The sequence below is a fragment of the Ciconia boyciana genome, chromosome 8, assembly GCF_034638445.1.
Source record: "Ciconia boyciana chromosome 8, ASM3463844v1, whole genome shotgun sequence".
NCBI classification, from domain to species: Eukaryota; Metazoa; Chordata; class Aves; order Ciconiiformes; family Ciconiidae; genus Ciconia; species Ciconia boyciana.
This window is the reverse complement of record NC_132941.1, coordinates 29942898-30215161: the sequence shown is the minus strand read 5'-3', so window position 1 is coordinate 30215161 and position 272264 is coordinate 29942898. Positions and strand designations below refer to the sequence as shown.

At 44.8% G+C, this 272264-nt stretch overlaps 12 protein-coding genes across 15 annotated transcripts; 11 read left to right on the top strand and 1 right to left on the bottom strand.

The window, feature by feature from the left end:
• Nucleotides 1-14974: 14974 nt before the first annotated feature.
• STOX1 (storkhead box 1) lies at nt 14975-23778 on the top strand. Its single transcript, XM_072870382.1, has 3 exons — nt 14975-15014; nt 19339-19491; nt 21437-23778. The coding sequence occupies exons 1-3, from the start codon at nt 14975-14977 to the stop codon at nt 23761-23763; spliced, it is 2520 nt and encodes an 839-aa protein (XP_072726483.1). The 3' UTR covers nt 23764-23778.
• A 2648-nt stretch (nt 23779-26426) lies between these two features.
• On the top strand, nt 26427-42397 carry LOC140655575 (nucleolar RNA helicase 2-like). Its single transcript, XM_072870288.1, has 15 exons — nt 26427-26609; nt 27221-27487; nt 28807-28882; nt 29629-29807; nt 31369-31486; nt 32398-32583; nt 33131-33276; nt 34279-34428; nt 36140-36301; nt 37070-37189; nt 37992-38065; nt 38256-38415; nt 38719-38853; nt 40931-40975; nt 41849-42397. The coding sequence occupies exons 1-15, from the start codon at nt 26505-26507 to the stop codon at nt 42050-42052; spliced, it is 2127 nt and encodes a 708-aa protein (XP_072726389.1). The 5' UTR covers nt 26427-26504; the 3' UTR covers nt 42053-42397.
• Nucleotides 42398-45666: 3269 nt separating this feature from the next.
• Nucleotides 45667-59833, top strand: LOC140655218 (nucleolar RNA helicase 2-like). Of its 2 annotated transcripts, XM_072869384.1 has the most exons (15): nt 45668-46080; nt 46279-46572; nt 48059-48134; nt 49162-49340; nt 50482-50599; nt 51271-51456; nt 52853-52998; nt 53253-53402; nt 54557-54718; nt 55288-55407; nt 55888-55961; nt 57092-57251; nt 58079-58213; nt 59038-59082; nt 59572-59833. In XM_072869384.1, the coding sequence occupies exons 1-15, from the start codon at nt 45700-45702 to the stop codon at nt 59764-59766; spliced, it is 2421 nt and encodes an 806-aa protein (XP_072725485.1). In that variant the 5' UTR covers nt 45668-45699; the 3' UTR covers nt 59767-59833. The 2 variants fall into 2 exon arrangements, with proteins under 2 accessions (XP_072725486.1, XP_072725485.1); XM_072869385.1 differs by lacking the exon at nt 59038-59082 and having other exon boundaries at nt 45667-46080.
• Nucleotides 59834-60477: 644 nt separating this feature from the next.
• Nucleotides 60478-73807, top strand: KIFBP (kinesin family binding protein). Its single transcript, XM_072869387.1, has 7 exons — nt 60478-60860; nt 63604-63702; nt 67515-67594; nt 67707-67890; nt 69049-69133; nt 71547-71656; nt 72363-73807. Exons 1-7 carry the CDS (start codon nt 60513-60515, stop codon nt 73239-73241), a joined length of 1785 nt encoding a protein of 594 aa, XP_072725488.1. The 5' UTR covers nt 60478-60512; the 3' UTR covers nt 73242-73807.
• Nucleotides 73808-84965: 11158 nt separating this feature from the next.
• On the top strand, nt 84966-87655 carry SRGN (serglycin). Its single transcript, XM_072870509.1, has 3 exons — nt 84966-85119; nt 86943-87090; nt 87274-87655. Exons 1-3 carry the CDS (start codon nt 85029-85031, stop codon nt 87485-87487), a joined length of 453 nt encoding a protein of 150 aa, XP_072726610.1. The 5' UTR covers nt 84966-85028; the 3' UTR covers nt 87488-87655.
• A 519-nt stretch (nt 87656-88174) lies between these two features.
• Nucleotides 88175-101834, top strand: VPS26A (VPS26 retromer complex component A). Of its 2 annotated transcripts, none has more exons than XM_072870577.1 (9): nt 88175-88248; nt 91556-91705; nt 93448-93523; nt 95976-96132; nt 96637-96801; nt 97257-97363; nt 98406-98474; nt 99085-99227; nt 100076-101834. In XM_072870577.1, exons 1-9 carry the CDS (start codon nt 88246-88248, stop codon nt 100187-100189), a joined length of 984 nt encoding a protein of 327 aa, XP_072726678.1. In that variant the 5' UTR covers nt 88175-88245; the 3' UTR covers nt 100190-101834. The 2 variants fall into 2 exon arrangements, with proteins under 2 accessions (XP_072726678.1, XP_072726677.1); XM_072870576.1 differs by lacking the exon at nt 88175-88248 and adding an exon at nt 88782-89003.
• Nucleotides 101835-102031: 197 nt separating this feature from the next.
• On the top strand, nt 102032-121836 carry SUPV3L1 (Suv3 like RNA helicase). The gene is made up of 15 exons (XM_072871193.1): nt 102032-102317; nt 107682-107759; nt 108039-108146; nt 109766-109880; nt 110462-110630; nt 112121-112232; nt 112519-112596; nt 113730-113821; nt 114789-114969; nt 115373-115466; nt 116147-116366; nt 116740-116820; nt 118335-118511; nt 120105-120253; nt 120649-121836. Exons 1-15 carry the CDS (start codon nt 102080-102082, stop codon nt 121142-121144), a joined length of 2388 nt encoding a protein of 795 aa, XP_072727294.1. The 5' UTR covers nt 102032-102079; the 3' UTR covers nt 121145-121836.
• A 5447-nt stretch (nt 121837-127283) lies between these two features.
• On the top strand, nt 127284-147679 carry LOC140655336 (hexokinase HKDC1-like). Of its 2 annotated transcripts, XM_072869714.1 has the most exons (18): nt 127284-127346; nt 131918-132080; nt 134639-134787; nt 134879-134998; nt 135817-135912; nt 137249-137348; nt 137988-138171; nt 138743-138898; nt 139682-139915; nt 140595-140899; nt 141208-141356; nt 141444-141563; nt 143250-143345; nt 143437-143536; nt 143884-144067; nt 144770-144925; nt 145677-145910; nt 146555-147679. In XM_072869714.1, exons 1-18 carry the CDS (start codon nt 127284-127286, stop codon nt 146697-146699), a joined length of 2754 nt encoding a protein of 917 aa, XP_072725815.1. In that variant the 3' UTR covers nt 146700-147679. The 2 variants fall into 2 exon arrangements, with proteins under 2 accessions (XP_072725815.1, XP_072725816.1); XM_072869715.1 differs by lacking the exon at nt 139682-139915.
• Nucleotides 147680-164014: 16335 nt separating this feature from the next.
• Nucleotides 164015-203891, top strand: LOC140655213 (hexokinase-1). The gene is made up of 18 exons (XM_072869376.1): nt 164015-164168; nt 170879-171041; nt 175969-176117; nt 181635-181754; nt 184490-184585; nt 185870-185969; nt 186061-186244; nt 186468-186623; nt 188646-188879; nt 190459-190763; nt 191342-191490; nt 191580-191699; nt 192982-193077; nt 194078-194177; nt 196570-196753; nt 198861-199016; nt 199734-199967; nt 200691-203891. Exons 1-18 carry the CDS (start codon nt 164106-164108, stop codon nt 200833-200835), a joined length of 2754 nt encoding a protein of 917 aa, XP_072725477.1. The 5' UTR covers nt 164015-164105; the 3' UTR covers nt 200836-203891.
• Nucleotides 203892-206379: 2488 nt separating this feature from the next.
• Nucleotides 206380-216001, bottom strand: TACR2 (tachykinin receptor 2). Its single transcript, XM_072870541.1, has 5 exons — nt 215598-216001; nt 211799-211993; nt 208445-208601; nt 207913-208109; nt 206380-206572 (listed from the first exon to the last, which is right to left on the bottom strand). The coding sequence occupies exons 1-5, from the start codon at nt 215999-216001 to the stop codon at nt 206380-206382; spliced, it is 1146 nt and encodes a 381-aa protein (XP_072726642.1).
• A 5342-nt stretch (nt 216002-221343) lies between these two features.
• On the top strand, nt 221344-239930 carry TSPAN15 (tetraspanin 15). The gene is made up of 8 exons (XM_072870720.1): nt 221344-221439; nt 226919-227104; nt 229329-229403; nt 231846-231941; nt 233490-233606; nt 237029-237076; nt 238464-238580; nt 239060-239930. Exons 1-8 carry the CDS (start codon nt 221344-221346, stop codon nt 239210-239212), a joined length of 888 nt encoding a protein of 295 aa, XP_072726821.1. The 3' UTR covers nt 239213-239930.
• A 13300-nt stretch (nt 239931-253230) lies between these two features.
• Nucleotides 253231-253776, top strand: NEUROG3 (neurogenin 3). The gene has a single exon (XM_072871361.1). The coding sequence runs from the start codon at nt 253231-253233 to the stop codon at nt 253774-253776; it is 546 nt and encodes a 181-aa protein (XP_072727462.1).
• The last annotated feature ends 18488 nt before the right edge of the window (nt 253777-272264 follow it).

The following is a 272264-nucleotide window of genomic DNA, read 5'->3' as shown; positions in this document are numbered from 1 at the left end:
TTTTTAAATTGTTGTTTTCTTTAACGAGTGGATTCTAACTTGTTTGAGGATTCAGGTCGAGTACCCTACAGTACATGTAAGAACTAGTATATTTTCAGGTGTGATTCAGTAATCCCACAAGCTGTTCTATCTAGTCCAATTCTTCTCTCTAAAATGACAGCAGAATAGTGGTGCTGAGTAGGTTTGTTCATTGTATGCTGCAATATGGTTTTTTGGTGCTGCGTTATGAGGTTAAACTACTGGAGTTTTTCTCTAGTTCCTGCAGTACTTCACTACACTCAGACCATTTACAGACCATGTTAAGCCACAGGTGCATGTTGAAATACTTTGTTGGTTGGAATTGTGCAGTGAAATCTTTCTATTTAGAAATAGTAGTCTTCCCTTCCATAGCTCCCCCAGGCTGAGGAAAGAGCTTGCGTAGCTAGCTTTTATTCTTGCTAATAACTTGGTCAGCAGCGTCAAGGCGTGTTCATGTGAACTTCCCATAGGCAAGCAATTTCCCAGTGTGGTGAGGTCTGAACATTTCATTTCTTGGGAGGCAAGTGATATGGTTCATGTGATGCCTCTAAAAGTCCCTTCTTTCATATGCTCTAGGATCTTCCACTATAGCAGATACCGGACTGTTGTATAGTGATGTTTTGGAACAAGTAGGTAATGATAGTCCTGTGAGGGGGCTCTGAATATTCAGAGAAAGTACTTGAGCTGGATTTCAGCCACGATGACAGATTCCCAAACCCACATCTTTTGATGGGAAATTGATTCTTATATTATTTTCCCTCAGTCTAGTGAGGGGCACAAGTCAAAGGATCCAGTTGACTGAATCATTGTTCATATTTCATTGCGAACGAACAGCTGGGTAGAGGGGAAGAATGGAGAGGAGGAACACTGCAGAGAATCCCAGCCTGAACTCTCCCCACTCTGCATTTCAGCAAATATTTTTAGAGTACTAATTTGCTTTATTACTTGCTTGCAACCTTTTTAGTGGTATAAAGAAGGATTTGTTTGAGTGTGAGTTGTTTTTTTTCCTTGTATTGCTTAATTCTTTTTGGTCTTCCTGACACAGAGTCATCTGGTTACATTCCTGTTTTGTCATGCAAGGGGCAGAAACAGCTGGAGAACAGCAGCCTTCATTTTTGGTCTCTTTTTAAAAGGGCCGGGTGGTAGCCAGCAGATCTGCATATAAAAAAGCAGAAATTGCTGCCACATGTCACGTCATAGAAATGAACAGAGATAAAAGTACCTTGCAATGCTGGTCTCAAAAAACACTTGTCTTGCAGACCAACCTAATTTACTGTAAAACAGTCCATTGCATGTGTGCAGAGGAAAAGTTAAATGAGAAGTAGGCAATTTTCACTCTAAGTATAATGCACATACAGCTTGGGGAGATGGGTTGTTAAATTTTCAGCATGGCTCTAATAAGAAATGAGAGAATTTTGGAAGTTCTCTTAAACATCTGGAAAGACTCATCTTTTTCACAAGAATTACATCTAGGTCTCCCATAAGACACTTGCCTTTTCAGCTTGTCTCCTGATGCCTTGTTTTATCAAAGTACTATTCAAGCAAATTAAGTACTTCTATTAAGTACATGACATTAAATGTAACTGTTAAGAATATTCATGTTACAAGTTGTAAAATCTTGGGGAAGGGTTTCCAAATGCAACTTGAGAGTATTCTTAAAATATTTGTTTACAGAGAAAAGCTTATACTTGTCAGTATCTCCTCTGATACAAGGAAGCTATGTAAAATGTGACTAAACATGAAAATGAGGATTAGCTGCTTACCAATATTGAACGTGATTTTCTGCCTTCGTGTCTTTCCTGAAATCAAGCTAATGACCTCTTTTTTGAGGGGGGGTGGGGGCATCTTTTCATTATACTGAGGAGAGGAAAAATAGATGACCTTTAGTACTGGGACACATATGGGTGGCAGCACATCTATAAATCCTCTGATTACCCATGGGGTCCAGTAATATGCTTGCAAGGAATGTGCAGTCAGCATTTTCAGTCTTGTGGTATGGGCATGTAATGATGGACAGCACAAAAGGGGACTTGTGGGGGTAATACAATGTACAATAATTGTGATCCATGGACAAAAGCAGAAGTTGTATAGCATGACCTTTGGGTAGCAGGGCCTCAGAATATGTACGATTAGTAGGAGATGGCTGTGCAGATATTCTGAGCAGTGAATTCATTCTGATACCTACTTCATGCTTAAAGGAAAGGAAAATGCATCCACTTCAGGTCTTTTTTTCAATGAAGACAGTTTGAAAAAAGATTATTCAAATGCAACCTGCAATTTAAGAACCTATGCAAATTACCTAAAGAACACACTGAGTTGGACACAAAATCGCTCTGTGAGCACCAGGTTCCGAAGTGAGCAGTGGCCTTATCTTGTCCGACAAGGATTTTCTACAGTAAATGAGAAGATGCACTCTGTAGCTTTGCACAACAGAACAAACTGCACGAGTAACATGTACAAACGCGGAGCTGTGCTAAAGCGTGGCCTGTGCGCGTTTGCACCGGTGCCTCCCCTGCCTGCTCTGCCACTTCATGAAAGCGTAATCTGAGACAGGGCAAGCGCCCTGATCCTGGGGGAGGAAGACATGGGGGGGGGTGGGGAGGGAGTATCTGTGAAATTTTAGTGCAAAATAGAGGCAGGTTCCTCCAGCCCAGAGTGGGATTTTCTGGAGGGAGAATGCCCTATCCTGCAGCAGCAGGGATGGGAGGGGAGAGCTGGGGCAAGGCTGATCACAGTGGCAGCAGCACACAGCCAGTGCTGAAGCCCTCCAGTGCCACTGAATTTATTTGCTTTCATCTTGACTATTTCTTATCTCCTTTGCTGCCTGCCTGTGTGATCCCGATGGTGAGATCCTCTCTGTTTTGCAGAGCTGCTGGTTGATTCAAGCAGGGAAGCCTGAGCTGCCATCAGAGGCTTTATCAGCTGGAAGTACCAGACCACTCTCTCACGGCAGGTAACTTCTGCCTGTGGCATTTTGTGAGCAGCGGTATCAGTGTAAATCCTGGCAGGCAAAAATCCTGCAGCCAGGCTGGTGGAAAAGCAGGGAGCAAGCAGGGCATCACCACCACAGCTTTCTCTAGAGGCACAGCCTCCCTGTCAGTACAGACACTGGGACAAACTGGGTTTCAGCTGCTGGTAGTCTGGTTTGAAGTCAAGTCAGTGATGACCTGGTGAGTCATTGCAATGTAAATGTGGGCACTCGATATTTAGGAAAAATGTGAGAGGAAGCAGGTGTGCTGGTTGGTTCCGGTGTTTTGTTGCCGGTAATGTTTCCTGGAGGAGGTGACTGGATATAATGTGTCCAGAGACTGATACTGCAATGAACTGGAAGGTGCATTCATAACCAGTGGAAGACTAAATTAGTTTCACTCGTCATGAATGTTTTTAGACAAAAGATGATGCGTAGAAAGATATGCTGGGGATGGATGTTATGGATTGACTCAGCACAAACATCTCTCTGAGAAAGAGCTACAGAACGTCCTGCCACGGGAGAAGGTAAAGGTGGAGGGCACACAGCACTGTGGGTGGGGTGATGGCTGCCTGGGAGGGAAGGCACTTTGCTACCTAATGCAGACATGATGCTCTGAAGTCAGCAGCTGCTTTTAGTCTTAATTTCTCTGGAAATGTTGACCAAAAAAAAAAACCCCAAACCCCTACGAAGTGATCTGTTAAATCTTTTCTAAAAATGCATAAAAGTGAAATTGATGGAAGATCCAAAAAGAAATCAGGCTCAGACATATTAAGGTTGCTACCTTAAATATGTAATTATTCACATTAAAAATTTGGAAGATGACAGTTTTGCAGAAGATTACATATTGCAGCACTGTCTTGTTTCTCTCCATCATTGAAACTGAATTTATTAACTTTCATGGGATACACAGATAACGTGCTATCAGATCTGGCAGAAGTAACAACAATGACAAAACAACCTCAAGGGAAATTTTTTTAGTATTTTTAACTAGATTATATTGGTGGGTATTTAGCCATAATTTCTGTTTGCTACCTGCAATTAGTTTATATTCAGTTAGTTGTGCTAGTGACCTCTGCAGTCTTATGAGGCCAGGCTGCAATCAAGGGCTTAGTCTATACATAAAAGTACAGCTGCTGGATTATCGAGTGCTCTTAACGCAAGGCTGCCACGAAAATTCCTCTGAAATGTTAGTGATTGCAGAATACACCAGCCGGCATGATAATTGTGGTTCACAAGCAGAGCAGATTAAATTTCTGCTCCTGGTATTGACTGCTGCCTCACAGCTCCAGTTTTCACTCGAGGCATTGGTTTTGGTCAGTAAATCCCTTTAGTGTTTGCAGTTCCTGGAGGGGGGGCAGACTTCGGTATGCTGGGGTCATTAATCCTTGAGTCTGTTTTACCCTTAGTCCTGTGGGGCTTGTGTCGGTTCAGCCTGCAGAGCATCCTGGAAGGCTGCTCTTTTCTCACTGACCTTTAGTGGGAGGAGACAATACAGTGGCATTTCTGTAGTTCTTGCGATTTTCTGTGTGGTTTTGACATGGTTAATTAGGATTGCTCTCTGTTGAAGGTGATTATAGGAGATACCAAGTTCTAATTACCGAGCATAACGCAGGTAAGTGATAAGTGAGCAGTGTAGGCCTTGCTTCGTGTCAGCTTAGATGTCTGCTTTAACATTTTGATGTGAACCACTTGTGCTTTAACTTTCCCAAAACTAAAGGATCAGAAGCACTAGCAGCCAAACCAGGAATGCTGCTAACAAAGACAAAGTAGAAGATGCTGAAGTGAAGACTCACAGCTCTTCAACCTCGTAGTAACTACTAGGTACTTGGTGAAGTGCAAACAAATCCCTTTTCAGTTGGATTTCCAGAGGTTAGTAGGGATTTTCATAGCTGTCATTATTTCAGAGGTTTATTGTTATTTTTCCCTGAGTGTAGCTCTGTAATCCTCTCTGTCCAGGGATGAATTATATTTTAAATTAGAAGTGCATTTTACCTCAGGCAGGTAATAAGATCACAAATAATAATAATAAATTAGATCACAAATAAATAATTAGATCACAAAACCTTCTTGTGGAAGCTAACTAGCAGTTCTTTGAGTAAAAGTGCAGTTTTGAATTCTTTCTTGAAGCCAGAAATTTGGCAACTTTTGGAAGACTTGAGGAATTCTTAATGTTCTGTTTCAAAATTTTTAACATGAAAATTTCTGATGTCTAGCCTGTGTTGTCCTTGGCCAGCTCAACATCTTTATGCTTCTCTTAACACTGGCTTTAGCTTAAATCACATAGATATTTCTTTTTCCTGGTATTTACCCTTCTTCCCAATAATTTGTAGAGAATAGCCACTCCCTGTCGCAGCCCCATTTTCTGACTAGAAAATTGATCTCTTCATGCAGTCTCATTTCTTGGGCACTCTGGCAACTTCACTAAACTGCGGTAGCATCTGCTCCAGCGTGAGTTCACCTTCCCTGATCACAAGTAGCCTGCTGACCTCTTAAACTATTTATTAATCCAGGTGAGGTGTTATAAGGAAGAACGGTGTTTTACTTACTGGTGTCCATCTAAAAAGCAGTAATACCTCTAGGTATGTTGGGAACGGTTCTCTTTTACTACTGTTAAGTTTTATATCACCGGTGAATATTGATATGTTACTTGCCAGTCTCCTGGGGATGATTTAGAGTCCTTGACTCCTTTGTTTTTTACCTCCTCGCTTCCCAGTAACTTCTTTTCTGATGCATAGCATGGCTGGTTGAATCCAAATGTAAATTACTTTGGTAAATGAATTAGATAATTTCTCCTATCATCTTGTCTCTTGCTGCAGTAACACCCAAAGGGGTTTCTAACAAGTTAGAGTTCTCTCACAGTTTCTTTAATCGAATGCTTTTGAAGAAGCTTCTCTTTGTGAATTTCACTTTTTCAGATAACTGATGTTGAAGTGACGTTTTTATGGTTTTACTTCCATTTCTGGAAGCTTAACTGAAACAAATTTGCAATTTGAGTGTCTTTATTTAGGTATTTTTCTGTTTAAAATTGATGTATTCTGTGCCTTCTCTTCCCTCAGTCATCATAATGACCATTTTCTGCTCTGGAAGACTTTTTCTCCCGTTCCTTATATATATTTTGCTCTAGAAAATCAAGTGACAAGTTAGACAATTAAAATGCAAGGGACAAAGGTTTCTTGGGTTTTGTTTTTTAAAGAAATTTACAATATTTAAAAATTAAGCTATCGGTATCACATTTGCTGTCTTTATTTTACATAGAGATTTGATTGCTTTTTTTAATCCACCTGCTCTCATGTTATTGTTTGCAATTAATGTGGAATTCAAGTCGCTTTGGTTTCTCACGCTTCGTGACTACAGGCTGGGATGTTGGGAACCAAGCAATGTCCTAAGTGGTTCTTAGGAAACATTTCCTGCAGCATGTAGCAATAGCAATGTCTGCAAACTCCAGCAGTGTTTGGTGAACTTTCACAGGTATCTGGGGCCACCAGTTGTCAGTGATGGAAATCACTTGGCCTACAGTATCTTTATCATTGGCCATGGTACATGAAAAGTGTTGAGACTGAGTTTTCAGGGCATGAGTTTTTTCCTTTTTAATCCACAACCACTTGTTTGCTGGACAATAAGTGAGAAGCAATGAGCATGCAGCACTGCAGCACTAATTTTTGCCAAGTCACATTTCAGTGAATAATTATACTAGGGTCTTGGCATGCTCCAGTCCCTGTTGCATGCTAGTTTTAAAGCCCTCAGCACTCAGAAGTCCTCCTCACTGCTGTATCTCAAGGAGCTTTCCTGGCTGTTGCTCATCATCAGAAGACACTGTGGTCCCACAGATCTTTGTGTTACTCTTTATCTCAGCAGTTCAAATGAGGTTTGTTCTACAGAAACATACTGGGGAGCTGGACATTCTGCCTTTAAGGAATAGCCTACACCTTGACTGATGTCGGCCACCGGAAGATTAATCAAATAAAGGGAAAATGCAGTCCCAAAAGCTTATAAAGAATCACAAACTGTCCTGCTGTATTTATTCCCAGTTAAAACCCAAAATGTCTTTCTCTTCCCTTCTGATGGGGATCCCAGCTCTGGTTTGCATGGTACACCCAGGACTGGGTAGGAGCTGTTATATTCTCCTCCTCGGGGGATGGAGGGGAAGAAGAAGGGAAAATCACGGCAATTCAGATCTCCCTCAGAGGGTGAAGTAGGGGCTAGTTTAAAAAAAAATTTCCTCTTGATCTGATAACTGAGCAGTCTCTGTCGAAATGCTAACATCTCTCTGTTGGACCATCTCCTGTGCTTAGCTGAGTTGTTCAGTCAATTGTTCGCCAAATGAGGAGCAAACTGCTCCCTCCCACCTTTCCTGTACAGCCACGGGGGATGCAGGCAGGGCAGCTGCTGGAAGAGGAGTAGGGGGCTCTCAACTGAGATTAGATACAATTGGAAATACTAAATTTGACGGCACTGACCTCCAGAGCCTTTGAAGAGAGAAACTGGGGTGATAGTCCAGGAGAATGCATCTCAGTAGCTGCTTGCTTGTTGTCATTGGTCGTAACGACCTCGTTTCTGCTGTCCCAGCCTGCCTTCTCTCTTGACAGCAGCATTTTCCATGTGCCTGAACTGCCTGACTCCCTTTTTGTGGTTCCTATCGGGCAGAAGCAAACAATAGAAAATCGAAACATTTTTTCTTAGCTTTTAGAGGCTGAATTTGCTGCCGGTTCAGCATCTTTGTTGCAGGGCTACAAATTATTCACAAGGAAAGCTAAGAAAGCCCTGCACTTTCCAGTTAGGCTGAGGCTGGGATTGGCATGCAGACACTGACTTTTCTGTGGTCACGTAATGTGTTGATCACGTCTCTTAATGAGAGGTCTGCTTGTTGGTCTCTGCTGAGCCTTCAACTGCAAGCTGCAAATTTATCTCACTTGGAAAATATCCTGTTGAAGACTGACATTGAAAGGACAGTACACTTTTCTGTGAAGTGTTAAGTTGTATCCGTTTTTGCTGGAGGTATTGACCGAACTGGAATGAGATCAGACAAGGAATTGTTTTGTGTTCTTGTTGTTTGTGCATTTGATGGAGTCATCTGATAGGTCTAGCTCCTCAATTCTTTCCCCTGTGTGAGTATCTCCCAGAGAAGCACTCAGAAAAGGAGCTAAAAAATGGGCAGAGATGGTCTCTGAAGCTCCTTAGTTTGGGGGGGGGGGGGGTGTTAATGCTAATTTGATACTCAGACAGAATCCCTGTGATAGGAGAGAGGTGGAATTGAATCTCCTGAAAAAGATTCAGCAACCGCTTGAGTAAGGAGTAAAACTTCCGTTGTATTTATGGGCTGTAATTACCTTCGGGGCGGGGGGCAGTTTTGGGGAACTATATTTGTTCCTGTGTGATGACTCCCAAGTGTAACTTATTTGGTGACCTCTGCAGTGCTGACACGTGGCTCTGCAGGCACTGGCCGCCTCGCTGTGGAGGTCCTCACATGCTGAGCTTCTCTGCATGTTTGTGCTAGTTTTCAGCAACAGTTTTGAAGTGCCACCTGTGGAACCGGTACACCTGGAGTCCATCTATAACTGCGTACTTCAGTATTCTCTACTTCTTAGCAATTCGACCTTGCTTAAAATGAGACACTAATTATTTTCCGAAATGGACCTGGCAAGCTTTTAGGACAGATTTATTTTCATTCAATGATTTAAATTTGTTCACAGCAATTAATGTCAGTATCAGCATCGTTCTGCTGCGTGCCTAATGAAGCTACAGATCAAATTATGGCCTTGTGAATAGCTGATTCCTGTTTTGCCTACAAAAGGTCATGACTCTGGAGTGGATGTCGTTTGTCAGGCGCTCTGTAGTTACGCACAGGAACACACAATCTTAATGAGGACGGCAGCTCAGCAAGAGGTTGGGGATGTGCTTCATGGGATTCCTTTCTTTTGGAGTTCCTTTCTTCCAGTGTCTTTCATCCTGCCTCACAAACAGGGATGTAAGTTTGCAAGTCAAAGGAGAATAATTTTGTACTTCAATGGTGCTGGCTTCTGTGAAGTGTAACTCACAGTATGTGGTCATACTTTGTATTGGACTGTTTAGGATTATTTAGAGTTCTGTTCCTTTTTATTTTCTTCAGGCCTGAAAAGAGTGGATGACTTAAAATGGTACTTTATTTTGCATTGCTGTGTATAGGCTGCCAGAACATGAAGAACAGTTTAATTGAGTTTTTAACTGTTTTATTCTCAAACATTACTTTTACAGTTATTTTCAGTAAGGTATCTGATTCAGAACTTACTAACTTGCATATTCTGTTGTAATTGGGTTTTCCTGGTTATCATAGTTGTTCCAGTGGTGAGTCTGTCGATATCTTTTCAGGAGGAAAAAAGGAAGAAAACATTTGTACTCCTCAAAGGACAACTTTTTATCACCTTGCTATTATTTGCTTACTAATTTAATTCTCTCTGTGTAGTGGCTATGTAAACCTTGCATTATTTCATAACGTTTAGAGCTTAATTTTAGCTGGCATTCAGCATTTACCACTGACTTCAGATTAGATTATACCCCTGCATGTCTCATGCATTTCCATATCAAATTCTTACTAAGGTATTAATCCTGTATTATAAAAGCCTTTTATCAGTTGAATATGTATTGCACTAAATCCAAATGCTATATTTGAACTACTGATTGAACTCACAGCAGCAAGGTACAAGGTACTGTAATGTTCTTCAAAATCCTGATGCATTTACCAGATCTGCTCAGATTGAATTACCTGAAAGATGTAATCTGCAATAGCGTTTGTGTGTGCAAATGTTTTCACTGTCTCAGCAAGTAGTCTCTAGTCACACTGTTTAACAAGTACCACTGAACAGGAGTGTATAATTTTCTTATAATAAGCTCCATTCCGTTTAATTTACTCTGAATTTTTCTAAAAATAACCTCTAACAAGATTAGTTGTGAAGAACTTGATACATATTGTGTATTTCTCAGTGCTAAAGATTTTCAGCAGAATAAGCTCTTGCTTCTGTCTTTTGAGCGAGAAAACAAAATTCAAGAAAACAGGCTAAGCTGTGCTATCCTCAGTCTTTTGAATTCTTGCACCTTGAATCCTGAACAGCAGATCTTAACTGCCTCAATGCTCTTTTAGGATGAGGGTAATTTGAACAGTGCTGTTTTTTTCCTCTGTCTCAGTCAGAAAATACAACAGTTTGTGTTAATATCATGTAGTTAATGAAATAAATTGCATTAATTAGTAGTGCTTCCACTACGGTCATTGATACAGTTTCAAAATCAGAGACTTAATTTCAAGACTAGTTTTAGCTATTCTATACTGCCATCTTGCTTTAGGACATGTCCACTCCATCACTGTGGAGAGCACCAGCTCTAACAATGAGTCCATACAGATGGAGTTTAGTTATGAAAAAAACATTACAAAAACAGTAGCTATTTATTTGAAGGTTGAAGAGAAAACCAATAGTTTTACCATATGGACACTGTTTTGCATGGCCTCATTAACAGCATGATGTAAGTGTAACCTTTTTTCTTTAACTTGGTGTAACCCAAGAAAACTTCACAGCTAGTGGAGGTCAAAAGTGCCATTGCATTGGGTTACGGAAAGCAGGGTGATCGAAGTGGGGGGTGAGAATGGCTGTGGGAGGCACAGGTACCAGTGTCCAAGTAAACCAGATGACTGGACTACTATTTTATTCCTGGGAGCCTATTCTACCTCCTACTCAAAGCAGGGTCAGCTATGCGGTCAGACCAGGTTGCTCAGGGCTTTATCCAGTCAAATCTTGGAAACTCCCCAGGACTGGAGACTACACAACCTCTCTGGGAAACCTGCTCCACTGCTGCTCTGTCCTTAAAGATAAAAAGGTTTTCCTTATAGCCAGTCTGAACCTCTCCCGTTCCAACTGATACCTGTTGTCTTTCATGCTTCCACCACACACTGCTGTGCAGAGCCTGGCTCCATCTTCTCAATGGGCTGCTCTCAGGTCCCCCCAAAGCTATTTCTTCTCTAGGTTCAACAAGACCCAATCCCTCAGCCTTGGCCCACAGGGCAAGTGTTCCAGCCCTGACCATCTTGGTGGCCCTCTGCTGAATTCACCCCTATTTATAGATGTCTTTTTTTATGTTGGGGGGCCAAAACTAGACTTAGTATGCCAGATGTGATTTAAGAAGCACCAAGTAGAGGCTGATAATAATTTTCTTTGATCTACTGGCTCTGCTCCTGTTAATACAGCCCAGGATGCTCTTGGCCTTTGTTGCTGCGTGAGTAATACGAGCCTCCTCAATACAGAGGGACCCTGTTAAAAGGCTTGCTTTCATTCAATACCAAATAAAAATTGATTAGAAGTATCAGCAGAAAGAGGTGAGTGGCTTTATTCAGACAACTTTGCTTCTTGTTTCATACTTAAAGAGCTTTAGTGATCTTTTGATTAGACAGTCCATGAGCTAAAAATTTGCAGAATGAAGCATGATGTGCACAGAGAAGCTGAGGCTGATGGCTGCATGGTTCTCTTTAACCTGATAAAATTGCTGTGGTACTTGCACAAGTTTTTTCTTGCTATCTATTTTGGTTTTTTTTAAACATCAGGTTAGAGAAATGTAGGTATCTACATTTCTAAAACAACATACATCCAGAGCCATTCTGCCAATTCCTTACTACGTTTTATAAAAACACTCCTGGGAGAACTGAAGTAAGGAGATGCTAGTAGTTTGTACCATTAATGTGACTCACACAGTGCTATCAAGCTGCTAACAAACAGAAAGCTCAATATGCAAAACCCAACAAACTGCCCTCACTGGTGAGAATACAGTGGAGCCCTTGGGAAAAATTAATATATGATGTGAAACAATTTAATTTTTTCCTAGTATGCTTTATCTTATACTGATGCATCAGCAGCAATCCATGTTCCATTCACTGGTGGTGCACAGCTTCTCTGTAAGCAGCCCGATTTGTACTGAAGCAGAAACATTTCTGGGCAATGAAACAACTGCAGCTGCTGTTTGTTTAGCAAACTCAGTCTGTGTTGAAAGCTGAAACACTGGTTATTTTAAAAACTGAAATAAACTGAACCTCTGTAAACTTTATTCTGCTTTTCTTAAAAAAAAAAAGGAAAAGCGAGCTTTATTTTTTGTCTTGTAGCAATTTTTTTTTCCCAGATACTGGATTTCTCTTTTGTGGTCTATGGCCAGCTATATGCTGAGTTTCAAAGGTTGAAAACTCCATTGAAATTATGAAATATTTTGCTTGTTCCCAAGAAAATACTGCAGCAAAGCTGGCCTGTCATTCAGATCACTTGCTTAGGTACTTCGTGGACTGCATAATTTACTTTTTCCCTTGAAATTGTTCTCCTACATTTTCAACATCCCGGAGGTACCTGCACATCTCTGTAATTTCCACTGGAGGTTTCACGTCGGTCTGTGAGATCCAACAACCCAGTATCTTCACAGTAAGGGTTCTGCTAAACTGGCTTTTGAAAAGATATTTACTGAGTCTTCTGTAATACAGTGGAGGTGCTCAGTTGCTCTGTTTGTCTTCTGTCGCTTCCTTTTGGCTGAAATTTAGATGAATGGAAACATGGAGAGGGTGTTTAATAGTGCCAAAGCCATGGAGAAAGGTTTGGGAACTGTGGACTAAGGTCCTCAAATCCAAACTAGTGCTGTTTAATCTGCAGTGTCCAAACAACTTATCTGAGACCTCTTGTGGTGGTAAAGATGCTGCTTTTCATTTCTAAACTGTGTTTTTGTTTTTGTTTTTCCTGTGGGCCATCAATTCCAGCCCAATGAAAGGGTGCAGAAACTTCTTTTCTAGCATAGGGAACATCTTTAAAGTTGGATATCCATTTAGGGAGAGTGGAAGTAAAAGTGGCTGTGGCTGTGCACATCCATCAACATCACGAGCTGCTCAGGCAGGTGTGAAGTTGCCCATATACCATCAAAGCTTTGTTCTCAGATGAATGAAGAAAACTCCCTGCAGTGGGATATGTCCTGAAACAGGATCTGAGGCCTGCTTCATTCCACCTCAGTGTGTGATGGTGGCTCCTGTCCTCACTGCAAGCCAGCAGCCTGGGTCTGAGGGAAGCTACAACTGCACCAAGCTCTCTGACAGCTTCTTCTGCGGTGGGTGGGATTTGGCCAAGTGTTGCCTGGGAGGGAGTTGGACATAATAGCTGTCATGTGTCCCCTGAATCATGGTTTGCTGGAAACCCTCTGCAGGGGGCTATGTTCTCTTTTTGAATAGCTCTGTGGGTGCTGTTCCTCTGAAAGGCTAGTGTGTGACTTTCCTCGGCTGCGGTAAATGTGAGCTGAAGCCAGGGAGTGCGTAAAGAAGTGAATTTTGGTCCATTCCGGGGAGGGGAGACATGTGTCTTACTCCCATGACTGTAGCTTTATATTACATACTTTTTGTGACTGCCTTTTGTGTGACAGCACATTTCCAGGCAAAGGAGTCAGCCCTGGGAATATCGCAGCAGTTGGAGTTGACCTTTAGCTGAACAGGCACAGGAATGCACAACTGCCTGATGATGTTTTTATAGTAAGTCTTTCACTGTATAGGTAAGTATCTAACCAACACCCAGTAACGCCTTCTGCATAGAACAAAGGTTTTGACATTAAAGAACTATTTGGATGGTCTGAGATTTATTGCAGAAGAGAGAACAGGGCTGGAAGCAAGGAAAAGGCAGAACTGTTTTAGTGGAGAAATGCCAGGGTTGCAAAGGGACTTCTTTGGACCAGGCCAAGTGGAAAAGATGTGCTTGTGGCAAATTCCTGTAGTGGTGGATGGCAGCACCTGCAGACCATTAAAGGAGCCAGAGACACTGCCAGTGACTTGTTTATTCCTGTTCTGTTGTTTGGCTCCATGGGCTAGTCATTGACAGTTTTGCAACTTACCTGGGACTGTTTCATTTTGTATTATTTTTATCTCCCTGCAACGAAGCTTTTGAATCAATCTGTCTTTTACCATCAAGCCTGACACTGAATGCTGAAATGGTTAAAGATGATCTTCCTTGCTATCAGCTGTGCTGGTTATGTTCAGTGCCATATGTGTGTCACCGAAATCGGGAATCAAACTCCTTAACACCAACGTAGCATTAAGAAGCAGGCATTCTTTATTATGGCGCCGGATGCACGGGGGATCGTTCCACCTAGCGTGCATACCGCAGGTTACATCAACTAAAGCTTATATTGTCCGATTACATACATATGCATCCCAGAATGATCATGCATACTCACTCTATTTCCCAGAACTAATTATCATATTTGTATGGTCATTACGCATGCATCCTTGAACTCTGAGGGGCTTCTGTGGAGGTCTCTGGTGGTCCTTGGTGGTCGTACAGGTGTGTCCTTTAGCTGACCCCTTCTTATGGGCATGTGCAATATCCTCTTGCTTATGTAACTTGCTTCCCTTCTTCATGGTGCGTGGTCCCTAACAATGATTTGGCACCTTTACTCCTATTCTAACACAAACCAATTATTCTAACTACCCCTTGACTCATTGTCAAGATGGGCTGGGGCTGTACTGGGAGCATAGCAGCATGTCCGTACTACTCCTCGTCCTATTGTCTTTGGGGATAGTAGCATATCCATAGCCATAGATGTACAAACACAACATTAAAGTATTGTCTACCCCACTCCTATCTCTACGTTGCTTAGTTACAAAAGAACAAACTAATCACTTCGGTTACATCTAGTTACACGCAAACTGACTTAAAAGCTATTGGCATGCTAAAGTATATGAAAAATAATTATCTTGAGTTGCTCACAGTTCAATTTCTCTGCCAGTTATGCAGTGAACAGCAGGAGTGCCCCAAAGGCAGATGTGTTTATATGGTTTTGCTTGTTGGTTATTTTGCCAGCTCTTGCCAGTGAAACTCAGATCTCCACTGGACACTTTGCCTGCTAGTCTCCAAGCAAGCAGAAGTGCCGTTTTCTTTTAAACAGTCTATTTGAAGATGCATGCTTGCTCATGTGTTCGGTCAGTACCTTTGGAGCTTGAAGCCTGCTCTCAAGATGTTCTTGGAGCATTTAAGTGGACATGTCAGTGGCCTCGGTAAGTGTTGAAGAGGTTGATCTCTCTGAAGATCAGAGATACACGTTTCAATGGCAAAAACTTTCCCACTGTGCTTGGCTTAAGGAAAACTGTACCACACTGAACATGTTGGTGTCTGCTGTGTAACTTGTTCCTATCTGGGGGCTTTGAACCAAGATTGCAGGAGAGAGCTCTTGCCTTTCTTCTTGAATCCTGCTTTGTTTTCACCAAAATCACCATTTTATTGCTGATTAAATAAAACATGGCTATGGGTTGCCATTATCCCTAAGATCAGAATAAGAATTTCATGGCTCTTCGCTAGGAACCTCAGAAAGCATTTATAGGTCATATTTTTAAAAGCTCCTAACACTTACAGTTGGGACTAGACTTCTGGGTGTTGTCAGGAAGGCAGGAAAAGTGGTTGTTTTTGTGGTTTTTTTTCAAGTTGCATGGCATCATCCTCTGTAAAAATCAACAATTGAGTCTAAATGGAGGACATTGTTTGCCTAATTGTCCTGATTTGGGAGTGTCTGTTCTTGCAGGAATCAGTAGGTATGGAAATCCTGATGTGTTTGTAGCAGCTTCTTTAGCATCAACTGATGAGGTGTCAATGACCTTAACTGACATTTAACCATTTTGTTTCTCTCTTTGAGAGTTGTACAAAATAATCAAACAATAGAAAGATAGTCTGCTGTTCCTGAGAGCTTTTGTTCGTTTCAGTAACAGATTAAACATGTTATAAGGTATGACAGTTTTAATGCAATGGAACTATTTACTCTTTGCTTCAGCAAAAGATGTTTCTGAAAACAGGATCTAGTACACAATAATTAAGCCAAAATAGAGTTTCCCTGTTATATACTTAAAATTGAAAATGTTTTACTGACCTTAACTCTGTCTTTATAATCTATACAGAATTTTTATTCTTTAATAAGGAAACATCTTGTAAAATATCCGTTAATGTTCAAAAAGTGTTCTGCTACAGTTCCCAACTTTCTATGATGTTCTTATTAACTTTCTATTCCTTAAAAATCTTTGTCTTTAATTATAAAATGTAATTTTTGCTATAAAATGTGTCCACGATATGATGTGTCTATAGAAAAGCAGAAGCCTTGCAGTTCTAGCAGAACTGTATTTGCTTATGGCTTTCTTGGTGCATTTCTGCAAAAAGCGAAGTGCATCAAACATACCAGGGCTCTCATGCAAACAGGCACAGGATCTGTGGGACCTTTTGTATGTTCAGCTTAATAGAGCATACAAAGCAATTCCAAGATAGATCCTTCCAGCTATAAACCAGAAAAGTCAATCTTCTGTTTCCACATGCTGTGTCTTCTCTGTCTCAACAGATGTAAACTGAACCATATAAGGGAGTTTATTCTTGATTTGCATTTGGTTTTTTTTTTCTGGAATGAATTTGCTGTTAACCCTTTATTGTTATATAAATTGTTTACCTGAACTTTTAAGAAGTAAATTGAGTGCTATTGTAATAAAATGCCTCTCTGTTCACTTCCCCAGAACTAGCCTGGTTTTTACCCAGATAAAACTTGTCCTGTATGTAATTTTTCTTAGAGCCAGAAGATGCAAAAATTCTGCAATTGTTAAACAACTCAGTGAAAAATGGTAAAGCTCACGTTACAGAGATGGAACAAAAAATCACTTTGTGCTAGTCAAGAATACCCAGAGGCTTGTCTGTGTGCTGAGTTTTGTTATCCAATGCTTTACAGATGACTTCCCCACATTGTGACCGATAGGTGCTCCAAAAGGGCATTCTTGGGTTTCGGGTGTCCAGGTAATGAGCAGAGTTTGAATAGACAGGTAAACCAAACTGAAGGATAATACATGAGTACTGGCAAGCTGCCTAGATTGGCATTGGTAAACATGATTCTGTAAGAGCTGCAGAGCGTGAAACAGGAACTGTGCTGTATTTAAATGATCAAGAGGATCAGCCTGAGTTCCTTGATTGCTGACAGGAACCTTACACATAGGCATAAGCAAGTCCTTTGTAAAAACTATGAAGAAACCAGGAAGATGATTCTCATCAGATGATTTATGTAGAGTAGGGAAGGGGGCAGGGGATTCTGCAGTCTTTTTTGAGCTGTAAAGGGACAGATACTGAAGAGCTTTAATGAGCATGGCATTTTGGTGATTTTGCATCAGGCCTATGAGACGTAGCTTGCACAAACTGTTAAGGCTGCTCTCTGTGCAAATCTAAGGGATGCAGCTTTTATGTATTTCCATCCAACTTGGGAGAACATCTGAAGTGCAACTGCAACAGTTATTTAGCTATGGAAAATAAATCAACAACATTTTTAATAAGAAATTGATAGACACTTGTAGGGTGCTGCCTGGCCTTCTCACACATTGCTTATCAATGTTGCCAATGATCTAATTCTTGCTCTCACTATTTCAGATTTTATTTCAAAGTCAGGAGGGAATGATATCTAATATTGATGTTATTAGCATGTGTGTACTCTGGCACTATTGATCTGCAACAATCCATTTTAAATAGACTTGCGTTTGAACACGATTTTAGTAGTTTTTTTTCCCTCAGTATCAAGCTGGCTTTTGCTTAATGCTTTGTTTTAAATATTATTCTGAAAGAGCCTTCCCAGAATGGAGACATGGGATTTGAGGCTGTGAGACAGATGCAGACAATGATAGCAAGATAATAATAATAATAAAGATAATGAATAAATGTTGGTGTTTTACTCCTTCGCAGTTTGGTGCTCTGCAGGAACAAATGGTAAAACTGGCACCAGCATGGTGTGCCTACAGCAGAGACTTGAGACAGCAAACTATCCACAAGAGTTATTACTGAATGCTGATGGTCTTTCCCCATACAAAAAGAAAGCTTGCAATGGTTTCTGCACCTGCAAGGAGTATCCTAGCAACATCACTGAGGAAACTGTATGCCAGGACTTTTTTCTGAGTGCTTTTTGTTGAACATAGCAGCAGTTGTAAAACAAAGGTCAAGAGCAATTTAAGCTCTTCAAAGTGCTGTTGCTTAATTCATTTATTCAGATAAATGTTTGTGTTGAAGTTTTCTGCCTAAAGGATAAATATTGGATTACAGAGTCATCCAACAGACTATCCAATTGCAGTTTAGTTAAACGTGAGTATCACTTAATCTAAAATGTCACTTCTTACTTGCAGAAAAATTACTGTTAGCATTTAACACTAGTTTTTGCCTTGTGAAGTAACCAGGAGGCCCTGCTGCCTTCTGCCTGCTCTGGCAGCTGAGGATACCCAAGGGTTTTCTGTGCAACACAGAACAGGGAAGCACAGAACACTACCAGGTAGTGGGAACAGACCATTGGTCTATTTAAAAGAAAGAAGAAAGCTTTTTTTTTTTTTTGTCTGGGAAGGTGTATGCGGTCATTGTCTTACTGTATGCACAGACCTCAGGTGAGTCCCTGCTTCATGCTTTGTCATCAGCTTTCAGGGAAATTATTCAGGTTTTTTATTATTTCAGGTTTTCCTACATCATTCACTGGTACTATGTCAGAAGTACTTGCTGGGCTTGGTCTTACTGGCCTTACCACCTTGCGAAGGGGAGAGGGCATTGTTTATTTTTGTGTTTTATAGCCAGGGGAGTTGAGGCAAAGGACTAAGACCCTTTTTAGCCCCCTGGGCTGGGGCTACAGAGTTACTGGGGGAGCTGGGCCACACTCTCAGCCCCTCCGAGCTTCTGCTTTTGTCATGCAGAACAGGGACAACGTTACTGCCTCTCACCAGGAGAGATGGTGATGTAGCCTAAAAAATACATGCAGCCGTAACAAGAGTTTTTGCCCTCTGCCCAGTCTAGCAGATAATCTCTACTTCTAGAGCCTGGTCTAAAAATTGAATTTTTACAATTTCTATTCAAATTTGTGTGCTACCGTTGCTGGTCTTTTTTTCCCTGCATTGTGACTCGGTGAAAAGATTTTGTACTTAGATTATTGGATGTTGACCTTTTTCATTAGCTACTCAGAAACAGAGGTTCTGCATGGTTTCATATGTAAAGAGTCATCTAAAAAGTCAGCAGTCATCAGACATAATTCTCTCTCTGTTCCCTGGTTATTAAGCTAAATGATGGTTTAAGCTGGAATTTAATACCAGACAAACTAACCTGCTTAAGGTAACCTTCTGTTTCCTTCATTACAAAGGCACTTGAAAAGTGCTAGAGTAATTTCCCATCTCTGAGAAATATTTCCGAGTAATTTGCCGAAGAAAATTAGCTGAGGATAAGGTGCTCATTTTGAGGCAACCCAAGAAATTTTCAGTGAAAATCTGTCACAGCTAATAGAAAAAATGAAACACTATTCCATTCAAACATTTTTTTTTTTTTTCTCCTCCTTCTGGACTTTAGGTGATGTGACCCCTGTTCTCATGAATCCTCTCTCGCAGTCACACTCCGTTCCTCTGGCAGAAGGAATATGCCGTACCGTATCAGACATGAATGCAGATCATCTGACAGTCACACAGGAAACTTTAATGGAGCAGTTAGAGAAAAATTACCCAGGTAATGTGTTTGTGTTTGTTTCTCCTTCCTTTTAAAAGTGACTGTATCATCAAGCTTGAGTTTCTGATGTTGGGCAAGTGATCACTTAATGTTTACAAGCGAAGCTGGCAATATGAAAGAATATAAATTAACAGGCAACTGGTAGAACACATGAATGTGCATACTATACTCGTCAATCTGTGAGCATCACTAACGTTGTTTTGAATGTAATCCTTTTTACAGATTTTAATACATCTTCTTTGAGAATAAGAGGGAACTGAGTGCAGTAGCATGTTGAGAGTATGCCCTTTCTAGAGGGTGGGAGAGCATAGATGAGGTATATAGGTGCCAGATATGGAACAGCATAAAATAGACTGTCAGACCACGAAGACTTTGATTCCTCCTTTAAGAGACAGGAACATAGCTGACTTTGATGGCAAAGGGACTGGGTAGGAGTCTACATCTGGTGTTTGCTATCACAAAATACAATCGGCCTCAAGTTCAGGTTTGTTGGTCACATTCCAGCCCCTTCCTTCCTGAAAGCAAATTACTTACACTAAATGAGCTTTAATCCTTCTCTTCTGATGGGGTAGCAGCCACTTCCCTTAAATGCTGTGTTTTCTTTTCAACCTGAAAAATGTTCAATTTCCCTTAGATCTGCAATATTGAAGTGTGTGTGTGCACATGTGAGACTTTGTAAAGGCTCATTATGGCCCTCTACAGGACGTTGCTTTGATACTGAGCTTCCTCTTTTGAGTCTTCTTAATCTTATAGCTCTGCAAATGTTACAGGTTGATCTGGTAGGCATCTTCACTAGTGGGAAAAATTTTAATGCAACCCCATAAACCGGCCCAGAACCCTGCCAGGAACATGCTGTAGTCCATATGTGCACTGAGACAACCACAAAGTAGCATTTTTAGGTCAGCCAGAAGTTGCACTCTCAAAGTTTGTAGGGAGAGAGTGTATTTCTTGCAATGTTTTCACCTTGCTGGAAGTTTTCATTACTGTGGGCAGGAGATCAGCAGAAGCCTAGGGCAGTAGATCAGATGTCACTAGTCTAATGACTCTGGGACTGTGACACCTGAGGGAAAACCAGTAGCTGAGACCAGTCGCAGTGAAGTAAGCAATTGTCATCTGACAAAATTATACCAGAAGCTTCAGAGAGAGTGACAAAAGCCACTGTTAAATAACCTGCCAAGAGGGAAATGCTTTGAACAACACATTGTTTGGTTTGTACCTGGCAGAAGGTCTCTCTCATGAATATCATTTCCTGACAGACACAAAGAGAACATCCTTGCTTATTTGAAGGAGAACATCCTAACCTCCATCACAGCAGTGCTGCAGTGACAACCAGAAACACAGCTGGCCTTTACCTTCTTCCTCAGGGGTCACCTTGCCTCATCAGTGAGGAATGGCCTTGGCAGAGTTAAAAAGGGTTTTTCTGATCTGTAAGACACCAGCAGGATTGCACCTACCAGAGCCCTTGGCTGAATGATGTTTCTGTGCTGTCCTCACCTGGCTGGCCCAGAAGGGCGTTCTCTGACTCAGGGCTGCAGCCTGTACTGGCCCCAAGATTTGGGGCAGCCCTTGCTGCCCTGCACGTGTAGACACGGCTGCAGAGTGGGGCTGTCCCTGTTCTGCAGGGAGCCCAGGGCTGTGGGTCGGGACAGCTGGGTGCAACAACAATTGCTGGCTCTGGAAGCTCAGCAGAGTGGTGATGTACTAAAAGAAAAAATCCTGCCTTTTGTCCAGTGATACTGGACACTTTCATGTTGAAATAGAGTATGCCCTACCCAAACTTCAGTTGCCAGGTCAGTTTCAAACTTCTTCTGGAATCCTGTGAACTAAATACATTGGGTATTTCACGTTCAGTGGCTTCCAGATCTGTTGTAAGTTATTTTTTGGCCAGCTCCCATTTTATTTGAAAACTTATTTCTGATTTGAAATATCTGTATCTTTGTTGTAGGCATTGCAGTTCCCTCCCACAGTATCTTATATAAGATCCTTGGCACTCTAATTAAAGAAAGGAAAATCTATCATACAGGAGAAGGATACTTCATTGTGACTCCCGACACATACTTTATCACAAATGATGCCACAGAAGACAACAGAAGGGTCCCGTTGGAGGACAGTTGTTGCTGTTCATCACCTTCCATCACTTACCTGGTAAACATTGAGTGCTGTGCAGACCTAGTGAAAGAAAACATTCCTATGGTATACCGTTACAGATCCTGCCATTGTTTCCCGGACCAGAATATACTCTGTGAACAAAGATATCGGCAGCTAATGAACCATGAACCTAATGGAGGAGGTAAGAAAGGCTGCAGTGAATTGAAGCCTTCAATTCAAACTCAAGGAATCTCCACACCTGCTGAAAACCATTCCTGGGACACCATCAAATCCCTGACATCTGTGAAAGAGAAACTGAAAAGCAAAAGGTTTGGCCTTGGCCTTTTCTGGAGAAGTGCCTCTAAAAAAGAAAAACGTAAGAAGGAGTATTCCACTTTTTCAGCCCAGTTTCCTCCCAGGGAATGGCCAGTCAGGGATGAAGATGACTTAGATAATATTCCACGTGATATTGAACACGAAATCATCAAGCGTATTAACCCTACTCTTACAGTTGATAATTTGATTAAACACACAATATTAATGCAGAAGTTTGAGGAGCAGAAAAAATATATCAGTAAGGGTACCTCGGCTGAAGTGTCAACAGTCAGACAGAACCACCTTTCAAAGGATTGTATTCAAAAGACACAAAGTAAAATGGCAAAACACACTAGGAAAACCAAATCAAATAAAGAGAAGCAGATTAGAAGAAGAAACAGGAAATCTCACATACATGAGCTAACATCCCAAAATGAGAAACTGGAAGAGAACCCTTCACTGTCTATCAGAAACCAACAGCCCTCTGATGTAGCAGTAGAATCCCATGTCATATATAAAAAACAAATTAAGAACCCTTTTCAGGGTCTGTCATGGAGATGCAACTTTTACGCAAAAGGGTACAATGGTACTATTAACAGTCAGCTGAAGTCCAGGACTCAAAAGCAAGAAAGGGCTTTACAAAGGCCACGGTCCTTGGACTCCTCAAAAACCTTTGACTATGAAACTGAACAGCTTGCTACTGAAACGCAGACTGACAAAGCTAAGCAAAACAAACTACTCCACACTAACAGGTCTTACCTCCAACTAAAGACAGATAGTTTAAGTGAAAGCTTTAGTTATCCACAAGGCAGTACTTTGCAAATATATAATAAAAGTAAATACTTTCTGGAGAATAATATTGCTGAAGAAAACATCTACAGAAGAACAGTCAAAAAAATTCCTGGGGATATTAAAAAACCCCCTCAATCCTACACCGAAGATAATGTTGTGTGCAAAGAAGATGCAAGATTTTCATTAAATCTGAAAGATGAGTATTGCAGGTGCAGAGCTGACACTGTATGTGAGTTATTAGATCAAACAGCAAATGAATTTCAAAATGTTTGCCTTTCAAATTATACAGCCAATGTCAACCTGGTAAAAAAAAATTGTGTGAAATACAGACAAAAGACCGATGAGAAGAGTGAATTTATATCTGAATATGACTGTGCCAGCCATCCCAGATCAATGAAGCTGGAAAGTGAAGGATTTACTGATAACTGCCATCTTCTGTACCAAAAAGCAGATGATGGTGACACCTGTAACTCATTACATCTGGATGACAATTTTGAAGGCCATGAACCATGTCACCTGCCTCCTGGCCATGCTTTTTCAGATACAAGAGACCAGAGTAAAGCTGTGCAAAAGCTGGGGACAGCTATGTCCCTAAAAAACTGTAAGGTTGATACTTATCCCGCCCAGTACAACACAACTGTAAGTAAATGTGATTCTGGAGAGCATGGATATAAGGAAAGTGCTCGTTTTGCAGAATCAGTAGATGGCTCAAAAGAGCATCCAAAACCAGATTTCACAGAAGGAAGTTGGTTGTGCAGTCAGGTTCTTCTGACAGGTCACAGAAAGGAAGAAGAAACTGGCCTTACTGAATGTGCAAAGGCTTCAGCTGTAGCAGATTTCTGCCACACTAATGAGGCTGACTCAGATGCTGACACTTTGCAGAACTTCACCTATGAGATGGGTGAAGTATTGGCATGCTGTGCTTTGGGCTCAGAGACCAAAGAAATGAGAAACCCTCTGGGAAAAAAAGATCTGTTTTTTAAAAACACATGTACTGTGATATCAGGACTGAGACACTCCAAAGGGACAGAAAACCACAGCATTACAGGAGACAGTGGAATTGACTCCCCAAGGTAAGAAAACACATGTAAATATGTTAGATGTTTTATCTTCAAATTAACAATCAGATTTAGGCAAAAATGTTGCTGTAAATAATAAACCCCCCTCCCCAACAACAAAATTCTTATTATCTTTAAAAACTTCAGTGTTATGTCCCAGAAATACTCAAACTGTATAGTTCTACCATATCTTTTTACATTAACATTCCCCCTAAATCAGCTATACAAATGCTGCTGTTTATATTTTGCATTTGTTTTCATGAGGCAAGCAAATAGTATGAGCTGTGTCTTGCAGATGGCGATGGCCAAGTGCAGAAATGTTAACAAACATGGTGATTGATAAACTCCTGTTAGCAGGCAGGTTCAGCTTGCATTGATCTTGCCATTTGACATTACAGATATTGTCATAGGTTCCCCAGTTGTAGACAAAGAATAAAAAGCGCTTTATAGAGGTGTTCCATCAAAATTTAAAGTACAAAATACCATCTGACTTGGATACAATAGACAGGAGAATGTGTATGTCACTTGAGCGAGAAGCTTCTGCTTCCTTTCATAGGGTACATTTTCCTTGTAACTATACTTGAAAAATCTCTTAATGGAAAACAAATTGGTATGAAACAATTTTTTACACAGTTGCGTGTGGAGAAGACCTACAAAACTGTTAAATAAATTGGCAAGAACATAAGTTAAAATGCTGTGAGGGAAAAAACATATCCATTTTTTTAATAGCATCACATATTCTTAAGATCTTAAACGACTGGTATTTTAAGTGTCATTAAACATTAGATACATTCTGTCACCTTGAGAAGCTAGTATACGAAGGAACAAATCACATAGTAGTTTTCAAGGAAATTCTGCTGATCTTTTTTTTTTCCCTTAAGCACCTTTTGGCTGTGCACTCTTTCAAGCACACTTCTAGTGTATTAATTACTTGGACATGAACACTTGAAACCTGTTGGATGCTCTTTAGCGAAATGTATTTCAAAGGGTCATTTTGATTGTATTGATGCCATCTGTGGTACCAGAAGCTAAGCCAAGTCCATTTATTTTTAGAATGTGAAGTCTGACATCTAATAATTCTGTTATTTTAGATGGACTGAAAAGAAGATGAAGCTTCCTGCCAAATTCTGAAAGTGTAAATGCTAATGCACAGAGGAGGACAAAGTGGAAGCACAATCGCAACAAAATTCCTTGCTTCAGCTAACTCTGGTCATGAATATTTGATTATGTTTTTAATGAGCTTTGTAAACTTTCCCTTTGTAACAACATAACCATACTGTAAATGTGATCAGTCACATCTGTGACGCTGTGTCTAAATCAAAGCTGTTAGTTAAAACTTTTGACTGTAGTATTTGGAGAGCAAATGTGTATTTCTGTTGCTCTCATCCTTAATTAGTTTTTGTGTCCCTGTGATAATAAAAATGAGAACTGATATACTTCATTCAGATCATACTGTTAACCTGAAAAGGGTATGTGTTGCTCTAATAGGAACTGTATCATTTGGACAGGACTGTTTTACACTGTAATTTTTGAAAGTGTTTCCTATTTGTGCCACAGAAATAACAGCACACTCCATCTCCTGTCAGAAAACAAAGCAAATGAACTAGATTGGCACACACCTTGTTACTACAAAAATTCCTTGAATCCCGAGGTTCTCTGTCTCCTGAAGAAATCTCAGCTGTCCTCCTGAATCTACTTGATGGGTTTATACCTGGCAAGCAGGATTTAGTCTTTGTGAATGAAAATGAGTTGGCGCAGGAGACAACAGGTAAGGTCAGTGGCATTGCTCCGAGAGAAACCCTGCTGCGGCCTGGCACGCTCCCGCTCTGCTCCTGACCACCCCTTTCTTTCTCTTAAGGAATCAATATCCTGGCAGCCGTCAGGATCACTTTACAGCTTTTAGTTCAGAAGACTAATTTTGACTTCTTAATCCTGATTTCGTCCTGTAGCTAAAAGCAGGCTGTGCTGGTTTCATGCTGCTAATCACCAAAGACTTGTGGTCTTTTTAAATCTTAGAGGCACTTGGTCATACTGTTATTGACTACGTTAGGCTCTTTCATTACTGAAAACTTCTCTCCAGTAGTTACGGAGACAGAAGTTGTAGTTACCAATTTTTAAAGCTATTGGAGATTTCTTTTAGGGAACGTGTCTCTGGCTGCGAAGAAGTAGAAGCAACCGCTTTGTGCTGGCTGGGGCTGAGCAGAACCCTGCAGCGCTCTCTCCCGTCCGCCTCAGTCCACGGCCCGCTTCACTCACGCCCGTACCGAGATTTCCCCCTCAGGCTTCTCCAGAAGGCCTCTGCCCTCAGCGCCTCATGCTGCCACTGCCTGCCAGCAGCTTTTCCGCTTCCTTAGAAAAAACTCCTCCCAGGGGGTTACACGCGCGACGGGGGTAGACTTTAACGCAAGCCCCGGTGGATGAGGCGCAAGTCGCCGTTACCACGCCGGCCCCGCACTGCCTGTCCGCCCCATGCCTGTTATGGCGGACACCTCACAGGGAAGACACGGGGCACGCCACGAGCTCCGCGGGCGCGGGGCACACTGGGTCTTGGAGTCCGGGAGGGGAGGAGCCCGAGGCATGCTGGGCCTTGTAGTCTGGCGGCGGGGGCGGCAGGCTATTGGCTGCTGGGCGGCGGGTGAGCGGCGCGGCTCCGCCCCGCGTTGCCGGGGCAGTGGGCGGGTTCTGTTTCTGTCACACAGCGGCCGGCGGCGGCGGCAGCGGCGGCGTGGCGTGAGGCGGCGCGGCTGCCGGCGAGCAGAGATGCCTGAAGCCACCCGGTTTAGCGCCAGCAGCGGGGCCGAGTCGGATCCCGAGTGCCCTATGGAGAGCGAGTCAGCCCTGGAGAGCAGCCGGCGGCGGCGCAAGGTACCGGGGAGGGCTCTGGGGCCTTCTGCGGCCGGGTACGGCCTGGCCACGCCGCGCCGCCTCGCCTCGCCTGCACGCAGGGGCTCGTGTCCAGCAAGTCTTGCCTCGGGTCGTGCTCCCCTGGTGGCGTGGGCCGGGGCGGGTCTGCGCGGCGCGGCCATGGGGCGGGCCGGGCTGGCCGGCCACGTGCGCGGCTGCGGTGGGGCCTTGCGGGAGGCCGGCGGTCTGCACGGCCTGTGGCGCCGGGCCACGGCCCCTGCCTCGTGTCGGGACGGCCCTGCGGGGGGGGGTGGTGGGGGTGGTGGGCCTGCTGAAGCAGGCGTGTGGCCGTCCTCCTCGCGCAGTGGCCCAGGGAGCGCTTTCGGGTGCGCGCTGCAGGGGGAAGAGTCCCGAAAATGAAGGCCTGGCTGTCTCGTGGTCAGGAAAATGCCTCCTGGCGGCACCTGCGCCGCGGCAGGGAGGGATCCGTTGCTTTATACGACTCCCCTCTCTCAATAACTACAACACAGACTGTTAGTTTTAACTGTTCTGCAACGTCTTCTCTGTTTTGTGTCGCTTGGATCATGTGCGTGTATTTTCACTTACCGCTGTGCTGCTCTGTGCCTTACCAGAAGGAGAAAAAAGAGAAGAAATCTAAACGCCATGACAAATCCCGGAGGAGAAAGATTCAGACAGATGAAAGTGAGCAGTCGGAGGATGACATTGATTCCCCGAAACTCAAGAAATCAAGGAGTGGAGTTAAACAAAACGGTGATGTGAGAGCAGAAAGCCCGGAGAACACAAGATTATCTTCCTTAAACGTTAAATCCACCCACAAAAAACGGCACAGTAATTCTAGTGAAACGTCAAGTGGTGATGGTGACAGTGAGCAAGAGCAGGTAAAACTAATGATTGATTTAGTTTTAGTGATGTGTTTAGCTTTCAACTCCTGCATTGTAACAAGGTTAAATTTAGAACAGGTTATCTTTCCTTTTTTTCCTCCCAGTCAAGGGAAAGACTGCTGTAAATTTTCAGGGTTTAAAGCTACTTAAACTCTCCCTTCTGTCGATTATTTGCAAAAATTTTAAATTATGAAAGTCTTGAAGTTCTAGATCAGCGCACCGTGGTTTCCTCACTTCAGCAGTCTGGTATTGTGGTAGCTGTTGGCAGACGGACAAGCTGCAGTGAGATGGTTCTTTAATATGATTCAGCATCATTAGATATGATTGTAATTGCCACAAATATAGTTTAATTGACTTCTTTTTGGTATTATGAGTACTTCTCTAATGAAATAAGAATTATTTGGTTTTAGCTAGTGGAAAAAGAAGAGTTACATATTAACATGTTTTTATGTATCATCTTATTAAATAGTAGTTGTTAATGTGATAAGATGGTCCTTAATGTAATAAAATATCATGGTGTAACAGTTTTGTAAGTCTTTTTAAGCCTTTCTGTAAGAATGTTTTTGTTTTGTCCAACTATTTCTAATTTCTGATGACTTAGGTTCCTTTAAAATTGCTTGACATGAACATGAACCACATTTTTTTTTTAAGGGAAACATATCTTGTACCTAGGATTTGTTTTGAAAAGTCTTTTTACCTGTACGTTCTGCTGTTGCTTGATTTTGTTTCTTGTTCCAATTGATGCTTCACAAAGCATCCAGCGTTTCCATGGTTTCCAGTCTTAGCGTTCTTTCTTCACACTTAGCATTTTAATCACTGTGCTGTTAAAACGTTTATGGAAGTGATGCATTACTAGGTAGGTATGTTTGATGCTCTACCTTGTAATGTTATTCTTTTGGGTATTGATTTCTGTATGTGTAAATCACTGTGCTATATTAATTGGGAAGTAGGAAATAGGCTAGATATCAGGCCTGATTCTTGCATATTACAACATAATCTGTTAGGCTATTGGTAATTATTTAAAATAGAATGTTAAAATTTAATTAAGAGTTTTCAGAGTTTTAATTTGGGTGTTTTGCATTTACGGGGTTATACCATTAGATATGAAACAGTCTTAACTTAAATTACAAATCACTTTTGTCTAAGTTTGAAATATGATAGGAAATAAAACAAAGAAGGCTGTTTAGCTGCAGCTGTGATACTGTCACTGAAAATTTGACCCTTCGGTATGACACCAGTGCCTATGCCATTACCTTGAATTTTCTTATGGTCATATGATATTCACATCATTATCTGATTTATTGTTTATCTAACAGGAGATGACTGAAGAACAGAAAGAGGGTGCTTTCTCCAATTTTTCTATTTCCAAAGGGACTGTTCAGCTTCTTCAAGGTAAGTTTCTTGGCATGATGTGACCACAGAGAGTAAATTATCTCTGTTGTGTTTTTATGCTCAACATATTCAATCAATGAGCTTTGAGATGTTCTCTGCTTGTGCATATGCAAATACAGATGCTATACAGAAGGCATATTGATTGCCTACTCTAAATACATCTTTGAACATAGACTTTTCTGTTTGCAGTATTGCCCAGTTCAGCCTTTACAGTAGAATTTTAAATGACATAAGCTCAAAAAAAAAGAATAATTCTGTGCGAGAATTTTTCAATTGAAAGTTATTTCAGTGTGATTAAAGGAAAACCAGCTATACTTGGTATCTTCGACATTAATTTGCACATGACTTAGTATGAATTAAGAATAGAAGTGGTTTTGACATATGTTTTATTTGAAAGGAAGAGATTTTTATAGATATTACATAAACTATTTTTGCAAAGTATTGTAGTATGGGGAGTATTACATAAATAAAGCCACAGTACTTAAAGGCTTTAATGAAAGGCTGGTAACTTCATCTGTCCCAGCTCGCACTATGTTTGGTGGTATGAAGTGGGAGAATAAAATGGACAGTCCCAGAGCACTCTTTACAGATGACCTCTATGATTAAATAAATCAGTGGAGGTGATAATATAGTCCTGACTTACTTTAGAGTTGATGGAAGTTCTGCTTGGGATAACTTTCTCTGAAGAGTATGCAAGAACACTTGTAAAAGGATCGTATTAATGAAGTCTGTTGAAATTATCACAGCTCGAGGAGTGACGTACCTGTTTCCCGTGCAAGTGAAGACCTTTGACCCAGTATATTCTGGCAAAGATGTAATTGCTCAAGCACGAACTGGAACAGGGAAAACATTCTCTTTTGCTATTCCCTTAATTGAAAGGCTTCAGGGAGACTCACAGGAAAGAAGAAGAGGCCGTTCACCAAAGGTAACTATGCTTAGTTAGAATGCTGATTTTGCTTTGTCTTATGTCAGAGTGATTCAGAGTTTTAACCCACTGGAAAAGTTCTTCAAGTTTGCGCAGGGATAAGCTAACCCACATCAAAGATTCTTTGAAAGTTGTGTTTGTTGGGCTTTGCCTGCATCCTGTGCTGCCTCATCCCCTCTGATCAAGAGTAAAGAGCAAAATAGCTCTATCCACTTGTCAATTCCTTTTTCTGCTTACAGGGAAACTGAAACAACAGGTGTTCAATGTATTCCTATTTAATTTTGTTCAGTCACCTTACCTGTTCAGGTCCAGTGGTTACTGGATGCTTGTTTTTCTCCCAAATTAGTAACAGATTAGTGACTTTTTCTGATTGATAAAAGCTGTCTACTTAAATGTGTTTGTTTAAACATGTAAATAGTGGGAGGTTTTAAAAATAGACTTAGTTTTTACTAGGACTACCACCAGATATTGAAGCTTCTGCTCCAGAGAATGCAGATTCGTTATGAGCTGTCTGCATTCTGCTAGGAAATACCATGTATGTTTTTTCACCAAATTCTTATGCCCTCTAAAACTAGATAGGCCAAAGCTTACCATATCTCCATCAATAGTGGATTTTTTTTTGGCAGTTTATTTCATCTTGTCACACATCTCATAGATTACCTGAAACTCATTCCAAAACTAGTACTAGCTGTTTTATTTGCATCTGCCCACCATGTTGGCTGTCTGACTGAGAATGCTGGCTCTAGATTTGGCACAGTCTTGTGGAGAAGGGAAGGCTTTCTTTGAGGGAGTCACAAGTCTTTAAAAAAGATTTCAGGCCTACTACCATACTACACTACTACTTTATTTTTTGTAATGTGTTTCAACGTTGAAAGAAGTAACAGGATAAGGATTTTAAGGTTCCTTTTGTCAAGCCGCTGAAGTCAGGTTTGATAGCAGTACTGCAATCACACGTTAAATAAAATTAGTTAAAACTCCTAGCTGGTAGCTTGTCCATCACCTGTGGTGAAGCCTGTATGTTGGAAGAGAGGATGGTTTCTTGGTTGCTTCTGTGGGGATATCAGCACAGGCTCCAGAACCATGCTGAACACCAGCTTTGCAGACTGAACATATGTTTCCCTGAGTCACAGGGAAGCTGAGAGACAGTTGGTAGCTCTTTCTTACACCTTCTCGCAGGACTGTGAAACATTACTGAGCATGTGTAAAAAACCTTTTGTTACCCAAATCCTTCAGTCTTGTACTCAAACAGCATATGCACATGTAGAAGAAAACTTGTAGCTGACCTGTTCAAGAGCTAACGTTAAATAAGATTTAAGTACCTCCTGTCTTATCTCATTTAAAAAGAAGTTAGCCTGTCCTAAATGAGTATGTGCTGAAGGAGATTAATGTTACAAGAGACTTAAGCAGTGTGTTTGTCTAATCTTTGCTTAGATAACTATTTAAACCAGATTTTTTTTTTTTTTTAATTATGTAAATGGTCAGACCTAAACTAATGATTAGAATTCTAGTGGTTTCTTGTCAGAAGCCATGCTGAGACAATATCTGTCTGTCTTCTGTCTAGGTACTAGTTCTTTGTCCAACGAGAGAGCTGGCAAATCAGGTTGCCAAAGATTTCAAGGACATCACAAGAAAGCTAACAGTAGCTTGTTTTTATGGAGGAACTCCGTATAATGGACAAAGTAAGTGACGCTTGCATTAATAATTGAAATGTCAATTGACTGACATATTTGAGAAATGCAGTTGGGTCCTTCCAAACACACACTTTTAACTCAAGAACTGAAGAGTATTCATGGGGAATTCAGTAGCTGAGAATATACCTTCTTATGGTGAGAAATAAGCATCACTCTCAATTATATTCTTGGTGTTCCTTGTCTACTCATGTACTTTAAAGTGAAAGAGATTATACTGTGTGTATACGGAGTATTTGGGTTTAGGATCTTGTAAACGTTTATATTGTCTTTAAAAAAATGTTTAGTCTTAGAGCTGTGAGTGGGTATGGATTTTTTTGGTGTGATACGGAATATCTAGAGGATTTGTAAAGTGGAGAATAACTTCTTTATTGTGACAGCATAATTTACCGTCTTGACGGTTGTAAACAAGGCAAATGAGAGCAGGAATGAGAATAAGCTCTTTCATTGTAATATATCTTGAGACATTAGGGATGAATTTTTTTTTCCTGCAGAATTTCAGGAAGGAGGTGATTTCAGTAATTTAGATAGTCAAATAAATAATTTTTTTTTAAAGTTTCCAATTAAGGTAGACAATTTGGGAAGAGCTAACTATTTCCAAAGTATGTTAAAAGAAGGTCTTTGCTTCCCACTTTATTTAAATCATGGGGAGAGGGAAGGGAGATGGGAAATCTAATTTTCCTTCAGGAAGAGCAGTAGAACTTCTACCTTATCAGTTTTGGGGGTTTTTTTCCCCCAAGTTTTCTCCTTCTGTTCATTATTTTTTCTCACATTTGTAAGAAGAGTATTTATGAATGATTTAAGAACCTGTTTCATTATTACTTAGCTACCGTGTGTTTCTAATGTAGAGAATGCTCCCTAGTTCACTGCTAACTCCTCTTCTGCTCTTTCCTGTTTATTAGTTGATCTCATGAGAAGTGGCATTGACATTTTGGTTGGGACACCTGGTCGAATCAAAGACCATCTTCAGAATGGCAAGCTGGACCTTACCAAGGTGAAACATGTTGTACTTGATGAAGTTGACCAAATGCTGGACATGGGATTCGCTGAGCAAGTGGAAGACATTTTACGAGTTGCATACAAGAAGGGTAATCTCAATATTTAAACAAATAGTAGGAATTATTAGTAATAATTTAGTCTGCTAAAATTCAGGTATATTTTTCGGAAAGTTACAAGGTGGCTTTGTTTAGAAATGACTGAATACTATATATTGTAGGAAATGTACTGTGAACGCAGTACATGAGGAAGTGTTGTGAAAGTGGGAATCACTCATAGGACCTTTGCAAAGCTTAAAATCCAGTACCTAGGGATCTGTAAATAACTTTTTTTGACACCTCTCTGTAAGTTGTACTTGGACTTCTTCTAGTTAAAAGGAATTAGAAGCTTTTTACCCTTTTCACTGCTTGAAAATAGACTGGTTATAGTAACTTTTATCCTAATCTTGAAAAAATTTAGACTTTCTAGAGTATTTTTTCTCCAGATGTTGGTAATGCATGAATTTAAAAAGCAGAATTGCCTTCTTTATTTTATATACTGATATTTGACCTCATATTTTTAATAACCTGTATAATCAACTTGTATACATCTGTAAGATGAAACATATGAAGTTTGTGAGACATTGTTCTGTGTTTTAAGATTCTGAAGACAATCCCCAGACACTACTGTTCTCTGCAACTTGCCCACATTGGGTGTATGATGTGGCTAAGAAATACATGAAGTCTAGATATGAACAGATTGACCTTATTGGGAAGAGAACTCAAAAGGCTGCTACAACAGTAGAAGTGAGTAATCTATCTAATGTGGAATGTTTTCAGGCCTTTTCCTTTATGCTACAAATGGTCATCCCATCCTAAGGTACATTATCAGAATGATGTTGAAAGTTGTTTTGAGAATTATTTCTTTAAGCATAAGGCACACTTACAGCTAGTCAAACTGTTTCTAAGTTTAGTATCTGTCTCTCTTATCACAGCATCTGGTAACCATATAGACATCTCAGGTAGAGTGAGGATTCAGTTATCAGTTAGTTTTGTTGGTTTTCAGAGAAAAGCAGGATCTGAATTTATCCAAGTTGGAAGCAAAAGGCACATATTAACATAAACCTGGCTCTTTTAAATCACCATGGACATCACAGTCAAATTCTGCTATTCTGTATACAGGAGATTTTTTCAAACTTCCTGTAGTATCTCGCCTCACTAGGCCTTTGCTTGCTATGCAGTAAATACCATAGCAAGGAATACAATACGTATATGCTAGAAGCCTGAATTAATTATCTTTACTTGATAAAATAAGATATTGTTTCCACTTAAGTGCTGCTCAGCAGTTACTTTGACAGATCAGTTGGGCACATCATAATTGTATCAGTGGGATTGAAAGAATGTTAATCTTGTGCTTGAAAAAAGCTTTTAACATACTGTATTTATTTGTTTCACTTTATCTGACATAAAGCTTTAGTTCATAGAACTGTGACAAAATCTTGCACCCCTGCCTGTCCTCCAGAGAAATGGTATAACATCTCCTGGTTTTTTTTTCCTCGCTTTAAAAAAGTGATTTGTAGACTGTCATCTTTTTTTTCCTCTTACTGTAATTATTTCACTTAATGTTAGACTAATTGTGGTGGACATAAAAGCCTTATAGATTTTGCATGTTCCAGGAATGTGACTTAGCATATTTTGCCCATCAGGAACCTATAACTCTCTAGTATTTCTAGATTTTACAGTTTCAAATGTATTTAAAAAGAATCTTGTGTTTTTACATAAGCTAAACACTGGAATTCTTTTCCATAGCATTTGGCAATAGAGTGTCACTGGTCTCAGAGAGCTGCAGTTATTGGAGATGTCATTCAGGTCTACAGTGGCAGCCACGGGAGGACCATTGTCTTTTGTGAGACCAAAAAGGAGGCAAATGAACTGGCTCTGAATGCTTCAATCAAACAGGTATTTTATCATCTAGATACCAGATGATACCAGACCTATGCTGAGTAAGTTTTAAAGAGAGACTTTCAAAGTGGATAAGGCAGGCTTTTGCAGGTGGTCAGATAGTTTCAAAACTGCCAAAAAGAACGTTAAAAAAAAAAAAAAACCAAACTGGTTGAACTTTACAGCATTATAGTCTTCAGGACTAGGCTGCACTAACAGATACTGGGCTACAATGCATTTTTTTCTTAAAGGAAGAGTTCTCATTGACATTAGATGAAGCAGTTGTGAATTAATTTTTCTGTAGAGAGGACTGTCTGGGATTAAGAAATGGTGGTAGACTTAAAGAACTACTAGGATAACAGGTCATGGTACTAGAATAGCAGTTACTGAGCCATGATGCTGACATTAAGTAGTGTTGTCGGGGCGGGCAGTTAGGGTTTAGAGCTATAATATAACAGAGGCTGTATTTGTATTTTCATTAAGATGTTTATTAGCTGTTATGAAGAGTTTAAAGATGTATACACAGAAAGAATTCAGTCTGCCATCTCATGTGTATTCCTGAGATTTGTGGTATGGCGCACTCTAGCACTGGTGGAAAATAACTCGTTGATGTCACGGTGCAATGTTTATGATGTGTAGTGACACTGGCACTGCATGGTCAGTTTTGGTGGTGATGTCACAGCAACTACTTTTTCTGTATGTGTTTTCATTGAGATGGGTTATGTCTAGAAAGCAGTATAGCATTATGTTCCTAGGGAAAGGAGGAGCTTTTTCATCTGCCACAACTGTGTTCAGGAGTGTTTCTCCTAGATGACCTCAGTAACAGCTAAACCTGAGTGTGGAGCCTTAGCCTACATTACTGGTGGTGTTAGTGATATCAAATCTTGCATAGGCAGTGCAGAACTCTGATCTTGGCAGGTAAGGGAAGGAAATTACTTAGATGTTTCTGTTTTAGCATATTAATACTTGCTAACAGAATATATGCCTATTCCATTTACCAGCTGACATTAATCTAAAACTCTCTGAAAACGAGTTTTGGAATTCTGTGCTGACCCTAGCATTGTGCTAGTATTTTTTCAAATCATTCTCTGTTTACATGTGGAAAACATGGTAGCCATCTACAGGCAGGCTGTGAAATGTGAAGTGGAGGAAAAAAACAATTTTTATATGTTTGGTCTTCATACTTGTTATTGCTGTGATACAGAAGGACTTTCAGAACGTTTGGATTAAAACAAAATTATCTTTAAAGCTGTAGTTCTTTCTTTTTAGGGTCACTTATATTTTAATCCTTTAATTGGTAGTGGGGGAAATTAATATATTAAAGGGGATTAAGAATCAACACTATTTTGGAAAAAATGTCTAAATGAATACTAAGAAGGCCTGAGAAAATTGTCGATGACTATTTTGAAACAGTTAAGCCTTGCATAGATGGTGTGGATGGCAAGTTAGGGCACAGTTGTTTTCACATGTCACAGTAATTAGAGGTGGAGATAGGACACATGTTGCAATTCTGGTTTCCTACCTTTGTTAGAGGTCTTTGAGGTATAGGAGTAAGAAGTACTGAGTAAATATTGTAAGACACCTAAAATATAAACTCTGGTAATTCAGTTCTTCTGTATCTTGCCATATGGTATGTATCAAATGCCAAGATATTGTACCCAAAAACTGACCATAAAATGGAGTGCTGTCTTGGATTTTGGTAAAGTCCTATAATAATGCTGTTTTTCAGGATTGCCAGTCATTGCATGGTGACATTCCTCAGAAGCAAAGAGAGATCACACTGAAGGGTTTTAGAAATGGTACATTTAAAGTTCTGGTTGCAACCAACGTAGCTGCCCGTGGTTTAGATATCCCTGAAGTTGACTTGGTTGTACAAAGTTCACCACCAAAGGTAGGAGATGGTTATGTTGCGTGTCTTGTAAGAATTTGTAGTCTTGTTTTCAAGTAGTATATTCTATCAGGCGATGGTATTCACCACACAGAGTTTATCAGCATTGCATTTAAGGGTAAGAAATGTCCTGATATATAGAAGTAGTTTCTTAAAGGATTTTTTTGGAGCGTGTCAGTCCCTAGTATGTTTGAAGATGGTCTCCTTAAAATGCCTTCTTTTAAGGCTGTTCAAAGCCTCTCCCTTCAAGGCCATGTATGGTGATTGCAAGTCTGGAAGCAGTGGGAAGTGAAGAAAGGCTGTTTGTCTTGCAAGAACGATTCACTAAGTAGGGGCATATATGAGGAGGGGACCCCAACAGTGAGAACATTGGCTGAAGTTAAGAGGGTTTAAAAGAAACAAGATAATTTTTCAGTGAATTCGCTATTAATGTTTCAGTAACCATGCTCAAGTTGATGTGCAGGAGGGTGAGTGGGATTGTTAAAGAGGTATACACAGAAAATATTTTCTCATATTCTCTGTTGTGATGCCAAAGCAAGACTTAGCTGATCCACGCTCGTGGTTGTGGCTTTCAAACCATGATTTTTAGAGGGTTATGGAAAAGCTTATTCATTTGACTTTAGTGAAACAACATTTTTTAATTTAATTCTCTGATGCAGTTATTGTGTATTGTTCAGGCTTAATGGTATAGCTTCTACTAAATTATGTGAATGCAATGAATGGATTAAATTACAATAAATTAGGTAAGTCATAAGGCTTTTTATTTTGAAGGATGTGGAGTCCTATATCCATCGTTCTGGACGCACAGGTCGAGCTGGACGGACTGGGATTTGTATCTGTTTTTATCAGCGAAAGGAGGAACATCAGTTGAGATATGTGGAACAAAAAGCGGTAAAGTATAGTTTTCCTGTAATCACGAGCACTCAAATGTAATGTGTTAGGGTAGCATGTAAAATCTTCATGTTTTGTTTATAGTTCAATTACAGAATGTAGCTTTTAAAGCACCCAGTTGAGGTTCAGTTACCTTGCAGAGTTTGGGTACGCTATCAGTTACTGTGGAGCAGGGAGTGCGCTGCAGGTTCTCATGCCCACACTTTTTCAGCAAATGCCAGTAAGATTGTACCTGTGGAAATGAGAAAAAGCTAGCAGGATTTCAGTTTAGTGTTCACCCTGGCTTAACATCTGATCGGTAGTTTGCATATGTGTAGCTTTACTGAGAACTGTTACTTCCATTTTTGCACTTTGTGCACTGTTCCATATGGTAGTTTTCTCACCAATTAAGTATTCAGTTGGGATGAGATGGTTTAGTCTCGGCACATAAAACTCAGACTTACATTTAGAAAAGCTGTGTAACTTGTACTTAAATCCAAGTAAATCAGACTAAAATTAATAATTTAGAATTTGTAGGATTTTTCCCCTGGAATCTGCCAAAACGGTCTCTATTTATTTCAGTTTAAGGTCACTGGATCATTTAAACTGACCTGGTACACAAAAGGCTTTTAAGTGTTACCCAGTTCCCTGTAAGCTTAACCTTGTAATTTTCACTAGCAAAAGTTGGGAGTTAAAAGGTGAAAAGAAGAAGAAAAATGGTGGATTTAAAATGCTTGTTTCATTAGACTCCAATACTGTTTCTGTAGAACTGAATTATTTATGGTCTGCAACTTTCATTTGTATTTTGCTTTTTAAATTTCAGGGCATTACGTTCAAGCGTGTTGGTGTTCCTACTGCAACAGATATAATAAAGGCTTCCAGCAAAGATGCCATCAGGTGTGTTCGGTGACTCAAGTCCTGTTATATCTTTCTATCTTCCCAGTTCAGAAGGGCTGTTTGGATTGGTCTTTGCTGTCTCTCTGAACTGATCACAATTAAAGTCTTGGACTTCTATTTTTCTTCTATTCCAGAGCCTAGTAAATACTAGTGTATAATTTTATTTTATTTTATTTTTTGCTTTAATTAGGTGTCTGGATTCTGTTCCTCAAACTGCTATTGAATATTTCAAAGAATCTGCTCGATTGCTGATACAAGAAAAGGGACCAGTTAATGCTCTGGCTGCAGCTCTAGCGCATATTTCAGGTGCTACTTCCATTGAGCAGCGCTCCCTGCTGAACTCGGATGCGGTAAGGGTGTATGGCTTAACATTTATCTTGAATCTGAAAAAAACTAACACACCTCTGTGTTGTTTAAATAGAGAATTATTTTTCTCCTTATGATTTTGTTTATGGGAACTGTACTTAAGCCACTAGGAACTACTAATTTAGTTAAAAGCAAAAATATAGTGACTATATTTTGTTACAGTTGCTCCCTGTAACAATATCCACTTGAAAACTTAGTTTATAAACTGTAAATTTCTGGTGTCTGATAGATGTGCTGAAGCTTATTCCTCTGACTGAATGGAGCATGCCCTATTTCTTACTCTTTAGGGATTTGTTACAATGATACTGCGCTGCTCTGAAGAAATAAACAATATGAGCTATGCTTGGCGAAGACTGCGGGAACTGTTGGGTGATGATGTTGATAGGAAGGTGAACAGAATGTGTTTCCTCAAGGGAAAAATGGTAAGCTGCTTTTGTATCTTTGCTGCTGAGCTCTTCTGGTTGTAGCCTTTTCTCAGCAATTGTCAGGGGAGATATTGGGGTTTTTTTTTCCCTATTCCAGGCTCTGTTGATAAGGACATGGTAGAAGGATGGGCCTCAATCTGTTTTATTAGGGCTTAGGCATCTCAGGGGCTTAGGGCTCTACTCCACTGCCATGCTAAGAGGATAGCAGAATGCAGTATATAGCATGGCTATAGGGATAGCAAAACAGGTAAAAGGTACAAACCGTGCCTTAATGACAAAACATAGAACAGGATTTCTTAGGACAGTCAGTTCTGATAGTGCATGTCCATCATATTTCTGGTACCTGAAACAGAAAGATCAGAAGGTTATTTTCTGGGTTGCATATTTAACAATGTTGCAACAACTGTAGTAAAGCTCACTGAGAGACAGTTGTTTTAAATAAAAGTGATTCCCCTCACTCTTCTTGTCTCAGAATTTATATGCATTTTTCACAAACATGAAAATGTGTGATCAAATAGTCTGTCCAGGATTATTTGTGGTGACACAGAGGACAAGGAATGCTTATGCCTTGCTTTTGCAAGTTGTTAGGCATTATTGCTGATTTGCTCTATCTTTGTGTTTTTCTGGGTGTATTTCTTGTTTCTCAACATAACCTGATCAATAAAACTGTACAGAGAGATACTGTGATCTTGATGACTTCATTCATTTACGTGCTGTCAACACATGCCCATTCTCTTATCCCTTATTCTGCTGTTTTATTTTTCTGGTCCTTTCACACACTTACATTGCCATGCATACTTCATTCATACCCACGCTGAAGTTTCCATCACAGTCACCATATACCACGTATTGTTACAGAGGGCTAGTCAGTTTGTGTTTCCCTGTTTTTGTGTGGTTTAAGGTGGTGTGGGATAGAGAGAACAACGGACAAACTAAAAAGACCCCAAAACCATTTGAAGATGAGTTGAGAGGACACTTCAGAGGCAGATGTTGGATGAACTTTTACATAGAGATTTGTAATAGAAGCATTAAGATTGGTACGAGTGCAGTTTGAATATGTGCCTTTTGGAAGTACCAAAAGGAAAGAGATGTAAAAATGTCAGGTGTTGATGGCAAATTATCAAAATCACAGCACATCTTTATGCCAGTAATGAGGATACCCAGACTTGGTAAACTAGAAAGCCTAAAACAAGGGGCAACCTATGCTTGAACAACAGTTTAAAGATTTAAAAAAAAAAAAAAAAAAAATTGTTCCATCTTTGTGTAAAAGTTAACCTGCATGTCTTGCTGTATGAATTTCACGCATAGATCACAAGGTTTCTTGGCCAGACACTTCTGATTTTAAATTTGACTTGAGGACTCTTCTTTATGTCAGTGAACTGTTTTTACTATTTCCATCTCTGCAATTTTTTCTTAATGCGTCCTTCACGCATGATATTTGATATTGCATTAATTGGTACGATTTTATTGTCCTTGCCTCTGTCTCTCTATTCACAGCATTGTTCTGTATTTGATGTGCGGAACACTATCTATGGATGGTTTTCCCTACATTGGATGTGTAATTCTCAATATCCAGATTGCTCATTCGGACAAAGAATAGCATTTTAATGTGTGAATTATGTATTGTACTTAATCATTCAAATAGTTTAACTTCAGATTTTCAGTCTGAACCTAAATATTCAGTTTACTGGATGTATACATTTCTTAGCATAGATTAAAACTTCTGATTTCAAAGTAATGCAGAAGCCAACAGACCACAGTTTAGGGTGGAGAGGGTTATGAGCTTATTGTTAGAGCACAAGAAAATGTGAATTGGAAGTACTGGCTATGAAGAGGAAAGAAAAATGTGTGTATCTGAGGAAAACATTAAGGTAGTGCAAGTATTGGTGTTTTGAGAAATATTGATGCAACTCTCTCAATGTTCAAAGATTTCAAAGTATCTTAAGTCTCTTAAAACACTTTGAAATGTAAAACTGTTTGTTCTAGTACATAGATTTGTAGGCTCTTTTTTTTTTTAGTTGCAGTCAATTAAAAGGTTAGACTTGTATCCATTAAAATTATTATCTCTTTTTAGGGTGTGTGCTTTGATATTCCTGCAGCAGACCAAAAGGAAATAGAGGTATGTTCATTGAAATTTCTGGTTACAGCAGACTGTAGATGAAACTGGCTGGACTGGGTTAGGCAGAAAACATTTTATTATGTAGCCTGTATCTTGCCTTTTCTAGTGGCAAAAGGGATCACTTTGAAAGAATTGAAGAACAGAACAAGCATACAGTGTTCCTTTCCTAAAGTATTCCTGTCTCCAAAAATCTGTAGCTTGAGACTTTTGCACTGAGAGCGGTGGTGTGAACAATCCAACCCTTGTTACTCCTGCTGGATTAATCTTTGTAGGCAATGAGTCTCATTACACTATAAAATCCCCTTTTTTCCATTCCCCCCCCCTTCTTTTCACCCAGAATTCTCTCCACAGAAAAGTGAATTCCAGGTTTTTGCTTGGCAGAATTAGTATTCCTGTGCCAAAATTCCTTAGACTTCCAATCTTTCCTTCAGGTATTTCCCCTTAGTGCATCTCCGGACCCTCATGCCCTGGCATTCATTCACTCCTAAAACAATTTTTCATTGGATTAGAGGGGAATTGAAGGGAGGGTGTGGATTTGTGATCAGTAATGATTGTAGTGTGGTATTCTTAAGAAATGAAAGGTGAAGAAAGACTTTACTGATGAGGCTGCTCTGTAAAGCTCTAAGGTGGGTTTCAGTTCTGTTCTATAGTATATGAGGTGTACTCAGTCATCTGTAGCTCTTACGCTTAAAATTTTGAAACCAGTATGACCACTTTAGTTAGAAACTTGAATCCCCTATATTAGCTCCCAATTTTTCCTTTTCAGTTGAGCAAATTTAGTAATTATGAAATACCCTGTATATGCATCCCTGTATATGCATACCCTAATATGCATTCCATATTAACTTAATATGTCTGACTTTATTTCAATAGGCAAGATGGGAAGATTCAAAACAATGGCGTCTGTGCGTGGCGACTGAATTACCTGAGTTAGTAGAATCACAACGAGGCGGAGGAGGTGGAGGAAATGGCCGAAGCTTTTCAAGCTCCAGGAATGGGCGGCGTGGTAGCTCTGGTAGAAACAGATTCAGAAGCAGAGGCCAGAAACGAAGTTTTGACAGAGCATTTGATCGTTAACTTCAACAATCCAGAAGTGGAAAAAATGGGACTGCAGTATTTTATATTACATTAAAATAGGCTGTTCCTGTGTGTTTGTACCACTTGGAAAAAAATGTCATTCAGATTTTTTTTCCTCAGTGTATTTTGGTCATAAACAAGATCCTGTTCACTTTAAAAAAACACAAGAAAAATAAAAATTATTGTTTCCTTTCTTTCTTGTATCGCCATTTCAACTGTTAAGACCTACATCTTTATTCCATAATATGGCTGTTGCATTCAAAACTGTAGCCTGGCTCACTGTATAATATATAGATCTTAACTCCTGGTCAAACCTGTGCATTTTCCAAAAAAATAAAATATTATTTTACAAGTTCATATTCTGTTAGAAGGTTTTAAAAGTGTGGGTGTTGGGCAAAGGTGAGTAGCATAGTTTGAGTATACACGCTTGGAGTGTATTTTCCTATATATAGTATTTAGGAGCCAAGAGGGAAACACCAGTGAAACACCTCAAAGCACATAAGGGGTGTTTCTCTGTGAAGGAGACACGGACGACAGCCCAGCTGAAATGCCTCTACATCAATGCACGCAGCATGGGTAATAAACAGGAGGAGCTGGAAGCCATTGTGCAGCGGGAAAACTATGATATAGTTGCCATCATGGAAACATGGTGGGATGACTCGCACAACTGGAGTGCAGCAATGGATGGCTATAAACTCTTCAGGAGGGATAGGCAAAGCAGGAGAGGCGGTGGGGTAGCCCTGTATGTTAGGGAGTGTTTTGATTATCTAAAGCTTAATGATGGTGACGATAGGGTGGAGTGTTTACCGGTAAGAATCAGGGGGAAGGCCAACAAGGCAGATATTGTGGTGGGAGTCTGTTACAGACCACCCAACCAGGATGATGAGGCATACAAACTGTTCTATAAGCAGCTGGGAGAAGCCTCACGATTGCTAGCCCTTGTTCTTGTGGGGGACTTCAACTCAGCAGATGTCTGCTGGAAATACAATACAGCAGAGAGGAAACAGTCTAGGAGGTTCCTGGAGTGTGTGGCAGATAACTTCCTGACACAGCTGGTGAGTGAGCCAACTAGGGAAGGTGCCCTACTGGACCTCTTGTTCACGAACAGAGAAGGACTTGTGAGCCATGTGATGGTTGGAGGCCGTCTTGGGCAGAGTGATCACAAAATGATAGAGTTTTTGATTCTTGGAGAAGTGAGGAGGGGGATCAGCAGAACTGCCACCTTAGACTTCTGGAGAGCAGACTTTGGCCTGTTTAGGAGACTGGTTGACAGAGTCCCCTGGGAGGCAGCCCTAAAGGGCAAAGGAGTCCAGGAAGGCTGGGCATTCTTCAAGGAGGAAGTCCTAAAGGCACAAGAGCAGGCTGTCTCCCGGTGCTGAAAGACGAGCCAGCAGGGAAGAAGACCGGCCTGGCTGAATAGAGAGCTTTGGCTAGAACTCAGGAAAAAGAGGAGAGTCTACAACCTTTGGAAGAAGGGGGAGGCAAGTCAGGAGGACTACAAAGGTGTAGCGAGGTTGTGCAGGGAGAAAATTAGAAGGGCTAAAGCTGAGCTAGAGATCAATCTGGCTACTGCTGTAAAAGACAATTAAAAATACTTCTTCAAATACATTAGCAGCAAAAGGAGAGCTAAGGAGAATCTCCAGCCTCTATTAGATGTGGGAGGGAACACAGTGACAAAGGATGAGGAAAAGGCTGAGGTACTTATCGCCTTCTTCACCTCAGTCTTTAAAACCAATTGTTCTCTGGTTACCCAGCCCCCTGAGTTGGAAGATAGGGATGGGGACCGGAATGGAGCCCCCATAATCCAGGGGGAAATGGTTAGTGACCTGCTGCACCACTTAGACACTCACAAGTCTATGGGGCCTGATGAGATCCACCCAAGAGTACTGAAGGAACTGGCAGAAGTGCTCACCAAGCCCCCTTCCATCATTTACCAGCAGTCCTGGCTAACTGGGGAGGTCCCAGTTGACTGGAGGTTAGTGAATGTGACACCCATCTACAAAGAAGGGCTGGAAGGAGGACCTGGGGAACTACAGGCCTGTCAGCCTGACCTCAGTACTGGGGAAGCTGATGAAGCAGATCATCCTGAGTGCCATCATACGGCATGTAGAGGATGACCAAGTGATCAAGCCCAGCCAGCATGGGTTCATGAAAGGCAGGTCCTGCTTGACCAACCTGATCTCCTTCTATGACAAGGTGACCCGCCTAGTGGATGAGGGAAAGGCTGTGGGTCTTGTCTACCTAGACTTCAGTAAAGCCTTCGACACTGTTTCCCACAACATTCTCCTGGAGAAACTGGCTGCTCGTGGCTTGGACGGGTGTACTCTTTGCTGGGTAAAGAACTGGCTGGATGGCTGGGCCCAAAGAGTGGTGGTGAATGGAGTTTACTCCAGTTGGCAGCTGGTCACAAGTGGTGTTCTCCAGGGCTCAGTATTGGGGCCAGTTCTGTTTAATATCTTTATCAATGATCTGGACGAAGGGATTGAGTGCACCCTCAATAAGTTTGCAGATGACACTGAGTTGTTCAGGAGTGTTGATCTGCTTGAGGGTAGGAAGGCTCTACAGAGGGATCTGGACAGGCTGGATCGATGTGCTGGGGCCAATTGTATGGGGTTCAACAAGGCCAAGTGCAAGGTCCTGCACTTGGGCCACAACAACCCCATGCAACGCTACAGGCTTGGGGAAGAGTGGCTGGAAAGCTGCCCGGTGGAAAAGGACCTGGGGGTGCTGGTTGACAGCCACCTGAACATGAGCCAGCAGTGTGCCCAGGTGGCCAAGAAAGCCAACAGCATCCTGGCTTGTATCAGGAATAGCGTGGCCAGCAGGAGTAGGGGAGTGATCGTGCCCCTGTACTGGGCACTGGTGAGGCTGCACCTCGAATACTGTGTTCAGTTTTTGGCCCCTCACTACAAGAGAGACATTGAGGTGCTGGAGCGTGTCCAGAGAAGCACAACGAAGCTGGTGAAGGGTCTAGAGCACAAGTCTGATGGGGAGCGGCTGAAGGAACTGGGGTTGTTTAGCCTGGAGAAAAGGAGGCTGAGGAGAGACCTTATTGCTCTCTACAGCTACCTGAAAGGAGGTTGTAGCGAGGTGGGTGTCGGTCTCTTCTCCCAAGTAACAAGTGATAGGACGAGAGGGAATGGCCTCAAGTTGCACCAGGAAAGGTTTAAACGGGATATTAGGAAATTTTACTTCACTGAAAGGGTTGTCCAGCATTGGAAGAGGCTGCCCAGGGAAGTGGTTGAGTTGCCATCCCTGGAAGTATTTAAAAGACGTTTGGATGAGGTGCTTAGGGACACGGTGTAGTGGTGGACTTGGTAGTGTTAGGTTTACAGTTGGACTTGATGATCTTAAAGGTCTTTTCCAACCTATACGATTCTGTGATTCTGTGATTTTCCTATATATAGGAAGCATTTACATGCGTTATTACAGATGGTAAGTATTGTTCTGCCGGTATAGATGCGTGGGGTGCAGCAACTTGGTTACTGGATTTTGAAGCGTGGCGGCAGGAGCTCCGTGAGGGGAGGACGCGGTGGCGCGGTCAGGGCCCGGTACGCGGCGTCGCGGGCGCGGGGGAAGCCGGAGGCAGGGACCGTCGGGGCAGCGCCGGCGGAAGGGGCGGGCTGGGCCGGCGGCGCAGCGGCTGCATGGGCGGCGTGTGGGGCCGCGCGGCGCGGCTCGGCGTCCCCGTGGCCCGGGCGGCGGCGGCGCCGGTCAGCGATCGGCGGCGGCTAGGTTGGCTGTCCGGCCCCGGGGCGAGCCCGCTGCTGCTGCTGCTGGCGGCGGCGCTGCCCCGCGGCCCGGTCCGCCCGCCGGCCGTCCTCGGCGCCGCGCCTCACTTCCTGCGCGCCGGGGCGGGGCGCGGGTCCTGGGGCCGCCGCTGCGAGACGGGCGGCAGCGCCGCCGCACACCTCCTTGGGGAGCAGCCGGCCGCCATGCCCGCCGCCGGCCCCGCCGCTAGCCCCGCCGAGCCGCAGGCGCCGGCGGGCGACGAGTCCCTCCGCCGCGGCCGCCGGAGGAAAGCCAAGGTGAGAGCGGGAGCGAGCGGCTGTGCGCCACGTGCCGCCGTGGGGGCGGCCATTTTGTATGGCCCGGTCCGGCCCCGGCGCGGGCTTGGGGGCCCCGGGCACGGGGGTTCAGGCGTTAAAGCCGAATAACAGCGCGTGGTCGGAGGGGGCGGGCGAGGGAGGCGGTTCCTCCGTGTAACGCCTGCTTTCCCTCGGCAGGAGGGGACCCAGGAGAAGAAGCTGAAGCGGCGGGAGAGGCTGAAGCGGCGCGGTAAGGCCGAGGGCGAGCAGGCCCAGCCCGAGGAGAGCGGGCTGGGCGACGGTGACCTTGAGCCCCCTCTGCCCAAGAAGACAAAAAAAGTCAAGGAGAAGAGCAACTGTCTGGCTGGAGAGAGCGATGGCTCTGAGCATACAGCGAAATCTTGCTCTGCTGTAAGCAACGATGTGACGTCTCCGGCAGCCCAGAGTGCGTCCGGCGATGCAGCCGCTGGAGAGCAGGACAGCGACGCAGAGGTAGTAACGCTCTGCCAGCAGAGCCCGTGCCTCGCTTAATTAAAGTCCCACTGGTAATGAGTGGGCTTAATAACGCATACTGGGCGCTGCGTGGGGACTTGCGGAGTGAGGGTTGTGGGAGCGTTAGGCTGCTGTTGTAGGCAGTGTTTGCCACCATTCCCCTTAGATTTACAGCACCTGGTCCTGGGCATCGGGGAGCGTGCCCAGCACCATGCCCATTTCTGCCCAAGCTGCGGGTGGGTGAGTGAAGCACAGCAGTACATGCACCAGCACGTGTCAGCCGTCTCTCCCTGTGCTTTCCCCCTCGTGATATATGCCAAGCCGTTTGGAGTAGCTTATCCTGCAGTGGAGGAGGCTAGCTAGCAGGAAGCAGTGTCCATGTGCTCGCTCGTCTTTGTATGGCAACTTGTTTTGTGTCCTGCAGTGCAAGGGTTTCTCCCTGCTGCACAGGCAGTCACTGTCTTAGAAATGTGCGTTGCTTTGTGCTGTGACAGCGCTTTCTCTCCTGGCAGGCTCTTTGAAGAAATATTTGGCAAGGTGTCCTGTAAGGGAAGGTCACGGTTATCCTCATTAGTTCCTGCTTCTGGAGTTCTTCCTGTTCAGATTTCACCCTTGGCCTTGCACACATGTGCAAGAGGATCCCTCAGCTTACCTTCCCCTGCATAGGGCCTTCTGTGGGTAGTTTTCTCTCTTGCGTTTAAGATGGGAATGTGGATCAAGAGAATGCTTTTTGTACATTGAGTGTAATGATGTGATCTCTCAGATCTTGAAGTAGAAGCTAAATAGTGAGTTCTAAGTATCTAACGGTGTGCAAAGTGGAGAAGCTGTCTGCATGATGTACTGAGTAGGTGTGATTTAGAGGGAAATTCCTGCTTCACACAGTGAATGGAAATCAAATATGTTTTGCTGTGAAAAACAGTTTTCTTATTATTTCAGTGGACTCCAGTTAAGATTTTTAACATGTAGTTTCCCTTTCCTGACTTGCCAAGCATATGTGCACAATGCAGTAAGATCACATGGAAGGGGCAGTTGTTCCCTTTCGTTTGCCATGGGTCTTAAAAGGTGGCGCAGGTATATCTGAACTAGAGATGAGATAGCAGTAGTCGTGGTTTTGAACAAGTTGTTGCAGGTAACAAGAGCAGGAAGACCTTTGGCAGGAAGTCTTAAGTAACGACTGATGTAAAACCAGGATTCGCTTGTAGGAATTCTGTCACGCTAACTGGTGCAGCTGGTGTCAGTGTGTCTTGTCTTCTAATACAGGGTGGCTGGATTCAAGTTTCCAACTTTATGCTGTGATGACATTTTTGTTTGTGAAGTACCTGCATCACAAGGGTTTTCTTCCTGTTTAAACAGAAAGGAGGTAGCTGGTAAAACTGCAGTGATAAAGTAAATGCACAGCTTTTCTTGTGTGCCTGTGTAGGGTACATTATTTGCTCATCTCCTAGGGGTAATAAGTTGTTTGTTTGTTTTTCTTTTATCCTGTTAGGAGCTGACAGAAGAAGCAAAAGAAGGCGCCTTCTCCAATTTTCCTCTCTCCCAAAACACCATCAACCTTCTCAAAGGTTAGTTAATGTGGCAGAAAAAATTTCTGTAAATGTTTGTCCAGAATTGCACTCTGTTACACATGCAAGCAGAGACAGAAAGCAAGGGTAAATTGTCCTAAATTGTCTTACGTTTATTGTGGAGTAAGAACACGCACATGAGCGGTCACTGTAGGTTCAAAGAATCTACTGTTGTTAGTAGGAACAGAGTTTCTGTTTTATTCCATTTCAAGTTCTGTCATTTTAAGGCAAGTTTATTCTTTTGTAGTGTGGTTATTCCTACACGTACATTCTAGAGACAGTGTTTTTCTTCTCATCAGCATCATTTTACTTACTGTGTGTCTTTATTTTAATTCCGGTATCTGCTGTCTACAATATCACTTCTTAAATAAGTGTAATGGTGTTTCCTATATGAGGACTGTTTGGCTCCTGTGAACAGATTGTCTCTGATTATTCTCATACTTTTGGGCATTTTCATATCTCTTCTAGATTAGTTTTATTGTGGATGTAACCACTTTAGAGTTCTTACTGTTCTCTGTGTTGGGGAAACTGTGCGATTCTTGTTTCCCAGACAAAATTCTCCTAGTTGCTTTACATTTTCCTTGCTCAGAAGTTTCTCTTGGATGGATTATTTCACTTCCACTGTGCAAAATCTCTCTCAAGTTTTAGAATATCTTAAACACCCTCACCTCCTCCCCTGCCCTCAAAACCAAGCTACCACAAAATCTTGGGCTTTATCAGAAAAAGCTTGGGGTGGTTTTTTTTTTTTTCTTCCTTCCCTCCGGTTGTCATATGCCAAACATCATAAAGAAGGCTTCATTTAATTGTGAATACTCAGCTGTGTGTTTAAGGGGGAATACTTTTTGATCTAGAGTAGGAGAGAAAACACACAGATACGTGTTTCTTCTAACTTGCACCTTCTGTTGTGTACAGGATTTGACATGATGCGTCCTACATATTCGGGCTAGTTATACATGAGGGCTTCTAATTGTTCAGCTTGCAGTAGAATCAGCACCTTTTAATGAAACCTCTTTGGATTATTTTACAGCTCGAGGTGTAAAATACCTGTTCCCTGTGCAAGTGAAGACTTTTCAGCCCATATATGACGGCAAAGACCTAATTGCTCAAGCTCGAACAGGAACCGGGAAAACCTTTTCTTTTGCTCTTCCACTGACTGAAAAACTTCACAGTGTCTCTCAAGACGGGAGAAGAGGCCGTTCACCAAAAGTAACTTACCACTTAAGGGTTAACACCAAAACGTTAGAATATGGCAGTTTTCAAAAGTGATTTTGTAATTGCTTTGAGGACTTTTTTGGGACTTCTTTCTCCTTTATTGGTGTTTGTAATGCTGAACGCTTTCCTCAGATCAGGAACTACAATGTGACAGAGGTTTTGCAGCATCACAGTGATAACACGTTTCACTTTTAGGGTTCCTTGAGATTTATTTGGGAGGCTGCTGTCCTCAGGAAGTTAGCATGTGGCTTTGGGGTTGAATCCCCTGCCTCTTCTCAGGTAGTGGTTGAGTCAGCTGGACTTGTCTCCATTCACTGAGGTTGTTTCTCACTATAAATTCCATGGTGATAACTGAAGGCTTTCTGCTTTTTATTTTTCCCTCATGTATGGAGACTCAACTTAATGGATGCAAGTGGTGTTTACATTTCTACTTAAGCATGAGATGGAATTGGTAATCAGATATCTGTAATCAGATATCATATTCCCATGCAAATTAAGTGTATATATTTATCATTAGACTGAAAAACTGTTATAGTCTGCAGATTTCTTGCCTACTTCATCCTTATATTTTATGAACTTCAGAAGTGATGTAAGTTTTAAAGTCTTATTGTCTGAAAGATTTCTAGAGAAGAATTCAGCTCTTTGTTTTATCATTTCATTCTTAAAAGAAAATGGCAGAGGGAAGGGTAGATGCTGGAGGAAGGCAGGTAGGTGGAGAAAGAGGATATATGGCTAGAGTGTGTCATGCTGTGTATCTTTTAAGATCTTACTACTCCAAATTGTTTAGTGACTGTTCCTGTCCTTTAATGCCAAACTGCACCTTCCTTGTCCTTGGTAATGTTACCGAAGTGTCTGTTTTATCTGGCATTAACTTAAGAAAAAAAAAAATCAGTGTTCTACATCTTGGTTATCTTGTAATGCTTTGCCTTGTTTCGTCTTGCTGGCTATGAGGCTGTGATGTGCAGGCTTCAGGTGTCAGGAAATATTCCTGGGATACTGGGGAGCTGTGGGCACCTCTGTAACAAGTGTAGAATAAGAATGGGTGTACAAGCTGTTTGACATGGAGTAAAACCCTTTTCTCCTAGCACCCTCTCCCAAGCACAGCTGCATTTTTGTCTCTTTTCACTCCCTCCAGGTGCTGGTTCTTGTTCCAACCAGGGAACTGGCCACCCAGGTAGCCAAAGACTTCAGGAATCTCACCAGGAAACTGTCAGTGGCTTGTTTTTATGGAGGAACTCCGTATAAAGCACAGCGTAAGTAAACACTCCTTAGTTTTGGAGTTTACTTTCTCCAAATGCATTCAATGAATAAAACTTTTTTTTTTCCCCTCTCAGAGTTTCACTTCAGTCAGGAGCCATGACATTGCTTTCAAAGGAAGCATACAGCCTGGGTTGAATTATTTTAGTTCCAATAAATCTTTATTTAAAAGAATGGTTGTAGGTCTGCAAAGTGACTGGTCCTTTTAGGTTCTTCTTCATTGTGTATTTGTGTGTTTTTTGTGTGGACATATACTGGGACTAGATGACTATCCAAGGAAAAGAGAGAACTCTTTATGTGCCTGTGGCTCTGTCTGTCTCTCTCCAGAGGTAGCTGTGAAAAAGAATTTAGCTGAAAAACTAAAGCGTTTTTCTGTGATAAAGCTCTGGAGGTTTCTAATGCCAGCTCATTGCTGCTTGGAAATTGGTGTATCTTACTGTAACTTTGCTTGTGGTTTAGCTGGTATTCCTGACAGAGCAACTTGGACCACCGTTAAGCTTACTTGTTTGTTACTCGGGCTGGACGTAGTGCTTTATTCAGAGATTAAAGTGAAGGGCAGTAGTTTTTTCATTCTAGAATTAGAAGTGTTGCTGTGTAGTGTTAGCTTTTTACCTTGTTGTCTCTTAGCATTCTGACACTGTCCTTGTTTTTCTGTCTCTTCTTCCAGTTGATCTCCTTAAAAGTGGCATTGATATTCTAGTGGGAACTCCTGGACGGATCAAAGACCACATTCAGAATAGCAAGCTGGAACTTTCCAGCGTGAAGCATGTTGTTTTGGATGAAGTTGATCACATGTTAGACATGGGCTTTGCTGAACAAGTGGAAGAAATCTTAGGATTTGCTTATAAAAAAGGTAAATTCTGACATCAGGAGAGGAATAGAGGACAATGCAGAAAACACATTCATGCTACTCTGAAAAACTGCTGGTGCACCCTCAACTTCAATCCTTTGTGCAATGCTAGTGTTGGACCTCAGAGAAAAGGGTAAAGGAGAGTTGGAAAAGGTTCAAAGCAAGGTGACAGATGGCTGAAGGGCTGGAGTGGCATCTCTGGGAGGTGGGGGAAAAAAGGCAAAAAGCAATAAACCCAACCCAGCTCCCTAAGCCCTAGTGTTCTTCATCCTGAGAGAGGAGACTGAGCATAGGGTTAGGATTATGATGTCTGTACGCTTGTCATCACACAAAGTTGACAACTAGGGAATATTTCCTCTTTTCTGTTGTAATGGGCATTCAGCGAAGCCACCAGGTAGCAGATAAAGAGCAGAATGAGCTTATGTTAATAGTGTGAAATTCCTTGCCACACTGTGCTAATGCCAAAAGTTTTGAAAAGTGACTTGAATTACTCTAAGTAGAAATATCAAGAATTACTAAAATCAAGGGTATCACTTCTGGCTCTGGGAGCCACAAAAAGCTGGTTGCTGCCAGTGTTTCTTCATATGTTTGTTAACTGCGCTTGACTACTGTTGGAGAGAGTATATGAGCTTCATGGATCTTAAGTTTGACCCAGTACAGCCACTGTCACTTTTACTTGACTGTTACATTTTTCCCATTTCTGCAGAGTTGGTCTTTGTCCTGACAGTCAAAAAGTACAGATAATCTTCTAAGAAAGGAAATCTGTATACGTTTCGGAAGAGTTGTCATAATGATTCAATCTTAAAAGTTTCCTTCATAACTGGAAAATAAATTGTAGGAAATAATAGTGTTCTTTTGCAATGTGTGTTTCTTTCTGTCTGATCCTGTGGAGCTATGAAGGTAGGTTAAACTTTTTCAAGATACTGTTTGTTAAACTGTTCTTACTGGGGATAATCTATCTTGTTATATAATTCTTCCCCCCAGTCTGCAGAGTGTCCTTTTTAGCCTGCCTTTTTCCTTTGCACACAGCCATACTGTTCACAGCTAGTTAGTATTGGAGGACCAGGCAAGGAGGGATTGAGACAAGAGTTCTTTCAGATATGTAGGAGGACTTCAGGCACAGTCTAAACCATTTTTGGCAGGTGATCTAGAAATTAATCTTGTATTTCTTCTCAGGCAGGATGAAGGATTCAGTTTGGTCCAGTTAAAATTGCTGTAATTTTGCCTTCAGTGTCTAAAGGGTATTCAAAATGTTTTCATTGCTTCTAAGCTTTCTTCTTGTAGCTGACTTATTGCACATATATACCTCTCAATTTGAGAGCGACTCTGTTGCTTTTTTACCAGTTCTCAAGTTTCAGAGTCTGTTATGATGACTGAAATCAGTGGCCTTTCCTTCCAGGTTCTGAGAACAAGCCCCAGACGCTGCTGTTTTCTGCAACTTGTCCACGATGGGTATATGATGTAGCAAAAAAATACATGAAAGATGAATATGAACAGATTGACCTGATTGGAAAGAAAACTCAAAGAACTGCCACGACTGTGGAAGTGAGTGATTCTGCTGGAGAGCGGTGCAGGTCCTGAGAGCATGTGGCCTGGATGAGATGGGTTCTGCATTGACTTTACAAATGGGGGTGTGGAATGACTTTTCACATGATTGACACACAAATTTTTTTAAGCAAAGCTTTCATATGGGGGCAGTAGTTTCCAAGCTTTAAAAAAAATAATCTGTGTTCATTTTGTCTGTCCTGTGCGTGGCTTAGATTTAACATAGATGCTTATCATGTTTCTTTCCCAAACAGCACTTGGCTATACAGTGTCGCTCATCCCAGAGAGCAGGAGTTCTTGGGGATATCATTCAAGTCTACAGTGGCAGCCATGGGCGGACCATTGTCTTTTGTGAGACCAAAAAGGAAGCAAATGAACTGGCTATGAACGCTTCACTCAAACAGGTACTGGGGTCTGAACAGAAAGCAGCAGTTATGGATATTCAGGGGTTGAATGCCCTGAAATAAGTATGAGGTTGCAACTGTGCGGATGAAGTTGTTTCTGTGGGTGGTTTTAAGACTTACGAAAGCTGTTTCTAAAAGTAGAGCTTTGCAATTAAAATACCCGCTTGGTTGTGATTATGAATTTATTCCTTTGGCTTTAAAATCATGCAGGACTGGATCAATGGAAAATATGCAGCTTATGTTGAATAACCAGGAGAAAGCAATAATGGTAATAAACAGGAGCTAGTACAGACCGCATATTCCATCTCATATTAGTGTGCTCTTTGGATTCCCGTCTCTTAATTGCTTTTATCCTTTGAACAGTCAGTATTCAGGAAAATCCAACTTAAATGGTAGAACAGAATGCTGTGTTGTCCTTGGAAGGTCATTTAATAGTTTGTTCAGACCTCAGCTGATATATCGAGCAGGTTTTCTGTGCTTGCTTGAATTAGCACCCTTTTTTTGAGAGTGGGGGAAGGTGCTGGATTTTTTTCAGTGGAAATCCTGTTTGATACTAAATACTAATTTGTTCTTGTGTCAGTATGTGACACGTTTTTTTTCTTACGCTATTAAGTTCTGCTTTAGCATGTTACTCATTTGAATTCTGAGCTTGTGACTTGCCTCTTTCTCCTTGTCAAACACTTGGTCTGTCTCTTGTCTCATTAAAAGTGGAAGTCGTTCAGATCACCTATAGGGTTTGGGAATGCCCTGAAAACCTCACTTCAGCTTCTCTGTGTTTTGGGATGGCTTCCCAGGGAATGGAGCAAAGTCTCCTGCCAGCTCTTGACAAGCACTGCTTAAATAAAATTGCTTCCATTTGTTCCAGTGGAAGTGGAAGCTGAAGTGGGCCCTTGTTGGCATGGCAGACTGCAAATTGTAGTCTGCTGTTGGTATGCTACAAATAATGTTATGGTAAAACTACTGCTTATGAGTATTACTGTCCCAGAGAAGGATCAAACCACAAAGTAGGATGCTTTATATTCCTTTGGTATCACCTGTGTAATTATTTTCTGTTGCTCTGCACAATGTTTTGTGTTTTGTAATTAAATGTCTTTAGATACTGTAGCCTGGACTCCCCTGTTAAATGACATCTTAATGGTTTGTTTCACTGACAGGATGCCCAGTCATTGCATGGTGACATTCCACAGAAACAGAGAGAAGTTACATTAAAAGGCTTCAGAAATGGTGTGTTTGAAGTTCTGATTGCAACAAATGTGGCTGCCCGTGGTTTGGATATTCCTGAGGTTGACCTTGTTATACAGTGTTCACCACCAAAAGTAAGTCATTAGGGGAAACTAAAATTGTAATTTATTTTTTCATGGCAAAGCAGTGGGTTATTCCTTTGTTTCACCAGAATTATGTTCTGATTTACAAATGAAGTTGGATTTTTTTTGTAGATGGAGGCCTAGAATTTCCTAGTTAACCTTTTGTATTTTGAGCTTTGATTAAAGTAAAAGTGATGGGTTTTACTTGCTCTCAAAAGTAATAAGATAGCTTTTGACATTGTTTCAGCATTTCTGAATCCCTTCTGAACATTGTTGAGTTTCATAACAATTCTGAAATACTCCTGCTGCCTTTTTCTTCTTTTGAAACTCCAGTGGAGCTTTTTATTTAAAAAAACCATGTCAGTAGTGTTTGTTAAACCTGAGGCAGCATACCTTGGGCAGGATAGCATACACAAACCCAAGTGGTTTGTGTGGAGTTACAAGTTTGGGTATAGAGACATAATGTATCGCTCCTTAGGCTTCTGAATTAGAATTTAGCTTGCATTTTCTCTCTTACAATGTATAAATGTCAACAGTTTAAATGGCATAAGATTTTCTCATGTTAATCTGAATTTCTGAAGGATGTTGATTCCTACATCCATCGTTCTGGACGTACGGGTCGAGCTGGCCGGACTGGGATCTGCATTTGTTTATTTCAGAGAAGAGAAGAAGATCTTCTGAAACAAGTTGAGCACAAAGCGGTGAGTTGTACCTCACACCTCTGCTTAATGAAATTATTCAGCTCCTAAAAAGACTCTGCCGGTCTTAGACTTTGTAACCATAGGCTGCTTATGAGTCCAGTATGGGACTCCTGTCCCATAGACTAGTAGGCCTGAAGTGTTGATATTTGGTGTTTGTAAATGTGTTTGTATCAGCCTGTTGTAATGTCTCACGAGTTTTCCTATGTTGGCAGTACTCTGTTGATGTTAGCAGGTAGACTGTGACAGGAATGCATGAAGGAGACCATGCCCTTGCATTACAATCTGCATGTAAATTGCTGTAAAATAGCTCCAGATTAACAAAGGCGGGGAATTTAAAAGCTTTATTCTAGCTTTAGAAATAACTTAAATAAAGGCTGTGTTGATGTTCTAAACAGTAACTAGAGGTCTCAATACTGTGACTTAGGTAGGGTTGAGTTGTAGAGTGCTGAAAATACCTTTAATTTATTTTCTTGATTTCAGGGGATTACATTTAAGCGTGTAGGTGTTCCCTCTGCTACAGATGTAATTAAAGCTTCAAGTAACGATGCCAAAAAGTAAGTTTATTTGCCTGTTCTTAAAAGATGTCTAGAGATGTTACCAACAATGCTGTTAATGCAAAGCTTTAAGGGATCAGACCTGTATGTGAGCATGTCTTTGCCTATGTCGTAAAAGTCAGCTGCTTTGCCTGTAGACACTGACTTGTTTTCATAAGATTATATCAATAAGCCTCTGTGTGCTTGAACATAGACCTTTTCATAGAACATAATGTTCTCTGAGTTCTTGCAAAAATTAGCTTTTGTATATGTCATCAGAAATCAATAGCAGAACAGGGAATTACTGTCATGAGGGGAAACTGATTTTTGTCTGCTCAGATGATACAGTAGCACTGTGCAAAGAGCAATACTTAGTATAATGAGGAGTTACTCTGCAGTAGTGAGGGTGTTGTAGCCGTGTCCTGTGTTTCTTTGTATCGTTTTATTCTCAAGGGTTATGGTTTTTATTCCATGCATCTCTGTTTACGTTTGCTGCCTCATTGGTGGAAATTGCATTGATAGAGATTATTATAATTAGCGAGGATTTGACCAGTGTAAAGGAGATCACAGGCATGGTGTTGGGTTCACTGCGTACTGAAAAATGGTGGGATGTGCTGGTGTACCAAAAATAACATTAAAGGAGTAGCAGTTCTCAGTTTTGCAGCTTGTTTTCACTGCCTTTCCCAGAAAGAACCAATTTAATTAGCTTGCACTGAGAGCAAGAAGGGCCTTGCCCCAGCCCAGCAGTGGCATTGTAGTGGTTTGCTTCTTTTCCTTGTGAAGGAAAACCAAGGGATTATTGGGCTTGCTGACAGTGCTTTATTGTGGATTATTGGGTATGGCCGTAAGAATGCTGATATTTTAGAGCCTTCCCTTGATGTTTTTATCAAAGCTGTCAAACATGCCACGTTGTACATCTTCAGTTTTGAATACATCTTTCAAGAGGCTTGGCCTAATGAACAGAGAAGGTGGATATTCAGCATCCTGAAGGTGTTAAGTTAAATGAGGGGTAATGAAGCATGAGCATGATAGCAAAGGCTTTTAGAGATAATTTGTTAATCTTGAAAGCTGTCTGAAGTCTGTGTCTTAAACATGACTGCACTTCACACTGGCCTTTGCTAATCTCTTAAACTTTTGTTGTCACCATGTAGGTTGTTGGAGGCCATTCCACCTTCTGCAGTAGACTACTTCAGAAAATCTGCTCAAGAGCTCATAGACGAAAAAGGGGCAGTTGCTGCCCTGGCTGCAGCTCTGGCCTATATTTCTGGGGCGTCTTACATACAGCAGCGCTCCTTACTCAACTCAACTGCGGTAAATAACATTACATCTGTGTTAACAAGAATGGATAAATGAATTGCTTGCGTCCAGTCCAAGTGTGGCACCTTCTTCTCAGGCTCTTTCAGTAGGATTTCTGAATAGCTGTTATCCCCAGCTTCTGGTTTGTTGCTTGTTCCTTAACTGAAATCAGCTCTTGCTGGCACTCTACAGGAAACCAGAGAAACTCAAAATCAGTTAGTAAAGTTTCTTGTAATGAGAGGTAAAAGAATTTCTCCAGAGATCTAAGTGACAGAAGATTTTGATGCTCTAAGAGAGTTTAACTAATGACATTTTACAAGATAATAGATTGGTTCATGCTATTGTAGTTTTCCCTTCCCAGGAAGCTTTTACATTTCTGTAATATTTTAAGTAAGTCTAGCATGTCATTACCTGATTTCAAAGAGATCTTGACAGAGGAAAAGTACAGCTGTTCCTTTTCCTGATGCATTTAGGGAAAACTTGGCCCATTTTGTTGCGTGGTAACACAATTTTGGAAATAGCCTGTGACTGGACTGTGCTTGTATCAGTTTGTGGTTTTTTTACCCCTTTTCTAGCAGTAACTTTCTGTATGTATTGAATAAATGTGTGTCTGCTTCTGGCTAAAATACAGAAATGCTATTGGCCTTTATATCAATGGGTAATCCTAGGTTAGATGGATGCTTCAGCTTCTTACAAGTTGCTTCACTTTTGGGAAGCTGATTTCTTAGGATTAAATACTACATTACAATAACAAGTTATTGCATAGTTCATTAGTTAGTGAGTTACAGGCTGTCCAGCCAAGTTTAGTCTTGTAAATGTTTTTCTCTGTCTGTTTCCTGAAGGGCTTTGTGACCATGGTGTTAAAGTGTTCAATAGAAATGCGTACCATGAGCTATGCCTGGCGAGGACTAAAAGAACAGCTTGGTGAGGAACTAGATGCCAAAGTATCTGCAATGCGTTTCCTCAAGGGGAAGATGGTAAGATGGCCCAACCTTGGGGAAGAAGGGGGGGTGTGTGTGTACACACATGGCCAGTTCTTGCAGTGATTGAGGCAGGAGTTCTGAAGTACCAGTATGCAAATGTTGATACTTCACTCTATTCTTACTCAATCTCATTTCTCAGAAAATCATAACCTATCATAAGGCCCCCTGTAACTGCTGTCCATGTATACACTAAAAAAACCCAAACAAACCAAACCAAAACCTTACAGCTAGTTGAGTATTTTAAAAGACACTTAATTGAATAGAGACATTGCTCCTAAATGATAATGCAAGAATTATCTCCTAAAATAAAAAGAGGGCATCAGAAATATGTATATAGTGGGAGTGGTTGTTGTGACCTTTATTCTTTCACTGTAAACTTGTGCTAACACTATATGCCACTGCATTGAAAAGACAGCTGTAGAGAAGGGCAGTGACTGACTGAATTCACCTGACTGTCAGCCTGGCTCCTGACACTCATCTCCTGTGCAAGCATGTTCTCAGAGAGCTTGTGGTGCCAGATAATGTCTGTCTTACTTTCAAACAGACAGGCTGATTGCAGGCAATGCTGCTGTCAGCACAGAGCATTTGAATCTGCATTTTGTTTTGAGCTTTTGTGTTTTAACTGCCTTTTTTTCTTCAGCTTATAAAAAGCTTCCCCCAAAAGACCATGCTTTCTGTCATTTCTGGTTTCTACAGTTAGTGTGTATGAGCAGTTGCAGGTGCTGCCTATCTGGTGTTGTGTGTCTCTGTTCTTGGATATATCTTTGGAAAGCAAATGCCTCTTTTTTTTTTTTTTTTTTTTTTTTTCCCTGTTATAGGGGGTGTGCTTTGATATCCCTGTTGGCGAACTGAGTAACATACAGGTATGTTTTTGTAGCCAGAATTGGCTTTGGAACCTGGTGATTTGGAATTTGGTGATTGCCATATATAGGATTGAATATAGGGTGGTTTGTTAGGATAAGGTTTGTGTTTTAATAAGGATGTTGCATAGACCACAGCACAGTCGTTAGAGAATACCCTGTCATGCCTCTTTCTCATTCAGTTCTCATTATATTACCTGATTTTATTAAACAAAATCATATGTTCTTTGGCTACTCTGGGTTTTGACCTTGCCAGTGTATTTGAGAGTTAACCAGTTTTCTGTCGACCTCACTCCCTCTTGTCCCTTTGTGATCGTTTATTCCTTGTCACAGGACTGTGAGTTGTCTCCCAAGAGGGATCTGACGACCTATTTTTGTGAGGGTGGGAATTGTCTGGAAATGCCTTTGCATTCAGTGTTGCTTTTAATGATGTAGGGTACCTTGGACACACCTGCAGGCACATAAAGTCTCGTGACATTGGTCTTGTTTCAGGAACAGTGGAGGGACACCAGGCGCTGGCAACTGTCGGTGGCAAAGGAATTGCCTGAGCTGGAAGAGTATCCCCAGGAGGCAGGAAGAGGGTTCTCCAGGTTCGGAAACGGGAGGCAAAGTGACAGTGGCTTCAAGAGAAACAACTGGTTTAAGAATGGAAACCGGGGACATGATTTTAACAGGTCACTTGATTAATTAACCTCTGATACAGATATGGGACTGAGCTGATTTTTATCAAAAAGTAAAAGCCTGTTAGACATTTCTCTTTGTCTTTCTTCTTTGATAAAGCAGCCTGACTTTGAGGATGGCTAAAAATCACGTTTGCTGAAATGACTGGGTTTTTTTGAAGATTTTTCTTTTTGCCCAGCAAACCAGCTGCTGCCATTTTCCTGCTGTTAAATGCCATATGTGTCTTGAGGGGTGAGCATTTCACTGGAAACTCGGCCCTGTGGGAGATCAATGCTCTTCTAAACATGTAGTTAACTGCGCCCTGCCTGTTCAGCAGCCCTCGAGTAAAAAATCTGGTTCTAAAAATTTTTTTTTTTCTGAAAAATTTGAGATCAAGCCCCTCAGCACTCTTCCTCGAGAGTGTTCTGTGGGCACAGGGGCTCTGGTGGCCATGGGGGTGCTCGCACTTGCCAGTTGCTGTCTGTCGATTCTGCACACTTGGCACCGTTTGCCCTCTACCCCGTCACAGAGGCTGTGGGGAAAAACGCTCGGAGTTTGAAACAGCAGGAGAGGGGAGCGCGAGGACCCCCCGCGGAGCCTGCACCGCGCCGGGCGCCACTCCCCGCTGTGGTGGCGGGAAGGGGGCGCCGCTGCGGTCGCCATGACGGCGGGGCGGGAGGAGGGGGCGGGGCCGCCCGCGCCACGCGGCGGTGATTGGCCGGCGGCGCGTCAGGCGGCGGCGCGCGTGACGCTGGGCGGCTGGCGGAGGGAAGATGGCGGCGGCGGGCGGCGGGTGGGCCGTCGTGTGCGAGAAGTTCCGCACCGCCCGCACGCTCTCGGCCGTGGAGTCGCGCAAGGACCCGGAGACCGAGCCCTACCGCTCCAAGTACAGCGCCCGGGCGCTGCTCCAGGAGGTCAAGCAGCTGCTGAGCGCCGCCGAGGAGGGCGGCGAGGCACGGCTGGTGGCCGTGCGGCAGGCCGTGCTCGAGTACGAGCTGGGCGTCAACCACACCGACACCGAAGAGCTGTCGGCCGGCGAGGAGCACCTGCAGCGCTGCACGCAGCTCCTCGAGCCCCACCGCCTCTCCCCAGACTGCGTCTCCCTCTACATACAGGCCCAGGTGGGCCGTATCTGTGGTGCGGGGCTGTGAGGTGTGCGCTGCCCCGGCAGCGTGCGGCCAGAGGCTCTGAGGGGTTCTGGGAGGCAGGGGTGTATTTGGGTGGCGTGAGGCGGTGGGGTCAGGTGGAGGGGGGGTGCTGTGTCTGTGCGCCATACTGCGTGGTCTCTGCTAACGGGTTGGAAAGGGGGTAATGGGGATTCATGGCACTTCGATCCTTTGATGGGTATGGTTTGTTTAATAATAATAAATGTCAGGGCTGCTGGTGTTTATTTCACACTTGAAGAAATAATTCACAGGTGAGGGCTGTGGAGGGATGCTGTTCTTTTTCAAGCTTGCATGCTGGGCATGCAGAGCACCTAACTCTGTTCTCTTAATAGAAACTGGATGTTGACAAAGCAGCGTACTCTTCAGGATAGACCGAGACAGAACTTGTAAGAACTGAGCAATAATAAATTAGTAGAAGGCTTCAGTATGTCCAGAACTTATTTGTGACTTCTTAACTGTCATTTGTTGTCAAAGTAAAGTTGGGGGGTGCTTTTATTTATGCAGTAGCCTGAAAAGGTAAATTGTTTTCAAAAGTTGTCTCTTGCTTTTCAGCCTTGCCTGTTTTCTCTTAATCTATTATATTTTATTCCAGATGAGTAAATACAGTTTTGTAGGGCTGGAAGTAATAATATCCACTTCTTTATACTGAAGAAAGTAATACTGTTAACAAAATTAGTACTTGTCATATGAAGATTTACAAAAGGGCTCGGTCTTTGCTCAACCACTCCATCATGGCACCTGATGTATAGTTACATATGTATCTCTAGACTTTAAATTAAAAAGAGCAGTTATTTAGATGTCTCTGTCAAAAATGGCTGCTCTAATTAGAAAAGGCTCATTGTACTTTCTTGTCAAACACTGCAAAACTGTCAAGGAATTGTGTGGTCATGTGGAAGGGCGCTAGTTAAGCAATGACTTGTCTTACATTGGTTAAATTATCTGAGTTGTCTGGAATCCATGAGGTTACATCTGCTCATTGTCCTTCAGTGTGATGGTTTGGGTACACCGCTACAAATCTGTTACCCATTATAAGACTGGAGATTGCTTGAGAAGCCAGTCACAATAAGATAATATCTTCCCAGTGTGTGTTGCTGGGGAATTGTTGCTTTTGTGGCTGAGGGCCAGGGATTCCACTGTGTTTTTGAATTGCTGTGTTGGAAAGCAGTACTTTTCTCTATGGGACAAATGCTGTCCTTTGCATGGATTTTTCCTGTTTTAGGGCCTTTAGGAATCAGCAGGATAAAGTTTCTGTGTTACGTATGTGAAGTACTGTGGTCCAACAGAAGACAAGTCTACTATCCTCAGGCACACAGCTAAGAGCAATGATGATAAATTATCGTGCCCTCAGCTTTCTATCCACAGGGCTGTAAAAGACTTGAGAGTTTAATAAAAAATCTGATATAAAAGCAGTAATTGTCAATAGTGGCTGTACTTCTCCATCGGAACGTTCTAGGTTATATAGAGTATGTTGTCACAGCACTGACTTCTATTTTGAAAGAAGGAGCATTCCTTTTTCTTGCTGGGCCTGTTTCTGTAGCCCTCCTTCTAATTTCTGAGCTTCTGCATAAGGATGCGTATGACAGTTTCTGTCTAATTAAATTTGATCTGTTCTACTGCTTGGCCGTAGGCAAAATATTTCTGTTCATAAACTTCATGCTTTGTGGTGCTTTCTTTTAAAGATAATAAATTGAATTGAAAGGGGCACAGGGCTGTCACGCAACTACACGTTCTAACTCTTCTTAAGTTTTTTGGGGTTTTTTTGGTGGGTTTTTTTTTTTTTTTTATCCCTGTTGGATTTTGTAACAACATTGCCTAGGAATTAAATTAGCACATCAGACATGGATTGTTATTAATGTCTTCATCTTTATTAATAAAATTAGAGGTACTTTTTTGTAAAAGGTGGATTCACAGATGCACTAACAAGTTACTATGTACACTGATGTAATTTAAATTTGAAGGCAGTAATCCATAACTTTTGCATCTTAACAGTCTCTTAGTCTCTTTTCATTGTTGAAAATATACAAGCATTCATTCCTAGCATATCTTTTTCCTGTTAAATTTTTCTACAGTCATGATGACAAATTTCTAATTCCTTGGCTCTTTTTAGAAAGATCCATAGAAAGATTAGAAAGATATCCATATATTGGTCATTGAAGGCTTCCTGCTTTATACGCTAACATACGCTACTACTTGGCAGTTCCGTATGATGAATGCAAAAGGAGAAGTACACGTAACTACACCGTTCCTGACCCACCGTCTCTCTTTGATGGACATGTCTGGCCCATGTACTTCAAACACCGGAAAGAAATGGAGGACAGCGGTGTTGATGTTGTTTATTTAGATGGATGATATAAAAGCTGCATCAATCATATGCAGAACATTCTGTGTGGAAACAGCTTGTTATTTGAACACACCAGTCCTAATTTATCAGAGTAAACACAGAAAACTGCAATTTGTTAGGTGATTTTTGTATATATTTGCCACTGTGTGAGAACCTTCCTTTCTGAGCAACTCGTGGAAAAAAATGGGTGGGCACAATTTTTATTTTTTTGAAATACATTGTATTAGAACATAGGGGTGTGTGTATATATATATAAAAAATAAAAGGATGAAGACTGATAAATTGCTTGGAGAAGATATGTAATGTAAATGGAACGTAATGGGAAAATAACTATTTTGTTTTTCCTTTTACCTTTAGAACAATCTAGGTATCCTGTGGTCTGAAAGGGATGAAATTAAAACTGCGCAAACTTACTTGGAATCTGCAGAAGCCTTGTATAATCAATACATGAAAGAGGTACTGTGTTTATTAATATTGTGGCAGGTCTTCCTTATAGTTTTAGTAATCTTTGAAAAAACATACAGTGGAATTTGAGTTTCTGAGCTTTATACTGGCTGCCAGCGTACTTTTGAAAAGTGATATGATTTGTACTGCTAGCACAGGAAGAGGCAAACTAGAGGATCGCTTGCTAATTTCAAAATGGACTTACTCAGGAAAATAATTTTGCTCAAAAATAATGTTCCTGTATGAAAGATCTTTGAATTGATAATCCAAAGTTGAAGACGGGTAGAATTTGGCTTTTAATTGAGACTCATCTTAATATTATCTTGGAAATGCTCTAAAATGTCAATCCATTGCTTTCAGTGGGAAAAGGAAACAAAACTCTAATATTTGCATGGTTTGCTCTAACCACACAGTATTGCATAGAGGCAAGTAGTTTAGTTCCATATCCAAGGGGACAAACTTACAAACAGCTAAACCTCTCATGCACATTAAACAACCTTTTGAGTGGCGGATTCTGCTGTATATCAACAAAGACTCCCTTGTGCTATTTTTAAGCTCTTTGCAAAGCTCTTCCTACACTGACTTGCCTCAGGGACAGTTTGTGAGTGAGCTAAAAACATTTGTGGCCTAAAGGAGCAGTATCTGTGTCTCAGGACAGTTATAAAGTTGGACAGAACTTAGTTTAATGAAATTGCAGTTCAGGTTTTACATGAACTTGGTTTATAGCACTTGGATTATTCTTGTGGAAATTTCAGAATGGGTTAGTCTTTATCGGTTACTTCCTGCTGTATTGCCACTTTTCTAGCTGTGCTGGTCTACAGTGATAGGAGATGTAGTGGATCTGGGGGAAAAAAAGAAAAACCACTTGTGCTGAAAAGCTCGTCTCTTTATTTTCCACCCTCTGGATTGGTTGGTCTAACTAGAGATACTACATCTCTCTACAGGCCCTCCCTCTAATTAACTCCTGATGTTCAACTTAGATATTTATACCCAGCCAAGCATAATATCATTGGCTTCCACATCGCCTCTAAAAGATTCTGGCGCTTGCTCCAGCGATTACGGAATTGTAACAGTACTACCATATATTTCAGCGGATTAAACAATGCTGCCAAATGCTTCATGTTTTTACTGTGGGCTTTTCTGAAAGGGCTAATTTTTGTTAGTCATCTGCATTTGTTGTTGGGTAATGGCTAGTGAATATTCCTCCTGGGGCTTTGCTGCCTGGCTAAGGTATATATATGTGACTATCAATAAGCCCACATCAGGTCACTTGTCACATTTTTTTCCCCAACATTTTTTTTATTTGCTACTTATATTTCAGGGCATTATATAGTCAAATGTATCTATGTCTAAAGACTTTTTTTTTTAAAGCAACTACACCAAAAGACTGTTTCTGTGATAACTTTATTGGGCTTGTGTCATGTTTCTCTGAAAAGACTGAACTGTATTTGACATAATCTGTGAAGAATTAAAAAAAAAAAAAAAAAGCAGGGGATAGGGAGCTTGTCTAGCTGCTTTACAGTTTATAAAGAGGACTTGAGTGCCTTGCAGTGGTGTTTGATCTTTAGGATTTGTACAACCGTGTCAACATCATCATTCAGAAATTATAAAAATGTGAATATATGTTTCTTAATGTTCCCCATTTTTAGACTATCAGGAAGCCTTCCTGTCTGGGAATCTTTGGTAAACTCTTGGTGATTGAGGCATTTTCCTGAACAGGTGGATTTAGTGTTTACTAACTGGGTCTTGTTAACTTTGAAATTGGGTGGGGTTGTTCCCACTGCCCCGCCCCCCCCAGCAACTAGAGCACAACCAAGGCAATTGCAAGAAAAAATATATTTTGGTAGAGTTACAAGATTCTTTTACTTTCTGCTCCTGAATGCTTTAAGTTCATATCTATTTTTAAATTATTTTCAAAAAATAATTAGTTATTGTAACAATATCTTGCTATTAGGAAAGCTGTTTGATTGTTTAATGCAGTACAGTGAAAATCTGAGGGTGCTATACTCTATGGGCAGGAGCTTGGGCTAATGAAGTCCACCTGGAAGAGGAGAGTTGCAGAGCTCCTCCTTGGGATGATTAAAGGCATAAGGCTTGACATCAGAGGATAAATCTGTAGATACAGGAAGGAGACAAGGGTCTAGCTTACTGTGTCATTTCAATTGCTTGCTTTGCAGGAATATCAGCTCTAGTCAGAATATATTGCAAATCTTGTTGGAAGGTTTGGGAGCCTTTGCGAGGTTGTAAGCCTTTGTATCTCTAAAGAAAACAAGATGGAGGGTTATAAATTCACAACTTAAAAACTAATGAGGTATAAACAGAAAATGCTAAAGAAAAAAGGTCATATAAAAAATTATACCTCTCTGGTAGGTTAAACACACTTTTATTTGTCACTGTCTGCTTCAGACACATTTTTTCATCTTTGGAGATTAATACAAAAATTCCATTAAAAGCAAACACACAAATCCTTTCAGGATATTTTAATGAGAAGAAATGAACATGAGAGTATGTCTTCTTCCCTTTGAAGTTAATGAATTCTCTACTGTTGCTCCTGTCCCTGCTTGAGTCCCTGTTATCTTATGAAAAGTATTTATCTGGACTGCTGCTTATTTATTGCCTTACTTTCTCTTGGGCTAAGATATTAATGGGTTTAGGAGAGGGCTAGGAAAATTGCATACTAAACTGGGCTCTGTTGCTAGCAGACATGCTGAGCATCCTTCAGGATGCACTGTGTAATGGTAAAAAGCCACCTTTAAGAAAGACATCTTAATTTGAAGTGTGTTAGAATTGGCATCTGAACTTACTCACAATTACTAAGGAAATTAGCACAGACTAATAAAACTTTGCCATAAGCAATGTTCATCTGTTGGGCTTGCCAGTTATGCTGGCTGTAACTTTATTGACAATTGTTTTAAGGAAAGGGTGAACAGAGCACTGCTGGAAGACGTATAGTTGTCACTGTTCTGCATTCATCTCAGAAACTAACATCACAGAATGCACAAAAATAAGTTTAAAATCAGAGTTACTTCTATGTGTACAGTGATATATTTATTTCTGTTCTTGATCAAGGAAAATGAACTATTTTGTATGTGTCACGAGATCTGTCTCTGTGTAAGGATTCTGAGAGAACTCATGGTTTAAAAAACAAAAAAAGCACTTCTAAATAAAGTAGTTCACATAATTTATAACTTGCATGTAGGTCGTGCCTTATGTCAAGGTTTAGCAGCTTCATCCTCCAGAGACATTGCCTGTTGTCTCATTCATATATTTGAGTAGTCTTACCAGCTTGTGAATAAAGGGATTCATTTCACAGTGGCAAGAGCAGTTTTTACAGCAGGTCTGCTGAGCACTCTGCACATAATGTTCTTTGCAGTACTTCCTGCAGGATGTTTTCTTGTTACTGATTAGTGCAGCTGGGCAAACGAATATTTCACACTTGAAGGCATGCTTAGTATTAAATTGATGCTTTAAAACCCATTATGTTATTGGACAAACTAAAGACACCGAATTATAGTCCTGTAGAATCCAGGTTGAGTACTTCTGGTGCAGATGGCATGTATTACTTTAAAGTGTGTAAGCAGAAGTCTTCTACAAGCTGAAAACATTGTAGTTCCATGTGAAATTGTGGCTTGCTTCTTCTAAATCTCCTGAGTTTTGTGGAATTGCTCCAGAGATGTGACATTCAGATAGGTGTAGATGCTTTATGTGAAGTTTTGTTCAATTTGTCATTGAAAAATGGTAAATTGTCTGCAGCCAGAAGAGGGAGTGCTATGTTACAAAGTAAGAGAAATGTAGTTTACTGAATATATCATGTACTCTTGCAGGATGGAAATCCTCCTCTGGATCCCAGTGAGCATTTCATGTCAGAAGAAGAAAAACTCACAGACCAAGAAAGATCCAGAAGGTGGGTGCATAACAGCATACCTAGATTATTATTACTTTTTTAATTTATGAGGGTGTATTTAGGGAGGGGAAAAAAAAAGAAGAAATCTAAAGAGGCTGTTGTTTTTTTTCAGATTTGAAAAAGCCTATACACATACTCTATATTATCTGGCACAAGTCTACCAACACCTGGAGATGATTGAGAAGGCTGCTCAGTATTGCCATACTACTCTTAAACGACAGCTTGAGTATTGTGGCTACTACCCGGTAGAATGGGCACTCAATGCTGCTACTTTGTCACAGTACTATCTCTCTAAGGTAATACACCAAATGTTTTTCTGCTGTAATTATATCATAAATGTAACTATCAAGTAAGACAATTGTTTAAACAACTGTTTGAGAAAGGGTACCATGTTGAATTAAAAATATCTTCCTGTAAAAGCACAAGTTGTCTTCTGACATGAAACATCTGTTAGTTTTTTCTGAAGGGGATATAGTGACTTCGCTTTCCTGTGGTGTTGTGATGGCAGTGGGAAAAATGAGCAGGGGTATAGACATTAGAAAAGCTCTATAGTTTATGAAGTCTTAGCAGTGATGTGACATGATGCCTTTAAGTAGAACTTAAGTAATCACTTAATTTTAAATTGTTTCTTATATTGTTCTCTTACAATACAGAGTTTAAAAACAAAAACATCTTAGGACTGAGGTATTGCACATTGTATGTTTCCCATAAATTATTGTCCTTTGTACTTTAGCACGTGCTTAAGACTTGTTTGAGCCTATGTGAACATTAAAGCGAACGTGTAAAATGGTGGCTGTTTGCTTCCACACATCTGTGTTGACTCTAAATAATCCACTATGTTAGGAAATGCTTCAGTTTTGTTTAGGAATTTCTGTATTCCAGACTATTCAGACGCTCTTTTCTGATGCTTAAAAGACTTCTGCCATACCGAAGACAGCTAATGCTAATTTCAATAGTAACTTGTAATTTCCATGTCTTTTTGATGCATTAATAGCACTAATCATTAAACAATGCATTGCCAAATATAAGTAAAGGAATCTAAATCTGACTCATAATGTTGACTTGTATGTCCAGCTCATTCTGACTAACACCCCATGATACAATCTTTACCACAAGACATCACTTCCTTTACCGCAAGGAAGTGATAGTAGCATAGATCAGAACAGTGAAAATGTTCACCATGTACGTATCTAATATTAAAAGCAAGGCTTGCTATTGTGGCTGTGGTAGAGAGAAAATGGTTGGTTAGAAAATACTATATTCAGTAGTAGACATGGAAAGATTATGTCTTTTCTTCCAGTGTCCAGGGGAATATGCTCCAGAGCCTCTCAGTTCTATCATTTCCCTTGTGTTCGTGTATCTTTACTATCTGAGGCGAGGAGTTTAGCCAAGCTGAGAGCAGTGCTTGGGCTGCTTATACCAGTGATAAATGCTGCCATTTTTGTTTCTCTCAGCAATGCTTTATGGAGTCCCGACACTGTTTAGCAGCGGCCAGTGTCATCTTTAGCCAAGCCGGACAGGTGCCATCTGCTGAAGACAGTAAGTTCATATAAAAGTTATGAATAAAATATTGTGAGTTAAGGATCACTGATACATAACGTTAGAGGTGAAGTCTAGCAGTATGTACAAAACTTATTTTAGAAAATTAACACTGGGATCTTTTTAATTAACAATAAAGTGGAATGTTTCTGAAGAGCTGCTACTACAGCTTAAGATTGGCTATGAGTAAACCCTGTGAGGAAGAACTCAAGTGCTTCTTGCTGGTGTTTCAGAAAGCATACCAGAATAAAAGTGAAATTTAAAACAATATCCATTTCAATAGTAGCAATGTCTCTGTTCACCCATTTGTCCTTGTACATGTGCTTAAAATGCAGCTTACCTTTGCTTCTCTGTGATCAGAGGGCAATGATTCAATGAACCAAACCAGATGCTTCCTGGGAATAGTTTTAAAAGAGGGAGGGAAACTGTAGCTCTTAAAACCCCAAATCCAGAAGTTACTTGTATTGGCTTTTGTTGCTGGATGCTGCAGCCTCATTAACGGCTATTTTTGGACTTGTGGCTCCTCTCCTTGTGGTTTTGGGTATTGATGGAAAGGAACAACTTTGTGGTTCAGCGGAAAGATCAATAAAAGAAACTTTTAGAGAATGGACCGCAGTTTTTTAAGGACCTGTGGTTACATGATAGTGTCAGTACTCAACATAAATCCTCTGTTTTAGGCTGAGTCTTTGCTTATCTACAGCACAGCCTTTTACATTCTGTGTCGTGGGCAGCTGAAGCTTCAAATCAATAGAGCTTTAACTCTTAGAGAGTGAGCAAGTACTCAGGGTAGCCCCTGTGTGAGTTCATAACGCTGACTTTGAACAGTGAATATACTGGTTAACTTTTAATGGTTTGAGCTGTTTAGAACACAAGCTCTTTAATCCACTGATGTTATTTCAGGTTAAAATATAACCTGAATAGACACAACTGAGTTTTATTTAATTGAATTTCAGTGACAGTACATTAATTTAATAGCTTTTAGTATTTCTCTTAGCTCAAAAAAATATAGAACTCTATGCAATTGCCTTTCTTACTATTTAAGTACTTTGAGGATGATGTCCAAAAGCTATTTAGTTTCAGGGAAACAGGGCTGTCAAGAGTCAGGTTATGCTAATCTGTTAGGCTCTTTGAAAACAGTGTATTATGAAATATTCAGTAGGCCTGAATCAATGTTTATGGGCTTCCATAGCTACCTGACTGCACAGTTGTCAGAGTTCATTAATACGCTACTTAAGCAAAAAAATGAGGTGATGTTTTCAGTAGGTGTGTAGAAACATACAGTCAGTTATGGTCTCAAATTCAGGTGCAAGACTGGAAGTGGTAGATAAGAGTCCTCTTCTTAATTGTACTTTATAGATTTCTTGTGTGATTTTTGGTCAAGTCCACTAACTTCTTCTATCTCGACTTCCTCCTACACCAAATGCGAGTAGTGATTTTTATGTTTGTTTCAATGGAGTAAACGTTTATCCTATTTTCCCTTCCTTTTCACGGTACAGAGAGCTGGGCTGTGAACTTGAAGATCATTATGCAGAAAGTTCTAACTTACAGAAAGACTAATACACAGTCAGCATTGGCCACTCTCAAGCACATTCATTTTATCGTGTTAATCAGAATATAAACATACAGAGAGATATTTAATAAAGGTGCTTTTTCTTAGATTAGCAACAATTATTTCCTTAATCAGAACAACTTGATTGGCTCTAATGAAAGATAATGAACACAGTGGATCTGAGTCTGAAGTTGGCTTTTTATTTGGTTAACAGGAATGCTAGTGTACCCTCATTGTTCAGCTAACTCACTGCCTTCTGCCTAGAATCTGGGAAATGAGTTATCTTTGAAATCCATTCGGTTTCTGAAAACATTATCTTGAGACATCAGCAGTGTTGCTACTTGTAACAGTGGGGAGACTGTGGGGAGAAAAATACAGAAGTTGTAGAGCTAATAAATCTTATGTTGGTACCAGGTAGATTAACAGAAGGCAGTTTCCCCTATTTTTGTTCCCTTTTTTGGTAGTAAGTCTGGGGCCCATTGCAATACAACTGCCCTAATCATCCTCAGAAACAATTACCGGGCAGGCAGCTGAACCTCAGAAAACAAATTGTCCCAATTTCTTTCTCTTGTAACAAAGAGCCATTAAAATCTTTTCCAGTAAAACACCTCCAAGATCAAAGGTCTTTTTAAACATACATTATGACCTATTTTTTTGGAAGAATTCATGCATGAGAAATCCATGTTAATCTATATGGTTTTCTACCAGAATGACAGTTTACAGAATTGTTATAGAACGTGTTTCTAAAAATGAGGAAAAATTAATTAAATACAAGTAATGTATTCTTTGCATGTAACATTTGAGGTTCTTGCTGGAGTGCTTGACTTCTCTTAAGGTTTTTATGTGTTTATGTCCATTCAATAGATGAAACGGAGCAAGACCAACAGGACCTTCGACAGAGAAAAGCTGAAATTGCAAGATGCTGGATTAAGTATTGCCTGAATCTCCTGCAAAGCGCTCGCAAATTACTTGAGGTAACTGAAAATCTGTTCTGTAGCTGTCATTGTTTAAAAACAAACAAAGTCTATTTTGATGTTTGTAACAGCAGTCAGTTCATAGTTGGTAGCAAATGAATTGCCCAATGAATAATACAATAGATGCTTGCAATGTAGCAGGTGTTTCATAGTATGCTTTGACTTTAATGCAGCACTTAGAAATAAGCACGGATAGGAGATCAGCTCTGTAGTGTCATCAGTGCACTCTCTCCTCTCTGCTGCGTTTTCTTGTGGCTTGATTTGGCAGATCAGTTCTTACTTAGTTGCTAGTAAGAACATCTTCTTAATACCCAACAGTTTTGTGTGCTGGTGTTCTCATTCGAGCCTTTGATTCATTCAGGCATTCATTTCATTCATTTAATCATTCATTCGAATGTTTAAAATTCAGCATTTGCTGAAATGCTTTGCAGAAGCAGGGCCTTTGGGCTCTACATTTATTGTTTTGGCTATATTGTCACACAGGGTAGGGAGACTAAATTGTCTTAGTCTTATGTTTTTACAGAATTGAGACTGTAATTTACATGATATTATGTGAATATAAGGTCTGATATGCCAATGTGTTTTCTCTTCTGTCTTGTTGCTAACTAGTTTGTACTTCAAAGGTAACTCATAAATAAAACGATTCAGTGTAAGTCACTCTTCGTAAGCCACATGCATTTTTAATTAGTATGCTTTGTCATTTCAGGATAACATAGGAGAACTGGATCCAGACAGGCAATTGGAACTTAAAGCCCAAAGGAAAAAAGAGGAGGATGAAAAAGAGAAGGGCAGGAAAAAAGCTGTCCTTTTTGGGACGAGTGATATATGTGACTCTGTCTTAGCCATGGAAGAGAAAGTGAGCAGCGTATATCCTTTAGATTTTCAAGAAGCCAGAGAAATCTTCCTAGTTGGTCAGAACTATGTTCAGGAAGCAAAAGAGTTCTTTCAGGTTGATGGTTATGTTACTGACCATATTGAAATTGTTCAGGATCACAGTGCTTTGTTTAAGGTACTTGCTTTCTTTGAAGAAGACTATGAGAGACGTTGCAAAATGCACAAGCGTAGAATAGACATGCTGGAGCCTATATACGCAGACTTGAATCCACAGTACTATCTGTTGATTAGTAGGCAGCTTCAGTTTGAACTAGCCGACACCTATTATGAGATGATGGATTTAAAGGTAGCTATTGGTAACAGGCTAGAGGAGCTAGACTCCCACACAATTAAAAAAATTAATTCTCTGGCTCAGTTAGCGATCAAATATTATGAACTCTTCTTAGATTCTTTGAGGAACCCAGATAAGGTGTTTCCTGAAGAGCTTGAGGAAGACGTTCTTCGCCCTGCAATGGTGGCTAAATTTCATATTGCACGACTATACGGTAAGCTTATTACTTCGGATAGCAAAAAGCAACTGGAAAATATGCAGACATCATTGGAATATTACGCATTTCTGGTAGACTATTGTGAGAAGTACCCAGATGCTGTCCGTGCTGTTGAAACTGAACTAGAACTCAGTAAGGAGATGGTGGGTCTTCTTCCAACGAGAATGGAGAGGCTAAGAGCAAAACTCTGTCCGTTCATATAAATACTTGCCTTGAGGGAAATGTGCGCTATTAAAATGATATCTGTCAAAACCAGTGCTGTTGGTTAGCTTCCATACTGATTGATAGAACTAAGGTGTCTACAGTTCGGCAGTCCACCTACAGCCTGCGGTAGTACAACTTTGTGAGAAACTCAGAGCTCTCCAGTTCAGTAGCTCACCCACACTAATGGTATAAACTTTAAATGTAAAGTGAATGTCCAGCTAATGCTTTGTATTGTTTGTCCTGTATGTAAATATAAACCTTTTCTCCCTTAAGGTTTTTTTCTTCGCCATATGGTTCAGTTTCTAAACGTAGTGCTGTATGAAAATTGTTTAAGAGAATCTGTTTTCTCTAGGAAATTTTTTCTAAGAAACCTGAGGCACGTTCTTCCAACTAGAATATATTTTCTCTCTTCTAACTTTTGTCCCCAGAAAGCTTTATCTGTATGAAGGGAACTTTGTTATTTTCAATATTTATTTTGTACATGGCTCAGTGTTTTCTTTTTTCCTCTGTTAATCAAAACCTAGTTGATAGAGGCTCAATAAATGGAGTAGCTTGGCTAAATGTTTTTCCGGAGTCCTTTAGAATTCTGTTTCCCTGTGTCTTACTAAGATATGATACATGTTACAACTTTGGCCAAAATAAATAGTTGTGAAAGTGTTTCTACATGAAGATGTGAAGAAGAACATGTGAGCAATTGAAATGCCAGAACCAAGGGCAAGAAAGCAGCAAACTTTCTTTTGGTGGGAGGAGATACCCTGCTCTTAATACACTGTAGAGAATTCACAGGGTAGAGGTGCTGTGCTCTAGTGCTCCAAACAGTTGCGGAATACAGCTTAAAGGCCTGGGATGCCATGGAAGGCTTCTTATCTTGTGTTGGTTAGGGAGCCCAGGTGCTGTCTTAGCAGAAGCTGCAAGTAGGGACCTCTCTGAAGTTGCTGCAGATCCCAGCGCTGCCAAGGCACCATTCACAATCTGCCTGTGTGCCATCAATTGCTGACTTCTCTATTAAAGCTGTCCTGGTTGTCATGAAGGACCTGCTGATCTGGCAATGTTCCTGGTCTTACACAACCTGTTACCTTTGCCTTGTTCTAATTTAGCCACCTATTTACTCTTTATGGAAGACCAGGCTGCATTTCTGACCCAAAACGTACACAGAGGTTGTCTTTGTATTTCTGGTGTCTATAGAAGGATTATGAAATAGGACCTGTTTTAGATAAAATGTAGGCTGAGCACATTGTCCAACCATATATTAAGAGATTATGGTCAGATGCCAGGGGATATGGGGAAAGTGAAGTGACAAGGTGATGGGGTACGCAGTAGCGTGCCACTCTGCACCAGCAGTCTTATCACTGTCAAGTTCATGGGGAAGATGTTCACAGCAACAGAGGGCATTGAAGGAGAATAGTCAAAACAACTGGATTCTTCTGGAAAACACAAGAAAACAAGGGGGGAAAAAAAAAGATGTTAGCTTGCAGGGTGCGAGGGGGAAGCGTGTGCAAGTAAGAAAGCGTGTACATCTTAAATGCGTGGTAAAAATCTCTAGCTTGCAGAGTTCTCTGCAGAAGACTTCTAACCACAAACAAATAGGTCAACAAGTGGGTCCTGGAAATGAGAGGCAGCAAATCTCAAAACTAGACCAGCTACCTGCATGCATATAGAATGAGGGAGAGAGTATGTGCATGTGTGTGTTGTTTCTGTTTTACTAAATAATTGCCTAGTCAGCCTTTAGGAGTTTCTTTTCTGCTGTCAGATCTTTAATTCAGCTTTTCCCATGGCCTGAAGGTAGCATGGCCTACAGTTTCTCAGTGAAACAGTTCTCAGCGGGCTGTATTGCGCATTATTTTTGTCTGTGATTTCAATTAAAGCTAGTGTGCACTTTTACCACAGACTCATAATTTGAAAGTTAATTTTTTTTTCCTACTAACTTTTAGCTTCATATTCAAGTAGAAGGAGGCAATACATGTTTGGGGTTGTGTTGTTTTTTTTTTTTTCTGTACTTCAATATTCCACCCTTGAGGGCCTTTGAGCAAAGTTTTTAGAGCAAGGATTGGCTCATCAAACTTATTTTACTTGTAGTTTGTGGAAGGATAGATAGTGGGCTATCCCAGCATACAAAACTGTTTTTTTCTTTTTCCTGTCATACCCTTCAAATACTGGTCTGAAGCAAGTGTTAAAACTTACCTGCAGGGTAGGCAAAGCTGAGTGAAGTGCGGGGCGATGTGTCCCTTTTAACCAGCAGTTGTGTGCAGAGGAACACCCTGAATTCACCGAAATCCTACTGAGAGCTCAGACAGGTAGGAGTGGGTCCATTGTTAAGGAGGCCTGGAAAGAAGAGGGATTGGAGCTTTTTCAACACAGCTGTGTGATTGGTGCTGTGGTTTGGAGACCTCTCTCTTCTGAAGATATCCCAGAACACTTCAGCTTTGCAGCTCTTCTTAAAAACTGCAGTACAATGTAAATACATTTCATATCAATGCATACAGAGTTAAGAAACCAATGATGCCAAGTCTTCATCTCCTATAGTAAACATTCAAGACTACAACCAGCTACGTATACTGTATTACTGGAGACTATATTGTGCCAGATGCTCAGCACAACACATTAAGTTTTTCTTTTAAGGCATGTCTTTTTAATGAAACCTTTAGAATAATTCCTGTTTGTTCAATGATTTGAGAGAATGAACTTAAGTCGTGTATTTAGTTAAGAAAAAGGAGGGGGGGAGCTTGTTGGATTAGGCAGCAAAGCTCCCTTCAGGAATGTTGAGTTTTAACTGTAAAGTACGTGTGAGGTCAGGCATTTATTTCAAAGATTAATTAAAGAATAGGTTCCTGTGAACTCCATTTAACCTGCCTTTCTATTCCTTTTTTTGTACGGCAAAAAAAATCCTATAACTGAAACGTCCTTTCTGTTGTTCTACTAGTTTTTTTCTCTTTAGCTAGCATAAAGCAGTGAGGTTTACAAGAAGCCTATGTTTGTGCAGAATTCGTATCGAGTGTGAGATCTGAACTCGGAGGCTATAACCTCAGCGTACTTCTTCAAATAGTGCATAATACTCACGAGAAGTAATTTGGTTTGATTAAAAACACAGTTTTGTTTTAACTGAAATGCTCTTAATTCTCATGTCGGCTAGAGACATGGTATGTGTTATAAAACAGGTCGTTAGGGAAGGTTGTGCTGTGCTTCAGTATTTCAGGAGAGAAAGAAACCAGTGCCTTGTTCTCTGTCTCTCCCTACAAACCCATCAAAGGAAGCTCTTTCTTTTTTTCCCTTGAGGGGAGTGGACTGGAGGAGAGCACCAGGAGGTGACAGCTGTGTCCTTTGCTGTTCTCCCCTCTTAAGCCAGCTGAAATACCAGGGGAAGCGGGCAGAAGTGAGCCCTCACTTCCCCTTCACAGCAGGAAAGCAGGTCCTCCCTGTTGCAAAGAGGAGCAGCCAGTGGCAGTTGCTGCCTTGGTGGGGCAAAAGCAAAAGGTCCCCGGGCTGGCTTTGCTCTATTCACCTGCTGGAAAGCTCCTCTGTTGAGAGTTTTGGTCCTGCCCTGGCACAGGCTTGCGTGGTCCTAGCGAGGCGGATGGTTTCCTTCTCTATCTGCAAAATGGAAATGCCTCAATGTATCAGTGCAGTGCTTGCGCTAGGTGTGATTGCTTGTGCACTTCCACATCCGGAAATATTGCAGGAGCCTGATTAAGCTCGACATCAGACAATGAGAAACAAGGCTGATCTTGTTAACGTGTGGCTTTACGCATTTCAGTTTTGTTTGGTGTTTTCCTTTCGCTCAGCACTGAGAGTGCAAAGATGAGCTTTACTTGTGTGTTTCTTTTAAAAGACTGAGCTAGTCAGTGTTACCTAGATGTTTTCTGTGGAACTTTTCATTACAAAATGCCCGGAAATAGTCCTGCAAAGGAGGACTTAGACTAGAGGCTCACAGGGCCAGCCCTTCAATAGTCTTGAAGTTACAGAACTAAAGACTGTTATGTTAAAATCAAGTGCGTAAATTTGTGGTGAGAAGCATTTGCCAACTTCCTTTCCTCTTCAATTGCAACATCTTTGGCTACTTCAGAGCTCGCCACAAATGACTAATGCAGATTTTAAATTTGGGTTGAAAACTGCTCTTCTATACTTCCCAGGAACTCTGTCCAAAGTGCCTGCTAGTACTTTTTAATTTTGCAGTTTGGTTAGTGGTTTCTAGCTCTTCCTTGTCACAGGTGGGTGTACAGTCAGCAGTTTCCTGACAAGGACTATTTCCCTGGCTGCCTTTTTTCCAAAACCATTGTACGATTGTGTCTCTACAGCTGAAGATCTGGACGATGTGCCAGAGAGACTGTTGGACAGAGAGGATACTAAACACAGAGTGTTTTGCAAACCTGTTACTTGCCTTCAGAACGGAAAATGTCTGTGGTATTGAGCGTTTGTTTAGAGAGAAGTGACTGATAACAATGTGGTGCCTTAACGGCAAAGACCTGAATAATTCAGGTGGCGTGAGCAATGCTTTAAATGTTTAGTGCTTGAGTTTTTGGCATTGGGTATGCACAAAATACTTAAAGTCTTTTTACATGCTCATTGTTGCTGTAAAAGAGACTTACTAGTTGGCATCAGACAAGGATGCAAGGATTTCACTGTTTGAGGTTTTTAATACAATTTTCTGCTAGAACGAAGAGGAATTGGGTGAGTGATTGAGTGAAAGATTGCGATGGGCATGTGATGGAGTGAGCTGGTGTTAGTCACTGAACGCCATAAGAGAAGTACAAGCACTTGCGTCAGAGCTACTCTGAGATCCATGGGTAAAATGCATGGGGCAAAAAAAAAAAGGAATTAAGATGATTTCCTGTATGCTAACTGTCTTGGAGGTGATCAAGAGCAAGCGGTTCCCAGGCGGTGTCTCAAACCGCTCAGAGTGTTGGCCACGAAATTCCTCCTGCTCTCCTGGGAGCCCATCTCTGGGTAGCCAGTGGGTTCGGTGAACACCAGAGAAATTTCACAGCAACCCATGAGAGGATGCAATCAGGTGGGCTCAAAGCCTCCCTCCACCAGAAAGCCAGGAATTTTTAAATAAGAGGTAGTGACACCCTAGAAGCGATGTCTAGTACAGACAAGGAGATGAAAATGGTGATGCTGGCAGCACGTGGTCTGCAGGCGAGGAGGGGACAATAACGAACAACATAACGTCCTGCAGGCAAAGTTTACTCTGAACAGCAAATATTTACCAATGGTTAGTGTGCGGATACCCAGCCCTGATGAATGTCATGCGCTGCTATCCATCCTGCCTGTCCACATCTGGAACTTTTGGCAAATAACTCTCAAATCCTTTTTCTTTTAAATTCTCCATGTGCTTTGCCTTAGTGTTTTCTTATGGCACCGAGCTGCCGGTGTTACATAGGGCTCTTGGAAAGACACACTTTGCTCTCTACACCATAAAGGCTCAAGGTATTGCAAGTGCAAGGGTCTTGTGAGTCTTACCTTCCTGGTTGGCCTGTCCTGGCCTCCCCGCTGCACTCTACTGGAAAGGTTAGATGAGATGAATCCTGCCCCAGGCTTCAGCTTTCCCTGCTGGCTGACCCCTGTCTGAGTCCTCTTTTGCGCTAGAAGAGATGAAAAAATAGAACAATTATAGAGCCCAGCTCTCTGAAATAGGAAAAGGCAAAAAAAGCACTTTTTTTCCTAATTAATGCAAATTGTGTTTTCTAAAGGGATGTGCTCATATTGAAATCCTCTGTGCTGCCAAGGGCAGAGCAGCTTTGTTGGCACCATGGGCCGTTTCTGAACATGAGGGAGGGCCATTTGGACCATGCTGCTTTATGCTGCAGCAGCATTTACCCTGAGAGCACGGAGCAGATTGGTGGGCTGGGATGTGCGAGTCCCATGGGGGAGAGGCTCCCGTGGCAGGCCTGCTTCTCACGCCTTTCCTCGTTTTTCTCTTCTGCATGTCATATTTTAAAACAAAAGGATATTTCTACTAAAACAAACAAGCTTAAAACTAGCTAAAGAATGTCCAGCTCCTTTGGTCGCTAGGAAATAAAAAAAACCTGTTTTCTTCTACTCTAAATGTAATTTCACCTCTTTCCCCAACAACTCAGTGAAGGTCACAAAACGACAACTGTAGGTAAAGGGTTGGCTAATTGGAGCCTGAAGATCTGCTTTGCACACAGCATGGGAGCACTGGATCTGGTTCATGGGGAGATCTCCACAGGAGTGTCTGTGCTTCCCATTCCTCTTCATCTTCCTAAATTTACTGATGCCCTTTCTCCCTGCACATGGTGAGAAGTTTTTATGTGGCACTGGTGTTGCTTGTGCTTAGAAACAGGTTTGCACTCATGCAGGGAGTGGAGCTCCCAAGTGAGCTGCCTGGGGTGGGTCTATGGGGGAAGAGCCCAGGCTGATAAAAAGCATCTAAAAGCTGCTGAGCAGCTCACTCGTGTGAGGTTGTCCTGAGCTGGAGAAACCATCTTACAGAAAAATAGCTGTCTAATACCCAGGTAACCAAGCTTGTACCAGCTATGTATGCAGCAATGCCAACTGGTTTGCAATGAAAAGACACTCCTGGAGAAGCAGTGGAGGAATGGGGCACCAGGCTTTGCTTTTAAAACATGTTTGTCCCATGGTCCTTCTCTCCATAGTTAATTCTTTGTAGTTTTAGGGGTGTTTTCCCAACGAGCAGCTGCGTGAAGGGGACTCCCTTCCCCCTCGCTCCACTGTGCAGGTCCTGCTCCCAGCGAGGACTGGGTGCTTCCACCACAGGGCTGGTGCTGCTCTGGAATGAGGTTTTAAAGAAGGAAGGACAGCTACTGAAATTGCCTCCCTAATCAGAAACTGGAGCTCAGCTGCTGTGTCATGTCTTAACAAGTTGTTGCTTTTAAACTATAGTCCTGAATTTGCCAGCCAAAACCTCCTGCTGCACCAGGCTTCAGCGTTTGGAAGCAGAAAGCATTGCACCTCCCAGCACAATGGAAAGCTGCTTTTTTCCTCCTGAAGGACAGGCCAGTTGCTTGGTTAACATTTCTGGTAGAGGCAAGATCACTGATGGGGAAAGGCCGTTGGCAGCTTCCTGTCAGTCGGTGGCTGCGTTCGACCTCGACGCAGCTGTGGCTTTCCAGCAAAGATCTCTCCCCATGCACTTGTTGACCTTCATCATGGGAAAAAACAAGGAGTTGCTCTTCTGTGCAATCTAGATGGCAGCGAATGTCAGATTTCTATGTGATGCATGTGAGTGTTAATGATTTCTTGCAAGATCTGAATCTTATCTTCATGGGCCAGGTCCTGATGCTGCCCTCAGAGGCAAGAGGCGGTGGCACGAGAGGCCAAGGGATGCCATGTCTGCCCTGCTGTGCATGCCGCGATGCTCCGGGTACACAGGTGAACACAGGGGCCAGGTGCTGAGCTCAGATGTGACCCAGGTTAAGAATTCATCTTTGCTCAGGGACGGATTTAGAAATCCCCCCAGGTTGACACAAACCTCCTTCCCTGGGTTGCCAGCTCTTTGCTATTTTGAGGCAGGGCATGCTTTTGCTTTTCAGTCCCCAAAGGCTGGTTGGTCAAACATGAGCTAGTGGCAGAAAGCATTCTTAAATTTAGCTGGGCTGCCTGCCTGGGGGGAGCTCACTGCTGGGTGGGTTGGGGTGATTTTGGGGTGTTTAAAAGGGCAGCTCGTGGGTTATCTCTGAGACAGGTCAACGTGCTCAGGGCCTGTTGGATGTCCAGGTCCAACAGATCTCGTTCCTCCTTGGCATTGACTGTTGGGGAAGAAACCTGTTCTGCCTTTCCAAAGGACAAGATAGGCAAAAAAATTGCTCCTCGTGTTCAACCCAGCAGCCATTCAGACACTCTCCCCTTCCCCTTTGTTCACTGTCTGACCTCTGTTTTTTCTCAACTGTTGCCATCATTCTCCCTTTACCCCCTTTTCCAGCTCCGCTCATAACAGATATAGCCTTTTCTCTACTGGATGCTCTCCAGAGCAGTGACCTGTACAAAATATGTATTTCTACTTTCCCAGTGGAGCAAATAAAGAGCTGAGCATCGCAGGCAGGGCCCAGTGCTTCGAGACCCCTGGCTGTTCCTGCCAGCTTTGCTACTCCACTGGGGAGGAGCATTCAAGAGGTGCAGGTGTCAGCCTGGACGCCCCCCGATGCCAGAACCGAGCTCCCACTGGCCAGGCCAGGGGAAAACCTGACCCCTGAGAGCAGAGTGACCCCACAGCAGTTAGGGTTTATCTGATTTCTGAGCAATTATGAATGAGAAACTTCCTTATTGGGACCTCCCATCTGGACGGATATCGCCTCGCCTGGGTGCCTCGCTGATAAGTGCTGGGACTGTGGGTGCCCGTGCACCAGTGGGAGCCCATCTGCTAGCTGGCTGCTCATTGGAAATACAGGCTGGAAAGCAAACCTGCGCTGCCAAGTGAGGAAAAGCAGCAGAGAGAGATGCCCGATGCAGCTACATCTCTGGACCGTTCCTCCAGACCAAGCTGCGCCAGCAGCGTTTATCTGTGCTAGAGCAGGGCAGGGGTTGGTGTCCACCAAAGAATTGGCTGAAACACCCCCATGATGTCCCTCTGGGTTACTGAAATGGGCCTGCTGGGAATTTTTTTTGCCCTACATCCCCTGTCCTCGAACGCAGGATGGATGTCCTTGTACCAGGCACTTCTGTGGTGTGGTCCCCATTTAGTGATGCTACTAAATTGCTCGTTACTCCTGATGCCCATTGAGACATAAAACAAGCCCCAAGAGTTAGGAGCAGTTCATCATTAGATTTTGAAGTGTTCATTATAGCTTAGGGGCTATTCCCAGATATTTCAGGCACATAACAAAGAGTCCGAGGTGTCTGGTTGAGGGGCTGGGTGCACAGTGCTGAGGCAGTCCCCTCCCTCTGCCTGCCCCCCCACTCCCCAAATTAATGCCTTAGAAAAATGCAAAGCTCTTAATCCGCTTTGCATGAGATTTGAAAATAATGGCAGTGCTTCAGCACAGTAGTTGTAAGAAATGCTCCACGAGAGCGAGTGATGGGTGGGAAATGTTTATGCAAAAACATAGGTGACCACGAATGGCGGCATGTCCATTGCGTTGGTATGATATTTGAAATCCTCTCTCTGGCCTCAAGGCAAGAGCTGCATTCTCAAATATCTGCTCCTCACTTATTTTCTTCTTTTCATAGGCTTATTCTGTTGGGACATTTAGTCTTCTAATATATATACACAGGATCTACGCAAGATGAAGATTATCCTATGAATCTTCCTTGAAGTTTATGGGAGGTAGATTTGAGGTAGCTGACCTAGGTACAGTGACTGTCCTCTCCTCTGTGGATTTAAACTATTTGACTTAAAAACCCTCTCTCTCTTAAACTCTGATAGTCATGCAATGGTACATTTCAAGGTTAACATTCCAATATAGTACAGCTTGCGTGCTGTTTTCCATTTAGAAAAAGAAAAAGTGTGGTAACTTTCTGCAACTTGTGGCCTCTATCTCAAGATGAGATTTTTTAATGTGTGCTGATTATTGGCATTTTATGCACTGAGTGGCTTATAGACAGGTAAATAATTGCGCAGCGTTTCTTGGGGATCCCATGACACTCCACAAAGGGCATGCTTTCCTGTTAAGACTTGTACATCCCAGATTGCCTCTGCTTCAGGTCTCCAGTATCACTTCCATGTTTGCTGGAAAGTGGAAAGCTCTTTGCTTGCCAAGCGCAGCGGGGTGCAGGCACTGGCGGGGTGCAGCAGGACAGGAGGAGATGGGCGCAGGCCGAAGCTCCCCGCGGGTTTCTGGCCCCCATTACGCAGGTGTACGTGAGACGGGAGAGTGGAAAATTTGCTTCTGTCTTCCCATGATTACCAATTGTAAAGCAATCTCATTTCCTGAGGCACGCTGCTGACACACAAGAAAATAACAAAACCGTGTGGCAAAACTGCCAGCGCTACAAGTTCCCCCATTGGCTGATGGTACGAGACAGATAACTTGGCTCTGTGAGATGCCCCTCCAGATATGGGGGTTTTGCAGCTCCCACCTACCCCAGGCAGCTCCCACCTACCCCCACCATGGCTCCCCCCACTCCTGCAGGATCCCTGGCTCCCTGTGACTGTGCCTGCTGGTGGGCAACGCTCCGGCCGCATCCCATGGGGCTTCCAGTGCCGGGGTGGAAAAAGCCCCAAGCTGGTGGGAAGGGCAAAAAATAGCCAGCGGAGGGGTGCTTTCCCACATGGGGGTTGTTTGTGCACGCTGGAGGGGTGCAGAAGGGGTCAGCACGTGCCTGTGACCAGTGGAAAATGAGAGGCGTTATTGCAGGAACGGCTTCCGCAGCCTTCAGCGGGCGGAGGCTGATTGCCTCCCTGCACGTGTTCGCCTGGCTTCCTATTGATGCTGAGCACCACCTTAAAAAAAAAAAAAAGAAAAAAGAGTTGATGCTAAAAATACAAAGTAGAAAAAGAGGCTGGTAGGAATAACCGCTGCACGCAACTCCTTCTGTGCCTGCTTGGTTTGAGTCTCCTATGTTTCCCATGCCAGAAACACCCCTCCGCTGTGCGATGGTTCATAATAAATTGCATTGATGCCAAAAGCACAGCTCAACCCCTCGGTCTGGTGGTAAATCCCAGCCCAGAGAGGGGAACTGCTGGAGGGGTCTCCTCCAGCGCTTGCAGGGTTTTGGTGGAGCGCCGTGCCCTGGGGAAAGTCACCGCTCAGCCCAGATCCCCACTGGGGGCCTCCGTGGACTTTCCGCCGCGTAAAAATAGATTTACCACAGACAACTTACACTATCAGCGACAGCATTGTCGAAGGTGCTGGCAGCATGTTAGGCCTACACATCAGTGCCCCAGTTAATCCAGCAGCTAATGGTATGACTAAGAAAAACCCCCACTGCTTAGATAACCTCGTTGTATGTAATTTATTCTTAAGTGAACTCAAGCCTGTTTTAATCCCAACTAAAAGGCAAGCAAAAGGTATAAACTAGCTGAAAGGCAGCTTCCATGTATGTATATAATGGTTTTCATGGCTTTCCCAGGTGGGCTCCTCGCAGAGCCACAAGCTGTCCAAACCCTTTACCACGCTCCCTGGGATGCTCACACTGCACAGCAATGACCTGGCTGTCCTGGATCAGCCGTCTGGGCTAAGCAAATCTGCTGTACCCTTTCAGAAAGGAGCCGACACATTTCTGCCAGGATCTAATCTCTAAATTAGTGATTTTTTCACTTATACTGTGAATGTCTAAGATCCTGCTTTCCAAAAAAGAAAGGCATAAGATTCTTGAGATAATTTACTTTTGTGGAAGAAGATTATTTCCCAGTTGGTAAAACTTGCACTGACCGCAAGCAGGCAGCTCCTAACCTTCGCGATGGACTGACATCAGCTTGAGGCAGGGAAAATCACTGCCAGCGCCAGTACCAGAACGCAGTTGTCTGAAAATCAGGGGACACAAATTATTGCTTTTTCTCTCCAGATGAAACAGCAAACGCCCTGGAGCCTGCTGAGCATTGGGCAGGTGCTGGGCGGGATGCATGCCTGGACCACAAGCTGCTGGCAGCACAGGCCTTCAGTCGAGCTGGTTGGTCCCGGGTTTGCTTTTCTGCTCGGGCAAAACTGGAAACGAAGGCAGTGGGGATTATTTTTTGGGGAGTGATGAAGAACAGGAGAGCAGAGCACTGGGTTTCTCTGTACATGTTTCACTCCCGTCAGTCAGGAAACGGTGACGCAGGTTATGGGTTGGGTTTGAGGTTTTGGAAACCTTTTCTAAAAGTCGATCTCCTCGCCCCGTTGTATTTCTGAAGTGTGAAGCTGTGGTGAAGGCTGGTGGCGAGCAGGGGGATGCCAGCCAAAATGCAGCTCCTTATCAGATGTAACGGAAGGATTTTCCTGGCTATTTGTTTAATCCTCTTTGTGGGATACACAGTGCAAGGTAAAACGGGGCGGTTGTTCTCTCGGTAATCCTCTTTCTGGGCTATGCAGTGTAGGCCAAGTAGGCAGCCTCCGAATTTTTCAAACTGACCTTCTTCTAGGGGTAATGAGATGTACTCGGAAAACCTGCTTTGCTATTTCATTTTCTGGATGGGGAATGGTAAGAAAAGGTGCTTTTTGGTAGTGGAGCATTTCTGTATCCTTTTCCCAGCCCCTATGGGAAAAAGACTTCATAAAGTAAGTTGCTGTATGTGCGTATATTTTCAATCCATATATTTCAATATTTTTTAACTGTCCCTTTCATAGTGGTCTGGTTATGTACTGTTATTCAGTTGTGTAGTTACAAAGTATGTAACAGTTCCCATGTCATAGCTACTAGGGTCTACTTTCTTGGGAGGGCAGGAAAGGAAACTAGTTGTAAGTATGAGGAAATTAAACCGTTTATTCGGTACAGAGAAATTGCAACACGCAGCACTAAAACAACCAAAAGGAAATGTTGATTCATGATGACATGTACCCTGTGTATTTGTTTCTTGCGAGAGAGAAGCCCTTTTCAAGCATGTAGAGTACAATTTGTCCCCAAACCAAGGCTGTGATAGCGATAGGCTTTCATTATGTATCTACCATTCAGAGGCTGATCTTTGAGAGATTATGGCCTGCTTTTTGTATGTTGTTTATTTGCAAATTATTCAGCTGCAGTTGTTTATTTTGTTGCCACTCTTATTATTAAAAACCTTCTTAATAATATGCTAAGAGAAGAAAATAAGTATGAAAAAGGAATACACTGTAAAAGAAGCAGGAAATGATACCAGTGAGATCTTTTTTATCTTACAGAAGAGTGTAGGAGGTAGCTGAAAGTCATCTAGTACATTATGGAAATATATAGGGCAATAGAGAAGTGTAATTACAGAAAGATATTCCCAAGAAACCGAGAAAAAATAGATAAAGTGCCAACAGGCAGAGAATGTGCCAGGAGGCTTCAGAACAAATTAATTACATGAGACCAAGAGGAAGGATGAAATGCTGCTGTTTTTGTCTTTACTATGCGATTGTTATTTTCTCCTTTTGGTATTTTTTGGAGACCGCTTTTCAGCGACAGCCCTGATCAAGCACCTGGGGGGCACCAGAACTGAAACCATGGGTTTACGTAACCTTGGGCCATGTGTAGGAGACATCTGAACCATCTCTCCTCCGGCAATGCGCTCCAAGAGCCTACGTAATCCCCAAATCTGCTCCCACGGCAGGCGGCTCTTGGCACACCTTGAGTTTCTGACCTCCCACCAAAATTCATGCCATTGAACTTGAAGGGGCTAAGCTGAGGCACACAAAGCCAAAGCGGAGTTGGCTCTGACCTGGGCTGGAGCCAACAGAGAAAGGGAGGTCGCAGGAGCCAGCTCTCCGCTGGGGTGGCTTGTCCCCAGGAGATTTTGAGATACCTCCACCAGCTTTAGGGAGAGCTGCAGGTGGCTGAGCCTGCAGGTCCCCTGTGGACGTGCCATGCCCCGAGCTGGGGATGAGCCCTGCTATGACGTTGGCACGAGGCAGTGGTTTCCCATGGGGTTTCCATTTCTAATTCCTGTGGACTTCCCAGTGCCATGTGCGAGATGCACCCCATGTCTCTGACAGCAAGGATGTCACTTAGGATATCAGTAGCCATTTAGAAAAAGTCTTCAGGGTTAATTTAGTTTTCGGCAGTTGAGCAATCAGGGCCACACAAATTACTTTCTTCCGTTCCTTTAAGCTTTACTAGGTTCTCATAAAGTTAATAGGTCCTGGTGAATAACATCCTGGTCCTGGTGAATAACGCACAGCTGATTCGATCAGGTGCTCCAATGCAGAAGGCAAGGTACAAGAGAGTGAGATGCCGACCTGATGCCTGGTCTGCTAACTGCATCGAAGAGAAGGGGCCCTGGTTTTACACGCCCACTGGCGGAGCCAACAGGATCCTTCCTCCCATGGCAGACCCGTCCCTGTAAGTTCATTTGCCACACAATCATCATTAATGCTAGCACCTGAAAATGTCCAGTATTCCTGTCTCAACAGTCCTGCCACAGTGTGGCTCACCCATGGGAACGTGAAGCTTCGGTATGTTCGTTTAAGAGATAATAAACAAAATAAAAAATTTCAATAAACTAGCTGCCACTCTGCGTTTCAGGATGAAGAGATACCAGGAGCTGGGCGACATATTCCCGCTCTCGGATGAGGAGTCTGGGTCCGGGTCTGACGCCACGGTGGAAGTGGAACCGGCCTCCGGGTCGGGGCTCGGCGACAGCGATGGTTTCTCCGAGGCGAAGCTGCCCGTCTTCCTAACGGGCCCGCGAGGCGGCAAGCTGAAGCAAAAGCTAACGGAGGAGGATTTGCTCCTGTAGGGCTGGAGACGTTGGCCTCCTCGTGATGGCAGCAGCTTCCCTCGCCTCCCGCGCCCCTTCCCCGGTGCCTGACCCGACGCAATGGCCACAAAGCCGTTTTAAACTAACTCCAAGTCAATAAAAACTTTGCCTTAAGATCTTTATTGCTTTCACTCACTAAAAAAAAATCTTTGTTCGGTCTGAATTCACTTTTTGCTTTTGGTGTGTGGGGCAGCCATCCCAATCAGGGGAAAACAGGTTTTGGGGGCCCTGCCTGATCTGTGCGGATGTTATCATGCTCCAGGGGTAATAAATTAAAAACCTTTGTGTGGTGGGAGTCGCCTGCAGTTTTGCAAAACTCAACTAATCACGTAAAATCCGCCCGAGCGGCTGCCTTGCACCTCCTTGCTCCTGTTTCCCTAAAAAGCACAAAATCTTGCCAAACGTTTTGGGACCTCAACCGTTATTTCCTGTCAGAGATACGCAAAACCCCCGCGCTGCCGCCTCCCGGTCGCTAGGCGGCACCCTCCCGCCGCGGCGCGCATGCGCCGCCACCACCCCGACCCCGCCCGCCCCCGGGCCGGCCCTCGGCGGGCACGGAGCGGGCAGCGGCGGCGGCGGGAAGGCGGAGGGGGGGCGGTCACGTGCGGCGGGGGGGGCGTGGTGCGGCGGGGGGGCGTGGCGTGGCGGGCTGTAAGGTCACATGACAGGGGCGCGGGCCGGGGAGGCTGGTGCTGGTGGCGCGCGGGGCGGGAGTCGGCCGCGGAGGGGCACGCACCATGGTGAGTGCGGGAGGGGCGGCCGTTACCGCGCCGTTACGCGGGCCGTTACCCGCCAACCGCCGCTCCGCGCGTGCCTGCCGCCTGAGGCCGGCGGCCTGGGCCGGGCCGGGCGGTGCCTCTTTCCCTCCTTCCCCACCTGTGGCTCCGGGCTGTGCGTAGGGAGAGCTGCCCCGCCGGGCGCGGTTTGCCCTCCGGCGCCGCCGGTTGTCCCTCCCCTCGCTCCCGGCCCGGCCGCGGAGCGCCCGGTGACCCCTGCTGCCGGCCTGGCCGCCCCGGCCGCCCCCTCCCGGGCCTGCGTCACGCGGCCGTGCTGCTCCCCGCCGCTCGCCTCGCCCCGAGCTGCGCCTGGGCCTGGCGACGTCCGCGGCCGCCCCGCGCCGGGTGGGGTCACGCCGGGGAGGGAGGCGGCGGCGGCGGCGGCCGCCTCTCCGCGGGAGCCACTGCTCTGCGAGGCGGGCGCGGGGGAGAGCTGGCAAAACAGCGGGGGCCGAGATGGTGAAAAACAAAGCTTTGGGGTGTTTTTAATATAATTTATGGGTTAAGGCTTGGGATGTTTCCCTGCTTCTCCTCTGTGCGGGCATGCCCTCGCCAATACGGGGTTTAGTCATGAAACTCGGCTTCCGTGTTTCCTACACAGCTGCTGTCGGGGAGGCTGTGGGGAAAGTGCGTGGGATAGTCCTGAAAACATCGGTAAATCTTTCAGCAGTCCCGTGAGGCAGCGCTTAAAATGACAGCGGATGGTAGTAATCCTTCAGGTCTGGTGAAATAGTGGCTACTTTGTGCTTAACAGGTTTGGCCTAGGCAAAGCGCTTGGTGTGCTGTGATGTATAGATTTAAAAAAAATACATATTTTAAAGAATCGGCTAGATCAATGCACTTTGGGTTTCTGAAGGGTGTGGATTCCTTAACATGTGTCTCTCTCTGTTGGATGTGCAAAAGCTTTTTAGGGTTCCATGTGAAGCTGAGGCTGGGATTTCTGCACCGTTTATCAGCTGCTGGGAGTCCTACAAGTCCTTTAGTACAGCTATAACATGTAAGGACTGAATGCAGATTGATTTCAGTCCTGATGTAGCAAAATCTTCAGCATCTGTCTTTTGCATGAAATCAAGAACATAGCCTAGTGTTTGGCCAGCTTCTGAAAACCTTAGTTCACTGTCTTCATTTTCTTAAGCTGTAACATAACAAGCCATATGATGGCTTCTCAAAATACTTCTTGTTTTGCATAGTTTCCCTGCAGCAGTATCTTCGATAGCAACTGGAGGAGATACCAGCTGTTGATTTCTTTATTCCTTATGTTCTTGTCCTCTCTGTGTGAGATCATGGCTTATCTCGAAGGGGTACAGTTGAAATATTCCTATGCAGTGTCCTGAGAAGTGATGTGTTACCAGTGTTAGTTCTGGCTGACTGCTTTAAATGGTGGTACAGCTTCATCATTTGGAAGGCACTATGAGACCATCTTGTATAATGTTTACTTAAAGGTAATGTGCTTCCTTGTTTGCTTGGTGGAAAAAAAGTATAAGGCTAATCTGGACAACAAATGCAGAATTTCTGAGGAAAAAAAATATGGGCATGCCCAAAAGTAATCTGTGTAACAGTTTAAAATAGTCTAAAGATTTGGAATTATTCTTGAAACTTTCTTCTTTTTCTTTCCCCCTTCCCCAGGAGCCAAAAATAAAGAATGGTTCTAGTGTGCAGTCATTTAAAAAAAAAAAAGTTGTATTTCTTGTTTCAGTGATTAATGCGAATACGTGCTTGGCAGAGACTTGGAGGACCTGTCGGTCTTAGTTTGACCACCTTGTTGGTCATCTGCTTTCCTGTGAGAATGTGAAGTAGCTATAACTAGGTTTCAGTTAGTTATATATATCTTTGTGGATTGAACTAGGGCCACTTGCTATCTAAACAAATACAAAGTTGGTTTAGTCTTGTGTGAAATCGCTGTTTTATAGCTCAAAATTGCACCATGTCTTTGCTTCACTTGTAGGGGTGAGCAAAAAGTCACTCAATGTTCCTGCAGCTAGGCTGCTGCATTCAGATCAAACTTTTGTCTAGACTTTTTGTTATTTATGCTACGTTTCAAACTTCAGGTCCCTAGAAAGTCTTGAAATATGTTCTTACTCAATTTTTGAGACTAAATTGGTGAAGTGAGAGTGACTGTTTCATGTATACCAAATTCATCTAGTTGAAGGGGATGCTTTCATTTGAGAACATAGGTTAATTTCTCCAAAAAAAACCCCAAATCACACTGAATTAGTGAAGTGTTGTTTGCTTTAGTACATCAAAGCAGGTTAGTCCCGAATTCTTAAGAGAAAACGTGGGGGCTTTTGTACTAATCTTGTTGAGTTTCCCACAGAGCTGCTAATGTGTTTTGCAGCTTCTTGTAAGAAATGTTTGTGCAAGGTCAAAGGATGGTCTCTCCTAGTTTCTTGTGTTTGATGCTGGTCAAAAGTTCATGCCTAGGGAATGCTGTTGTAAGGTGAGGACCAAAGTTTAATGCTTGTAATGGATTGGTGCCTGGAGCAGTGTTACAGGTAAACTTGTAACATCCACTCTATCTGATCGGGGAGTTGTGTAGCTAACGTAGATTGTATGAAGAACCACTGCCTCTTGTACCTGCTAGTGCTCTCTTCCTTTGCTAAGAGAACTATGGGGCGTAGGAAGAGGCAGCAAATGGAAGTGCCTGTTCCCCTTTGTGAACCTGGGGGATGCCTTAGGCCTTGTATTACATCCCCTGGTGTTTTTTCTTTTCACCCTACTTTGCTCTGTTATTCTTCCTACTTCTGATCATCCTTGTTAGTGCTCTTTATGCAGTAAGTTATAGTAGGTATAAAGCAATATGTAGTGTTTGGCATAATATCTGAAATGCTAAACCAGATGGAATAAATTTGTTGAAAAGATTTTTTTTTTTTTGAAGTGTGGTTTAAAAATGATTAACTTTTTAAAAGTGAAATCAGTGACTGGAAACTTTGCAGTGACAGAAACCAAAGTTGTGTTTGCAACACTAATGTTTTAAATATTTGTTAGTATTTTAGTTTAGTAATAATAATGGTAATTACACTGTATACTTTTTTGTAAACCTTATATTTTGTAAGAGCTGTCGCTGCTTGTTACTGACCTGATCTCAATTATTTGCTAGATGAACAACCGTCTTTTGTCATCGCTATTTCTTGGGTCTGTAATACATGATGGCTTTGTAACTTCATGGGAGCACAAATGTTTTTGCCCAATGTATAGTGTACAGCTGCAAGGAAATACCACATAAAACGGAGTGTCTACTGTGTAGTAACTTATCTAATTTTTGTTATTCCAGAGTTTTCTTGGAGGCTTTTTTGGTCCTGTTTGTGAGATTGATGTTATTCTTAATGATGCTGAAACACGAAAACCAGCAGAAATCAAAACAGAAGATGGTAAAGTAGAAAAGCATTTTCTCTTCTATGATGGAGAGTCCGTTTCAGGAAAGGTAAATTTTTTTTTTTTAAAGTGACTTAATTATTGTACTGATTCTGGCATGCAGATGCATATAGGAAGTTAAATGAAAAACTGATATAAGCAAGAGCTGTGATTTCAGCTTGTGTTGTTATTCAAAGAGGAAACAGTGTTTTCCTATATATGGTCTTTTTAACCATGGTCATTCAGGCAACTGATAAAACTGAACGTTTGGAACAGTAGGTGTTTATTTGTTTCCGGTCATCTTGTATTTATGAATAAGACTTTTGTGCAACCATGTGCAATCCTATTGTTGCATCTGACAAGAAAACTATTCCAAACTGCATCCCCCTGCTTCCCCTTCCCCTTGAACTCCAAAATCCACGACCTGACACGTGTAACAGTCATTTTTGGGTGGTGTAGCCAACCTGCTTTGCATACCCTGAAGCTAAGCCTTATGCTTCATGCCCTGAAGTGGTTTCTGGAATTGTATCAGAGGAGCAACATATGAAGTTCAGCTGGCTCCTAAGTCAACAAGAGTTTTTCCTTGTTGGAAAAAAAAAAATGAAGTGGAGATTGCCAGAGGGATTCGTCTACTTATAGTATTGCACCTAGGAACTCCTTACCAACACTCTGGTTTTACTGGAGCTATTCTCATTCTCTGAATATTTCTGTTATGATTTGCTTTTCCTCCAAGAAACGTGAGCCAGGTATTGGGTTCCTAGATTGACTTCTAAATATCTACTTCAATCTTGACTGACCTGTTGTCACTGAGTGTCTTCCTGCACTTAAGATATCTTTCCATGCTAAGATGTTGGCTCTCTAGAAAGATCCTTTCATGGATGTGAAACTCTGACAAGATGGGCCTCAAACTCAGAAAACTGAGGGGACTAGCATTCGTACGTTCACTGGCCTGAGCTCTTCTTGGTTGTATCAGCAATGCCTGAGAGGTGCCTGATGAGTTTTGGCTAACACAAGCCCAGTGGGATGAGGAGGTTTCGAAGACCAGTAATTTATTGGACAGCTTCCCCCTACCTCTCTCCTTCTTTTCACCACAAAGATAGATTATTGAAGTGGTTTACTTCCCCCTCGGATATCAACAATGTACTGGATTTTAAGGTACAGGAATTTTTGTGGTCATCACTACCTCATAAGGAAACATTATATATGCTTAATGTTTACATGTTTCCATAGAAAATAACCTTATGGAATCTTTTTCTTGTGAGGCAAGGACTGATAGTGAGAATCAAATTCACAAATGCAGATCTTGATAGCAGGTTTCATTTTCTGTTATTTTTCATTGACTTCTCTAACGCCAATACTTAGCTATCTGCTGAGGAAGGGACTTAAGTTCACTTGACTTGAAAGCAGTGCATCTCATGGCAGTTCTTTTATGGACTTCCAAATGTGGCTGTCAGAAGATGTTTTGAAGCTCTCTGCCTTCAAAGATGGCAAGGGGGTCACAGCTGCCTTATGAACTCTATTGAAGCTCTGGCTTAGATTCTTAACTTTGGGACTTGAAAGTTTCAAGCTTACTTGCTAAACTCGGTCTTGTGGATGATTAGATTTTTCTTAAATGCTTTAGTGGCACCTGGGTAATGCTTAATTTCATAATCAGCTGTTTGATTTAGTTGTGATCAAGCTCAGATAATGCTGTTGAGAAGAGGTCTCAGTTTTCATAGGCATGTAGTAATGTACTTTCCTTTTTACTAATATCATGTATTAGAGTGAAAGTGTTGAAAAGTTTTAACTGGTGGTTTTTTTTTGCCTTGGTAGGTGAATGTCTCCTTTAAGCAGTATGGGAAGAGACTAGAGCACCAAGGAATTAGAATTGAATTTGTAGGACAAATTGGTGAGTTTTGAAACTATAAAAGAGATGTTAGGTGCACATGGTTTATGGAACTTTGCACTTGTGACTGTCAGCAGTTCGGCTCAAACATTGCAACCTGATTGGGTTAGTAGATGACAAGTGCCAAAGGAAGATTATATCCTACTCATTTTAACGCAAGTGATGTACTAATTTGTGCCAGTCAGAAAGTCATTGGGAGGGAAGATATGTACATGTGAGGGAGAACTGGCATGGTAAATATTCTGTCTGTCTCAGACTGGTTAAGAGTTTGATTAAGAACCACCAGAGATTTTGATTAAGAACCACCAGAGATTTCTAAAGACTAAATTTGTGACCATGATACATGTGGTTTCTGCTTCATATATTTCAGACTATTCATTTTTAACTTCAAAATCAAAGCACTTGATTTTTTTTTTTTTTCTGCTTGTGCCTTGTTTTGCCTGTATTTAAGGTTCCAAGCCAAAATATCAGGTGTACCTACTGTGCTAGACTTCTTAATTCTTATCTTTAATTCTGGCTCTGGAAGAGAAGAAACATAGAAAAGAAATGATGGGCAGCCTATATGAAAACATTTCTAAAATAATTCTATGGTGGTTGGTTTTCTAAAACAGAGTTTTATACCGTTAACATAAAATAATATTGAAACTTCAGAGGATCTCTGTGCTTTTTAGCGAGATAATGTGGTACTGATGTTAAAAATGTAGTTTTCTTATAAATATATCTAAGCTTTTGATTAGATTTGAACTATAAAGAATCTTGATTACGTCTAACTTCTTACCACTCGAGGTAAGCTCTGGACCCTTAGGCTGATGCTAAAATTTCTTCCTTCTGTTAGAGGGCTGTTTGCATTATTGTCCCCCTTGGAAGTAAATCTTCAAGTTTGAACCTCATACAATTGACTTTGATTGGAATTTCACAAATTCTCTATATCTGATCAGTCAGTAGGCTCTAGTACCCTATGTCTGAACTGTTACGTAGCAGGTATGACTGAGTTCTGACACCTGCTTTATGCTTTGAGGTTTTGATCAGTGGGGCTGTAAAAGCAAACTTTGTGAATAAAGCAGCAGTGTGATGGGAATGAGGCATTTAGAGGTAGGGAAAAAATAGAGCTCACATATGTCAGCTTCATTTAGTCTGTTGTCCTCTAATAGCTGTACAGGCTGTTCTTCTATTCTGCATAAATTTTATTCTCTGAATGACTTTAATGTGTTGTAGTACTTCTTGAATTTTGTGTGTTTGTGGGACTTTCTGTTGTGCTACTGTTTAGAAATCCTCAGAGTTATGCAGAAGTGGTTTAAGCTACTGCTTTTTGTACTTGTCCATGTTTTCTTGCATCCTTTCAAGTTTTAATTTAGTAATACAAAAAACATCCCAGTAGTGTGATCTGTCTCTGCACTACTTGGAGACTAGCTCTAGCTGCATGTCAAAGACGTATTTTAAACCAACTCTTCAGAATACAACTTTTCTGACTGGCACAAAAAGTATAGGATATGCAATAAACTTTGTATTATATAAATGCTTGTCATAGCAAACAAAGTACACCTTAGATAATTTGTTGTCATATTAGAAAATAAGCAGTTACTAGTTAGTGTCAGTTTCTACCAGATTGGCAATGATAAACTGTGGAGTTCGTGTGTTTAGTTCATTTTTTTCTCTTCTGAAAAGCTTCAGTCTGTGTAAAACCAACTACTACTAATGTTCTTAGCTGATACTTTCAGTTGTGAATTGTAGAGAATCTTGTTTTTATATACTAAAGTGTTTGGATTTTTTAATGGTAATGTTAATTTTTTTCTGACTTTCTAAGTTTTTATCTTGGCGAGAATTGCATGACAGATCTAGGGTTGAATAATAATGACACTGGTCTGGGGACAGGAGATGCTGCTGCTGTGAAACTGGTGTGTCTATGCATATGTATTAAGAACTTGTTTCCAAATGACTGACTTAGACCAGTGGTCTAATAAGTGGTCTAACAATAAGCCATTTGATTGTGGACTAGTAGTAAAAATAAACCATTTGATAGGTATTGTTGATCTGCGGGACAGTTGGGATCACTGGCCTGTCCTAAATGAGCAAGTTTTAATGTTGCTTAGATTTTGTCCCTTCAGCAATAAATGCCAGAAGCCAAAACTGGGCAATGCTAATTACAGAGCATGGAAGGCAAGAAGTACTTATTAAAGCTAGCTAAACTGTCATTAAAAAAAGATGCCATGCTAGTGAAGCTTCAAATATGTGTTCTGTTCATTGCAGTTAGCTCTTTAGGGATGCTTACTGCAGGTTGCTGAAACTGAAGATAACTCTGAAAAACTGCATAAAACATTTGGTCAAATATGTGTAACTTAAATCAAATTAATTGCTTCTGTTGTCCTCTCCCACCTGCTCCTGCCAAATTAGAGACAGTTTTGTTTGCTAAAAACGAACAGTGAAACACATTTTCCTTTAACTTCTTCAACTTTAGAGCTCTTCAATGACAAAAGCAATACTCATGAATTTGTAAACTTAGTGAAAGAACTGGCCTTACCTGGAGAACTGACCCAAAGCAGAAGCTATGACTTTGAATTCATGCAGGTTGAGAAGCCATACGAATCCTACATTGGTGCCAACGTCAGACTAAGGTTTGTAACTGTTAAGCCTTCTCTCCTTTCCGCCCCTCTAGCAAATTAATAATTTAGCAATTATGCTGTCCCCTTCCCCCCCTTCCTCCTTTTGGATTTCAAATCAGATATGTAACAGCAAGTAGCTAGTGTGCCTTGACTGGAGTTGTTGAGATCATGTTATAATGTAGTCTTGTCTACTTTATTTGGAGTTGTTCGGTGTTGTTTGTGTAGATCAAATTCTTTCATTTTAATCAAGTGGAAACAGTCCATGTCTCTCCTTAAAAAAAACCCCAAAACAAAACAACAAACCACAAACAAAAAACCAAACACAACCAATTCAACCCCCCCTCCACATTTCCACTTATAAGTGTTTTGTCTTGTATTTTGGTGTCTTATTCTTTTCTGCGTAGTCTTAAGAGAATACACTCTTGTCTTTCAAAGCATACGTGTACTTTGGAACATAAGGGCTTTTACTTATGCAATTCTGAATAATTGTGGTTAACTTGGTGGCTTTTTTCCTAGGTATTTTCTAAAAGTGACAATAGTGAGACGGCTGTCAGACTTGGTGAAAGAATATGATCTAATTGTTCACCAGCTTGCTACATATCCAGATGTAAACAACTCCATTAAAATGGAAGTAGGCATTGAAGACTGTCTTCATATAGAGTTTGAATACAATAAGTCAAAGTAAGTGTAATTTGGAATGAAATGCATTCAAGTAAATATCTCGGGATAAAAAGGTAGAATACATAATATTTGATTAACAACTGGTATCTGGGGACTTAAAATGTAAAGCAACATTTCCAATGATTATTGTATTGAGCTGTTGGCTTACTAATTACACAATGGCCTTTTTTGAGGAATACTTGTCTGTTCTGCCTTCAGTACTAATAGGAAGGTCATTAGACTTGATTTCTGCATTTAAGCTTTTTGAATATAACTACAGTACTTCCTTTACTAATAGTACATTGATGGAAAGGTGCTAATTGCACTGGTCTGGTTGAGATGCTTAGCTCAGTGGAGAAGCAAGCTCTGAGTAATTAACAGTCCAGATAAGGTAACTGCCTGTTTAACTTGTTTTCAAGAAGGTGTAAAAGTTGTCTTTATTCTTTAATGAAAACCTCCATTTTGTTCTTTTAAAGGTATCACTTAAAGGATGTGATTGTTGGAAAAATTTATTTCCTCTTAGTGAGAATAAAAATTCAGCACATGGAGTTGCAGCTGATCAAAAAGGAGATTACTGGAATTGGTAAGAGAAACAAAGTCCAAAAGAAATGGCAACTTGTATGCCAGTTGAGCGTTATGCAAACCTGGAGAGTGAAGTCAATAGTTGCAGCTTTGGTTAAACTGGTGCTCCACATACTTTCTCGCTGGTGTTTGACTGCCATTTGCATTTGGTGCTTTGGTAATCATACTTAGTAGTCAACATTACCTAAGGCCTGTGGCATTGTTCTGGGATTGTGAATGCTGGGCTAGCTTCACAAACATGAACCATTGTTAATGGAACTCAGGCGTAAATATGCAGCAGCTTAAGCAGCCTTGATAGATAACGAACTAGAGAAAAGGTGTAAAATGCATCCTGAAGACCCCCTTGCCTCTGCAGATATTAGCTGGTAAAGATTAGCATGAATCTCTCATATTCTAGAAATGTGTCATTTTCAGTCAGCCTAAAACTGGTATGATGGAAATATCAAGAGGCTTTGAAGCAGAAACAGCTTGATTATTGCAGAGCAGGCTTGCACACCCTTGGACTAGGAAGGTAGTAAGAGCTTGTGGCTCATGACTTCATTCCCCAGTGGCTGGGGCGCTAGTGAGCTGCTTGTGTGGAGAAGGAGAAAGCCTCCATAGCAATAGAGGAAGGGCAAAAAGCTCTACTTTATTGTTGGCTTTTGTGGCTAAATTAGCTACTCAGGCTTCTTCATCCTAGGCTCTGGAGAAAGGTGGCTCTTGTGCTGGGTGGTAACCTTTCAGGTGTCTAGTCTGATCATGGCCTAAAGTATCAGTCGCTAACACTGTCCACCAAACAGAACTGTTTCACAAGTCCTACCCTGCATGCTTGTCCCTTATTTAAAGCCTGCATACCCAGGGCTCCTTTGAAGCACTGGCTACTGCCTCTTCTGTGTCAGTGTGGGGAGGAGAGAGTAAGAAGTACGTGCTCTGCCTTGGAGAGGGTTTTGCTTGCTTTAGCTGTAACTTGCATGCAAATGTTGCAGAGTAGAAATTGCTGTGATAAAGCTTTGTAAATGTTTAAAACTGAAGCCTGTGTTCTCACAGAAAACTTGTTTCACCAGGACCCAGTACCACGACAGAGACTGAAACCATCGCAAAGTATGAAATAATGGATGGTGCACCAGTTAAAGGTAAGTAATTGTGCTTGTTTTAAAGGGTAAGCAGTTTTGAGTTAATACTGTGTTTAAAAAAAAAAATCTGGAGGCGAGGAGATGACTTGTATAAATTTTTCTTGGAGAAACTATACTTCTCCTTAGGTTGCTGAAATGACAGTGGATTTTCCTATTCAAAGCAGACATTTTCATCAACTTAAGCATTTCACTTGCGATCCTAGTAATTCTTACCCTTTATTTACCATTGGAAATTCTATGATCCTTTTATTGCTTTGATTAAAACCTGACTCTGTGGTGTAGACCAGCTCTAGAGAGTTCAAGATACTGATCCTTTTGTCTTGCCCGGCTACCATGCTTCCACTGAGAAAGTGTTCCCACTTTTGATTTCACACTTGCCTCTGTGCTCAGTGTTATGTTTGTGGTGTTTTGTTTGTGGTGGTTTTTCTGGATTTTTTTGTTCTTGGTGGGTGTTTTGGTTTGGTGGTGGGTTTTTTTTGGTGGTTTTTTTTTTTTCAACCAAGGAAGGAGCACAGACAGTGCTTGGGAAACTGCTTTATTTTGCAGGTCTTCTGAAACTGCATTAATGACATCCAGTTTTAAGTAACTAATTGAAACTTTCTTTTTTAAGGTGAATCGATTCCTATAAGACTGTTCTTAGCAGGCTATGACCCAACTCCAACAATGAGGGATGTGAACAAAAAGTTCTCAGTGAGGTACTTCTTAAATCTAGTGCTTGTGGATGAAGAAGACAGACGATATTTCAAACAACAGGTATGGTCAGTCTTGTTGCAGAACTCTCTGGGCTGTTGTACGTGCTGCTTTGAATGTTCAACACATTAGAAGCCACCTGTGCTTCATGTATGGCTTAAGCATTTCTGCTGGTGAGTGTATTGGAAATTGTATAGAAGATGTTAGCTTGCAAAAAGGAGCCAAGGGGATGATGGAGTACTATTTCAGCAAGGGTAGGATGCTCAGTGCCACAGAACAACCTTGCATTGTGAATATCCAGACAAAATGCTTTGTGGGTAAAATGAGCTACAGGTGCATTTGCTTGCTTGCTTAAACTTCTGCAGATAGATTCCCCTCCCAGCATTAGCCCAGGTTCAAAAATGTATGTAATAAGAGCTAAGACATTTGACTGAAAACCTAACAAAAGTTGAGGACATGCTGAGGAAAGGAATAGTGAAGAGGGTCATGGGAATGAAGCTGTGTAGATTAGATCAGATTCTTCCTTCTAAAGAATGGTCAAGGCAATGTAGTTAAATATAGAAAACAAAAGGTAGGTGAAGCATACAATGGCTATGATGGGCTTTGGATTTTGAGAAAAGGAGGAAGGAAAATTTCTTGGACACTTCAATACCATTAAAATGGGGAGTAGGATTGTTAAGGAAGAGGTTACTGCTCAGGATTGATAAAGGTGAGTGTTCAGGTAGTAACTAAATATGTAAACTTAACTACTTGTGTCGTCTTTGTTACTTGCAGAACAGTGCAGTACATATGGAAAGTAATGGGAAGTTTTTTCAAAAGTCTTTGCCTATTAAGAACTTATCATAATGATACTTGATACTGCTGGCTTAACAGTAAATGGTTGTTTCAAAAATGTTTGCTTCCTCAAATAGGAGATAATTTTATGGAGAAAAGCTCCTGAGAAGCTGAGAAAACAACGGCCAAACTTTCACCAGCGATTTGAATGTCCAGAATCACAAGCGTCTGCTGAGCAACCCGAAATGTGAACTGCTATAAGGTGAAAAACTTTGTGATGCTTCAGCAGGTTAAAGATGGCAGCAGCCTGTGGGAAAAGAAGGCCAAAATTCCCATTACAACTGTCTTCCTTCATCTTGCAGTGCTGCATTTACCATACTACTAAAGCATTCTTCAGTTAAACATTCAAGTATGTATATACATTTAAAATAAAGTGCTTTCTCAAACACTGGAACTTTCTTAAGCTACTATTTTATACTGCACATTTACTTTTATTTGATAATGTTATATGCAGTTGGATATGCATAAGCTTGAATCTAGTTATTTCCATGCATGGTAGGCTGGTGTATTTGATTTTTTGCTGATCACCTATACAGTGTAGACTAAAGCATTTCCCTTCTCATGTTGTTTATTGCATGTTTCTTTCCAATGTTGCTTATCTGCATTTGTTTTGTTTTGAAACTACAGTAAGACACAATTGACTGAATCACACTAAAAATCGAGGTTTATGGTAAATTTGTCCTGAGACTTCTGTGTTAAGACAGGGTTTAACTGAAACTGCATGTATATGCACTATGACTATGATGACTGTAGAGCCTTCAGACACCTTACCAAGGTTTCTAAGAAGCTTTGAATCTGTCAGTAGCAAAGAATGTTAGGAAGCATCTTTGCCCTCCCTCCTCCAATTCTCTCTACACCATGCTTCTCTAAGCCTTTCATCTGAGTCACTCCTGACTTCTGGGAGTCTGTTGCCCAGTAACTAGTGACTGTAGAGATGTCATGATTTCACCTTCAGGTGGTGAGCAGGTAAAGCATTTGAACATAATTATCTCTTATTGATGAAATAAATGCTGGTAACATTGATTATTTTGCAAATACATGAAACTATGTGGTTCCTCCTGGCTTCATGCTTCCACTGTCTTCACAGTTTGTCTCCTTACTGTCCTGACAGGAGAGGCAAAACCTCCTGAAAGGACATCCTCCTCCTAGTCCATCTGGGCCTGTTATGAGGGCAAGCAAGCTTTTTGTGGTCTTCTGGCAAGGTATTTTGAAGCCAGGCAAGCCTTAAAACTGTTAGAAGCTTGTCTGGCACAGCAGATCGTTCGTCTTGATCATCTCATATGCATTTAGTGTTTGAAGAAGTAGCTTAAAGGAGTTAGCCTTCATCGATTCACAACTGAGCATGTAGTCTGTTATCAGACGTGTGGCTTGGGCACAACACGAAGCCTGCTGTGTGGAAGGCTACTTGCGCTTGTAGTTCACTTGGCCTTTAAACCAAGACTTCTCAACTCCGGTGCAAGTGTCATTGGTGACCTTACTTTATGAGTAAGTAAATAATAGAATTATACTTCTGTAAGAACTGTTTTATTATTGTGGCACTTTGATAAAGCAGATGAAGACTCTGTGTACTTCATGCTGAGGTACTTCCAACGTGGATATCACTGAATGAGAGCAAATTTAACTCCCTCATGTAAGTGCCTGTTCAGAAATTTAAAGAATAAAGTAAAAAGCCAAATGTTTTCATGGTCACTTGCATGTTGTAATCTGGAAATGATTCCCAGAGATTTTGAAAACTTGATTGTATTTAACCAGCCTCAGATTGTGCAACCATGTATAATAAACGGGAAACATACTGAGCTGCTCTTTGATTTATTAAAACAGCTGTATTCTCACTAACATCGGCGTTGTCTCTGTTGATTGGCTCTGCCCTTTAAGGAGCGCACCAGGCGGCAGAGGGACGGGGGCGCCCGGCCGCGGCGGGGCCTCCGGCGCTGTTCCGCCTTGTAGCACCGTGGCCAGTTCCGGTCAAGCATACGTTCCGGTAGGGAGGCGGTGCTGCGCATGCGCGGTGGAGGGCCGGCGGGCGGTCGCCGCGCGATGACGCACGAGCACTGCGCCGCCGCGGCTGCCCTTCGCTGCCGATGAGGCGGTGCGCGTGGCCCCTGCTGCGGCTCCCGGCGCGCGCGGGGCTCGTCCTCCGCCATGGAGGGACCGTCCGGCTGCGCGCCGCCGCATTCTCCTCTTCCTCCTCCTCGGTCGGCGGGGATGGCAGCTCCAGGGCCCCCGACACGTCTCTTTTCGTGCCCGTGCCGCTGAAGCCCGTCGGCGACGCGGCCGAGGAAGATGTGGGCGCCGAGCTCACGCGGCCCCTTGACAAGGGTGAGTGGGCGGCCGTGAGGCGGCGGCAGCCGTTGGACAGGGACTGTGAGGGGCCGACGTGGACCTTGCCCGCCCTCTTCCCGCCAGGAGCGGAGGCGTGCTGCCCCTCTGCCCGCGCCTGCGGGGCTGGGTCCCTCGGGCCGCGGAAGCTGGGTCCTTGTGACGGCTGCGAGGAATTGGCGGCTTCCTGCGCCCTGTGGGCGGGCATCGTCTGGTCTCCTCCGCGGGGCCCGGAGCCCGCCGCTCCGTTCGGGTTGTTTCCTGGGGTTTTATTTCTTGAGAGCAGGGGGTTTTTCCTTGTGGCGTGTCTGACCGGTGTAGCTGCTCTGCGAAAGTGAAAGTGGGATAAAAGCTGTCAGGTGAGGTAACATGACCGATGGTGAGGTTTGTACCAAGGCGCATTAGGCGTGCCCTGTGTGGAGGAAAAATCTCTTGGCCTAGTTCCTCCGCTTCCCATTTCGGCGCAGTCAGGATAAAAGTGCTTGGCATGGGGGCAGGTCCCACAGCTAAACTGAAATCTTGTGGCATTCTGAAACCATAACTGTATCTGAACTTACAAGTCATAGTTTTCTCAAGTATTGGTGTTACAGACAGAAGAGCATCGTCTCTGTGTGAATGTGCCTAGATAAAATTGGGCAAAGCATTCATTATTTCTGGTTATTGGCCATCAGTGTTAGAAACTTAAGTTTAACTTGCAGTTAGAACAGTCCAAGTCTGTTTGTGTATTCTTGGGTTTGCACATCTTAAAGTATGAGCAAATAAATGTTAAGTGTAGGTTTCTGCATATCAGCTGGGAAAGCTGTGTACAGAACTATCTGCTTTGGTGCCCTCTGTGTTATGAGAGCTGCTGAGTGTCAGAAGCAGAATAGGAGTTTGAACTTCAGTCTTGAAGTAAAATAACATCTTTCTCAATGTTTTATGTTTTGCTTTTATCTATCTGCTAGGTATATATCCTGTCATTTTACTTGACACATTAATTTTTTGACATTTAAGTGGAAACAGAAGAAATTCTGTTGTTGACCTTTAGATGCCCTACACTTCTGTTCTTGGATGTCTTTACGTGTAATTATATCTCAAAACCATGGATGAGTTGCTTTTTCAGTGTTTCTTTTTCTTTAATTGTAAACCATACATCCTGTTCGTTCTTCATCCATGTTCCGTCTTCTGCTTGGGAAGGATCTTATGTTATCTAGCCGTGCCAGCACACTGTCTTTAAAGACTTCATAAATAAGAAACAAGTTCTTGATCCTTTTGATGTTTGGTGATCCCAAAGCATTGAGGGTGTAAATGGAAACTTTTTTTCTTTGTATGTTCTCCTAATTAAGTGTTCTGATGGCATATTATTTGTATTAACTCCAGGCATAGGAAGCATGGGAAATGATCTTAATTTGTTCAGAGCCCTCAAGAAAAGAATACCTGGCCCTGACAGCTAAAAAACCTAGCTAAGAGAAAAAGTCCTGAACAGCTGTAATGCAAAATATCTGTGGTGTTTTCAGACTTGTCTCTGAGTGTTGGCTTATATTAGTAGTGCATTCCTCAGGTGCCAATAAATATGAACGGTGGCATCTTACTTGTAAATTACTTATTGTCTTATTTACTAGATAAGTAGTTATGCTGGATTTCTTCAAAGATACAACTAAAATGCTCTGGGAAAATAAGTATAGATTCCATTTGGTCTCTGCTAACTTGTTGAGAGAGAACAGATAGTCTAAAATTATTTGTGTTCCCACAGGTGAAAATTAACTACTTCAAACAGCCTGAAGTTCTTTCATGTGAGACTTGCGAGGAATACCAGCCAGGTGACCAGTATGGTGCTCGTCTGGCTTGTTGGCCTGTAGTGCTCTCTCTGTTGCTGTCAGTAATTTTGTATTTTGAAACACATCAATAATATTAAAGAGGAAACTGAATGAGACCTTCCTTAGCAAATATCGTCCATTCTTTTTTTTGATATAAATAGTCTTCCTCTGCTTCCCCCCCTCAGATTCTGACCACACACATTATTATGCATCTGTTTTTTTGATATTTTGAACGAAGATGCTCTGTCAGATTCTGCTGTCAAATACTGAACTAGATTCAATAAAGAAAAATTTATATTTACAGGCATTCTGATTACAGCTTTTGAAGAAACTTTGTTACTTATAGTGTGCACAATTCCAGTGTGAATCACCTTGTTAGCTTGCTACTTGCTGAAGTGAGACAGTGATCATAGTTTTCACACTAATCCAACACTGTCAGTATAACAGAAGCCTTTTTAGAAGCTTACTTTTGCAAAGCCAGTTTTGCAAAACCTTTATAACAGATCTGCTGCTTAACAGCCTGTAGTGGAATTCATTCACGGCTGCATCTGTTTTCTATGACTTCATAGGAAGTGGATCTGTATGAGTGGTGATGTATGCTTTCAATTTTGGTGCATCGAGTAGGTTACGGTTAGAAGGAGCTTTGCTATTGAGTTTTTCTTACAGAGATTACGGCAGAATATGTCTTTCTGTAGCCTTTCGTTGCTTTTACATTAGTAATGGTTCTGATATATTTGTGTGATGGTAATGTCCTTGTTGTGAAAAGCCCAAATGCACAGTGTTCTGGGTGATAATAGAACAATATGAAATCACTGTATGATGGAATGATTTAAGATCTAAGTAGGTGTTTGCTAACCCCCTTGTGTGATTGCCTCATTGAACAAGCTAATAGTTGAGTGAGTAGGTAATATATGAGCACATTATAGTGAAATAATCTAAGGAGCAGTTAAGTAAAAAAAAAAGGAAAAAAGAAACTGTGATGTTAAAATTAGATAGGAGGGTGAAAGGGACACAAGGTCTGCTCATGCATGTGGTATCAAAAGAAGGGAGTGTAAAGAGCAATGAGAGAAGATTTTGTAAAGGTAAGTGATCTGCTATCAGTACGGAGGTTGAAAAATTGGTACCTGGCTTTATGATCTTCTGTAGCAGGCCTGAATGTTGCCAAGTCAGTGGGCAGCACGAATTGGGTTTGGTTTGAATGTGGGCCTCCTGGTATGGAAAAGATCCATTAACGATTTTTAAATAAATGTAAACAGAAAAATCTGCTGTATGAAAGATCAGCACTTTGTGCCATGTGGCTTCACAGAATCTGTGATACGGTTGTTGTTTTGGAGCCGTAATGCTCAGTTGTCATATTGAATGTCAGTTCTATGGCTTCAATTGTCAGACCACGGAACTGTGCTTACTGGTGAGAAATGTAAGCTAGGGAAGATGAGGTGGTTGTCAGCAATTCGTGTGTCAGAAAACAGGAGGTGCCTGAACAAGTGGATTAGTTAGATGCACAAGGTCACTTGGACTGGACAATAAAAGTCTAATAGTTCTGGAAGAATTTTAAAATAAAGCAGTTCAACTGCCCCAGTGGTAGTATACAGGCTTACTGAAACCGAGTGTTGTCATCTGAGATGCAGGAAAATGACTGAAAAGTCTTCCTGCAAATAGGGCTGAAACATCTAAATGAACCTGATACATTGGAGACTAACTGCATAATTTCTAAACTTAACTGTAGAGTCAGGCTGTCTTTTTACACAGAACCTTAAAAAATGCTACTGAGAAGTCAAAGTAATTGAGGAGTAAGAGCTAAAATACTGTTCTAGAATGAGGAAATGGTAAAGAAAGGGAAATCATAAAACAGGAGTGAATAGTAAAAAGGGTAATGGTAGAGGCAGGACACGGATTTCCTGAGTATGTACCCTGATTGCTAGCTGTTGCTGTAGAGATAGTGCTACATGCAGTTGGATTAAGCTAATGTGGGCATTTCCAGTTGGACTGCAATGCCAGCTTTGGTTTGTTTTGATATACCTTATTGTTAAGACAAGTATTTGTGCTTAGGAAGGATTGTGACCTTGGATGTTGAGGGCTGTGATGGTCCCAATGTCATGTTGCCTTGGATAGTAACAAATGTTCTGGCATTGACCTTTTAATCTTGTAGTAAGGCCAGTAGGTCGTCAATTTAGATACATGGCTGATGATGTGTTAACTGTTACAACTTCTTAGGGAAGCTCTGAAGAGAATTTAGCCCTGTGCTTTCTTTTAATGTAGTGTTTTCCAATCTGTCTTTGATTTCTGGGCCCTTAAGCATTTTCTGATGACAGTATGGATACCTATGTAGTAAATGTAAGTCTACTGACAATCTTGCTTAGTTACCTTTCTGATCATTTTAGACTGTAAATTAATCTGTTAATAGACTACTGTAACCATGCACGGGGTGTGGGATGTAGCCACTGCTCTCGTGCTTCTGCCTTTGCCTGCAGTTGAACTTTGCCATGTTTTTGTCACCTCATGATTTTCGTTATGCAAAGTGGGTTATCTCTGTTCTAGAGTATAGTTTTTTAGAAAGGCGAAGTTGATCTCATGGGAAGCTTTCCATGTCGTGCCAGAGACTTCAAAGAGTTACGGAGTTAATTGCAGAGAGCAGAGCTTGGCAGTGTTGTGTGCAGTGACTTGTGCTGGCGGACCAGTGGTGTGCTGCATTGTGTATCAGTCCTAGCATTTTACAATATAGCGTTTGTAGACTTGAATTTTGAGAATAACATAAGTTTATGGATAGGTGCTCATGATATTTGCTAGGTTGGTGTGAATTTCTGATCTGCTATAGATGGCGAGGTGACACAATTTTGCCATTGTGATTTAACTAACATTTAATAAACTAAATTCAGAGCGTACATTAGTAAATACAGTTTTGTTGCAACTCTGAACTTGCCTTTCAGGGGAGGGGAAGCATTTATTAATAACTTTATAATAAGAGATTTTATACAAACAAATCTGAGTAATTTGTGATATATATGAAGAAAGTCTGTTAAGTTTTCTTCTCTCCTCCTTTATTTAACCTGAGAAATAGGAAGGATACAGCACCTGGTTTGCCTGATCTTTTTGGAGAGTGTGTCTTAGAAGCAGTGTGGAGGAAAGAAGTTCTCTCAGGATGTTTAGTAAAAGCTGTCACCAAGTGGTTTAAGCAGATTTACTTTTCACATTAAAACCTTCTGTTTCCTGATAGGTGCTGATAAAAAGCAAACAAAAACCACCCCAAAACCTCAATTAGTTTGTTCCATAACATGTTGGCTGCAGGTTCCCACCTTCATGCTTTCCCATTAAGTACCATGGAGAGTCTCTCTCAAATACTGACCTCATCTTCATGGCCGTTCTTACTCTGCTGCAGTTTAAGATTGTCTTTTTCCACAACAGGCTCAATCATTGATTGTGTTTAATTTAGGGAGAAGTCATTTGAGTCTGTTCAGCATGGCAAAGGCTCCCTGTCTACAAAGTAATGAGACTATGAGCCATGATCTTCAGGTCAGCAGAACTGATTTAATTTTGAGCAAACTAAAAAACTGTTACTCTTTTTCTGCAGGTGAAGTTCTAAAAAACTTAAATAAGTTCTACAAAAGAAAAGAAATCCAAAGACTAGGAGCAGAAAATGGATTAGATGGTAAGAAAATGTTCTAAGTTTTTTTGTTGTTGTTGTTTTTAAAATGTGAAATCTGTTTTTATTTGGATATGGTATTAGGTAGATCTGATCTTTTATGAGTCTCACGACACTGCTTGTTTAGGTTGTCTCTATCACTCAGTTCAAATAACCTTTATATTTACTTGTAATATCTCATGTTAAGATATAGGTTTTTAATGGACTACTTCAGTGTTTTGTTGGGTGTTTACAAATTCGGTTTTGTGATCCCAGTCACATTCACTTTGTTCCTTTTTTTTGCAGCTCGTCTGTTTCACCAAGCGTTTATAAGCTTTAGGAAGTATATAATGGAATCCAGTTCTGTGAGTGCTGATTTGCATATTATTCTCAATGATATATGCTGTGGTGCAGGCAAGTATCTGGAGTGCTTGTAAAATAAAATATGCATTTTTTTCTTGTTTTTGACCTGTATGCTTACCTATGTACCTGTGGACCCCCCTACTATGCTGTAAAAGAAGTTAAAAATCAATGCTTCCCCATTAGAAACATTTGTGCCCATCCTATGGATTGTTCTGTCCTTAAATCTGGAGTGGAAACAAAAGAGGTGGAGGTCTTAGCAAGAAGCAGCCTGGTTTTTTATAGCATCTATTCGTTGCTGAAATGAAAACAGTACTGTTCCATTTATTCCTCTCTTAAAAATTCGGTAGTCACTAGGGGGCACTTTGAGAGCTTTCTCCTGGCCAGGTGGCTTTAAGTACTTGGGAACACAGCTCTGTGACTGTGCTCTGTTTCCGTGTGGCACTAACAGAAGTGAGTGTTGTTTGCTTGCTTACTGCATTGTGTGTTATAATCAACGGCACTTAACTAAGAGGTGAAGCTAGCTGATAACAGCAGAAACAGCGTTCTCCACAGTTTGAGCTGCAGAACTTTGGCATAGTATGTGTGTTTTTAATGATGGTAATTTAAAGGTTACAGTGGCCATTAGTTTTGTCTTAAAATGTAAATGTGTAGATTTTAAATGTTTACTGTCTTAGGAAATTTAAAGTGTCTTTTTATGTTAGTTGTGCATAAAATCTTCCATGTGATTTCCTCACTTCCACTCCTTATTTACATATATATGAGCATTGTTTATGTATGCCTTAAAACTCACATATATAGGAGTGTAAAGGGTTGTTTATTGTGGCAGTTTTGAATTTTTTCAATTAAGTTTTGCTTGTCCAAAGATGATAATTGAAAATACTACAGTTTTTAAGTTCTTTACATTTTTCACAGTAATTTTGATTCATTGAATACTAATTCTCAATTTAAAAACCAAAAGAAAACACTGCTTTTTGTGTGTGTGTGTGTGTTTGATAGTAAGAGTTTTTTAGATCCAGATAGTTCTTTGAAATTCTATGAGAGTTTGACAATTGGAGTGTGACCTGAAATGAGACCTTGAAGGCCACATAACTACTCTGCAAACGTTCAGAAGAGTGAACCTGGATGCCTCTTCTGACTTGATTTTTCTATTATTGCTTTCTCACCTAGGGATTGGAGACTCACAATTTTGAACTGGCACCCCAAGTCTTAGTAGCTTAGGGAAGCTGCAAACTATTCTGTTTTTCTCTGTTTATTCATAAAAGCATTTTAAAGCTTTTATTTTATTCCAAGGCAGCACATGAATTTATGAAGAAAACGCTAAAATCTTCTTAGGACAGAAAAGCTATTTCTCATCCAGCTTTTCCATAGCTTCTCATTTTATTTAGAAGTTCTCTAGATGTGTAGGCTAACCAGACTGAATACACTGAAATGAGATTTTTTTTTTCCCCGTACTATTGTATTTGCATTACATTGCTTAATGAGTCTGTGTACTCCTGTTAGTTTACCTTTCTGCCATTGAGATAATTATTGAACTTTGTAGAGAGCCAAAAGTTGAAAGAATTACATAAACGTGTAGTGGAAGTAGTAGAAATTTTTTTTAAAGTTTATTACGTAAAGATGCACACCTTCAGACAAGCATGCAAACTTTCTTAAAACGGTTTGTCTTCTAGGTCATGTGGATGATCTCTTTCCATTTTTCCTGAGGCATGCAAAGCAGATCTTTCCAATGCTGGACTGTATGGATGATCTGCGCAAGATCAGTGATTTAAGATTACCGCCCAACTGGTCAGTGTGTTTAAATGGTTGCAGTGTTTTCTTTCCTTAGTGTCATAGGATTTCACAGTTTGTGGACTTAAGCTTTATGATGTATAATTGCAGTATATTTTCAGTTCCATTTCTCTGTTTTTACAATAATTTGTGTCAGGAACTCTTGTCTTTGTTACAAGATACCTTGCAATCAATTACAAGGAAAATAAGATTATATCAGCTATGAAAGGTGCTGAGTTGGTATTGCCTTTCCAGAAAGCTGTCTTCTGGCCGTATCTGTTTGGGAGGTAGCATGCCAGAACATTAAAATGTTAATATACCCAAGGAGAGAGACCACAGTAATGAGAATTATTTTGAACACAATGTGTGAATTCCACTCTAAATCTTTGAAAGCATTGTATGACTTAGAAGATGAATGTATAAGACATAGTAATATCTCTATACTGTCTCTATTTAAGAATGTGAACTTTCTGCTTTCAACATACATTAAAAAGTCTATTAATAAGTAATTGTTTAAACTAATTTGCAATTTCCCCTGAATCAGTATCCAGAACACCAGATAAATGTTCAACAGATCTGCTTTTTTGTGTATGTTTTAGGTATCCAGATGCCAGGGCTATTCAGAGAAAGATAATATTCCATGCTGGTCCTACAAACAGTGGAAAAACTTACCATGCTATTCAGAGATTTTTGTCAGCAAAATCTGGAATATACTGCGGTCCATTAAAACTTCTGGCTCATGAGATCTTCCAAAAGAGTAATGATGCTGTCAGTATGTTATATTACTTACCTACATCCTTAGTACTGGAACAGTCTCATGAATGCATGTTTGTAAAGTACTGTAGTTGCTTAAGGTAGTCCATGAAGCAGAGTGTTTGAACGGGGGCCTTTGCTTTGCACTAGTGTCAGCTCATGTGAATACCAGTTGTGCATTTCTGCTTTAGGTGTGTAGAATGGAACATCATTTCCCCAAATGGAACAGCACTTTCCCCAAAGCACATGCCATGCAATCATCCCTGCAACCTGTCTCCATTTTCCCGTAATTTTTCCCTCCCTGGGTTTAGTTAGGTTCTACTGTTAGCTTTTTCAGTGTGGAAACCATGGCTTCTTTTGCCCATGACCTTTATTTTAGCTTGTATGCAAGAAATTACCCTTTCTTAACTCCGTTCAACCTTCTAATTCAGTGTTTAAACATATTTCACTCAACCATCTAATAAAAAGTTCTGCAGCTTCATTTGTGTTGAGTTGAAGAGCAGTGCCCTATATCAGGTCTCTAGAGGAAGCTTACATTAGTACTTTTTTTAATTGCCTCCAGCATCTTTTTGAAGGCTCCTCACCAGTGTGTTTCCAGCTGCACAGAACCACACCAGTTCTGAAGCATTACAATAACACATCACATGTTAATGCAGCATAGTGTGTATGTACAGTAGTGTTTACCAAATGGTCTTGTGATTTCTCTTTTTTTGATAAGTCTATGATTTACAACTTGTAATTCCTATTACTGGTTTATCAAAGCAACACATAAGAAAGATTGGCTTGTCCTAGGAGACACCTGTAACATGGGTACCACGTAATGAATGTGGATACCATGTACTGATGTTCCTTGTTAGTAGAGTTACTGCACACTTTTTGCATGTGTTTAGTGTGTGTGAGGACTTTTCACTTGGCAGCACATGGGTCATATGTAGCCCTTGAGGCTTAAACAAGGCTTCCTGCATGGCTCTACAGGTGGCTGTAGATATGGAAGGAGCAGCCATCTGCCTGAGATTTAGCGAGAGTAGAGCTTATGGAGGGTGGTGGCCCCAGCTATCTCTCACAGCTAGTCCTCACGGGCTCTTGCTGTGTGAGTATAAGGCAGCAGGTGAGACACCCAACAGGGCAATCACCAAATGAACTGGAGAAAGCTGGAGCTTGCAAGGCTCCTTCACTGCTGGGCCTTGCTTTATAAGCCCCTTGTACTACAGCTCTTGTGACAGTTCTTGCAGATGTGACAGCTCTGAAATGCTCAGAGGAAGATGTAATCTCCTGCAGGAGTAGGGGAGGGCATCTAATTACAGATACTACCTCTCCATGATACCCTTCAGTCTGATAGGTCTTAAATACAGGGCCCAAATCTCAAAAGGCTGAGTAGTTATTTTCTGCATAGCTTCCATTTTACTGTCTTAGAAACTACTTTAAGAAACTGATATTTTTCCTCTTTCAAAAGGGGATTCTGTTATAGTAAAGAAACTTAACATGAGTTTTCTGAATTCCTTTAGAAAGTGCCATGTGACTTGGTGACAGGAGAAGAGCGTGTGTATGCCAGTGAAGATGCCAGACAAGCTCCTCATATTGCTTGTACCATTGAAATGTGCAGCACTAATACACCTTGTATGTATATATAATTGTTTCAGTCATATCTATAGTATCTTTATATGTATTATTGCTTGGACTCTGAAGTAGCTGAGCTATTCCTTTTTGCTCTTATTTGAACAATTTCTGAACTATATTAGAGCAGTTAATAAAACCTGGATCATCTCAGAATAGCTTTTTGGTGGTAGAGGATTAACTTGATTCGAGCAACCTTTTTTAGAAAGCCTTCTGAGTTCCTTCCTTGTTGTATTGCTGTTCTAGATGCTCTTCCTTGGTGCATCATATTTTTCTTTTTTGTTTTAAGATGAAGTTGCTGTGATTGATGAAATTCAGATGATCAGGGATCCTGCCAGAGGGTGGGCTTGGACAAGAGCCCTTCTAGGTAAGCTTGTTTGTGTTGACAATGAACTAGTTTAATGACACTATAAATGGCACATTAAATTCAAGCTTAGCAGTCAGTATATTCGTAAGTGGTTACAATATGTGATGCATAATAAAAGCGAGTATTGTTTCTTTGTATGTCTTCTCACAGCAAGTTAGAGGCATACTCTGGCTCAAAGGATTTGTCTGTATGGCAGCAAGTTACCTGTCATGCTTTACTTAATGAATGTTTTTTGTTCTCTAAGTTACACAGATGCCTCTTTTAGCTTTGCTTTCTTGGATAATACGGAGCCTTTGTCTTGTTACACTGTGCTGTCCTTTTACATGGATTATTTTCTAGAAGTATGCTTTTTTGTTCAATTAAAACAACACAATTTTTCAGAGATTTCGTTATGAAGAGATACTGTTAAATGTATGGCAAGGTGGTGAACATTAAATATTTTATAGTGTTAATTTCAAATGGCTCATTTATAGAGCTGCATTGATCTGTTAAATTCTTAGAAGAGTGCTTCTTTTGATAATTTTAGAATTTTTCAAGAGGAATTTTTGAAACTCATTTTTCCTCAGATTTTTAACAGAAGTTTGGAATCTGATCCCGCCCCCGCCCTTCCCTTCACTGCTTTTGATGCTAAGTTTAACAGGATGATTTGTCACACTTCCCCTACCTCCTGTTTTTTTCCTTTTTTCTATTCCGACTGCATTAGAGATGTATTCATAATTTTAGAAGGTCATGCAGAAAACAAAGCTCTTCAGTTCTGCTGTGGTTTGGGAGTTAGTAAAACATTAGTAGTAAATAAAACATACTCAAAGCTTTGCTCCGTTTGTTCAGTGGTTGAGGGTACCTCTTGTTTTGGCTGAGAGGGTGCAACAAAGTATTGGCTGCTCTGATTATCATACTAATGGATTTCCAAGCATCACTTGCTGATATGAGATCAAGAGCAGCTCTAGGGAAGTAGTCTATTGTGGGAGAAGCTTTAGGTACTGATTTGGGATGTTGAAGGAGGTAAAATACAGTCCTCACTGATGTGTTTAGCAAGCAAAATGTGATTTTTGGGTAACTTAAAAGTCAGCTAAAGCTACTGTTGTCTATAAATATGTAACATTTTGCATTTTATTTCATTGGATCTTGTTCAGGACTCTGTGCAGAAGAAATCCACGTTTGTGGAGAAGCTGCTGCTATTGACTTGGTGACAGAGCTCATGTACACTACAGGGGAGGAAGTTGAAGTAAGCTTTTTAATTCTGTAAAGTTACGGATGTAACATCAGGTCCTCCTTGCTGGAAAACAGGCAGAAATTTAGGGTCTTTTGGGGGTTATCACTGATCAAAGTTATTCTTGCAGGAGTTCTTGTTAAAATGTTTCTCAATTCCTGTAAACCAAAGGAGATTTAGCAAAGTTTTTTTTTGTTTGGTTTAGTCTGGGGTTTTTTTTGTTTTGTTTTGTGGTTGGTTTTTTTTTTTAATAGTGGTATTGTTTTGCTTAAAGAAGCTAAGTGCTTTGCTGAGTTCTCAGGGAATGCTACAGCTGTTTAGGGGCTTTCTTTACAGTTCTGTTCTTCCTGGAGGGCACAGTGCCCTCAAGTTTGCTGAGGTTACTGGTTCTGTTGATAGTTATTCTCCGTATGATGCGGAGAGGAGTTAAAAGAGCTAACACCTCCAGAAGAAAGTGATTGAAAGATCTCTGAAACCCAACTGTACTGTCATAAATTTTTTTTTTTCCTTGGGAAGATTCCTTTGTGAAGAGTATTTAAAAACATAAAATTTGGTCCTAAGAAAGTCCAGCCTGCATGATTTCCTGGTGAATTAGCTGTAGCTTTATATATCTGTGCATGGTGGGGTGTGTAATTCTGAAAGGGGACCAGTTACAGCATTCAGATGACTGAGTGAAAACAGACTCTCATTTCTTGATAGAATTGCTGCATAGCCTTTATACTTCTTTTCTTGAATCTAGCTTACATGTAAAAATATATAGTTCTTCTGTTTCTTGAAAAGGCTGTATAGTTCTCAGGTTGGGAAGTGCTGCAGGTATGTAAGTGCATATGGTGTATGTCACCTTCTCCCCAGTAATTATCCCTTCAGGACTGTGAGAGGTCCCTTGGTGTTACAATCAGTTGTGGTGATAACCATGCTGGCTGATATTCCACAGGAATTTTTCTTTTTAAAAACATGTTATCTTTGACAACTTTGATTCTAGGTCCGAAACTACAGGAGACTCACTCCTCTTACTGTGCTGGATTATGCCTTAGAATCTTTAGATAACCTCCGCCCTGGGGACTGCATTGTCTGTTTCAGTAAGAATGACATTTATTCTGTCAGTCGACAGATTGAAGCCAGAGGATTAGAATGTGCTGTCATATATGGCAGTCTGCCACCAGGTAAAGCACTCTTCCTTTTATTTTTAAAGGAACGTTCTGCTTTTTGCTGCTTTCTTAGATAAAACTTTTTAAATGAAGCAGTACAAGTTTTCCTAGTTTTGCATCTCTATATAGTTGGGGAAAGTAATCAACTTTCATTGACTGGTGTTTTAATCTTAGGATTAGACCTTTATTATGTACTTAATATTGATCTTCAGATAGATGTAATTAAATGAGGTCTATCCATGGATCTGGGAATGATTTAAAGCCCTCCTGCCCCCTTCCCCCAACAACAGACAAATACCAATCAAATACCTTTTTTTTTTTTCCTCAGCCTATTATAGAGGCATTGGGCTTAGTGATATGTTGTCTTTGTTTTGTAAGAAGAGTTTGTGATGTGAAGTGTTTTGTCATTCTGTTTTAGGAACAAAACTTGAACAGGCAAAGAAATTCAATGATCCTGATGATCCATGCAAAATTTTAGTTGCTACAGATGCAATTGGAATGGGACTCAATTTGTAAGTACTTGGAGCAGGTGATGGTATGATTTCTTTTTTTTTTTTTTTTTTCCCAGGTGTGATACCTGCATTCATTTCCTCACTTCTTTCTCCCCAATTTGACTAATTTGGCTAGATATCTGCTCTGTCTAGCTAACACAGTACATGCACTTTAATTCTGAAGTAGTGATCGATTTAATTGGGTAGAACTAAGCTTTAATTTTAAAACTGATTCTAAGAATTAAATGACTCACTTGGCTTAATTCTGTGTGATAGTAGGCACTGTTAAGATCCTTTCAATTCACTGGAGTCAGATGTGCTAGGTTGTCAGAGTATCAGTCTCTTGCATTTCTGAAATGTAGAGCAAGTTCAGTCCAGTTTCAGGTGTATTTTGTTACTGAAGGCGATGTAGTCACATTGCTATAAACTACTGAGGCAGATGTTGATAAATGGATTGGGAACCTATTAGAACACAATTGATGTGTGTAGGGATGATGATTCTCCTGCAACTAACCAGTAGTCTTATGCTGCTCTTTTGAATATGCTGTGTCCATAAGTAGTATCTATGGTCCCTTAATTTATAGAGGGGGAAAAAAGCTCAAAAAAAAAAAAAAAAAAGGCTTTCATTCTTCTGTAGTAGGTTGTATATTGGAAATAATTTTCAAAAAGGATTCTTCTTTGTTTTTGTTCAAATATTTCAGGTGTATAAAAAGAATAATTTTTAACTCTATAGTAAAGCCAACTATGAATGAGAAGGGAGAAAAGGAAATAGACTCCATTACAACCTCTCAGGCTCTACAAATTGCAGGCAGAGCTGGGCGTTATGGCTCATCCTTCAAACAAGGAGAAGTCACTACAATGCATCGTGATGACCTTGTGCAGCTGAAGGAAATTTTGAGTGAGCCTGTGCGCCCTGTGAAGGTGAGAGGCTTAGCACCCAGTTTGTACAGATGTGCTCTGGAGCAGTTTTACTACGTTCTGATCCCAAATTATTTTTTCCTTGTGTCTGTTTAAAAGTTAGTAATAAAAATGGATTGCGTCATGCCGAAGTGACTTTGAATGTATGTGCCATTTGGAGGCTTGCAATATTTAATTTATATTTAAGCTGCTCTTTTAAGAATTAAAAGCTCAAACACAAAAGTTCTTAAGTTCCAGATAAGTGTGCTAAATAAACTGGACTCTGTAGGGTGCTTTGATTTCTTATATTTTGTCTTTCTGGATTTTGTTTCTGATGCACTAACTTAAGAACAATGTTGAGAATTAATGGAAATGTTTTTCTTTATTTTCCCTTTAGGCAGCTGGCCTACATCCTACTCCTGAGCAGATAGAAATGTTTGCTTATCATCTCCCTGATGCCACTCTATCCAATCTAATTGTAAGAATGATCAAAATATTTTGTTCTGCTTTAAAAATTAAGCATTGCTTATAGTCAGTGCTTTTGTATGAACATGCACTTTGTCAACCTAACAGCCAGCCTTGTGTGTATCTTTTATCAGTTGGATTCTTCTCTCTACCACAGCAGTGACTGCAAATACATTTTGAATGCTTAACTTTTCTGTGTTATAATAAACTTGAAAGCTGTTGAAGTGTGTAAATATGTTTACCCATGTTGAAGAGTGTGCAACAACCTTTTCATTTCACCTTTCCTGTATTTTAAATATAGACTTTTTTGGTGTGAGACTGAAAATATTAGAGATTTAAATTTTGCTAAATTTCTGTGAAAATTCCTGGGAAACTGGGCTGGTCTTGTCAGATTTCTGTACATCTGAGAGCTACCTGATTTTTTTTTCCTGGTTCTGTGGACTTTATGGTAAAACAGTGTCTGTTTAACTTTGAGAAAACAGATTTTGTGGGATCTATTTGATCTCATAATTAGCTGGATAGTAGAATTTTTGGAAGTACCTAAACCTTTTAAAATAGAAATTAAGCTTCCAATGCTGTATTTAAAAAATAGTATCATGGGTTTTAGTACACTGAGAAATTCTTAGCAGCTTTCATGGATTTAAATGAGTATTATTGTTCTCTGCTGATGTGCTGTTATGTAGCAAAGTGTATGATTTCTAACCTTGAGGTAAAAGATGATACTTGGAGACCTCCTGGAAGACATAGGGTCGTAGGGTAACAGCACATCTTGAAAATTTTACTATTGAGAATTTCTGGGCTAGCATAGAAGTATTAAGATCAAAAAATCATGTTTTTATTGATCTCTTAAGTATTCAGTCATTTAATTAAGAAGCTCAGTGTTTCTTTAAAGATCTTTTAAAAAAATCTTTCAAAGATTAACACTGGAGAAATAATTTTGGGGGCCCATAAAAATTCCCCCTGCAATGTGCAGTGGCATCTCCTGTTTCTCCAAACCTTGGATATGTTTCAGGTGTTTTTTGAACTCCTCTATTGCAATACCATATTTATCTTGTGATTTCTTTCTTCCTAAAATAGATCTGTTCTTGACACTGGGCTAAAAATACCTAAATTACTGAATTTTATGCTGCAAAGTTAGCTTTTTGGGTCATGTTAAGTGACAAACCTGGAACAAGTTCTAAACGTAGTAGTGACTGGTTCCTGTGATGTTCTTTGTAACTAAAATGTACACTTCCAGAACACTGTATTTGTTGCTTAGGAGACTAATTTAAAATGCTTAAATAAAGCATAGTGCATTATGTCTTCTCCTCTGATCCTGTGTTAGAGAATTTAATGAAAATCCTGTTAAAAGAGTAGAGGGAACTCCCCTGCCCCCTTTTTTATTACTGTGGTGAAATTTGATGTTTTTAACTGTTCTTTCAGTATAACTAGCCTTTGAAACACTAAATCATTTTTTGGTTTGGTAATACAAAGTTTAACAAACCTCTCCTGTAATAACATCCTCTTCATTTGGTTATATTTTCACAGGATATTTTTGTGAGTCTCTCACAAGTCGATGGGCTTTACTTTGTCTGCAATATTGATGACTTTAAATTTCTAGCAGATATGATTCAGCACATTCCACTAAATTTGCGATCACGATATGTCTTCTGCACTGCACCCTTGAACAGAAAAGAGCCTTTTGTGTGTACCACGTTGTTGAAGGTCAGTTATTTTTTTCCTCCAAAAAATGTAGTATTTATATATTGGAGCAAGTGGGTCTTGGTGCATTGAGACTGTATCTAGCTGCTATATTTATTGTGGGTTTTGTCATTAGATCATTTGAGAGCATTCTTAAAGTGCTCACGGTGTAGCAATATAAAATAGCTGGAGACATATATATAATTTTTTTTTTAATTGCATTCTTCACCATTTTTATTGGCCAAAGCTTTTAACTTCTGAGAACTGATTCTCATTTTGTGCTGTAAATTAAAATTTGGATAGCTTTTCTGTTCTTTGCCTCAGAGCATCCTACTGCTTGCCTTGCAGGCGATCTTTGAACTGGGAGAGATCAGAATTGTGTTATGTAGTCACTTGTGCACTGTTAAGCTTTGCACTACAGTGTGTCTAAAACTAGTTTTTAAAAACTAAGATACCGCTGCTTCAAGGTGTTAGTTTGTCAACAAAAGAAAAGAATGTGGGATTAAGTGTAAATGTTGATGTTATAATATAGTCACATAGAATTAAAACCCCAGAAAATACAGTCCTGTAAGTTGCTCTCAGAATTATGTCGTTTCACTTTTCAGGCCTGTTTGAACTGTTTTCCACTGTGCCCCCAGAGTGATTATTTTGAGGAATTTGTAGTCAGCTGATTTCAGTTTTTCAGGATTAATAATTTTGTTTGGGACTGTTACTTTGTTAGACAGTATCGCCTTTGTCCCCTTTTAGAGACTGCATTAAACACTTTAAATAAAATAGTGTAAAAATGAAACTGATGTGTGCCCTCGTGTCACAGATATTAGACCTGTGCTTTTCAAAAATGGCTAATAATATTATTTAAAAATCAAGTGATTGATTTAAAGAGTTGGGAAAAAAAAATGTGCCTCACTAAGAAAATGCTGAGCATTCAGATCCCAAGTAATGAAGGTGCAGAGGGGCATAATGTGATGTTGGAGGGAGGCAGGCTGTAGTGTGAATGCCTGTGTGAATTTAAGCCCCATTCCTTGGCAGAAAAAACCCCAACTTCTGGTAACAGCCAGTTAGGAAGCAGTTATGACAAGTCATCAGCGCTCCTGAAAATTTTAAATTTAAATCTTATTTGGCTTGTTTATCTGTTAGTAAAAGAGGCGAGATGTCTAGGTTTCAGAAAGGCTGAGTTCTAGTGCAGATTAATCTGTTTTGGTTGTGAATAGTGTGTTTCCTAAGTCAGGGAATACATTTAAGATTTTCTCAACCCTGGGGATTCTGAAACAAGATAATTAACAGAATAGGAGCACGAGAAGAAGAAAAGACAAAGTCCGTCTGCTTTGCTAGATGAAATCATATGCCTTCAGTGTTACGCTTTTCTGGATAGCTCTATGCTTTTGTTGCTTAACTCTGTGCGTGGCCCATGGACAAATGGTGTTAATGAGGCCCTAGAATGACATGACTCCTGTGTTGAGTAATTAAGTAAAAGAATGCGTGGCATTTGGGCTGTGTGAAACAAAGCGGGTATTTTCTGGAGTATTCTATGTATACAGATTCAAGGGAATTTAACTCATTGGGGATTTCTTATTTCCTGACTAACTGAGGACTTCACTGAATCTGCTTATGTTTCAGTTTGCAAGACAGTTCAGTAGAAATGAGCCTCTGACGTTTGACTGGCTCTGTCGGCACACCAAATGGCCATTAGCCGCTCCAAAGAACATCAAAGAACTTGTACACCTTGAAGCTGTTCATGATGTTTTTGACCTCTATCTGTGGTTAAGGTATTGTGTTTGTGCTTGAAAATTATTTTTATTTTTTCCTAATATTTATGACTTACAGTCCTAGAAAAGTAGTGTCTTCAAGCCCGTGTGTATGTGGTGCAGTGTGGGCTCCTTTGGTCCTTTAGAGTATCTTGACAAATGCCAATGTAGCTATGTTGTGGGAGCAAGTCATGGGTTCTGTAGAGAACAGTTTGTGACTGACAGAGAGAAAGTTAGGAACAAGGTGATCCTGGACTGGAGCAGCTGAAATGCCACTTAAAATGCAGTGGCCTTCCCATGCAACACAGAATAATTTTTTTTTTTTTTACTTTACATAGTATGTATCTCATTTTTGTCTCAGTCAGCTGTCCTTTAGTGAAAAGGTTTAATTGTGTGTTGTTTTGCCTCTCTTTCAGTTACCGCTTCATGGATATGTTCCCTGATGCTGTCCTTGTAAGGGATATTCAGAAAAAACTAGATGACATTATACAAGTTGGTGTCTGCAACATCACAAAGCTGATCCGAGCTTCACAATCTGCAGCTGCTCCTGGCACAGCAGAAGTTGTGTCAGAAGACTTTCCTCTTTCAAGGACTAAGAGGGATACCAGAGCAGTTTCAGACCGTCATGGTGCAAAATCCACAGAGGCACTCTCTATTGCAGAGGAGGTTCCGGGAGAAAGAAGAGCAAAGAACTTGAAAGCCTATCGGTCTGCTACAAGGCAAGAGGATCTGAAAAGCCATGGACGTGGATCTCTTGCCAACAGATTGCTGCGTGAAGGACTTCTAACACAAGAAATGCTGAGGCAGCTGGAGAGTGAGTGGCAGGATCAGCACAGGAGTGGTAGATATGGCCTTGGTTCAAAAAGAGATGATCAGAATAGTTCAAAGGAAATGGGGAAAAAGAAAAAATAGAACCATGTCCTAATTCTGTTTAGTTTTTATTCATAAAATAAAATACTATTTTAATAACTTCTTTGGCATTTCATGTTTACACTGCTGCAGCTCCTTGATGTTTTTCCTTCTCCTGTGACCAGTTAGTGAAGCGCTCAGAGGCCGTAAGTTTGCTTTTACCAGTCAGCTGTACACTTTTTCAGTCATGGTGTTCAGCGTAAGTGTATGATCTACTGCTATGTGAAAATTTGAATTTGATGTCTTCTTGCAAGATATCCTCACATCGTTAATAAACATCAGATATTTCACTAGTAATGAATTAGCTACTCATTCCATCCCTTCCCAAAGGGCAGAGTTTAACAGATAATGAACAAGTAATGAGCAACCTGGCAGGATCTTGGGTCAGAATGGTGATAGGAGTCATGCGCCTCTAACCTTTGTGTCCTGTGAAAACGTGGAAGGAGGTGAAAAGCATTTGTGTTAGTGTGTTGGGGAATGCTGAAATTCTGGGCACAGGAATTTTTGAATAAATTCAAATTCTGTTATCTGGGAGGTAATTACTGAAACAAAGCAAAATCTGTCCTCGCTCTTTAAATTGTATTCTTTCTCCTAGGAAAAGCTCACCACACTGATTCAGGCAAAGTTTTGAGGGGAGGAAAAAAAAAAGTTGGATAGTTGGATTATGATAATGTTAGAGGCATAGGTATAATCTATTTACTTTTGAGAAATTAATATGTCTGTTTCTCTTTGACTTTTCTATTTCAGTTTCATACAAATTATTTTGTTCTGTTGCACTTCATAAATGGTTTTTTGCTTCATATGCCAGTTTGTTTGTGATATCTGAATTTTGAGAGCAGACATAAAATATTTTACTTAAGCTCTCATAACAGCTTATAGTTTAAGTAACAGCTTGTGGGTTGGTATTTGTGCCGATAGTATTTCCACATACCTATTTTATTGTGGCTATCATAAACTGGAAAAGTTAGATGTTTACCACCTGGAGGAAGGTTTAATTTGTTGGAACTAAGTTCTCTGGAAAAGAACTCTCTTTTTCCTGACGCAGTGTCACTGAATAATGTTTAGACAGTGCACCACCAGGCTATGCTTCTTTCATACACATGCAGATGCTCTGTCATTTGTTTTTAGTGTGAGCAGCTTTAAGTTATGCTTTTGAGCTCCCAGTAGGGATACTGGAGAGCGGAAGGAATCAGATGCTGAAACTGCTGTGTATTCACAGAAATGGGTTTCAGTGCTAGGACGTGTTGCTGGGGCTGCCTGAGGAGAATAATGCTGCAGCAACCATATTTCTGGGATTGGCTGTATACAAGTCTGCAGATCCTGCTTGCGTTAATGTTGGGATACTTGTAAAAGCCAGTTTGAATTTCACTGTGTCAAATACCTGACTCTCTGAAATGATCAATAACATATTTCTGCAGGTTGAAAGTTTGCTCTGAATCCCCTTTGCTTCCTCCTAGTATCAATCCTTTAAGCTGCTGTTCAGAAACAAGTCTGCAGCAGTTTGAATAATGTTTTTAACAACTGTTTTCAGTGTATTTCACGTACTCTTTCCCCATTATTTACTAAAAAGCAAGCAGTGCGTAAATGTTTCTAGTCCACATGATCTCCTGCTGATTTTGGTACTAGACTGGTGGGGATGGAAAGTTTTAGGTCCTTCCCCTGCAAAGCCCCATCTTTCTTTTCTCCCCCAAGAAAAAACAAGCAGCTATGTATGTGTGGCAATGGCCACGTGAATGTTGTGAATTTTCTGCTTTGTGGATGAATAATTCTGCTTTGCTTTCCCAGAGTCCTGACAGTCTCTGCTTAACAGCAACATGACTCACACAGAATGTGAGCTTGCAATTCCCCTTACAAATGTGTTCCATTTGATACTATTCAAATAGCTTGTGTGATGTGGTTTATGCGATTGAGTGGTATCAATTGCCTCCTTCTGTCCTTTGCATTTGACAGACTCAAAGGGAAGTTGTAGTTGATCAAGCCTGCAGATGGGTTTTGACAGCATGCATTTGCCCACTTATGTCTTGAACTGCAAACTCCTTGCTGAATCTGCAAACCACTGTTTAAAACCACACTTGTGCAAGGATGACTCTGTTCTCTCTCCCAATGTGTGTGGGATTGGGTTGCAGGAGCCCCACATTGCTACTGTACTTTGCTTCTAGTCTGTTTTGATAAATTTATCCTTTAATTGTATGCTAAGCTGCATACTAGTGTATATTTTTGAGCAAGGAAAGAGTGGCTGGGACTTCGGGGTATAAGCCAGCCTTGTGTTTGAGCAGCAAGCCTTGCAATAAGAAAGCTAAATGACTATAAGCATTCTTTTTTGTATTTTGCTGAGATTAGCATTTGGCTTAACTCATTGCTTGTTTCCATAGTGACTCCATAGTAACTGTTTTAAGAGCTCTGAAGTTTATTCAGGCGTTTCCAGGCTGACTTTTTATGAAAGTTTTCTTTTCTTCTGAGCTAATGGTGTGGCTGTCATTGACTCCCATTAGAATGGCTGCCAAATTGGTCCCATGTGGTACAATCCGGACTGGTGTGGTGCAAAGCTATGCCAGTTGCACATTTTTAATGTGCCCTGTGCAAGCAAGCCCCGGGGGAGGATTGAGTGGCCTCGTGCTCTTCTTTATGGGGATGTGCCAAAGCTTTTTATTTTTAAACAACCTCAACAACATTGTTCACTTGATCGGGGAATCACATTTGCAAAACTGGTGTTCAGGTCTTCAGATTTCCAGATTAATTTCAGGCATTCAAGTTACAGATGTTTGGAAGTTTATTGATTTCAGAATTTAATTTTTTTTGGTGTTTATTTGTTATGCTTCAAATGTAGAATGCTGATTGTAACAGCACTACTTGGTAAAAGCCTTCTTTCTCTTAAGCCAATGTGCTCTTTTCTGTCTGTGCTGTCTCCATCTGTTCTAAATAGTGTCTATCCTTGGAAGTGGATTTTCCAGTCAGTCCCTTCAGGTGTTTTGCCTTATTTTGCAGCCTCATGTTGCCCTAGGAGGGGCCTATGCAGAGTGAATGCGGGGACCCTTTCTGTTCTGAGTTTTGATGAACTTGTGGGAATATAGTGGGGGAACAAAGCTGTTGCTACTGGGAGGGGAAACATGTTCTAAGGATTGGGCTTGGAAGCATAAGCTATAATGAAGAAGGATTTCTCCTGATGACTCACCTGTAGCCTTGTCCACTGTCTCCTTGTTAACCTGTGTGCCAAACTCAGTAACCAGTGTTGCCACTGCCTCTGATACCTCACCAAAGATAGATGCATTTTTCTGTCAATAAAATGCGTATTAATATGGTACCTCTTTCTGGAGGTAACTGGTGAATGTTTAGCTGATGTACTTGGATGTTTATCTGAATTTCCCCGTTGTAGCTGTGAGCCCCTTTTCTCTGCGGGCCTTTGATTGCAAGGCTGTGGGAGGCAGATGGGCAACATGAGCCACAGCCTCTTCAGGACTCTCCATTGTGCCTTGAGACAGGGTTTGGAGGGAGAACTGCAGCAGAAGAAAGTAGAGAGAAGGGTATTATAACTTTGAAGTCTTGTTGGCCCTTGCAAAGGGGGAAGGGAGGGTTTGTGACTAACTTTTATTGGGTGCAGCTCTAACAAAGGGGAAAACCAACATTGCCTCAAGCCTCCAAGCTGCATGCGATTGGAGCTGATCTGTTCACTTGGTCCTGGATTGTTTCCCCTGTACTGGCCAGAATACATACAAAATGGCTGTAACATATTTGCGTATTGGGCCCTTAGTGCATGGAACTGCTGTCTGCGTGCAAATGAGATAATGTCTTGTCTTTTCTTGCACAACAGCCTGCCTGCTAGGATGCACCAGGGATGAGCGAACAAGTTACGCAGTGATTCTGACATGTCAGGTATTTAACAGAGCTTGCTGCCAGTTTAGTAACGTTTAGATCTTTGAGACCCTTTTCCAGTGGCATCTGTTAGAGAAAGAAAGAAAAGAGAGAATGAAAAATAAATCTACTGTATTACAGACACAATGAGCTCTGGATCAAAGTGGGATGGAGCTTGAAAGGTGATGTTTTCAATTTTGCTGGCCAGAGGGGTTGTGACTCGGATGGCATGGGTAAACAATGAGGAAAGAGACAGTCCCTCTGGGAGTCAGTGTCTGACTTAACGAGCCAGCAGTTATTAAAAGATGAATACAGGAGAAGTGAACCGTGCTTTCTGGCTGGTAGCGTGGCTTTTTTCTAGTTTCTTTTCTCCCTTTCTCTTGAAGATCAAAGGCCTAATTTTAGAACAAGCCCTATTTATGGACTGTTCAGCCACTCTGTCTGCTTTACTCTTCTTCTAGAATAGTGGAAAATAAATAGAGCTGGCGGGATCTCCCAGTGTCCAGAGCTCATCCCTGATGCAAGGCAGGAGGGGGGGGAGGGAAAGACCTCAACCTTTCCTAGCAGAGGTTCTGTATAATTTGTCTCTGGAGAGGGAGTTCCCTTCCCCTCCCTCAGCTCTTCCAGTCTTTCCTTGTGATCAGAGGCTAAAAAAATGTAACCTGTGAGTGCTCCTGATGTTCAGCAGAGTTCTCTCCTTCTGACCCATGCCTTCTTGATGTGCTGTAGCTGCCAGGACTGGGCAGAGTCCTATTCCTGAGACTGATGCCGAGTATAGAGTTCAGTGTTGTTTTGTGTGTCTATGGATTATACTCCTGTTCATACAGCCCAGCATGATGATCAATCATACTTTTTTTACAATAGCATGAGATTGTTGGGTCCACTTTAGGCTATGAATTGATATAACCTGAGATCCTTTTCTGGTAATTGGCTGCTTCTGCCCTGCCCTGGATCTGTGTAGACAATTTTCTGCTTCTGCTCAGTAGTTCTTTGTGTTTCCTCCCATTACCAGGCACCCCCTCCTTTCCATCTCCCTCTTCTCCCCCTGTGCCGAGGCTGTTTTTCTCATTTATCAAAATAATTTTTAGTTGTAATTTTGTTCTGCAAAACTTTGGGTGGCAATTGTCTGCCAGTGCAGTAAGTGTCCTCAGTTCCAGCTGAAATACTGAACAGTAACTGGGGGGAAACACACTGAGTGTAGGTGTAGTTTGAGAGTGAGCCTGTAATTACTCTATGAGAATGCCTTTTGTTTGTTTGTTTGTTTGTTTTGTGGGGTTTTTTTTGTTCCTCTCCTTTGTGTCAACTTTTCACCCAGTTTGCTTTGGATGATGTTTCTATAGTCCATATCACTTGATACAGTGACAAAATCCTGGAAACACTTGTGTATTCAGAATGAACTTTTGAGAGTAATAGTTAAAGGCTGTGTCAAATTCAGCTCTGATGGTGTAAGGAAGCTGCTCTTGCTGTAAGGGCATTTATCAACTGAGGCAGTCTGATGTCAACACTGTTGGATGCCAGGTAAATCTGTCCCCTCCACAGGTTTTGCAATACAGAGGATCTGTATTGGTCTGAAACTTTGTCTTCAGGAGGGGTGAAGGGAGAATAATCTGTACAAAACCTCTCAGCTGGAAATTGCGCAAGAGGTATTTCAGCTGGGGGCAGGGGTCTGTGTGTCTCTTTGCTCCTTTACATGGCTGAAGCTTAATTGGAAAAAAGCCGCAGATAAGGGTGCACTGTGTGGAACTAGAGCGGAGTTCATTCATGCAGAAGAGCTCGTCTCGCAAGTGGGAGTGCTGAGCAGAGGGAAGAAACCTCCTAAAATTCTCTCTATCTTTCCAGATTCCCTGCAGCACTTTGTTGCACGCTGTGCTGGTGGGAGCTTGTCAGCCCCCCGGGAACGAAGTGGGGCAAAGCAGGGCAGGCTGCGTAGCAACTACATTGCGAAGTAGTAACAATTCCCAAGTGGGGCAGTAACAAAATCGATTTTTCTCCCCTTCAGCTTGGCAGCTCTCCAGGTGCCTGCTCTGGCACAATGAAGTGTGTAGCTGGGAAGGGAGGGACTTTGGGTTGATGGGAGGGGGTGATACAAAGAGGCAGAAGTTTAGTCATTGAACCGATCACACTGGATGGATTTATTTCTGGACTCAATTTCCCAGGAACTCCACTGTCTCACCCTGGGGGAAATGCCTCAGCTGAAGTTTCTCTAGCTCCAGCTTCGTGAATAAAGACCTGTCGCTTTGGAGTTACTCACAGCAGCTCTGTCACTACTGACTCATCCATCTGCTTCAAGAAAATGTTTGCCGTCCACTTGCTAGCTTTCCATTTCACAAAGCTAAAAGAGGATCAAATAAAAAAGGTAAGATGCAGCGTTAGCTGATTCCTATTTTGAGAACTGTGTTACTCAGATACTGTGGGGTCTGCAGTACATAATGCAGACTAGATAATGGCATTATCTGCTGAAGCCATACAAGCAAATGGGGTAGGAAGTATTAGGACCTTAAACCATCTGACGAGTGTGAAAATAGGTCTGGTTAGTGTTTTCCCTGCACAGTTATAAGTTCTCTTCCAGTAATGGAGCAAATGATCTTCAGTAAGGAAAAGTGGTGCTTAAACTTTATCTGGCGTGGTGTGGTGTAGTCTAGAGGGCAGAAAGAACCTCTTGTTGAATCGCTTTGCAAGTGTAGCGTGAAGGATGGGATTTCTAAAGCTGAGTAGGAATCAGAGTCACTCACATTGTAGCAGGGGTAGGGAAAACTCCTGGGGTCTTTGGGCCAGGTTTTCTGGGACTCAAGAGACAGTTCCAACTAGTGTTGGTGTGGGAGAAGTGCCTGTGCCTCCTCTCTGGTTGCCCAAACCTGGCTGGTCGCTCTGATGTTTATAGATGGGACCTTTAATTACAGTTGTAAAAGCTCAAGATGGCCCAGATCTGAAGCCATCGGTACTGGGAATGAGCTGCCTAATGGTTGCTCTTCCCTAATCTACTTTCACGGCCATGCTGTACTGGTTTTTTGGCTCTCCATCATAAGACCACGTGGGACCTGTAAGCTTCTTGGGTCAGAGGTCCTCTGGTTTCTAGACATGTCCCCTGCGGGTCCTCTGTTCTCCTAGCATCTCCATTGAGTGCTTTCTGGTGGCCATTGCTGCCAGGCTCTGTCCTCTTGTTTTCCAGCCAGCTGGAGGCGGGGCTGCCTCCAGACGTGTGGCAGCACAGGATATCCGATGTCCTGGTGGGTAGATCCGTCTGCACCCCTGAGCTCATCAGAAAAGCGAGCAACACTGGGTTGTCTTCTTGGTGCCCTTGCTTAAACGTGGGGTGGCTTGTTCTTAGGGGGGCATCTTCCACTAATTCTGCCTTGAAGAGAAGTGTTGCAAGAGAGGTCCTGGTATTTCAACAGTCAGATGTCTTTGACTCTGTCTTTCAATCATAGCCCTTTTATTCCCAGGGTTTGATATGATCAGAAGGGGGCCCCAATGCCCTTTCCTCGTATGAGGATCTGATCTAAGATCTCTCATCTAGACAGCGCCATTTCTTCTTACTTTTTACTAAGAAAGGGAGAGACCTTGTGGAGCAGTGCTTGGGTGGAGTGAGCTCTTCAAAGAAACATCCAGAGTGTAGTTGAGGGAGGACTTCCCTGAAGTGAGAACAGTGGAGAGGAGGGGGCAGAGGGATTCTGGCAAAGCCATTTAAAAAAATTAAATCTTTCTGCTAGGTGCAAACTAGCCCTGCCTGAAGGCAAGAAACTGCATACTCTTTAGCGTTCTCTTTTAAGAAGCCCAAGGTAGGCTGTATGGAGCAGAGTTGTTTTCTCCCTAATTAGAAAGAAGGAATGCCTTCCCACCTCTCCCTCCCCAGTTTTTTTTTTTCTCTCTGGTGGCAAGAACAAGAGGCCCCCTGCCATGAAAACAGTGCTGTTTCTATAATTGAGGCAAGACAGTTAAAAACAAGGACTGTCCTTGTGCAGTGGGAGGGAGGCAGGGAGAGAGTTTAGTGTTGCACGGCCTGGCCATTCCTGTGTTTACAGCAAATGGTATGTGAGCAGGCCCTTGCCCTGGTTGTAAATCAGGCTAGAGAGTCAGCAGGTTTTCCTGGGCTCTGCCTTATCTAGTATCTCGGAGAGGACTGTCTCCTCCTATGCTTGTAGGTAAACAGGGTGGGGAATGCAATTTCTGTGGGGAGCAGGGAGCTAGTGCTTGTTTTCTGCAGACAGACATGGTCATTTTTATTACTATTTAGGTTTTTTCCACAATTACTTCTGTCACAAGGTTATTTGGGTCTGTGTGAGAGTGCATGAGTGCTGTATGTCTCCAGTCATTGTATTTTAATTTTCTTTTTTTTTTTTTTTTTTGGTATGCCCAAAAAAGCATGCTGGTGCTTGGGCTGAGGTGGTGGATCCTACACAGTGATGTGGCCTCAAAAAGCCTTGGAGGAAAATCAAGTGCTTGTGCAAACAAGGGCTACAAAGAAAGATCTAACTAATGGCCTTTTCAAGGTATAGCTGTATCCAAAGCCAGCTGCTGCTGCCTGCCAATTGCATCTTGTAGTTTAAGACTTTCTCCTCTGTGCATGTATGTTTTGCTGTTAGGTGAGTGCTGGAGTTACTTTCAGGGTCTTGGGTCTTTCAGGTGGGTCATTGCTGACCATCAGTTTAAAATGGGACTGTGAATACGTAATTAGTTTGTGCCTCATTAATATAGGTGGCCAGTCCAAATTGCAGAAGAGGCTAATTTATCTACAACCTGCATTCTCCTCTGTTTAAACAATGCTGCCTTTTAAATCCTGCCTTGTTGCCGGTGGGACTTGTTTTGTGCATGTTCTCCCAACCCTCCAGACCTCCCTATATAAATGGGACTGATGAAATGCTCTGAACAGATAAAGCAGCATAGTAATGTAGCCCATGGTGCAAGAGCTGAGTGTCTGTACTAGCGAAGTGTTGGAAGCTGTCCCACCTCTCTCCCCTGCCAACCACCTCTGGCCCTGAGTCTCATGTCGTGGGGAGTAGGGGGGACATCCAGGGGACATCGAGCTGTTTGGAGCACAGAATTATTATGCCTGCATCATGTTTGTTCATACAGCACCAAAGTCTGGCTCCCCAGTGGTCGGGGTTTAACCCCAGCCAGCAACTAAGCCCCACACAGCCACTCGCTCACTCCCCCCCGGTGGGATGGAGGAGAGAATCAGAAGAGTAAAAGTGAGAAAACTCATGGGTTGAGATAAAGACAGTTGAATAGGTAAAGCAAAAGCCACGCATGCAAGCAAAGCAAAACAAGGGATTCATTCACTACTTCCCATGGGCAGGCAGGTGTTCAGCCATCTCCAGGAAAGCAGGGCTCCATCACGCATAACGGTTACTTGGGAAGACAAACGGCATCACTCTGAATGTCCCCCCCTTCCTTCCTCTTCCCCAGCTTTTATGTACTGAGCATGACGTCTTATGGTATGGAGTAGCCCTTTGGCCAGTTTGGATCAACTCTCCTGGCTGTGCCCCCTCCCAGTTTCTTGTGCACCTGGCAGAGCGTGGGAAGCTGCAAAGTCCTTGACCAGTGTAAACACCACTTAGCAACAACCAAAACATCAGCATGTTATCAATATTATTCTCATACTAAAATCCAAAACACAGCACTATACCAGCTACTAGGAAGAAAATTAACTCTATCCCAGCCCAAACCAGGACACCAGTGGAAAAGCATTTGGATGTTGACAGATTCTTATTTTGTTGGGTTAATCCTTTGCTGTACCCAGCTATGTAGTTTCTAGGCCACCTTACAGCCATGTATCCAGCCCTGCAGGTAAATGTCAGTCCAAGCAGTGTGTGGTCCTGAAGAAGAAAACCTTAAGTTTTGCCCTGATGAAGAAACATGTACAGAAACACTCTACAGAAACACTGATTAGCTTCTCTACCAGTTTATCTGCATGAGTGTCTGCTACTTCATAGATGCTTTTGATTCCCTTTAAATTCAACTGGCTTTTATTTTGATGTATGCTGCGAGTTACAGACCCTTAAGAAAGGATATTGATTGCACCCAAAAATGTGTTTTAGATGTAATTCTAGAATCACAAGAGAATGGAGGGCAGAGCTGTAGTGAGAAAAAGGCTTTGAGCTCCAGCCTGGCATGCCAACAAAGTTAATTGTCTGTGGAGTGAAGCAGTAGCTGAATAGATGTTTTCAGGTTGTGGCTGGCATGCTTGGGTACTGATGGCATTTTCTGGACCTGACTCAGAGAGGCCAAATTCTCACCAGGTCGAGATACTTTGCAGTTCTAGTTTATTACATTTATAGGAGGAGAGGATGGTGTAAAAACAGCTTGTCAGGGTCTCAAGCAAGTTTCATGGGCTTATGTATGTTGGCAAGTTACTGAGCCATCAGAAAAGATGGCTAATTTTTTGACAGTAATTCACCAACGCTGCATTAAACAGTTTCAAAACAAAGTTTTTATAAGAGTAAATGTTCTGATGATGTCCTGGAGCTTGCTTGCACTGACGATCATGGGAATTCAGGTGCTGAGGTAAAAAATGAAATGAACTTGTAGAATCACAGAGGTGGGGGTTGCGTTGGTGGTATGCTCACCTTCAGTTTGTTACATATGTGAAAGGAATTCTTTTGTCTCCTTGGGATCTGTTTAGCCTCATGTCCATCAAGTGGGTGGGAATGAGCATAGTAATTCTTGTCCAACATAATGCAGGGGTGCTGCTGGAATTAGAGTTCAGGACTTTCAGATCCTTCATGCCAAACTGTACCCCTCATGGTTAGAAAACTAGTGCAAGTGGCTAGGCAGTTCCTGCATTTTCTCTGCTTGCAGAAAAAAAGGAAGCCTCGCCAGTACACATAGGAGAGTCCTTCTGTACTGTGAAAGCAGCGGTCATCTCAGGCAGCTGCTGAGCACTGAGGAGCCTGCATGCCTCCCGAGTAACACCTTTCATCTTTTCAGGTTGACAGGTACCTGTATCACATGCGTCTCTCCGATGATGTCTTGCTGGATGTGATGGCTCGCTTCCAGGCTGAGATGGTGAAGGGCCTGGGGAGAGACACGAACCCCACAGCAACAGTAAAAATGCTGCCATCATTTGTGCGCTCACTTCCTGATGGCACAGGTGAGTTCCTCCTGCTCCATCACAGCAGTGCTGGTTTAGGAAGATGATTGGTTGCTGCCAGTACTCAAGGACAGCACAGCAAAGACACAGGGCAGCCAGGTTACTGCCCAAGGACACAGGGCTTCCGGTTACTGCCCATCTCATGTTGAGAAAGCAGGTGTGTATTGAGGAGGCAACAGCTTGGGGGAGTGCTGGCAGAGGGTTTTTTCCCTGCACTAGGTGGATTTTGACCTAGTGCTGCTTGTTGGAGGAAAGGACCTAGTAAGTGCTCAGAAAACAGCCTCTTTTATCTGCAAATGTGGCTGCACCTAGTGCAGACCTTGCTGCAGGAGCTGTGGCTGGACATGGCAAGGGCAGCCTCTACAGCTCAGACCCTGCAGTGCAGTGTGCTGCAGGTGTGGGGATGTGGGCAATGCTGTGGCTCTGGCATTCATGGAGCTACAGAGAAGGCAGGATGCTGCAGTGAAACCCCTCAAATTGCAAACTGGCAGCAGTGTTGCGTTCTCGGAGCTGTGATCCCCTCTCGGCTTCTGACAGCAAACTGCACTGCTCTTTCTGTTGCCCCAAAAAGTGATCCCCTCCTGCCCTTCTTTGCCTTCTGCATTGGGAAAATCTGCTTCTCGATGGGGTCTACCAGGAAACAGCCTGCTCTGCTGCTGCAGCTGGATCCTTGTTTCCAGTTGCCCCTCAGACTTAGAGAGGGAGAAGGTGCAATGGTGCCCCTCTGGAAGGATGTGAAGTGAGGTAGGATCAAAGAGCCTGTCTTGTTTGGAGAAGTGTGCACATCCAAAATAACTCTCCTGGCTCAGCTGGCTCCCAGCAGTGCAGACTGACAGAAAATTATGTTTTTCCCAGGTTTAACCAAGTCTCTGAATTTGTGCAGGACTGTGTCTGGCCTAGGTCAGGACTCAGTGTATATGAGCTGTTCATGTGGCAAATGTAAGAGAAATGTTTGCTTTGTACCTCATTTCCAAGGACTTTATCCCTTCTGAAGGTAACTTTCCTACAATTAAATGAGAAATTGTGGCTTTAATGGCATAAAGGGAACATTTGGAGGCTAGTCCCTTGAAATGAGGGATATCTCAGAGAAATTATATGCAAACCCCTTGGAAACTGCCTGGCTGGAACTGGGCACTCTTCCTTTTGCTGCTACCTTCACCAAAGAAAAAGAAATATTAGCTTAGCCCTTGCTAGCTCTGTGATCATCACTGGTTCTGAGATCTTAGATGACACTGACCCTGTCCTGAAATTGCAGGGAGCACCTGAGGTCAGGAGACTTGGAAAATTGCATGTAGTGTCATTGCTGTTGCAAGACTTCATGTTCCTCCAGGCCAGCTTTGGACAATGCTCTCCTGGCCTGCGTGACCTTTCCGTGTGTCAAGGACATGCTGCAGAGTCAAGTTGGGCTATGTCTTATTGACACACCGCCTATTTTAAGTATCACATTGATTTTTCTATTTTTGCTCTCTTGCAAAATCTTTATTGGTTATTTTGTTTCCAGACAAAACTTCCAGCAGGTTTAAACACCTCAAACTTGACTGGATTTTCCCCTTTGCAATAGCAATGAACTTTCAGATTTGACAGTGCCCTCAATGTTGCTACGTGAAATGACCCATATGGAGTGTCATCAGCTTTTAATCATTTAGGGATTAACGGTCTGACTAATGTCACAGTTTACTGAGTAACCCAGTTTGCCTCCTCACCTTTGTGATATCTGACCATGGTATTACAGGTAGAATTTCCTGCTTCCTTCCCTTTCAGGGCCAGATTTGATAAAGTTTAGTCAGATGTTTGGACTGTGGGACAAAGATCACGCAAGGCTATGCACATGCCACTGCGTTTTCCTTTGGGGAAGGGCATTCTCCTGTGCGTGGGATGAATAGATAATTGCTTTATTGTAGCAGTGAGGCCAAACTGTCCTGTCTGAGGTCTCCTGCTAGAGAAGAACGTGTTTGAGCTAAGAGTGCTGCTGACTGAGAAACAGGATGGTACTTTTACAGAAATATATAAAGGCATTTGGAAATGCTTGTGTTGGTTGACTTTGAGTGGCAAATTAGTCTTGCCCCACTTGGAAGTTGGCTTCTGCAGTAGGGCCAAGTCTTAACATGGGGCTGCAAATCCTGCATCCTTTACTGGATGTAGGTAATGCTCTCAAACTCCCATTTTCCCACATTTCGGGTGTACAGTTTTGCAGCCCCTGTGTGCTCTGGTTGGCTTCACAGTCGCTTTGGGCATCTTGCTGAAAAGCTTATCCCTCTGCAGCTTGAAAATACGCTGCTGTGGAAGGAGCAGGGTAGGCAAAACCAGACTGCTAAATAAAAATGAAATTAGTTGCCACATAGCAAGCTAACAGGAGGGACCTGATACCCTTGCTTAGGGTTGCCAGCTCTCAGCCTTCCTGGTGATGCTCCCAGGCCCACAGGGTAAGGACCTGCCGTGATGGGGCAGGAGATCCTGTGGCTGCAGTGAGGCATGGGCCCTGGGCTGTGGCCTTCAGCATGGCATCTGGGCCATGCTTCTTGGCCATCACCGGTGATGGTTGCCCACTTGTGTTGCAGAGAAGGGTGACTTCCTTGCTGTTGACCTGGGTGGCTCCCAGTTTCGTGCCCACTGGGTGAAGGTGTTTGATGACGGGAAGCAGAGCAGCCAGCTGGAGAGCAAGTTTTATCCCACACCCAAGGAGCTCATACAGGGGAACGGAGCCGAGGTAGGGCACGCAGGGTCTTCTGTGGTGGTGCTGTGCTTGAGCTCATGCCTGCCGGACGCAGCCTGACCCTGTCCTCTCCTTTCTTGTGCAGCTTTTTGATTACGTTGCTGACTGTCTGTTAGACTTCATGGAGACCAAAAACCTGAAGCATAAGAAGTTACCTCTTGGATTTACATTTTCTTTTCCATGCAAACAGACCAAATTGGAGGAGGTAAGATGTGAAAAGAAATATTATTGGCAAGCCTAGCTTCTTGTAAAACCCAGAGAAGCTATTGCATGGGAGTGTTGCCCTGTGGCCTTTTTGTGGGGTCATGTTTACATAGCTCTCTGAAGAAGGCATGGATGACCATTAGCATTTAACTAGACTTGACTACCATTCAAACACGCATTTCCGATCTCAAGGCAACATGATCTTTAAGCTAAAGCTATTCTTTTGCTTAATCAGTATGTGATTCCCTAGTAACCACATGCCCTTGTATGAAGACTGTTAGACTGTAAACCGCATACTTTTGTGTGCTGAAGCATGTTTCTTTTTTAACCACTTTCATTCAATTTCTTTTTTACAGTTGATTCTAAATAGGAAAGACCTGTAGCTGAGCTGTTTGAGAGGCTGTATGGGGAAATGAAGGGCTAGTTGCAATTATTTTGTGGCCTCTTATTCTAGCCTCTTTTTTATTTCTAGGGATCTGTGCTTTGGGTCCAGTCCTGCAAATGCTTTGTGCTTAATGCTATTAGTTTGTGATGAGCATCAGCAAAGCCACACATGCCTTAAACAAACCACAGGGAGATGCATTTGCAGGATTGGGACTTTATAACTGTACCTGTTTAGTTGTGTCTGTACTGACGATTCTGTGATTCTGTGACAGGCACCCCAAGATGAGATGTTCTGCTGTTACTTTATTTTGGCCCACATTTTAATGTGTGGAGAGACTTAGTGGGCTTCTCCACAGGCTTTGGTCTTGGCTGTCTTTGTGGCAGGTTTGTACGCTAAAGTTGGAGCTTTTGGGTCACTGGACTGTTACTTTGCAGGGGTTTCTTCTTGCCGGGACGAAACACTTCAAAGTTCGAGGAGTTCAGGATACAGATGTGGTCAGCTTGCTGCGCAAGGCCCTCCAGAAACATAAGGCAAGTTTTGTACCTGCGTGAGGTGAACCTAAGTGTCCCCAGATTGTCCTTGTGGGAGATCAGCTGTTGGTGTGTGGGTTGTTTTGGGAGTTGTCAGACATCTTTCAAGGACAGCCAGTAACAAATGTCCAACATAGCTGTATATCTAGTGTATAGGGCTCTCCCTTAGAGCTGAAGCCGTGAAAGGGGACGTGCAGCTGCACATCAGGCTGCCCCAGGTCAGTCTAACAGTGATAGCAACTGCACACTGATAAACTAGGCTGGCAGTGGCAGTGGACCAGTATGGCCCCACTGTCTGTCTGAACTAAAGGGAGTCTGTTGTGAACCTATTTGGTAAGATGTGGGTACACACTGTGTTTTGTAGCCTGGCTTATGGGATGACGGTTGGGAGGGGGAAGCTATAATCTCAAATTGGCAGACCTAACTCTACCAGGGTTTGCCCGTCCATTTCAATTTGTGGGATGGAGTGATTGATGGTAATTTTTAATGTCAGCAGTAAGACATGATTAAATCTGCCCTTGAACTAGTGCATACCTTTGAATAACATTATGTTTTAATATTTTGGAAAGCCTTGGTTTTCATGTTCGGTGCTATTGGTAACATCATCTAAGAAATACAAAGCATCTTTCCATACCTTGACATCTTTGTAGTAAAGAGGAAATTATTCTGTTTTCTCACATGGTAAAAATCCAGCCTTGATTTTGGTTCACTTCTTTCTCTGAGTCAGTCTTGCTGTAGTTAGCAGGAACAAAGGATCTGAGACTTCCTGGGTGAAGTCCAGCCCCCTGCTAGTGTTGGCATCTGAGTTACGAGAATCCTTTGATAACTTTGATTTTACTTTATCAAGTTACCTCAGCGTGAAAGGAAAACTGCACAGCTTTGATGGAAAGGCTTTTTACTTGAGTGTGATATTGGTGCATGGCCTCGTGTTGAATAGCTGCATTTATGTACATATATTTGCTGTCCCATTTTTGGTGGGATCTGCTCAGGGGGTAGGACATTATCCTAGCATGCAGCCCATAAGGACAGATACATGGGTGCTAGCACATCACAAAATTCAAACCAATAACACGTTGCTTTTCTGGCAAACGGGTTGGACTGGGGAAAAACACATCCTGCAAGCAAAGATCCTGGCTGGCCAAGCACTTGAGAATTCAGAGATGTTTGTTACTTTACAGGGTTGTGGGGATAGCGTTATAAAAGGAAGTACTATGTCTTTCAACTGAACCAGGCCTTCAAAGTACGACCCAGGGAATATGTCTGCATGCTGTTGCTTTAACACACAGAAGGCTTTCTAAGCTTTTTTTCTGTTAATCACCCATCTTTATGCTATTAGGACATAGATGTTGATGTTTTGGCACTGGTCAATGACACCGTGGGAACCATGATGACTTGCGGATATGATGACCAGCGCTGTGAAGTTGGACTTATAATTGGTAATTTTTTCTGTTCATTAAGTATTTTTTTTCCCCCTCATTTGTTTAATCCTAACAAATCTGGAGTAGAAGGGAGTGTCCCAGTACAGGAAAGAGTAGAAAGAAAATGGAAAAAAAACAATGGTCAGATTTTCAAGCCTGGCTGCCTTCTGTAAAGCAGCTGTTTTTATGCTGATCACATTGCCATCAAATACCACAGTCCCCATTTTGTCTGGGTTCAGTTGTGACCAGCATACTAAACTTTTCTGCTGACTGTATAGAAAATTACTGTCTATCTGTCCAGAGAAAGCTGAATTCCTCTCACGTCTAGTAGTTAGGATCAGCTATGCTTTCCACAGCATCTCCACTTTGTGCGTTGTGGTGGCTTTTTTAAGGCACATAGAAGTACATTTGAAAAAGAAAAAATGTTTTTAAACAAGTCAAGCCTTAGATTAATTTCCAAAATTTTTTCAGTCACTGTGAAATGATTATTTAACAGGTGCGGGTGGCTTGATATTAGCATCCTCTACCACAGGGTTATGTATTTATATTTTCTTCCAAAGACAATATACTGACTTATTCCCAAACATGTGGACTTAAAACAAACAAAAAGCAAACCTGGAATGGGTAATTTATCTGCACTGTTTTCAACACGCACAGGGACTGGCACCAATGCATGCTACATGGAGGAAATGAGGCACATCGATCTGGTGGAAGGTGATGAAGGGAGGATGTGCATTAACACAGAGTGGGGTGCCTTTGGAGATGACGGTGCTCTGGATGACCTCCGCACAGAGTTTGATCGGGAGCTCGATCTCGGATCTCTTAATCCTGGAAAACAATTGTAAGTGATACCCTGGCTGATGTGCCTCAGCAGTCTGAGTTCTCCGAGTGTGTTTCCAGCATCTGCCAGGAACCCCTTTGGAATAGGAATCGGGTTAAGTGAACCTGAGTTGACTTGATCCTGGTCCTGTCCTATCCAGACCTTTTCCTTCTGGGAAGGGTGGGTACCTTTCACACCTCCCTGCCTCACAGACCAAGGGATTGCTGCTGCAGTTGCTAATGTGTTATTAAAAATAGGTGGTTGCTCTGGTATGATGCTGTGGAGGGGTAAAGAGAGGAGGAAGGTAAACAAAGGCCATATTTACAGCCTGGTTCATCAAAACTGCTTCTACTGGCTGAGCTGCCCACAAGTCTTTTGAAAATTCTATTTAATCACTCACTTATCTTGAGGGGCTGTTGCTGGGTCCCAGGACCTCAGGATGGCATTCCATCTACAACTTAGCTCCCAAACCCCTTTTGTACATGCTTAAGTGTGATCAATCTGCATAAGAACATAACATGCACATACTTGAACTTTTAATAGCTCTGGCTAGCTGGTAAACACCTGTAATCCTTCCTGTGTACCACTCCAGGTTTGAGAAGATGATCAGCAGCCTGTATTTGGGGGAACTTGTAAGACTCATTCTCCTAAAAATGACAAAGGAAGGTCTGCTCTTCAATGGGAAAGTGTCAACAGCTCTGCTTACTAAGGGCAAGATAGAAATGAAACACGTGTCTGCAATGGAAAAGTAAGAACCTGCAATATGCTGTTTGAGAGTGCCTGTTAGTCTTTCACAAGCACAGCAATGATAGTGAACATGTAATTATAATTTGTGAGTACTGGGAACAATCCTGAACTGTTCAACTTGATTTTGCTTTTGCCTAGGAGAAAAGTTGATCTTTCTGTAAGTAGAAATTGGTCGAAGATAAAGTTTTAGCAAAGTTCCGCAGTAGCAAATGTATTGTTAACCGTCACAGATGCAGGTTGTTTAAATAACCTCTTTGGAGACCTGAGTACATGGGATGATTGTTGCAGTTTTCAGCTTCTGTGATGTGGGAATACTGGGGTTGTGGAGATGTAGTACAGACTCTGGATCAGCTAATGGATGACTACATGGAAAACTGACAGATCCTGGTGTTTTGAAGAGGAATCCTGGTTCTCATTGTTACTCCAGGAATAATTCTCTGTTGTACTGAGTGAAGCTGTACATCTATTCCTGTGCTCTCCTTCTGTGGACTAAATATTTTATCCTCTTCTCTTCTTGGCTAGCTAATTGGTATGTGTCACCAAAAACTGAACTGAACCTCTTAAAGTCTGGTGTCTCCCCTAGGTACTTTTGCGAATAGTGTGGGAAAGACATTACTGGTTTATGGGAACTGATTATGATGCTGCCTGATAGGTTGTGCCCTGGTCTTCTCTCATTTGTTTTTGAACCAACATGCAGATATTGGTTTATGTGTTGCCTTAATATGGTTTATGTGTTGCCTTAATATCCTTGCATCAGATGATGTATTCTTTTGTTTTGGGGTAGATATAAGGAAGGTCTGAGCAACACAAAAGAGATCCTTACAGAGTTGAACCTGTTTCCCTCTGAAGAGGACTGCATTGCTGTTCAGCATGTCTGCACCATTGTTTCCTTCCGCTCGGCCAACCTCTGTGCTGCTGCCTTAGCAGCCATACTGACCCGACTGAGAGAGAATAAAAAGCTGTTAAGGATGCGAACCACTGTTGGGATTGATGGGGGACTCTATAAAACCCACCCCCAGTAAGTAACTAAAGAGGATTTGGTAATTGCTGACCACATGTTGATGTTGGAAAGAGTTTCCACCTGCATATACGTGTGGCTTTTCAAAGAACTGCTGGCTTTGCTGCAGGGTTGGGGTGAGATCTGGTGGAGTGCAGAGGATCAGGCTGGCTTAGTTATTGCAAAGCTGTCTCAGGAGCTTTAGAACTTGGGGTGAGAACAACACAACACATGGGATAATGGTGTCTGGGGAAGAGCAATTGATTCCTCAAGTGCTCCTGGGCTTCCAGGGCGCTTGCAGTTCAATGTGGGTTTTTTCTTTTCTTTCTTTCTCCATGCATACCCCGCCCCCATCCCATTTTTGAACTAGTGCTTTCCCAAACTGGAAACTTTCCCAAACTTTTCTCCCAAACTGGATGGAAGTCTGATTCCAGGTGGAAACTCTGATCCTCTGTTTGTGATTGTGACTCTCCACTGTTGCCTGGCTTTTCTCCAGTGTCCCTCTCCCTTGGCACTGGCACTTGTTTAGAGGTATCTTCACGTTCCTGTAAGTGTACAGGTTCTGCAGAATAGCCAGAAATCCTCTTTACTGTGCTTCAGCACTTGTGCTGTTGGATGTGTGCGTGTATTGGAAGTGTATGTGAAGTAAACCATGCATGAAATGCCTGTAAGAGTCTAAAGAAACTCTTTGTTCCTGTAGATATGCCAAACGACTGCACAAGGTGGTGAGAAGGCTCGTCCCAAACTGTGATGTTCGGTTCCTCCTCTCTGTGAGCGGCAGTGGGAAGGGGGCTGCCATGGTCACAGCAGTGGCACACAGGCTGGCCGCTCAGCGCAAGCAAATTGATGCTGCTCTTGCACAATTTCTGCTGTCCCTGGAGACCCTCAGAGAAGTTAAGAACAAAATGAGGACTGAGCTGGAATATGGGCTAAAGCGAGAGACGCAAGCCAGTGCCACAGTGAAGATGTTACCCACATATGTCTGTGGAACACCAGATGGAACAGGTGAAGTAATTTTGTGATCACCTGGAGGTGGTGCAGGAATGTTGCTTGTCTGTTTTCCGGGGGGAATATGCCAATTATTCTGGCAAATGCCAACGTGATTTATGTTGGCAAACTGGTGCTTCCTGCAATGTTATCTGACTAGCCCTTCAGCCCCATGCTAGAAGACTGATGGGATAAATGCCATAGGGAGCAGTGTGCTGTCATTGGCACAGATGAAGTTTTTTTGGGATGTGCGGCAGAGTATGCCATTCTGGCTGGCAGCCATGCTACAAGAAGCACCAAAATGAAATACCTTTCTTCTCTTACAGAGAAAGGAAAGTTCCTTGCCCTCGATCTTGGTGGGACAAATTTCAGGGTTCTGCTTGTCAAAATCAGAAGTGGGAGAAGAAGATCAGTGCAAATGTATAACAAAATCTTTGCCATTCCTTTGGAGATCATGCAAGGGACAGGGGAAGAGGTAACCTTTAATGAATGCTTAACTGATCCAGCCAAGGCCATTGCATGGGATTACTGTGAGATTTATATGCTTTTTCTGTCCTTCCAGCTCTTCGACCATATTGTCCAGTGTATAGCAGACTTTCTGGAGTATATGGGGATTAAAGGTGCTCGACTGCCTCTGGGCTTCACCTTCTCCTTCCCGTGCAGGCAAGCCAGCATTGACAAGGTAAGAACTGCAACACAGAATGGGTCAAGTGGCAGCTGTGCATCTGCTTGGTAAATGACATCATTTTGGGTGAGAGTGACTTGTTGGTTTGGAGATTGCGAGCCAAAAGCTATTCTTCTAAATGTTTTCTTCCAAGTCGGACTTTACAAGGTTGACAAGAGAGAGAGAGATACAGAGAGAGAGAGAGAGAGAGATGTGCAAATCAGTCTTTGGAGAGAATATTTCACCTGGTTTATGGGGATTTTATTACTGTACTCTGCAAATGAGTTGTGTTTCATGAGAAAGTTATCATCCTATATGCATATACGATGTAGAACTTTCACTGCTTGTGTCTGATAAGAGATGGATGTTACTTGCTTTTATTCTATAAAGATTAAGCCCTTATGATAGCGAAATAGCTACATATTTTTAATAGCCCAGGGATCTCTGATGCTGCCTTAAATCTTCAATGGCAAGAGAGAACAGGTGCCGCCTCCTACTTGCTCTGCTACAATGCCAGGGTGTTTTCCTAACTGTGCTGCACAGCTCTGACTGTATAACTTCTGCACTACATTAGTTTCTTTTTGTTGAGTGTCAGTGGGTAGAACTGAGCTTGCTTGTTCAGCTTGGAAGGGCTGGACCTCTCAGATTTGTTAATTTGACATATATGGCTTATTGGCAGATATCATATCTTCATCCTTCCAGATCTGATGTAAGAAAAAAATTAGAATTAAAAAATCAAATTCAGGAAGAAATAATTCTCAATTATTCTGATGCATTTCCAAAGAGGAGTGGGGCTTGTGCTGTTTAATTCTAGTCAAATATGTAGGATATTGGGGAAATGAGAGACTGCTATTTTATTGAGTGTTTTTGTGTCCTGGTGGTTTTCACAATAGCTTTTAAGTCTAGAAGCTAGTCTATTCTCTCTCAATTTTCAGATCACAGTTGGGAGTATAGCAATAGGACTTGGCTATTTGTGGGGAGACCGCTCAATATGCCTTCCAAACTTACAGCATCTTACTTAGGTCTTGACAAATGATGAGGAAACAAATTCCACATCAGTGGTGGTAAACTGAGTGAGACACATCTGTGTCAGGGTCCCATAGTATGTTGCCCTGTGTGTTTGATCTCTTACTGTTGCTAGAACTTGAGGTTTTTTAAGAGCAGTCCAGAGCCAGTTACCAAGTGGAAAGCTGATTCATGTAACCTGGAAAACTACTTCTGCCAGGCCAGGTTTCTGTCCAAAAAGAAACAAATTAGTGTTGCCTGGAGTAGTAGGATCATACATACCAAGTGTCCTTCAGTAAACGAGCCAAACATTAACAGTAGATGTTCATTAATGTTTAATTACTTACAGCAAAAGCATTTTTTACAGTCTTTCCCACCCAGATAATGCAATGGCTATGTGCACAGAAGCAGCTGAGATGGGAAGGTTTTCTAAATGAGAAAAGAGTGTTAGAAGGCACTGAGTTGTCAGTGACTTGATAAATAGCTGAGAAAATCTGGAGTCACTACCATCAGCAGTTGAGTAACAAAGATACATGCGTACACACTCTGCACTAGACATTCACAGTAACCTGTCCAGAGAAATACATTATTTAAAAAAAACAAGGGGGAGAGGGAGGTGGAGACAAGAAAAGACTGATGCTTGGAACTTCCAGTCTTTTCTCTGTCTTCACTTATGCTTTTCCTCCTCTTCTGTTTCAGGGAACACTTGTGGGGTGGACAAAAGGTTTCAAGGCAACAGACTGTGAGGGGGAAGATGTTGTTGATATGCTGAGAGAGGCCATCAGGAGAAGAAATGTGAGCTATTCTTTTCTGCTCTTTTTGGTGTGTTTAATGCACACTCCACCTTCCTCTGGGACCCCACTACTGATTGTGACTTGTGTTTTAGGAGTTTGACTTGGACATTGTAGCAGTGGTGAATGACACCGTTGGGACAATGATGACGTGCGGATATGAGGATCCAAACTGTGAGATTGGCCTTATTGCAGGTACAGTGATATTGAAGTGACCACTATAAGAAGAAAGCATATAGGCAGGTGCTAGGCTTCCCACCTTTTTTTGGAATTTGTAAAACAATGTCTTTTATTTGAGTTTGATATATGATGTTACTAGTCACTTGAAGTTCTTGGCAGATTTGTATGGTATTTAAAAGAGATAGCATTACAGCACTCTTAGCATTACTGGCTAGCACTTGCTTCTGTAAGATATGGAGAGATCTTTGAAATTTGGGATATGGAGAAGAGAGTTTTTAAGATGATCGCTGCAATCATCTTCCATGTGTTTCAGCTGCTACTTCACTTTTCTGGCTGAAGCCTTCTCATTTCTTTCCTCCTAGGAACGGGCAGCAATGTGTGCTACATGGAGGACATGAAAAACATAGAAATAGTGGAAGGGAACGAAGGAAAAATGTGCATTAATACAGAATGGGGAGGATTTGGTGACAACGGCTGCATTGACAACATCAGAACAAAATATGATAAAGAGGTAGACGAAGGCTCACTAAACCCAGGGAAACAGAGGTAAATGTGATGGTCTTGATGCTAAGACCCTGATTAAGTCAGTCTTGGAGACACACTGGCTCCTTTTTAAAATTTACTTAATGAATGAAAAATCAGAAAGGAAATTTTAATATTATACTTCATGTGTTGCATGATAAGTAATGCAGGTATCCAGACAAAAAACCAAGATGTACATTGTTTCTGTTACCACAGCGCTGTTTTCACCTTCGGGCAGTTATCAAACAGTGCAGCTCTTAAGATTTCCCTGCAAATTGTAGGTCTTGTTGTGTTCCTCCTCTTGGAGTGTTTTTTCAAAGGTAAACTACAACTCGTGCAAGAGGAGAAACTGAACTTGACCGTTCTTCGTTTGGTAAAGACAGCATTGATTACATATGACTCACCGGTGAATGCATGGGAGGGACAGGGAAATGTTTCGCTTCAGTGTGGACTCTGGCTTTAACGCTACCTTCTGTTTAATATTGCAAGTTTTTTTTTCTAGTTCTGTTACCTTTTAACATGGGTAAATATGTTGTAATTAATATTTGCACTCGAAGTCACTGCAACAGATTTTTGATGGTTGAAAGATGGAGTTCAATGGCTATTGCTCTGCAAGCTTTTACTGCTTTTTTGAGAGTCGATAGGGCATGTACATACCACTCATGTTATACAGAGCTAACATGCCATCTCTTTAAAAGCACTTTTTTTTCTATTATAACATAACAGGTATGAAAAAATGACCAGTGGAATGTACCTAGGTGAAATAGTAAGGCAAATTTTGATCGACTTAACCAAACAAGGACTGCTGTTCAGAGGACAGATTTCGGAATCACTCAGGAAGAGAGGCATATTTGAAACAAAATTCCTGTCTCAGATTGAGAGGTAAAGTTGTTAGATTTAAATCGTTTAAATCCTCAAAGTCTTCTGGGACCTCTAGAAAATAGTCTTCTGCAAGTGTGTGGAGCCCTTCAATAAGTCAATTACAGGTTTTTTTTTTCTTTGCACACCTCCCCCAGCCCCAGAATAAAAGCCAAGACTGAGGAACTGGGGGAGTTCCAAAATTATTCTGTAATTATATGAATTATCATTTCCTGTCTGCACAGCTGTGTTATCTTGGATGCTGTAACCATCAAGCATGATTATACTTGGAGTGTTTCTTGTAGGACTTAAAATAGTACTTACTTAAAAAAAAAAAGGCAGTGATATACAAATACCCCGTGAATATGTGCTTACCTACATATCTGTGCATGATTGCAATGGTCTTCCAGGCTATTTGAAGCTCTTTCTAGTGTTGAAAACCTTGGAAGGTAGTGTCTCAACCTTGAGATAAAAAATAACACAGTCAGGTGGCTGATCTGGCTCAGCTCCTTCATGACTTTGGGAGCTAGGTGAATAACTACCGTTTGTGCCTTCTGGAAATACAGTCTAACATAGCAAAGGGCATGCCAGGAGCAAGTTTTCAATCTGAATTCAGACTGGAGTCTGCCTTAAGACAATTAGAGAGTTATAGAGTTGGAGAAGTGGTCCCATTTCCTTTGAATCATGGCAGAGTTTCAGCTGTAAAACTTTCATTTGCATGCCTGCTAAAGCTTCCCCTAACGCCTTGCTGCTGCATGTGTTTTCCTCTGTGCAGTGACCGTCTCGCCCTCCTCCAAGTCCGGCGAATTCTGCAGCAGCTTGGCCTGGACAGCACGTGTGAAGACAGCATCATTGTGAAAGAGGTGTGTGGAGCTGTTTCAAAGAGAGCTGCCCAGCTCTGTGGGGCGGGACTAGCAGCTATTGCAGAGAAGAAGAGAGAAAACCGAGGTGTGGAGCGCTTGCAAATCACCGTTGGAGTAGATGGGACTTTGTACAAGCTCCATCCACAGTGAGTACCTTGGTACCGCTTCCCTTTGCTGTTTGCTCATTTCCACTGTGAAAACGTACCAAGCTGTACCAGCTTTCTGCTGAGATTATAAAAAATTAGAAGGGATAAAGATCTAACATGTTTCCCTGCATCCTGTCATTTCCCTTGCCTAGCCAAAGGTTCAAAAATTGCAACGTCAAGTCCAGTTACCACTGGGAGGCTCTTTTCTCTGGGGTGTTGAGTGAACTTACTCTTCTAATATTTATTTTCCAATGTTTTGGGGGATTTCTGCAATATTCGGGTGTCCCAGATGGAAAGCTGTGTTGAGTTTTTGGAGCTGGGTCATTATTTTGTGAGCAAGCCCTAGAAGTAGATGCATTAGCTTTTGAATTGGGAGAAGAGAGCCACCTCTATGATCTTGAAAGGCAAGGGAGGTGTCTGGCTTCATGCTGAACAAAATTAAAGTGGAGAAATGGAAATAAAAATCGAATTGTGTGCAGAAACTTGTCTCTTTCATGAATAGGAGGAAAAAAACCCAGAAAGGGATGCTGTGGAGAACCAGTGGAAGATGTTGGCTGAGGTTATGGTTCCTTGCTAATAGATAAAGATCTCAGACCAGAAAGCAGCTGCTAAAATGTTCTGTTCTTCTCTCCCTTTCCTTTCAGTTTTTCTAGGGTCCTGCGGGAAACAGTGAAGGAACTGGCACCTCAGTGTGATGTGACTTTCATGCTCTCTGAAGATGGAAGTGGGAAGGGAGCTGCCCTCATTACTGCAGTAGCAAAAAGATTGCATAACGTTGGACAGAAGTAAAAATGAGATCTCAAGTCATTTCAGCACTGCCAGGCATGTGCACTAGAGATTTGCTGAGCAGTGGTTCAAGATAGCTTTGCTAGACACCAGTACACAGGTACCTGTTTTCAGGGAGCAGCTGTTTTTTGACCAACCAGGATTGTGGATTTTTGTTCTTTGAAAACTTGGATCAAGTGTTTCTGCTCCCCACCGGCATTATGTCTTGGCACACTGCAATCTACTCAGTTCTGTACTTCCTGAAATACGTCTATAATGCACATGGGAGAGTGAAAACAAAACAAACAAACAAACCAAACAAAAAAAATCAACCCCAAATGTGTCTTTTTACAATGGCTTAATTAAGCTGCTGCACCACAACTGAATTTATCACCAGTTTCTTAGGATTTTTGTGTGTTTTAGTTTTGGCTTGGCCTGGCTCAAGGAATATTGAGATCCTGGTGTTGCACGTATCTAGTGGACATGTTTGTTCAATGCTTCACAGGTTTTACAATAAATCTGCACGTAAAACAAATTAATGAGCTTTGGTCAGTGATGCTCCCCCACCACTGCTACACTGGTTGCAGGTGTGTCCCTGAGAACAGGAGGCATGTTTAATAGATGAATGTAAAGGAAAAAAATATGATTCCACAAAATATCAGTTTGTATTAAAATATATTAGTGCATTTGAGTGCACATAAACCTAAACCAATGCTGGACGGATTCTGACTGTGACTGATTATTTTGATACTGGAGGAAAGAGAGGATATAGAAGCAGCTACAGAGTCTGCTATGTCTATATCAGAGCTAACTAGAGAGTATGAAATCTGTTCATCTTTAGGCCGCCAAAATAGCTTTGTAGAGAGGAAAAAAAAAAGTCACCTGAATTTCTGAAATTCTCCTCTTTGTTTCCCTCAGTTATCTCCTTGCCTGTTCGTGGGAGGATAGTTTCCGTTTTGTGGAAGGGAGTTTATCCTTGTTTTTAATTTTCTGTTGCCCGCTGCTTTGCCTGTTTGTAGTCTGTTGTAAATAAATCTGTGGTGCTGTGAGCCTTCAATTCTCTGTCTAGTGCCTCTTCTGCGTTGTGGGAAGAACATGTAGACAAGTGGGAGCTTTCTTTAAACCTACCTATAACACTACTGAGCAACACTGCAGTTACGATGAAGGTGGCTTGCGGAGAGGGCCTGTCAAATTGCAGCTGAATTTGCCTGTTTCTCAAACTGTTTCCCCACTAATAAAACACCATTTTATTTGGCAGTAGTGTGCCCAAAGGCATGCAAACACCAGGAAAATAACCTGTCCCCTTCTGCGACTGAGTGTCCCTCACCTGATTTACCCATCTCAGAATAAACTGAAACAATAATATGGTACAGAGAAACAGCAAATCTGTAGCCTGCTATTCTCTGTTCTGAAGTATTCCTGTATCTCCTTTAATCCTCTCTTCTTGGGTATTTGCTTCCTTTCAGGCTGGCAGCAGAAAGCGGGGCCAAGAAATGTGCTTTAAGCCTAGTTAGGTCAAAAGTAACTATCGTGCAGGGGGATAAGCAGTTGGGTTTATGTAATAATCTGTAACAAGGCCGACAGGTTTAAATTTAGCAATGAAAAATTCAAAATTTCAAGCTACAGACATTTCCTGTTTCATAGTTTTTAAAAGAAACGTGTCAACAGCTCTGTGTCTGTGTTGGAGTCACTGGATGAGTAAAAGGTAGTACCTGGAAATAATTTTCACTTCTGAAGGAGTTCCTCATGGTGCTGAGCTCACTATACTGAACAATTGGGAAGAGCCAAGTTCTGAACTCATATTACGTTTAATGTTTTCCTCCTTTTGTCAAGAAACTTAATATTTTACTTTTTCTTTATATTTCAGAATCCACAGAGCTACAGAAACCAAAGCTTGCTATGTAGTCAGGGAAGAGTTATTTGGAACAGATTTTTTTCCTGGTGATGAACAGGCTAAATGTGGAGGGGCTGGGTAGAAGAAAAAAACATCAGAGCTTGGGGCTATGTGGGGCCTAGAAGTAGCCTAGAATAGCTCTTCTGTATTGGCTGTTTCTCCCCTGGGCACTCTGAAATCTTGTAGTATCTGTGTACTTTTGCATCCTTTTGGGGGAGAGGATTGTGCTAATCTGCAAAAGTGCATCTGTGGCTGATGTGTGTCCCTGTATAGCTGGAATGAGGTGATGTGGACTTGCCCCAGGATGGCCACGTGAGTATGGTGCAGAGTATCTTTTGCACTTCTATTCTAAAGTCTGTTCTGCACAATTGGAATGCAAATCAGTAACAAAACAAGGTAAACCCCTTGCCATGGAACCTTGCTGTAAATTTAGAAAGAAATCCTGTATTGCTTTTGATTTTTAGTCTTTTTAGGAAAAGAAATATTTGCACAGAGTCCATTTACACCTCAGCTGCAGTTATTCCTTTTCTGCAGTAGATTAAGCCCACACTATAATATTTTTTTACACCTTCATTTTTTTTCCAGTGAGTCTGTGGGTGTCATGGAATCCGATCACATGAACCTGAAACTGCTCACAAAGTGCTTGGTGACCTACAGCTCTTGTCGAGGTCCCTAAGGCCCCAGACACGCATACTCTTGCCTTTTCTGCAGGCTGCTGGCTTGCTCTGAAGCCAAGCAATTCCCACATGGCTCTGATACACATCTGCTGGGCAGGGAGATGGCATCCAAGCTGGGAAGGCTGCTGCTTTCTGAAAGGAAATGAGCAAAGATTCGCTGGGCAGCCCTGGAGAAGGGAAGGATTGGCTACTGCGGGATTTTACCAGGTGTACAAACTTCACTTGTAGTTTGCCAGGGATCCCATAAACACACTGATGCTTCAGCTGACTCTAAAACAGAACATTCTCCATCTGGGTAATGATGCAGCATCATGTTCCTGATTATGTCAACATGTGGAAACTCAAGGACTGTTGCAAACTTGCAATCTCCCTTGTATAGATTTTAAGCTGCTGAACCAAACCTCTTCTCTGCACATAGTTTGTGGTGATTCAGTTTAAAGCCCTAGCTTGAAATAAATGTAGAGGCCTTCCATTAAATGTAACACAGCATACCATATGCTGAAAAATATGTAGTACAATTCTTCACATGAAGTTGTTAGTCAATTTAAAATAAACTGGAATTCTTCCAGTTTCACATCTTAGATGTGCTTTTCTACTGCTTTTTGGATAGCTTTGTGATGCTTCATTTCTGTGTGTTTTATGGGTCTTCCCTCCAGTCAATATGTTTAGCACTACTTGAATTTACTGATTTTGTTTTGATGCTTCTTGAAGACATGAACATCCTTTTTCAGATCTAGGTCATACATTTGATTTGTCAAGTTGAAAGATCTTTAAATCACAGGTGTGATAGAAGTATTACTGGGTGGAGGTACTAAGGTTTGTGCTTTTCAGAAACTCCCACTAGATGGTTGCAGTTACCCTTTCATCTGCAGGGAAAAGATAATCCTAAATATGCTGGTTTGCCTGCGAGAGAGATATTTTGGTGGCTATAGATCTGGACAGCACTGGCGCTTGACTCGTAATCCAGAGGAAATGCAGTAGCAGCTCCGTGGTGACATATTCCCTTTGTCACTCTGACAAAGTTCAAAAGTAAATATAGGATCATGTGTAAATCTTTCAGAAATCCTGATTAGCATAATCTCCCTTCTTGGGAAGTCAATATTATATAGGATTAGCAGATTAGTGTAAAGGAGTTTGAGGCTGAAATGTAGGTAATACCAAAATGAAAGTATTGTTGTGATTTGTTTCTTTGCGTTTGGTGAAATGAGCTGGTTGTTGTTTGGGGGTCTCGGATACAACGTCACTGTAGCAGTAGGTGGAGAGGGAGGGAGGCAGGGAGCGGGGGAGACTTGGTGAATGTTGTCCAGCTATAGGCAAACTTACAGTTTCTCTGGAAAGGACCTCCACTGCCTTGGACTGTCATTGAGGGCTTATCCAGAGCATTTCTCAGGCTTGTCAAGTGGATAGCTTGTCAAGTGATATATACATATATATACATATTAAAGAATAATAAAAAAAGACATTCCTGTACATGAGTATGGATGGCCTGTTGGGGTGAAAGTGGGAAGGGAAATCGGATGTCTGCTTTGTCCCAGCACTGCATCCACTCTGTAAAGCTGATGTAAAGCAAGATCTAAACCACCAAAAGCTTAATTAATGTTTTTCCCTCTCTCATTGATACTATCACATTGCAGGTGCACACTGAAGGTGCTGTAAACATGATGGTTCATGTCTATCTGAGAGGGGAATGCCAAAATAATTTTGATCTAGTTGCATGTTTGTTAACGTCCTCCAGGTGCAAGCCCCTTCCCTACCCAGCCTTACGCTTCGTCTGCACTCTGTGTCCGAGGGCCTCGCGCAGCCCAGGCACCTCTAGGGGTAATAAAAGCTGTGTGCTGTGAAGAGAGAACAGATTTGATAAGAAACCTGGTCAATATGGGTTCCTCCAGAAAACCCTTGCCACTGGCACAAGGAATTTGCTACAGGAAAATGGACAGAGGGCTCCAGGCTTGAGGTCTCCTGCGCAGGAGTTGAAGACCCAAATGCTGGGGAACCTCAGCAAGCAGGAGCTTGCTGGAAGGAGTAAAAGAAGGTCCTTTCACCCTTGATCTTTCCTGACTGGTTATAAAAAATCCCAACCAACCAACCAACCAAAAAAACCCAAAACTCCCAAAGCCCAAATTCTTATTTTTATCTAGAAACGTAAGTTAAAACCAAACAAAAACCAAACCAAAGCTATATTTAAAAAAAAAAAAAAAAGAGAGATGGTGGGAGACTGAGAGTGTTTCACTGCCACTATATTTTCTTTTCTCCTTTTGTTGGGAAGGATAAAGGCTGTTTGGAGAACAGGGGAGAGATGTGTGAAAAGTATGACACATCAACAGTCAAAGCTTCCCCATAAATTTGTTATTGTACATCAGAATAACTTTAAGTCATAATAGTGGGGAAAAGGGATGACAGCAATGCAAGGTGTGATATATTAAAAGCAGTGAATTACAAGGACTATTCAAGGATTTAACTGAGTTAACTTGTTCATTTTTTATTGTTCTGTGGGCAGGATAAAAGGGGAGGGAGGCAATGGGGTTGCTACCTTACTGGCATCCATTTTCTTTGGACTTGGAGGTGAGATGTAGCTTGCAGCCCCAGCCTCAGGCATTTCAGAAATACCAGGGTTCACTTCTCAGGGTTCTCAAAAGGGTTCTCAAAACCACCAGTGTTAGTTGATTCAATTTACTTTTCTGGAGGGCTGTTTTTGTTGGTTTTAATTTGCTGCTTGCTGTTTGGGTGTTCAGCTTGCCAAAGGTTTCTGTGCACCTGGGAGGTCCCCATTCCTATAGGGCTGGCTTGGCCAGTGCCAAATCATACAGCGATGCTGGGCCATCTGTTTAGCAGTGGGACTGGGACCGCTGCCTGCGAGGCCATTGTAGAGGACTGTCCTCATCGTTGCAGGCTGCGTCCCCTCCCGGGAGCAAAAAAAGGCTGTCCTCTGCTGCCACAGAGAGTTGGAGAGCAGGGAGATGTGGAGAGGATGAGACCCGCGGGGCTGAGTTTAGCACAGGCACTCCCTCAGCGGGAGGGAAAGGCACCTTATGGTGTGAGCTGAGATCCTGGGGCAGCAGCCGTCTCTGGCTGCAGCTGCATGAAAGCATAGATAAAGCACCGTTAGGATGCTGAGAGCGGTTATTGGAACGTAAGTGGTTAATGGAGCAGATTAGCTGGTGATGGACAACTTGTCGTAGAGGGGAGCTCTCTGCAGGAGGAGAAAATGGATGGCGGAAAGGCACAGAGGGAAAGTCTGTGAGGGTCTGAGCAGGTAAACAAGGAAGATGCTTTCCCAGCAGGCGTGTCCCGAATACTTCAAAGCGGAAAGTTACGGACGCTGATCTGGGAGCTGCAGCTGATTCTGGAAACAAATGGGATAAATACTGGCATGAGAAAAAAAAAAAAAAAGTTGAAATGCCTGAAGGGCACATCTGCTGTGGCCAGCGATTCTGCAGGAAATGCACTGAAACCAGAGAGAGATGAGGAAGCCGGACATAAACACGGTTCCCAGTGAAGCCAAATGAAAGCCATGGGCCTGAGAAGCGCCTGCGATAGCATGCCGAGGATTTGGCTTTATTTCCTTGGCTCTCCAATGAAGTAGCTGTGTTTAACGTGGGCCCAAGTCTGGCTGTGCTGAATGAATTGTAAAGGTGTTTTGCATTCTGAACTTCGAACTTCTGCTCTAGAGACTTTTCTGTTGCTTTCAAGTGTGTGTTTTCAGAGCAAGGGAGCAGCACTGTAGGTCTAAAGCCCAGTCTGTTAGTCTGAAATGTGAATAATTGCATGGTCATTAAATTTTGCACAAAAAGGAATTGACTCTAAAACCAGCTGATATGTTATCATGATTAGAGCAATAGCAATGCCTTCTTTCATCACAATGAAGTTACATTGTTAGAGAGCATAATTGACATTTTTTATTGAAAGATTAAGAAGAATTTGTTTACAGCTTGCAAACAAAGAGGTTTTAATTCAACAAACTGCAGCAGGAATAAGCAGTAAGTGGCATTTTCATCTGCTGGCTGGCTAGTGCTTTAGCTGTAGAATGCTGTGGATAGAGAAGTATGAAGGAATTTGCAGCTCAATATCTGCCCAGTAAAGCGTGCACCACGCTGGCAAATGCCAGAAAGCTGACAGGGAGAAACCTTGAGTGCAAAGAAACAAAGGGTCATAGTTAATATTAGCACCTTTTGGGAAGACGCTACAGCTTTTGGAGATCAGCTTCATGCCGCCTGTTGTGCAAAGGTCAAGGTATGGCATTTCTGAGGATGCTTTTGCCACGGAGCCCTCGGGATAACACCTGTCAACTCAACTGGGTGCTAAAGTAGGTATCTGGGTTATTTTTGTTTCTCTGGGTTTATTGCTTCATGGTCTAATAGACTCAGGAGCTAAGTGGTACTGGCATTTCAAAGTGGCATGTTGTGATTGGAAGGGGGTGCTGTGTAAGTGTTTGGAAAGCAGATCCAAATGAAGCACCATCATCACCCGACTGCAGAGAGGCTCTTTAAATATATCTGGGATCCTGTTTGTGCTGGTGGTTGTGTCTTACTGTCCAGACTGCTCTCCAGATAAAGCCAAGGGTATGTGAAAAATTCAGTTTTATTTTTAAGCAAATTCCTCTTTTGCAGTTGGAAATCATTTGGATTTATTGTCCCAGCTCTGGTCAAAGCTTAAGGAGTCCAAGTCAAACCCTGTTTTTCTGAATATGCAGTGCTGCAGAGAGAGGCAAAAATCCACTTAGGGTACTTGGGGTGCTGACAAAGCTCTGCAAGGAGGGTGCTCGTCCCACCACCCAGGAGGACATCTGTTAAACCATGAGCAATGACACTGCTGTGCAGGGGAAAGGAAGAGGTTGATCAGGCTGATACTGAAAAGCATGAGACCTCCTCACCTGCACCATACCTGCATCCCTGCAGCTTCATGCTGGTAACCTGAATTAGTAGCATCTGATATTAAGGGCAAGTGACAAAACAGCTGAGGGTATTTTCTGGGTCTTGAATGTTGACTGATAGCCACAGACTGTTGATGCTATTACCTGTCCAAAACATGGTTATAGGTAAAAGTTGTGATTAAAACATTTGTTTGTATCAATGTCAAATCTCAGAGCAGAAATGTCTGTAACCCTGCTGGGAGACAGAGGTGCCCTGGGCGAGACCACGGGTCTGTTGATGCTGGGTCAGGTCCCTGACGGGACTGGTGAACTCATGGCAGCTGTCAAAGGAGCTAGCAGGGGACGAGTTGTAGTGGCCTAAGATACTGGGGCTTTTGTGAGGATACTTTTGCTTTGCCAAAAATAATATCTTCCTCAGGGAAGGAAGAGCGAGACAAGCAGGATGGGGTTATGTGTTGCTGCAGCAAGTATTGGCGACCGCTGCTGAAATCTGGGGCCAGAGCTGTCGACCAGGAAGCCCATAGAGCTGGGTTGCCCATTTAAAGCACCAAGATGACCAGAAAAACTTATTGGTTTACATTTAAAAAAAGTGATTCTCCATCACCCATCTCTTGTAGCTATGCTGTGAAGCCAGACTCTCAGGTTTACTACCAGGAATGGGTCAGAGGAATGGAGAAACCTATTTAATTAAAATAAGAACTTTCCTTCTGACACATACATGAATTTTTGAAAATTGTTTATTCCCCCTCTACTTTTTTTGTGTGTGAAAATCTGAGAATGAAAATAGGGGTCCAGAATCTCTTCTAGGTTTGTATTTGACCTGGTGTGGCAGGTTAACTGTGTCTGGCTGCCTGATGCCCACTCTCAGCCTCCTCAGCAGGATGGGGGAGAAAGTAGGAGGAAGAAGCTCATGGGTGGACATAAGGATAGGAGATGGCTCACCGATCACCATCATGGGCAAAACTGACTCCACCTGGGGAAAATTAATTAAAATAGATTTGGATGGTGAGAAACAAAGACAAAATTAAAACAACACCTTCCCCAGTGTAGAAGGGTTATCAGCATGCACCAGTATCCACCAGTATGGATACCTGCCCCACTGCAGTCTCCCCACGGGCTGCAGGGGAGTCCAGCTCGGGGCAGCTCCCACCTCTCCTCACAGAGACCCCTCAGTCCCACTGCTGCCCCTGGGCATGGGCACCTGGAAAGACCCGAGAGAGCCAGAGTGGCTTGAGGGAACAAATGTTGGGGTGGGGAGAGAGGAGGACCCCAAACAGGCCACAGAGTTGCCCTGGGACCTGGTCGGGGCTGGCCTCGCTGGGTTTCTGATCCTACCCTAGCATGTTTTGTAACAACAGCCTGTAAAATTGCAGAAGCCAAAATTTTGCTGGGAGGTGCAATTTGCATCTGCCTCCAGTCTCTGTTGAGACAGATTTGGACTTTGGGTAACAAAAGATATCACCAAATTATCACAGAGCAGCTCAAAATCTGCAGTTGCTCCTGGACAATGCTCAGCTGCAAGTCCAGCATCTGTGACCATCTTCCTGTACCAATTTTTAACATATTTTATATTTTCAAGGCTTGGTTGGTTCTCCTAATAACGTTAACAAACGGTTAGCAGGACTCAGGTGTTTTATTGCACAACATTTGCTTGCTAAGCCCTCCTTCCCTGTGTGTGGCAGGAATCCCATGGCACCACTGTATCTTTGAGCCATGCAAGGGCCAGTGCTTTGCCAACACGTTCCCCATTTCCACCATCATTCTGGGTCGCACTTGCAGTCCATAGCCCATATGCCCCCAGTTTCCCCTCTGTCTTGGGGTGATGCTATCTGTGGGACTGTGTCTGCTGTGTCCCAGCCGCCGGATGGGTTTTTAAGAGAGCAGCTGTCCGTAGGGTGTGTGGTTTTCAAAGGCATCCTGAGGTCGTTGGGGGAGATGTGAAAACCTACAATTCTGCTTCCTTTCTTGTTGACAGCCCCCTGTGATGACAATGTGACGTGGCAAGAAGTGCTCCTGCTATGGCCACGCGGAAGGAGCCAAATGCCCTGGATGTGCCTGGCTACTGCTGCTCCCCATTGTGCAAAGTAAGCACCTGCTTTGCACCCATCTGGGCTAAAGGGTGGGGGTTGTTAACTTAGCATTGAGGAGAGCTCCGTATCGTGAGGATGTTAACCTGGCCTGGGAGGGGACTCTCTTACACTGGGTCTTGCTGGAAAAGGAGCACAAACCTAAAACCTCTGAAATTAATGTCTGCACCCCTGTGGGTCTGGGACTCACGATGCAAACTGATTTTCGCTAGCATCAAATGTTGGATCAAGGAGAAAGGCGTATACTTAGTGGAAACTGGCCTCTTAGCCTGGGTTGAGAGGTATTGCCTTGTTTTGAACTGGTTATTAGTGGATAGCCAAAAGAGAGGGGCTGGTCCTGTTCTCTATGCGGAAAGTACAAGCTATTCATTACTGTTTTACTGCTTGTATAGAAAAGACGCACTGTAGTTAAAAGGCACCGATTTGGACTGTGCCATTAAAGCCTTCTTGGGATAGCTCACACCAGTGCACAGAAACCAGCTGTTTGCCGGGGCTTAATTGCTTTTTGCAAGGATGAAGGATTGGCTTTGTTTTTGTAAGTCTTGCCACACAGTGGATGTTTTTGAGCTAAACTTTGATGAACGAACTCTGTGATCTGTGAGGAGCTGAAAGCAGATTTAGGAAGGCTGTGTCTATATAGTACAATAAGTTAGGTTATGTTTTCCTTTATTTAAGTAATTGTAACTGCCTCATCACTTAAGTGAATTGCTGGTTATGCAGACATCCTTTAACTGGTGTTGAACTGCCTCTTCTCAAGATAAAAGATTTGTATCAAACAACTACAAATACTTTAAACTTATCCCTTGACTTCTGAAATTTCAAACCAGTTTGCACTCTATATTTTGCCCTTTTTTCAGTGTCATTTCTTTTAAATTTTTTTACTAGCATTGGAGATTTAGTAGAGTATCAGAAATCTGCATTTGTGCTCATTTCATTTTGCTGGAGTCAGATGTTTTATGAAATGAAACAAATGCTTCACCTCCTGGTCAGGAAAGGCAACTCACTGACGTTATGTTCACCACCATAACACCACTGTCCTTCTATTGCCTTATAAACTGAGTTTGTTGATATGCTTCTGTGTGCATATAAATGTGTGTGTGTATGGTCTGCTTTATATGTATGTGATCTGCAATAATGACTTACTACCAATGCACTAGAAAAAGTGGTTGCTTGATCCAGCAGTTCTCACCTCAATGGAAAAAATGTTAAACTAACGAAGGGCCCCAAGCTGAGTCAGAAAACTGGGATGGTTATTGCTTTCCTTTGCAGAGATGTGAAACAAGTTGTAATTCTGGCACTGGGGAGAGAGAAGTTGCTGTGGTTAATACCCAGGACAGGAGGGGAAAGAAGAAAGAGATGAGTTTGGAGGGATTACACTTGTATTTCATTTTTAGTGTGTAAGGGAAGAGCAAAGTGGGTGGGCTTGCATGTAAAGTGCCCAGGGATGTGAGCAGTCTGGATCTATGTTGGGAAAACACAGTGGGTTGGAAAACCTGTTGACTTAATTCATTGTAACTCGCATTAATACATGACCCAGCACCTTGCATGGACAGGAATGCATTGTATTCTGTGTTGGCTGCTTACTTTTAACCTGACATTGCTTTAACCACACGCTTCCTTGGCTGAGATCGATGAGTAACAGCAGCATGGCTGTTGGCAATGCGGGGGGACAGGGGCTTATGCCTGCACTCCCTAGAGCTATCACTGAGCCAGACATGTTGTCATGGCTGGGACTCTTCCCTGGGTGGGGGAGATGCCTGTAATCATCTACAAAGCATTTTAGCACAACAGTGACTTCGTTTTCTCTGCTGGGGAATGAAAGCTTTTGGGGAAACAGTTCCCTGGTTTATCCATCTGCCCCACAGCAAAAGGGGCTGACTCTTGCAGTTAGTCCCCATGCTGCTTTTGAGGATGCCTGCGGCACAAGGGAGATGGTGCTGTGAGAAAGGTGCCCCTTTGCTACAGCTGCTGCACGTTGGAGCTGTTAGGTGCACTTCTATGGGGAAGAAATCCATCATGAGACAGTATTTGGGGTTTCAAGTTGCTTTTAAACACTATAAAATACCAGAGAATAGACTCCTCTCTGTACAGTAGGGAAACGCCTCTCCTTGTCCCACTTCATCTCCAGCTAGCAGGGGAGGCTTGGATGCAAACTGTGCTGCTCATCCTCCCTGCAAGTTGTGACCCTTCAGCTGTGCTGCCTTTAGTGCCCACTCATGTGCATTGGGTTTTTTTTCTCTCTTGAAACACTGCAGAAGAAACCACTAAATAACTTAGAATTTTTAGCAACTTCCTCAGCTGCATAGAGCAGCTCTGCTGTGCAACGCAGGAGCTAGAGGTTAAGTTTTGTGGTGGTGTGACTCCTGGGAGCTCTTTCCTCTTTTCCCCATGTATGTGAGGCTTTGGGTAGAGAAGTCCTTTGTAGTGTAGCTCGTGAAGCACATAGCTTTTGGAAGTATCAATTAACTAAAGATGGAGTAATTGGTTTTGCCCCCAATTTAATGAAGCTTGCCATCACTAAGAGGTTTAAAAAGAAATAGTCAGCCAGGCCTCCCAAATAGTGGGGCTTTATTGTAAGCCATGTGTTTTGGGCTTGTGCTTGTCTGCTTTCTGGTTTGCACCTCTTGGTTTTGTGGGGGTCATGTTCCCTGCGTCCCTCTGATGCTGAAAAACAGCAACTACTTTAAAGAAATAAAAGCAAACACAGCTGCCTGATGCTCAGACATGGGTATTTGAGACACAGAGCATCTCCATCTGCCCCAGGAGTCTCTGTTCCCGTGTAAAACAGTAGACAGTGCTCCTTCTTTGCTTGATTTTCTTCTTTCTCCACTCTCATCATGGCGATGGTCTAGACATGGCTGTTTGTGGTCCTTAGTTGTGTAGTATGCAGCTTATAGGAATACTGCCCTGTCTTTGGAGGTCACTGGGATTTAAGTCTTGAAAGCTATAGCCCTGCGTAGTGTCATTTGTCCCTCAAATGCTGAGCTCAGTGAATGGTGCTAAACTCCTTCCAAAGGGACTTTATTAAAAAGTAGCTCACCCTCTCCCTAGAGCAACTCCAACAGAACAGGGCAGAATTCCTTGTTAGCCTTTGTGCCTAAAACACAGCTGGGTATTGCAGCAGCCCTCTTGAGAGGGAGAGGACAAAGTATGTGGGATGATTTCTCAAGTTATCCCCAACATTGCGTGGACTCTGCGCCCTGGGGGACCGAATGAGGGCAGTGTTGGGGCTGGGCACAGACCTGTTTGTGCCGCACCTGTGCCAGCTGCTGCGGCATGCGATGACAGTGGTGTGTGTATGGCGGTGACGCTGCCTGACAGTCTGTATGCATGGCCAGGAATGGAAAATGGTATTAGCTTTTTTTATTAAATTATTTGAATTTAATTATAAATTGTAATTTTGATAATATGTAAAATATATTTATTTGTATATCACAAGTTTAAAAGAAATATAAAACTAAGTTATAAATTAAAAAGAAAAAACAGCTGTTAGCCAGCATTAGCACTGACAGTCCTTGACCTTTGTCGCCGGAGGGCTGGAGAGGGAGGTTTTGCTTTCCTGGGGCCAAAAGTGGCCACCCTTTCTCTGACCGCTCTTGCCAGAGCAGGGCCTGACAGTCTCACACAGTCCCTGGCTTCAAGCCCTGCCAGTGTTTGGGTGCAGGCAAAACCCGCGGCACTTTCTTGGCGGTGGTGGTTAGCTCAGCGAGACGCACCGAGCCTGTCCTGGCCCTTTGTTGTCCAGTGCCTGGCTCCATGTTTCCCAGGGGAAGCGCTCATCTTTTGGAAATATACTCCTGGTGTACTGGGAGCATAAAAACCACTTTGTAAGTGCATGCTGCTCTGTCTGCATATGGCTGGTGTGGCCTTTCCTGTGCATGGAACGAGCTCCCCTCGAGGCGTTCCTCGCTAATCTTGTTTCTTAATAGGGGAAACATGAGATAAAGCATCATGGCTGGCTATGTGGTAGTGCCTGCTTGCTGTGCCTCCTGGCAAGGTGAAATTGCATAATGCATTTAACCTCATTCAGCTGAATTGCTTATCAAATCGATCTCTCTGCTGCTTTTAGATTTTCTTAGTAGCTTCTGCACCAAGTTCAGCACAAATTAACAATGATTTCTTCTGTGCAAACACAGAAGAAGGTAGTTTCCTACCCTGGAATGGGAGCTTCTAAGGCTACTTAAAAATTCCCTTGTTAGTCAGAGGTGCTGTCATGAACTGGGAACTTACTGTTTCTTACAGATGCTGCTTTCTTTCACTTTGCTTTAAGTATTGTGAAAGGAAAATGCAATGTGGGGAAAAGTGGATCGATCAATTTCCAGACACTTAAAAAAAGAACAACAAACACAACTGCTACATCATTGTTTCCTTACAAAAGTAGAAAGTGTCTAGCAGCTGCCTACATCAAAACTACGTGATGGACATGACTAAAACCAAAATGCCCTCATTGTATAGGAGTCAAATCTGAATGCAGACTTATATAGAGCAGTAAACATTTAATGAAGAAATAGGCAAAGCAGAAAGAACCCTGCACCCAGGAGACCTGATGCACTGAATTACTTCAGTCAGTTGAAACACTTCAGTACAGTTAAACCTGGACAATAAGATTAGAGCACAATCAAAATAGCTGCAAGTCATCGGGTGTCACATTCAGCCTCCAGTAATTTGTCTTAAGGGACGGTGGCTTTCAAAATAGCCTGCTGGATGCCTGGCAGCGTACATTAGGTGCTGGTAATTAATTGGCTGCTGAATGGATCTCTTCCAGTAAAGCAGAAGGGAAAAGCCAGAGCTAGATGGTGAGGAGGTACGAGAGACTTGCAGAGGCGGAGATGAAGAGCTGGTTGGTCACGCTGGGCAGCCTGTGCACAGCTCCTCCCGGGCCCCCAAAAATAACACCTGTGTGCTCGCTGCTGGCCTGGCAATGCAAAGAGGGCTTGCAAAGGGTTTGGGTGTCCATAGCGATATTTAGCTGCCCTTCCAGTTACTTTTTTCTCTAATGGCTTTTAGGTTGTACAGTTCATTTTTCCCTGACTGCCATGCTCAGCAACTGAAGCCAAACCAAATTATTTGCAATACTTGTTTAACCATCCCTTAACTGCTTTCGACTTTGTCACATGAACCACCTCCTGCTTAAGTGTATACTTTATTCTTTATTACATGAACCACCTCCTGCTTAAGTGTATACTTTATTCTTTAATTTATTTGGGGGTTTGTAATGTGTGTGGGTTTTATTTTTGTTGCACAGAACCAAGAGGGCTTCAGAGTAGTGATGTTTTGAACTTCTTTGAACTACTCTTAAAGGAAACCTGAGGCAGTTGTTTCTGGTGAGTTTTGAAATATGCTGTAATACAAATGGTCAGCGGAGCCAAAAGCCACCTTAATGATCTGTGACATTTTCAATTCACTTCTAAGTGACAATTTTGGCAGATGAAGAAAACAAACTTGTCTTCTCTTGCATGTTCTTAAGACAGGCGTCGTGTTAAAGAGAAGACCATTCTTACTCATAACCACTTTGAATATTTTGGACTTCCCAAACTCTTAGCTGGCTGATTCAAATTCCTTGAGAGCCAGAGGGTATGGTTTGAATTGCTTTCATTTGGTCAAAGATTAGTTAAAAACAACTTGAGCTTCTGTCCAAGTGTTTTAACTGAGTGACTAAGCCTTCCCGCAGCAAGGTAACTGAGGTGAGTATCATATAATTTAGGTGATGGTTAGGTATCTGAGCTGGAGGGGATAGAGAGTAGGGCTTGTAAACCTTGTGTAGAGGCAGCTCCGTGAACACAGAGCCTACGGGAACTGAGCAGTGCCAGGCTGTGTTCATACAGCAACACAAGGCAAATGTAAATGCACACGTGCAGAAAGCGACTTTTTGCTTCTATATTTTGATCTGGGCTGCTGCAGGGCAGCTTTTTGGTGAGGACATCTCTGGCAGCCAGGACTCCATTGGCCATGTTGGGGAAGCAGGAACAGGGATGTTTTTTGGCATGGGGTGGAAGGTCTGCCATCTTCTGGGAGCAGTGGCTGATGGCATGGGGGTATCTTGGTATCCCAGTTCAGCTCGGGAGTCTCAGGGTTTGTGCTTGTTAATGGGAAGGGATTTGGTGACATATTTCCAGTAGGAGAACCATGAATGTCAGCGCAGGGGTTTTGGCCTTCTCCGGAATAACTTACCTGACTTTAGCTGCCACGTTCGATAGAGATGAGTTCAGGTAGGAGTGAGCATGGAAAAAGGCTGTTAAACCAGTCTGGGCTTTTCAAGGAAAGGAGACCAAAAACCAGCTGGGTCTGTCTTGCCTAGTGAAGCAAAAGTTGAGGACGTATATGGTTACTTTCCTCTGTATTTATAGAGAGTGAACACCTGAGAGTGAGGAGAGCAATTTCAGCTGAAAGACAAGGTTTAGCAGATGACAGATGGATTGAAAACAGGAGCGAGCCTGGGCTGGGAATTAAAGATAGTTTCTAACTGGCAGAAGAGGAGGAGCATGGCTGAACAGTGAATTACATCTGAGAGCAAGCTCGGTCAGCCCATGTAAGGGATTGGGTGACGTTGCTGGACGCTGTCGGGAGGATGCCGCTCAGTCCCACGTTTCTGTGCTGCCTGTGAGTTCCAACTGCGCCTGGTCGCATGGCGATGCTGCTGCGCCTGCAGCGAGGCAGCCAGCCTGCGCCGGGGAGCGCAGGCATGTTTGCTCGTTAGCTTGCCAAACAAACGAGCAGGAGTAACACATGCAGATCAGTGAAACACTTGATGAAAATCTCACTGAGAATGAGCTTAAAGCTAATGCAGTGAGGTGGAGAAGGAAATCCTGCCCACTCTGTCTGCAGTGACTAGGGCAGTCTAAAGGAGGATGTGTCTGCTAAAGCAGCTTGTGATTTTGGCCAGTGCAACCTTTTAATTAAAGTAGCACTGAAAAGGAAGCCGGAAACTCAAGAAACAGGTTTTTAATCACTTGGACTTCAGCAGACAATCTCTATGCAAATCACGCCTCCAGCATCACTGCTGTTTGCATGGGTGTGTGTTCCTGTCCCGGTGGACCGACAGGGCGCAGGCAAAAACCTTGCGGGCTGCTGACACGTGTCACCTTGGCATCTGCGTTTGGCCTCCGGCTTTCAGAGGGGCATTGCGTCTCTTTGCTTATGTGGATGTGGGGCCCTCAGAGGCTTCACGGTGGTGGATGCCTCCTTGGGGTGCCAGGGAATGCACCCCAACCTGGAAAAAGCATGGGGAGCACACACGGGGAGGGGAGGTCCTGTCCGTCAGTTATTTGATGTGGGGATTTTGCTGATGGAATATGAATGTGGAATCCCCAAAAGTACAAGAGTCGAAGCAATTACCCGCCTTTCAGGGTGCCCCTGCAAGTCTCCCAGCAGCTCAGCCCGCAGCCCAGGGAGTCCAGGCTGGGTCCCGCTCGCTCTGGAGGAGGCATCGCACCAGGGCAGGGGATGCTCGGTGTTAGTGGAGGAGGTTCCTGCAGTTTTGCTATTTTCTCAAAGATTTTTGAGCGTGGAGGCTCTTCTGAACAAACCTTCGGTTTAGGGTTTTTTTTGGTTTTTTGCAGGTTGCCATACCACAGCAGAGTTCAAGGAGTGGTGGAGAGCCTTCAGCAGTCTGTCTCCAAGGCTGCTGTAAAAGACCCTTTGGGGTACGGCAGGGTATTGCCCTCTTCCTCCTCCCCGCCCTGCCTGCCAGAAATAACACCGAGAGGGCTCCGTGCCGCCCGGCCGGCACGTCCCCGCCCGGCTGTGGGAGCGGGGCTGCGGGCGGGGCCGGGGCCGGGGCCGGCCCGGAGGAGAGGGAGGAGGAGGAAGAGGAGGACGAAGGGGAGGCGCTGCGGCGGCGGCGCGGCCATCCCCGGGCGCCGCATCGCTGCGTGCGCGGAGCCGCCCGCTGCAGCCGGCAGGATGATCGCCGCCCAGCTCCTGGCCTACTACTTCACGGAGCTGAAGGAGGATCAGGTCAAAAAGGTAGATGAAACCCCCGGCGGAGGGCTGCGCCCGCCGCCCCCAGGCCAGGCCGCTTTTTAAATTTTTTTTTTTTTCTTCCCCCCCCGTTGGTTTTGTTGCTTTGTCCCCATAGCGACCCTGCTGTGGGGGAAAGCGGAATAAACCCGTTTTTAAGCCCAGCCAAACGGCCCCCCAAAGCATCCCCGGTGGAGAGCGGAGCGGGGTTTCTCTGTGGAGGCTGCCGGGCGTGGGTGATGCACACCAGCTCGCTGCCGGTCAGGCCGCGGCAACCCAGCTCGGCGAAGCGGGGGCCACACCGTGGGGCTTCGGCGATGAGGGGGGCGGTGACGGTGATTAGCCTTTCAGGCTTTTTGTGGGCGCCAGCATCCCTGGAGAGGGGCCTTCCCCTTCTTCCCTAGGGTGCCTGTGGGCATCTGTCACTCCAGCATGGGGGTGACGAAGAGCAGGTAGTTTTTGAATTATGTGTCACTGCAGCTTCTGAATTTACAGGAAGTGGGTGTCAGTTGTGCTTAAAAAGTAGTAGTATTGCTATGGGCTTCTTTTGTTTTCCTTTAGCATTAGGCGACTGCTGCTGTATGGTTGGTATAGCCCTAGGGTTTAGCACTGCCACAAGGAAACGGGTGCAGAGCACAGGATAAATAAAAACATGGCAGTTAGGTCCCGGCTGAGCATATTGCAGAGCTGTAGGGAGCGGAGAGCCTGGGGCTAGGGACGCGGGGACACAAATTGGGAAAATAATTGCAAATACCACCGAGCCCTGCCACAGAGCCGGACTGATGTCCAGAAGCAGAGGCTTCCCCTCTGCCACCTCCTCCAGCGGTGCTGCGTGGCCCACCTAGGCGCATGGCTGAGCGCCTGCTCAAGGCATCCCTAAAATATTTTGTGGAAGCCTCAGCGACAGCGTTAGCAGGGCTGATTTGTAGTGGTCTCGGGGCTTGTCCCGGCGGGAGGAGAGCACCTCCTCCCTTTGGGCTTCCGGCTGTGCCTGGGGAGACCTCAGCTCCTGTGTGTGGGTGACCCATCCTGCCCCACTCAAGACATGCTCACCCATGCCCACTCCTCTGTTGGATAAAACCTGAGACAGTGCTCCATATTTTCCACATCTCCTTCCGTGGTTTAGGTCTTTTGCTTTTCCGCCCGGCCGTTCTCGCGAGGAGCTGAAGGCTGCACACAGCCTGCAGCTCTCTGCGTCTTCGGGCCCCACGTACGTGGCTCTCCCTTTTCCCCAGGCCCCTTATTTTCCTTTTCCCGGAGGATTTCTAAGTGCTGCTGCTGGCACCAGGCATGCATGCCTGGGTAAGGCCTCCTCTGTCTCGCTGCGCCTGTTATATTTAGAAACCCCGGATAAGCACAAGGGTGCGCGCTGGCCGAGGAGCAGCAGGAGGGCTGCGTGGGGAAGGCGCGGTGGGAGCATGCAGGCACGGGGGAAACTCTGTGGTGTGCCTGGGGTTATTTATTGCAGGCCGGTTTGGCACCATGAGGCTGCTATTGTCTGATGGCACGGGAAATCATTTGGCCAGGGAGTTGTAAAGCATTCTTATGGATCAATCTGGTTTTGTCTGAAAAATAAAATAACATTTTAAAAATCCAATAAAAAAACCAAAAGGCAGGCTACTGGTTTTGGAGGATGTAAGACGTCTTTTCCTGTTTATATCCTTTTGGAACGGATATTGAGCTCCCTCACTTTTGGCTGTCCTGAAGGGAGGGCTTCTGCGGCAGTCAGAGGCTCTGCCCCACTGCTCTGCTGCCCCACAGCCGCTGGGAGCCGGTGGGCTCCGCTGCCTGGTACCCCGCGGGGCAAGGGGGCTTGTGCTCCGCCTCGGTGTGCCGCGCACCGAATACGTGCCTGCATGGCTTCAGTTCGGGTCCCTCCCTCTCCTCGCTGCTTCCGGAAGAGCAGCACTTGCTGCTGGTACGTGCTTGCAGCCGGGGGGTGACGACCAAGGCGTTGCCCCCGCTCGCCATTCTGCCCCGTGGGGCTCCTGGCCGCGGTGGCTGCTCCTCTGCCTTGCTGGTCCGTGGCAGCGATCGGCTCAGCGTTTGGTGGCACAGGTGGCAGGTCACCTTGAGGATGCTGCTGTGGGTCACGGGAGGGGGTGTGAAAGGGTTAAAAGTACTGGCGAGGTGAATCTGGGAATGGATTTGTTACAGGGGCCTCCGCTGCTCCGAGGCTGAATGTCCTTCTTCCCTTGTCACCCCGTTTCCTCCTTTTTTGGGGTTCCCGTCCCTGTGTGGCACTAATGCTTAGCGCTGCCTTTCTGTGGTGGGATCCCTGCTGAGGGACACAGATGGGGCTGGTGGTTTCAGGCCCTCAGGATACCCTGGATCTAAGAACTAGCATGTGCTGCTTCCATACTGGTTTTGCTGGATTTAGACACTCACTTAAGTTTCACAGTCATTTTTTTCCACATTGCAGTTTCTGGAATATTTTTCATGGTGAGTCGTGGCGAGTGGGAGGAATAGGGCAGGCAGGGTGGATGTGTAGTGTCGAGGATGTGGGTGGTTCATCACGCGTTGGTAGCCCCGTGGCCTGGCAGCCCCTGCAAGGACACATTTTCCCATGAAACCGCGTGTACGTGCACTTGCACGTGACCCTGCTGTGCAAAAGCAAGCTGGTGAAGTATGATGCCCTGTACCGTATAAATAGGCATGTGGTTTTACACCAAGCGGGATGAATTATCCAGATGTTTTTGAAAACATCTGCTCCCTGAATGTTTGTGTTCCTCCAGGGGCAGCAGCTTGAGCTCAGCATCCTTGCTGTGAGAGAGGACTTTGCACAGCCTGAGCCGAGGCCTCGATTTCTCTAAAAGGCTGACTTCCATCCTCAGGGGCACGGGCACCACAGAGCATCCCTGGCATCTGTGCCACTGGTCTGTGTGCAGGGGAGCTTTTGTAAAACTGCCTTTGAGTACCTTTGTTTCCAACAGGTTTGTACCTGCAGTAGCTGGCCCCAGCAAAGGGAGCCTGTAGGTGTTGCCTGGTTTCTGTCTGTCAGGGGAACAATACCTTTTTGTCGTATTACCTGACGAAAGAATAAAAAAATCTTGCAATCCAAGAGTGACGTTTAAATGTCCTTTAGCCTTGAAAAGAACGTGATGGAATGGGGTATAAAATGTAGCACCAAAAAAAAAGCCCTGTAGCAGTGACCTGCCAGTATAAAGGCTTTTTAGGAACCAATCTGATAAATCATAAGTAAGCACAAACAGTTCCAGGATGTCTAAACTACTTGTTTTAACATGCCTTGGCTCCTGATGAATCTTCCTGATGCTGAAGGGAGTATGGAGTATGATTAGTTCTGCAGAAAAATGTTTACATGCTGAAGGGTTTTTGTGCAAAGGCTGTGTCAGTAAAATAGGTGCTAATGATTTCTGAAATTGTTGTGGGAGTGCTCTGTTCTTGGATACCATTGACTGTTGTCAGTGTCTGGGGAATGAGGAATGAATGCATTTAAGGAATGGCCCTTAGTGTTGTCTGTTTCATTATGCACTTACAATTATTCACAACTTCCTGTGGAGGCTGCTGCGATGGCTGGATTTTCACAAACTTCTTTTCCCCAAGTACAAAAAGTGTCTTTCCTATGTGACCAAGAAAAATTACATGCATATGGTTCAGCTTATGAAATCCTGTTTTAAAAAAATTGCTCACAGATTCTGTCTGGCTGTCGTTTTTAAGAAAAGGAAAAAAAAAAAAAGCTCTTGGAGGGCTCCCATAGTGGCACTCTGGGAAGATGTCCTTCCTGGGGGGGTGGGCTCTGAGATGGCAGCTAAATAAAGGAGTGTTTTCTGCTCCTTGCCCACACGACTGCCTGCCTGAAGTTGCTCCTGCTCTCCACCATCTCCCGCGAAGGGCTGGCACCCATCTCCCACGGGGCCACAGCCATGGGACCCTCAGCAGGGCTGTGTGTCCTGCCGGGCGCTGCCGGCCCCTCCGCTGCTTCCCTTCGGGTAAAGCTGAGGTTTGCTTTCTGATCGTCTTTTATTGCAGGCAGAGCAGGGAGTTATTAAACCTCCATCCCATAATCCAGCCTCCAGCTCTCTCCCCCCGGTTATTTACAGCTATTTGCTGAGGGTTGTCCCTCGGAGGGCTGCTGTCGCTCGGAGGGCCGCCTGTGCTGCCAGCACAGGAGAGCAGCACTTTTCCCCTTGCAGCTGCGCTGCCAGAATGACTAACCCTTTTCCTGCCTGGGGGAAAAAAACCAAACCTGCTTTTGTTTTTTAGTTTTGGAAACTGTAACACACAGGAGTGATTTTGTTTCAAACTGAGGTTTAGCCCCCCTCTCCCCCCTCTCGCCCCGTGAGTCTCAGCGCTGAAGATGGCCTCGACGACGCAACGCGATGCAGCGCGAGGCGATGCTCCCTGCCTGCAGGAGGGTCCAGCCCAGTTATGTAAGGGCGCTGACGGCGCTCGGTGGCTTTTCACAGGAGGAAAAGGAGCCCTCCCTCCCCTTTTCCCTCGCTGCTGAGGGTAGCATAGGGGCAGAGGTGGGGAGAGCGGCCTTGTCTGGTCCTGACTGTGCAAACGCCAAAACCTGCATTTACAACAGGGCTTTTGGTAGGGGGGAATCCTTCAGCCCTGTTTTTGGGAGGAGGATGCGGCAGCGGGGCTTCGTAGAGGGGTATTTTAATTGCACAGTGAAGTCTGACTGTGTGAATGATGTGTAGCTTTCACTGGGAGACTTGGGGAATCAGGCCTCTGAGCTGCAGCGTGGGCTGCTGAAAGCTCAGCCTTAAAAGAGTTTGGTTTTTTTTGTTCCCCCCCTTTAAAAGGGAATAACCTCATGCTCTGACATCATGGCTTGATAGTATCTGCTAAAAAAAAAACCTACGGCAGGGTTTGCCGCGGAGGAGAGACCTTCCTGCTCAGCCTGACACCAGCCTCTGCGTCTGTCCACACACTGTTTGGGGCTGCAGAGAGGGTGCATCCTGTCCAGGTTTTTGTTCTTGGAGTGAAATGACACCAGTAGCTGGCTGTGGTTGTCTCTGCGACAGGGCTGTCAGCCCATTGAGGCGGCACAGGACACAACTGGGATGTTTAGCTATATGCCTGCACCATCACTTCACTGATTCATGGAGCAAACACATGGTGTCATTTTGTTGCACTGCAAGTTCCCCTTAGCATTTATTCGATGACTGTTTTGGTCTTCCTCTGCAAGCGATGGCACTGAACAGTTCGCAGCTTGTGCAGCCTCTGGCTGTGGCCCTGCGGTTCAGGCTTGCCTGGCCCCCACCCCAGCCCTGCAGTTCAGGATCAGACCAGGTAGCTGCACCCAGCAGTGCCGTCCATCCATGCCTTCTTCCCTCAGCTCTGTAAATGCTTGGTCACGGTGGGAGGGTGTCTGGCTCGGAGAGATATGCTATCTTTCGTGCAGACCTTGACTACGTGCAGACAGAAGTACTTTCTGCAGGACCAATTAAATTGGCACTGGTTTTATGGTCAGTTTAGGGTTTAATTACATTTTGATTGTTTGCATTTCCTTCACGAAAGGCATTATTCATTGCTTCCTGTCTCATAGTCCCTGGTATACGGAGCACTTGCATACATACGTTTCACATGGTGTGTTTTATTGAGGTGTTGATGCTGTTAGGACATAATGCTAGCTGAGAGATTAGTTGCTCTCAAGGCTTCCAGAGCAGCAAAGGAGATACAGGTGGCCTTGGCACAGAGATGGCCTGGGGCTTAAAATGAGGTGGCTTTTCCAGTTCTGCTGAAGGCAGAAAACATTGGCAGGGTTTTATTGTCTTGGTCCTGCTAAGCTGGAAGTAAAAGTGATCCCAAAGGTGTGGCTTCGGTCTGAGCTGTTTGCAGAACCAAATTTCCAGGGCAGATAATGAAACAAGGCAAGAATAGACTGGCAGCTGAGGTAAAAAGGGATGGGACGTGTGTTTAGCAAGAACCCCTCAAGGCCAAGTTGTATTTTTGAGGCATCAAAGCATCTCTCACTCTTCCTGATGCTGAAGATGGGTGTAATATTATGGAAAGCAATATTATTGGAAAACTGGAACCGCCTCCTTTTTCCAGGGAGGTAAATAAAGTTCCTGTCTTGGGAAGCCATAAGGGAGAAGTCAGCAACTTTTAATTTGATGTTTTATCTTGAGGAGGAAGATGCTACCTGCCCACAGCCAAGTTCTGCCTCTCTTGACCCTCTGGCTGTGATAGCTTTGGAGTGGGATAGGGAAAATGGTCTGCTGCACAGAAATAATTTCTCAGCCTGGGATGTAGCCCCGAAACTGCTGTGGCAAGTCCTTCGTAATGAAAGGCTTTAAATACAAGGCACCTCTGTGGACTGCAGTGACACTCACGTCACCCCAGCTGGCACAAGGTGCCAAAAGAGGGGTCTTTAGCTTCAGCTGTTCAGCTCATGGACAGTCAGGAGAGCTGAGAAGTGGGGCGAGGGCTGGATAGTGGTGTGAGGCTGTGGCTGAACTGTTTTGTGTGGAAAAGAGGAGGCAGAGTGATGTCTGAGTCTTGCCTTGGGAAGGCAGTAGGATGGGGTGCTCTTCAGCTCACGTAGGTCCTAGCGCTTGCACGTTTTCCTTGATTTTGAGTCAATAGACAAGGCATGAAGCGTGTAGCTGTGTTCTCAGCTTGGCCAGAGCCCCGGGGCCAAGCCGGGGCTATACGCTATTCTTGCAACTAAAGAGAGGTATAGCCCTGCTCGGGCACCTCAGGGCAGTCTTTCACTCCATGGTGGTGGTTGTCTTTTTCCCCAGATTGATAAATACCTTTACGCCATGCGGCTCTCTGACGAAACGCTGATAGACATTATGGCTCGCTTCAGGAGAGAGATGAAGAACGGCCTCTCCAGAGATTTTAACCCAACGGCTGCAGTGAAGATGCTTCCTACATTTGTGAGGTCCATTCCTGATGGTTCAGGTAAGGAGCTGAGTATTTGTTTTCCATATTAAACATGATGTGCTTCATGGGAAACCTGTTAGAAATACACCAATGCGCTACCAAGAACAAGAGCAATTTGCTTTCTGGCAAGCCCAGACAACATTTCGAAGACAGCCTCCCCTCTGTGTGCAGGTCTGTTCCCATAGATGCTGGAGGATTTTGTGATTCCTATGTCACACCCACTGTGATGGCAATGGAAGAGCCCTTCCTAGCAATCAGTCCACTAACAATCAATACATTTATGCTGAGATTTGTCTGCCAACAATCAATACTTCACATAGGAAGATTTTTGATTTATGCGATTCACACTCATGTGATCTAGAGTCTTAACAAATACAGTGGCTTTTAGTCATTTGCTGTTTGACTCAATGTCTCTTCTCCTTATTTTTTCCCTAGTGGAAGTGTGAACCCTTATATCCTGAATTTGAGCTTCCTGGCATTTGTTTTGCTTTTTGTAGCTGCCTCTTGCCGACTGTCTCAGGGCAACTTGGAGAACTCAAGGAGGTTGCAGTGTGTGGCTCAAAAGCTGCTGCTCTGGTGTACTGAGCTTTTTCCATCAGATGTAGGACTCGATTTTTCTGTGCTCACTGTACCTGATAAAAGTGGCACAAAGAGCTATCAGAAACCAAAAAGATGTTGTGTTGGTATTTGAGACCAAGATTGCCCCTATTACTTATTTTACTGTTTATATATATATAAAAAAACTATAGAGTATATAAATATATTTATAAACAGTATATAATAGTGTTTATTATTTAGTGGTAACACTAGCTTTGCTTCTCATGTAGCATGAGTTGGTTAACTGTAGTTTGGTGCCTACCACAAATTATGTCCCTGTGTGCAGAAATTGCACAGTTGCAGGAGCTGCATAACACGGTTACCTGTTTTGAGGGTTTTTTTGCATTAAAATCAAGAATTTATGGGGTGAAAGAACATGGAGCCTGGTACTTTGTGTTACTTGGCGCTGTCTGGCAGATGGAAATCTTTGATAGTTCTGCTTTGCTGTTGCTTTTTGCCACCTTAAGCTTTTTAGTTGAAACGTGATTCTCTGTCTAAAAAAACCCAAAGGTGGAACAAATTTGAATCCTGTGTTTCCCTTAATTTAGCACTACTGGCTGTTATGTTGAAATGTTGTGTTGAAATTCGCAGCCTGTTGAGAAAGTCAGAAGCCGCCACACACAGCTGGGTCACGGGCAGAGGTTGCTCTAAGGGTTTACAGGTGAGGTGACTTGAGGGCTTTTGTGTGGAATCCCAGCATTTTTACCGACTCTGAAATCCCTGTTTTTTCCTTCATGCATGTTTGAGTTCAGTTGAGCACAGACCTGTCCCCAGTACCCTGCTCCATCAGGCACTGCAGGTTAGTAAATCTGAGCCACTTGCAGTGAGTCAAATAATTTTGTAAATTTTTCCATGGCAGAAACTAGGGAGACTTTGAGATGCAATATGGCACAGGGAAAAGGGGATCTGTGCCTGGCCAGGAGAGGTGGGAGGGATTGCTGAACGCTGCTGGGATTGAGCATGAGCCAGAGCAGTGGGTAGCCCTGGTCTGAGCATATGCGTGTCTGTATGTCAAGGCATTAATTTCAGATCATGTATTACACACCTACTTAAAAAAGCAACCTTGTGTGTTGTGCATGGGATGTTCAGTTCTTGATCCTGTGCCCATTTGGCTCCTGCCGGCCTCTCCGGGACAGGCACACTGTGGGCAGTGTATTTGCAGCATGGATGAGAGCAAGGCAGTGCTTTGCCCCAGACAATTTCTGTATAACATGATAATAATCTGTATATGCATGTTGCGAGTCTCTTTGGATAGTTGTTAGAAATGCAGGGAAAACCATTCCATTGTTTGCCTAGAAAAGGCATGTTCTGACCCCAGGTATGAGCAATCTTTGCTGTGGGTGGGTGTCATGGCATTTCTTTCCCTGACTCACCTGCATGTGCCTGCCACGTCCGGCTCAGCTGTCACACAGATGCAGCCAGGGCAGACACGGAGCCCTCTTCCCTCTTCCTCCAAAAGGCTCTGGGATGTGTCCGTGTTGCTGTGCCCAAAGTGTGGGTTCGGCTCCGGCCGACGGCAATTTCTGCCTTCAGCTGTCCCTCCGTAAAAGCCAGAGGCTGAAAGCCTGCCCTTTTCTCTGGCCCGTCTCTAATTACTGCCTTGTAAGCTCTTTCCTCTGAGTCTGATTATTATTATGAGAGCTGACTATTCAGAAAAATACTGTTGTTTAGTTTCAGATCTGTGCTTGTGTACTTTATTAACAAGGAGCTTTTGAGTAATGCTGGAGATGTTGGTGTTATTGGAGGTTTTTTGCTTCATTCAGAGCTGCTTAATTTACAAAAACCCCAAGGTTTTTTGTCCACAGTGTCCAGAACGGTATCGCAAGTTAATTCAAGATGCTTTCAAAGGATCTTCCTAAATTAATTTACAGCAGGTTTGGTTGCATCTTGGTGTTATAAAGCATAGATTAAATGCTGCTGCTTGTGTTTAATTCCTGAAGTACACTGAAAGAAAACTGCTACTTTGCATACAGAAAGCTTTATATTCTAGTTCAGAGTTCTTTTTTCCTTTTAACTGAAAAGGATAGTTCTTAATAAATTTTACCTTGCGATGAGCTTGATGGTGCTGGAAATCAAACATGCTAATCTGTTAATTTACTGCCAGGGAAGATATTTCTGAAGTGCAGTATTTGTTTGAGGTATGTACCAACATGCGTTCAGGCTTGGTAAAGGGCCATCTGGTCCAGTGTTTATTTTTCCATTATTTATTGGAGGTAATGGCTTGCATTCGACAAATGATACTCATATGATAAAGCTTATTCGAGTATTTGGCTTAATGAGACACTTGTGGTAAATGTTTTGTTTCCAGTTTTGTTGTGGTGGAGGGGGTTATGAGTTACTGAATTTGTTATGCTAAACCCGATAATGGGAACTGCATCTACAGTTTGGGTATGTTCACGTTTTAAATGACATTCGTACTGGAGCAAAGTGATGTGTAAAGCCACACTGTTCAGAAACAGGTAGGGAAGCGCTGCAAGATCTGTATGTTGGCAAACTCTGAGTTTGCCCATGTTTTAAGCAGCAAGAAGGAAAAGTTGCATTGCAATGCAGTAAAATTAGGAGGATTGTTAGGAGTTGTGGGCTCCCACTGTCGTTTTGCTACGTTTGTCTGTACAGAGCTTAGTGTTCTTTGTGGTTTCTCGCATGACAGTGTTTTGTTTGCTGTATTACGCTGCAACCTTGGAAAACCATAAGGGCTTTTGCAGTGTCTTTGCCTCTCTCAGGCTGTTCCTGCTACAGGTCCTGCCCTGAGGGACGCTTCATCCAGCTCGTCAGCTTTGCTGAGCAGGAGGGGGCTCCTGGAGGTGCATGGGGCAATGAGGAGGAGCAGCTCACTAAGCCAGGCTTTAGGAGTTTTGATCTGAGATTAGGCAGGGTAATCTCAGAGGCAAGTCTGGGTCTAGAAATCCTCGTGAATAAATTGCATACCCGTTATTTTGGTGACAGCGTGGGGTCAGAAGGCTGTGAGAGCTGAGTTGAAGTTTGAGGTGACACATCAAAAGGTACTGATCTTCCCAACTGCTAGAGGTCTTTCCACATTGAATTTAGGTAGAAATGGAAAAACCGGTGATGTTGGGAATGGCCTCCCCAAAGTCATAGTTTAAAGTTGGAAGGAAGAATGAAAAGAGGCCAAAGAGTGCTGCAGGATGGGACTGGCAATACACATCGGTGGTGCAGGATGTGGGGGAGGCAGCTCATCCTGCCCGTGGCATGGGACGCTTCTGATGCTGCAGAAAGGTACAAATCGATGAGGAAACCAGGATGAGAAAGTGCCATGCACCTCTGCTTCATTGCCTTCCGAGCAGCCTCGGTGAGCCCGGGGATGCCGTGCGTGGACACGAATGCTTGCAAAGAGCCTTGGTGACTAACTGCAGTCTGGACACGCACTCTTGTGTGCTAAGTTGTGCGCACTGCTTCCCTAAATATTATCTTTTTGCAGACTTTAACAATTGCTGTCTTTGTTTGCTCCTGCTTTGATAAGGTGAGATAGCACAAGCAGTTCAGTCAAATATATTTGCCTTGCTCTCCAGGGGGTGCTGAAAGTGTCATTCCTCAGATAGCCAGACCACGCGTCTCTGTTTCCTGAATTACACCCTGAAGTCTGCGGAGGGTAGTGGATTTGGCTTCAGACATTTGAAATCCAAATCCCTCTCTACCACAGAGGGAGATGGAGGCATCCTAACTCTTTCCCTGGCTCCTGGGGAGTTATTTAGGAGCTCTGTGCAAGGGATTGCAACTGCTGAATAACTCCTGCAGCAGCGCAGGGCTGCCCTGTGATTTTTCAGACTGTTGTTTCTCTGACTTCTGTTATCTGACTGCAGTTTGTAGTGAATCTCAGCTGCCAGGGGTGGAATAAGTGGTTCCTGCTTTAACTACATCTGTATGTAATTTGTTAATTTTAGAATAGTGCACAGTCCAGCCACCATTCACTGTTATTTGCCAAAATGGCACAGGTTCATTTACAGCAAAAAACTCCTTATCAGTGGTTTGGCATCCCTTCATTTTACTGTCTCTGTTTTCAACGTATTTTTGGCTTTCTCCTGAGATCTTTGTCTGCCAGCTTCATCATGAGATCTGGATACAGACTGTCCTCTGTCAGTCCATTCTTTTTGGATAAACCCTCATTGCAGTTGCCTGTGTATCAATAGTGATTGGCATTGCCATTGCACCAGCTTTATGTTAAATTGGAGGGAATCAGGTCAATGCTTCATGTGGACACCCTGCAGCTAGAACTTCCTTGCTATAGGCACTGGACATTTCCCTATGCGTTGTACTTAACGGAGCTTGATGTTTCCCAGATTTGCGTTGCATGCAATTTTTAATTACTTGTGTCTTGTTTTCCACATAGAGAAAGGAGATTTCATTGCACTGGATCTTGGCGGTTCTTATTTCCGAATTCTGCGGGTGAAGGTATCGCATGAAAAAAAGCAGACGGTACAAATGGAAAGTGAAATTTATAATACGCCTGAAGATATCATGCACGGCAGCGGAACACGGGTAAGCACCTCTTCTCTAGGACGTCTCTCTAAAGATTAGCTGCTTTCACACTGCCATTTTAGAAAAACACCACAAGAATGACCTTAGCATCTTAACAGTTGCACCTACAGCATGCACAGACTTGACTACAGCTCTTTGTCGATACTGAAAATAAATAAGCAGTAGTTACTGTAATAGGGCATGCATAGGTGCTGCAAATCTGCTGTCATTGTGTGGGAGACTTTTGGGTGAGTGAGGGGAAAAAATGGCCTAGAAATAAAAATTCTGACTTTTATAGTAAAGTTACTTTCCACAGGTAGGAATGGACAGCAGGAAAACAACTTAGTCTTTGTAAGCAAAGGGCATGACCAACCCCCAACCATGTAATGTTAGATGAGGGATAGAAATACCCATTAAAGCCACATATCTGTCCTGGCAGTCTGAGCAACTCAGTGTTCATGAAAAGTACAAGTACATTAGAAAAATTACAGGAAGCTGATAGAATGTTTTGGCACAACTTCAACTTAATTTTTGCTGAATAAATGATAGGGGTTTTTTTAGTCTCCCGTGTTCCAAGAGTAGTGTTGTGGTTTAGCCCCAGTCGGCAATTAAGTACCACACAGCCGCTCGCTCACCCTCCCCCCCAGTGGGATGGGGGAGAGAATCGGAAGAGCAAAAGTAAGAAAACTTGTGGGTTGAGATAAGAACAGTTTAATAATTGGAACAAAATAATAATAGTAGTAGTAGTAGTAATGAGAAGGAAAACAACAAGAGAGCGAGAGAGGAACAAAACCCGGGAAAAAAACCAAGTGATACAACCGCTCACCACCTGCCGACCAATGCCCAGCCAGTCCCTGAGCAGTGATTGCTGCCCCCCGGCCAACTCCCCCCAGTTTCTTTACTGAGCATGACATCATATGGTATGGAGTAGCCCTTTGGCCAGTTTGGATCAATTATCCTGGCTGTGCCCCCTCCCAGCTTCCTGTGCACCTGGCAGAGCATGGGAAGCTGAAAAGTCCTTGCCTAGTGTAAGCATTACTTAGCAACAACTAAAACACCAGTGTGTTATCAACATTATTCTCATCCTAAATCCAAAACACAGCACTCTACCAGCTACTAGGAAGAAAATTAACTCTATCTCAGCCGAAACCAGGACAAGTAGAAAATGTTTGGATCCATTTACTTGGATTTCACATTGGGTTCTTTGGAAGAATTTATTTTCTTTTTATGATCAGGAAGTGGATTACAACGAATATTTTACTGACAGATTTGTCTCCGTGTCAGTGTAAGACAAAACAGGTAATTTTAATTGTTGGAAACAGCACGTTTTTTACACTTTTTACTAGAATGAGGTGCTATTTAGGAGTATGAGACCTGGAGGAAACTTATAGCTTGTTTCAGAAGAATAAACAAAAGAGAAAAAAAAAGAAAAATTATGCAAACAGCATTTCTACCTGTAATATATTTTCTGTAGTCACCTTAATACCCATAATGTATGTATCTAGTAACTGCTGCTGCATTCTTATGCAATAGTGAGTGTAAGATGGCAATCATGGCTTGTAAGTAGCACTGATATAAGCATTGCTGTGATACCTGAACCACAGCAATAAAATACCTTTCCTGTAAAGACTTTTCCTAACATTATTACTTTGTTATCTGGCCAAAAGGTTGTGCAGCGGCTTTCCCACAGAACAGTTTTGGAGGGGAGCTGAGCTGAGCTGCTTGCTGCTGGTGGAGGCTGGGAAGTTGGGTGGGTTGTCTGGAGGCAGGTTTGGAGCACGGGGTTGCTTGTCCATAGACGGGTGTCGGGAGCTGGAGAGCGACAAGCACCAGGGCTTGCCTGCACACCTGGGGGCAAGTGTCTGTTCAGGGGAGGTAAAGCAGGCTGACTTAAGGTGAGACTTGATGGAGACATGATAAGGGTGGTAAGGAGAAGCCAGGAAAGGAGACATCAGGTCTGCATTCTTTCCAGGGCTTTGTCATGTTTACATTTTAATTTTTAAATATCCGAAGGGCATTTGACTGTCGGGAACCAGCAGCGTGGAGCTCAGACTGATAGGCTTTGTCATGGCTTTTAAACTGAAAGAGAGGCGAGCAAGGCTTCCAGTGACCCTGAGGGAACAGTCGCTCCCAGTATTTAAGTACCAGGAAAAGAAGAGGAGAACTGGAAGCATCATCAGAATTGCATCGGGGTTCGAAGTTGTCCCATGACAATATCCAACCACAACTAAAACGCTTGCTGTGAGACTTCACAGGGAAGCATGGCGGATACCCGGGAGGTGCACAGGCAGGTGATGATTTGGTGCTTATGACTGATGCGTATGGTTGAGGTTCTCCAAAATCTCTGAGCCAGATTAGTGGAATACTTGGACTGAACTGCCCACGTGGGGTAGGCTACTAATATGTTTTTCAGCAAGCTGTGTCATTAACTTCAGTGACTTATACTCTTAAAGTCCAATACGTAATCAGCTTATTGAAAGGATTGCGATTTATGGCTTCATGCCTCACTAGCATGGTTCGTTTTGATATTTTCTACTTCATTGCATTCAAACTTCTATTTTTACCCATCTGTCAGGCATGGGCTGACAGCTTTGCCAGTTGGAGACAGTTCCCTGTCAAAGTCAAAGGCAAAACTTTCATTGACTTCAACAGTGTAATAGCAGGTCTAAAATTTGTAAGAAGCCTGTCTTCTGTGTCAACTTGGAGAACAGGAGCGTGCCTGAGGCTTGAGTTTGGTTTTGCTTTTTGTGTTCTGCCGCCACTGGGGGTAGGTTATGGATTTGTGTCTGTTTTCCCGATCTGAAGCTGTGGTTTCCTTGCTCATAGAGACTCATAGAGACTTAAGTCTTCCCCATTCAGAAGCTTGAGCTTGAGCTCAGATCTTCAGTTGCTTGCCAGAGTCTGCTGGCTGCCAGCCAAATGCATCCTTGTGGAGACTTCTCGGAGCCCAACCTGAGCAGGCAATTTCAGGGCCAGAGGAAGTAATGAAGCCTGATATCATATTGCTCAATGTCTTGTGGTTGTATCGCTTCAGGTTTATAAAGGGGTAAAATCTGACTGGTCCTTTCCTCTTGGCTGCGGCATTCGCTCTGTCCATCTCTTTGACATTTGATAAAATATTGGGCTCACACTGTTCCCTACTGTGCACCTGTGGGTGGATGGGAATTTGGATTTTTCCTCAATCCGCCTGCCCTACTTTAATGAAATCCACAGGAACTTTGTACTGTTGCCTCTACTGTCCTGTCAGAATTATTTGGCATTTGTAAGGTTAGAATGTTAATATGGGCACGGGCACATACAGATGCTTCCTTGAGTCTCCTTAGGAAAAATCTTATGACTGTCAATGGTAGCAAAATTAATAAATGCCTCTCTCTTTCTTTTCTCCTTTTGAGCAGTGCCTTCCTTCTGTGCTTTATTAAAAGCAGTAGCACAGCCAGATCATGCATTACTGACTAGACACTGCTACTGTAGTGTCAAGAATGTGGCTAATAGTTAACTGCATTTGCCCGTGCAGGCTGTGGCACGGGTTATGCTCGCGCGCCTCGCTGCCAGCCCAGAGCCCTAATGACTCACGGTGCATTGCTTGCAGCAGGCTTGCTTGCTAACTCATAGAGGCAAGCTTCGGCAGGTCCTCCTGGGACTGCACGGGCAAACACTGGCAGGTGCATGGACTTTCCGGAGTGCATTGGGAATGCACAGGGGTCTTTTGCAGTTGGACTTACAAAGCAGGTCCCGTCTCTTCTCTATGCAGTCGTGGTTCATTGCATGAGAGGGATTTTTGTAGCAACATCCACAGTCAATATTTCTGCTTCCTGCTCTCTGAATTCCTGAGGGGTTTGAGGTTAGCCCCTGGTTATCATTTGTAATCCTGGGAGCAGCTGAAAGTTTAGTAGGATTGAGTATTTAGCAAGTTACCTTCAGATGGAAAGCATAATAAAAACACACGCTCCCTGTTATTTCTGTGTTCCTCCTGGAAAAGTTGTCATATTTTATTACTTTACTATAGTTCTTCTTTTCATAACTCCTTTTCCTCTCTCCCTCGTCTGGACAGCTGAAAATAGTCTTACAGAAGTGCAGCGGCATACATTGCTTTCCCATGCCGTTTCACTGTGTGCGCTCAGTGAAATGTCCTTGATTTGCCCAGGACAACGAACGGCAACATTTTCCTTGGGAAACTACTGTACTTTTGCTTAATCAAATCTGACCTCCTTTTAGGAATGGGTTTAAAGGTGGTCTGTTAAATTGTAACTTTACACATACCACTTTTTGACCTGCTTCGAAGGGCAAAATATTCCTCTTCATTTTTTTTGTAATTGTTGCAGCCTGTCTGTAGTGCTTTCCCATCTCTCTGAAACACTGTAAATTGTTCTTAATAAAGCTGCGCAGGCTAATTGCAACCAACAGATATCTTTTTGTACTCCCTCCCAATTATCCTCAATCTTCTGGGCAGTTTTCCTGGCCTCGTCCCACCATTGCTGCAGATAGGGTTGGGTCTTTATTTTTTGCAGGGAGTTAAAATGTGAAGCACAGTTATCTTCTGGGTCAGGCAGCGACTTGTTAATAGTTTGGCATCCATTTGTGGTATGGGTCAGTTCAAGGCATGTCTGGCTTTTTGGTACTGGTAGATACAAATGTGTATTTTTGTTGCTTCAATTGCTAAGGCTTGATTTCAGCTTTGAGTGTTGTGATCTACCTGAGGGGCTTTCCAAACAGCTCGGTGTGAGAGACATCCATCGCCTTCGTGCCCACACACTCCCTGGTATGCCTGGCTCCTGGCCTGGCTGGCGGGGACGCATAGTACTATTGTCACGGGGTGCCATCGAGGGGCCATCGAGGTGTCTGGGTGGGAATTGGTACCCGCGAGCCTCATGCAGGCTGCCTGCTTAGTTCAGCATTTTAAAAAATGTAGAAAATGTTCCCATTTCAGGTTGTTTCTCAGAGCATGTAAAATATTTAGATGAATCTCCTGGGTTTCCTTTTTGTTTGTTTGTTGTGTGCTTTAGGAATAGATTTGAGAGACGATGTCCTTTTGGGTGGCTGCTGCAAAGTGCTGGGTTCTCTGGTCTCAGCAATGCTTGAGCAAAGCAGATGTTACCTTCTTTGCATCACTGTAAAAGTGCTCAACTTCCTGTGGGACTGGATCCCAAATGTTCTTTTGGAGTGCTCCTTCCTGTTATTGAAAAGTTAAAAGAACATTTTTGTTTTCATCAAATCTTAAGTAGAAGGGTTATAGCAGGCTTGAGAGCCACGTGCTGCTTGTTTCAGAAAAAGTGTTTTTATATGGGTGTAAAAGATGCCATGCAGAATTAGGTGCGTAAAATGACAATGTATTTCATAATTTATTAATTATTAAGGTGTTAATGTACACTGCCTGAGAGTACTTTCATAGCTATGTCATTTATATATCTTTAAAAATTTGGAGCAGATATTTTCCCGTTTCCCCTCACTCAGTACAGTTTTCATATGCAGTTTGAAATGTTTTCTACCTGAAACTGTATCTCTAATTGTGGTGGTTTTATACTTTTCGTTTTCTTATAGCTTTTTGATCATGTTGCTGAATGCCTGGGAGACTTTATGGAGAAACAACAAATCAAAGACAAGAAATTACCAGTAGGGTTTACATTTTCTTTCCCGTGTCGACAATCCAAGCTAGATGAGGTAAGAAGATTTCACAATTTTCTTAATACGCAGAGGAGCTACCATGTTATTAAAACACTGCTATGAAAGCAGTATCCTAGACAGGTCTCATTTTCAGGATAAATGAGTGTTATATTTCACTGTCAGACTTCATGTTTGTGTTTATGTTTCTGTCTGAAAGAGCTGGTTAACAGATGACGAAGAGGCATCTGATGTTTTCTACTGCCTCTGCGTAAGCTCCTCAGTATTATGGTTTACCATGTAAACATGGGAGCGGTTTTGCCTGCCTCCTGTGCAGCCTTTTTCACCTCTCCATGGGCTGTAACTGGGAAGGACCCAGCCCAGCAGCCTTTGCTCAGATTTTGCTGAACTTCACAAGTGTACGCACTGATCCGGATCAGAGTCTCCCTCCTGAGCAGCAGTGCTCAGCCATGCCACCGGCTGGGTGCTCAGCACTGAGGACAATCAGGCAGGCCACCTGGAAGCAACGTGCTTTAAAAAGGGATGGAAATAGCCAGCGTTGTATGAAGTGACTGATGAGATTCCCCTGACAAGGATGGTACCGTATTTTCCTTCTTTTGCTCATTGTATCACAAATGACTCAGCAGCCTCCTGGTACAGCATTGCTATGGCAACGGCGTAGCAAATTAACGTGGGGAAGTTAAATCCGTACAAAATGCTAAGAGGTTTCACCGTTAAAGCACGACCTGCTTTTCTAGCTTGCAGGTCTCTAGGTTAGCCTGGTGCAACAGCTCCCCAGATGTTGGTGCTGAGGAGGGCCAGGTGAGACACAATTTTTATTACATTTCATACTTCTTGAGCAATGCCGAGAGCTGAAACCAAGGGTGCTTACTAACTCAGGGCCTGAATGTAGTTAAGAACAGAGAACTGCCTTTTCCTGCATCAGTTCAGAAGAGATGAGTTGATTTTGGTGCAGCTCTCCAATCTGGCCGTGGTGCATGGTAAGGCTCAGGCTACTGACTGCAGCAGAGTCATGCTGGGGATGTGGTTGTGAAGTTGAGTTGCCCTTGAGAAAATTTGTTTAGCTGCATGATGAAAGGCGCCTGTTTGTGGGCTGGTTTGCTCAAGCCAGCTGGGATGGAAGCCCACATGCTTGTGTGGGGCAGGGGTAGGCAGGTAGCATGTGGGATGGCTTGGGGACACCTGTAGACACCTGGAGATGAGCAGTAGCAGAGTGGAGGAGGATAGTAATGGACAAGGGAGGGTGTCTGTTAATTAAAAAACCCCCAAAAATGAAACTCTCTTTCTGAGAGTTTTTGTGATATTTTGGGCATTTGCAGAATATGTTTTTCTGGGTTCTGTGGGACATTTGTTCCTGGATTGCTGCTTCTGTGAGGCTGTGCTTGTCTGGGTGCTAATTTCTTGTGCTTGGCGAGCAGAAGGAGGCAGAGTTGTCCCTGGTTTCTCCAAGGGTGGCAAGATGGCACCGCATGGTTGGGTCCCGCTCAACGCTACTGCACTCCAAGGGTTCCTCCCTGCTGCCAAAGGCCTTGCTGGTGAAGCAAAAAATCCTTCCAGCACAGCAGCCAGTCACGCTGAGAGGAGCTGCTCTTTGCCAGTGTGGTTTGACCAGTTTCCTGAATGATGAAAGTTATGCGGAACAAGGGGCCCTTCTGCCCATTAAAACTGTGCCTGCGGAGTGGGCTTTGCCCATGGTTTCCCTGCGCAGCAGCATGGGGCTTTGCTGGGTTTCTAAATGATGCTAACGAGGGCAGCACAGTGGCAAAACTTACGCAAACTGAGTTTGTAGTTTAGTGGTAGTAGAATACCTCCTGGTCTGGAAAGAGCTGCCCTGACCCTTCTGTCCCCTGTAGCTATCCCAGTTGGGAGGGCGAACATGCACATGACACGTGGTTGATTTTTAAGCTGAGATATGGGCAAACGTACACGTGGGCAATGGCTGCTTGTGCCTGTAGGCTTCAGCTTTTCCTGTTTTTAGCTTCTTGGACTCCTGTTCTGATAGATGTGAATATTGTGCTGGGTATGAAAAGCTGAGCTGATTTGAGTCGTCTTTCCTGTCAACTACTATCAATGCTCTTTTCTTTCTTTTGTTATTATTTACTTGTATACTGAATGCTCTGAATCAGGCAGGCATTATCTAAATAGAAAAAAATCAGATGTAGTCATTACCTTGGGGGATTTGCAGGCTCTTTATCACAGTTTGCAGACAAGGAATTCAATACCAGGATTTCCTTTTTGATCCATGCTGTAAGTCGGGGACATACATTGCTACATTTCCAGTATTTCCCTTTGCCTCAACCCATAAACATGATCCCACAGTGAAACAAGCCCGGACAGCTGGGATTCCAGGCAGCGAATGTGCAGCAGTCTGATCCCTGCTGCGGCCGAGTCCTGGACGTACAAACATCACATCCCTTCTCTTCAGTCAGTGCCGCGCAGTCAGCTTTTTCTGAAAGCAGTCAATTTCCATGGCCCAAAAGGATTAAATGGTTTTCCAAGAAAAACTGTCGAGGAGTAACAGGGAGAAGAGTGGGCTGAAAATACAAAATGCAAACAAACCATTTTCTAGCAAGGGAGGGGAAAACAATTTCCCATCTTTCAGCTTACTGCAGTGAGAATCAGACTGCCAATTGTCTTAGGTTGGGTTGTTAGGTCATGTAAGAAAAGAGATCCAAAGATGCATCTGAAGTATAAAATCTTGTTTTTAAGGAAAAAGAAACCAATTTGTGTCTCATTGTGGCATCCTGTTGAATATTGGTCTCTTGTTTTATCAGGGTATTCTGATAACCTGGACAAAACGCTTCAAAGCAAGCGGAGTGGAGGGAGCAGATGTTGTGAGGCTGCTTAACAGGGCCATCAAGAAACGTGGGGTAAATTGTACTTCATTCTTTTTTTAACTCTGTATCACAGCAAACTGGCGTTTCTTTGCCAGGGACCATCCTTCATGTCACTGACTTCAGCGTGTGATCTGACTGATGGTGCAGCTCTGCTCTGTTGTGTGAAGATGTGTGGTTTTGCTGTTTGCTGGGAAAATGGAGCAACGTCAGAGTCGCTGTGTGGAAGCCGTGATTTTCCTCATAGACAAAACTGAGTTACTATGTTGTGGTTTGTCGCTGGCAACCTTCAGCAATTTTATCACTCTCCAAAAACTGAGAAAGTGCTGTGTGTCAGTGCCGCAGCTTTTCAGCGATACCGACACGTCCCATTCCTGAGAAAATGCGTCTCATAGTCTGGGGTCAGCTGAGTTTTGCAACTGCCTTGCTTGGGAGCAGGAAAGGAATAAAGTAGAAGAGAAGGGGGATTTCAGGCTCAGTGAGCTGTGTTGCTCCCTGCAGTTTCTCACTGCTTATTTTAGAAAGGGAGAAGGTGACCAGGTTGCTGATTTAAACAAATAAAAAGGCACTGAGCGTGAGATGGAATGAATTTGGGTTTGTGTAATGCTTGCAGCCAGGTGATATGTTGATTACTCAGTATTCAAATTAATTGGAAACTGGGCAGTATTTGCTCTATTTGGGCAGTTGTGGACTCTTAAGCAAACCTGAGTTTTACTGTCACCGAACAACATTACTATAGTCAGTTACTGTCATCAGACTTGGTATCAGGTAGAATAACACACTGAAGAAGCTGGAAAGGAATGAGTGCATGTCGTTTGGATAGCTTATTTAATTGCATTATTTGCTTATATTTTTGTATTAAAATCTTCACTTGAAAGAAAACTCGTAGATGTTTTAAGTGAATTCTATGAGAAATACGTAACTTGGGAATATTTTCTAGATAGACTCCTCGAGCAACTGCATCAAATTTCTCCATGATGTTTAACTGCAGAGTTCCTCCCTCCCTCATGTATAGCCCTTTTTTTTCCTGCCTAAGGGTGCTTATGTGAGAGCAGGTCTTTGCTCTCTAGAATTACACTACTGCTGTTCTATTGTTTGCCTGGTGCATTAGTCTGCTGTCATTGTCTTCTTGGGTACGTGGGATAGGGAACTGGCAGCCAGAACAGGTGATATTTAAAAAGATGAGCTGCGGTATTCAGACAAATTATTCGTCTCCTGTTCCTTCTGAAATTAGTTGTTATAAGCAAACCGGTGATAAAACACAAGCAACATTTTCCAGAGAAGCCATGTGGTCCAAGTAATGTTTTGTTCCTCCGTCAGGACTACGATGCAGATATCATGGCTGTTGTGAATGACACCGTCGGGACTATGATGACCTGTGGTTTTGATGACCAGCGTTGCGAAGTTGGCTTGATCATTGGTAACGCACATTGCTGCTGCAGCATGCACGTGGCTTTTCTCCCTTTGCCTGGCCTGTTTGGTTAGCACCTTCTGATGTCCTTTCCCTAAAGGCACCGGCACCAACGCCTGTTACATGGAGGAGATGCGGCACATCGACCTGGTGGAAGGGGATGAGGGCAGGATGTGCATTAACACGGAGTGGGGGGCCTTTGGAGATGATGGCTCGCTAGAAGACATCAGGACCGAGTTTGATCGAGAGATTGACCGTGGATCCCTTAATCCTGGGAAGCAGCTGTGAGTGAGGCAGTTATTAGTGAGCTTTGCTTCTTTTGTTTTCCACTCCGCGCTCCCTTTTCCACTTGTGTTATAAATTCAGCAGTTCAAGAAAGCTTGACTTTGCCTGCGGTGAGGCAAACCACAGGCTGGGCTGGGCTGGGCGGTGCAGTGGCACAGCTGGGCTTTGCCTCCCAGTGTTGCCCGTGGACAGGTGGGTGACTGCTGCTGTCCCCTCCTGCAGGTTTGAGAAGATGGTCAGCGGGCTGTACATGGGGGAGCTGGTAAGGCTCATCCTGGTGAAGATGGCCAAGGAGGGGCTGCTCTTTGAGGGGAGAATCACCCCTGAGCTTCTCACCAAAGGGAAGTTTGAGACGAAGCACGTTTCTGCCATAGAAAAGTGAGTACCTAACCCTTTTCACCCCCTGGGTTTCACAGTGACTCTGAATGTTAATTTTCCAGCATCTCTTTTTGCTTTGTGGGGAGATGGGCTGCATTGGGGGTGGCTGCCATCCTCCAGCACAGGTGCAGAGCTGGCATGTGGGGACCTCCAGCAGACAGTCTGTGCCCTCCTCCCCAAGATTTCTCCCTTTTTCTGTGTTGGGAGGAACTATGAAAGCCTACCAGTCTGTGCAGCTACAGGCTATGTGCTGTGCTACCTCTCACCCTGCTCGCAAAAACTCAGAAGTTGCTACCCTGCAGCTAAACACGGGAGTGAATTGGCTTAGTGCCTCCTAGCAAATACTTGTGTTGCTCCTTGCTGTATCCACGGGATTGCTGGGCAGAAAGAAAACAAGCGTGACAAGGCAGAGCATTCAGTCTCGTAGGCAGTGCCGGGTGCTACATGGCGACCTCTGAACTATGTGCCAGTTGGTTTCTTATGGTGTCATCACCCCTTTGGTCAGTACTTACTGGCTCGTCCCCCTGCGTTTTTAAAATTCACATCACTGGGATAGTTTGTACTGTAGTCATTGGGTCGGCTTTTCTTTCCAAAGTGCTGCTGATTTTGGTGCAGATGTATAGAGGTACTGTTGATTGTGAGTGCAACGCCAAGGGAACAGCCAGTAACTTCTCCAATGCCTGTTGTCCCCTGCCCCGTTTTACTCCTGTCCCTGCAGACCGTGTTATCTGAACAGCTTTCCATTAAATGTGTGTGTTCATTCGTCTTAACCACAGGGGTCTATGTAATGGACCGATGTAATGTTGAACAACAATGAGAAAAATGCAGTTATTGAGAAATTCAGTTATTAAGAGCAAAATTTGCCCTGAAATCCCACCTCAGTCCCTGAAGAGCACTTTGGTTATAAGTAGGGGGCACATCCCTGTGCAGCTTCAAATTTCTAGCTGATAGTAGCAGGATGCAAGTGTCCTTAAAAAGATGCGTGGAGTGCAGTTAGTAACGACAAGATATACTCCTTGTGTTTTTGTCTGAGAAATGACCAAGCTGGACGTGGATAAGTTTTGCCAGAAACTTTGCGCTCAGCCTGAGAGCAAAATGTGGGAAAATGCAGTGCAAGAGGCAGAAATTCAGTGAGGTGTTAAAAGTCTGAAAAGAGACCCATTAGGATGAAATCACTTAGGCAACCTTCGCTCAGGGTTTTGTTTTTCACGCTGGGCTTAATTTATGGAGACATATGAGCAAGCAAGTGTGGGATTAGGTGTGCGCTCAGGCCTATGAGTGCCTGAATTGTGGGGCTGGTGCCTCCTGCTCCAGAGAGGAGAAGCTGTTTGAAGTCTAAAGCATCAGTGTGATGAAAAAGCATTTAATTCCTCCAGGTCTGTAAAAGTGCTTGGAAATCGCTAACTTTCTTGGGGGTGCACTGAAGGAGCTGTCCTGGGGTTGCTGCTCTGCTTTGAGTCCAGTGCTGTTGGACCAACTGCAACCTGAGCTACTTGCTGTGCTCCTGGGGGATGCCTCGGCTCCGCAGGACGGGGCTGGTCCCGGTCCCGTGCTTCGTGCTTTCCAAGTACAGGAAGCTCACTTGGTATGAGAGTTGGTCTGACCATCTGGCACAATGAAAATGTGGTCTGTGTTGGAGAGATTATTGTTTGACAGGTTTCCAGTGACACGATGTACCTGTTGCCTTGTGGTAAATGAACTTGAAGGAGGGCAGGCTCTTGGGTATATATGGGAGTAATCTTGCCCATAGGGTAGCTGCTATAGTACCTGGAATTGCATGTTTTGTAGGTGGCATGTTTGCACCAGGCTTTAATTGAAAGCTGTTTCTATCCATGAATGAATGCATATTTAGAGCATTTTATTTCAAGCCTCGTGGAGCTTCCCAGTCCAGATCTCTAAGAAATTTTCTTTCTAACCCCTTTCTCAAACCCCAGCCAGGGACATCCATGGTTGGATGTGCCTCTCTCCCGCATTTTATAGCTCCCCCACTAAGGAGTACCCTTTACTGCTCTCTCTTTGTAGGAGCAAAGAAGGTTTGAACAAAGCCAAAGAAATTTTAACCCGCCTGGGGGTGGAGCCATCCCACGAGGACTGCATCGCTGTCCAGCATGTCTGCACCATCGTGTCCTTCCGCTCGGCCAACCTGGTAGCCTCTACACTGGGTGCCATCCTCAACCAGCTGCGGGATAACAAAGGGGTCGGCCGCCTCCGGACCACCGTGGGAGTTGATGGCTCCCTCTACAAGATGCATCCGCAGTGAGTCCCTCTGCTCCTGCCGTTAACACTCTTCTCCTGCCACGGCCTGTGGTTTGCAAAGGGTCGAGCATGTAACCCCAAGACGTCACCCAGCCATGCGGTTTGGGTGTAAGATGAGGAACCCGAAACGTGGGCGTTGGGGTTTGGTCTGAGATGGGGAACTTAGTGGAAAGGAGAGATGTCTTTAAGTGAAGAAGTAAGGTGAGATTTTAAAAAAACAAGAAAACCACAAGAAAAGAACCAAAACCCTGAGTAACTGGATACTGCAATATCAGTGAAAACTATGGTGGTTTGAGTACATACCTTAAGGGATCTCAGTAGACCTCTTGGAAGGAGAGTTTCTTTGTACAAGATGTTACTTTGTGCCCATGAATTGGGCTTTGAGGAGACCTGCATTAATGCACCTTGATCTCCATTTTCAATTTAAACTCAGTTGTTTTGAAAATGGCTGTGCTGAAGCCTATTTTTTTTTCAGTCTTTTCTGAAGATATACTTGGAAACCAGGGGAAAAAATTGGTGCTTACATTTCCATGGCCTTTTAAAAACTGGCTTTGTCTTGTTTTTCCCCATCTTGAAAGTTACATTTTTAAACAAACAGCTGTTTAGATTTATGTAGAAATCAGAGAGGAAGTTGAGCTCTTCTGCTGTGGGAGTACCTGGTCCTGGAAACAGGATTTGGTGTGAGTCTTAGTATCAAAAATAACCCCAGCGCCCAAGCCCTAATGCTGCAGATATTTGGGAGTGGCTGCTGGCCTGTGTGCGCTGGGAGAGCAGCACCTGCGTAAGGGTTTCCAAGTTCAGAATAAAGAAATGGAAGAAATATGCAGTGTGCAGGTGTAGTTTATGCACACATGGGTAAAAGGCTTTTATTTAGTAAATAATAAGTGGTGATAACAAGTCAGTTTCCAGTCTCGGCTGTAGGATTTAGCTGTGGGTACCGAAGGGGAGCAGAAGCACAGCGTACAGGACATACCTTGGCATTGGAGCTGGCTGGGAGGGCTGAGTGTCGTTTATGAGGAAGCTTTTGAAAGGAGAAATATGTTTAAGGTTTCATTTTCATTTTCTCATTATTTTGTTGAAAAAAATATTTTCCTTAGTTAAAGAAAAACATAAAATTTTGGCAAACAACAGAATTTCCAAGAATGCTATTTTGACTTGCTTTTCCAGATGGGCAGGTCTAGGGTGTGTTAAGATAACATACGTGGGCAATTTTTGTTTCTGAACTGTTTGCCCACACCATCTAAACCAGAGTTCAGGACAGCTTGATCTCCAGGAGAGGAGACTGGAGCAGCATTGGAGCCAGGGGGTTTCTCCCGTCTAGGGTCAGGTTCTGGGGATGAGACTCTGATGCTGCCTTTTGCTGGCTTTTTGCTGGCTTTTCTTAGAAATTGAGGAGGAAAGAGGCCATAGGGAGGAACCGCTCTTCCCTGGCCGTTTTCCTACTTGGGAGGCTGTAGCTAGTTTGGGTGTGATGAGGCTCCTCGCTCCCCTTGCAGTCAGTCTGTGTCGGCAGCACAGATTTTGGGGGCCGCGGGGGAGGCAACGCAGATGGTGGGCTTGCAGCCTCCCCTCCCTGCAGGTACGCCCGGCGCTTGCACAAAACCACCCGGCGCTTGGTGCCTGACTCAGAAGTGCGGTTCCTGCTGTCGGAGAGTGGCAGTGGGAAGGGAGCAGCGATGGTGACAGCGGTGGCATACCGGCTGTCGGAACAGCACCGGCTCATCGATGAGACGCTGGCTGAGTTCAAGCTCACCCACGAGCAGCTGCTGCAGGTGAAGAAGAGGATGAGGGCGGAGATGGAAGCGGGGCTGAAGAAGAAGACTCATGAGACTGCCAAAGTGAAAATGCTGCCCACCTTCGTCCGCAGCACGCCAGATGGGACAGGTAGAGGCATGCCCTTGCTGGAGTGAGGGTACTGGCTCGGCTGTGGGGTGCCCAAAATGGGTTCCCAGTGATGGGGTTTGGGTTTGGTGGGGGGTGAGCAGATCTGGTGCAATGAAAGAGGAGCCTCCTGAGCTGTGCAAAGGAGGAAGTCCCAGCCCCGGGCAAGGCAGCCTGCACTGCCCTTGTGCGTATCGCCCCGTGTCATTGCCCCAGGGTGCAAGCAAGCCAGGGCCTGGGGAGAGAAAACTACAGCTGGGCTCATAACCCAAACCCATCCGAACCCTGTCTGCACAACCTGGACAGTTCTTTGCATTTCAGGGTGGCTGGCCAAAATTTCTGCTTTCCTCAGGGAACAGTTGTGTGGGTCCTCTTTCCTTTGTTGGTTTAAAACAGAACAAAACCAAAAACCACCAAAAAAGGGGCTAGAATAATCAGAGCAGCATCTAAAATCCTTCTTTGATGAAGATCTTCCCAGCTGAGAGTTTCTAAGAGATTTTATATCCAAGTGCTTTCTGGGGAAAACACTTTTAAAGATTTTGTTTATGGTCCTTTAAATACACGCACATATTCTTTTACAGAGAACGGAGACTTTCTGGCACTTGACCTTGGAGGGACAAACTTTAGAGTTTTGCTGGTGAAAATCCGTAGCGGTAAAAGGAGAACAGTTGAGATGCACAACAAGATCTATGCCATTCCTATAGAGGTGATGCAGGGAACAGGAGAAGAGGTGAGTTTTGCAGCACTGCTACTTTTAAAATACCTTCTTAAGAGTGTGTAACATGTACAACTTCAAATGCGTGACTTTTCTCTTTAAAGCTGTTTGATCACATCGTTACCTGCATTTCTGACTTCCTGGATTATATGGGGATAAAAGGCGCACGTCTTCCTCTTGGCTTCACGTTTTCCTTCCCTTGCAAGCAGACCAGTCTGGATGCTGTAAGTTCCTTAGTATCTTTTGAATCTGCTTTTGAGCTTATGCTAGTCCTGATTTCTCTGCCTTTGTATCATCTACGTGACACTTACAGGGAGGTTGTACAAGGGGAGGGTTCATGTTCTGACCCTGACCAGTACAGCTGCTCCTATAAATAGTTCCTTTAAAGGTAGTAATGCAAATGCTGCTCAGCCCATGGCTGTGACAGATAGGAGCATTTAAATTTTCCATGGTGGTGGTATCCCTTTTTTAAGGTATCGTGTTTTTTCCAATCATATAAACCTGCTGGACTGTGATATTTCCTGGGTTTTGTGAGCAGAAAGCAAAAAGTCCATCCCTGCTGCCAGCTCCTGTTCCCCAGCTGATCTGGTCTCCCTGGATGGAGCAGAAGGACCAGGGCCTGCTCGCCTATGTCACCCCGCAGGTGACAGCGTAGCCTGCAGTATGTCCCTGTCAAGTGTACCCTTTTTCTCTTTGCTTTTATGTTTAACTTCTTCACTGCCACATAATTCCACCAACTCCACCTGTGCAGCTGTTAAGTTTCCTGTCTACTTAGCACTTTTTTTTGAAGAAAGACATATTTTCTGTCACGCTTCTTTTTTTGAGCTTGTTGTTTCTGTCACACTTTCTTTTTTTTTTTAAATTGCTCTGGAAATTTGGAGACCAAGCATGATTAGTAGTTTTAGATGCAAATTCCACACATGTAAAGAGATATTCCTTTTCATAGAGACTCTTCTGTGTAACCTCACACTAAAGCATTTGAAATGTCAAGTGTCCAGAATAACATTTAAGTCTTAGTGAAAATAAGATGAATATTCATATATAAGGAAGGAGGAAATAGGCAGTGATGTTAGGAACAGCATTCAGATGTCCAGCTCTAAAATGCTGTCATCTTGCTGATGACAGGAGACTTGGTCAAGCCAGGGAGACTTTGGAGTGTGACTGAGAGAGAAGACAGGTTGTTCAGCAAAACGTAGCACCCATGTTGGTGAATACTGGAAAACCTCCTCCTTGAGCTGAGGGCTTCTATGAGTCCGTGTACTGACTGGCCATAAATATTCATGGCCATTTGCTGGGGCTGTAGGGTCGGAGCAGCAATGTGCGATAACTTGTGGTCACCTGTGTGAAGCGTTGTGATTTTGTGCTTTTACGGGCTGGGGAGGTGAGTGAATGCAGGGAAGTTATCAGAGAGAAATGCTCAGTGAGAGTCCCTTAGAGGACTGTAGGATTTTTGGGGCAATCTGTAGTGCACCAGGAAACTTGATAACCTATTTTCTTTCTTTTTAGGGTATCCTTCTCAATTGGACAAAAGGCTTCAAAGCTACAGACTGCGAGGGAGAAGACGTGGTGTATTTGCTTAGAGAAGGAATTAAAAGAAGAGAGGTGATTTTCTTTTTGGTTTTATTTTCTTTTTCTCCTCCTACTTCTCCTTCCCCTCCAGAGTTGACAGACCTCATGGGTCAGGCTGGTTCCCTCTCGCAGGGTTTGTGTGCCTTGAGGAAATGGGCTGTGCCTCCTGTCCTGCACAGAAGGTGTTTGCCTTGCAGCAGGTCCAGATACAGCAGCCCCCGATGCCATGTGGCTGTGCTGGCTCTGATGCTGGCATGTAGCCTGACCACCACGTAGGATCGTCTAGAGGGTGTGCAGTGGAAATGGGAGAGTTCAGCCACCAAACCGAAATTGCTACTCAAAATGAGGCACACTGGGGATTTTGTTTAATTGCTTGTTTTTTTCCCCCAGAGACTTCTAACTTGCTAAATTTGGCAGAACTTTCAAGGCTTCTTTCAAACCCTGTGGCAATATTCACTGCATCAGAGCATGACGAAGGCAGGAGTTTTCAATGTAGTGATTGCAGGAATCTACCTCAGTGCACCCTAAATGACAGTTTTCCCCCCTCTCAACCCTTGTTCTTGAAAAAGCCTCAAGTAGCTTAGCTGAATCTTTATAGGAAGGGAAGAAAAATAGCCTGAGGAGAGCATTAATTTTAGCTGAGTTTTATCAGCAAGTGAAGAGAGGACCTTAAAAACCTTTTCTACTGGATTTGCTACCTCACTGCTGTAAAATAGAATGGTGACAGCACTCTACCATGTGTCTGTATACAAGATCTGTACTTAAATGTATCTAAGCCAAAGAGAACAGCCAGGAATATACTTTCTTCTGAAGACATAGTCTATCCTAGGTAAAACATGCAAGGAGCCTTAGCTACCTGCTAGTAGATTAAGTTCCTATTTCTGCATGTGTAAAATCAGGCTGGTACTTTCAGTTGTTTGTTTCCAGTGTGCTTTGACAGAATTCCCAATGGTGTACTCCTTTTGTGTCTCCTTTGTTGTGAGGGGTTGCCCCAAACCCAGAGTTCTCATTGCTTTATTTCTCTCTTCCAAAGGAGTTTGACTTGGATGTGGTGGCCGTGGTGAATGATACAGTGGGCACAATGATGACTTGTGCTTATGAAGACCCAAACTGTGAAATCGGACTCATTGTGGGTACGTGTTAGAGCTGCTTTTTATTTGGCACTTTTTTATTACACAGCATGTCGACACATCTGTCTGTGTTCTCCTGGAGACATCCCTGTGGCTAACTGAAAATATAGCTAGGGTGTCCAGGAGTGAAGGAGTTTGAGATTTACAGCTATCCCTTCAGAGGCAAGCTGCGTGAAGGAATTAAGAGCAAAATTCAACAGCCAGCTTAGTTCTGTGCATGATCAGTTGAGATAAGCACAGGCTGTAATGCTGAACAAATCCTTCCTGTTTTACCTGGGAAGGCACCATGCTGCTTGGTAAGCAAGCAAACATGGGCTCAGGTAGCCTCACCAGTTCCTGGAGTATCTGTTAGTTTAGCCCGTAAGAGTTTCCCTGCCGGGGTGTTCAGGTAGCCCACAGCTTCCCTTGAGTGCATGGGCTCTCAGAATAAACTTGTAAAGCCCACCCACAATTACTGAATGGCATGTGATGGAAAGCTCTGATAGACAAAGTGCAGCGACTGACAGCTCCCTTCCCAGCAGTGAGACAGCTGAAATAATTCCACAGGCGACTGCCGATGCCTTTGCAAATGCCACGCTTGGGGTGCCTGCGGCACAAGGCGGTGTGAATTCCCAAAGCTCTCCAGAGAAATGAGTTTTCAGTGGAGAGAAGGGGACGAGGTACCTGCAAACTTTAAGAATGTTTTTAGTTGCGAGGTGGTTTGTAGGAAAATAAAATGCCACTGATTTCTCCTCCAGACAGTTGGAAAATGTCCAGGATGAGTCAGCACAGTGCAGTGTGGGTAGGAAGCCGTGGCTGTGCAGCTCCATCAGTGGCGTGTTTTCAGGGACAGAGTTCCCTGCAGGAAGGACAGTGTGTCCTTGGGGTGCTGAGAGCATCCTCTGAGGACCGTCTGCTGCAGCCCTGCCAGATATGCTCTCCAGCCAGCGTGTTTGTGTGCAGAGCAGAGGGTCGGAGGTGGCCTGGGTACATCTGGGATAATGAGAGCAAAAGCCTCGGGGCTCTGACAGTTCCTTCTGCCCTGCCTGAATTGCCTTGGCCAGACTGACGGCACTTGCTGAGGAGCATGCATGAGCCGGCAGTCGCCCTGCTCTCCCCAGTGCAGGGAGGTGGGTGAACTTTCCCGCTGTTGCTTGGCAGGGAAAAATACTCTTGCAAGGTCGAGTTCATGTCACACTGGTGCCCTGTCTCTGCCCAGTGCCGCCTCTCCTGCCCAGGAGAGCCGATGCTTTGAGTCTCCACTGCTGAATACTTTGGAAACTGCCACTGATGAGACCAGGTCTCTGCTTTTTATTTGCTAGCAACAGGATATAATCTAAAAGCCTGTCAGTCTAACAGCTTGTATTTAATAGGTATCCACATATTCAGGCAGCTCATATTCAGCCTGTCCTGGATGACAAGACTTTGCATTGGGAGGTTGGCCAGTCCTGATGATCCACAACTGGGTTTGGTCTGGTTTGGTTCTGCAAACCTGGGTCTCAGTCTGCAAGCCCAGACTTTCCCCCCCAAACCCTGTGCTGTGGCTCAGCTCTCCTGCAGCAGGGGAGTACTGTGGGAGGATCTATTTTTGCTCAGACTTTATTGATATAGTAGCCTAAAAAAATCACAAAGGAAAACAGACTTGCTGATATAATTGGTGCAGAATCTGTGATGCAGGGTTAAATTAGTTTGGTAGGCAACTTCAAGAAAACCTTTGCCCCAGGCAGCAGCAAAAGCTGCCTCTCTTTGCTAAAAAAGCTTTGCTCCCTAAGGCCTCTGTGTGTGTGGAGCACTTTGTAATTGCCACGCTCCTTAGGATCCCCTTTAAGAAGAATCAGATATGGCATCCTTTCAACATGGAAGTAACATTCCTGCTGGATAAACTATTTAAGCAATTTGAATTGAAAAAAAACCAAGCAAGAACTAAAAATTACCCTGAAATTAGCTGGTAAAACCCCTGCGGTTTTCTTTGCCTGATGCCTCAGAACTTGCTGAGGTTTTCAGTTCACCAAATTTTCCCCTGAATTTTGTGGGTCCATGGGCTTTGTGGAAGGTGGTTCCTAACTTCATAGTCCAGCTGGTTGCTTGCTGCGGTTTTGGGTTCAGAAGCACATGAGGGTTGGTGTGCCAAAAGTGCTGCGCTGCTGCTCCTCCCTGTAGCATGGGACCCTCAGCCCAGCTGGCCTGGGTGAACTCTGAACCACCCTGCGCAGTGCACCACAGCAGTAATATTCTCCCTCAGTTCAGGATTAGTGAAGAGTGGGGATTTTTTGTGATGTTTCAAACGATGATTTGACTTCATCATTCAGAAAAAGCACATTCAAGATCCCTCAGAAGGTTTGGTCAGGGCTGTTGTGCTTGTTCTAGTGTTGTTTTGTTCCAAACAAAGAGTAATTTCAGTATTTCCTTCTTTCAGGAACTGGCAGCAATGCCTGTTACATGGAAGAGATGAGAAACATAGAGATGGTGGATGGTGAGCAAGGACGGATGTGTGTGAACACGGAGTGGGGAGCGTTCGGGGATAATGGATGCCTGGATGATATCAGGACAATATATGACAAAGCGGTTGATGACTATTCACTAAATGCTGGAAAGCAAAGGTACTGCGGGATAAATGGCATGCTAAGTATAAGCCAAGCTGCCTTAAATGCTTTTAAGAGAGAATTGGGTTTCTCCCAGTCAGAGAAGGGAGAGCTTAAGAGTCAAAAAGGACTGCAACCCTGCTATCCTGTGGGATCTCCCTCTTCTGTGCTTTTCCTGGTCGCTGCTTTTTTGCAGCTTATTCGCTGCCATGGGACTGCAGCAGGGTTTTTGGTGAGAACTTCAAGAGTCTTGAAATTATGAAGGGACCCTTTTACTCATCCCATGTTGTACTGAGGGGGCTAAGATGGCTTGTCATTCTTTTGCTCTTGGTCTTGGTTTAATCTCTTTTAGCTGAACTCTCTTTGTAGAGGGCTCTGTAGAAATCCTCAGCCTAGAGCAGCCAGCATGGTTGGAGCTTGGAGCTGCTCACTGTAAAGCAGGCAGGAGCTTTCTAGCAGTTGCAGCCAGCTCTTAATTTCAGGTAATTTTCTGGATGTAATATGTCATGTTAGAGGACCTGCCTTTCTTGGCCCTGGAGGTTGGATCCCATTTTGGAGGTCCAGCTCTAGTTTGGGCAAGTACTTCCCTGCCCCCTTCAAGAAAGAGCTGACAAGTAGGTGTACCCAGCACCGATAAAACTGGGCTGAGACTGTTGCATGCCCAGGCTACAATTTTTCATAATTTCTCTGCAGCAATGCTTTGATGCCAGGAACTTTTAAAAAGATTTTGTGACTAGAGTAAATCCGCCTGAAAACCTGGGGGATGCAGGCAAGATGGCAGGTCCCTTGGGAAGCTCTTAAGAAGTTAGAGCTCAAACAGACCCAGAGAGGCAGACGCTGAGTGAGCCTGATGCAGTGGCAAAGTTGGCATGGAGTAAGCAGCCAAAGGCAGTATCGGAGACTGCCGGGGGAATAATTTATTCCAGAGAGAGTTAGGCACTCAAGAGGATACTTGCTGGATACAAGCCTGAGAGAGCTCTTAGTATTAAATGGACTGCATGGCCTGCTTCCAGCAGGATGGCACGCTGGGCTCCGCTCAATCCAGGGCACAAATCCTGCTTTAGAGCTTCAGGAGGTGAAATAAAGGATGCATCAGTGAATGCACTTTCCAATAAATGGAAAAGTGTTTAGTTCTCATCGCTAAGGGCACAGCTCACAGACCCCAAAATGCTCCGTTCAAGCCAGAATGATGCTGGAGAGGAAGGAGCGCAAAGCAGGCTCCTGCCCTCCTCAGCACAGGGCTGCCCTGTACTGGTGCTGAGCATTGCTCGTGGACCGCTCCTTGTCGTGTGCCGGGAAGAAGTCTGCAGGTGGAAGATATTCCCTCTCTCTAGCCTGGGGGCAGGCCTGCAAGTGGGAAACTTGGGTCCTGTGTGCAAAGTGGGGGGCAAGAGGGGTTCAAGACAGCTTGGTTCCTCCCTGTGGTTTTTGGACTGCTGGTTCCCTACTGGAAATGAGGTGCTGGAATTAACAGAAAAGCATAAACTGACCCTGGACCCCCAGCTTGCTAGTTTACAGGTCAGTGATCCTGTGAACCTGCTGGACATACCTTTTCACACCTTTTTATCTTTCACAGGGTTTTGCAGCACAGGACTTCCTTAAAAATGCTGCACTTGCAGTGACTGTACCTTGTGGTTTTACTGTCATTTTGCTGCACAGAGCCACTGAGCTTTTTCTGTTGAACATCTCAGCTGTGCTTTAAGAGGGCTCCCAGATGTTGTGCAGTGGAGACAAGTTTTCCCTGGGGTTCACTCAGGGCTGTCACTGGGGGATACATGGCAAATTTGGCTTTCATCTGGGCACCGTTCTGCTCTCCAGCAACAGGTTTTCATTTCTTCCATCTGGGAGAAGTACCAGCCATCATTAAGAACAGCCCGGCTGGGGGAACATAGTAGTGAGGAATAGGTGAAATGTTTGTAGATGGGCTCACAAGGCTTCCCACTGAGTCTTCATGCTTTTTCTTGCCCAATTTTTCTAGTAAATGGCCATTCTGTGTAAATCGGGCTGCGTATTTCATGTCCCCAATGTGCGTGGGCAGGACACCTGGCTGACAACACAGCTGTGATGCTGCCTTTCCAAATGTGAGCAGCGTCCCTCTGAGCTGTGCCGCTGTCTTTCATTGCAGGTATGAGAAAATGATCAGTGGGATGTACCTGGGGGAAATAGTCCGCAATATTTTGATCGACTTCACCAAACGGGGGTTCCTGTTCAGAGGCCAGATTTCAGAGACGCTGAAGACTAGGCATATCTTTGAAACCAAGTTCCTTTCTCAGATTGAGAGGTAAGAGCACTGCACGGGAGGCTGTTTAGGGTGAAGTAGTGTGGTAACGCTCATCCAGTGACACTGCTGGAGGGGAGGGACAGCTGGAGAGCATTGCTTGGTTCTCCAGAGATAATTCTGGTTTCAGTAAGAGCCTGCGCATGTGCAGAAGGACTCTTTACAACATCATCTGAATTTCTAGCAATGCTCGCTGCTAAATCATGGGAAGGGCTGTCAAGGATTCCTTTACTGTATCATTTTATTTGCTTGCTTGGAAATCAAGACATTTTCCTGTGCCCCTTGTGTGTGTCTAGCTGTAATTGTTGAACTGAATGAACACTAGCTGAATGAGCACTTCTGTACTGGATATTTTTGTGTCTTTATTGCTTGGACTCTGTATTTTAAAGTAATCTCAAAGCCTGTTGAGTCTTTATGGGGGGAAAAACGCCAAGTTGGTCATTAAAAATATTTTCCTGAAATGCCCTTTGGTAAGAAAAGAGAAGGGGAGGCAATGCAGAGCTGGACCTGGAGCCTCCCTTGCTGCCTGCATCCCTCTCCTGCACTGCAGCATGGTGCTGGGGTGAATGAATTTGCATTCCCCGAGCTCTCTTGCACTGGCAGGAAAGGCTGCTGCCTGGTGTGGGTGCATGGATGCAGCCATCAATGCAGTGGGGTTTGTGGCAGTGGCTTGACGGAGGGAAACCTTTCATTTAACACTGTGTTCTTCTGCTTCTGCAGCGACAGGTTAGCCTTGCTGCAGGTGCGAGCCATCCTCCAGCAGCTGGGGCTCAACAGCACCTGTGACGACAGTATCATTGTCAAGACTGTGTGTGGAGCGGTGTCGAGGCGAGCAGCTCAGTTGTGTGGTGCTGGAATGGCTGCGGTTGTAGATAAAATTAGGGAGAACAGAGGATTAGAGCACCTGGAGATAACGGTTGGTGTGGATGGGACTCTGTACAAACTACATCCACAGTGAGTATGCACCTTCTTAGCATTTTTTTGCCTGCGATCTGTAGCACTTTGTACATCTGTTCTTTTGGTGCACCAAACTGGTCTCTGTTACTTGCTAGGATAAGAGCCAGGGAAAAGAATTCTTAATCAGGGGTGCTCAGGGTTTTCTAAAGGGCAACGAGAGGATCAAGAAGGACTTGTGAAAGATTCTTGGGACAAACTGAAGGGGACGCAGCTTGTCAAACAAGTTGGAAGCCACAGAGCAAGGGAAGGATCTCTTGGCTATGCAAAGGCAATGACAGAGCAGTGCTGAAATGCCTGGAGCCTCTTTGGAGGATGTTTCTGTTCAGTGTGCAGAGGAGATGGGCTGCTGTGAAGCAATGGCAGGTGCGGGCAGGAGTCTAAAAGAGCTGGCAGCAGGAGGAGAAGAGGACTAGTGCCCATCTCTGGTGTGCACGGGAGGAGATGGGTGGGAAGGAGGCAACTGTACATGGTCTTTTCTCTCCCCTTTGCTGTGGTACTAGCAATCCAGGCTAACCCCACGCAGACAGAGAGGAAGGGGTGGGATGCAAGTGCTTTTTTCCTTTAACTCCCACTGCTCCCAGTCTTCAAATCCACCCTGGTTTCCAGCATTTTAGTTCTTTCCCCGGTGAAAGGGGGAGCACTGCAAAGGCCTGTGGCAGCGCTACGCTCTGCAAATGCTGCGGGACCTCCCTCACCCACTGCCGTTGTTTCCTTTCGCAGCTTTTCAAAGATCATGCACCAAACAGTCAAAGACCTGGCACCCAACTGCGACGTGACCTTCCTGCTGTCGGAGGACGGCAGCGGGAAAGGGGCAGCCCTCATCACAGCGGTGGGATGCAGGCTTCGCGATGCCGAGCAGAACTGAACTCCACAATCCCGGCCCCGATTCTGTCTTGTGAGCACTTTCTCATAAAGCAGCGACTGCATAGTCAGAACTGGTAAAAACACAGAACTCACTGCTTTATCGGGGAAAAAAAAATACGACTAATGACATAAAAATAAGATACAAGATAGAATGTGTGCTGTTAATAATATCTCCTGTTTCTGGACCCCAATCTGCATGTTTCTTATTCACCTTGTTTGGTACCTTTCCCATCTGTAGGTCATGGAAAAATCAGTCTATAATTTCTGCAGCTGTCAAAAACCAGTTGTTGTCTGAGACAAAATTGCCCCCAAGTGATGTGCGTTGAGAGCTACCATTGCATCGTACCAAATGTGTTCTATGCAGCATCCCTGTTAAGCGCACCGCCAGCACACTGACCACCAGACCTGGGTGTTGATGCTTTTAAGTGAAGGGGAAGCAACAGTTCCCTCCTGCATATCTACCTGCTGTTGTTTCGTATAAAGCGATTGTGAAAACATTATGGTGTGTCAGCACTGTGCACGCACGTAACTCTATAGTGGGACTTGACGATGCGACTTACTTGCTTCCTTGATGCCTGTTTTGTCATGGTAAAAGTAAACGCCCTTGTCCCACAGATCTGGTTCCACTGGTATTTCCCATTGCTTCTGTGAATAGTGTTGTGTTACTGGGCGAAATCTGTCACGTTTCGGCAAGAAATCCCTAAAGAGTAAAACAAAATGGTTGGTGATTGGGGTAATCCAAATCTCCGGACCTGGGAAATCGGTAGATTTATGGTCCCTAGGCAGGCTGTGCTGTATTCTTCTGTTTAAGAGTTCTTATTAAAAATATTTTCTGTCTCTTGTTAGTCTAGATTAAGGCACTTCAGGTGCCCCTCTACCGAATCTGCAGATAGACAGTGTCACTGGGATGTGTATACTTCTGTCTCTCGCCTTAAATAGGTGTTTGCTTCCACACAAAGCTTTAATCTTTAATACTGTTAAGCAGCCACTCAAAACACAAACACTCAGCTAGAGTTAGTGATCAGAAAGGAATATGAGGGTTTGATTTTGATCTTGCCTTTGAGGACCCGGGTGCATAAACTAAATAAACCACAAAGCCAAAATCAGACCCAGCTTATTCCAAGGAGTAAAGCAACAACAAAGATCATATACACTTGGTGTATTCTGTCCTCTGTCGAGCCAATGCCATTATTATATTTACATACCAGTTGCATTACTTAAATTAAGAAGCAGTTAGGAAGGCAAACGTTGAATAACATTTGCAAGTCACGCCACTTTCTGCAAGGGAGACCACACAGTAGTCCTTAATTCCCGCTCTTCTACCAAAAATGAATTTCAGATGTCTGCATGGTTTTCCCTGCTGCCTTTTCCTGCAGAAAGCAGATGGAAATTTGCAGGCTACTCCTCTTTGTCCTCGTTCCACTCCCCTAAGATTTGGATTGCCCTACCTATTGATAACATTTCAATATGCATTATGGTGCACTGTGAGTGAATGTTGTAAAGTAACATGTGAGTCACAAACAGTCATTGCAGCTTTAAGTGTGTGTCTACCTGAAAAATTGCATGCCTAACTGGTTTTGCAAAGGTAGAGAGTCTTTTTACTTTGCACACTAGTAGCTCCGATACTAGTGTTACGTGATACTTGTGAAAATATTAAACTTTTTTGATGTGCGTTAACTGGTGTTTAGTGGTTCTTTCTGGAAGAGGTGCTGTTGGCTGGTGGCTTAGTGCTTTGGGAAGAGCTATTGTGTAGGGAGAGCTGCAACCTAATCCCAGTGGTGCCTGCGTTTTGTGTGTGTGTTTTTATTCCCGGGCATTCAGGGTCAGATTCAAACAGGGTGGATTTCACCCAGGTCCCCATGCCTCGTGTTTCCTAACGTAGTTCAGCAGAGGGACAGAGCTGACAACGCCCAAATCTTAGAGCGCGTGTAGTTTGTCTGGGTGCATGTCATGCCCCGTCTCATGCAGGGGGATCTGCAGTGCAGGAAAACCTCAGCCCACTGCATCAAAGCTAATGAGATTATATTAGGCTTTGCCAGACACACAGTGATGGATACATTACAGTCGCTGTGTCCCCACAGAAGTCTGATGCACGTCAGAGTCCGTAACATCCCTGCGTGCATAGGGTTAACATTTGCAGAATCACAGTGTCAGGTGCTCATACACCGCTGGTTTGCACATCCTGTGTTGGAGTTGTATATGAAAGCCCCTTTTGCATACACTAAAGTTGTGCTTCTCCAATAACCCATCTTATGTTAGCGCTTGAATAGTCTGTGACACCCTTGATGTGCAGCTATGACCCCAAATAGGAGACAGAAGAAGGTGAGAAAGTTTTTGGGCACAGGGGATACATTGCATTTTAATAGCTTGAAGATTTGCAAATCTTATGCCTGCTGTCGGCAGTGCTGTAGGGGTGGTGTGAGCCGTGCCTGGGGACCTGGGTTCGGAGCGCTTCAGCATCTGAGGGCTAGGCTCAGTGCAGGCTGGAGGATGAATGAGAAGTGGAAGTTAAACTTGGTCTCGGGGTGACTGTGAATTTTGGAGATGCTGGCATAGGTCGTTTTGTTTATTGGATCCAGCTAATAACAAATAAGGAGTGAGTTTGTGTTTCTAACAGCGCAACTTTTCCTACTGTGGACCATAGGTGATGTACTCGATAAGACACGGCAGTTCTTTTCCAAAGGAAGACCTGGTGGGATTTCCATTTCCAGACTACTACTTACCCCTAGGAAACTGTTCCAAGTGAATCACAAGCTATAACTGTCCGAAGAAATGTCTCCAATGTTATCCAAGCAATGACTGAGATGTCTTACTTAAAGCTTTTAGGCTTGGTGAATAAAATCATAGTCCTCTTAATTGTTAAGCTGTAATTACTGCAATATGAACACAAAAATCTTATATTTCCTGGGGAAAAGACCATTTGCATACCACTGTTGTAATGTCATCCACTCCTTATTCCGCTGGGGTTCTCTCAGAAGCCTTTTGAATGGGTTTTAAAACAAGCAGACTTTGTTTTCTTTTGTTTTCTTAAGAAAATAGCAGAAGGCAAAATAAAGTGTTTCTGAACTTCTGAACCCCGTTCTGTGCTTTTTGTTCGTTCCTTTGCCATAAAAATGAGATTCTTCAGATGTTTTTCTTTACTGACTGCAGGGACTCCATTGCTGCTTAGAGCATGAGTAACTGTGCAGAGGAGGGATTTATTGCTGACCTGGAGGTGTTTTACTGCTGTGTGGTATTTAATCATGTCTATATTTATATGAAGAATTGCATATATTTACTATGGAGCATTGTGTTCCTGTTACCTCATATATCACAGGAGATAATGTAGTCTGCCTTGGCATGCCTTTTCTTCCAGTATTTAAGGAGGCTCAGAGTGTCTCTGCTTTCTTAGCTGTTGCTGTTTCTAGCAGAGAAACATCTCAGGATCTGCAGTGTGAGTCCTTCAGGGCACGGGGAGTTTCACTTGCAACCTGAAGAAATCATCCTCTGCTTTCTGCACCCAAACAAGAGAGAGATCGCATGAGATGTCAGAAAATATCGGTGCCTGTTAGGGACTGCACAGGGGAGACAGTGCCAGCACGTGTGTGACACTTGGGCATTGGGAACAGGCTCTGGCTGGCTGTTAAGGTGTGACGGACGATGGAGGGGAAGATGGGATGCTCAAGATAGGCCTGTTTGGTCTAAAAACATCCTCATTAGAAAGCTGCAGGGTTTAAAGGCCTTACAATCACATCGGCTAGGCATGGGAGAGGTACAGCTTATGTATATGAAATAATGAACTCTGTGTGTAGGTGTCCTTCAGTTCCTCAGAGCAAGAGTCTTTGCAACCTCTAGTCTTATCCCAGAGATGTGTGCCTTGCAGACCGTCCCTCCCAAATTGTTTTGAATCCCTTCAGAAGAAAGACTTGGTGGTGGCTGTCTGTAAATGCCTCTTACCGCTCTCCCTCTGCCCTGCACGCACCCCAGTGGTGCAGTCTCAGGAAGAGAAGGCTGGCCAGTTAAGGGGGCTGGACAGATAACATCTAGACTAGAAACTACCTGCTGGAATGATTTAGGATAATGAACTTTTTAAGAAGGGCATACAGCTCTGTGCTCTGTTGTCCCATTAGCGATACAAGTTTGTTGGGCCTCTGTATAACATAATTGCTCCCCACAGCAGCCAGGGAGGTGAATAAGATTAAGTGGAGAAGGAAGATGTGTTTGCTGGTTCCTGTATTGAAATAGACTTGGGAAAATCATATCCCTGAGTACTCTTTCAGTTCAAGCCATGAATCTTTTCTCTGAATTTACTGCAGAAGTCAAGCCTGGCAACACTTTGTAGTTTTGCTTTCACAGAGCAAAGAGGAGTATTTTAAACAACTGGATCTTGTCGACATTGTAGGAGCTTTTGGTATGCTAAGGTATGTCTCTGTGATATATACAAACCTGTCATGAAAGGTGAAGATGATTGTGAGGTGCTACTTATCGCACCAGTATTAAATGCTGTATTACTTTATATATAATTATATTTCAGCTTCTCCTGTTTTGCATGCCTGCACATAATGCCTCAGGCTTTGAAAATGACATATTTCAGCCTTTATTTTCACATCTGAGAAGAGAACAGTGATGATAAAAATGGGGTAAGTCTGGAAAAGGAAGATGAAGGGACTATCTGGGAAAAGATAGCGATGGGTCAGACTGCGGTTAGGACTAAGAGGAGGTAAAGGAGGTGGATTCAGATTGGATCTGTGAGCCCTGACCAAGCCAGAGAGCATCCCACACCTGGCTACTGAGTCTTCAGAGAGCCTTGCTCTCCAAATTAGGCACCACAGTTGACTATGTGAAATTGGAGGAATCACTTGGGCACAGTTTAATAGGAAAAATGATACTGTATTTTGGTACAAGGTTATAGAAATCCATGCAATGACAGCATCTTAAGGAACTGTTTCTCACTTTTAACTGATGAGAGATGGTGCTGGTGAAATTGCAGGCATGAAAATCCCAGATTTCAGAAAATTTTCAGGGCAGGCTTTTCAGTCTGAATGTGTTAGTATTTGCCTTTGTCATAAACAAACTTTGCTCCACAGTCTCGTCCGCCTTGGGGCTGCTGAGCCATGGGACTTAGCTGCTCACGCAACCCTGAGGGTCCATCCAAACTGGGCCAGATGTGCTCCAGCCTTTCTGTTCCATTACCTCTTTTCCAGATGTAAGTGTCTTGGTGGAACAGAAAGCAGGAGATCGCTATCTGGAAGAGAATAATTGATATTCTACTGATTAGCACTGCCTCAGGTCTGCTTTGCTGCTTTTTTGACTTCATGGGCAAAATCCCTCTGTTCTGTATTGCAGTTGTTGGTGTCAGGGAGGGCTGAACTTGCATCCATAGCTGGGTGATATTTGGACCCAAATGGATGTAAGTATTATCAGCAGACTGCTTTCAATGCTGATGGCATCTGAAAAAGTCCCACAGGAAACAGTTGCTCTAGGAAAAAAGACCTGCTTCAGGCTTCTACAAATTTGCTGCCTTGAAATGGTGTATTAGGATAGAGCCAGAACCGGGAGGAGAAAATCAAAGCGTTAGCTGAGTGAGGGTAAATGATGTCTTCTCTTTCTCATTCAGTTGCGTTTCTGTGTTGAAACTTGTCCTTGACTTCCTGTGGGTCATCTGGTAAAGAGATGGGGACGTAAGTTTAAGTTTGTCTTTCTCAGTTGCTTTTACACACGGACACCACCGGAAGGCTAATTTGAAGCCAGAACGAAACCTGTAAATGTAAGAAAAGAAATTAAATGGTGAAATGATCTTTTTGACTGCACAGAGAAAGAACAAATGCATGACTTAGTTCTACCTCTGAATGACCATGGAAATAAAAAGTTTCTATTGAAATCAAAGGAGCGAGGTGAAGAGCTAAACATATAAAACCATGAAGGGAAGAGCAATAAGAGTTTATGGTCAGATTTCCTTATATTTTAAGTAAATATGTAAGATCAGTCAAATGGCAGGATGTTCGATGTGCTCAGTAGATGGTGCTGACCATGCTGATAACAGCATTTGTGAGAAGCAGAGCATCTGAGGAAAACACGCGTTTTTACCCACTGGAAACTTTTTTTAAAACCATGAATAATTAAATGAGGAAGCTGTCTGCTTTCTGAGAGAGGAGGAGGATATGTTTGGGTGTTTTACGTTAAATGCAGATTGGCTGAATGGGCTGCAAAACTGCCTTCTTTTGTGAGCTTGCAGGCAGGATGCTGTTTGACATGCTCTGAAGGAGTGAGCCTCCTAGCATTGGCGCTGGAGTTAGGCATTTTGCTGGTGGAGTCCCAGTGAAACTGCACTGGAGGTGCTGGAGGAGGTGTGCCGATAACCATTTCTTACCCTTAAAGCTCACTGTGTGTGCAGCTGGGGTGAAAAGAGATGTGGGTTAGGGAGAGGTCTGGCAGTGGGATGTGCAGGCAGGAATTGGCATGGAGACCCCCAGGGCAGCCAGAGCAGCTCCCCGAGCCCAGCGTCCCGCCGCACCAGCGTCCCGAGAGCAGCCCGTTCTCAGCGCAGAGCAAGGGAGACATCTCTTGGCACGACGAGGTTGTGCTCTCCCAGCTGCTCGCTCATGGCCGTGTGCCCGGACGGCGGTCTTGGCGGGTCGCCCATGGGCTGCTCCTACTTGCCCATGGGCTGCTCCTACTCCCCATGAGCCCTGCGCCTGCGTGGGGGGCTCAGGGCTGCGCTGGGGGTGGTGACACAGGAGGAGCGGGTGGTTAAGCCAGCCCGGCGTCAGGTCAGCAGATGCACTGCAGGGATTACAGAGTCCTCCCTCCTTCCTTGGAAATAAGGTAGTCTGCGTGTGGACACTGATGCAGATGTGGCTGCGCTGATCATACACCTGCTGCCTGTGCTTTATTTGGAGGCAGAAAATCTTAACGGTTGAGTTAAAATCTCACTCGCACAGTGTGGCTAATCTCACATTATTAGCAGAGTAGAAATTAACTTGTCTACCCAGCCTATGGACTGCAGTTGAAAATCACAGTTGTTCTTACCTCCAGAGATTCATGCTTTTTCAGATTGAGATTTTCATTTTCTCTACGCACACGCATGCACGCTACTCACCTTTGGTTAAGACAGCAGTATATGATGGGGTTGTACATCGTTGAACTCATGGCAAGGAGAAAGATTGCGAGATAAACCTGCTGAATGTACTTCTGCTGGTAGATGTCTTCCTTGAAGCTCCCCAGGATGAAGTACATGTGATAGGGCAGCCAGCAGACAGCAAAAATGATCACAACTACCACCATGGTCTTCACAAACTAGAAAAACAAAACCAGTGGGTTATTCCTGGGCCTGGTTTATCCTGCGATGTGCAGATTCACTGGACACTGGGATTTACTCTCTAAGGACTGCTGGGAACTGGCCCACTGCCTACCAACGCGAGCCTTTCTTCCTTGGAGGCTGGCTGGTGCATGTAGGTCACCATTATTTTCATACTTGCTGGGTGATGTCCTTTACCCCCGGCCCAAAATATTTTGTCAACGTTTCATGCCCAATCCCACAAGATTTTGTATCAAATGCAAGCTCCATTTTGGAATTGGAGCCAGCAGGGCTGGTGCGCTGAGCGTAATTATTTTTAAGTTTCACTTCTGACCTTTTTTTTGGCATTAACTTGGTGTTCGTAGCAGACTCTGTTAAGGTGGTTGCCTGGAACTGCACTGCTCCACAGAGTAATTCCTATAATGCTGTATGCAACAAACATGACCATTAAAGGCAGTAAATAAATCAACACGATCACTGCAATGTGGTACCTGAAAAAGAAGAACAAGCACATTTTCATAGTCAGTATGTCTCTTGAGGGGCTTTTTCAGAAATTGTCTTTTGAACATGTATGACTGGCTCCCATTAACTTCAACCCCAAAGCATAAAGAAGCAGAAATTTTGCCTACAAACATCATTACAGGGACTTCTATAAACAGCAAAAGTTCATCTCTCTTGTGTTGTGATGATTAGTCTGTGGACTGGATTCACTGCTCTTTCAAGACGGAGTAATATAATTTATCTTTTATCAGAGGGTTACAGTCCATGGCCACCTGCCCTGAACTTTGCTATCCCACTGCAGTCAGGAAAGACAGACGTCTAAGACTTGTGGCTGTAAAAATATGAACCTTTAAATCGCAGATATGGAAAAGGAATATTTCAAAAACTGCAGAGTAACTTGATGAATGCAATAGTGTCAACAGCTTAATTCAGCAACAACGAAAAAACCTGGATCAGGGACTTCAAAATGTAGCTGGCTGCTAACAGGGTGCACAAACTTGGCAGGGAAGATGCCGCAAATAGCAAGGAAGGAATATTGCCTGCTTATAGCATGCAGAAAGTGAGTGGCAGTTGTTGCTGTATTTGTGTCGCTGGCTGTTTTTATTTGTGAGTGCACGCACAATTATATATCACCAACAGGCTACTTGGTTACTGCTCTAGCTGAAAGTGCTGGCAGCTCCTTTGGCTGTATTTTAGCTCGGCCCTTCCTAGCTTTCCGTGTTACCCCACAAGCTTCTGCTGGTCCCCTCATGCTGGGGTTTGATTATTTTAAGCAACCACTATTTATGGGGAGGGAACAACCTGCTCACTGGGTTAGAGCAGCTGTCAAATTAACATAAACAGTGTAAAAACTAGGATTAGGCAGGAGGGCTCTGGCACATGCTGCTGGCAATGACCGCAAAAGGCTGGGTGCAAATGGTCTTTCTCAGTATGACAACGCTCTGGAGTTACTCGCCACATTAGCAAGCGGGGTCAACTGCTTTGCAGAGCGCTGTTGAAAGTGGTGTTGGGGTGCTCGGTGGTGTTTGCTCCTTGGGGTGGTTGCAAATACCAGAACGGCGGCTGCGTATAGAAAAATGTTACATTTGCGGAGTGTGGCAAGTTTATCGCTGCCTGTTTTCCACCCTTCCCAAGTCTCCTCAGAGTGGTACTTCTTTTGAAGGTCTAATACCGTGTGTGGAGCGCAGCGGAAATGCAAAGCCCTGTTAGAGTTCCTGTCCTGGGAGGAGGAGGAGAGGATGGGAGCCTAAGCTTCAGCATGTGGCAAAAAGAAACTTTTTAGTCTTTTAGTTTTGCTACTTTGATGCAAAGTTAACCTGTCACCCGAAAAAAATCCTCTGTGGTTAAGGTTCTTTATTTTGGTTAAACTTCTACAAATTTAGTCCCTTCATATCCAAGATTTCTGAGGCACTGGCAGTCACAGTAGTGCATTGTTTGGGGTTTTTTTGAACTTGTTTCTATCATAATTATAAAAATGTTTCCTGCAGAAAAGGATTTTCCTTTGTTCTGAAGTCTAGGAATCTTGAAAGCTGGTTTTAATCAACTAAGAAGGGTCAACAGAAGAACCTGTTTCTCAATTTCTTTGGTTTTTTTCTTTGGGTTTCTTAGTATTTCTTTTTCTCAGTATTTGGACTAGCACATGAATGGCTGCACGTGGCTTTTTCTCCCTGGTCTGTATTGTAGGCGTTTGTCCTGACAGATCCATCACTCAAGATGATTCCTGGGGAGCGCCGCTTCCGACTTCCTTTCTAGGAGAGCTACTGAAACCTGCAAATCTTAGGCTGTTCAGGGAGAGCGAGCTAGTGAATGAAGTAATTTATTGTGTTCGGGAGCTGCTGCTCTTCAGCTGGGGATCCCAGAAAGAACCTGCCCTGTTATTTGCTGCATTCAGGACCAACCTTTCCAGCCCGCAGAGATTTCATTGGCATGCTGGGAAACACTTGTTTCAATTCTTCCCAAACAGTGGATGCAGGAGAAATAAACCTCACACTTTTCATCTGAATGAAATAGTCATCAGTGACTTATATGTAAGTGATTATCTACTATCCTTCCTTCTCAATCGACAGGAGGCTGGCATACTGTGTTCCCCAGCATGTGCCAAGGGGTACCAGCCAAGGAGCCCCGGGAGGAACATCACCCAGCACGATCTGAGCCTGATTTTACTCTTGCTCTTCTGTGACTCTGGAGACTGGGGACAACTGACCGCCAGTGGCTGACTATGCTGCAGCTCAGCCAAACTTACATGAAGCTCCTGGAACTTGGCACATATTTAGTGTGAAAACCAGTTAGTTTGGTAATAACTAACCGCAGGAGGCATCCAGCTGTCTGGCAGAGATGAAGACTGAGAAGGGAAAAATGTCCCTGGTGCATGTACCTGAGCAAAAGCGTTCACAGCGAAGAATGGACGTGGGGAGTTTAGCACTTGGTTTTGGTTTGAAAAATTGTTTCCATTTTGTTAATCAATTTGTTCCTTTTCAGCAGTTCTTCCATTACGACTTCGTATAAATATGTTTTGTTTGATAAATTTCTCAAACTCCTCTGTGTGTCACGTGCTTTGAATAATGATTAATCACAGCAGATCCCCTAAATGCGGGGTATGGCTTGTTTCATCTGTCTGAACAATCTTGCTTTACGGCAGGAGGAAATTGCTGTGAGGGTTAGGAGCTTTTGGGAGTGCAGATGTGTGCCCAGATAAGTCAGTCTATAAAACCTTAGGATGCTTGAAACATGCTCCTCTTTTTCCTCCCCCCCCAAGAGCAGCATAATTTTTAGCTAATTATGTGGCTTCTCAGCATTAAAGATACCCGGTTTCTTCCTGCCTGATGGAGAGAGAAAATCCAAAATCTTTGAAACCAGTATTTACTGCTTGTTTAGAGACTTTTCGTGCTGGTTTCTCTTAAATCCACCAAGCCCTGTATCTAGGGTTTCTAGTTCTTATAACCACTTTTCAGAGCAGGGGAGGATGGCGCACCTCACTCTTCTTTACCCTGAGCCATGATCACCTGGCAGCTTTTTCCAGAGCTGGCTTAAACTGAGCTTAGACGGGCTGCCCCAGACCTGTATTCCCCTGCTGCGTGGTTCCCCCCACCCTCTCTCCCAGTACTGCCTCTGTAGCCAACAGTTTGGAGATGAAATGGATTTCCTAGTGAACTTTTGCATGAATTGGGAGTTTTCTCATTTCTCTTACGTGAGCTGGTGCTTGGATCCGACATCATCGGGCCAGACGACGATGCATTTCGTCGTTCCGTTGTCCATCATGATCTCGGCATAGAAGCACTGCGGGAAGGCGAGCCCAAATGCCACCAGCCAGATTATCCCTATGATGACTCTGGTGCTTCCAGCAGAGAGCCTGGGCTTGAAGGGATGAATTATTGCCATGTACCTGCAAGAAAAATAGGTAATGCTTTTACAATTGCGTTGGTAAACTATACAACAAATATAGCAAGTGTAAAAACTCACCAGGGTGGTATAGTGGGCTTTATTTATAGAGACATTTTGATAGGTTCTAGGCTATAAATAATTACAAAGAGCTAAATCCTTTCTGAAGAGAATGATTGCAAGTCTTAGGGCAGAATATATTAAACCCACGTGGATGGATGCTTCTGGTGTGAGGAGGAAGCAGTCATCTATGCCTTCTGCATATGGTCTTCGCAAGTATTCCCCTTACTTTGAATTTTGCTTTTTTTTCTCTTTTTATTTTTTAAATTCATTTCTCAAATGCTTTATGTGTTTGGTCTGAAATTTTGTGCTGTGAACTGTTTGTGTTAGTTTGGAGTTATGCACTGTTCAATACCGTGCCCTTTTCTCCTTCCTCTACCAAAAAAACCCCCAAATACTCTGTTTCCCCCTAATTATGTCGATCTCCTCTGATGCTCTGTATTATCACAGCAGCTGACTGGGGTCTCGAGTATCCTGTACCCCCTGAATTTTTCCCCACTGATTTTTAGCTGTGGAAAACTCCCATGTGCCATCCACCTCTGCCTGTAAATGCTCGAGCACTTGTGCTTGCAGTGGAAGGGGAAGGCTGACCCTTTCATCCCACACCTGCTCAGAGCCCTCATGGCACATCTGAATATTAGATTACTTGCAAGCCCGGAGCGCTCTCTGGTTTTAAGTTCCCTGTGTAGAAACGCATGGTATCATAATGAGTACATAATCAATTATGCATTTCTTGTCATGCTTTCTCTACTCTTTGTCACGGTTGTTACAAAGGCAAAATAGAGTGGAAAATGCCAATTGCCTCCTGGTTTTCATAGCTCAAATCTGACAAACTCTGTGCTGTCTCTTGGCCAGGCTGTTGGGAGGGAGCTCTGCCCGGCTGCTGCTGCAGGACAGAGGGCGGCTGCACGGACAGACAGCACAGGGAGTAAGCCAGAGCTGCACGGCAGCAGAGCCTTATTTAGCTATGAAGTTTTCATGTCACCTTGCTTTTCTTTAGCTTGTTGTAGACAGTATTATACAATGCTCGAATCTGCTCAGGGAGGAATCAAGTGGCAAATATTCTCCAGAATATTTGCCCACAAAAGTGCCCAAATCCACGATCTGTGGCTCTTGGCGAATGGTAAGTCCTGCGTATAAATGATGCCACCCACTGTGCTGCCAAAGCAGCCTGATGCAGCAGCCCGTGTTGCAGATACCGAAGGTATTACAGGGCTGCTGGGTGGAGGCTTTCCCACTCAGCCAGGGGTGCACCCTCCAGGTAAGCTGTGCTTTTAAGCAAGCTCCTGCAAGTTGGGAGATTTACCAAATCTGCTGAGAACTCCTGGCTGCTTTTGCTGTGTGGCAGGGCTGCCTTTGCCCCCCTGCTGCTTGTGCTCCCTGTGCCCTCTCTCCGTGCCCTGCTCCCTGAGATGTCCCAGGATGCCGGGATCATGCTCCCAGCACCCTTCCTCCGGTCCTCGTCTGGCACAGACAAAACAAGCTGAATTTTGGACACTCTTGCACACTTTCCAAAGAGGGCCTAGGAGGCTTTGCTAACTGGAGTGTGAAACTTGATCTGATATATTATATTTCTGCTTGGAGCGCTGTGGAAAGTGTGCAGTGGAAACAGCTGCTCCGGTACACAGAGCAGCTTGAAATGGGGAAACAGAGTGGTCCTAAACCTAATGGTGAGCAATACCACCAGGGCCTTTTCCACGGGAGACAAAGATGACTTATAGAGCTGGCAATTCTTTGCCTCCTTCCTTACAATAAACCACTTCAAAAGACATTGTTTTATCGAAGTTAAACAACAGAGCCCAAGTGGACACAAGTTCTCATAACAATAAATGGAAGCTGCGAGTTTCCAGGAGACAGTGTCAGGATCTATTTTAAGGGTGCTTAGCCTTAAAGAATAGCTAAATATGGTTTGCAGCAAGATGCCAAGTTTTCTTTCTGATCCGTGCCATGTGACTAAAGAGATTTTGTCTGTATAGGTGCTTTCACCAAAAGTCCCGAAGGAACGAGAGTAGGGAGACATGAGGACAGGCTGAAATGGATTTTTTTTTTTTTATAAATAATATTCTTTGGCAGACCACGCGTATAAAATAGCAGTTACCAACAACCCTTGATTTAAAGCCAGTAACAGCAAAAGAGTGTTTGAGTCTAAAACTGAGCTGCCATTGCTTCTAAATAGGGAGATGCTTTCATCTGGACAACTGCAGGCTGATAAACACATCACTCATCCCTGTGCTTGTTAGCGATCCTTCCAGCGACCGCAGGGGCCACTGCCCTGTACCGTGGCAGCTGCACCTCAATCCGGGCCATATCCCCAGCTCCGGTGTGGCTTTCAGTGGGCGTTACATGCACATCGGGCAAAGCCTTCTTTCTCCTGCTAGTTTGTTTATCTGGTTTGATTTGTCTATTGATTGCTTCCTGAGGCTGGGTGTGCCGGGGTGAACTGAGCTGCGAGCAGGGGCGGGAGTTACGAAAGCGACCCCGATGACTCACGGAGCAATGCTTTTCGGGTGGCTCCAGAGGGACGCTGGCTCCGCTCCCAAGGGAGCTGGAAGGGCCCTTCCTGGATACATGCACTTGGTAAGGAACAGAGGAAACCTGAAGGAAACTGCAAAGTCAACAGGAGGGCTCGATAAAGGACCGCCAGGTATTTCTGGATGCCGGGTCCAGCTGCCCGGGAGAAGACCTTCACCATGGGGTTGCGGCAGGGACATAGGATGGAAAAGATAGAGATGTTCCCAGCACCAGGCAGAGAGTAGAAGAAACAGAGGAAAGACAGGAAGGATGGAGGGAAGGAGGGCAGAGAGCCAAGAAAAGGGAGCTTAACCTCCTCTGCTTCTTTTACATGCCATTGCCATTAAGAGAGAAAATTCCCATGGACTTTTGGCCGCTTTCTAGTAAAAAGAAAAACAGCGTCATGCTACTTAACAATGAGCTGTAAACACATTCAGAATCCACAAATTTAAGCTCAAGTAAAAGAAACTTGGCAGATGTAAGAGAGTATTATGAAAATACCAAATTACCTCAGAAGTCAAACAAAATCACTGTAATTACTTTTCTCCCACTTGGAATAAGTAATTCTTGTGAACTACTGGAGCAGACTGCCATTTCTGATCCAATTCCCATTATTTCTGGTGGTTTGCTGGACTCACAAGTGGGATTGCGGATCCTGATACTTTTAGCATCCTGCAGCATATTCGTATTGTTCCAGCTCTGTCCAAATGAGAGGTTCTTCTTGTGGTTTAAAAAAAATAAGTTTGCAGGATGACTGGGAAACAATTTATGATCAGTAACATGGGAACAATAAAATACCAGCCACTTCCACTCGCTACACATTCAGGTGTGATTCAGACCAGGGATAAGATAGAAGAGCCTTCCTTTCACGGCATAACTAGCATCTAACCCCATAGTTTATTTGCCTGGCACTCCTCCCACTTTGCTGATAAGGCACCTGACACGGTAGGTGGGGGCCAATTGCACAAAGTATTGCAATAATTTTTTATAACTTACAGTTATTTTTTCGGACCTTATCTTCTCCATTCGCCTCTTACCTCTCTGCAGCCACGGCTGTCATGGAGTAAATGCTCACAAACATTGCGGTGATGGGGAACCAGTTCTGAAACCTGCAGAATTCCTCGCCAAAATACCAGACGTTGTGACTGGCGTAAATGAAATTGAAGATGGTATTGAAAGCAGACATCAGCAAATCCGAAAGAGCCAAATTAACAATAAAGTAATTGGTAGCAGTCCTCATTCTCCTGTGCGCAAGAATAATCCAGATGATGGTGACGTTGCCAACGATGGATGTGATAACGATGAAGGAATAGGTGATAGCCCACAAAGCAATTTGCCATCCTGGCTGGGTAAACTGGGTTACCGCCGTCCAATTACTGCTGTCCTCAAGGGAGTCAGCCTGTGAAATGTTGCTAGCATTTAAAATGGAAAATGTGCTCATGTTTTTTTCTTTGGCTAAGTGTAAAATAAAATCTTCTGGCATCTGCTCACTTTCTTGCAGTTGATGCTGGTGTTATGAATCTCCATGCATATGACTAAGTGCCGTTAAAAAGACATCGGGATGAGATGTCTCATGTCCTCTTGTCCTGTTTTCCAAGTGATGCAATGCAGTTCCAGAAGGAGATGAGCGATACCGAGGGCCTCCTCCTTGCCTGGCATTTTAACCTATGCTTGAAGAGCAAAAACTGAAGAACAACTCTCCCCCCTGAGTTTCTTTTTCCTCTAAAAAATAAAAAAAAAGGAAGAAAAAAAAGGGGGGGAGGGGGGGGAGGTGTTTTCCAGGTCAGTGACAGGCGATGTCTTCCTTTAGATTATTTTTAGGGCCAAGAAAATATAAAGGGAAGTATCAAGCCAGAAAACACTTCAAGTGGAAATCCTTCTTTTTCAGGGCAGCAGTTTTCCAAGGCACCAGGTATCTGAATGCTCTGCAGTGGGGCTGAGGACATTTGGTTTTCTTTGCCTGTGTAACTGTTAAGTGCGAGGCAGGAGCTGTACTGGGATAAATTCTCTACAGGGTTTAAGGGGACTTTGAAAGGAGGTGGAGTCTCTTGCAGACAAAAACTAAACAACCAATTCGACATAAAATGGAATGCGGCAAAGTGGTACTTGTAACTTTTTTTTTCCCCCCTCTCCATTTGTTTTGAAATAATCTCTGAAATGGACATGCTGCTATAGCAGGGTTTACAGGCTTAAATGCAAGGGTAGCTACTTTGCCAGGTTTACCAGTCCTGCAATCCTTGTGTTTCCAGGACCCTCCCTGGCTTCATGCGAGCTCTCATAGTAAGAAAGAAACAAAATACATTCAACACAATTTTAGCAAGGTGGTCTTGCTCTCTGCAGCTATTTGGAGGCTTATCTGCGTTTTTAATACATTTTACTTAATGGTGACTGCCCTATATAATATGACTTGACCAGCCATATTTAGTAGATTTGGTATGATTTAATTTATTTAAATTACAGCAACATGTCCTGTTGGTGCTTGAAGGGTCACCAGCGAATAATGCCAGGAGAGAGGCATTTGTGAAGGCCAGACCTGAACTGGGACTTCTAATAAGGCTTCAGTGGGAAGCTGGCACCCAGGGTCTCATCCAGAGCTCCAGAAATCCTTCTCCAGCTGCTCTCTAGCATAGAAACATCCAGAGGAGCCTCAGTTCCCAGCCTCCATGCTCCACGATGCTGAGGGGCTGAATGAGGGGCATTGCCCCTTTGGACCGCTGCATCCCCTTTCCCAGCGTGTGCTGCAGAAAATTATTGGCCTCACGCGTGCAAGGAGTATCTGGTCCTCATAGGAAAGGGGAACCCCTGACTCTGCTCAGAGCACAGTGCTCTTGCTTGCTCTCAGCTTTGCAGTAAGTGACATAAATATAAGCAACACGTTGAGGCTGAGATTTCAAAGAGTACTTGGCACCAGCTCGTGCCTATTCCACTGGAAGATAAACGTGTTTCAGGTATTAAAACCTGTTTTCAGATATTAAAAGCTATTTTCAGATATTAAAACCTGTTTTCAGGATTCAGAAAGCTCCTGACGAGTAACATAAAGGAAAGACTCTCCCTGTGTGTGTGGCACTGGGATGGCAGTGGTTTTCCAGCTCCTGTAGTTGCTGAAGCTGCCAGGCTTCCCTGTAACAGGGCAGTATTTACTGGTTCAGGATCCTTTCCACCAGCTCAGCCTGGACTCTTTCCTTGCTTCATTAATTTCTGCAGGCAGCCTTCAGTTAACCCATCAACTAATCACTGCAAGTCTTTAAAGCAGGTCTTCTCTGAGACGGTATTACCCAAGTATTGTTTTTTAGAAATTAATACTTGTAGTACTACATGTAATATCTCCTTCTTTTCACGATGGACTTACCTGCAGGTAATCCCACTCCCTGCCTTACCCAGAAACTACAAAAATACACTTGTATGTATCTTCTCATGTGCATTGCAAAGCTGTTCCAGGCTCTTCTTGAAAGTCTTCCACTGACACCTCATTAAGCGGCTTATGAACCTTCCACTTTCTGTATGCTATCCAGGAGGACTTTTCATGATTTGCAATATGAATTCAACAGCTAATAGTGTTCTTCAGATTTTTTTCCTTTGGCTTGCTCAAATCTCTTCAAATTCCAAGGAGAAGATGAGCAAAAAACCTCCATATGTTTAGCTGAGAGTGGCGCTAAAGTGCTTTATTAGTCTTTGTTACAGAAAGCAGAGCATAAGCAAACACTTAGAGAAAGGACTGTACTTTTTGATTTTTCAATGGTGAACCCAAAACCTCTCTCGGCTGACTTAAAAGACGGTCAGGGTGCCCACATTTCCTAGGAAGCACCATTGTCGCCTTCTGAACCATCTGCGCCGGTCCCTGATCTGTAACTCAGGTGATAATCGGAGAGTAGCTGCCCTTTGGTCAACATTTCATCATACAAGTCAGCAGGGACTTGCTTTCATTTATACACACCCACCCCTTTTATTCATTTGCTGGTGCATTGACGAGGTTAACGTCCTGGAGCCCAGCCAGCGATGCAGCATGTGCTATCGGCCTTTTGACTTACCAACTGGAGGGATTTTTTACAAAGGCAGGCTCCAAATTCCTCAGGAAAGTTGCACTTGCCTGGCACTACAGACAAAACCCGCCTCTCCAATGATTTTGAAGTTATACCAGGGAAAGGGACTATCTGAGAGCAGGGTTTTTGGGTTTGGCTGTTTTCACTGTTGTTTTTATTACGGGCAGGATTGTTCGGGGCCAAACATTGCCGTGCTGAGTCACTGATCCCAGGCCTGAGCAAAGGGTGAGAGATGCAAACAAAAGATGAGGGTCTGGAAGGATGAATAAGGTGCATTTTGTCTTTTGGAAAAATAATACAAGGTAATATGGGCAGTAGAGGCTTTAATCGTATCGCACGTTGGACTCGGGTCTAGGAGGAAGGACCTTTGTCCAGGGAACAGTGCTGAGAGCAGGACGTGAGGACCATGAGCATCCATGTTGGGTGAGGAAACGTGCAGCTGGACTGCAGCTTTGTCAGCCAGGCTTGGGCTAGAAAAAAGCAGCAGAAATGCTGCTGGTAGCTCTGAAAAGCTTAGGGTCTTTCTGACACTCCCCGGTGCAGGGCTAGCTGCAGGTTTACTTCCCTTTTCTGCAGATCTCCTAAAGCCCTGGGTCAAATGCTCTGCAGGTCATGGCTTTTGAATACCGTTCATGGGATCTACCATGCCCTGTACACACTTGCAACAATGCCAGTAGCCCTGAAGGTCAGGGAGGAAATGTGGAAGTTACTGATCCTTAACGTGAACAAAACCACCACTACCTGAGCCATCGGATGGTCTCGGGAGCAGATGCTGTAATGCACAATCTGCCTTGATGCTGGCAGAGATGCCAAGCTCTTGCTTGGAAAACTACAGCTCTGTGCTGCATTGGGCTGAGGTGGAGAGAACACAACCCAGAAGGACCCTCAGCACCATGGGCAATTCATAACCTCTTACTTTAAACCACCATTTGCTGCTAAACTATACTAATTGGGTCCAGAAACCTTGCCATTTCCTTGTCTAGACAAAGGCTGGGATTCAGACAAAGAAAGGCATGATTCAATTATTTTCATATGGTTTTGTAACAGAAACCTGTTTTGACGTAATGGCTCAGTTCAGAGTGAAAACAACAGGGAAATGGACAGTCCTTTTAATCGGCTTCCTCATCTAGCCGGTTATGCCCTGAAATTTTATTTGCAGAAATCAGAGCACAAACAACAAGGTAAGGCATTAGGAAAGTCAAACCAAAGCTACTAATTTAGTTAAATACACAAACAAGGAAAATGCGTAAGTGACAGGAACGTGTTTGGATGTGAACAATGCCCGTGAGACATGAAGAACATGTGGCAGACTCTTAATTTCCAGTGCTTACATGATAGGTGATGCCATTTCCAGCCTGCACTCCATTGGTAAGTGTCAGGGATATTTGCAAATTTGCCCGAAAACTGAAGTTGTTGATATTTTAGAAGACGAATGCTCTAGGATGTTGTATTATGTATTATTGTCAGAAATGTAAGAGGTGATGAGCTGATCTGTTGCTGGCAGAGACCCAGGCTGGATTATTTGTTTCCCAGAAGCAGAGTTTAGCATTGCATGCAAAAGCAATGGCACGTTTTGTAACAGAATTATCCAGGAATATTTTGTAGGCTTTGTAAAGGAGGTTTTGGTAGCAACTACTGGCTTACTGTATATACCTAACAAAATTATGTGCGACTGACCACTTACACAGGTTTACATACACAGCTCGGAGGTTTTCCACAGTCTCTTTCCTAGATAACTAAGAATAAATGCTGCTGCACTTCATCTTCTCTGATACCAGAGGCTGATTTTCAATGCGGTCTGTCTCTGCTCTGGGCCAGAATGCAACAACCAACTCTGTGACAGTTGTCTGCCACTTTGAATGAGGCTTTTTTTCCCCAGAGGAAAACAGTCCTTTGTGGGACAGGAGTGCAGCACTGCGAGCTTGAAAGGGCTTATTTCATCTCGTAGGCATTAATGGTGTTTGCAGTTCATGATGGCTGTGTAAGACCCAACACTGACCCACTGTCACGGCAGCAGGACGTGGATAAATGTCGGCGTAGGCAGAAAACGAGGCCAGTGCAATACGCCCGTTCACTGTTGCGCGTGTGCCGTGTTATTTGCAGGACGGGACCCTCTTCGCGTGTGCAATTGCCTAGGTGCTATAATGAAAGGTAAATGCTCTGGTATTGCTTAATCGTGCTGCTGTAGAGCATAGGGATTCTGCTTTGCGATGTTTATGTACGCTTAACCAAAAAACCCTGCACCCAAGCAGCAGCTTCGCGTTTATGTATTTTTGTCCACGCTGTCTTAAACGGCAATTGTAGAGGTCTGTGGATGCGGGCGTTGCTCTGGGCTCCGGCAGCAGCGTTAGATGCCTGTGTGAGTAGCGATATATTTTTTCTGACGTCTCCAGCTGTGGGGCTAGTCCTGAAGGAGCAGCCCCTCGGCAGCCAGGCATTTGCAACGGAAATCGTGGAAAAAAAAAAAAAATTCCGCTCCGGAATTTCCATTCCGCTCTCGACGTTTCCCCCCGTGTTCCTCGTGTTTCTCCGCCGTGCGCTGTGCCACCCCCGGGCACCCACTCGCGTCACCCGCCCCGCGCGCCCCCCCGCCGCGCCTGCTCCCGGAAGCGGCGGCGAGGGCAGCCCCGGGCCCGCCCGGCGGGGCCGCTCCCTGCGCGGGCACGGGCCGCCGGGAAGGGGAGGGGAGGGAGGGGAGGGACGGGGGAGGCTGCGGGCGCGGCAGGTGCTGCGGGGCGGGAGGATGGCGGCGGGGGACGCGGACGAAGTGCGGTACTGCGGGCGGCTCTCGTACCTCTGCCTCAAGCTCACCCTCATCACCTACTCCACCACCTTCTGGGTGAGGGCGGCGGCTGCCCACGCGTGGGCTGCGTGGGGCGGGGGGGCGGCAGGGCTGCCCTAGCCTGAGGCTGTGCAGGCGTGCGGCCGCGCACCGGCGGGGGCGGGGGTGTGCGTGGGGCGCAGCCGCCCCCGCTCCGTGCGGCGTGGGGTCTGAGCCGCGGGGCGTGTGGTCCCCTACTCGGCTCCCGCGGGGCGCGGGGTCCCTCCTGCCAAGGCACCGGGCTTTTGCGGTGGTTAGTGCGTCTGCTCAGGCGGCGGCTGGCACACCTGGGTCTGTGGGTGTAGCTCCCTGGCCTTCCCTAGGCACTGACAGCCTGGTTTTGGCGGATGGGGACTTGTAGGGGTTGAAAGTTTGGCGGATAAAATAATTTCTGCGTGTATTAAAATGCCGCTTTTCCCTCTAGGGGAGCAGGGTACATAAAGCCTTTGCCCTATACGAAGTCAGTGTATAGGGTAATTCGTTTTCTGAACCTTGGCTAGACGATACTGTGATGCTTTAAAACTTAAAGGCATGTCACGCTTGTGTCCTCAACCAGGTGTAAGATAAAACCCACGTGCTGTCTTCCTGCGAGTGATAAAGTCCCAGCCTTTGGGTGCAGACTGTTACTGCTGGCTCCTCAAATGGGGCAAATTCACCCTGACCAGGCACCCCCCAGCTGGAAGGGGCCATCAGGGCTCCCTGTGAGGACTGTGGTTTTAAAAAGTGCTTCTTCAGGCTCTGGGATACTGGGGTGATGCTGTCTGGCTGTGCTGGCTCCAGGCTGTACTGATGTATGAGATGCTTAGGCAGGGTTTCTTTCTGGCTCTTTCAGTTTAAATGCCGCTTAAGCTCTTGTTTTGCTGGTCTGTGTTTCTGCCTTAGTAGATGCAATATTTACAAGGTGGGAGCGTAGAGCTTTTGGCATGTTGTATGGGAGAAGAGGTTTAGATCCACCAGGTTTGATAGTAGGTGTCTGATTAAAGCTATGATTTAAGGATGAACAAAAATTGAAATGCAAAGTGTTTGGGTGTAATTCAGACTCTTTGGGATCCTGGATATCTTTTGTCTTTCTTAGCAGACAAACCAACCAAGGAAAACCCTTGGGTTTAGACTCCTGAAGTTTCCTGTGTTACTCCACAGCAGCTATTCCGCAGGTGTGATTTTCAGAAAAGGGAAATTTGTTGTGTTATTTTTCAAACCCTGTTTTGCAGCGTGTCCTTCATGAAGAACCATGCACGTTGTCTGCTCCGCGTTTTCCATTGGCAGTAAGGGCCCTTGCTGGTGGGATGTAAAAATGAATCTGGTAGCAGAAGAAGGGCCCTTCTGAAATGTTTCTCTGAGTGTCCCTGGAGGACAAAGCCTCTTTCAAGCAGACTGAGGATTTTATTTACTCTTTGTAGTTGCTTGCTCTGATTTTCAATGCTCTGCCCTTGTTTATAACCAAGAGCTTCCGTTTGTCGGCTCTGCTGGGAAGATGGTTTCCTCTGGGAGGGAGAGAGGGTGGCAGGCGTGATGGGGGCTGCGGGAAGGGGACGGATGGGGGCTGATGGCGTTTGCTCTCGGGAAGGCTGGCACTGGGCAGCGTGTTCCTGGCATTCGGGCCGAACACATGCTGTATTGTGTGAGGTACGGCGCGTGGGTTTCGTTCTCGAAATTTTATTTTATTCTAGCTTAGTGAAGCAAATTTCATTAGCCGTAAATATCAGCAGGCTGGTTCTTTTTCAGCTGTGTTAGCCTTGCTGACTTTTTTTTTTTTTTAATTCGTGTAAATGGGAGTAAAGTTTGGCTGTGGAGTATTGGCTTGCTTAAATTTTGTGTGCTTTGTGTTCTTTTGCTGCTTTTTGGGGCTTTGACGTATGGGATGCTGAGGCCGTTCGGTTTCCTCCTTGCTGTTGCTGTTCCTTCAGTACATTTATTTGCGAGTGATGAACACCTGGATTCGAGTCCCCGGGATTGCTTAAAACCACCAGGAACTAAATATCAGCCTTATTCAAAAGCAGAAAGGAAATGAAAGCATTGCTGGGAGTGCCGGAGGGGACGTTTGCTACAGGCCCTGTCGCTGCTGTGTCTCCACCATGTTTTTTAAAAACTAGTCATCAGTGTAACTTTTTCAGGCATCTGTTTTGCTGGTGAATGAGGCTGTAATGTAATTTTTCTCACCTGGCTGAAACAACATCCTGCATTTTAAACTGAAGGTGCTGTTGTTCAGTAGGCACTTTATTTAAGAATAAGTATTGTAAATACAGGGTTAAAACCACTACTTAGAAATAAATGCTTTTCCTTTCTCTTGGGAAAGCAACTTCTGTGTGTGCAAAAGCCCCAGAGAAAGTCCCTGGTATTTGCTGGTAGATACTCATTTAATGTGAGTCAAGGCCAGCTAATTTTTTCCTGCGGACACTGTGAATTGCCAAACTGGGACCTGTCGTGAAGGATGCAGGGTGTAAACAGTACATATATTGGTGGGCTACCTACGTAAAAGTTGCATTTCCATCCCTGATCACAGGAGGGGAGAGCACAGTCCCAGAGAAGAGACACGGGTGGGATGATTGCTAAGTTAGCACATCTACTTGGCATAAATAATTGCTGCTATTGGTTTGACCATATTAAAGGTTTAAAAGGTTTTTATTAAATGCTTAAAAAAATAGAAGATAATAAAAGCATAAGTCCTGCTTGTAAGGAATGAGGATTTTAATTGTGTACTTAGGTGGGCTTTTTTTCCCCCATAATAGTTTTTTATGCTTCAAAATCTGTATAAAACTTGGAATGCATGCGCATGCCTACTATGTGCTAGGCTGATCTGAGTTTTTGATTTGTTAGCTGATGCTGTTCCCCTGGTGTAGCAGTGGTGCTGCTGAATGCAGCATGAAGCCTTCCCGCCTCCCTGAAGCACATGCCCTCTGCATGCCACAGTTTGCAGAACTCTTATTTTAAGATTGCTCGAGGGAGTTTTACTACAGGGGTATTTTGTAGTCCTCTTCTTGGGGAGCGTCATAATTGTAGTGTCTGGTATCCTGAAGCCTCCCAGAGCAGCAGGCGGCTTGGTGCACTTCTAGAAGAGAGCAGAGGGGTGGTGAGAAGCTCCCTGTTTATCCCCTGTGGGTCACGAGATAGCTTTAATCCTAGCAGTTTGTCTGGGATGTGATATTGGCCACCTTGGTCCTTGGGGCAGTAAAAGCTGTAATGGGTGGGAATTTGGAGGGGGGTGTGTGTAATTTTGGGGGTTTTTTGGGGCCAAGCTGGTTTTGAAAAACGAAAAGGCAGTGCTGAAGTTTCTTGTACGCTTAAAATGCTAGAAGTAGTCTTGGAGGGTGCGTGAGCAAAATGCAGATGGAAGGGGATGAAGATACATATGCATATAAATATCTCTGTATGTGTCTATATATCTTAAACTCTTAAAGTGGGAATGTGTCTTGTATTTCTACTCACAGGCACCTTTGAATCTTTAAAACTAAAGACCACCTTAAATTGAATGTTTTGATGAGAAGACTATGGTTAAGAAAGACATTTCAGTAAACGTTCTAGTCTTGAAACAACACACTTCTGAAATTCAGATAATCCCTATCAGGCTTTAATCCCTGTGTTTTATGTCCAATGTGTTGTTTGTTTTTTTTTAATTTTATTCTCTAAACAAAGAATCTACCAGGCAAATGTTGAACTTGTTAACGGTGCTTTAGTGTTTGCAGGGTAGTCTGTCTTTAAGTTGTATTACCTGCTGCTTTCCGAGCAGGGTAAATGCAGTCCAGACACAAAGGTATCAGGTTTTTAGGTTTCTTTTTATTTTATTTTTTAAAAATAATAATACTAGAACTCCTGAATGACATATACATGTACAGTCACCAATTTTATATTTTGTAATTGTTTTGTATGGTTCTGAGATTCTTTCCTTGATTGTTATATCTGTGTTTAAAAATTTCAAACTGATTTGTTTATGTTGTCTTCTGCTTGAAAAGTAATTTATAATTTACTACTCAAATAATTGAATTTTTTAAAGAATAAAGCTAACACTACAAATTGACCATTTAGTAATAAAAAGACCTAAGTACAGCTTTACAGTAGAAACATATAAATGGTAAATTTGGGTACCTGTTATTTGTCCACCATGTTTTCTCTTCTGCCTTCCATAATCAGTACAATTGCTGAATTTGTCAGAGGGAGAGTTACTCTGAATTTGGTTGTGTAAAATTTTAAGTTGCTTTTTAAATAGCTTCGGTATATTTATTTTTATGCGTGAACCCTTCTGAGATTTTTCTTTTTAAAGTGACAAATTGGTCTCATTCCTCACATAATGTCCTTTGGGTTTTTTATTCTTACCTGTAGAAAATAAAGAATTTCCAGGAAGTTGTTATTTATTTTAAGATATCCTATAATTAAAAAAATATTTTTATTTTTTTGTTTTTTGATTTAGGACTCACGATCTTGCAACTAAGTATGTCGTGTGTCCGTCTAGACCTTTGTCTGGGATATACCATGTGAGATCAAAAAGCTTCTTAAATATAAGAAACGTGCTCTCCTCGCTGTTGGTGTGCAGGGAGCAAGCTCGGGGTTACTGCTGAAATGTCGGGTCAGAAAAGGGGAATGCTGTTTATCAGATTGCCAAAATGATTGATTTGAATCTGGGCTCTTCCCTGAGGATGTGCCTGGCTGTTGGAGTTGGCAAGTAAAGTTTTTCCACTGCAATTTTCATGATTAAGTGTTGTGGGCTATTTTTTTTTTTTTTAATCAAATTCAGCATAATTCAAAGCAACTTGCAGCACACCATAGGTTTAATACCAAGTAATTTTGACTTAGCCGTAATTATTTTCACTGAAATATCATTACCTTGTTAAATGAAATGCATCACTTCTTGCTTCGCTTGTCAGCTTTATCTGGTAGCGTTCCAGAAAGTGACATAATTTCAAACTTGCGGGGTTTTTTTGATTTTTTTTTTTTTAATCTGGTGCATTTCCCCCAATGGCAGGAGGAGTGGAGGCATAGGATACACCTGGCCATATTTACTGAGCCTAAATACAATAGGAGTTGATAGGAAGGGTCATATAAGCTGTTGATTGCAGACTGGTTTAGAAATTGTGTTGTGTTAGGGGCATATATATATATATACACACACACACACAGATAGGGAAGGATGGACAGACACGCAAGGGAGGAATATTAATGCCATGGCATTTGCTAGTGTATGTAATATATATGATCTCAGATGAGTAATGAATTACATTTCAACCAGTGACATATGTTTCAATTTGTTTAACTTCCAGAATGTTAAAACTTTAAATATATTTTTGAAATGAACAAATCTGTTTTTTTTCTTCTAACTCGGCTTTTTTCTGCGTTAGTCTTTGAGGTGGTTTTTTTTTTTATCCATACTTCTGATTTGAGTGTTTCATTGTTTATAATTAATTCTGAAGTGAGTAGTCACAGGTCCATGTGACTTACAAAATGTCGTCTCTGTGTTTACTGGGAGAAGGAGTAACATCTGTGCTCTTCTCTTTTTCTGCTTCAGGTCATCGGAGCCCTTGTCCTCGCAGTTGGGATTTATGCAGAAGTTGAAAGACAGAAGTACAAAACTCTAGAAAGTGCCTTTCTAGCCCCAGCAATTATTTTAATAATTTTGGGCATTATAATGTTCCTCGTATCTTTTGTGGGTGTACTGGCTTCTTTAAGAGACAATTTATGCCTTCTTCAAGCAGTAAGTGTTGGGGTTTTTTATTCTTCATTTTTAGAGCTCATTGCTTTTGCTTTTCAGGGTCACCTGAATTAAAACCCGTAACTCTGTCTACGTCTGTGTTGAAAAATATTTTAATAAAGTTGCTTTTTTGGTTTTAATTAAATCTGAAACTGCTTTATGGCAGTGGTCCCCTGACCATGGTCTGTGGATGTCCCTCCATCAGGGAGCAGCAGTATTTTGTCTTGCCGGTGACAGGACAGGCGAGGGTCAGAGCTCGGTGCTGAGAAAACCAGCTTTCCGATAGTCAAGGGCTTTACGGAAAACAACCAGGAATGTGAATTATTATCAGCCGGTGTGGATCTTGTGCAAACTCAGCTGTTGACATACCATTTGACGCCAGCCTGGCACCACAGTGCCTGCTCTTTCTCGGGTCTGGGCGTACCGTGGGCTCGTGCCCTGCTTAGGGGAACTGTGTCGGAGTTGAGGAAATAGTGCTGCCTCTTGGGCGAAGGAAAAGGCGAAGTCTGGCTGCAGCTTCCCCGTCAGTACAGGGGGATTTCCGAAAGCTGTGAACCTGCTTGATGGGAGGTTAAGTGCGGAGATGAGCTGTGGTCTCTGATGGTTCTCCAAACGCTTCTGGTTTCAGCCCGGAGGATGCTGCTAGAGAAAGAAACCCCAGGTCAGGCGGATGTCTGTCAGGCTGGTGGTGACTGGGGTCTGTCTGCCTCTGGCTGGGGAGTGGAGTATAGGGGGGAGATGATGGAGAGTGTGTGTTACGACATTAGCTGTATAGCACCGCAGGGCTTTGAGAGAAGGGCCCTAAGGGGGAAATTAAAGGGACACAGGTTTTCTCTCCAGTGCCTCTGAAAGGGGAAATTTTACGGAAATTCCTGTATAACGCTGTGGTTGCAGATAGAAGTTGCACATACAACTAATTAAAAGTAAAGCGCAAAAACATGATTTTCACCTTCACGTCAGTTCAATGTAAATAAATGGTAAATACGTGGTATTTTACCCAGGCCAAAGCAAGAGGTAGCTGTGGATTTTGAAATTAGGCTGGAATTTTACCGAGAGTCTGTCCTTAGGCAGCGGTGGCTTCTTTCACTCTGCGTGTGGTGGTCTGTCCTTGTCTGATGCCAAGGACGTTTTCTGTTCCTGTTGTGGTAGCAAACTCAGTAGGGTATTTAAACAAAGAAAGTCCCTGATGTCTGCTTCTCAGGCTGATTCCAGATTTAGCAGGAGAAAAGATATCTGTCCGGTGAGTTTGTGACACTGATACCAGGTATTGAGAGCAGAGAAATTAAACCAGCTTTCAGGACAGAACATTAGAGATTATTTTCAGATGAGAGATCCTAAAACTTCTTTCCTGACAAAGTTCACCATTCAGAAGCAGACCTAAATTCACGTGACAGCCATCTTTTATACCTAAACAATCCGGAAAAACATTTCAAGTACTGGCATGTCACAGCTATCTCATGGTGTTGCTATGGATTTCTTCATATTATTCACATTTTGCATGCGCTTTGATAAGTAGTCACAGATGCATGTGTTGTGGTTGTGTGTGTGTGAGCATGTATATATACACACAGATTAATAAATAAATAGAGAGCTAGCAGGTATAATTTTTTTTTACCACTGAGCATAGTAAGTCCTGTTAGTGCCCATCGTGCAGCCTCTGCGCTCAGTTGGCTCAGTAATGCAGTACTGCTCAGTTCCCTCTTCTGAAGCAAAACACTAACAGGTACCAAGCCCAGAATTTTGCTTTGATTTAACACTGCCAATTGAGTAGAAGGTGGTTTGGATTATCTCAAAGCACTACTTTACCCAAGAAATGAAAGCTAACAGGTAAGTACTGTTTTTGTAGGAAGCATAAGAACATAAAGTTTGGTGCGGTTTGTACTAGGTCATTAATATGCTTCTCTGGGATGCTGTTATGGAGAGAAGTATCTTGGCACGATAAATGGGTCTATTGGTTTTGAGTCCGTTCAAAGCAGAAAAATAATGTGTTTGCCGATTGGGCAAAACCCAGAATGACTCAAGTGAGGAAAAAAGGCTTTCTTGTGACATGACATGAACTGTTTTATAAGAACAAAACCATAATTTTATATCTTTCTTTAAAATAACATCTCATATGCAGAAAGCCAAGTATGTTGGCAATTGAATGTTACAGGCTTAAGGACACTAACTGAAAGAGTAATTGGGGTTTGTTCTGTTTAGGGACTCACTTGCAATTGTTTTTCTGCAGTTCATGTACATTCTTGGCATCTGCTTGCTGATTGAGCTGACTGGTGGAGTGGTGGCCCTGATCTTCAGACACCAGGTGAGCTGCTTGCGTTTAGGTTTTGATCACCAGGAACATTACTCACAATCCATGACGTTACAGCTATGCTACTGAGCAAATAAAAGGCATTAAAATTGTCACCTAATCACTAACTGATGGAAGTCTAAAGGCAAGTCCAGACTTTTCAGAGCCTTTCAGGTGTGGGATGGGTGGGATTGGCCACCCATTCTGGGGATGAATTCCAGATTAAAGAATTTGGAGAAGATCTGGTAATTAAAAATGTGCAATACGGACAAAACGAGTTTCCAGCTTTTCATGTATTACAAAGTGCTTTCTTCTCATTTGCCTTCTGGGTCTCAGATGGCTGATTCGGGAAGTTTCCAGCTGGCTTTGAAGACTTCGTGATTTTTTAGTGGCCAAAATATTTTACCATATATAAGGGACAGCTCTTCCCTGCCCACGTCCATAAACAATGTAACTAATTTCTGTAGGAGACCCCATAATTTACAAGCATGCTATAATTGTATAATAACCTTAATTTTTCTAAATGGAAAGCAGCAGACTATTTTTTTTGTGTGTTAGAAATGTTTTAAAACATGAATGTGTTCACCATGGCAAGTACTAGATTTCTATGCTTTGATTCCCCCCCACCCCCAGTCTGGCAAAACATGGACATTAAAAGGAGAGGCTGAATAATAAGACCTCTTCCCTCCCCATCCCAAGCCTACCAATCTGATTTCCACAAAAAGAAGTCATACATGCTATGTTACATATGTTATTGAAAAAAAAAAAAAGCTTTAAAAAATATTTTTTAAAAAAATACTGTCATTGTTACTTTGAAGCAGTATTGTGTTCTTTCTAGCTAGTGTTTTCTTCTTACTCCGTGCTCGACTGGAGTTGTGAACTTGACTGGAGAGCAGAGGATGAGTTATCTTCATTTCTAAGAGCTGTCATTAGCTGCCGCTGGAGCCTTGTGCCTTGGCCCCGTGCAAGGATTTATTCTGAATTTTGGTGGGAGCACCAGGCTCGTCCGAAGGGAGCAGATCAGCCTGCCCAGTATAGGAGTGTGGGCATCACGGGGTGCAGAGAACTTGGTTGACAGAAAATTAAGTAAATGCCAAAGGCGGTATTTGCTGAGAGGGTGAGGAAGAATTGCTGTTGACTTTCGGACAAAGAAAATGTATTGTTGGGGTTTTTGTGCAGTAAGTGTTTTCCCAACACGTATATTGGGTGTCTGAGCAGGACAGCTATACTCATGGACAGGTTTCTTTGCTTGTTTTATGAGGTTAATGGCAAAGTTTGGGTTAGTATGGGGAGAAGAAGGAGTTATTTAATAAAAGCTTAGGGTAATAGCCGCTATTTAAATGCTGGTTGTTTTGCATGTCTGATTGATTTTTCCCATTTCTTTCTCTGTTTCCTTCTCAAATCTGTTGAGTCTAAGTGAGGTGATACAGCAGTGTGAGGGTAGTTAGTATTTGCTGCTGTTGGTTCTTGGCCAGTTAGGATATTCCTGCAAAATCCCTTCTTCTTTCTAATCATCGATGTGATAATCATTTTTGTTCTGTTTTGGTTTTTAGTGCTGCAGTTTGTAATACTGAGAAAATGAGTAGGCATATTTCAGGTTTGTTTCTGACCTGCAAGGATTTAGTTTTGATCATTTTAGCAGCTGGGTTGAAAGGAAAGTTGTTACATTCTGGTTATGTTTAGTCTCAATTTTTGCTATGCTGTGATGTTGGGTGTTGAAAACTAAATACCCCCCCCCCCTTCTGAACTTTAAAAGTGTTTTGTTGATTTAATTTCTAATATGCCAAGCTGAGGAGATACTGTTTTATATCTGCCACTGCTCCACTGCCGTATTTCTCAAAACCATGACTGTAAAACATACAGATATGAGGTATTTTCCACTTTTTCCGCTTAAGGTGGAATAAAGCTCATTATCTGGCAATTATGGATTCCTTGGAAAATAAAATGGTAGAAATAAAATTAATGGAAAATAAAATTCCTGGAAGACGGTGAGCAGGGAGACAGCCAGCTCTTCTCCCCCACGAGTGGTGCAGGCCACGGTGCCAAGACCCACCACCCAAATCTGCCGTTCTGTCACCCGAAAGATGCCAGGGATCCCCAGTGCCCCGTGGGAGGGATCCTGCCTTCCCATTCTCAGGCTGGGGGACAACAGGACCATCTCTGGGAGGTGCTTGGAGCGTCTCAGAGAAGCAGCACCTTGCTGGAGAGGTGTCGCGCTGTTAGCACTTCGCAGCACAAAACCAGCAGCGAGGCCGCTTCCTTAAAAGAGAATGGATGGTCAGTCCCTGCAGGACTGCGCTATGATTGATTTTTAACTGGTATTTCTTTTTTCTTTAAAAAAGGAAAAAAAAGCCTTTCCTCTTGTGCTCATCAACTACAGTTGTCACTTTAACCGGTTCTTTTAATTTTGTTTCAGCGTGTGTAACCCATGAATCTTGTTTTACTTTTGCCTTCTAGACAATCAACTTTTTGAATGATAATATAAGAAGAGGAATTGAGAATTACTACGATGATTTAGACTTCAAGAACATCATGGATTCTGTTCAAAAGCGGGTTTGTTTTGTTTTGTTTTCGCTGGGACTGTTTCAGTACCGAGGTGTGGTAGGTCCTCAGCAACAGCTTTGAGTTTTTCCAGTGATGTGATAATCAAATTCTTATTAACGAGCGGGATGAGATCTCATGCGTCATCTGTTACGGCGTTGCTGCGGGCTGGGCTCCTCCAGCATCCCAGCTGGCATTTGAAGCCCCCTAAATCACTGCAAGAAGCAGGGGCAAAATGCAGCTTTTGCCTTGGTAGGCGTGATTCAGATGCTCAAGGCCAGATCCTGCAAACATGTAGGCTTACACGAGCCCCTCAGCCGGATTCAGACAAATTCAGCCTAAATTCTGCCCAAGTTCTTATGCTAAGCGTTTCTGCTGGCTGGTCCAAGACATTCAAAAGCATCTCGTTAACAGGAGGCACCGGATAAAGAGAAATTAGGTGGCAATTAGGCTGTTGGAACCTGGGCTGTTGTATTTTCACTTGAGGGCACATACCAAGCTCTTCAACAAGGTGGCTATTCAAAGGAAATGCCCGTGGAAGCGTATATACTTGTAATTAAAATTCAGAAATTGTGTTGAGCCCAGCTGAGCATTACTTAATGGCACGTGTAGTTGACTTACAGCCTTTTTTTTTTTTTTTAAGGCTGGTGTGTTGAAATGTTAATTGGATTATTGAAGAGTTCTGCCATGCAGTTCAGAGACTATAGAAGAAGCAGAAAATGTTGAGAAATGTGATGTCAGAGCCCATGTGATGTCCGTGACCATGCCAAATAATGATAAAAAAAAAAAGTTAACTTAGGAAGCAATATGTATATTTTATGACATCGTTATGGAGATGGCAGCCTGCTTTGAAAAACAGAGTTAGCATGGAAAGTCTGTCAAAAGCCAACCATCCTGAGGAAATTTTGTCATTAGACTTCATAATGCTTTAAAGTTTCCGGGCACTGCCCAAAATTATGTGTATGTACAGCAAATGTGCATTTTAGTGATTAAATAAACTGCTTCTTTTCCTTTAATTTAAAATATAAAGTGAATATTTGTATTAAGTCAGTGTAAACTTACAGTATTTGTTTGCCAGATCTCAGTTCTTCTAAATTACACCCAAAATGTTTTGGTGAGATTTTTTTTTTATGCCTTATAGCAACACTTTTGTCTTTAGACTCATTTAGAAATGTAGTCAAAATCTTTAAATAATTGAAAGAGTACATTACAGCTCAAGATGGAGTGAATGTAAAAACATTGCTTAATGATGTCCAGACCTGAAATAATAGTTTTTCAACTCAGAAAAGTTGAGAGGTGGAACTTAGCAGTAAGTACTTTGCTCTGGCACCTTGAGCAATAGCGCAACGAGTGACAGAGGAACGCTGCCTATATCTTTAATTCTTTTCAGTTGTATCTATTGTATACATTCCTATATGCCTTGCTGATAAAATGACAGAATCGCTGGATAGCTCAGTGCTCATAAAATTGTTTTATTATTACTTTTGTTTTCTAGTTGTTAGAAGAGCTTCTGTTAAGATACGATTTTTTTTCCTCTGCCTTTTGTGTAATTTTTTCCAGTTTAAGTGCTGTGGTGGGGAGGATTATAAAGACTGGTCACAAAACGTGTACCACAGCTGTGCAGCGCCAGGACCACTGGCCTGCGGGGTGCCCTACACTTGCTGCGTCGCAAATAAGGTAAGTCCAAGTCCCAGCTTCTCGGCATTGCTGCTCTCTGCCAGGTCGCTGGCGTTTGCTTAGAAAGGTACCTTACTTTAGAAAGTCTGGGGGAAGAAGCAAAGGAAAATGGGTCCCTCCTGAAAATGGGAGCTATGGATCCGTGGGTCTTGACAGCTTGAAAAGGAAAAAAATAATCAATTAGAAGTGTTGGCTCTGGTCCGTGTTACTGTCCTGCTACGCAGTCCTAGAAACGCGGAAGGGATCTTGGGAGCTCCTCTAACATCATGGCTCACCTGGACCGGGGCTGCTTAAAATTAAATTTTGCTGGTGTTTTCCCTAGGGTTAGCTGCTCCAGCTTTGCCAGGAAGCCTGGGCCCCGATTGCTTCTGCGGGTGGGGGTTGAAGTGATGCGCACCAGCTGCTGCATGAATTAAAAACCAAAAAGAATGACCCCGTCATCCAGAAAAAGCAAGAAATGTGGGCAAATGACCTCAGGGTCAGTGCATCCTTCTGGTTGCAGGTCTAGACTGGAGCTGCTGCTCTACCCTAACCCATCCTTGAAAACTGCCCACCTTGTAAAATCCTCCCTGGAAGGACACCCTGTCAGCTGGAGTCTGGGCCAGTTTCTCAGTCTACAATGAACTGTTATTAACTGGTGCTGGCAGTACTAGGAGCAGGCGTTAAGTTCCATATAAATTGACCTTGTGTTTTATATAAATTTTAGCAGTTTTAATTAATTGCTGTCCATTTGAGGGATGGATGTAATGCTGAATTTGATAAAGAACTATTCCTCAACTTAAAACCAGTATGGGCAATCCCTGCCTTACTGGGTTTTGGTCTTTGGTCTGAACACGAGACAGAGAAATTGAGTATGTGTAAGAGCAGACACAGTAGAGCTCATGATGGATAGCCTACTCGTGCCTGTTATGTGCTGCCCTTTCAAAGTCTGCCTTAAGGATGGGTGTTTAATTAAAAAAAAAAAAAGGAAGAAAAATGCAATAATTGTGTTAGTAATCCTGCTGGGTGTTGCTGAGAAATGTGTATAATATGAAGGTGTTTATTACGTATGCTTACACATTTTTTGTGTATGAGAAGGAGTCTGTTTAAAGCTGCGCTGAGCTTTGATTTATTCTCAGAAACCAAAGCTAAACAGTTATGTTTTAAGTCTTATGTGTTTGAGAGTAAGAAAGTCGTGTATATGAAAATAATATGTGCTGATGCACAGCAGCACAGAGCAGAAGAGCTCAGGATTTTGCCCTCAGTTGATGGCAAAGGAAGATAAAGCTGGCTAGTAAAGAGCAATCTGGCTTTTTATGGGTCATTCAAAATACTGCTTGTTTTTCTGTATCTGTCATTTCTCTGTCGAAGTCTTGCTTTAAAAGGTTAGTCCATGTGTGTGGAAATACAGCAGTACTGTGAAGGTGAAGCGCTGCAATAACCAGCGACTAATAATGCTAGGTGCCTTTTCAGCCGTGGCACAAATAATCAAACACGTTGAGGATTTCAAATGCAACCTGTCAGGCAGGAAAGCACTAAAATAAGAACTTCTCCGAGGAAAACAGGGAGTATATTCTCCATGTGCTTCATTGGCAACCGGGGAGGTAGGGATGAGGCTACTTGCAGCCTAAAGGTAGCCTGCAAAGTTAAGCTGTGTTAAGCTCGTTGAAGTTAATTGATAGGTGGGGAGAAGCCCCAAAATAACAGGCAAACTTCTTATTTAAGGGTAGGCTGTTCAGCAAGATGCTGCGGTACGTTAGGGCTTGTGGCTTTGCTGCCCTGGGATGCCATCCGTGTGCCTTGTGAAGTCCAAGCAGTGCGGATGCGTATTGGGCAGGATGATACTAACACTGGCCACTATGGCCGGCTGCCTTGAGGAAAAAAAAACACAACCAGAAGATGCATAAATCTTCTATGTTTGACAAATGTTTCCAAATACAGGCTGGTTTCTGTCCTGGAAAACTACAGATATGGTTTGTGATTACTCATTCACTTTGTAGTCATGGAAAACTCCTGTTAATGTCGGAGGCTGGATTCTGATCCTCTTAAAAAGCCCTGGGCTAAGGCGAGCCAGGCTTATACTGGGGGGGCTATTTTCAAGTCAAAGTATTTATTAAAGACTTACACTAGTGTAGCAGGTAAAAATTAGTCCCCAAATGCCTATAAACCTCTGTTTCTAATGCATTTATCTCCGTTGTGTACGTTTTCTTGTGCTGTGATGTTGTGTTAGCAAATGCTGTGTTTAAAATTAAACAATGTGACTGTGTTCTTGTTGTCTGATGCCTAGTATTGCAAACCTTAACTTCCAAGAGTATTTATTACCTGTGGTTGACAGATGGGCACTCCTCATGTTTTCTCAACAGACCTGTGAAATAGTCAGAGCTTTTTTTTTTTTTAGGAAGGCGCTGAACCTTTTTTGTCAGACAGTTGTGTGTTCAAGGTGAGAGCCTGGCTTTCTGGAATCCTAAAAAAGTTGACCCTAGCTGGTGTTTCTGCCATTTTGTAACATCCAGCTTCCTTCCATCTTTTGTAAACATCCCTCTTCCTTCTTGGGGAGGTGACCTGGGAACCCCAGCCTACCACTCAGAGGCCACCGACATTTAGAAATCTCATCTCTACATCTTGTCTTAATTTTGAGGGAGGGCATATCAATACAGTAGAGTTTGCTTTGCCTTATTTCCTTCATTTGTATATTATAATTTTCCTCCATGTCTTTGGCTTTGTACGTTGTTTCCTTTGATGCCAGCGGGCTTTACGTTGGTTGATTTGTAAGTGAAGGACAGTATTTTCATGTTAGCTTTGCCAGGCCAGGTAGAGCTTCAGGACACAAGCAAAATATGAAATGGCTACAGAAAATGTGTTAGTAATCTGTGATGAATGCAAGCACTCAGTCTTTTTTTTAAATACATGAATTTTATATTAATATATATAATGATGTATAAAAATATATTGTAATAAATTTGGTCTGGTAAAATGTTCATGTAAGTATTCATAGTATTGGATGTTATTTGGGGTTTAGATATTTCTGAGTTTAAATTTGTCATCATGATGCGTGATGGCCGCATCAACCCCTGGTTTTCTTAATAAGATATGTTAAGTTATTAAGGCCTTAAAAGTAAAACCAGCTGTTTGTTCTATGACAGCAGCTGTGGCTTGCAGCTCTGTCATAGCTAGCTGTGGTTTCTGATGCCACACTGGTTTTTGCTGAATAGTTACAGTTCAAATGTCTTGTGTCGTGACACACTGGCAATCCTGATTTTTCTAAAATCATGTAGAGCTCTATCTAAATCTGACCCTGGGAGTGCTGGAAGAAACCATTGTTGGACGGGGAAGTAACCCTGTTGTTGCTTTTATATGAGCTGGGTGAACACAAGAAGAGTAAAAATAATTTTTTCGTGATTTTTGTTTTCTGCTACAGTTTATATTTGTTGTTTTCTTTTCAGACAGACATTATCAACACTATGTGCGGATACAAAACCATTGACAAAGAGGTAATGTAACCAGTGTGTACCCTGTCGTGGCAAAGAGTGGTGCTTCTCTGCATTTGTTTTATCAGTTATAAAATTGTCTTCTGCATACTTAAATCTACCAGACAGTTAAGTCAGCAATTCAAATTATTTTACCTGAATAACTTTCATATAGTAAAAAAACTAACCTTGTTTGATTGTGGTATCTGCCCTTCTTTGTACCTTCCATGATTCCTTGTTTGATGTGCATGAAGCATGTCTTCCCAAAGCTCATCCCCCTTACGCTAATTGCACAATTACTGCAAAGAAAACTGCTTTCATACTTTTAAGTTGTGATTTGAGTTGGGGAAAGCTTTTAATACTTAAAAGCCAAAGTTTGTCACAGAGTAAAATCAGTTTCAGTAAAGCCAACTTAGCTGTTTCTAAGTATTCTGTACCCCAGTAGTGGGTGTTTTATTTTAAAGCCTGTAATAGTTATTCCTGGAAGAGGAGTGGGACTTCCCAGGCTGTGTTGGCAGCCCTCTCCTCCCTCCAGAAGTGGGATGAGGCCTCCTCCTTCTTCAGTCTTCCCTCTTGGGAATAGCCCTGGTGACTCCAGAGTAGGGACTGCCGGCTCCAGGCACTAATTGCAGAGTGATTAAGAAGGGAAATCAGTAATTGGATCTGCCCCGAGTTCTCCACTCCTCGCTTTGGAGTGCTGGTGCAGGGGGGTGGTCTGAAAAAGCACCTCTCCCCAGCTCATTTGCGGCACTTGGTGCACAATGCCAGCTTCACTTGTTGGTTTTTGGGATTACGGGTTATCTTTACATATGACCTGTCCTCATTTAGATTCATTGATTTATGGCTTAATCACCTAAACGCTCCAGCCTGGCTCTAATGCCCAAAGCACTTAAGCATATGCTTAACTTTACCCCATTCATCTGCTTAGGACCCTTTGCAGCCTCAAGTGCTTTCTATATTATGGGTTGGGGTCATGGTGCAGCGCAGCTTGCAGGACTGAATCTGAAATCCTCTTGTTCCTCCCCTTTTTAGAGTCTATTGCAAAGCACTTGGTCCACAATTTATATTTTTCTACTGCTGTACTTTCAACTTGGAAGCAGAGATAAAAGCTAAGGAGATACTTCTCTACTTTCCAAGTGGTCTAAAATGAGAATCGGATGCATTTCATGTAGAAAAGTAGTTGCAAACAAAGATTTAAAAAAAAAAAAAAGAAATAAAATAAATTGTTCAGCTGTGGAACAACCAAAAAACAGGCGGAAGAATTAATCATGAGATCTGTGTCAAATTCAGTGGGTTTAAAGAGATGGGAAGGAGGACCAAATTTGTCTCCCTGCAGTTTGAATTGTCTTGTGTTACTGTATCATACGCCAGTGCAACTGCCTGTTTGAATGTCTGCTCTGTTATTTTGCAGCGCTTCAGTGTTCAGCATGTTATATATGTCCGTGGATGCACGAATGCAGTGCTTAATTGGTTTTTGGACAACTACAGCATCATGGCCGGTGTGCTGCTCGGCATATTGCTACCCCAGGTAAGAAGGGGCCAGTGTGTTATCCATTAAAGGGAGTATCTGATTTGTTGCTACGGTGTGCAATATCCTATTTGACTATATTTAATTATCATTTTTAACTTAAATTTAATGTAACTGATAAGCTGAGGTGGGATTCTGGTAATTTAGTAGCATTACTGTGTTATATTGCAGGGTTTGGTCGGTTAATTTGATTTGCTTGGGTTTTTTTGAGTCCTCTCCTCCCCCTAGCTGCTTCCACTAAGACTTTCTAATGCTCCAAGGCACAGGGGTGGTAATTAACTGTATTAACTCTTCACAAAAATGATCCATTTATACCCCTATATGCAAAGAAGAATAACAATGTGAGATCCTCTCTGTATATATGCTGCATACCTGCCCATATATCTGACGGATATATACATAATTTGTAAAAACTGCCGCAAGAAGCGTTAGACAAGCAGTATTTGATCTCTGACTAGAGATGCCCCTTCCTTTTGCAGTTCCTGGGAGTGTTGTTATCCTTGCTTTACATAACTCGGGTGGAAGATATCATCACTGAGCACAAGCTGAGCGAAAGACTGTTTGAAGAAGCGCAGCAGAGGTCTGCCCCCGAGTTTGCTGGAGCCGGCTGCTGCATGTGTTACCCGGGGTGACTTTGGAAAGCTCAAATATAACTATAACTATATTTGAGGTTTCAAAAAAAACCACAAATCTACCTGTTCTGGTTTGTGCTGGCTTCTGTAGCTATTACAGACTGCGGGTGTAATGAATCAGCCAGCAGACTGGCAGCGGGTCGGCAGCGTGCTGATACCGCCGTAGCCTCATCAGTCTCGGTATGTCTGCAACCAAAGACGTCCCAGAAGGGCTCCGTGCCTCCGATGATGCTACCGCGGTATCGCGATGCTGCTGGAAGGTGGGATTGTTGATAAATAAATCTTTTTTGAATGATTACTGAGTGATATGCAGCCAGGAAAACTATTCTGGGAAGATTTGAAGGTAGATTTCTAGGAAGAGCCTTTGCATCTTGGGATGTCGTATTTAAATGTTTGTCCTTTCCAACTTCATTTTCTTACTCCTTCCAAAAAAGATTTCTTACTGACCTACGTGGTGAATATTAAAGATGTGTTTAATAATTTTTTTATGCTAATCTCAGTCAATCTACTGACAATAATGGATGTGATGCTGAACACTTCCATTGCTCAGTCTTTTGTGCCTTTTAATAATGGGGCAGATGCCAATGTCGAATCAATCAGGTAATGCTTGATATATTTTTAATGCAGTTTATTACTGTCTGGCTTTTGTATAAACTTACAGGAAGTTTGAGTCTTGTATGTACTGTATTTTTCCCCTTTAGTAAATTAACTAGGTGATTATTTTCTTTTTTTTGGAGTTCTGTATATTGAGATGTTTCTAAATTTTATTCTTGTCAAAATAAAAAAAAACAACCAACTTTTTTAAAAAAGCACAAAGATTTTGTTTGAAATGCTTTGTATTTTCTTATCTAAATTAAGCCTGTCCATCGGATGCTGAATCAAAAGGCAGAAATACCTTGAGCTGTGATTCTGGCTTGGGCACTGACTTGCCTGGGGTTTTGGAGAGAGTCACTGAAGGTCTGTGCCTCGCTTTCTTCTCTTAGTGACTGCTTGGGAAGTCACTGAGAGCTCGGGGGGGTTTTTTGTTGCTTTGTCCTGAGCATTTCTCTGCAGTCTTTCCAACCCCAGCCAGGCTTGCAGGTGAAACACACAACCTAATTACTGTGATTCTTCAAATAAACAAATTTAGGATGAGAGTAAAGCGGGTTTGGTTTATATCCTGTCTTTGTGAATCTCTTCTTTTCTGACACTCCACTAAGCCACACAAAGGAATAGCTGATGTCATTTTCTCCTTGCTGCTTTTCTTCTGCTTTTTAAATTTCCTTGTCCTGGACGTGTTTTCCGCTTTCTTCAAAACTCAGTGTTTGCTGCTTAGCTCTCTGCCTTCACCAAGGATTTCTGAGGAAGCTTCATGCTTTTCCAGGAGCCAAAAAATGACTCATCCAGTTCTTCAGCGCTTCTGATGGTGTCTAGAGATAGAGATCCCGCTGCGTTACCAAGCCCATCATCCGCAGTGCGAGGTTATTTCCTACACAGCACACTCTAGCGTTGTGTCCCGCACATGGTTACGTATCTAATTGCTCCATATTGTTGTCACCTAAATTTTCCTGGTCTCTGTCCTGAATAATGTATTTTGGTAAGTTAAGAAGCAAGGTGTGTTTTAAAGGTGGATTTGTGTACAAAGAGAGGAAGGGGAAAAGGAGGAGGCAGCTTTGGAGGACTGAGCTGACTGCTGGTGAGAGAGACGAAGATTGAAGCCGAAACTGGTTTATTGTGGAGAGTGGGCTGGGAAGGTGGGAGCTGAAAGCATCGAGAGCTGAGGTGTTGCTAGAGGCAGAGCCGTGCCCTGGCCTTTAGCAAGAGGGGAATAATGCTTGAATTTGAGATGGCCAGAAGGCTGTAATGAATTGTGAAGGAGGGAATGACAAAGGCAATTTTTCTTCCTTTACTAACGGTGTCTTGTAAATGTTGTGGTGGTTTGAAGTACAAAATAGCCAGGAAAGCAGGAGATGATAGAAGCATGGTTAAAATTTGGGTGGTTTAAATGGAACAGGGAGAGTATTTGGGGATACCAGGGAGCAGTTCTCCTTTAGCAAGGAAATTGGTGGGCTGTATGGAATTTTCAACCATCCTCAGTGCTCTCTGTCATATGCAGTGTTTGAGGGAGGGGATTTACCTGACAATCACGAACTAAACGTGTGTGACTTTGTTTAATAAATGATTGATTCAAGTACTGTTGACCCTTCCCATTCCCTCAGATCTGAGGAAATAAACTCTTTGCTTCACAGGCCCATCGTGACCGGAGGGAAGGGTGATGCTGATCAGGAGGCGGCTGGAGGAGAGGGAGGCAGTGGGTCTCTGCTCAGCTGCTTCCAGGTGCCTGAGCTGTGGGAGACGATGGGGAGACCGTGATGGGGGGGTGAATTTGCTCTTAAGCATGAAACTTGTCTCTTCTTAGTATGCCGTGCTCATGTCCTATTAGTAGACAGATTTTTGAATGGGTTTGCAGTGTGCACAAGGTGTTTTGTGTTCTTACGAGTAGCTGGTTTTATCCTGAGCTGCTGAGCCTGCAGGGCTGTGCTCTGTACTGCCCGATTCATCCGCACGAGCGAGGTCTGGAAGGGATGTGGCGCGGCATTAGTGAACCTGTGGCGCATCTCTGGCTGGTTAAAATTTGGGTGGTTTAAATGGAACAGGGAGAGTATTTGGGGATACCAGGGAGCAGTTCTCCTTTAGCAAGGAAATTGGTGGGCTGTACTGATGTGTACTGTAGTGATGCTCCCCACACATCGCTGACCCAACTGCCAGCATTTTCTTTTAAAATATGCATATCCCTACATCCACAAGCAAATCAGCTGGAAGCACGTGAAGCGCCAGACTCAAAATGTTGTCCTGGTCTGATTTTTGCATTTGGCTGTAAGTGAAAACCAGTGTGGCCGCACCAGCGAAAGATCATCTGGGCTTTTCCAGACAGCTGACGTGAAAGTTGATTTTAAAACAGGTGAAGAATGCTGATCTAATTCAATCCCTGCCTTCCTGGCAGGAGCAGCCACAGCTGGACCACTCTTTGCAGACGCATCCTTAAACCTGCTCTTAAAAATGCTCCTTGCCTGCTGTTTAAAAGACTGAGGCAAGTCTGCAAAATCCCAGAACTATTATGAGATTTTTTTTGTGTGTGTGTAATTTTAAAGTGCTCTGCCAATTGTGAGCTTCCCATGGTTCATCCTCCGCATGCTCTGGCTTTCCCTGCGCCCCCGAATGCCCTGCGCTCCTGCCCTCCGCAGATGCTGGGCAGCTGTTCATGCTCCCTGCCTGTAAAAATCACCCTCGCTGGTCCTTGCTGCCTGACGCCTGCGTTGCCTCTCTCCTGCCTGCATCCTGGCACTTTCCTGCCTGTTGTGGGACAGCTGTGCGGAGCAGCTGCCTGTTCAACGACTGGGAAACTGAATGGTTGCAACACCTCGTCGGTGCCGGCTGCCCACCGATATCCAATTTAAACGCCCTCCCTCCCCTGTGGGTTCAGGGAGTAGGGTCACTGCGCTGCTTCAGCAACGTGGAGGGGTTTTGCACTGAGAATGATGCATCATTCAGCTAGAAATAGAGATCTACCTCTATTTTTCAAATAGTTACAGGCCATCCAGGCACAGTCTTGGCATGGCACTTGGGCAATGCATGCTGGTGAGCTGAGGGCCTGGCTGGAGCATCGTGCACAGTATATGCTGTATGATGATGTTGCACGGTAAAAATCTTTTATTATCACAGTTCCAGAGGAGAAATGCAGAGCAGCTCTCCCTCTGGTGGTATGGGTATGCCATATCGCAAGGCGCTAATTAAATCTCTCCTCACCGTGAATTAAACCTCTGCTCGGCGTGTCCGTACGGCACCGGTGTTTCTCTGGTGGCTCTGTCTCCTGCCCTGCTTCAAGAAGCCCCCTTGTGCAGGCACAGCTTCCACGGGCTTCGTCCCCTCCAAAGATGGAAATCCCTTGTTAGCCCCGAACCTCCGCAGCAATTGGCATCTGTTCATGAAGCAGAGCGGGGCACTCGGGATACGGCTGCTCATTACAACCTGACCTGGAAAACCATCCTCAGAGGTGGGATGAGCTAATTTCTTACTGATGGGAAAAAAAATCGGTGTTTAAGATCTAAAAAACATTTAGCTAAAAGTTGTTTTGCAGATTTGTATTCCTAAGGCCCTTTTCTTCGTAGGGCTTCCCAGTGCTCATAACTCTTCTGTACAAGCTGATTATTAAAAGGTGCTTGCGTGGGTTCACAAATTGCTTTTTGGTAAGAAGTAATCTGGTGGGTGTTCAGCTGCAGAGTGCAGGTTCCCCCGCTGTCCCGGATCTTCTGGGCTCTGCTGGACTAGGGAGATCAGCTTGACCCCGAGCACATTGGTGGCATGCGAAGTCGCTTTGGGTTTGCATCCTCGTTTGATGTCTATGCCTTTCTGGGGAGGGGGGAGAGAGAGCGGCATCTTCATCTGTGGTGATGAGAGCAACGCTGCTGTTTAACTTGTCAAAATTACGTTCAGTCCATCGGGCTTCTTAAAACTAACCCAGCCCTGGTCTGTTTTCTCACTTGGGATGGGATTACTGCTTTTATTCGGATTCAGCTCCTGGCCTGAAGTCTGCCTCTGCAGATATAAGGGCTAAAATTTTGCCTCACAGCAGCAATAGGAGCCCTTGGCAAAGGCAGCTGTTAAATCCCCACAGGAAGGTGGGTGTCCTGCCTGTTTCCAGCATGCTCCCTTGAAGGAGGTACTTTTTCTTCCATGGAAAGTTTTTTCCTTGATGAAGAGGTAGAGGTAGGTGAAAGCTGCCACCCTGGAAAGGAGAGAAGAAGAAGAGCCCATCTGCCTGGGACGTGCATAACAGGGCAAAGCCGCCTGGTGCTTCTGGGCGTTGGGTACCGGTTTGCAGATCACACTCCTGTCACGGTGCTCAGCCCTCCCTGGAGATTTCTTGTGGGTCAGTGCCACGGGTGGGGGTGTTACTGCCTGCAGCAGGTTTTGGGGCTGGAGAGGCTTTGCCTGGGGCAGCACAAGGAGCTGCTGGCACCGTCTGAGCAGCGCTCCCGGGATGCGCTGTGACCCCGCAGTGGGAACCCAGCAGGGCTGATCCCTCAGCTGGAGCAAAGCAGAGCAGCACCGTCTCCTCCTGCTTGAAGGCTACAGCTTGCTGGGTTAAAATAAGCATAACAATGCCCTGGGGGGTTTGGAGGGTGCTGGAACAAACCTGCTGGCTGAAGAGCAAGAGCCAGGGGGGAATAGGCTGGGGTGTCAGGCTGGCAGGCACCTGACCGAGGAAGGAGCTCTCTGTGAGGTCCCTGGAGCTACGTGCAGGCACTGACAAAGCCATTGATCTGCTGGAGAATATTGACTCTTGGAGAGGTTTGTGTGCAGGGCTTTGAAGTTTCTGGGTTTTTTCAAATGTAACTGGGTTTTGCTGACCAGGACAGATGCATCCTCCACATCTTTCGCAGCGGGGGTGTTGGGCACTGTCCGGTCCCATGCAGCACGCTCCTTTGCTGGGATGGGTAAGTGCAAATTCAAAGGGCTTCATGCCGGTGCTAGGAAAGGTGCCTACGCTGGAGGAGCAGTGCAAACAGTGCCCGAAGCTCGGCTGCAGGCTGCGGTGAGTTGGGGAACACGGTCCTCTGGGGGAATGGCCAAGTCTGTGGCAGAAGGGGAGAAGATGCAGGGAAGGAACATAAGTGTGAGCTCTGAAAGCCTCAGCCTTTCTGATCACAAGAGTAGGGAGCCTGCGATGAGGTGTCCCTCAACCCAAGACCTTTGCTGCTTGTGCTCATGGTGAGTTTGGCAGCCATCATTCTGGAATCGGGCATGTGTAAAGATGCCTTTGCCTCTTTTGGGTCTACTCTTCACCCTTCTCTCCGTGGTGAGGGGCTGTGCAGCTGCAAGCCCTCCTGGCTCATCTCAGAGTATCCGAGATGCTCGTGATGATTTTCAGTCCCCTGGCTTGCCACAGCATCAGACTTACCCCAGGCTTGATATGTCTGATGTAGCTTGATTATAGCTTTGCTGGCTTGCTTTCCTTGTAAAATGGCATCGCTGAACCCAGTGATGGTTGGTTCAGCTGCTGAACCCAGCACCGACTGCTGCTGCTAATGGTGCTCACAGGCCTCCTGGGGTCCCTCTCCCTGCACGTGGGGCTGGGAGACACGCAGGCACAGCTCTGGGAAGGTTCCTGTCCCAGCAAAGGGGACAGGTGCTGGTGCTGTGCCTGTGCTCACTTCAGCTGAGACTGTGGCTCAGGTAAAAGCGGTCTGTGCCCTGACAGTCCCTAGCTTCCTGGCATCTGGTGTTTCCTAAAACAGCGTTTGTTCTCCAGGAAAGGGAGGTGAAATGTCCAAGCCCCCCAAAACAGCTCCATTTCTGGGCTTAGTTCAGTTTCCCAGCCAGCTGTTAGCTTATTTCCATGTAAAATGTATTTGTGCCACCGAAAGCATCCAAGCCACCTGAGGAAATAAGTTTTGTAAGAAATATTCTCTATCTCAGCCCGGGATGTGTGTGTGTGTCATTGGGTCATCCCACAGCCCCTGTCCCAGGGGACAAAGGGACCAGGACAGATGGGAGCATCCCATGGCGAGTGGCCCCATTGCCCAGCAGTGGAAGGAGAGGCTGTAGGTGCCCACGGGGCAGCCGGAGCACCCCTGCCACACCTCGCCCTGCCTTTCCAACCCTGGCGCAGCGTGAACAGGGCAGGATGCGGCCCTGCCACCCCCAGCCCGGTGGCAACAGCAGCGGCACGCCAGCCCGCCGCCCCGATTATTGTTGGGTGTCGAAAAAGACATTGAAAAGCAAGGAGGAGAGCTGTGAAGAGGGTCACTTTAGTGGCTCTTTCTCTCTTTTTTTTTTTTCCCCTGAGAAGGAAGTTAGAAAAGCAGAGCCCTCAAAGCCGTATTGAAAGGGTGACAGAGACGGGATAATGCGTAAGATGGAGGGAAGGAATCTCAGAGCACTCGCCACGGTGTTTTAATGATCTGTTAACAATTACCCCTTTCAGGGGAGAACATATGGTAGATGGTTTGCTTTAAAAAAAAAAAAGGACAAAAAAGAAAAAAGAAATTACTTCAGAAACTTAAATGATGGTGGAAAATGGTGGGGATTGCGGTGAAGAGCTGGGGGAGGGAGGCATAGCCCCCGGGGTGAGGGGATATCAGATGATGAGGGGATGTGGGATGATGTGTCCCTGAGCACGGGGGCTTTGCCAGGGCCAGAGACCCCCGAAAGGTGCTGGTACTCGGGAGCTGCCAGGGGTGGCTGGGGCAGGGCGCCCAAAGGAGCCATAGTAGGTTTGAAGAAATGTGGTAATGAAGGAAACTGATAAGGGTGCTGATAAAACCCAAGAAGCTGCTGGGACCCTGGGACACTTGCATTCATGTGGGGGATGGCAGCCCTGTGCCCCCAACGTCTCTGGTGCCAGTGCTGTGCCGCAGACTTGCGGCAAGGTTGGGACCCAGCTCAGACCCTCGCACAGCTTCAAAGGATTTGGCAGTGCTTCACGGGGTGGCTGGGGATGGTCTCTGTCCCTGAGGGGTTTTGTGGGCGAGAGCCCCATCCCTGCAGGTTGCCCGTTGGGCTGTGGGCTGGAACATTCCCCCCGGCTCAGGCTCAAGCCCTGCAGCTGGGGGCTGGCGTAGCCACGCAAATGGCTAAAATGTTCTGGATGCACCCAGGTGCATCCTGGTTTGAGGTTTCCCTGCTGTTACCTGCCATGAGATCACTGCCTTTCTCCCACTGTTACAACCTGTTGGCACGAGGTTTGGTCATGGCTTCCTAAAATCGTGTTGCCGAGGACTGATATAGGCTGGTGGCAACCCGTCTTGCAGAGCTGGGCTGCAGCTAAAATTATGTGTTAGGACTGCACAGTGTTTTGTTTGAAAATATCCAGAGGTTTTTTTCCTTTTTATTGCAAATACGTAATTTCTCATTGAGATACAGAAGTCAGGCTGGCTGCTTACCTTCCCAGAGGTTCTGGCATGGGCTGGCAGGAGGGGCTATGCCACTCGTGGGCTCCCCAGGTTTGTTATACACCTTGACTCAGGGAAGAAAATGATCCCTCCTGGATATAAACTTGTCTTCTCCTCAGCACTGCAGTAGTGCAGGGTGGGAGAAGGCTCTGATTCAAAGGTCAGGGTCTCAGCAGATGGACCCCAATGCTGGATGAAGGGTTGGCAGAAGGTACCAGCACCAGGAGCCAGGATGGGCTGTGCAAATGGGCAGGGATAGTTGGGGAAAGCTGGGATGGGGCGCTGAGGCTGCCTGGTGGGGACACTAGCACAAGACACGCCAGGAGAGGGACACAAAGATGCGGGGTTGGGAGTGAGGGGATGGCGAGGCTGGGATAGAGGAAGGTCAGTGAGGAGGGATGCTTCTTCCTGAGACTGGAAGGAGGGAGGAGACGGCAAGAGACGGGGCTGGTACAGAGATGGTCAGGGAGGGGATGGGGTCAGGCACTGAGGATGTGGGCAGGTGAGCTACAGCAGCTGGCGTTGCTTGGGTTGGTGTGGGGGCTGTAACGGCATTCAACCCCCTGGGACGGTTGGTACCAGAACTGTCATCACAGCACAGAGGGCTGCCAGATGTGTACGGCACAGCTGGGAACGGCACTAGGAGGAGTATGAGCTGGTCCTGGGCAGGTCACAGGGCCAGCGGGCAAAATATGCATGCCACACCTTTATGGGTCACATCCCTCCTGCTAGCAGTGGTCTGGCTTGAGCAATGACCCCAGCACCATGCGGGGCACATCGCCCAGCGGTGGCAGTGATGTGGCAGCAATGTCAGTTTGCAAAGGAAGGATCAAAGCACCCACATCTCACTCAGTCTCATGTTGAGGGCTTCCATGAAGATCTGGAGAGGGGTTAGTGGTGTGAGAGTCCCTCAGGGCACCTCTGCCCTTGTTTCCAGGCCAGGCAGGGTATTTCCTTCCAGACTCCTGGCTTTTAGCAACATTCTCGCTTCTCAAAAGCCAGCTCTGGTGCCTTCTGATATGTTCAGAGTTGGACCAGTGGAGCCTCTAAATTGGAGAGGAAAGCACATCTTTAATTATTTTTGGAGGTCGGGAAGCACCGTCTGTCTGTTTGATGGGCAGCTGGGGAGTGAGGAATTTCAGAGCGAGCCAATATGACCAGTCCGCACCGCTTATAACCTCATTGTGCATCAAAATGCCAGAAGTTAGTTTTTTGCCCTTACAGGAGAGAAGTGCAGATCAGGAAGATGGCAGTCTGAGATCAGCATAGCCGTGGTCCGTGACTATTTATTGATGGCCAAAGGAGGACTGATGCAAATAAATACTGAAGCCTCAAGTCTGTGTTGTCCAGCTGGTAGCTGAAGATGACCACTGCCCGCCAGTGAAGTCTGAGTGCTGGAGATACCTTGCCATGAAACCTTCCTTCCTGTTGAATTGTAGCTGTGGAGACAGTAAATTTCTAATTACAGTTATTCTTTGAGATTTCCGTGTGGGCAGATACACAAGTATAGGCTTACTCTGGGCCATTGGGGCTGCTGATGAGTTAAAGATGGACGTGTGCTTGAATGCCTGTTAAGCCCCCACTGTGTTTCATTCAACCATCAGAGGAATATTGTGGTGGTGATCGCTTCTGCGAGATCTCACCAGCATTTGTAAAGCTTAAAGCACTTGGAAAACTCGAATGAGAAAGTGTGCTGGATGTGTAACCCATCCTGTCTGCCCAGGCTGTCATCAGGGTAGAGGAGAAACTCTCTTTCTGGCAGGCGAAACAGGCTGGGGCAAGGAACCACTTGCTACAAGTAGAGAGGGGAGCAAGCCTGGCAGAACTGGGAATGGTGGGAGGCAACTGACTCCCGGAGTGGTGAGGACCATCTTTCCCTACCTGGGCAGATACTCGGATGGGTGGGTAAATACTTTAAGGTAACAAGTTTCACAGCACCCACCTGTAAGCATCTCAGCCCAGTATCCGATTGACCCTTTTGTATTTGGTATTTGGTCCCTGCCTTTCCTTTCCATGGTGCTTCTTTTCCTTTCCTCTCTCCTATGCAGAGATAATCCAGGTTTTTGCTATGCTTGAGATGATTGTTGCATTCTGACCCAAAATACGTTTCGCTGTCAGAACAGCTGACTGCTCTTGCAGCCTTATGAAGCCATCTCCTGACAGGCTGTGTTTTAAGGTCACATAAGCAAGGAGAGAGGTTTATTGTAGAGCAGGATCGTACACTGGAAACTCTTGGATTTTCTTTCTCTGTGCACCATCAGGGCTTCTCCTCTTTGGCGCAGTGACAGCATCCCTCACCCCAGGTCTCTGTTGGGTTATTCCTGCCCCTGAGTAGCCTCAGCCCCCAGCCCTTGTAAGTCGGAGTGTGTGAGGTGCGGAGCCCAGCTCCCGGTGGGGCTAGAGGAAAACCCGTCAGCTCTGGCATGGATCAGGCCTTTGAGGCAGATTTCTGCAGCACAGAGAGGGCGGGGGCTGCCGGATGCTTACGGAGGGGATCGGTATTCGCAGCTGGTGGGATTTGTGCCGGTGCTGTCCACGGCAGGAAGGGGCTTTAACCTTAGGGAGACGTTACTCCTTGCACAGCCCCTTCTGCGTTGAGCAGAGCGCACTTTGCCTCCCCCGGGAGGGACAGCCAAGGGGGGGGACATCCTTTCCAGTAGCCCTGGCCCACGCCGGGGAGAGCTTTTGCTAGCCAAGCCCTCAGTGCGTGTACCTGTTGCTCTGGACTCTTTCTCTTGTGCCGGACCCCGGCCGCAGAAGGCGGGAAGGTCTGCGATGGCGAAATGGGCTCTGCCGTCCGTTTCCCAAGCAGCCTTTGACGCTCTGCCCGTTCCCGGCTCCGGGGGGCCGCTTGCTCAGCGCTCGCCGGGTAATTAATGATTCCCCGGGGAGGCCCCGTTCACCCCGGCGGGCACCCCCGGCCCTGCCCTCCCTGGCCGGCCGCCTCCCCGGGGCCGCGGCGGGGTGTCCCCGCGGCGCTGCGCGCTCCCTGCCCGGGGCCGGCTCCCTCCCCGGGGCCGCGGCGCTGCGCCCGGCCGTGCGCCCCGTCGGGCGGCTCCGGGGGACGCGCTCCCGGCACCGCTTGCCGGGGCTTTCCTTTCTTCTCCTTTCTTTTTTTAAGCATTTTCCTTTTTTGCGCCCCTTCCCCTCTCCCTCTTGTAGGAAGAGGAGGGAGGGGGGAGGAAGGGAGAAATATTGTTTGAATTCACAAAGGGGGGCATCTGGTGCACCTTGCGCCTGGCATCTGTGCTCCTTGTGTCCCGAGCAGCGCGCTCGCACCGGGGCGAGGGGCAGGAGGGGCAGGCGTGCATCTGTTGGGCGCCACAATAAAGTGGCAAAACAGAGGCGCGGAGCGGCCCAGCCGCGCTGGCCCTCTCAAAGGGGGACGCGGGGCTGCGGCTCCCAGGTATTATGCGCCGGGTAGGTAGGGCCGGGGCAGCAGCTGCTCCGGCTCTGAAGGGCTGCGCTCCGCCGAGCCGCTCGACATATGGCACGGCAAATCACGGTACCTTCTGAGCAGCCCCGGCCGGGGGGAGCGGGGGAAGGAAGGGGCGGCCCCGCCGCAGGTGCCTCCGCCGTGCGCCCCTCGCCGCCGCCGCGGCCCCGCGGGGAGGAGGCGCGGGCGCGCACCGGCGGCCCGGGGCGGGCGGAGGGCGCGGAGCGGCCGGCGGCCCCCCGGCCCTGGGGGAGAGGGGTCGGGAGCGGGCCCGGCCTTATCTGCCCTCCCCTCTCCCGAGCAAACAGCCCCCGGCGGGCAGGCGGGCTGCGGCCGGGCCCCGTCTCGCAAAACGTCCCCGACGCCTGGCAGGCGAGAGATGCGCCTGGGCCGGGCTGGTTACCATATGTTTTCAATAAAATAAGACAAATAGGGCCGGGAGATAGGGATTGCAGTAAACCTGTTATAAAGCAGCATAAACCAGGCCAATGTAAACGGCAGAAGGGCCCCTCCTGGAAGGGCCGTTGGGTGCCAGCTCCGTGCCGGGGCGGCCCGGCCAGGTGTGAGCGGGAGCCCGCCGCGGTGCCCCCGGCGATTTTTATCACGTTTGTGGTAATATGGTGCTTGTTATGCTAACTATGAGTAAACATACCCGGCCGGGCTTTGTGGCGACGGGAGGGAGTTATCGGAAAGTGGCAGTGGGAAGGTGATTTAACAATAAAGTTGTCTTGTTTGCCAGCAGGTGATGTCTGCCCCCAGCCCCATGATTAATGCTTCCCAAAGCACTCCACTTTACAATCTCTTGTAATTATTTATTAAACGAAATCTATTTATTATTATTTTAGCAAACAGCGGTACCAGGTGGGGCTTTCTTTTCCTCTTCAGCTTTTGTTTGAAGGACGTTTGAAGTGGGCAGTCTGAGGCTTGGAAACTCGCTCGCCAGATTTTTTTGTCATCCAATTGCACAGGCACAAAAAAAACCCCGCCGGGCCCTTCCTATTCATCCTCCCCTGCCCTCCGAGCCGCTCCTCGAGAAGGGGCGCCCGAGCCGCCGCAGTGGCCGGCCCCCCTCGGCCCCGCTCCCCCGCCCTCCGAGCGCCGCCGCCGCGGGGGAGCGGAGCTGCCCGCCCGCCGCGCCGCGCCCCTGGAGAGGCAGCGCGCCCCGCCCCGCCCCGCCCCGCCCCGCACCGGCCGCGGCCGCCCCGCGGGGCCGGGGACCGGGCCGGGCCGGGGGAGCCGCCCCCGCCGCGCCGCGGCCCGGGCGGGCCGGTCCGGCCGCTCCCGGCGCCGCTATCCCCGGCCGGCGTCCGCCGCGCCGCTTTGGTGAAGGAGCGGGGGGCTCCCGCCCCGCAGGGGCTGCGTCCTCGCGGCGGCCCTGCCCGGACCCCCGGGGGCGCCAGGCCGTGCAGGGGGGGCCCGACCCCGCCGCCCCCGGGCCCCCGCCCTCCGCCGGGGAAAGGTGCCCCGGGCCCGGGCCGGTCCCCGCCGCCCGCCGCAGCCGGTGCGCAAAAGTCCCCGGCGCATTTTGCGCACCGAGCCCCGGCGGCGGAGCAGTCCTCCCCGGGCCCGGCGCCGGGCTGGCGGGGCGGGGGTGGCCGGGGGCTGCGGGGGGGGCCTTCCCCCGCGGGATCCAGCCCCCGTTTCCCCGGGGGGAGCAAAAACGCGGCGCGGGGGGGCAGGAGAACGGCGTGTGTGTCCCCCCGGTGCCGGCGCTCGCCGCCCGCAGGGCAGCGCCCGCAGCTCCGCCGGTCGGTGCCCGGGGGGCGCGGGGCTGTCCCTGGCGCTGCGGGGACGAGGAAAGGGGCCGCGGGAGGCGGCGGAGTCCCCTCGCTCCCCCTCGAGGGCGGAGGGTGGGTCCCGGGAGCGCCCCGCAGAGCCGGGGCGGCGGGAGGTGGTTGTGGCTTTGTCGAGGGGAGCGGGGCCGGCGGGATCCCCCAGGGCTGGCACCGGGGCGGGGGGATCCCGCCGAAGCCGGCGGTGCGTCCCCGGGCACCGCGGGGCGCGGGGCCCGGCGCTGCCCCGCTTTGCGCAGCCGGGTCCTCGGGAGCCCCCTGTCACCGCCGGGGCCCTGGGCCGGGGCCGCCCGCCCCGGCCCCCGCCGCAGTCCCCGCGGAGCCCCGGCGTGCGCGGCCGCCCCGGCCGAGGTGCAGCCCTCCCGCTCGGGGTCGGCGGCTCGGCCCGGGGGATCCCGTCCCGGGGGAGGGCGGGCCGGGGGGAGAGGAGGCGGGCAGGGGCGGGGGGTCCCGGCGCGGCGCGGCGTGGGAGCCGGCGGGGTCTCGCGTGGCGGGGCCGGGGCTGCGGGCGGTGCCGGGCCCGGCACGCTCCCGCCGGGCTGATAAGATAAAAGCGTGCCAAGAGGTGGGTGCGGGCGGGGGGGCGCACACGCCGCCCGGCCGGGAAATCCCCATTGTCTGCCAGCCCTATATATATAGGGGCTTAACGGCAGTCGTGTGCCGGCCGCGCAACCTCTCCTGCCCGCACTCGAGGGAAAGCGGGGAGGGGGGAGCGGCGGGGGGCGCGGAGCGAGAGCCGCTCTCCTGCCCCGCAGCCTCGCCCGGGCTCAGCAGGTACAGCCGCGGGGGAGAGGGCTCCCCCGGGCCGGCCGCAGCGCCGCTCCCCGCCGGCTAACGCGGGCTCGGCTTTGCAGGATGGCCCCGCAGAGCGACCGCTCGCCGGGCGAAGGGCAGCCCTATTTCGGCGGCGCCGAGGACGGCCCCTCCGCGGCCGGCGGCGGCTCCGCGGGCAGCCGGGGGCCCTCGCCGGGCCGCACCGCCCTGGCCCCGCGGGAGGCGGCGGCCCGCAGGAAGGGGAAGGCGCGGCGGGGCCGCGGCAAGGCGCGGAGCGAGGGGCTGCTCAGCAAGCAGAAGAGAAGCCGGCGCATGAAGGCCAACGACCGGGAGAGGAACCGCATGCACCACCTCAACTCCGCCCTGGACGCGCTCCGCAGCGTCCTGCCCACCTTCCCCGACGACGCCAAGCTCACCAAGATCGAGACGCTCCGCTTCGCCCACAACTACATCTGGGCGCTCACCCAGAGCCTCCGCCTGGCCGAGCAGGGCCTGCCCGAGCCCCCCCCGCCGCCGCCCCCCGCCGCCGCCACCGCCTCCCCCGGGCCTTGGGACTCGCCCTGCCCCGCCGCCCCGCCGCCCGCCGCTCTGCGCCGCGGCCCCGCCGCCTTCCCCGCCTTCCTCTGAGCCCGCCGCCCGGCTGCTTTCCCCCCGCTTTTGGCCTTCAGATAGCCGGCGGGGCGGAGGGGGGGCTCCCCGCGCTGCGCGCCGGGGGGCGGCGGGCGCCCCGCTCTCCCCGCCCCGTCCCGCTTGGCCGAAGCGCGGCGGGAGCGGGCGGACAAAAACAAATCACGGTTTTGTACTCGGAAACGGTAAATTATATTAATTTGTCGCTATCGGTATTTATTGATTATATTTCGTAACAAATATATATTTTGTATATAAGAATGTTTTTGGCAGCGGTGGTCTGGCTGTTCGTACCGGGGAGGGGACCCGCGGCCGTGTTTTGTTTTTTTCGAAGAAGAAGAAGAGGAGAATAAAGTGTGTCGCGGTCAGACCTGTGCAACGCCGTCTTTTTCCCTCTGAGAGCTCCCCGGGGGTTTCAAAATCGCGCGCAGCCCGCGCCGGGGAGAGCAGTGCGGGCCCTGCGGGGGCTTGCGCGTGGCCCCAGGCGGTGTGCCCGGTGCCGGGGTGGTGTGCCCGGTGCGGGGACGGTGTGCCCGGCGCGGGGGCGCTCCCCTGCGCGGGGAGGAGCGGCGATGGAGAGCGGCGCAGCGGGGTCCTGCGCCTGTGCGCACGCCGGCGTGTGCCCGTCGGGGCCCACCACGCATTTGACCGGCATCTCTTTGCAGACGCCCTTTCCCGTAGGGCTGCGGCCGGCTCGTGGGATACCCCGTCCCGCCGGACAGCCGCCCCGCTCTGCCCGCCGCAGCCCGGTAAGGTGCGCCCGGCTGCAGCCCTCCCCACGCAGGCGGATTTTCAGCGGCCGGCTCGGCCCTGGGGCTATTTCGGGGATGTCCCCGGGGCACAGTGCTCCAGCTCCCGGGGCGGTGCGGGTCCTCGGGGCAGCGTTGCCCCAGCCCGACCCCATCCTCCCCGGGGGAGGGTTTAGCCGGGGCAGGCGCGGGGTTCGAGGGGCAGTGGCCGCATTCGGTCCCTGCAGCCCTTAAGCGGGGGGCTGGAGCGGAGAGGGGGGAGCGTCAGGCTGGTTAAAAACACAGGAGGTGGGAAACGCAACACCTCCCACGGCACGGCAAGAAGAGAAGCGAAGCCGCACGAATCCCGCGAGCCCTCCCCGGCCCTCTCCTCCCAGGGACTCAATTTGTAGCTGGTAGATTTACGGCCGGGCCGCCTCCCCTCTCCGCGCTGCCCCAGCGGGGCGGCAGTCGCTAGACAAAGCGGCCCGCGAGGCCAAAAGCCCATTGTGATGCTAATTGTTCTCAGCTGAGCCCGTTTGCCCGCGGCAAAGAGACGCTATTGAGGCAATTTGTAGAACAAAAGAAATTTGGTTACTGGAAACAAAGACGCACGCACAAACACCCCCCCAACAGCCCCCTCCCGCACCGCAACAAAAGAGGCGAGAGTGAAACCTGACCGGGTACGGGATCCCGGGGCCCTTGTCCCGCCGCCCCGCCCCCCCCGCCGACGGGGGGGGCATCCCCCTCCCCCCCCGCTACGCGCTGCTCCCGCTCCCCGGGCTGGGGTGGGGGACACCCAGCGGCGTGGGGAGGGGCTGGGGGCCGGTGGGTGCGCGGCGCGGCGCGGTGCGCGGTGCGCGGTGCGGTGCGCGGAGCGTCCCCTGCGCCCCGTCCGCACCGGCGCCGCGGGCTCTGGCCATGGTGCTGAAGGCGGCGGCCGGGGCCGGGCCGGGCCGGGGGCGCGGCGCGGTGCTCCCACTGCCCCAGGCCTCCGTGCGCCGCTGCCTGCCCCCCGCCGGGGCCCAGCGCTCGGGTTCTGCCGTGGCCCGGGACTGGGTTATGGGGAATCCCTCCCGGTGCGGAGCCCTGCCCGGTGCGTCTCTCCTCCGACTTGCTGGACTCGGCCCGGCGCAGGCTAGCTGTAGAGCGCTGTGCGTTCAGGTGGACTGTGGGCAACATCGCCCAGTCCTGCGGCGAAGGGAGAGGCCAGCTTGGCCCTGGTGCTAACCAGACACTTTGCAGCTCAGAAAACACGTAGGGCTTGGTGGATTTTGGAGAAGCAGTGATCTGTTCTTGTGCACTTGATCCGGCCTCGGTCAATGAACTGCCCCACGGAGAGGAGCTGCAGGTGCCCCATGCACCTGGGAGAAGGGAGTGAGGGCACCATGGTGCCAGTGCTGACAAGCAAGGTGAGCAGATCTCACTTTCTACTCGAGCTTTTTTTGAGATCTGCTCTTTCTGTTGCCTCCTGGGACCTGTTCATCCACACAGAGCCCTGCTACTTTGCCTAGTCGTTGCTTTGAGAAACACAGGCCATGGGGCAAGGTTGAGGACTAGGAAAAGGCAGTGTGTGCCTATCTCTGTGTGTACTGTTATAGTCCTGAACGTGATCTATCTGCGTCGTAGATCAGATAGGCAGAATGAAAGACCTAATAGTATTCCTCCCCCTTCCCCCCTTTCTGGCTGAATTGCGTATTGTTTTCATACTCTAACAGTCTGCAAAGTGCTCCAAGGCCTCCGTGTGTGGCCACAGGCGAAACACTGTGATTATTTGGGTGATAAAATCATTTAATGTTTTCCCTGCTAGTCCAGCTCCACTCTGATATCTCCCTACGGGATGTATCACCTTGCCTTAGCTATCTGCGTGTGCCGTGGGACTGAGGAGGATAACAACACACTTCAGTCTGCAAAAGTAGCATTTTTGCAAAAAATTGCAAAAGGGAGCTCAGGGTCTATATGGGCAAGAAAAGGGGCAAGAAGAGCCCAAGAGCCCCGTGAAGAACAGGTATTACAAAAGTCCCCAAAGATGTCTATACAGCTGTATTTTCAGAAAGTGGTCACTTTAGTGGATTTTACTGCGTTGTAGTTTCTTTTCTCTGGAGGCTTAGGATGCTTCTGGTCTTCCAGCCGTGGGGCTATATGTTGGGGGGGGGGAGGGCGGGCGGGCGGATTTACTACCTCTGGAGAACTAGTGACTTCTTTAGGGGCTTGAATGCATTTTTTTTTTCTTTGCCTCCACATTATTAGGTTAATCATTGCTTGAACTGGTTGCTATGGTTTTGGCAAACCCATGGAAACTTGATAATGAAGACTGAAAGACTCTTTTTCCATTTATCTTTTCTCTATGTTTAGTGCATGATGGTCTCATTTCTCTTGACGGGGCTGTCCCAGCGCCAGTGCCCTGCCTTTATAACCATGGCTGCTGTAATGGCCTCCAGACTTTTTGATGTGGAAGAAACAGGTGGCCACTGGGACCGCGACAATTTCAGAGATGCAGTCTTGTGCCCTTGCACAGTTGCAGGCAGTGGGTTGAAAACAAACTTAGCCTGGGCGCTGCCAGGTTTGCTTGCCAAAATCTCACCCAAGGTGGACTCAACTTTTATTTTTGCAGCCAGGGGAGACCCCTTGCTACAAGCTGATGTTTTCATGGCCCCAACACTCAGTTTTAGGTCTCTTTCTGTTTAGAGAAGATTTTTGAATATGTGATATTATCCTCTATTACAGAAATAAGGAGGCTTTAAACCTGTCTCCTCCTGAACCTTCCTTCTCCTCCATAGCTGCATTTTACTGCTGAACTCTGGCTGTCGGGATATTCAGCAAACTCTGTCCATGTCTCCAAAGTGGAGTCTCCTGCAAATGCCTCACCAATGCTCTGTTCTGCTCAAGGTTAAAATGGGGGATTGAGGATACCAAACAGTTGAAAACAGAGCCTGTAAATTATTTGCATGGCTCAGAGGGGCCAGGCTCATTGCCAGGGCCAGGGAAGGGGAAACACCGGGGTCCTTTCCTCAGCGACAGACTCGTCCCCCTCCTCCTTGCTCCTGGCTGGCTCCCTCGTGTCTGAAGGCTGGCGAGAAAATGAAGGTGATTCCCATAATCCCAGGGCAATTCCTTTGACCTCAGGCCTCCACTATGTGCTCTAAATATGGCTTTAAGTGAGTTGCCTCCTGCCCTCTCACATTGTCTGCCTCTGACATTGCAGTCAGGTTTCCTGGAGGAGGAGGCAGCTGGGGCTGCAAACCACTGCCTGTCCTCTCTACACCACTGGGAATCAGTGGGGGCTCCTGCAAGCAGAGCAGACCGTCTCACCTCTTCCGACATGCATCGGGGTGCCCTGGTGTCGCCCAGAGGTGCTCCTGCGCTGGGCCATGGCAGGATGCTCGGCTGTGGCTGCATGCCCGTCCTCCCGCGCTGCCCGCACATTTCGATGTAGCTGCGCTCTCTGGCAGAGAAAAGGCGAAGAATCTGGATTCTTTCACATGGTCAGCCCTCAAAAGTCTGCCTTTCCCCCCCTCCTCCCAGCTATAATGACAATCCAAAGAGTTCCTGATAGGGTTTTAAAAGATGCTTATTCATTCACCGTCCACCAAGCATGAAAATCCAGCTCATTTGTTCATTTGTTGCCATTCTTTGCCCAAACGACCCCACAGGGGCTGAAGCCTGTTGCCGAAAACTTGTCACTCACACTTTTAACTTCTTTTTGTTGTACTTCTCTTTATTTCATTCTTCTGTGTCCCCACCTCCGCCACCACCCCACCCTCTCCTCCGGTCACAAAGGCAAGTCTGGGAAGCTCTTTAAAGCTGCAGTGCCCTCTTTTAAAAATCAATACAAAAAAAGCAATAGCTGAAAGGAGATCCCAAGTTTGTGTAAGGAAGGGGGAAACTCCATCCCGTCTGCGCAGCCCAGACGGGGAGGGCGGGAGGGGGGATGGCACTGGGTGTCAGCACCCCCAAGCCGCCTTCAAGCCCTGTCTGGGGTTCATGTGGCACCCTCGCCAAAAGAGTTGGGCCTTCCTGCGTCAAAGGAAATGTAACCTGAGGGTTTAAGGGGCTTTTAAGGAGAGGGCAAAAGCATCAACCAAGCAGTGAGCTCCCCCAGAGTAGCCACCGGCATGGCCTCTCTCCCTGCAGTGTCCTCTCCTCCACTCAGAGGCTTTTCAGCACGTGACCGATGTGGCAGCCCTGCTTTCTAACAAGACTAACCCAGGGCACATCTCCCCTTTGGAGCTGTGGGCTTCATAGTGCAGAAGAAAAAGATAAATCAATGTGTATTTGTATTTGGAACTGAGCTAGGCCTTGCTAGCTAACCTCTGAGCAGGTCCTATCTGCTTGTGAATCCAAGTCCCTGGCTGGCAAACTTAGACTCTTCCCAGGTTAGGCTGTTTAGTGATGCTCTGCCTCCCTGGAGGAGGAGGAGCATGATAACATCCATGGCATCTTTCTTCATTCCCAGACACCCAGTGTCCTCAGGTGGGTTTTATGGTGAAAGCTCAGTGTTGGCTTTGCTCGGGGTCATCCTGCCTCCTTGGTTAATTCTCTGAGCGGGGATGCTCCTAGAAAACCCATGCTGGGGCAAGCAGGAGATATGAGTTTTCTGCTGCCTGCTTGCTGGTCCCTCCACAGCTCCATGCACCCTCGTAGTGGTGTCTGCCGGGGCATGGGTGAGAGCAGGGTGGTGGGGATGAGGCATCTGAGACCACCTCAGGCCCCCCATCATCGCTGGGTCTCCCACCCTGGTCAAAACATGGGGCTTCCCTCCCTGAGGGACACACATAGGTTTAGTATTTAATGGTCACCATGGACATTTCTGATTGCACTTAACCCCTGCAGCCAGGAGTTGCACAGCTGCAGCCATGAAGAAGCCATGAAGCCTTTTGCTTTCATTTCAGCCACAGCTGCAAGGTTTTACCTTGTTTTTCTGGGGCCTCAGATGTGATTTTTCCCTGCACTTTGTGCAGCTCTGCCTGAAGCGGGCCCTGGCATGAGGAATCACATCTCCATCTTCACCCTGAAGGATGTGGGTGAAGCATGGGCTCCTCACTCAGGCTCAGCTTGTTATTTCAGATAGCAATTGCAGCGAAATTATCTCCCTCTCCCTTCCCACCCTGTGTATGCAAGTGGAGCTGGTTTCCTCTTTTCCTCTCTTCCTCAGGGCACCACATCCCCAAGTCTTCAGTACCCAAATTTCAGTGGAAAATGTTGCCACCAATATACCCAGGTATAAAGGCACTTGCCTGCTTGCACTCCTCTCCCCAGGTCAGGGGCAGTGGCAGGAGCTAAAGGGAAAAAGAAAAACCTTCTCCCTGTCACCTCCCAGCTACCAATCCATCATTCCCAGACCCTGGGCACCAGTGGCCCAAGCCCTCCCGCTCCCTCCCCGGGCAGGTTGTTTCAGCCGCCGAGACCTCGCGCCCATGGGACAGGGGGAAGATTAATGGGGCAGGTGCTGGTGCCCGGAGCTGGCCCTTGCCCTGATAAGGTGGGAGCTGAGATAGTGCTGGGTCAATACTCAGCGGTGGCCACCTGGAGCTGTGGCTGGAGCCACCTGAGGGGCTCCAGGGAGGAGAGGGCCCTGGGGGTCCTTCCCCCCGCGCGGTCCAGCTGTGTCCCGTGGGAGATGCAGCCGCCGTACACTGCCACAGCCCCCTGCGCTGTGCTGGCAGGGACCTCCCGCTCCCGGCTGGACCCCCAGCCTCCCCCCGCCATCTGGTCCCCTTGCCCGCTCCCTCCCATCGGCTTTCACCATGCAGCCCGGCTCCCGGGGCAAAGCCAAGGTTTCAGCCTCCCCCACTGTTAATAATTCCCAAGGGAGCACGGCATTCCCATTTATCAACCCTCCTTTAAAACCCAGCTGTTATTCATGTGTGTGTCCCCCCTCCCTCGCCTTTCCCAGTGCGCTGCTATGCCCTCACTGCATCCCATGATGCCCCAACGTCCCCGCATTTGGGCAGGAGGGGGTTTTGTGTGCGAGGGGCTCCCACCATCAACCCCCCCTGCTTTAGGTGCCAGAGCTTGGAGATAAATGGTACCGCTGGCTGCACGAATTAAAACTGCGGAAGGGCACCTGTTGCTGGAAAAAACTGCAGCCCAGGGTGAGCTGAAATCTTTTGTGGTTTGAAACTGCTCCTTTGTTAATAAATCTTGATGTGGTTCATCCTCACTTGCTCCTGGAACCAGGTTTCATTGAGTATTCGGTGGTGGATGGATGCCCTGGAAGGACTCTGCCAAATTTTGTTATAATATTTTATTTCAGGAGCAGTGTGCTCCTGGCTGCAGGTTATTTATCCTGTTGCCCTCCGGCTCTGTACCTGGGAGATGCTCCTGCCCTGCCCAGCTCACTTTGGGCCACTTTACATTTAGCTCAGTGACCTGGGAGACTTACAGATGAGACCCCGGGGGTGCAAATAGGAACCGTCTTTTTAACTACATTTCTTGCGTGCACTTCAGGAGCCTTGCCATCCTACGGTTTGGCTTTTGCAATATCCCAAGAGGACTTTTTTGGAGGGCTTTCTTGTTTTCCCATGGCCTGTCCCTGCTCTCCCGCGGGATGTCGCGCCGTCCTGGCTGCCCCGCGCCAGGCTGCACGGCCGATTAGGGACCCCCTTTGTCACCTAATTGGATTTTTCTCCCCTTGTTAGCCCGCAATGAAAATGTCATGGGCGGCAGGGAGGTGCCCATTCATCTCCAATTAAATTCGGTCGCCTCTCGGACGAGCCGCGCCGCTATTCACCCCGCAGCAGGCAGCTGCCGCTCGCCGGGGGATGCAACGGGGGGTCCTGCGCCCGCAGCCACCCCGGGGCCGGCCGTGATGCCGGGGAAGGGGAAATACCCAGGCTTGGACAGACACGAGAAAGGCCGGGGTCCACGCAGCCCCCAGGTTCTCTCTCCGGGTGGTCCCCGTGGCTTGCTGGGGGATTTTTGGCCGCAGCCGGTGTGCGGGCCGTGCACGGCGGTGTGTTGCCAGGAGGTGGTGCTGGGACCCCGCGCCCTTGGCCTTGGCCGGACAGGGGCCAGGACGCCGGGCTTCGGGCATGCTGCGCTTTCCAGGGAGCTGTCGGTCGTGGAGGGCTGCGGGGCGAGGGGGGAGGCGATGCTGGGTCGCGGCTGGCAAGGCAGGAGCCCTCTGCAAGGTCCCGATGGAAAACCAGGGAGCCACGGATCAGCTCGGGAAGGAGCCTTCCCCGGGAGCAGCGCTCCCTCTGCCCGGTGCCTGCGGGCGTTACTCTAGCACCCTCCTCGCACACCTTTTGAGAAGTCAGCCTGCGGTGTTCTTGCCTCTGAAACCCGGCGGACTTTGACTCTGCTCCCTGCAAATCGCCTGCGGAGACGAGCCAACCCCGTGGACGGAGTCTGGGGATGCTCTTGGTTTTTCCCAAAGTAAGAGGACTCGAACAAAAACGCAGAGAAGTCGCTGGAAGGACAAGCCACAACTTAAGCCTAAAGAGTAATATTTTGGGGAGGTTTTCGGTCCCTCGCTGCTCCGACATTGCCTAAGCCTGCCCGTGAACCCCCGAACCCCACAGTGGTGTGGGAGGGGACCCCCGGGCAAACCATGCTGCAGCCAGCATGGGTTAGAAATGGTTTCTTAGCTGAGCTCTTGCGCTCCGGGGCTGGGGCAGGGTGTTTCATAAACGGCAATTAAAGAGCTGTCAGCCCCGTAAATGCAGCCGCAGAGGGGCGGCTCGGCTGTAAAAGCGGGGCTCGGGTCAGCTCTTCTTGGCCACAAGGCGCCGGGAGCGAGAAAACAATGCAGAGGTGATGGGAAACGGGCTCTGCCGTGGGGTGGGTCCGAGCCGAGCCCTCGGGGCCGGCCAGGAGCGAGCCCAGCTACGTAGGTGCTACGTAGTTGCTGGTATGTGATGTTAAATAAGAAAGAGCAAGGCTTTTTTGAATACACCGTATGACTAGAGAAGGTGAAATTATTTGCGGCAAACAATGGTGCTGATAACTTTTTCCGTTCTTTGCTTTCCTGCGAGTAAACATCTATTCTTCTTACTTTTATAACAGCATTCAGCATGGGAGTGTGAAGCGGCCAGGATTGTTTCAGTCGTGATTGGATGCCTCCCAGCCCGGGAAAGAGCTTTCCTGTTGCCTGCCCAAATTCCTCCTCAGTGAGCTGCTAAAGCCCAGGGCAGCTTTGCCTTTCCCTGACCGCTCTTGCATCCGAAAACCTCCCTAACCTAAACTTAGCAAAAAGCAGATGAAAGAGCTCTGGGGCTCCCCAGGGAGAATTAATGATCTGCAAACAGACGGATACTCACAAAATGGTTTTTTCTTGCTCTCCTCCCCTCTCTGCTGCTGACATATATATTTGGAGAGATGTTTGGAAAAACATGGCCCTGGGCATAGGGTCCCCAGGGGAGCTTTTGGAGTTTGCAGGGGTTCACCAGTGCCGCAAGCAGGTGATGGGCAGGGAGAAGGAGGAGGGGATCCATGGGAGCATTGGGAAGGGAAGGCCATTAATTTCCTTACTCAAATGGCTTCTGCCAATGCTGCCTGGGAAGTGGGGTCCTCAAAATCCACCCTGTGGGGAAGCAAAGCCAAGCAACGCAGGTGAGCTCCCCACTGCCTTGGTCCACAACCCGATTCTGTCAGTGGTCGAGCTGCGAAGCTGGGGCTCCCGCTCCAAGATATTTTTCTTGCCTGGGAACTAGGCTGAGGAAAGGTGTGGCCTGGTCTTTTTTTTTTCCTTCCCCAGCTTTCTTTGGCCGAATCCAGGAAAATGCAGGGGATGGCTTATGTTTTGGAGCAGTGCAATGGGCTCTGCTCTGCAGACAGCTCTGTGCAATTCACAGGGCCACAGAGACACTGCTCATCATCCTCTTCCCCCCAAACTGTTATTTTTCACATGCCCTGATGGTGTTAAAAATGAATGCATCTGGTTCCCCTGGAGCAGAAGGTGGGGGAACCCTGGGGAGCCCCGGGGGGGCCACACTTCCTGGCTCCTCGCAGGAAGGAGCTGCTGCCGACAGCCTAAAAACAGGCTGGTGCGTCACGGCCAGTGGTTTCTTGGCACACACTGGGAAACCCCGAATATGCTATGGGACAATACATCAAGAGGGTGAGGGAAAACAATAATATCTCAGGAAGCAGCCTGGGATACTGCACGGGAGAAGCCTGATTTAGACCGTTTCCTGGCCTGAAGGTCTGTGCCACGGCGTGGCCGTGAATGCCTGGTTGTACCCGTCACTGGAGGGGACAAGTGAGACTGTTTGCAGCTCCCTGCATGCTTCTTAAGCTACGTATTTGCCAGTTATTTATTATTTCAGCAAGTTGCTCATTTTTTGCATTCGTGCTATTCCTGAGCAGCCTGGCCCACACAGAAATGAGCTCTGCTAGTGGAGAGGGGGGGAATGTTGGAGGAGGCGTCTGGGGGAGAAAAATATGCATTTCTTACAGCACTGGCCAAATTTGCCTCCTGTGGCTGCTCACCTGAGCTTGTCCCCTGATGATGCTGCCACTTGTCCTTCCACCCCTCCTGGCTTTGGCGTGGAGACTCCCGTGGGAGGGCAGCATGTCTGGGCCCTCACCTGCTCTTCTCCTTAAAGATTGCAGGAAACTGGGAGAAGATGACTTCATGGACAGCATTTTTATGAGCCCCTTTTGCATTCACCTGCAAATGCCATGCGGGTGACCAGCAACGGGGCTGCAGTGGTCTGAGCCCTCCCATCCTCCCATGGGGCATCTCTGCCACCAGCTCTTCACCAACTCATCTCTCGTTATCACACCCAAACCGCTGGCCCCAGTAAGGCTATGGCAATGACCTGGCTTTGCTGCAGAAGCAGGGATTTGCAGAAAGCAAATTAAAACTACAAGCAGGCAGGAGGGGAGGGGGCTGCACTGCCTTCCCCGCTGCTCCCCCTGTACTTTTCACCCCAAGAAGGTTGGCCCCATAAAACATAGATGAAGGATCCCTGTGGCTTCTTGATTACTGTTAGCGTAACCCCTCGCAGGAAAATCTTGCAGTGGAAACAGGGTTTGGCAAAGCCCGAAGTGGGGTCAGGGAGCAGTGTCTATAGGGGGTTTTGCTATAGGGCATTTTGGAGTAAAGCACCATTTCCATCCTTGGACCCCTGCACTCCTCTGGGATACCCTGGCACAGCCCTGCTCTGAAGGACACCTTGGAGGGGCACCGGCCAGATAGAGGCTGGCCCAGCATTTTCCTATTTTTGGAAGCCAGATTGTTTTCCGAAAGCTTTATATATATTAAAAAAATCATAAAAAAAAAAAAAAGAGTAAAAAGAAAAGATCTTGGCCATGGGACCCGGCTCTCTGGGGCCAAACCACGTGGCCTCTGCCAGAGCAATGTGGGGTGAGTTCCCACCACGGCAGAGCTCCCCGAGCCAGCCGGCAGCGCAGCCTGCTGGGCAGGGTTCATGGTTTGGAAAGAAGAAATCAGTAAGACAGGTGTACTTCAGCCAATAATGTACAGCAACACACATTTGATCTAGTATTTGTATTAAAATAGAAGTTAAAGAGCCCTTTCTCACTTCTTATTACTCTTTATATGGCTTTATTAACTCCAGTCAACATTTCTAAGTAGCTTTTTTTTCTTATTTTTCAACAGAAAAATGTTTTCACCTGGACTAAATGGCTCCGCTCCTGCTCTGTGGGAGTCTGGGGGCTTGTAAAGGCTCCGACAAGCTGATGGGCTGGGTTTCGGGGCTGAGTAGCCCACAGCAGGTTGCACCAAACCTCTGCCAAGGGCTCCCCACAGCACCTCTGCCTCGGGTTCACACAGAGGGGCTTCGCTGTGTCCCTGAAAGGCTGAGAAACGCCTATTGGCCAGCCAGAGATTTTTCCTGCCCCGCTGAGATGGGATGGAAGCTCCTTTCCTGTGGAGGGGATGCGCTCGGAGGGGCTCTGCACATTCCAGTAATTCCCCCCAATTACTTTAATTTCCCTCCCCACCCTTTTTCTGTAACTCTGCTGTGCCGTTTGCGACGATGAAAAGCATTTTAATTCCCAAAGAAAAAACAGACGCAGGAAATCAAAGTCTCTTTTTAGAGCTTCTCGGAATTGGAGTGGCTGGGGCTAATAAAATCCCAAGTTACGAAGTGTTGCGGAGGCTGAAACCCTCCTGCTCTTCCCACAACGAGGGCAAAACAGGGACCCATTCATTGTGGGGCCATCTCCTATGGAAAAGCTGTGAGGGGAGCCCGGTGATATATGTGGCACCGGTGGAAAGGCAAGGAACAGGCTGGGCTTTGTTGGAGGTGCCGCAGCCCGGGCTGGGCGGAGAGGTGGCTTTGGTGATGCTGGGATGTGCTGGACCTGGCTGGGACTGGGCTTTGGATCCACTGAATTGGCAGCGGCCGAGGGAAGAGCCAGCGTCCTTGCAGTGGTGCCAGGGCTTCCTGCAGTAGGAAGCGTGGCTGGAGCAGCTGCTTTCCCTGTGCTTCAAGACTCAACTCATACCCAAGCTGATCTTTATTTGCCTGGCAGAGCAAAGAAAGAGGCTTTTTGCCCTGAGCCCCTGCCCTATGGTTACTGTAAGAGGCTCAACCTGCCAGTGAACACTGCGGTGCAAGGATGACTTTTGGTCTATGCTTCGGGGATGGGTGAAGAAAGGCTGTGTGCGCTAATCCTGTGCTGGATTTAACTGCCCAGCAGGGCTGGGTGCGGGATTAACCAGGGCACAGTGAAATACAGTGCAATGGGTATGCACAGCGCAGGGGCAGATGGCACTGTGAGACCCCTGAGAACAAGCCCCAGCAGGGACAGGACCCCTGGCTTAGTTACTAGTTGCATCTCGCTGTGTCGAGCCTTGAGGGCACTAATTGGCCTTAACGTCCCTGAGCAGCCTCACCTCGGGCCTCCCCACACCCATGGGATGGCTCTATTTAAGCCCATGTGTTGTTATTGCCCCTTCCCTGCCTCCAGCTTGGTGTGGAAGGGTGCAAGTTTGGGGAGAGAGCTGAGCAGTCCCTTGCTCCTGCTCCATGGAGGTGGGTCAGCTGCCATGCTGAAGGGCTGTTCCATGAGGTCCCTCTGGCTCCTACACCCCAGCTGTTTTGAAGATTAAAGCCCCTTCCTGGGTCCTTGGCAGCCACCTGACAGAGGAGCAGCTTTTCAATAGGAAGAGGCTGGGTGGGGAAAAGCCATCGTGGGGTGTGGGAGGAGAGGGTCTCAACCAGCAAATGCATTTTTGGGAATGGTGAGCTGTGCCCCGTGTGAGGCCAGTGGTATGGCGGAGTGGGCAGGTGGGGCCCTCGGGCTGGATCTTCCTCTTCCTGCTCTTGGCTGCGGCTGTGCAGGCAAACCTGTGATGTGAGGATGTGAGGTCCAGGCTTGAAGCAGGATGGTTTTGCCTCTGCTGGCCCTGCTCAGTGAGGATGTAGTATAGCGGGGAAAAAAAAAAAGCTTTTTTCCATTCCCTCCCCAACCCTGGCTTGAGTCCTTCTTCTCTGCTTGGCAAAGGGCCTGCGTGCCCCTCGCACCCAGAGGAACATGTGTAGGTCATGTGTTTGGCTGCAGCAGTTTGCAGCCCTAAATGGATGAAGGTCCCTGGGGAGCCTTCTGTGGGGCAAAGAGCCAGGTGGCCAGGCTGGGCAGCCCTTCTCCAACCTGATCTGCTGTGCTGCTGTGTTTCCACCATGGTCAGTGGGGATGGGAAAGCTCTCCTGGAGGGTGGGTAGGGACCCCAGGTGTTCCCCTGAGAAGCAGTATTGCCAAGGCACTGCTTGGCTAGTGACCTCCAGGTTTCATTCTGTTTCCTGCCATCTGCATAAATATCCAGGAGAGGTTTCCAGTAGATTATCCCTCAGTTCCTGGTGTGCTCCTGTGAGTCTTGCCTGATGGGTGAGGAGCTGTGCTTTGGAGGCAGGACATAGAGGTAAACTAAGGTAACATCATGTCAGCTGGGTCAACATGATGATCCTTAAGTTGTTAAATTACCATGGGTTATGATATCCCACTTAATGCAGGAGATTTACAGCGCATCAGTTCATATAAACGCCTTTCCAGAGCCTTCCCCATCCACCCCTCCTCAGAGCCAGGCAGTGCATATATGGGAATGGATTTGCTTGGGAAAAATGTTTTGTTCTATCAAGAGCCCCAAGGGGTATTTATTTTATTTTTTGTATTTTAGGACATGATATTTTTCTATATTCTGTTTTTGTTTTTTTGGAAATTTGGCATCAGCCAAGGAACATTGCCTGGCCATGCTTTGCAAGGCTGAGCGTGCCTCTCCTGGCACGGGGCTGCTTTCTATGGTGCGGATGATGCTGGACAAATCTGTTGAGCAGAAGGTGCTGGAGAAGGAATTAACCTTTAAAACACACACAACGCACATGCAAAATATTCCTCCCTAATGCAACACTTGGGATCTGGGTAAACGACAATAGCAGAGCAGTGGGGCTGTGTGGGATGCACGGCTGGCCTGGCCTGCCTGCAGCAATGGTCCAGTCAATGCAGGCAGGGCTGGGGAGCTCCTGGCAGCCACCAAGGAAATGCTGCGAGTTTTTAAAAATCATTATATTGGTCAATGTGTCTCTGGTTTCCTGATGGTTCTCCCTGCCTGGGTACCCTGGGTCTGATGCGTTTCCCTATGGCTGAGCTGGATGTAAGGATTTCATGAGCAAAAATTTGGATTTATGGATTTTTTTTCCCCCCTACTTATTGCATTTAAAAATACATTTTTGGTGGCAAGCAGGGAACCCTGCCTGGCCGAGCAGGGGTTGCTCTGCGATGTGCCTACCACTAGCAAAACCTGTCTGCCAGTGAGGGTTGGGGGAAGAATTAACTGTTAAAACACATATGTGCAAAACCCCACCTTGCAGGTAGGCTCAGCCCCCGCCAGACAGGGGCTGGCAGTGCTCATTGGGAACTATAACTCAAGTGGCATTTGGGTCCGGTGACAAGGACGGGAATCCGGGAGCTGCTCTCATGAGGGGCTGTGGGGCAGGTGCAGAGGAGATGCACCATATGTTAAACAGCCCCGAGGAAGCTTTCAAGCCTCTGTTGTAAAAATCCTCCGTCTTTCTCCCTGTATTTAATGCATCTTTGTATGGACACTAATTCCTCAAGTATCCACGCCAGGGTTGACTTTTAGTATGTTTGTCCAGGCAAGCTGCCAACAAGCGGTTCCTACAAGGCTCCCAAGCTCTGACATTTGTTAACGCTGCAGTAAATCACAGTGGCTCTTTGGGCAAGGTTTTTCTTGACAAAACGGTGGAGGGGAGAAAAAGAGAGAAGAGACCACAACAAAATGCAAAGGGCTTATTTAAGCCAGAGAAGAGTAACTGGCCCGAATGAAGCAGATGGGGGACAATGAGGGAAACTTCCAGCTCTGTGCCCTCTGCTCCCCCCGTCTCCCCTATTCATTGGTGGGCAATAACTGAAAGGGGAAAAAGCCCGAGGTTGGTACTGTTGGCTGAGGAAGGTGATGAGGGAAGCCCAGCTGGCCAGGGCAGTCATGGAGAAACCTGTTGAGATGTAAAGGTCTTGGGGAGAAGTGTCAGGCTGAGCTGGAGCTTTGGTAATGGTGCGATTATAACCCTAAAATCCCCTGTACCAAGCCCCTTTGGTTACTCTTGTCCCCCCACTGTATTTTGGGGGAGGATGTGTGACATGGCCCCTTTAGCAGCTGGCTGTGGTTTTGGGTGGGAAGATGGTTTGGGGGGGGAAACAGCTCACTCAGTGTTATTGAACAGGGAGCTCTCACCCCAAAGCAGCCACCTCTGTGGCAGCATCTCCATCCCAATGTGGGCTGCATCCTGTTCTGGTGCTGCAGCCCCTCTCCCCGTGCCTCCCCCCAGCCCTGCTGCAGTGTGAGTATGTATTTATCCCTGCCAGCCTTCTGTCTTCCCTCTTTTCCCTAGATTATTTATGGCCATTGCCTTTCAGCTCCTGGCCACTGCAGCCTGAACTTGGCCATTATGTGCGGCTCGTTGCAGAGGCCATCAATCTGCGGGGCCAGCATGCAGCCTGATGGACTTCCCTCATCATCATCAATTTTCCTCGCTGTGCTGGTGCATCCCTTTGGATCTGGGGCAGCTGCACATGTGTTGCTGGTGGCCTCCGTGCTTCCACCCCAGACACCCGCCTCATCCTCACAGAAGCCTTTTGTCCTGGGATGTGCACAGGCATCAGGTGGGTCTGCTTGGTCCAGACGTCCAAGCAGGACTTGGGGTGGCTTCAAAGAGGCGATCGGAGTGCATTGCACAGAAAAAACCCACATTATTTCACTCTAAATAAGCACCGTGGAGTCCTGCTTAGCCAGCCTGACATTTAAGCAAATTCTCTATACAAATTTGGCAGGAAAGTTTTTCTTATTCTGTATCTTGGGTGCAGGCAGAGGTGGGCTTTGCTGTCTTTGCAGATTGATGCCTTCAAAGGGGCTGCAGAGCTGAGGCTGCTGCATTTTTTGCCCTCAGAAGGACTCCCAGGGTGTTTTGCCCATCGCACCATGTGTGGGTGCTGTTGAAGCATCGTGCCCTGACACGCATGCAGGGCTGGGGTGGGAGGTGGCCGATCCTTAACAGCAAACAACAAAACTCTGCCCGGCTTCAGAGTTATGTTGGGGAGGATTGTATGGGTACCGCCAGCTGCAGGGACCTATGTCAGAGGGGAGGTGAGAGATGCTGCTGAGCTCTCCCTACCCGCCACCAGCAATGTGATAGCCTTTGGACTGTGCCAGTGTTCGGGGGGTGCAAATCCCCCAGAGGAATGGCTCGGGCTGCAGGGACATGACACCCAGCTCAGCCCTCCCATGTGCCCTCCCAGGGCTGTGGGGCATTGGGATGTCTAATGCCTTCCTGAATTGTCCCTGCCACACCCTCCTGCTTGTTAGGAGCAGGAAAGTAGCTGGAAACTTAAAGGTAATTCTCAGTAGCTGGATGGTTTCATCCCAATTTACCCACAATAAGTCAGACCTTGAAATAAGGTACTGTTCAGTTAAAAATAATCAGGAGAGCTGCTCCAGCCAGGCTGTGACTGAGGCCTTGTGGTTTGCTGGGAGCACTTGTCGGAGGCTGAAGGATGCTTTTTGTGGCTGGACATTGATGCAAACTGGCATGGGGCCATGGGCAGCTTTGCTCTGCGTGGGAGCGGTGCTCCCATGGGAGGTGCCGCTGCCCCCTCTCTCAACGAGGGAGCGGAGGCTGTGGCTTTCAGGGGGAGCCAGCGAGGTGCCTGGGGTCATTTGCCAGAGGGATCAAAGTTGCTTGGGCTAAAGTGGAGCGGCGCTGGCTGCCGATCAGACAGCAGCGTTGTGGGAGCTTAATTTCATTAGGAGCACTGGCCAAAGCCCCTGGTGTCCTGTGGATGTTGACAGCAGCTCCTGGAATGTCTGCCCCTGCCCACAGCCAGTTTGGGTGTGCAATCGTGGCTCTGCTGCTGCCTTGCTGTGGGTGACACCGGGCTGTCACCCTCCAGCTCGCACAGGGAGGTGTGAAAGCCCAGGCTGGGTCTCGCTCAGTTGCTTCAAGTTGCTGCATCATTCAAAAATAACCGTGTGGCTGTGGCGGCCTGGCTGGGGGGCTAGGCGGCTGGTGGAGTCTCCTTCCCGACAGTATTTTTAGGGGTGGCATTTAGACTTGGTGCAGGTACAAGCAGCTGGAAAATGTGTGGCATTTCCTCTTCCTGACAGGCGATCTGGGGAGGCTGGATGATGCCTGTGGTCCTGCTGTGCCGGCTGCCTGCCTGCAGGTGACTGTTACGAAAAGCAGGGGCACTGAAATAATGTCACCCCCTGGCCCTGCTGCCCAAGGAGGCACTGGGGTTTGGTGAGGCTGGTGCTTGCGGGTCTGGCTGAAATGGGGTGGCAGGGTGTTGCACAATACCTGTCATGCCTCTCCCCCTTAACACGCTGCTTATTCCCAGTTTGGGCTATTGCATCAAATCACCGAAATACCCGTTTTGCACAAGGAGCTTTTCCAGGGGGCAACTCTAGCTGCTGGCTGCTATGATGGGGATTTTTGCTGTTTGTCTGGTACGAGCCGGGAACTCAGAGCTTGAGCCGACTTCATGCCCCCTGTTGAGCCCGACATCTTCTGACGCCATCACAGCTTGAGCAGGAGTAGCAGCCTGGCCACCCGCCGGCCCCTCTGCCCGATGCATTTGCTGTGAGCAGAAAAATGTGACCTGCAGTCTTGCCCTTACCCATCTCCCCTCCTCTCCTTCCCTCCTTCTCTCTCCCCTCACCTGGAAAAAAAATCCAGTGTTGGAGACCCATCTGGAGAAGTCTTTTAGGAGGGGAAGCCCATAAATTTCCCTCTGGCTCCCTGACCTTTGGTTTCCCCAGGGAGGCGGCAGAGGGAGAGGAAGCATTTTCCCCATGGCAGTGACATGGAGGATGGGGGTCTCCCCTTGCTGAGCCAGATGTTATATAGATCTGCAAACCCAGGCTGCTGGTGGGGAAAGGTACCCAGAGCTTTGCCTTGAAGACAAGGAGAAGGATGCTGGCAAGTGGGCTGCAAAAGCTTTGCTCTGTCCTGCTGGGGATGGTACTGGGAGAAATAGAAACCCCCCAGCAACACGTACCACTGGCATGTGTGCAGGAGGAGCGGTGGAGGTGAACCTGATCTCAGTATTTCCATTTGATACATTATGAATTGCATCGTTATTCTTCAAAGCAATGTAAAAATCGGAAGCTCTACTCTCTGGAGCCTGGCGGAGAGGAAACCTGCTGTCTTTTATCAGCCCGGGCTGTCCTGGCTGTCGCAGCAGCCTATCCCACAGCACACATGTTTGGGTTTCAGCGCAGACGTTCCCTGTGGCGTACCTGGGCCTGAGGCTGAACAATACCCACTTTCT

Bases quoted from the DNA above. Each gene is read 5' to 3' on its own strand.
- TSPAN15 (XM_072870720.1), top strand. From the start codon at position 221,344: ATGGCGGCGGGGGACGCGGACGAAGTGCGGTACTGCGGGCGGCTCTCG. The intron at 227,105-229,328 runs GTAAGTGTTGGG...GTTTTTCTGCAG, and splicing joins ATTTATGCCTTCTTCAAGCA to TTCATGTACATTCTTGGCAT. The intron at 229,404-231,845 runs GTGAGCTGCTTG...TTTGCCTTCTAG, and splicing joins CCCTGATCTTCAGACACCAG to ACAATCAACTTTTTGAATGA.
- SRGN (XM_072870509.1), top strand. From the start codon at position 85,029: ATGCCAGCCAAAATGCAGCTCCTTATCAGATGTAACGGAAGGATTTTC. The intron at 85,120-86,942 runs GTAAAACGGGGC...TGATTCGATCAG, and splicing joins TGTGGGATACACAGTGCAAG to GTGCTCCAATGCAGAAGGCA. The intron at 87,091-87,273 runs GTAAGTTCATTT...TCTGCGTTTCAG, and splicing joins CCCATGGCAGACCCGTCCCT to GATGAAGAGATACCAGGAGC.
- SUPV3L1 (XM_072871193.1), top strand. From the start codon at position 102,080: ATGAGGCGGTGCGCGTGGCCCCTGCTGCGGCTCCCGGCGCGCGCGGGG. The intron at 110,631-112,120 runs GTCAGTATGTTA...GAATTCCTTTAG, and splicing joins TCCAAAAGAGTAATGATGCT to AAAGTGCCATGTGACTTGGT. The intron at 112,233-112,518 runs GTATGTATATAT...TTTTGTTTTAAG, and splicing joins GTGCAGCACTAATACACCTT to ATGAAGTTGCTGTGATTGAT.
- NEUROG3 (XM_072871361.1), top strand. From the start codon at position 253,231: ATGGCCCCGCAGAGCGACCGCTCGCCGGGCGAAGGGCAGCCCTATTTC.
- LOC140655218 (XM_072869384.1), top strand. From the start codon at position 45,700: ATGGGCGGCGTGTGGGGCCGCGCGGCGCGGCTCGGCGTCCCCGTGGCC. The intron at 49,341-50,481 runs GTAACTTACCAC...CACTCCCTCCAG, and splicing joins GAAGAGGCCGTTCACCAAAA to GTGCTGGTTCTTGTTCCAAC. The intron at 51,457-52,852 runs GTAAATTCTGAC...CTTTCCTTCCAG, and splicing joins AGGATTTGCTTATAAAAAAG to GTTCTGAGAACAAGCCCCAG.
- VPS26A (XM_072870576.1), top strand. The intron at 91,706-93,447 runs GTAAATTTTTTT...TTGCCTTGGTAG, and splicing joins GAGAGTCCGTTTCAGGAAAG to GTGAATGTCTCCTTTAAGCA. The intron at 96,133-96,636 runs GTTTGTAACTGT...CTTTTTTCCTAG, and splicing joins GGTGCCAACGTCAGACTAAG to GTATTTTCTAAAAGTGACAA.
- LOC140655336 (XM_072869714.1), top strand. From the start codon at position 127,284: ATGTTTGCCGTCCACTTGCTAGCTTTCCATTTCACAAAGCTAAAAGAG. The intron at 134,788-134,878 runs GTAGGGCACGCA...TTTCTTGTGCAG, and splicing joins TACAGGGGAACGGAGCCGAG to CTTTTTGATTACGTTGCTGA. The intron at 141,564-143,249 runs GTAAGAACTGCA...CTTCTGTTTCAG, and splicing joins GGCAAGCCAGCATTGACAAG to GGAACACTTGTGGGGTGGAC.
- KIFBP (XM_072869387.1), top strand. From the start codon at position 60,513: ATGGCGGCGGCGGGCGGCGGGTGGGCCGTCGTGTGCGAGAAGTTCCGC. The intron at 60,861-63,603 runs GTGGGCCGTATC...TTTTACCTTTAG, and splicing joins CCCTCTACATACAGGCCCAG to AACAATCTAGGTATCCTGTG. The intron at 71,657-72,362 runs GTAACTGAAAAT...TTGTCATTTCAG, and splicing joins GCGCTCGCAAATTACTTGAG to GATAACATAGGAGAACTGGA.
- STOX1 (XM_072870382.1), top strand. From the start codon at position 14,975: ATGTTCTTGGAGCATTTAAGTGGACATGTCAGTGGCCTCG. The intron at 15,015-19,338 runs GTAAGTGTTGAA...TCTGGACTTTAG, and splicing joins TGGACATGTCAGTGGCCTCG to GTGATGTGACCCCTGTTCTC. The intron at 19,492-21,436 runs GTAATGTGTTTG...TCTTTGTTGTAG, and splicing joins GTTAGAGAAAAATTACCCAG to GCATTGCAGTTCCCTCCCAC.
- LOC140655213 (XM_072869376.1), top strand. From the start codon at position 164,106: ATGATCGCCGCCCAGCTCCTGGCCTACTACTTCACGGAGCTGAAGGAG. The intron at 184,586-185,869 runs GTAAATTGTACT...TTCCTCCGTCAG, and splicing joins GGGCCATCAAGAAACGTGGG to GACTACGATGCAGATATCAT. The intron at 196,754-198,860 runs GTACTGCGGGAT...CTTTCATTGCAG, and splicing joins CTAAATGCTGGAAAGCAAAG to GTATGAGAAAATGATCAGTG.
- LOC140655575 (XM_072870288.1), top strand. From the start codon at position 26,505: ATGCCTGAAGCCACCCGGTTTAGCGCCAGCAGCGGGGCCGAGTCGGAT. The intron at 26,610-27,220 runs GTACCGGGGAGG...GTGCCTTACCAG, and splicing joins GCAGCCGGCGGCGGCGCAAG to AAGGAGAAAAAAGAGAAGAA. The intron at 29,808-31,368 runs GTAACTATGCTT...TCTTCTGTCTAG, and splicing joins GAAGAGGCCGTTCACCAAAG to GTACTAGTTCTTTGTCCAAC.
- TACR2 (XM_072870541.1), bottom strand. From the start codon at position 216,001: ATGAGCACATTTTCCATTTTAAATGCTAGCAACATTTCACAGGCTGAC. The intron at 208,602-211,798 runs GTAAGAGAAATG...CTTCTTTTTCAG, and splicing joins GGATCCAAGCACCAGCTCAC to GTACCACATTGCAGTGATCG. The intron at 208,110-208,444 runs GTCAGAAGTGAA...TTGTTTTTCTAG, and splicing joins AAGTTAATGCCAAAAAAAAG to TTTGTGAAGACCATGGTGGT.